Here is a 216,964-nt window from a genome sequence, read left to right as displayed (position 1 = left end):
AAGCAAGATGGGTTCGTGATGCCTGAAAAAGAAGATGCAACAGGCATGGCAACCCCTCTCTCCTGCTGCTTGTCATGCACAAGCACACACACAAGACAAGACCCCTTCTCCCAATCGTATGGCAAGTATCCTTTTCTGCTGGAAACTCTTCCGTCCCCCTCTCATGTGGCCACGGGGCTCCTTTTATAATCTTCGTTCCTAATAATATGTGCTGTGGTTGCTGCTCAGCCAAAGGGCATTGTGGGCATTGTGTGGAATGGTGCAAAGCATCTGTTCTAAGGAGGCTGTTTACTATATACAGCAATGACGCCAGTTGGCAGACTCTGGTTCAAAGGCACATCTCTCCATTCACACTAACACAGCACATGGTACCCCAAAAAGGAAAGGTGTCGTGGAATGCCCAAAGCTTCAACTCATCAACATCTATTGGGGGGATGACATTTTGTAAGAAGTCATGTGCTTGAGCACCCTTGGCAAAATATTTTAAAAGTCCCGTACTAGATTTCTTAAGCCTTGTGGCCTGACAGTTTTTTCTCCTTCTGAATGCTGCTGTGGTGATGGCAAATTGTACATTCTCCTTCACCAAGCCACTGTAGTCTAGTGTCTGCCAGTTCTGCCAGCCCCTCATAAGGCTCAGGGTACGTTACTTCATAAGACAACATGTATGATGGTCATTGATACAAGGGAGATAGAACTACAATTTCATTTCCTTCTAGCCCCATGAGGCAGGCAGTAGCTCATGAGGCCGAGCAATCATACACAGAAAACAGAAGGGAGCTGCCCTTAAGCATCAGGCTTTGGCATTAGCATTGCAACTCCACTTCATGGAAATGTGTAGCTCAGTGATCAAATACAGCCATTGCATACAGAAGATCTCAGGTAGTGGTAGCTGGTGCTCATTAGTACTGGTGGGATAGAAAGAAGAGAGATAAGCTATAAGTGGAGCCAGAGCCAATGATAGGCAAAGGCAGCTGTTTTAAGTTTTGTCCCCATCTTCCTCTCTGCTGAGTTCTAGAAGGGAAACACTGATGCTAAGGAGGAGGAAGCTGACAGCCAGAGCCACCACTTTGGACTGATTGAGAACCGTAAGATGGGCAGGTGAAAGTTGGTTGATGGCAGACTGAGGTTTGTGGCCATTAGTGCCCCATTTGCTCAAATGGACCAGCCTCCACTGATCCCTAAGTCACATCCTGACACTGCCAAGTAGGGCTGGGAAAGACTGGGAACTCTCTGGGTCCTGAAGCCACTGCCTGAGCTAGAACAATCAATGGTCTGACTCTGTACAAGTCAGCCTTCTATGCTCCTGCGGTTGAAGTGGCATCAGGCGTGGCCTTCCAGCATAGTACACAATGCACTGTCATGTGGAATGTATCATATTCCCAAGAAGCCAAAGTTTTCACTATTTATTTAAATAACAACTCCTTAGAACTCCCAGTTGGGTGATATTTAAAATGCAGTCAAACCAACAATTCGTGTTTTGCTAGATAGGCACATGATAGGAGATGAAGCTCGCAGAGTTTTCCTGCAAACTTTCTAGAGAGAACTCTATGAGAGACACTCCAACTGTGCCTGCTAAATACAGGCAGCTAAAATATCTGAGACCGAAGGAGAATGCAGGCTGGGGGCTCCCACCTAATGGACCCCACCTGAGAGCCAAGAAGATTGCTGGCAAAGCCATAACATTATGTCTACGGCCAGGACCCTCAATGAATTATGGTAGCCTCTGAGGAAGACAAAATGCAACCCCACCACTGCTTGCATACATTGTTAGTTCTTTATGAGATTTCTCTCATGTTCATGAATAAGTCTGTGTGTATGAAACAGGTGTGAGATTGCTCAAACCCCTGTTGAGTCAAGTAGAAACAAATTGGATCAATAACATTTCTGGGATTTTTCCTTTGATGGAACAGCAGTGGAGCGTAGATCAATAAAGCATTTGGATTAATTCTTCAGTACACCTACAGTATCTTTTCAGGCTGGTGTACAAGCCACATACTAATATGGAGACAGAATTGATTGCCAATAGAACATGGAATTAGTAGAAATCATAAACTGGATGTTATTGGAAGAAACCACAATATTTGGTTTGGTTTTCACAGTGATTATAGACCAAGGGTCAGCAAACTTTAGCAGGGGGCCGGGTCCACTGTCCCTCAGATCTTGTCGGGGGCCGGACTATATTTTGAAGGGGAGAAATGAACGAATTCCTATGCCCCACAAATAACCCAGAGATGCATTTTAAATAAAAGCACACATTCTACTCATGTAAAAACACGCTGATTCCCAGACCGTTCGCGGGCCAGATTTAGAAGGCGATTGGGCCGGATCCAGCCCCTGGGCCTTAGTTTGCCTACCCATGTTATAGACTGTATATTTGGTGGATTCTTTGCTTATATGACTTTTAAAAATAAATATTTGTATTGTAATATACAAGTAACAGGTTTCCCTGTTCAGACATTTTTATTGTCATACAACTGCATACTCCTTGCAGCTCTGTGGTTCTGGCTTTTTGCTATATTCATAGTTAATTATGGCAATCTGACTCATTGTCATGGCTAACTAGGCCCTAACTGAAGAATCTGTGATACTTTTGTGTAGTGATGCTTAATTACAACTTTTACCCACTAGTTCTATGTCTTTCTTGTCAGGCTTTTATTAACACAGCTTGTTGTTGGTTTTGGTTTTTATTTTAACCAAATTCATAAATTGCCCTTCATTACAGAATAATCCAACATTATTTAAACCACAACATGCTGAACAAAACATAAATGCTTAAAATACTTCTAAACCTCTCTTCATGTGCAGAGACACCATGGTATTACCTGAGTAATATGCGGTAATAATGGGGTTAAGCACAATTAGCCGTATGCTAGATTATGGCTTTCCTGTTTATTTTCAATGTATTCAATCTTGCAATTAGCTGATTCCTAATAAATACATTTTATTAAAATACTGCTAGTTTTGCAAGGAAATTCAATAGGTTTTGCTCAGCTCTGGCCTAATTGTTAATTCCTGCCATGTTAGAGGTAGAACAGAGAGCATAAAAGTATATCTCTGACTCAAATGAGAATATGTCTTTCCTCATGTAGCTGGATTGTCTCTTTTCAGTCTAGGAATTTCTTGAATCAGTGACAGCTACCTTGCAGCCTAGCTCTTACAGCAAGAACAAAATCCAAATTATTGGAAAACTACAAGAATGGAATGATAAATGCATAAATACTCTCACACATTTGTCTTATTTTAATATTTGTTTGTGAGCACCAAGTCTGGATTTCATAGACTCAGAGAATCATAGAGCTTGAAGGTACATGAGGGTCATCTAGTCCAACCCCCTGCAATGCAGGAATCTCAACTAAAGCATCCATGACAGAATCATATAGAATCTATGGATTTTTTCCTCTATATACAGGCGTTGCTTTCATACACAGAGGGTGGGGACAAGTGAGCTGTTGGTGTTGAACTTTAAAGCCCTAAACAGCCTTGGCCCAGTATACCTGAAGGAGCATCTCCACCCCCATCGTTCTTCCTGGACACTGAGGTCCAGTGCTGAGGGGCTTCTGGCAGTTCCCTCACTGCGTGAAGCACAGAGAGCCAGGCAGAGGGCCTTCTCGGTAGTGGCGCCCTCCCTGTGGAACGCCCTCCCATCAGATATCAAAGAGATAAACAACTACCTGACATTTAGAAGGCAGCTGAAGGCAGCCCTGTTTAAGGAAGTTTTTAATGTGTGACATTTTAATGTATTTTTAATCTTTGTTGGAAGCCGCCCAGAGTGGCTGGGGTACAAATAATAAGTTGTTGTTGTTGTTGTTGTTGTTGTTATTGGAAGATTGGTTGGCATGACTCTGTCATAGAGCAAGCGTTACAGACTAAATTAAAATAAATTGTTACATATCTATACTGCTCCAGATTCCTGACCAAGTGCACACGGTTAGTTTCAGTAACAGTGCCAGCATCTGGCATTCTCATTCTCTGCACTCTGCACTCAGAAAGAATCCCAGCTAGCAGGGGAGTTGCTGCCTAGACTTTATCAGGCTAAATGAAGCAATAGCCTGACAGTGTAAGTCAGGTTTGCATCACTGAAGTTGTATAATTGGTGCAGGGTGTGTGAGTTAAATATATAATATTAAGATTATATTATGAGATTGCCTGTTGGGCAAAAAATGAGTCAGCAGTGAGATTCAGCAGCCAGAAGGGCTAATGCAATTCTAGGCTGCATCAACAGGAGCATAGTGTCTAGCTTTGCAAGGTGGTGAGATAGTACCACCCTATTCCGCTTAGACTGGGACTCGTCTGGAGTCCTATGTCCAGGTCTGGGCACCGCAGTCCAAGAAATGAACTGGCATACCTAGGAGAGAGCAATGAAGTTGGTGAGAAGCCTGGAGAACAAGTCCTTTGAGGAAAGCCATTTTCAAATATGTAAATGATGTCACATAGACGATGGCTCAGATTTGTTTTCTGAGGCTCCAAAGGATAGAGCCTGGACCAATGAGATCAAACTGCAAGAAAAAATATATTAGTAGTACAGTAGTAGTAGTATTACCTCTAAAACTAACTATAAGATTATGGAATATAAAAGTATGAAATATCATTTTTTAAAAGTGTAATGTTTAGGCTACAAATTGGGAAGCTTCTCCTGATCATAGAATTGTAGAGTTGGAAGGGACCACAAGGATCATCTAGTCCAACCCCGCCCCCCCCGCAATGTAGGAATCTTTTGCTCAATGTGGGGCTCAAATGCGCAACACTGAGATCAAGAGTCTCATGCTCTGCCAACTGAGCATGCCAACAGTTTGAGCTGTTCACCTGTGGAGCAGACAAGCCCCAGAAAAATGGTAGATTTGGCAGGGGTAAGGCCAAATCTTTAGATTCTGTAAAGTACAGTCTCATACTAATATTCTCCCATCCATCCCTGCTGCCCCCCCCCCCATATGAATCATTGCTAAATTCTTTCTCTGTTTGCTCACCTGGTTCACATTCATCCTGTAGCTCTTAGAAGCTAAGATCAGCTATATTATGAGAATGGGTCTAATATCTCCACTCTCCCAGTAGATTAGTGCTTGGCCTCTTATGCATTAATTAGGACTAGGGAGGTCAGGGAAGTGTCAACCATATCAATTTAAGAGATGTTTGTTTCAGCACAAGTCTGGATTGTCTGTGCTACACTGGGCATGAACAACAAACCATGCTTGATGGTGGGTGTGGATGGGCAGAAAGAGGGAGAATTCCACCAATTCACTATCTGACTTTTAGAAGACATCTGAAGGCAGCCCTGTTTAGGGAAGTTTTTAACGACTGGTGTTTTAATGTATTTCTAATGTTTTGCTGGAAACCACCCAGAGTGGCTGGGGAAACCCAGCCAGATGGGCGGGGAATAATAATAATAATAATAATAATAATAATAATAATAATAATAATAATTTATTTATTTATACCCCACCCACTCTGGTTGGTTTGCCCAGCCACTCTGGGAGGCTTCCAACAAAATATTAAAATACAATTATACGTCAAACATTAAAAACTTCCCTAAACAGGACTGCCTTCAGATGTCTTCTAAAAGTCTGGTATAAATAATAAGTTGTTGTTGTGGCTGTTGTTGTTGTTGTTGTTACCAGCTTCCCAGAGTGACTGACACATATACTGCAGCAAAGCCTGGCAGCTTGGGGAGCGATGCACAGCCAGCCATTGCAAGGCATTGATTGCTGGGCAGTTCAATGTCTCATCATGAGCGCAATGTCCTGGCTATTTGCTGTGGGTCATAAATTCCCAATAGCTCAGCAGGTGATCGATAAGAGGCAATTGAGTCTTTTCATGCCCCATGCAGGCCAAGGCTTGGGAAGAAGGGAAGCCTTCCGCTTGGCATCAAGATGGCACTGTGAGTGGGTGGCTGAATGTACAGTTACAGGAAGCTTGGGCAAAGACCCCTTTTCTTCTCACCCAGTTTACCTGATCTGTGAAAGGGCAGCTATCTCAGGGCGTACAAGTGAGATGGGTGCTGCTGCTAAGGTGTACGAGGCAGAGAGTAGTTCAGTGGTGTGAAACCTGCCACCCTATGGACAGTGGTGGATTAAACCCTGTGGAGGCCCATAGACAGTCGAACAGCCAGTGTGGTGTAGTGGTTAAGAGTGGTGGACTCGTAATCTGGTGAACCGGGTTCGCTTCCCTGCTCCTCCACATGCAGCTGCTGGGTGACCTTAGGCTAGTCACACTTCTCTGAAGTATCTCAGCCTCACTCACCTCACAGAGTGTTTGTTGTGGGGGAGGAAGGGAAAGGAGATTGTTAGCCGCTCTGAGACTCCTGAAGGGGAGTGATAAAGTGGGATATCAAATCCAAACTCTTCTTCTCTCTTGGGAGGGGGCCCTCATAAATTATCTCCTTATAAGTTTTTGAATGCTTCTTTCGTGGATGTTTCTTGTGTGCTCACTCTTGTGAGATAACATTGAACTAAGAAAGCATGGTTGTAATTATCTTTCAAAATCAAAATCGATCTTATTTTGATCCGTTGTTGGAGTGGGGCCCCTAAATGGAGTGGGGCCCATAGGCCGGTTCCTCCTCTGGCTGTTTGGTAATCCGGCACTGCCTACAGACACTGCAGACTCCAACTCCCATAAGTCCCAGCCAGCATGGCAAATATTCAGGGATGGTGAGAGCTATTACAGTCTATCAATATAGGGAGAGCTGCAGATGGGGAGGAGGGAAGGGATGAAGAGAAAGAGGAATGATGAGGAAGAGGAAGAGAGCATTTTGGCTTGCTGGGATGCACCTGGGAGGGCTGACTATGTTTTGCCTCCACCGTTGGAGGCAGTGTGCCTCTGTACGAGTGGCTGGGAATTGCAAGTGGGGAGAGAGGGCTTCGTGTAGGTTGACCACTATGAGCATGTACCTAGGCTGCCTTGCACCCTTGGAAAGGAGCTGTATAATCACCCCCCACCACCACCCTGTCCCTTGCACCCTTGTCAAATTGCTTTTACATATGGAATTGTTTTAAATCATTGACGTTTTTACTGTGAAACCACTTGGAGATGTTTTATGGGGCATGACAGAATCAAACAAATATCCATAAGAAAGGCCCTGGAATTATGTGAGGAGCTGGCGCAAAGATCCAGAATATGGGATCTTGTGGTTAGCACAGCTTGGTTTGCATCGAGATGTGCAGCTCCATCTTCCACAGGTGCTACAACAGCCAAAATGTCTCGCAGCCTGAACGGTACAGCTTGTTACACCAGACAGCTAAAAATAGCATTGGGATCAATGGGACAATGTAGAGATGACTAACGTGGTCCATTGATTTAAATATAACTTAACAAAATAACTAACTGTGTCTGGTGTGGAGCCAATGACTTGATTCATACAGTGCAACCTCCACACGCTCAAACACAGTAGCTGACTTTCATTGTGATTCACGCAATGGTGGTTATTACGGTCAGAGATTCAGGAAGTTGTCATCCAAATGAGCTACAATGCCATCCAGGCACTTAGCATTTGTGTGAATGACTTTAATAAAGGGAATTGCAGACAGAGGAAGTACAATCCAGATCAGGGAACTTTAACCATGTGCTCCCCCTCCCCCGCGCGCTTTGAGCTTGATTAAGATGGGGTCATATGTGTACTTGCTTTGTAAAAAGCTCTCTTTATAGAAAATGGGAGCCCGTCCTCCCCCACAGTGGAAATAGCATGGGGGCCATGATCCTGACTGGGACTGCAACATTTGCAGTGGGCTAAAGCCTCATGTCTGTCCACGCAAGGGTTTACTAGAATCAATCATAGGATCATAGAGCTGGAAGGGACCCTTTTGTGGACCTCAGAATGCTAGCAGTCAGGGTTGGATCTACTATGAGACTAATGAAGCTTCAACTTCAGGGTCCCTAATCCTGGAGGGGCCCCCAGAAGCGACTTTAGTTCCCATTGATTAAAAATGTTGGGTCTAGTAGACCCAGTTTGAGTCACATGACTCAAATTGATTAATTTGTTGTGTATATTTCAACAATTCCAAAGTGTGAGGGTCAGTAGCACACATGTTGCAATGGTGTGGTGAACAACCCCGTTGTTGTTGTTGTTGTTGTTGTTGATGATGATGATGATGCTGCTGCTGCTGCTGCTGTTATTTATATACCACCCTATACCCGGAGGTCTCAGGGCAGTTCACATAAAAAGATCACAGTACATAAAATAAAAAGAAAAGCAACAACCCAATAATACCCCCCGCAAAAGAGCCACATTTTAAAAGAGTATGGGATGTTGATCAGGTCAACCAAAGGCCTGGTTAAAAAAGGAACGTTTTTGCCTGGCACCTAAAGGTATATAATGAAGGCGCCAGGCAAACTTCCCTGGGGAGAGCATTTCACAGATGGGGAACCACTGCAGAGAAGGCCTGTTCTTGTGTTGCCACCCTCTGGACCTCTTGAGGAGGTGGCACATGAAAGAGGACCTCAGAAGATGATCTCAGGGTTCATATGGAAAGAGGCAGTCCTTGAGGTATTGCAGTCCTGAGCTGAAGTTAACAAGGATAACTCAGACTCCAAAACTGTAGGTCTGCCACTGCTAGTTGCTGAGAATAGCAGGTGTGGAGAAGACTGTTGTACTCAGGTCTGGCTTGGGAGCTTCTCCCCGGCATCTGGTAGGTGGACGAATGGGCCTTTGGTCTAATCCAACAGCCAGTACCTTCTTGTGGCAATTCTGCAAAGGAGGTTTCATTTAATCCAGTGGTTCTCAAAGGGTGTAGTACACCACACTCGTGTGGCAGGAGAGGACAGCAAGCATGACAATAAGATTCAGGATCAATATCATATTTTAGGAATGATTCATGTTCTTACGTAGCTGCATTGTTTTATACTTTCTTCATAATTATTATAAAGTAGTCATGTTCTATGTTATAAATCAAGCACTGCTTGGAGTGGTTTCTTTCTGTTTTCCATTGTATTTGCTATCATTAAAAATGTGGTGTGGTGCACACAATTTTTTATTCTTAAAGTGTGACCCAGGGGAAAAGGTTTGGGAACCATTGATTTAATCTGTGCACATCTGGATCCATTGCAGTTTGTTGCTGGCATCTTCTCTCCATACTCTCCAACCGCATGAAATTGTGGTCTGGTTTGGGGCAGATACCCCATCACAGGGCTGGTACTGCCTTGCTAGATCCATCAAATCCAGCTTTCATCGTCCGCCAGCAGTAGGCAAGATGCCTCAGGAAATTATAGGCAAGCCTTGATAATAACTCTGCCGTTTGCTTCCAACAATTTCACACATCTTGCCTCTAATCGAAGTGCTTCGTTTAGCCTCTCTAGCAGTAGCCCTTTCATCCACAAATCTGTCTAATCCTTAAAAGCAGAAGGGGGGGGGGGAGAGGATGTGCTAATGAGTTCCACAGGTTAATTATGCATTGGGTGAACTTTTGATTCCTCTTGATGATGCAATTTTCTGACATGACTGCCCCAGCTAAGGTACTGTCCCGAAGGGAGATCATTCTCCTTCATCCATCTCCTCTCATCCTCGCCCTTCTCCAGATGAAATGAGTGGCTTGAGGCTTTGAAGACGCTTCATCCCACATTTGGCAGTAGCCGCCAACTCCAGCCCTCGTCTGGGCGCTGATGACAGGGGTGACGCGTTCGTGACAAAAATGTCACATGATGAAAGACAATGACAAATGCGTCCGGTCAGAGGAGGTCCAGGAGGGAATGCTGGCAGACGCCAGTAATGAAGTCGATGAAGGACAGAGGCAGCCAGGGTGTGCTCCGGTTCTCTCCCCCCCCCTCCCCCCCGCTCCCAGCTCTGCATGCCCAACCAGCAGGACAACGTGACCCAGGAAAATTGGCTCTTTGGATGATCAAAATATATGCCTCCTAGTGACATTAAAAGCAAAGCACGCAAGGCTGGTTGTGATGTCTGGTGTGTGTTCCATATTAAACATCTCTCCCTTATGCTATAGAAGAAGAAGCACATGAGACTTCACCAAACTGGTGCTCTCCAGATGTTTTGGACTACAACTACTATCTGAAACATCTGGTGAAGACTTCTGTAGATTATGTGTGTGAAGAAGAGATGCAGCAATGCAGAGCAAGCTGGACCAGAGCAAGGCCTATCCAGCTCAGCATTCTGTCTCCAGCAGTGGTCAGTCAGCCAGGTCTATGTGAGCTCCAGGTTTTGGAGGGTTACCAGGCAAGGCAACCTTCACTGGAGGCCCTAACCCTTATTAGTGGCGTAGGGGAGCTGAAAATAATGCCAATATATTTCACACCTGGCAAGCAATGCACCCTTTTGGTTTCAGATAGTACACACATAAACAAATCTAAAAAGCCCAGGGCACAAATTTTCATGGCCCTCTAGCAACTATGGTGACTCATTTACCAGAAGTAATGTATTTAGCATGAACTCTGGAAGTGTATAATAAATTATGACCAAACTAAGCCTCCTAGAGCACTGATTGCCAGATGTGATTCCCCAGCTCTCCTACCCCACTCTATTGACTCAACTGCCTCAACTCCATCATCACCAGTTCCTGCTGCTGCTGCTGCTCTTCATTGCTGCCAGTCACTTGCTTGACAGTTGTCTACTGGCAATGGCTCTCCAAGGTTTCAGACTCAGGGGTCTTTCCCAGACCACCTGGAGATGCAGAGGATTGGACCTGGACAGAGGCGGATTTAGGGGAGCGCAACCAGTTGTGTGGAGCTTTGGGGGCACCACAACTCTTATGTAGGATGGAAGGCAAGCGGCAGTGGGTACCAAATTCTGGTGTTGCACAGGGCACCTCTGAAATTGAGCCACTGACCTGGGACCTTTTGCATGCCACAGTCTTTCTTTCCCTTTCTCTTTTTGACCTTTCCCCTCTCCCCTGCTTAAGAAAGTCAGAAGCCCCTGGTTGTTGCATGAGGCCAGTGGCCCACCTAGTCCAGCATGCTGTTCTCATAGTGGCCAACCAGATGCTATTGTGACCAGTTGTGGCTGCTTCAGTCTGTCTGCAAACTGAGGCCTCTTCTCCCCAGGAAGAGCCAATCATGGGATCAGCAGCGGCTCCATCACGAGGCCGACTCCCTGCCATTAATTCATTAACTGCGTGTGCACACACACACCCCGCTTGCCCTTGGGGGAGCAAGCGGCTTCCAAGCCAAGCTTTTGTTCACTGCACACAAACAGCTGCCCCGTCAAATGTATTTTTCCTCCAGGGGGAGGCCATTACTCAGCCTTGATGAAATGAATTCAAACAAGGAAAACACCTTTGTAAATCCTTTGCAGGGCTTCGCCTTCCTCTGAAGCATCGCCTCGGAGGAGAGAACTTAGCAATACCCACTTAGCGGTGGAGGGCCTTTAATTGGATGGGTCTTTTGAATTGACAGGCACCTTAGAACAATTCCCTCTTATGCAATAAGCCTGGAGGGAATGCAGGTCCTTGCTTTTGAATAGCAGAGCAAATGAACTCGGATGCAATGGAGCTTTTAATGCGCCGCAGCAGATTGCTAGAGAAAGCCGGTTTTCTGATACTTAACCCCTGTAAATCACTGGTGGTTCTTAAAGACATAAGAAGAGGCTGGGCGGGCCATACCAAGGGCCCAGCATGCTGTTTGCAAAGTGGCCAACCAGATACCCATGGGAAGCCCAGAACTGCACTCTTCACACCTGTGATTCCCAGAACCAGGTATTTTGAGGAATGCTACCAGCAACAACATCATCACAACAGATCCATCATGCCTAGTAGTCACTAAGAGATGTATTCTCCATGATTTTGACTAGCTACCCTGTTCTGCCAAGGGACAGAGGTGCTTTTGGGATTCAGAACTGCAACACATAAGATGAAGGGTAAAGGTTTCATTTAATAGCTAAAAGAAAGCCACAGAGCATTCAATTATCTTGCATCCTTTGCTTTGGTTGCAGGGAACCTGTTTTGCCAAACGCAAGAATTCTTTTGAATCCAGTGGCAATAAAAATGCAAGTGGAAGGAAGTTCAGTGCTTTCATTAAATAGACAGCACCAAAACAAAAAAGAAAAAAGACAGCGAAACAGCCTTTAAGCAAATAACACAGCACGAACAAGATAAACCACTTCCTTCATTTTGCCATCGGGAGTTCCAGCGAACAATGATGGAGAGACTTCAGCTGGCCAGTATGTAGCACCGTCTCTGTCTGGGTCCCACATTGCAGCTCATGGTTCAAACCCCCATCTGAGAGATTTACATACCTTAGAGCAGCCTTTCTCAACCTCAGATCCCCAGGTCTGTTGGACTACAACTCCCATCATCCCTGGCCACTGGCCCAGGATGATGGGAGTTGTAGTCCAACAACACCTGGGGGCCCAAGGCTGAGAAAGGCTACTCTGAACTCTTGATGCCTACATGACTTTGGAGTCAATATTATTGTTGACAATGACGGGTTAAAAAAAAAATGCATGCAAAAATGCGCTTTCTGTGAAAAAAGCACACAAAGAAAAATGTTTCATAGCTCACATTTGCAAAATGTGAACTATTTCAATGCAATTTTTGCTTGGTTTCTTTTTTAAATCTGCAGAGAATCCAGAGCAGGACTTCGTGCAGCACAGAGTTAACTATGGGACTCCCTGCCACAGGAGGCAGTGATGGCCACCAACCTTTGGAAGACAATTAGGTAAATTCATGGAAGGGGAGAGGGCTATCAAGGGTTACTAGCCAGGATAGCTATGCTCTCTCTCCACAGCAATGTTTCCAAATGCCAATTGCTGGAAGCCACAGGAAGGGAGAGTTGCTCTTGTGCTGAGTGCTGCTTGCTGGTTCCCCAGAAGCCTCTGGTTGGCCACTGTGAGAACAGGATGCTGGACTAGAAGGGTCTTACGTGAACCCAAAGAGCAAACTCCCTCTACTATTAAATCAGCATGGGCCAAAACACTCGCAGAGTACCAAATTAAGACAGTTTGCAGCGAGCTGGAAGTTCCGAGTACACGGAAGCATCCCTATTCTGCAGCCGTGAAATGTTGGCAGGGAAAGCCTCTGCCAAGCGGGAGAACTGAAGCTCATCCATGGTCTGAGTGACAAGGAGAGCATCCGCTTTGCATGCAAAGCATCCCAGGTTCAGCTCCTGGCATTTTCAGAAAAGGGCTGGGAGAGACTGAAACCTTTGAGAGACGCTGCCTGTTAGCACGGGCAGTACTGACCTAGATGGACAGATGGTCTGACTCAGTATAAGGCCGCTTCCTAGGTGACAGATTCAATAATAATAATAATAATAATAATAATTTATTATTTATACCCCGCCCATCTGCCTGGGTTTCCCCAGCCACTCTGAACGGCTTTCAACAGAATATTAAAATACAATAATCTATTAAACATTAAAAGCTTCCCTAAACAGGGCTGCCTTCAGATGTCTTCTAAAAGTCAGGTAGTTGTTTATCTCTTTGACATCTGGTGGGAGGGTGTTCCACAGGGCAGGTGCCATTACCGAGAAGGCCCTCTGCCTGGTTCCCTGTAACTTGGCTTCTCGCAGTGAGGGAACCGCCAGAAGGCCCTCGGCACTGGTCCAGTGGTGGAATTTAGTGCTGGGTTGACCCTGTGAATAATCTGATGATGGCGTTTATTATGTATCAAATATTTATTATATATTGCTTATTATTATGAATTGGAAGTTATGTAGCATAAGCATTTTGCACAGTGCCTCCAGAACACCTGACTATCAACTAATTGTCAGGAGTTTGGGAAAGGGCCATAGCTATACGCCTTCACAGAGGCAGCGATGCTTCTGAATACAAGTTGCTGGAAACCACAGGAGGGGAGAGTTGCTAGAGATTTTTTGTCTCCATTAAGGATGGAATTTTCAGAGCAATTCCTTTACAAACTTAATACTGGTTTAAACCTAGCCTAAAGGGGATGGGATTCCCCACTTCTCCACCTGTAGCACTCTGGCAATAAAATACAGTTCCCCCCAGGGTACATCAGAGGAAGCCATGTGCTTTAAATAACAATAACACCCCCTTTACCCTAAGTTCCCATGGCAGGTTACAGCATTGAAGCATAATAATAATTTTAATAATAATTTTATCATTTATACCCCACCCATCTGTCTGGGTTTCCCACAGTATTAAGAAGAGTTTAAAACAATTTGCAATAACAAAAGTAATGAGGGTCCTATCAGCTACATTAGTAAAGAAACAGCATTTTGAATGTGTTATAAACATGCAGCACCAGATGGTGCTGGAGAGTTAAAAAAAATCTAAACGGTTTTCCATAGCGTTTTTCTTATTTTGTTATAACTATTTAGCAGTAACCTCTGACTTATTTATAGTGGGTCCCCTCCCCCCCTGTGTGTAGGTTCTCCCCTAGAAATGGGCACCTTGCCAAATGCATGGTGTCCATGCAGCAAAATTCTCAGCGCCCCGGTTCTGCTCATCTCACATTTGGATATCATCATCGTCATCAAACTGACAAATGTTATTGTGCAGGCATGGGCAAACTCTGCCTTCCAGATGTTTGGGACTACAACTCCCATCATCCCTGACCACTGGTCCAGTTAGCTAGGGATGATGGGAGTTGTAGTCCCAAAACATCTGGAGGGCAGAGTTTGCCTGTGCCTGTTCTTGTGCCATTAACAGCAGCCTGACACACAAATTTGCCGAGGGGATAGTTGCTCTTGCGCTCGAATCCTGCTTGCTGGTTTCCCAGAGGCATCTGGTTGGCCACTGTGAGAACAGGATGCTGGACTTGGTGGGCCATTGGCCTGATCCTGCAGAATCCTCCTATGCTCTGATGTTGTCAATCAGCTGGCTGTTGGGCATTTGGGGAGAACAGTGCGCAGCCCCTTCAGCCAGCCCTCGCCCTTACCAGCCCCATACCTGATATAGGATGGTATTAGAACAGTTACATGAATGTTAGCTGGGCAATCCCAGTCAAAGTTGGCCAGCGGGATGGAAGGAGGGAGTTTGATTTGCCAGCATGTTCCCTGCACGTTTGAACCCTCCAATCACCACCTGATGAGTGGAGAGGGCAACCCTGCTGGCTGCAGGGGTCTTTTCTCACCAGCATACCCTCCACAGAAAACCATCCTTACCCTACAAACAGCATCCACTTTCGCGGGAGAGTGGCAGTTAATAAACACATACTTGCATGTATAATGCACTAAATGCATGCTATGGTCTAAACCACTGAGCCTCTTGGGCTTGTTGATCAAAAGGTCAGCGGTTCGAATCCCCACAACGGGGTGAGCTCCCATTGCTCTGTCCCAGCTCCTGCCAACCTAGCAGTTCAAAAGCACTCTAGTGCAAGTAGATAAATAGGTACCACTGCAGCGGGAAGGTAAATGGCGTTTCCGTGTGCTCTGGTTTCTGTCACGCTGTTCCGTTGCACCAGAAGCAGTTTAGTCCTGCTGGCCACATGACCTGGAAAGCTGTCAGCGGACAAATGCCAGCTCCCTCGGCCTGAGCGCCGCAACTGCATAGTCGCCTTTGACTGGACTTAACTGTCCAGGGGTCCTTCACCTTTTACCTACTTGCATGTATAGTGCGCTATGGCCTTGTCTAGTGACGATGTAGGGGGTGCACTCTGCACATGCTCAAGGGTACATTCATGTGTTCAGAGGGCAATTCTGCACCATAAGCTGGTTTTAATAGTAATTTCCCCAGAGGGCTTTGGAAGAAGGAGAAGTCTGAAGCATCTTAAGGCTTGGAGAACTTTAATAGAGACTTATTGTCTCACAACAGGGGTTCTGTGGGAGAATAAGCCCTTAAGAGCTAAATTGGTATTGCAGAGTGGGTGTCCTTTTATGTCATGGATGGAAAACCTCCAGCTCTGCAGTTGCTGATGGATTCAAACTCCCACCAGCTCCAGGCAGCCTGGCCGGGGTTTGTAGAAGAGCCCTGGTAGATCAGAGCAAGTCTGAAAGCGAGAATTTTCCTTTGCCACCCAAGGCCCAGAGTTTGGAGTTTATATCCTGCCTTTCACTCCTTTAAGGAGTCTCAAAGCGGCTAACAATCTCCTTTCCCTTCCTCCCCCACAACAAACACCCTGTGAGGTGAGTGGGGCTGAGAGACTTCAGAGAAGTGTGACTAGCCCAAGGTCACCCAGCAGCTGCATGTGGAGGAGCGGGGAATCGAACCTGGTTCACCAGATTATGAGTCCACCGCTCTTAACCACTACACCACACTGGCTCTCCACAAGCAGGGCATGAACACAGTATCAGGGGCAATGGAAGATGGCAGCCCAACAACACCTGAAAGGCCACCGGTTCCTCATCTCTGCTTGGGACCTAAAAGGTTGAGCCCCAGCACAAATGCAACCCTGAGCCCCTCCTCATATCCTGTTCCTCTAGGACGGGGGTAGTCAACCTTTTTATACCTACCTCCCACTAATGCATCTTTCTTGATGGTAACATTTCCTTACCGCCCACCAGTGCTTGATGGAAGGAGGATTCAGCTTGTGCTGTAGAACCCCCTCCCGCCCACCTAGAATCCTGAAACGCCTACTAGTGGGTGGTGTTGTGATGCGTCCAAGGGAACGGGGGCAATTGGCAGGCCCCCAGCTGGCTCCAGCCCACTGGCCAGTTGCCAGTCGAGCTCCAGTCCTCGGTTCTCCATCAATCTGCGACTCAGAGCTTCAGAAGCCTTTCAGAAACTGAGCACGCAAACCAGCAGAGATAACTAACTCTTCGCAATGGAAGGGCAGACAGAGGCATATGTATAGCATATTTACAAGCAGCTCCCCTTCGTGTCCAAGAGCAAAAAGCATAAAGAAAAAGCTATACACACAACGGAAGTTCCCAGCAAGCTGTGTTGGAATGTAAACAGGCATATGACATACAACAGCTCCACACATCTGTTTAGGTGGAACAGAACATCAATATCCTAACAGGGGGTAGGGACCAGGTTGACACCCCCCTGCTCTGGGGCTTGGCTGGGGAGGAGGCAGAAAGGACTGAGACCTTCTCTTGACCCTGATGGCTGGAGCTGATAGCAGCTGTGATCCAAAAACATCTGGAAGACCACAGATTCCCTGTTGGTGGAGGGACTTAACAGCAGGCGCAGCTGCTTCCAGAGGTCTTCCCAATCACAGTTGACTGCAGGAATTCATTTATCTTTCCAAAGAAGAGAATGTGGAAGGCTCTGGAGGAGAGTAAATGACAACTGTCTGCCTGGACCGATCTGGGCAGCCATCCTGCTTACAATTAGCTTGCTTAAACCTCATTAACTTTGACAGCAGTTGAGAAGCCTAACAGTGAGCAGGCTCACAGCCATCGTTGGGTGCAATGATCTTTTCATCAAGACCATCCTTCAAATGAACAAGAGGCGCTGCCTTAAAATGAGTCAGACCTCTGCCACCCTCACCAGCCTGGTATTGCCCAACCTAGAAGGGGGCAGGAGGTCCTTCGCTCTCCTGCTGTCCATGACGTACCTACAGAAATCCTTTGAACCTGGGATATTTGGGTGTGTGCAGATTTGAAGTTCCATAAGCTACCATGCAGTGGTCTTAAGTTTGTGACAGCTGAACCTGTAAAACACTGCCAAATGCAGAACACGGCTGCATGTCCGATTGGAAAAATGACCAGCTGTCGAAGATTGAAATCGAATATACGGTAGATAGGTGAATGTTTGACAAGGGGGAGAGCAAGGGGCCCCAAAGATTAGTGGCAGAGGGCATTCTTTTTATGCAGGGGATCCTGGGATTGAGGACGGTGGATTTTTGTCCCCCTCCCCAAAGCACCAGACTCTAGACCTGAACAAATCAAGCAACTCTGACAGCGCCACTGCTAAGTTTTCAATTATGCTGCAAGCTTTCTCCACCTCTTCCTGGACAGCTACCTGCTCCAGATTCGAGATTTTGATCCTGATGCTAAAACACAAGGTTATAATGTTCAGTGAGGGCCAGCAGCTTGCATGGCTTTGATAGCTCTAGCCTCCACAAATTTGCCTCCTAGCCAAGAGCTGTTTGACAGGGGAACAGACAGCCTCAGAAGGTGGTGGATTCTCTATCATCAGAGGTTTTTAAAGAGTGTTTGGATGGCTATGTGCCAGGGATTCTTTAGCAGTGATTCCTGGAATGCAGGGGTTGGACTAGATGACCCCATGGGGGTCCCTTCCAACTCTACAATAATAATAATAATAATTTTTTTTTTATACCCCACCCTTTCCGGTTCAAAAACTGGGCTCAGGGTGGCTAACAACAAATTTAAAACACTTAATTATAAAAGCAACATAAAATACTGTATAAAAACATGAATAACAATAAAATTCAATTTAGGGGAAATAAACATTAGATAATCCCCAGGTGGTTGAATTGGTCCAACTTGGGCCAGCAAGGAGGCCAGGGGAGAATTAGCTGTGGGGTCTCAGAGCGAGTGGTCTTCATAAAAGGGGGTGGGGGGGATGGGAAGGGTGAATACAAATTAAAGGCTAGGCAGAATAGTTCTCTCTTACAGGCCTGACGGAAGGGGGTTAAATCCAGAAGGGCCCTAGTCTCATGGGACAGAGCATTCCACCAGGTCAGAGCCAACACTGAAAAGGCCCTGGCCCTGGTGGAGGATAGTCTGACTTCCTTAGGGCCCGGGACCTCTAAACTATGGTTATTCATGGACCTTAAGGTCCTCTGCGGGCCATACCAGGAGAAGCGGTCCTGTAGATACAAGGGCCCTAAACCACAAAGGACTTTAAAGGTGAAGACCAACACCTTGAACCTGACCCTATACTCCACTGGGAGCCAGTGCAACTGGTAAAGCACTGGGTGAATATGTTCCCATGGCAGGGACCCTGTGAGGAGCCTCACTGCAGCATTCTGCACCTGCTGGAGTTTGTGGGACAGTTTCAAGGGCAGCCCCGCATAGAGCGAATTACAGTAGTCAAGCCTGGAGGTGACCGTCGCATGGATCACTGTGGCCACATCAGGGCAGGAAAGGTAAGGCGATTCTATGCTCCTGCCACTGTCAGAGGCTGCATGCTTCTGCTTACCCATTGCTGGGTCTCACAAGTGGCTGTTGCGCTCCTGTCTTCTTTCTTCTGGGCTTCCCATAGCAATCTGGTTGGCCCCAGTGAGAACAGGGTGCTGAAGTGGATGGGTTTTTTTTCCTCTCTCTTGTCTGAGCCAGAAGGCAAGCTATTCTTATGCATTAAAGTTCTTCATGTAGAATGAGGAGAAGGGAGATCAGCTGAGTAGCCCTGACCTGGGGCTTTAGAGAGTTCTGAGAGCCAGACAGAGAAGGATGGAAGACTGGGTTCAGCCCCCGTTATAATGTATTGGGGAAGACAGGGAGGGTTGCAAAGCTGCCACAACTGGGAGTGAGGCGGGGAGAACGGGAGAAGGCACAAAGGGGCAATGGGCTGGCATTTTGGATGTGCTCCTATGCCCAATTTGATTTCCTGGCACTAGGCAGCGACAGGGAAGAAGCATTAGGTTTTTTTATAAAAAATAAAAATAAACACCCTCAGCCATACACAAAGGGACCTTAATAGCATCATCTGCGTTGCCCTGAACAACAGCACCGAGCAGATGCTGGGAGCCACGACACACAAGCAAGAGGTTTGACTTTTCAATAGCAAACATGGGGTGGGTGGGAGAGGAGGGCAAAACTGCACACTGAGCAGATTATGTGTCTTTACGTATGTGTGTTTATGGGGGAGGGAGAGAATCTGCCGTGGTTGAGCCAAATGCTTTCTGGGGGTAGGAAATAAACAGAAGAGAGAAGTGCTTGCAAAATCCACCCTGTTCTGAGAACATCTGAAAGCTCAAAGCTCTTTTCTGAACATTTCCCAGCTCTACAACATCCTTTTTGATGTCTGCCAACCAGAATTGCAGGCGGTACCCGAAGCCTCACCTCACTGTAGATTTGTATAATGATCTTTGCAGTTTTATTTCTGCCCCCAATGCTCCCTAACACGGAATCTGTCTTTTTCACATCTGCCCCACACATCTGGTCAACATCTTTCTTGAGTTATGCACTAGGACCCCAAGGTCTCGTCCTTGCTTGGCCCCTTCCAGTTCGGAGCCCATTTAGGGTATTAGTGAAATTAGGAAATTTTGCCCCAATGTGTCTCACTTTACCTTTGCTTTCATTGAATTGCACTTGCCAGTTTGATGGCCATCCGCCTGGTTTGGAGAGATCCTTTTAAGAGCTCATTACAATCCCTTTTTTGTCCTATCCATCCTCTTGACTCATTTGGTTTCATCAGCAAACTTGGCCATCTCACAGCTCACCCCTAACTCGAAATCATTTATGAACAAGTTTAAAAACACACACCAAAACACTCATCCCAATACTCATGGGGTAAAAGAAACTGCAAAGCCTTAGGTCACCTCTTCTATTGCTTTCTCCCCCAGTATATTTCCTTGTCCCCTCTTCTGCTAAAATTTTGGTTTGCCATCATCTCATAAGGATCAGCTCCAAATCATCGAGCCCTTGGATCCGCAGATTAGGACAAGGGGACATTACCAATTCTGGTAGCTTAGCCAACGATCTATTTACAGAAATTACGCTCATTGGTGAATTTTAGGATGCAGCTGCTAAGCGAACAATGTAGCCAAACTAGGCTGAACAAATACTGCTGATCATTGTAAGCCTTGTTTTTACAAAAACACCCGTCCACCAATAATCGGAGGGAAGTTTCCAAGAAATGGGGGAAAGCAAAGAGTAAGGCTGCTGCTGTAGAAGTTGCATGACCCCACTTCCCAGCTGAGACACTCACACTGACCTGGGTGGAGTGAGAAGGACCTATCAGACCCCTCTAGGGTAACCTTGGTCTGCACAGAACAGGGATAGGGTGCAAGATCTGAAACCTGCAGAGGCAGGGGCCAGCCTGACCATAAGGCAAGAGGTGTCAACTGCCCCAGGCAGTCGTGGGTTTTGTGCACCATTGCAGGCAGCAGAGTAGAAGATAGAGTAGGTGGGTGAGGCATAAGCCGCTTGCAGTTAGGTAAGCACAAGGAAAAGAGGACATGCAGCTGCATAAAATGTAGTTAGGCTCATTGATACGTACTCAGCTCCGTAACTTGCAGTGTCTTCTGTATCATCTGCCCCTGAGAAATGGAATGGATGCTTTAGTTGAGATTGCAGGGGGTTGGACTAGATGACCCTCGGGTTCCCTTCCTACTCTAGAATTCTATGATCCTATTATTCCTTTCCCAATGGCATACGTTGGTCTGGCACGTACACCAGGAAGGGGGAGTGAAACGGACTCAAGGTGCAACATTTACTTATTCATTTTACAATAAGTTCAGTACTGGTGCTCAGTGCAAAGGGACATTCCGCCTTGGTGTCAGATAGGGACTTTGGAAGCTGCCTCATACTGAGCCAGTCCACTAGCCCATCTAGCTCCATATTGTCTACACTGGCTGGCAGTGTCTCTCTGGGATTTCAGGCAGCAGTCTTTCTCAACCCTACCTGGAGAAGCTGGAGATTGAACCTTCTACTTGCAAGACAGTTGCTCTGTCACTGAGCCATGGCCCTTCCCTGGCTTCCTTTCCCCACAACGTCTTGTGCTTAAAGTCCTTGCCTGGGAAACATGTGTGGCACAGCCCTGCATGAGGGATAGCTCAGTCGGTAAAGCATGAGACTCTTGATCTCAGGGTTGTGGGTTTGAGCCCCATGTTGGGCAGAGGATTTCTGCATTACAATGGCTTGGACTTACATGAGCCTTGTGGTCCTTTTTAACTCTACGATTCTATGACCGTAATCTGAGTTATGCACATTGCTTTTTAAAAAAATTTTAAAAATGCATTTATAGAACATTTCCCTAATTTCCCCTAATTTTCATTTCCACCACACACACCCCGCCCAAGTAACTCAAAAACTATAAGGCATAGGAAATTTTTATTCACACCAGCAACTTTGACATGTGGGAAAATCCAGTACAGCAATTTTAATCAAAATCTGAAATGTAGCACCTATTTTAAAAAATAATAATTTTGGTGTTTGCCATGGAACAACCCAACTGAATAAGATAACAGTGGTTAGAAAGGGCCCCCATATCAATTCTACCTTCAGTCCCCCCGCCCCAATGTAGGCACGCCAAGGCTGCTGGAGCTGGGCTGTCTGCCCTAAAATGGCCTTTGTCAAAAACTAGTTGCAAGCTCGAAGCCTATGCACTTTCCCCTGAAATGTGGCACCCTGAACCGAAAGCAAAACAGGCCTTTGTGGTGCTGCAAGGAGAGGCACTCTTTGTTCCCGACCCTTCTGGGTACAAGCCTTCTGTTAATATGAGCGAAAAATAGTGCTGGCCTTTCCTAACACATCGCTTTGTTGACTCATGTTCAGCCTGCTAGCCAGTCTTAACCCCCTAAATGCTTCTCAGGCGAGGGATCTTGCTGCTCCACCTCTGCTGGATGCTGTGGAAAAATACAGGCTGTGGGACCCAGGCAGAAGGCTGCTTCAAACACACTCAGAATGGGAAACACTTTTTGTTTGGCTGGGTGGTTAACCTGAGGCTCCCTAGAGCATGGGTAGGCAAACTAAGGCTCAGGGGCCGGATCTGGCCCAATTGCCTTCTAAATCCGGCCTGCGGACAGTCTGGGAATCAGCGTGTTTTTACATGAGTAGAATGTGCCCTTTTATTTAAAATGCATCTCTGGGTTATTTGTGGGGCCTGCCTGGTGTTTTTACACAAGTAGAATGTGTGCTTTTATTTAAAATGCATCTCTGGGTTATTTGAGGGGCATAGGAATTCATTCATTTATTTATTTATTTTCAAAATACAGTCTGGCCCCCCACAAGGTCTGAGGGGCAGTGGACCGGCCCCCTGCTGAAAAAGTTTGCTGACCCCTGTCCTAGAGGTTACTGAGCTAAAGTTCTCATCCACCCCAGACAGCCTGGCCAGAGAAGCTGGGAGTTGCAGTTCAGCAATACCCAGAGGGCCACATGTTAGCTGCCTGTGATATATGGGGCAGTGGAGGTGATGGAGGAAAAAGGGCAGGGCACCCACCCGATAGTGCACACACACGGCTTCAGCTCTATTCCTTAATTTAGTCCAACACTTCCCCTTTCCTCTAAAGAGCTCAAGGTGGTGATGGTTTTATTTATGCCCCAACCGCTCTGAGCAAATATAATAAAATGTTACACTTTAAGATGTTTCCCTATACAGGGACTCAGCTACGTTAGCAAAGAAAAAGTGTTACAACACTGTGACCCCAGTTCCATCTTTCAGCAACGCGATCTCCCATTATGAGGTTTACAATGTGTTTTCCTGAAACTTTTTTTAAAAAAAATATGTATCTAGATCCAGCTCAGGGTTGCCTTCAAATGACTTCTAAAGGTTATATTGTTACTCGTCTCCTTGACATCTGATGGGAGGGCGTTTCACTGGGAGGGTGCCACTACTGAGAAGGCCCTCTGCCTGGTTTCTTGTAACCTCACTTGCCGCAGTGAGAGAAGCGCGAGAAGGCCCTCGGAGCTGGACCTCAGAGTCTGGGCTGAATGATGGGGGTGGAGATGCTCCTTCAGGTATGGAGAGCCAGCGGCGTAGGAGGGGGGGTGGAGGGGTGGGCTGCCCCCGGTGCCACTCTGGGAGGGGTGACAAGATGGCCATCTGTACGCATGCCATTTGTACGGGCTGCCTCTCGCACGGCGACCGTACGGGCTGCCGCACGTGCACAGTCCATATGGGATGCTGCCGCGCACAATAATAGCATTCTGTATGGAGTGCGCACATGTGGGATGCCGCACATGCGCAGTCTGTACGGGCTGCTCCAGGCTGTGTGCCAGAGAGGGTTCCTCCGCCACTGTGCAGAGCCAAAGCCATTTAGGGCTTTAAAGGTCAGCACTAACACTTTGAATTGTGCTCAGAAACGTACTGGGAGCCAATGTAGGTCTTTCAGGACCAGTGTTATATGGTTAGAGCATCAGACTAGGACCTGGGAGGCCAGGGTTCAAAGCTGTACTCAGACATGTAACTCACTGGGTTACATTGGGTCAGTCAGTGCTCTCAGCCTAACCTACCTCACAGGTTTGTTGTGGGTATTAAATGAGGGGGACGATTGCGCCTTCTTGAGCTCCTTGGAGAAATATATGAAATATTTAAATAAGTGCATGGGCCAGCCACTACAACCCTGTGAGGTAGGCTAGGCTCAGGGTGAGTAGTTGGCACAAGGCAGTAAAGTGGCACATGCAACTCAAAGTAAACAAGTGTATAGCGATGCATATTAGGGCAAAATTTCCTAATTTCACATATATACTCCTGAGGTCTGAACTAATGGCGACTGACCAGGAATGAGACCTTGCTTCTTAGTGGACAGCTCCATGAAGAAGTCAACTGATTGTGCAGCAGCAAATTCCATGCTTGGAAATGTTAGGAAAGGGATTGAAAATAAAATATGGGGTTGTGGCGCTCCTCTCACTTTTCAGGCCGAGGGAGCCGGCGTTTGTCCACAGACAGTTTTCCGGGTCATGTGGCCAGCAGGACTAAACCGCTTCTGGCAGAACAGAACACCGTGACGGAAATCAGAGTGCACGGAAACACTGTTTACCTTCCCACCGTAGTGGTATCTATTTATCTACTTGCTTTTGAACTTTTAGGTTGGTGGGAGCTGGGACAGAGCAATGGGAGCTCACCCTGTCACACAGATTTGAACCGCCAACCTTCTGATCGGCAAGCCCAAGAGGCTCAGTGGTTTAGACCACAGCACCACCCGCGTTTAGGAAACCACCCACTAACAGTGCTTATTTCTTGTCTGGCGTAAGCTGCAGTTTACTAGCTCTCATCCAGTCCATTACCAAGAGAAGACATTGGTTCAGCTCGCGTGCAGATGCAAGGAAGCAGAGCCATTGCTGACAACGTATTCCAGAACTATGAACGACTCCATGCTGCGGTTTCATGTAGGTGCTAAACAGCATGGGGAATAAGATTGGAGTGGAACCCCATGCTGGAGCCAAACAAAGTTCCCAGGCAACCACCTGAAATTGGAAATCTAAGCAGGATGGGAACCCTACAATGGGACGCCCAGCTCAGCTTTGACGCTCTTCAACCTCGCACATAAAATGATGTTTTGGAATCTCTTATTTCACTCAGAAGCCTATTTGAATGCAACCTTTTTATTTGGCTAATTGCTACTATGATGTCAATAGGAATGTTGCAACCAAAGAACAGTTAATTTAGGTTTAGGCTATTAATCATTCAAGTTTGCGTTGATTTCCTTGCGTAATCCCATTTTACCTCCTTTCCTCCCCCCGCCCTGGTTTCCCGTTAGGTTAAAAGTGATTCACAGGAACTTTTGTTTTGTCCCAACACTCAGTTTCTCGTATCTGGAACTGCTGCTGATGCCAATTATCTTCCTTTGAAGTTCACCTTTGTAACCAATTACCTTCCTTTGAATTTACTTGCGTGCTTTGAAACCCCATCAAAGTTCTTGGAATTCTAAATGAGCCTAATTTATGACTCAGAGACCTGTCGCCATAGCTCTGGGGGCTGAGCCAGCTGTGGGGCATTCCTCTGACGCCTTGCGATGGAAGCTAAATGAGTCATGCACCTTGAGCAGGATTTAGCCCACTGGCTGCTAGTGGCAGGCAACTGAACTGGACACAGCTCAGTAAAGTTTCGTGGAACCGTAGGGTTGGAAGGGACCCCCAGAGATCATCAAGTCCAACCCCTTGCAATGCAGGAATCTCAACTACATCATCTAAGGGAGCTGGGCATGTTTGGCCTGGAGAAGAGGAGTTAAGGGGTGATATGATAGCCGTGTTCAAATATATAAAAGGATGTCACATAGAGGAGGGAGAAAGGTTGTTTTCTGCTGCTCCAGAGAAGCAGACACGGAGCAATGGATCCAAACTACAAGAAAGAAGATTCCACCTAAACATTAGGAAGAACTTCCTGACAGTAAGAGCTGTTCGACAGTGGAATTTGCTGCCAAGGAGTGTGGTGGAGTCTCCTTCTTTGGAGGTCTTTAAGCAGAGGCTTGACAACCATATGTCAGGAGTGCTCTGATGGTGTTTCCTGCTTGGCAGGGGGTTGGACTCGATGGCCCTTGTGGTCTCTTCCAGCTCTATGAGTCTATGATCTATGACAGATGACCATCCAACCTCTGCGTAAAAGCCTCCAATGAAAGAGTCCACCACGCCCTGAGGAAGACTGTTCCACTGTTGAATAGCTCTTGCTGCCAGAAAATTCTTCCTGATGTTTTGTCAGAATCTCCTCCTTTGTAACTTGAGGCCATTGGTTCAAGTTCTGCCCTCCAGAGCTGGAGAAAACAAGGTTGTTCCCTCCTCCATGTGACAGCCCTTGAGATATTTGAAGATGGCTATCCTATCTCCTTGCAGTCTCCTCTTTCCCAGGCTAAACATACCCAGTTCCTTCAACCGTTCCTCATAAGGCTTGGTTTCCAGGCCCTTCATCATCTTGGCCACCCTCCTCTGTACACCTTCCAGCTTGTCAACATTCTTCTTAAATTGGGTTGCCCAAAATGGACACAATATTCCAGATGTAGTCTGACCAAGGCAGAACAGAGAAGCACTATAACTTCCCTTGATCAAGACACTAACATTGAATAAGACTCCTTGAGTAGTAAGAAATGAGTCCCAATAATAATAATAATAATTTATTATTTGCACCCCACCCATCTGCCTGGGCTTCCCCAGCCAATCTGGGCAGCTTCCAACAAAGATCAAAAATACATGAAAATGTCAAACATTAAAAACTTCCCTGAACAGAGCTGCCTTCAGATGTCTTCTAAATGTCAGGTAGTTGTTGATTTCTTTGACATCTGATGGGAGGGCGTTCCACAGGTCAGGCGCCACTACCGAGAAGGCCATCTCCCTGTAGCTTTGCTTCTTGCAGTGAGGGCAATGGGGGCAGTCTGGTGGTCTGCCTGGAGACACATGTCAGCAGACATCCCCCCCCCACTCCAAAGGTCCAGGGTGTCAGCAGCAAGGATGCCACAATGAAATTGGGCTTGAAACAGGCACTCTGTTGTAGCCAATAAACTAGGTTGTAGGCAGGGGTGGGAGGCAAAGACAATTCTGCTGCACTTCCTGAAACAATACACAAAGCCAAGTGGCAGCCAGCTTTCAACATTCACAATTCCCCAAATATTGCAATGCAATTCTCCAGTAATATGTCCAAAAATGCCTACGTCGGGCAAAGCATACATTAAAAATGTATACATTACCAACAACATACCAAAATGCATTATTATTAGGGGAAATTGCTGGCCAAATTTGTACATTAAGCAGAATCACTTCCAAAAGCATGTCCATTAGGAGAAATCTGATTTAAGATGCTGATGAATTCTCATGAGGACTATGAAAAAAGAATTTGCATATCGTGAAAATGTGGAGAACTTAAGGCTGCAGAAATGAGAAATCAAGATTAACAGAATCATCCACCTTTTACTTGTGGGATGTGCTTGGTATTAAGGATCTTTGTGTGTGTACCTAGGACTGTTTAGCCAGTTTGTGAATGTTCCCCAGCCACAAGCCAAAGGAACTTCCAAAGTGCGTCTAAGTTGCATTAAGAGCTGGTCCTCTGCTGCTCCCTGGTGGCACCAGGTGCAAACTGCATTCTCACACGAATCTACATGCGCACTTACATCTGTGAGAGATGTTGCTAATTGCATACACCCGTCATCCCAATGTCATAAAGACATACAGAGGGGACTCTTGGCTCTCCTGAGAGAATTCAAACCATGCACCCTTCATACACACACACACACACCATTTATGCACAAGAATATCTATGTGGGGCTATGTGCACATTGCAATACCATAGGACTGCAGGAAAGAGAGAACGGGCTTAAGGACAGAGCAGACACTGGATGCAGCAGAGCTGAGCTTCTTCCCAAGATTCTGTCATACACCACAAAATAAGTTGCTAGTCCTTATTAAGGCTGTGTATACATGCTTAAATGTGGCAATGCCTGGCAAAATCAGGGTAGCTCAGTTGGTGCAGATAACGCAAAGGTTGCAGGTTCAATCCCCACAAGGGAGAGCTGCATATTCCAGCATTGCAGCGGGGTGGACTAGATGATCCTCGGGTCCCTTTCCAGCCCTACAATACCAAAGGCTTCTGATGGGCAAGGACAGGCAGGGTGGGGGCTCCTTGCTCTGCTCCTTGGCCAGCTAAAATTATGCAGATGGGCTTAATTTGCCTAATCACTTGCACTAGTGACTCCAGCCTGTCAAGGAACAATGCTTAGGTTTTGTAAGAATAAATTCTGGACACTTAACACCTTTGCTTCCCACTTTGTGTGTATTTAATGAAGCTCGCCCTTATAAAATGAAGCTCTTTCTTATAAAAGAATGTGTTCTAATAACTGTAACGTGAAGAACTTGTGCTTGAACCTGACTCCCTCCTTTTTCCTCATATGTTATATGACTTTTGAGAATCTGACCCTGAGGGCAGGGCTTGTTTAGTAAGTGAATTTTTGTGAAGCTGCTCTGAGGGTCTTATTTTTGCTGCAAGTAAACAAACTTCCACAAGCTTCAGCCACGGAGCCAGCTCCAAGGTTCTTGCATTAACCTACAAAGCCTGGAACTGACCCAAAGTACCTTAAGGACAGTAGATTCCTTATGCTCCACCTCCATCACCCAAATCCTCTGATAATGCACTTCTGGTGGTCCCGTCCCCCCCCCCCCCCCCGCCTTCCCATCTTGCCTGTGGTTTGCTTGGCCCTCACCAGGGACTAAGTCTTTAGTGCGGCAGGCCTGGCCCTGTGGAACTCCCTGCCACCAGAAGTTTGGAAGGAACCAGCCTTTGTTCAGGTGCCTTTCGAAAACTATATTGTTTATGGACGGAAGCGACAGGCAGTATGAATTATCTTTTTAACCTATCAGCATTTGCCGATGGTTTATCAACGGCATCGCTGGAGCTATGGTTCTTCTTACCCAGGAGGAGCTTGGAGGGCTGCTTAGTACAATACAAGTCTTTATCATGGGCAGAGAAAGAAATAAAGATCTCCAGCTTAATACATAGGCCTATTTTTAGTTTGTGTAAATACCAGGGAATACCATAACTCCACGTATCTCAGTAATTACAAGCCCTGCCTGGAGACTTTGGGGACTGAACCTGAGACTGTCTGCATTTAAAGTGGCCTCATGCATTTAGGAAGCCAGGACCATAGCTGTCAAGTGTCCCTTATTTGAAGGGACAGTCCCTTATTCCAGCGCCATGTCCCACTGCTGTCCCTTATTGATGGATGTCCCTTAAATTTCAAAGGAAGCAGCTCCTCTCCCTCCCTCCCTGCCGGCCAGGGAGGAGGGAGGCTCCAACTATGTTGCTTGGCTGTGTTGCTCACCCAATAAGGAGTCTGAGAATGACTGGGGGGTGGAGCTTGCACGCCTTGTGTGTGGCTAGTTAATGCAAGCTGAGGGGTTTTTGAATGCTGGACGCAATTTTGTTGCACATGCTGCTGCAAACTTTGCAGTGCAAAGCCAGGCCAGGGAGCCATCTTAAGTTGAGGCTGTATAGGCCTTGTGGTGCATGTGATTCAGATTCTATTCAGTTGAACCTCTGGTTACAAAGTCGGTTGGACAGTGTTCTCGAAGCTACCAGCATGAGTTTGACCAGACTGCAGGAGGACAGGAAGACTGGAGTGCCTGGAACAGGCGAGGCTGCAGGTCCCTTATTTTCAAGGCTGCTGGCCCCTTATTTTCAAATCTGTAAGTTGACAGCTATGGCCAGGACAGGAATTCCTAATCTGCTACTGCTGCTCCTTTAAGATCTAAGAAGAGGTCAAAGGCTTGTCTAGTCCAGCACCCCATTCCCCAAAGAGGCCAACCAGATGACACTGGGAAGCCCCCAAGCAGAAGACCACAGCCCCCTCTCCGCCACCGATATTCCCTAATACACGATATCCATCTTTGATTTGTCAAACCTTTTAGTAAGCTGTCCATACATCTTGTGGGAGAGAGTTCCATAGTTTAACTATAGTCATACCTCGGGTTGAAGTAGCTTCGGGATAAGAATTTTCGGATTGCGCGCTGCGGTGACACGGAAGTAACTGAGCGCGTTACTTCCGGGTTTCACCGCTAATGAATGCGCAGAAGCGGCAAATCGCGACCTGTGGATGTGGGTTGCGTTCGCTTCTGGATGCGAATGGGGCTCCGGAACGGATCCCGTTCGCATCCAGAGGTGCCACAGTATGTGCTGTGTGAAGCATGTCCTTTTGCCTGGCCTGAATCTCTTCACTGTCCTCCCAGGAAGTGACGTGGGTGGCACTGTGGTCTAAACCACTGGGCCTCTTGGGCTTGCCCATCAGGTTGACAGTTTGAATCCCCGTGACAGGGTGAGATCCTGGCTCTGTCCCAGCTCCTGCCAACCTAGCAGCTTGAAAGCATGCCAGTGCAAGTAAGTAGGTACCACTGCAGCGGGAAGGTAAATTGTGTTTCCATGTGCTCTGGTTTCCGTCACCGTGTTCCATTGCGCCAGAAGTGGTTTAGTCATGCTGGCCACGACCCGGAAAGCTGTGGACAAACGCTGGCTCCCTCGACCTGAAAGCGAGAGGAACGCCGCAACCCCATAGTCGCCTTTAACTGGACCTAACCATCCAGGGGTCCTTTACCTTTACCCTCCTCCCAACTCACCACAATCATCTTCATAGGACAACTCTGGACAGCCTGTTTGCTCTTTCCTTCTTGTTTTGTCCCCTTCCTTGGGAGCTCGAACGAGCTAGAAGTCTACAGCCCATGGAAATCCCTCCTTGATCCCATCCCTGGTTAAACTGGGCTCAATGTAGTGGTCATGCTGGAAACACTGTGCTAATTTACTGCTTCCAGGTTGTTTTTTAGTAGAATAAGCAAATATATATATATATATAAAATCTGAAAGGGTGATGTTATTTCTTCTAGCATAAGTTTTCACGGACCACATCCCATGTCGTCGGGCATCATCCTTAACTGGAAAGTATCCTGATATATACATTAGTCTTTGTGTGCCACAATATTATTTTGTTATCAATGAATATATTGTATGGTTTTTATGTATACTTAGAGGTTTTAATTAAGTGGTACATATTTCTTGTTAAATAAATGAGCAGCATGTCCCTGCTCTCTTTCTCCATATTCTGCAGTCTTGAGATGCTATGCTGCAGAATTCCACAATGGTCTACCACCTTGTAGTGTCTTGTGAGCGGATCAGCTCACCATCTGGTGATATTAAGGGTGTCAGGTAATTCTACATCCCATCAGATTTTGGAGAAGGGTTAACAAGAATTTTTAATTTAGGTACCAGAAGTCATGCAGGGTGAAAATAATCCTCATTTCCTGAGCAAAGGATTTACTTGGTAAAGTTCCTGACTCTGGCAGTTCTTGCTCATACGCACTTTAAAAATCTTATCTACCAGGACAAAGTGCAGAAACTTGCCTTTTGCCCAGAAGAGGGGGTGGAGACGCCTGGAGCAAGTGGGACACTCCGTTCAGGATACACCCTCTGGCACTGAAGGTGAAAACATCAGGCATCGCTTGGGGGCACACAGCGGTTCCATATTTGCAAAGGAGATCCGCAATGCCCCCAACACCACCGTTTCAAGAGAAGAGATGGAAGTTGCAGGAGGAAGCAGCTGTTCTGCTGTCTCCCCCATTCCAGCCCTGGAGAACTGTAGAGCAGGGAACCCTGCGAGTGACAGCGTTTGGCTTCTTGGGAATCTCAGTTCATGCCAGGTTTCTGCCTCAGTGTAGAAAACCACGAGGGCTCAGTCACAAGAAAAATGTCATGATGCTCTGCCTTTCCCCGTCTCCTTCAGCACCTCAAGGAGTCCACAAATCCTGACCGTTCCACCCGCAGCAAACCCCTTTCCCTGCTCATGCATAACCCCTCCACTGCCCATGCATAAAAATCATCTTGAGGAATTCCAAACGCTGAATTAAGGATTAAAATTCATTCCTGGGGAAGTTAAGGTGAACCCTAGCAAGAATTCTGCCACTGGGCCACACTCTGCTACCAGATGAAGAAGAGGAGTTTGGATTTGATATCCCGCCTTTCACTCCCTTTAAGGAGTCTCAAAGCGGCTAACACTCTGTGGGGTGAGTGGGGCTGAGAGACTTAAAGAAGTGTGACTGGCCCAAGGTCACCCAGCAGCTGCATGTGGAGGAGCAGGGAAGCGAACCCGGTTCACCAGATTACAAGCCCACCACTCTTAACCACTACACCACACTGGCAGATAGATGCATCCAGCTGTTAAAGGCTCCCAACTCCCATCAGCCCAGACAGCTTGACCAATGATTAGGAGTTGTAGTCCAACATTTTCGGGGAGAGGGGGACACAGGTGTATTTTGTGCAGGCTCTCCAGGGCCTCAGACTGCCTTTTGTCCCCTCTCCTCCTCCAAATCAAATTTCCTGCATTTTACAAAGCCCGCAAGGCAACAAACCCTAGAGAGCCTGCTTGCAAACTTCACCCAAAGCTCACTCCATTTGCACTAGCCCATCACCAGTGTGTGAAACACCCTCTCCTCACAATAACCTCTCCCCCCCCCCTTTCCCCAGAGCAAGTGTTTTCTGCTAAGGAAACTTCCCTGCCCCTTTTCCAGAGGGCCAGGTAAGAGCAGGGGCACAGGAACCCCGGGTTCTCTCACTCTCCCGACAAGACCTGCCGAGGCGGGAGGCAGGGACGCGACAGCAGCCAACACGTCACCTTTTTTAAGCAATGTTCTTTTTTTTATTTCCAGTTTACGGTGAAAAGATGCTTTTTTGAATCTTCAATTAAATACTCCATAAAGAAAAAAAGAAAAAGAAAAGAAAAAAGTATTTACAAATTCATGTGACCGATAATTCCGAATCCTCGTTTCATTTTCGCTTTCGCGTTTTTCGTTTTTTTGTTTTGTTTTCTTTCTCGCTCTCTCTCTCAATCGCAAGAGCAGCTCCTTCTAACCATCCATCGCAGGCGAAGCAGGTCGCAAAACCGTGGCCTCAGTGTGGGCGTGGGGGGGGGGAGGGGATGTGGGAGGGCCCTCCCAAAGAAGGAAGCCTCCCCCCACCTCAAAACCGAAGAGCTGCAAACACACCACCCACCCCCATATTATTCCCTCTGCCAGCAACTCTCCAGCAGCTCCCAAGCAAGGCGGATGTTTGAAATGACCCCCCCCTTTTTATTTTAAAAAAGCAACAACATCCGTCAAGAGGCTTTTGTGTTAATTCCAGGCGGTGATCCAAGGGTGCGAAGGGGGGGCAGTGGGATGGGGGGCAGATGGGAACAGGAGGGCAAAGTTTGCGGACAGCAGAGTCCTATCCTCTCAAACCTCAAAAGATTTAATAAGTCTATATTTATATTTTATATATATATTTATATAATCTCTCTATATTTCAGCAATAACTGGGGATGAGGAGGAGGAGGAGGAAGGGGAGATGGGAGGGGGGGAGTAGCAGAGGCATCAGGCTCTCCCAACCCCCAGCCCCTTTCCACAGACATGTGTTTCGGGTGCTTCGCACCTGCCAAAGATTCGAGGGGGGCCCCCCGCTCATTAAAATCATCATCCAGGTGCGCCCCGGGGCAAGTGGCCTCGGGAGCTGAGCGGAGCAGCAACACTTACCGCCTCCTTCAGCATCAATTTATTATTGTCAGACACAAACCAATACAGGCTGTTAAAACAGAAACAAAAGAACAAAAAAAAAATCCCAACCAAAAGAAAAAAATAATAATAAGGGGGGGAAAAGAAGTCCTGTGTGGGAGGAAGGTACGGAGAGCGGCGCCCAGTTCCTGTGTATCCTTAACCCACCACGCTGCCACCCCCACGGGAGTCCAAGGCTCTGAGGAGGGGTCAGAGCAGGCAGGCAGGCTCCGTCCGTCCATCCGTCCCACCTCCCACAACGTGGGTGCTCAGTTGTTGTCAGACTCGTCCTCCGCTTCGCGCAGCCAAGTGTAGAAGGCTGTAACGGACTTGAGCGCGACTCCCTTCCCTTGCTGTTCGGCCGGGTCTTTGCTCGACTCCCACTTGTAGAAGGCTTCCTCTTTAATCACGTCCTCATCGTACAAGGCATCAAAGAACATTCGGAGCAGATCTGGAAGCAGCAGAAGAGAGGGTGGGGGAAGGAGAGTCAAATAACGCAGGGGGGGAAATGCAGGTCGCCAGCCGACTCGACTCGCCCCTCTGGAAGAAGGGTCTTAAGACCAACATCATATCATTGATTCCTCTCTACTCCTACGGGCAGGATCCATCCAGGAGGCACAAGAAAGCACTCTTCACCAGCCCCCCATCTCGCTGCTCCTCAAACTTGGGTCTCCAGTTGTTTTGGATGACAAATTCCACTGCCCCTAGCTAGCGGCAATAATGGCAATTTTAGTCCAAAAACAGCTGGAGACCCAAGTTTGGGAAACATTGATGTAATTGGCTGAGCCCAAGTTCTATTATCTATGATCAAGGGAATCAGAGAACTGTAGAGTTGGAAGGGACCACTAGGGCCATCTCATCAAACCCCCTACAATGTAGGAATCGTTTGCTCAATGTGGGGCTCGAACCCACAACCCTGAGATTGAGAGTCTCGTGCTCTACCGACTGAGCTATCCCAGCTATAAGCTCAGAGCATCTGTGTTACATGCAGGAGATTCTGAGCTCTATCCCTGGCATCTCCATATGAAGCTGCAAGATGCTCCCTGCTTGGAAACCTGGGCGGCTGCTGCCTGTCAGTGGAGACAAGGCTGAGCTAGATGAGCCAGTGGTCTGACTCTGTGTAAGGCAACGCCCTAGATGACAAAAGGAAGAACAATGCCTCTATCCACTGATAACAGCTGATACTCCATGAATCTGCCCAACCCTCTTTTTAAATCAATCCACAGTTTAACTGTGCTCTGTGTAACAAAGTACTTTGTCTATCCCGAATCTTCCCATATTTATCGTTCTCGGATAACTGTGGATATTACATTTCTGTCATGTTGTTATCCCCCACCCCCATTTAATTGCCATTTTCCTGAACTGAAAAGCCCCTTGGGAACACAAGGCTAGAAGGTCGCCTTCCCAAGGCAAAACACTCACTTGCTGGCTGGTCCAGCTTTACCACAAGGGCCTGTAAAGCATAGAGGGCCTGCAGCTCCTTATTCTCATCGCTCAGGTATTTCTGCAGCAGCTTGGCTCGGCTCTTGATCACGGGACTGTCCATCCGGTAAGGATTCTCGACTGCAGCGGCAGGAAGAGGGGAGGGGGTAGGGAAGAAGGATGTTCAGAGTTAAGGATGTTGTGCAAAGACTCGCTGCACCCCTAAAACAGCCAATAAGAGCCTCCTGGTCCCCTGCCTGTTGCCTCATCCGAATCCTAGAGGGTAGTTTACTCCAAGGTGAGTTGGCTTTTGCCACAGGTCCCATACCTCAGCAGGCATCCCAGTGGCGGCCACCAAGCTCCCCCCAAATAAGGAAATGGAAGGAAGGAAGGAAGATTGAATACCTGCCCTTAATCCTAAAGCCTCAGGGTGGGTTACAACAAGATAAGTAAAACATATGAAATCCCAAATAAACTAGACTGGGAGTGGAGGAGTCTATAAAAACAGACAAACCACCAGGCCTGAATGTAATAAACAATGCTCCTATTTATCCACTGTAATCAACTAATGAGAGCTAGAAAGCTGAACAACGCCCACCACGCATGGCCTGCTCCCTGCAGGTTGTTTTCACTTCGTTTTTATGTTTCCACACAGGTGTCACAAAAGAGTTCACAGAGAAGCCTTGCAATGTTGTGGGGCTGTTTTTTGGTTTGGCAGGTCACTTACAATGGTGGGCCAAAGGCATTTTTGGGCTCTGCTCTCATCTGAGACATCAGCCCCCAGAGACACCTTTATTTCCCACTAAACCACCACACAAATACGCAGCCCCCACCCCCACCCCGGTCCCTGCCACTCCAGGCTTGCACCAATGCTTACAGACAACAGCGGAATGGCATGCCGACGTCATCAGGGCTCTGACAAACATATTGGATGAGACTTGCTGCTCACTCAGGTTTGCCTGGTGGGAAAGAAGAGGCCAAGGATCAGAGGTTGGAAGCGCTTGCAGCTGCCAACCTAAGTATCTGGGAATCCACTTAAAAAACATCCATACCAACCACACACAGAGCCAGAACTCCATCTGCGGATTTTCCCTCCTGACTGAAGCTGCTCCTTCTATGTGCCAGCAAGGGAGCCAACCCCACAAAGGCCTGCCAGTTTAGCAATATACCCAGATTTCCCCAACCACCATCTAATCAATAAAGGGGGACGGGGAGGCAGCAATCCCATTCTACAAGCTGGAGAAGGAAAAGGGGCAAAGCTTCCTAAGAATATAAAACGGTGTGCTTCACGGAGCGTCTGATGGATGCTCAGTCCAAAGCAGCTGTTGTCAAGTCCCAAGTGGAATGGACTTAGCTTGGCAGCAAGACTCCCAATTCAGGAAGCTGCAACTTCCAGTGTGGCGGAACAGCTAGTGTGTCGGACTAAGGGGCTGAGAGACCAGGGTTCAAACCTCCACTTGGCCATAAAGCTCACTGGGGGGCCTGAGGCCAATCACTGCCTCTCAGCCTAACCCACCTCACAGGGTTGTTGGGGGGGGGGGGAGCACCTTGAGCTCCTTGTGAGAAAAAAGTGGGATATAAAATGCAATAAAAGTGGGGGTGGGGGATGGGAATCCACTCGGCAGGCCTCTTTTCTCCAGGGATTCTTTATAAGAACCTAAGAAGAGTCTGGCCCATCTAGTCAAACATCCTTTCCTCAACATAGCCAATCAGGTGCCCTTGTGAAGCCCAGAAACAGGACCTGACAGCAACAGCACTCTCCCCAATAACTGACATGCAGAGGCATACTGCCTGCAACAGAAGAGGGAGACCACAGCCACTGTGGTTAGGAGACGCCGATAGCCTTGTGCGCCATGGATTTGTCTGGGCCCTTTTCCAAACCGTCCAGGTTGCTGGAAGAACTTGCCCCTCCAATTGTCTCCTCTTCCTCCTGGTACCTCCCAGGCCCACCTCCCATGCTCTTCTGCACAGCAGCACTCGCCCTTCCCAACTCACCTCAATCCAGTCATATATTCTTTGGTTATTTGCATTTTCTTTCAATAATTTGTCTAGCTGCTTGCACAGCTCTTCCGACGTGAGCTCTTTGCGGCTGGGTGCGTCAGAGTTGTCACCCATTGTGTACTCCACTTTCTGAGCAGCAGGAGAGAAACGGGGAGGCGAGAGTCAGGGCCAGAGGCAATGGCAAAGGCAGGCATCCCGCTGCCTCCGCGGAGGATGCTTTGCGGGGCCAAGCTGAAGCCCCTTCCGGCTCCAGGAGCTGCCCCAACCTCCCCCACAAAGCTCATTGTGCTCACCTGCTCTGTGATGAACTTATTGACATCCTGGTCCTCGGGCAGGAATTCCTTCCAGCTAAGGCCACCTTCTCTCCACAGGGTCCCTGCCTTCTTGTGGCTCTACAGGGGAACAGGGACCACCTTAGGAACATTTCATCCAGGACACCTGCAAGCCCGGCTTCACCACTACATCTACCCTCAATAGGGAGCTATTATTGTTTATTAAATTTGTATACCGCCCTATACCTGCAGGTGCCTGGGTGGTTACAACGTAAAATCACAATATAAAAACACAAAACAAGAAGAACCCCTCCACCTTGTGCTTGCCATACATCTTGTTGTTTTTTTTAGATGCAAAATTATAACAATACAAGTGCACCTCCCGGGGTGAAACTAAGCTGCTCCGTTGGCAACAGCGAAGTGACCTCCCCAGGGCGCAAGACTGGGCAGTGTGCATGGAGGTTCTGGCAAGACCCCCATTCTCAGCCTCAAGCAAAGAAGAAACCACAAATTAACACACTCCTTCCAAAAGGCCGATTCAGCAATTCAAGAGACATGCCAATGAACAGGAAGGCACCAATTAAAGGGGTAGAAGTTACTTAAACAAGCACAGCCAGAGGAGGAGGGCCGGATGCTGCTTTGTGGTGCTTCTATCTAAAGTCATCCTGGATCTTTCTTTTTTTTTAATTTTGAAATGTTTGTTGATGTTGGAACTCTAATTGCAATTAACTACTTGATTCCCACAAATCCTTGAATTTGTTTTTTTTTTTTTTTTGTGTATGTGATAGCAAACCACTCCTTGTGGGTGGCAATTTTTTGCACCTAAAAAATACATGATGTGCAAGTTTTCCTCTGGCCACATTTGGAAGCGAGTGTGAAGAGGAGAAGAAACAGAGGAGGCAAATTCCCTTAGCTCCGGCAGACCAGTCTCCTGCTTTTTGCTTGGCTGAGAGGCAAAGTGTCTCCATTGCTCCGTTCCAGAGCAGAGAGACCCACGGAATTTCTGCATCTTTGCCTTTGAGGCGACAGGAGCCAATTGCTCCAGTCCACAGCTGAGCTCCCGTGATCAGGGTGGGAGGCGGAATTAGCTTGTTTTACCGTAAACAAGCATAGAAAGGCACCAATAACATTTTATGGCTGCTCACCAATCACAACATGCACTCTCCCGGGGACCAACGGACAAGGTTAACCAGGGCATGAAGGAGAGCCACTTACCATCCCTTTGCAAAGCAGGCCCAGGATCTCCAGCAGCAGAGTCGTGGCCTTGCCAATAGGTACCAAAGGCTTGGCAATCTCCCTGAAAAGACCACAGGAAGGTCATTCACTGGGGGGGGGGGGAGGAAAAGAGAGGGAAGCCCATGGGGAGGGAAGGAAAGAGGTTCCAGCTCACCTGAACAGCTCCTCCATGGGGATGCCACCTTCTTTCAGAATGGGAGTTATGATCTCCGCCAGGTACAGCCATATGTGCGGGATATCAATCTCCATGTCTTCACCAATCTCCAGGATCTCATGCAGCCTAGGGGTAGAAAAGGAAGGAAGGGGGCAGTCAGTGAGTGCAAAGGACCGAGACTGGATAGTGCAGCTGTCACAGGCCGCTTTTGCATTGTGCATGCCCCCCCCCCCCAATTCATAGTGGGGCTCCATTACCCTTTGTAGTACTGTTCCTTGGAGAGGATGCCTCCTTTGACCAAGTGGTAGAGCAGCAGCCCCATGTGCTCGCGGGCAATCGTGCTCCGCTCCAGCGTGGACTCAATTCCGTTCCGCACAAAGATGTAGAGCTGGGAGGGGCAGTTCAGTTCCTGGACACACTGCTGAGCCTCCTGCAAGGAACGGGCAGAGAAGGGAGAGAGCTTAGCGCAAACATCTCATAGCAAAGGCTGCACTTTGGACTGTTGAGATCTGACCCAAGCCCACCCTGTTGCAGGGAGGAATCCAAGGACCTGCTGGAGAGTTTCGGCAATATTTCAGGGCAACACCCCAAAATGGGAGCCACTCTCCTTAAGAGAATGTCATGCAGAATACTGCTGCTTTGATTTAAGCACGTGCTTATTGCAGTGATATATTATTACGCCCTTAGCTCTTCCCCTCCATCTGCCCTAACTTTACCGGTGGGCTATGCTGGACTAGTAAAACACCCTCAGCCTATGATAGCTCAGTGAGCTTCATTATAAGCAGCAATTTCAACCCAAGCTTCCCTTGGTCCAAGACTGACAGCCTCCAACGAACCAATCCCTTAACTTGTTAATCTGAACAGGTCCTTCCAGGGGCCCCGCTGTTAACAGGAGGCATCAATGCAGCCTGTTAGGCCCAGCAGACTGTGCTCAGCATTCCCCTCCGCCATGGTTGTGCATCCATGTTACCCTCCAAGCATCAATGAACCACTGGTAAGCTTCCAGGAGTTAATGGGGGGGGGGGCACAGAAGCAGTTTTGGAATTGAAAAGGCAAATGATTTGCCACCTGAAAGTTCTTTAATCTGCTATGCTTCCTATCTAAGAAAATTGCTCAATATACAAGACTTTTAGCAGCTGAGCAGGGATTCCAACCTGCTCTTCAGACTCCCCCCCCCCCCCGCCCATCCTAGTGCCAAACCATGAACCCGTATTTATCTACTGCCCTCTCATAAAATGCCAAGTATAATATCCATGTCCTGCGTCCCATTCCGCAGTTTCCATTAAATGATCTGCTCCTGCCACTTCTCTGCAGCACAAACCTTCATGTCGTTGATGTGCAGGTATTCCTCAATGATGGCCTTGGCTTTCTTCTCCAGCTCCTCCTCAGACAAGGCAGGCTTGGCGGGGGGCTCAGGGGCCACTGGTTCACGCTTTGCTGCAGAGGAGGAGGGAGCGAGAGGTCAGCACTGGTCCTGGGCCAAATCGGAAAGTGGCGGGGGGAGGCCACCGCCCACTAAACCCTCCACACCTTCCTGCCACTCACCAGCTTCCCTGCTTCGGTCCCGCTCCTCGGTCATGCTGGCCACTTTGCGCACTGTCTCAAGGACCCCTTGCCGCTCTCGTTCTCGCTCCCGGCTCCTGTCATCCATCTCCTTGCTGAAGCTACGCTTGGTGACAGGGGTCCTGTTCCGGTCCGACCGCTCCGGCCTCTCTGAGCGCTCGAGGCGATCGCCCCTCTCTGGCCGCTCACGTTCCAAGCGGTCCCCTCGTTCACCGCCCTTTTCTGAGCGGTCGCGGCTACTGCTGCTTCTGCAAGGAGACCACGCAAGAGTTCAGGTGAAACTGCACTGAATGCCAGACAAACACTTGCCAGGCGGCTGGGGTCCCACTCAGGACTAGCACAGAAGAAAAAACAGAAAGACGGGAAGGGAAGAAAAGGGCAAAGTTCTGTAATGCCCTCTCTCAACCCGGTGCCCTCCTGATGTAGTGGATTAAAAGTTCCCGCTAGCACAGCTGGAAATTGCAGATTGTAGCAGCTGGAGGGCAGCAGGTTAGGGAAGGCTGCCCTACGCTGACCATTTGTCTAATCCAGCCTGGTTCTGCCTACTCAATAGGTCTTAGGTAGAGGCTCTTGCCAGGCCTATGATTCTCTGGAAACCAAGCCTGATGAGGAATAGATGAAGGAGCTGGCCATGCTTAGCCTGGAAAAGAGGAGACTGGGAGGAGATACAATATCAGGAATCTCAAGGGCTGTCACATGGAAGAGGGAACAAGCTTATTTTCTCCTGCTGCATAGGGTAGGACTCGCACCAATGGTTTCAAGTTACAAGAAAGGAGATTCCAACTAAACATCAGGAGGAAGTTTCTGACAGTAAGAGCTGTTGAACTCTTACTGGACTCCCTTGGGAGGCTGTGGATCTCCTTCCTTGGAGGTTTTTAAGCAGAGGTTGGATGGCCATTTATCATGACTGCTTTAGTTGAGATTCCTGCATTGCCGGGGGTTGGATTAGATGACTCTTGGGGTCCCTCCCAACTCTATGATTCTTTAACTGGAGATGGGCAGGGTTGAGCCTGTGACCCTCTGTTTGGAGAGCACTCTAGCAGATTTATGGTCCTTCCTATAATGCCATCAATGTGTCCCAAGACTACAAAAACAAAGGAAGAATGGGGAGTCTGTGGCCCTTCAGGCATTGTTGGGCTACAACTCCCATCATCCCTGACCACTGGCACTGCTGGCGGCAGAGGGTGATGAGGCAAGTGGCACAGAGGCTGGAAGGTTGCAGGAAGAAACCCCCACATCGATTTCTGTCTTGCTTCCCTACATTCTCCCTGGATGCTCAAGTGTCCCATGCAGCTCCAAATTACATAAAATGGGGAGGCAGGAGGGAAAGTCAGAATAAAGTGCATGTATCAAACTATGCAAACTTATTAGAATACTTTATTCAAGTTGCAAGATGGGGATTTACAGTGGTACCTCGGGTTAAGTACTTAATTCGTTCCAGAGGTCCGTTCTTAGCCTGAAACTGTTCTTAACCTGGAGCACTACTTTAGCTAATGGGGCCTCCTCCTGCTGCTGCGCTGCCAGAGCACGATTTCTGTTCTCATCCTGAAGCAAAGTTCTTAACCCGAAGTAATATTTCTTGGTTAGCAGAGTCTGTAACCTGAAGCGTCTGTAACCCGAGGTACCACTGTATCTGTTTTTGGTATTCCTACCCAACATCTGAAGCCAGCCATGCCCTATTCGCACATGAGATGGTTTAGGAGCTCATGTGTTGGCAAAAGTGTCTCCTCAAATACTTTCCTCCCCTTGAGCAAATGCAAAATCCAAAAATGCACCTAGGGTGGTGGAGCAGCAGGATGGACCTGGCAGGCCTGAAAAGCAAGAGTGAGGCCTGCGTTTGCGGGGGTGGAATCTAAGTAAGAGTGGGAATATGAGACGGACCTTTGCACCACACGCCGCACGTCCTGGCTCTCTGCAGGACCCGACTGCTGTAAGGCTGAGAAGCGATTCAAGGTACTTGTGGCTGGCCGGTTGGAGTCAGGCGCTGGGCAAAGAAAGGACAGGTAAGACAGCGGGTTAGAGGACCAAGGAGCTGCAGAAGCACCGCCCACTTTGCAAACCCTTCGTTGCGCCACCTGCATTTACCTGGTTCGGCAGGCTTGGCACCTGAACCACCACTGCTGCCCTTCCCCCAGCTCAGACGCCCGCCGGGTGCAAAGAGCTGGTTGTTGGAGTCGATTGAACCTGGCTGGGAGGGGGCAAGGAGAGAGGAGGAGGCAATTCATTCACCATCAGAGGCAGCCAAAGACGCACCCAACCCATCTACTTAACAATGACAGAATGCTTTCTGAGTTGCCCAACCCCTAATACATGCCTGCCCCCATATGTATTCCTCCTTCCCTATCCCTCCATGTCAACAATAGCGCCATCAACCACCCCAGAAGTCATGAAAAAACTCAATTTTGCAGGGATAAACAAGGTCCTTCCATACAAAGTTAGTTAGTACAGGCTTGTAAATCAGCCCACAAATGCCTGATGCGGGGCTGGTAGGAGAGGTACAGGATTCCACCCCACATCTGGTAACCTGGTTGCTTTCTATGCCAGATATAGTGCACAAACAATCTGCTGCTCCTCAGCCAGGCAGTCCACCCACTTGCCTGCATTCAATCCTTTGTTGCCCAGAGCTTAAATACAGTCTTCCCCCAATCTGGTGCCCTACAGATATTTTAGACTACAATTCCCATCAGCCCTAGAAAGGGACACAGATCAAGCACATGAATTGAACTGACTCAGGCAGGTAGCCTTATCCTAAGTGGGTTTTTAAAATTCTCTCGTCTTTCGCAACTGAAAGAAACTGTAGCTTTAAGTTGAAAAAGGCCACGATTCCCTAATGCACAAAAACAAGCACCCTCCCCTACCCCAAAAAACCCACTCCAACCCAGCAGCTTACCTTGGTGATTTTTGTTAACCTGCTGGTGTCAATCGGCCTGTTGCCCTTGCTGATGGGGACGGTGTTCCAGCCGTCATCCGAAACTTGGCTGCCCCGTCCACCTGCAGAGACAGCAGAGTCAAGGTCTATCATTTGTAACAGCCTAACCGTGGCAAACCACCCACATGTCTACTGTTCCTATTGGAACAGAGAGCCTATCAAAGGCCAGAAAGATGTGGCAGCTTGGGGCTGGCTTAAAAAAAATAGAAAGTCTGGCAGGATCAGCCCAAAAGCCTATTCAGTTCAGCATTTTGTTTCACTGTGGTGCCCCTGGGACGCAGAAAGAGCAGGGCTTGAAGGCAATAGTGCTCCCGCACTCTGCCCACACCTGAAAAACATGATAGAGACTGAGGGGAGATAGGACAGCCATCTTCAAATATCTCAAGGGCTGTCACATGGAGGATGGAGCAAGCTTGTTTTCTCCTGCTCCAGAGGGTAGGACTCGAACTAACGGCTTCCAGTTGCAAGAAAGGAGATTCTGACTAAACATTCGGGAAAACCTTCTGACAGCAAGAGCTGTTTGACAGTGGAATGGTTTCCCTTGGGAGGTGGTGGGCAGAGGTTGGATGGCCAACTGTCACGGATGCTGTAGTCGAGATTCCTGCATTGCAGCGGGGTTGGGCTAAAGACCTTTGGGTTCCCTTCAAAACTCCATGATTCTATGATGTTCAGTACCATATTGCTTCTAAACTGGGAAGCTCTGTTTAACCACCACCATGGATCCATAAATTTTGTTATTTCATCTTTTTGTACACCACTCTCACTTTTCTTTTTCCAATCAAGTGGTGTATAAATTTTATGAAAATGAATAAAATCAATAATTTCGCCTAATTTTTAAGGACGAGCTACGCCAGGAGCACATCTTTCGGTGGCGCCCGGCTGCATCACGCACATAGACACACAATTAACTTGGGGCGTCCCAAAGCTGCTCTCTCTTCCAGGGGCATTAAAAGCGGGTGGCCTCCACAAGGCAGCAACGGATCCAGAAACTGAGACGGCGACCAACCCACCCACCTGCGGACGATGGGCCTGGAGGCCCTCTCCTCTTATCTGATCCCTTGGACATCAGCTGCTGAACTTTGATGTGTTCACGGTGCTCCTCCATCTCAGCTTCTTTGTGGATCTGGTCAATGGTCTTGGGGCCCTGGTCCCCTCTCCTTGGCACCCAACTGTTCTGCAAGAGGCAAAGAGGAAAGCAAGGGGAGAGGTTACAGCACCCAGAACGCTTGGCATGTGACGGCAAGGGAGGAGCGAGAGACAGTCAGCACCAGCTTCTCTGTTGGTCTAGCCAGGACCAGCCTCTGGGCTCAGGTTCCCTTCCAGAGCCAACAGCACCAGCGGCCAGTCCACCTGGTCGCTGTTCTTGCAACTGACCTCTAAACATACACCCTTTGTTCTTCCCTCCAACATCTCTTAATCTGGCCAGATGCAGGTGTTGTTAAAGCCTCCATCATCTCCAGCCAGCAGGAGTGATGGTACTTGCAGTCCAGCAACATTATAAGAAGACAAGAAGATGCCTTTTACAAAGTCAGACCATCAAGCTCTGGGGGCCTTCTGGTGGTTCCTTCCCTGCGAGAAGTGAGGTTACAGGGAACCAGGCAGAGGGCCTTTTCAGTAGTGGCACCTACCCTGTGGAACGCTCTCTCACCAGATGTCAAGGGGATAAACTACACAAATTTTAGAAGACATCTGAAAGCAGCCCTGTATCGGGAAGTTTTTAATGTTTGACGCTTTATTTTAATATTTTGTTGGGAGCTGGCTAGGACAACCAAGTCAGATGGGCAGTGGCATAATAATGATTGGTGGTGGTGGTGATGCAGCTCAGTGTTGTCTACACAGACTTGCAGATGCTCTTCATGGTTTCAGGCAGGGAATCTTTCCCAGTTCTACTTGGGGATGCCAACAATTGACCTTGAGACCTTCTGCTTTCAAAGCACATTGCTCTACCAACTAAGCAATAGCACCACCACAAACATCTGGGGAAAGCAGTTTCTCATGTGTTATGTCTCTTAAGCTCTATGCCTGACAAGGGCAGCTCTATTTCACACCTCTGGAAAGAGCACTTGTCCAGTAATTGCAGTAAGAGAGAATGGAACGGAAGCGAGTCCTGAGCTATCCAGGCATCAAAGCATTGCTTGGCAGGAGGCCCAGGCAAGGGGAATGCTCAGCAGCCCAACATGCAACGGGGGCTTTTCGTGTGACCCCTTCCAAGCAGGCAGCCCTTCCCCTTGCAACAGTTGAGAGCCCCTGCAGCACTTCCAATAGCCTGACCCCTCACCCCTACAGCTTCTGTAATTCACATGCTGGAAGCAAAGCAGCCATTTGTGTGTGACACTTGGAACTGCAATCTTAAGGCCTCTGGGTGTGAATCAGGATTAGAGAATCTGTGAACCTCCAGGCATTGTTGGACTCCAACTCCCAACTCCAACGCCCCAGCCAGCATAGTCAATGGCCAGGTATAACAGGAGTCCAACAATGCCTGAACACAGGCGAGCAGCTCCTGGGCAGCACCTTCTCCCAGGGTGCAACTGAGCACATAGCACCCTTTGGAGTAGAAAAGGGCAAGCGCTGGAAACCTCCCTGCACCAAACACAGCTGCTTGCAGTATTGTCAGCCCATTGCCTGAGCTGCACAAGCCAAGGGCTACAGGCTACAACAGTGTCTAAGGGGCTGGGGTGGGTGGGAAGAGAAGTGTGTGCTGGCTCGTGCTGCCATCGTTCCTACTCAGGTTGCCCTGGGATGGAAAGGCGGGTCTTGCACCTTACCCGGAGTCAGGCCGGCCTATCCCAGGAAGGGGGCAGGGCTCTCATCTAGCCCGGAGGGGGCCATAAGGGAGCAACAGTCTGCACCTTACCCGTCTGAGGTCAATCACATCCTGCAGCATGAAGCGGATACGTGAGGACGTTTTCTTCTCCTTGATTATCTTCTCCATCTGGTTGAAGTACTGATCCATCCGAGGCTGGGTGGGGAAGAGGAGAAAAGGAGAGAAGTGACGACGAACAAACAGAGACAGCAACGTGCCTACGTGTTGCGGGAGGGATGGGAGCGACTAAGGCAAGACGTTCTCCTTGAGGGCTTCCAACTCATGGTGGAAGGTGAGGTTCAAAAAAGGAAACAAGCAGCCACTGTACAAGTTCCCTGTAGAAGCCAGGGCTGGGGTAGCCGGTTCCTTGAATGTTTGTGGGCTGGGGAGAAGAGACATATTTTCCTCAGCCCAGCTGTCTGGCCTTTGTCTTTCTGGGAAATATCTAGTCCTGGGCACAGTTCTCCCCACCCTGCAAAGTAGCTTGGCTGGGGGAGGCTGATCCCTCGAAACTCTCCAATAGGCATCACAAGTAGCTACAGAAAAAAGTAAGCTGTACAGTTGGGCAATGGCTGCACATTTCTTCCTGAGCAAGAGGCAAAGTGACGGGGGGACCGACTGTCAAGTGGCATTCAGCCATCTCCCAGCACTGCTGCTAAAACCTCTCTGCCAATTCCTGCCTTTCCCCCTCTCCCATGTCAGATTATGAGCACCAAATTTCACCTTCCCAGAAAATGCAAGGAAAGCCTGCCAGGTTAAGCAGTGGTGCCATGCCAGGGACTGGGAACCTGCAACCCTCCAAATATGATTGGGGCTCCAACTCCCATCAGCCCCAGCTAAGTTGGCCAATGCTGGGGAATGATGGGAGATGTAGTTCAATGACAACAGGAGGATCCTCCAGACTAGAGCTATACTTGGCATTTCCAATCTGGCACCAAAGCATGGAGGGCAGAACCCTGTAGGCTCTGAGCAAGAGCTGTAAAGCCAGCATCTCAACAGGAGAAGGCCAGGGGAGAAGCAGCAGCAGAGAAACCACTCTGCTGATGGCCAACATGAAGCGAGAGGGCAGTGCAATCTGGGATGTGTGCTATGAAAAGCTGCATTTCTGAACACTGGGCAAGGCCATACCTTGGCCTTTTCAAAGTCCAGGTCCTTGCCAATGGTGGTGAGCAGCCGGCATAAGCACTCGAGCGATTCCTCGTCATGGTTCTTGAGCAGCTTCACCACACAGTCATGCATGATGGCTTCGGTCAACATCTTCAGCTTAAAGAGCTCCCCGATGAACTTGATGTTGCCCAGGGAGCGCCGACGGGCCTTGTCCCGGGCATCATCCAGCTCCTCCTTCAGACGAGCTCGCTCCTCGGGCTGCGGACGGAACAGGGGTAGAGGTCAGGAGGATCCAAGAGCTGAACTTGATTACCTCTATCTCTGTATTTGTGCATACGTATTTCACAGTTGTTACTTCCATAAATCACTGGAACCCAGGGGTGGGGAACCTTTTTCTCATACACACACCCTGCCCAAGTTTCAAGCTCAACTCACGCCAGCTGTGTCATCCATCTCCTTTTGCTTCTTCTCAAAAATCTCGTCGTCGTCCTTGTCTTTCTCAAACTCTTTCTGGCACCGGTTCAGGAGTACCTTGCGGAAGTTGACCATCACGGTCGGCTTGTCAGTAGTGGGGACTTTCAGCTAGAGCAGGGACAGACACGAGTCACAATGGGAAGCGGTTTCAGAAAGTTTCCAACTGGCCCTCTACTGCCAGCAGAGTGGGCTGGAAGCCCCAGTTCTGATCTCCCCCACCTCAACCCACAAGCCTTTTCCACGAGTCACAGCTCATCTTTCAACATGCACCGAGGAAACGCACAGGATCGAAAGGAAAATACATGAACAAAATGCATAGTAAGCAAATAGAAATAAATGTATCAATGCATTGCAGCCATGTAATTGTGGATAAAGGAGTGAATTCCAGACTCTTCGCATCTTTACGGCAACGAGCCAAAGGGAGAGAACAGAAACTTGAAACTGAAATCTACACCCAGGCACCTCTTTTGACACAGATTTAACAAAACCACAGATAAAGTACTGCTCAAATGGTAAGCTATGCAACCACTATTTGCAAGTGGCCCCTTGGGCCAATTTCTGACCCTATCTTGTACATATATAAAATCAAGGTGTGCTACTTTGGTTACAATTTCTTCCCATGGGAAATGAAAGAGTTGAAACGTAGTAAGAAACAGAGCTATCCCAGCTTTCTAATGCTACAGCTCTGTTTCATATTCGCATGCAACCTGTAAATTCATGTGTCTGCAAGCAGTTAGGGATGAGCTCACGCGCTCTAAACCAGCAAACTCCTGTGGGGCCCATCCGATTCGTAACCGGAGACCTGACTGCTCCCCCCCCCCCCCCGACCGCAGGCAACCATTCTTGGAGATTGGATGCAAGATCAGCCTGACAGTGTCCTCTAGCCTGGTGCTTTTCGGCCACACTGCCAGCCTCTCTCCAAAGGTCCTTTAAGGGCGGTGAGGATACAGGCTTGATAGCCAAGCCGTGATCCTGAACGAACAGCATTTCCATGCCTCTTCCCATCCCGGAAAACGAGGCCCTCTGCAGCCCAGAGAGAGGTGGAAGCACTCACCCCCATAAGGCAACGGCACATGTTGGCATAGGCAACAGAGAAGTTTGGCTCAGAGATGGCCTTCTCGAAGATGAGGTCGATGACGCCCTTGAGGCGCTCCTCGGTGTCAATGGACAGCTCGGTGACTTGCTTCATCAGCTGCTGGAACATCTGCGGCGTCAGCTTGTTCAGAATGCTGCGCACACGCCGGAACAGCTCCTGCGGGGAGGAAACACCCAGGCGCCGTCAGCAAGGTAAGCTTGGCATCAACACACACAGAGACACCTGTCCTGCTCCACCCGTTCCTTCCTTCTGCAGGTGTGGACGTGGGAGCTCAGAAACCTGCCAGCCCAGCAAGCTGGTAGGGAGGGCAAGCAGCTCCTGGCTGCTCTGCTCTGCCCAGGGCTGAGTTTGCTGGAATGAACTGGGCAAGCGAAGGAGAGCACACACGAGCCCATCCCACGCCAAGAGGAAAGCAAATCCACGGGGGCTGGAAGGTGGCAACCATCTTTCCTTTCCCCACGAGTCTCCCCGCAAGTGCTGAGGGCAGGAAAACGCATGCACCCCTTCTGAATCTTGGCCACCATATCGTTTTACTTTATCTTCTATGTTTTAATCTCGGGAGCAGCCACATGGGTTTTCCAATAATACTGAATTGGGGTTTTCTTTAAGATTTTCCCCCGATGCTCTAGAGCAGGGTTTCCTAAGCTTGGGGTCTCCAGCTGCTTTTGGACTACAATTCCCATCATCCCTAACCACTGGTGGTGCTAGCTAGGGATGATGGGCGTTGTAGTCCAAAAAACAGCCCAAGGCCCAAGTTTCAGAAACCCTGCTCTAGAGCAGTGGGTCCATAAAAATTTTGGGCCACCACCCCCTGGGTGTCATAAACACATCCCCAGTGCCCCCTACCCTATAAAAGGCATTATTCAGAATAGCGATCTACACAACCCACTAAGGAAGATACTGACACATAACATTCCAAACAGTAACAATTACTTGCACATGTATTCAAAATCCAATTGGAACTATTTGCAACAAGACTGATTAACTTGTTCCTGTTGATACCAGCTTTTCGGAGTCCGAGAGTCATTTACGCCTCCAGCATCCCCGATTTCTAATACTGCTACCCCCTGTGTAATCCCACTGCTCCCTAGGGGCGTTCACAACCACTTCTCTATAGAGTGTGCCAATTTAGCATGTTTGTTTTACTTGTATTTAGTAAGCAAAGCTAAACCCTTTCAAACTGCCACACTTGCCTAAAGACTGTATTTGAAATTGCCATCTATTCATTGTTCCTTAATGAACTTAAGAAATGGACTATTTTCCACAGAAAAATAAAATGCATTGGAAATGCCTCCCAATTTCTTTTCAGGGTGTGTGTTTTTTTGGGGGGGGGAGCTTTTGAAATCTCTGCCACCTCAAAGGAAGAGTTCACATCCCAAAGGAAGTAAAGGAGACTGGAACTCCAGCAGGAATGAACCCTGTCCCAGAGGTTCAGGGAAAGGAGCCTGGAAGAAAACCACGGAGGGCACGGCTTTCTTCCCTCCAGGGAGCAAAAGCAGGCACTCGCATTTTCCTCTGAGGCAAGCACAGAGACTGGAGCAGGAATATATAAAAGGATGTCACATAGAGGAGGAAGAAAGGTTGTCTTCTGCTGCTCCAGAGAAGCGGACACGGAGCAATGGATCCAAACTACAAGAAAGAAGATTCCACCTAAACATTAGGAAGAACTTCCTGACAGTAAGAGCTGTTCGACAGTGGAATTTGCTGCCAAGGAGTGTGGTGGAGTCTCCTTCTTTGGAGGTCTTTAAGCAGAGGCTTGACAACCATATGTCAGGAGTGCTCTGATGGTGGTTCCTGCTTGGCAGGGGGTTGGACTCGATGGCCCTTGTGGTCTCTTCCAACTCTATGATTCTATGATTCCAAAATACCAGTATCCAGATGAAGTTGTTGGTGAGCTAAAATGCAAGTTACTGAATGACATCCACCACCACCCAGCTGTTTTTCACCACTTTTGTTGGGGGGGGGGTACCCTTCAGAAATAAAATGCAAAATGTAAAGCACTTGGGGGGAAAAGCAAGAGGTTATTTCCCCACCTCTTTGTACCCTGGTGGTCTATTTCAGATGTAAAATTCACAGTCTCAACCACATAAATTATGGAGACGCGAGCCCTTTATACAGCCTGCTGTTACCCTCATTTAGTGGTACAGTGGAACCTCGGTTTTCGAGTGTCTTGGAAACCGAACATTTCAGGACCCAAACGGCGAAATAGCCCTTTGAGCCTCAGCTGCCAAATGTTTCGGAAGTCCAACGGTCTTCCGGAATGGATTATGTTCGACGATAAAGGTTCCACTGTACATCAGCATTGGGACCAATTATAGTTATAGCTAACTACAATTGTTTAAAGCTGAGGTTTAAAACGTTGGTTAAAAATTGGTGCATGCAAATCAGGGCTTCAAGTAATTGACTTCAGCTCTGATCAGCTGGTGGGTGGCCACACTAAGCTAGGGTTTGAGCAAACCACGGAAGGGAAAAGGGGAACTTTACATATGAGAAGTGAGAGAGCATGTGAATCTATAAGCAGCTAGTAAGAGACTCGCCAATCAGGAAAGTGTGAGGGTACAGATGAGGTCATGCAAGTCCTTACCTGGGTTTTTAAATTTTCAGGATCCTCTGGCTCACTCGCCCGCTTGCTGCTGGGCTTCCAGGCCTTCTCAGCCTTGTTGAGCTTGACATCTTCGTTCAGGGACGCTACAGCGATAATCTTCCGAGGCTCCTTCCTCAGGCTTTGCTGGGATCGGCGCTGCCCTGGCCCTGCAGGCTGTGGAAGCAAAGGGGGAGAAGTGACGCCAGCACTTTTCAGATGCCACCCAACCTGCCCCCCCCCAGCACAAAGAAGCACTGGCGTAGAGGTGGCACTGCCAGCATGATGCTAGCCTGCCTCCCAGTATGCTCGGCTCCAACAGATGGGGGAGCCAGCAGATGTGCCTGCCTGCTCAGATACTCAGTTCCATCACAGAGCATCAGTGGCCCAGACACGATGGCACTAACTTGGAGTTCATCATGCAGACGAAGCTGGCAGGGGATACATGCCAGAAGACAAGACACCGTGTGATGGTACATACCGGTCCACGGTTAGGTGGCGTTGGGCGGCCCAGGTTGGCAAAGGAGGGTGTGAAATCTGGTCCACAATTCATGGTGCTCAGGCGCACGGGGTCCAGAGGCCGCAAGGGCATCTTATTTGCCTGTTAAGTCAAGGGGCAGGGAGAAAAACACACAAAAGGTAAGACAGGTTCTGAAAGTCTTAAGGTTGTGCAGCTTAAAATCTTCAAAATTTTGCCTCCGAACATGCCTAAAACTCTACTTTTCAGAAATCACCACAGGTCTTGGCCTAACATGAGCTGATGCCAATGAGATTCATTCATTCATTCATTTATTGAATTTCTGTACTGCCCTATACCCAGAGATATATAATATAAAAATCACAATATATAAAATAAAAAATAAAAATAATCCAATACGCCCCCCCCCCCCAAGAGCCACCTTTTAAAGGGTGTAAGATTTTGAAGAAGAAGAAGAGTTTGGATTTGATATCCTTCTTTATCACTACCCGAAGGAGTCTCAAAGCGGCTAACATTCTCCTTTCCCTTCCTCCCCCCCCAACAAACACTCTGTGAGGTGAGTGGGTGTAGTGGTTAAGAGCGGTAGTCTCGTAATCTGGGGAACCGGGTTCGCGTCTCCGCTCCTCCACATGCAGCTGCTGGGTGACCTTGGGCCAGTCACACTTCTTTGAAGTCTCTCAGCCCCACTCACCTCACAGAGTGTTTGTTGTGGGGGAGGAAGGGAAAGGAGAATGTTAGCCGCTTTGAGACTCCTTAAAGGGAGTGAAAGGCGGGATATCAAATCCAAACTCCTCTTCTTCTTCTCTGGGCACACCATGCAAAGAAAAGCAAAAGGAAGCATCTGCGGGACATCTGGTGACCCCAGCTGGAAATGGAGGACTGACCTTTTCCAAGACCACATCGCTGATATGGGGCAAACCCTCGGGCTTCTGCATGCTGGCAAAGATGAACTGGAAACCCAACAGGAACTCCCGGTCATATCTCTTCTTCTCTTCTGGGTTCAATGGCTTCCACTGCTCTGTTAAGGAAAGGAAGGTGGAAAGCACCAAATTGAAATCACACTCACAACAGGTGAGTTCCCAGCAACAGTAGGGCAAGAAGCACCTGCATTTTCAAAGGGTGATGGTGCATCTGCAAGAATCGAGTGGGGCTCATAAATCTTGGCCAACCAAAAATGCGTTGTTGCCAAGATCACCCCTTCCACAAGGACTTGGGTCTTGCTCCTACGTCACAATGCACTTTACAGTGAGGCTAGGGACAATTCCTTGCTCCACTTCCCCTGCTGTAAGCTTGGAGCTCGGAAGGAGTAATTCTCAGCCCTCCTCTTCAACTGGGGGGGGGGGGGTGTCATATCCCAGAACTGAGCTGCACTCTGGAGGGCTTCAGAAGCCCAGACACTTGCTATGGCATGCAAAATTGTGCCTCCCACCATGGTGCCTGGCAAATGCTCCTACTCAAATTTTCTTGCATCTTTCACTGTCTCCTTACCCAGAGTTCCCAATCTTCTCACCTCCCCCCCCCCCCCCAGTTATCTAAATGCTGACTGCCAAATCTCTAACTTGGGACTGCCTTGCATCTCCTTTGTTGCAGTGTCACAGTTGCTCTTTTACATTATGAGATGTTACTGTTGTTAATGGAGCAATGACATTTTCCTCCCATTCAGTAATTTTGCAGAACTGCTGTTGTTTTAAGATTAAGCTCTTAAAGATACTGCAACATTTGCATGGAAACGGTGGGGGGGGGGAGAGGGGGTGCTCTCTGTGCCCATGCTTGCTTCTGGTTCCAAGAGCCAGCACATGTCTTCTAAGGTCTTCTGGCTCACATCTCTCCCTACATAATTAGCAAAGATCTAGTTCAAAGGCACTGCACTTCAGTTTCCAAGCAGACCCAGTTCTTCCTTGCCAGAGAAAACAAGCAAGTCAGTGTAAGAGCTGCAGCTATTTCTGTGTGCTGGTGATCTGCATCTCCGTTCGTCCCATTCTAGTACAAAGCGAAAGGAACAAACCACCCAGTTATTTGCATGATCTCTTCAGCAAGGAAAAGCTGGGGGCTGCTCTGCAGGAGAGCGGCTTGCTGTGAGTTAGCAGGGGGCTGCGTAGCCACGAATGCCTGTGCCTGCTGCTGGAACCATTACAGTCAAAGAGAGGCTTCTGTAAACACAGTGACTTAGAACGAAAGGGGAATGAGTGATCCGGCCCTTGCTGAGAGCAACTATTGCTTAATACTGAAGTGACTGGACACCCGGTGGAGGGGAATTCCTGCAAAGCCTTTCCCCAACAGCCCAAGACAAGCCAGCAGTTCACCGGGTCACAAGCCTGCTCAGATGCTCAGCTCCATCACAGTGTGTCAGTGGCCCAGACACGATGGCTCAAAAACGAGATCATCACAGAAGGCTCCAGTAGGTAGCAGCCAGGGGTGGGGGTGGGAGAACAGGAAAAGTCATTTGCCACAAGCCTCACCTGCTGTGTAGCTGTACTTCTGGTCAGCCTGCTTGACCTTCTCAGGGTCTAGCTTATCCTCTTTCTCTTCCCAAGTCTCCTCGGGCTCCTCCTGGGAGCGAACGGGGGCAGGCTCCTCGGGCTCTGGGGCTGGCACGGGGGGCTTGTTCTCTATCTCTGAGCCACCCTCACTGGGCTAAGAGGGCAAGCAGAGAAGATCTCAAGAAAAAAGCAAAAGCTGCAGCTCTGAGCAGAAAACATTTTCAAAGGATACCACCTGGGAGGTTCTTTGGGGAAGGGGAAAACCAGAAAAAAATTGCTTTGGGGAGGGCACAGTTAACCTGTCTAGTCTGTAAAAGGTAGCTGAGGTGTTATACTGCATTTTCATGCTGGACTGGCTAGTCGGCAATCAATTATTGTTCTGTTCTATTTCAATCTGAGCAAACTCTTTTGAGCCCCAGCGAAGGAATCATTTTACTGTCAATGGCTTATTTGTGGTGCCATAATAGTTTATCACAGCTAAGGAGGTAGTTGTTGTGACAAAATTACAATTACGGTGATTAAGCAAGAAAAGGAGAACAAAGAGAGATTTAAGTAACAACCCAAAAGGGATATATAAATAACAATGGGGGAAGTGGAAACGCATTTCCAGTCTTGTATAGATTTCTTCAAATTACTGTATTAGTTTACAGCCAACATGCATGTCGGAGTGATCAACAAAGGTGAGCACAGCCTATTCCATGTGGAATGTTGATGGATTTCCTTTGGGAGAAACCACTTTTTAGTTGTTTTCAAATGGTGTCATTTTGTATTGACTTTTTTGGGATTTGCACAATGGGTTTAATACTGCTGTGCTTTCTTTTCTCTTCTTTTTTGGGGGGAAGGGGTAGGGGGGAATAAATCAGTTCGACTTAAACCTCTTCTCCCTGATCACTCTGCTCTGCACCCACTGCTAGGATTTGGAGATCCCCCTGGGTACTGACCAGCAGGGTCTCAAGCCCTCCTTAGCAGCCTTTTGAACAAGCGGTTTTCAAGGTGCTGAAATCTTATGGCTATGCCAATCTGCGCTATTCATGGTCACGTTGCAGAATCTACCCTTCACTCCTTATTACTTGGTACAGTGGGACAGAGTGCTAAGCAGGTTTGAGCCCACCTGTGGGCAAGATTCCTGCATTGCAGGGGACTGGACTAACAATCCTCAGGGGTCCCTTCCAACACTACAATTCTATGATTCCACAATGCCACCTGCCCCAAGCCATAGTTCACAAAACACTTATTTAAGTATTATCTGTGCAAGATTGATGCTGCTACTTGCAGAGTTAACAGTTCCCCAGGATTCCATGGGATTGCAAGGGGAAGAATCGTCAAACTATTTTAACCTGCGGGATATAGTCAGTGATGGGAAGAAGTGGTACCCAGCTAGGTGACTCTGGGTAATGGCTCAGGCTATATTTCTCAGCTTCTGACTAGACCGTGGGGGCCACCCACCTTGAATGCATCCAGCAGGTCTCCAACAGCTTCCTTCTTGTTTAGGTCCTTCATCTTCCGCTTCTTCTTTGGCACCGATACGGCCACTAGAGAGTTGCAAAGAGGGTTGGGGAGGATGAGCCACACTAGCCAGGGACTCAGAGGAGAGCAGCCCCTGCCACCGAGTGACAGTCACCCCTGCTCCAAGGTGGCGGCGGGAGGAGGTTAACACAGAACAAGTTCCAATTAATCTTACGAATCCAATTAAGTGATTTGCTGCGGGATGTTAACGCTTGTGACAAAATACGTTTGCTGTTACCTGCCAGGTAAATGTCCTGGCTTCTTTGCCACGTGCAGACATACTATGCTGTTGGTAGGAAAGAATCCTAGAATAATACGGCTGGGACAAACCAAGGCATCATCAAAGGCAGAAGGCTCCAAAGAAGCAGAGGAGAAAATGCTTCAGGAGACTCCAGCTCCTTTAAATGTACTGAAACTACAACCCAGAAGCATTTGCTGTTTTCCCACCAATGCAATGAACCTAACCAGAGAATGGCATTCTGGAACTCACTGCTGGTGCCTGTTGAAGGCTCCTGAAAGGAACGTGGGTCTTTTCCCAAAGGACACACAGTTCAACAGGGAACACAGAGCAAGCTCACACCTAGTTATCGGGAGCCTAGGGGTTTCTCTTACCATTTCACTGTCATCTAAATGCAGACAAAAATCCATAACCCACCAACCAGACATTTTTTTTTACTACCTAGGGCCACAGACTGACTGACTCAAAAGGAATTTCTGGAGAGAAAGAGCTACAGAGAGCTGGCTACTAAACATGGCCCCCTCTCTCTGGGAAAAACCAAAGCTGATTCCTAAAGGAAGAAAGCTGCACTGAAGAGCTACAAACAAGCAGTCAAGGCTTGCTGCACACCACTGACCTCCCCATCTCACAGGTGGAGATTTGCTTGCATTTTCCCACTGGGCACCCTCTGAAATGCCGCACTCACCTTGTGTGGCCACCTCTGCGGCCTCCAAGGGCGCAGCTGCTGGCTGGGCGCTCTGCTCTGCGGTCTCGGCCGGCTCCTCACATTCCTCCTCTTCTTCCTCCTCCTCCTCCTCCGGCTCCTCCTCCTCCTCTTCGGCAGGAGGTGTGGCCAGTGGGGCCAGGGGCTCCTCGGCTTTCACCTCCTCGGGCTCGGAGATGGGGCTCATGTCCGACTCGGGCTGATCCTCGGATTCTTCGGCTGCCAGCTTCCCTGGGGTATCCAGACCATGGGACATCGCTGCCAGCTCCTCCGGCTGAGCGATGGGGGACTCCACGGTGGAATCTGGCTGGCATGTGGCAGCCTCGGGCACGGGCTCCGGCGTCTCCTCCTCCAGCACCCCGTTAGACTCCACAGCCCCCTCAGATACCTCCTCTAGGGAAGGTGGTGGGGTCGGGGGAGCCCCTGGCGGAGCCGCAGGAAGCGGTTCCTCTGGCTGAGGGGTCTCCTGCTGGACAGTCACTGTCTCCGCTGGCACCGTCTCTTCGGCCACCGGCATTTCTGCAGGAACCGGCTGGGGGGGAGGCTCCAAAATTGGGCTAGCAGCAGCCTCCTTCTGTGACTCTGTGTCCAAGACGGGGGCTTCCTGGGGGAGCACGGGGCCCCCTGGCACTGTAGTGGTGGCGCTAACGGGTTCAAATATATCGGCGGGGACCTCAGGCGGCTCCTCTGTAGTGTCCACTGCAATGGGGCTCCCTGGGCGCACCAGCGGCACGACTGGCAGCACGGACTCGGCCTCTGCTATGAGCGGCGGAGGGGGAGACGGGGAAGCCGATTTGCTCGCCTCCAAGGAAACAGGTTTAGTTACTACTGGGCCAGCCTTGGGACGATCGTCTGCATGCAGAAACAAAAGGAAGAGAAGGCAGCATTTAGCGCTTTGGTGAATGGGGAAAGGAATGTTTCTTACACCTGGTTGCAGAAGATGGGAGGGCAACAGAAACCACAAGACGGGCCTGTAAATAACCACGTGGCTGGTTACACATAAGGAGAAAAACTTCCCAGGGGGAACTTTTATCTGCTCACAGCAACTTTTCTGGACCTGTAAAGTTGCTCTTTAAACAAAGATGCAAATAACCAATTCTGAAGAAAGGAAGTTTTTTTTTTTTAAGCGTTCCACACACCATAGGACTGTGGTTGAACCAGGGCCCTATATACGAATCTATTCAGGCCGGGGGTCTCCAACTTGGCACCCATGAAGGCCTTCACTGGTCCACCCAGGCAGGGCCCCCAGATGCTAAGCCTTCATTTTTCAAAAAAAGTACTTCTCTAGCCCTCCTAGAAAGTAAGAAAGCCATGAAGTCAACTCTAGGTACCTTTCTAGGTGATCTGTGTGAAATGAGCCAACCTGGCTGTTTCCACCTGTCAATGTTTTTAGCCAATGAGTAAAATCACAGCTGTTATCATTAAGTGAGTTATATGGACACCAGGTGACAAGAATCCCAGATGCCCTAAAGAGTGGTTGTTTTCCCCTTCGCTTTAGTGCACTTATCCTGATTTTCATTTATTTTCTAGTCCTAAAACCCCCTGTAGTTTCCCCCTACTTTCCCCCCTGAGCAACCAGGATCCATCTTTCCTGTGGTGGGTTCATCTGAGATCTTATGCTCTGCAAACACAACTACAAATACTATACAGTGGTACCTCGGGTTACAGACGCTTCAGGCTCCGCTAACCCAGAAATAGTACCTTGGGTTAAGAACTTTGCTTCAGAAGGAGAACAGAAATTGTGCGGTGGCAGCATGGCAGCAACGGGAGGCCCATTAGCTAAAGTGTTACCTCAGGTTAAGAACAGTTTCAGGTTAAGAATGGACCTCCAGAACAAATTAAGTTCTTAACCCGAGGTACCACTGTAGTCCAACAACAGCTGGGGACCCAAGTTTGAGAATCACTGATCTATATACTGCATTTGTTATGCAACCTGCCCTGGGACGTTTTATAGGTAATAAATGTGCATAATTAATAAAGTCTTATGTGAAGCTACAAAAAAAAAACAAAACCCCTAGCTTAGTCACAATTTACAACTGGAAGGAAGCACACTGAAAATGGCAAGATAATTGGATTGCACAACAGCTGCATATTTAGAATTTTGGGGCAGGGGGTGGAGTTCTACTGATGACCTGGTTTGAAATATGGAAATCAAGAAAGAAACAAAAGCAAAATCAACCTCTGGCCTCCTAAAACAGCAAGATGTACCTGGTCTAAGAATCGAAGCTCATACTCAAACCCATCTACTCTTCTGTTGAAAGATCCTGCCTCCTAGTGCCCAGAACAGAGGATACTTAGCATCTGAGGCCATTACCTGGCAAAACTGTGAGCTATTTTTTGAGATCTTGGTGGAAGGTGCTAAGTGAGGGATGGGAAACTCTCCAACCCTATAGATATTTTTGGACTACAACGCTCCTCAGGCCCAGTCAGCATGGCCAGGGATGGCGGTGGCTGGTAGTCTAGCAGCACATGAAAGGCCACATCTTCCCCAGTGCTGATGTACGATAACCCTCTATCCCAGGTTAGTCAATGTGTAACTGCTGGACTGCGAATCCCATCATTCCTGAACACTGACCATGCCTGGCTGGGTGGGATGGGAATTGTAGTCCAACAACATCTGTTGGCCACCACATTGGCTGCTGCTTCACCCCAACACACAAAGAACTGTATCGTGAAATTCCAGCCTCAAAGATCAATCAACCCACAATGATTAATTGCTTGGCCTACTGATTAAGGACAATTAAAGCTTTCAGTGCTGCTAAAAGGTGGACAGTGAGCTTAAGTCCCTGAATATTATTGTTGCTGTTGTTATTAATTTTAATTTGTAGCTCTAATTATGGGTATCTTCATCCGAAGGAACAGCCTGCACAATTCCAAACCAGAAGGGTTTTCTGCTAAGTAAGGCAAAGTTCTGAATGAACTAATTCAGTGACAGGCTCGAAAGTGTAAAGGACTCTTAGGAACAGTGTACAGTTGTACCTCAGAAGTCTAACAGAATCCGTTCCGGAAGTCCATTTGACTTCCGAAACAGTCGACTTCCAAAGCACGGCTTCTGATTGGCTGCAGGAAGCTCCTACAGCCAATCGGAAGCCATGGAAACCCCGTCAGACATTCAGCCTCCAAAAGAACATTCAGGAGCCAGAAAGTTTGACTCCCAAGGTGTCCAGGAGCCGAGGTATGGCTGTGCAGTACTGGCTTCAATACTGAACTTGTTCAGTGACTGATTTATTCATTTTTGCAATGAACTCAGTACCTATGGAGATATCTACGTCTGCTGTGAATCCACTTTCGACTTCTGTAATTGCAGAAACGGGTGTGCAAACAACAGGGAAGAAGTAACCCTTGCGTTGCTGTGGAGACTCAAGCGGTCATCAGTCCTAGCCACCACGGCCCACGTTCAGAGATTATTAGGAACTGCAGCCCAAGAAGACCAGGAGGGCAACAGCAAAACACAGACTCTTGCACACAGAGTTAAAAGATTTAATTTGCTAATGGTGCAAATGGGACCACGCAAGAGCATTTGCTCGGTTTAAGGCAGGCCCCTCTGGCCGGCCAAACGAACGGATGATGCTTAGATTTTTCAAAACCTTAAATAATTCCATCACAGAAGCAGAACAAAATTGGCAGAGCCAGGAAGGTTCTCAAAGAACCAGCTGTCGGGCCAACTGCACAGTTATCGTTTCTGAGGCCGTCTGCCAAGATTGAAAGATGTACATTTTAAGCTCCGCTTTTCTCAGATGCCGGTCTGAAAACTGAATGCCATTTGGCATCAGTCCAGCATGGCATCAAAATTATATACCCAAAGAAAAAGCTGAATTTAGCCACCTGTAGGAAATATGCTAAGGAAGCACTTTTCATGCATCAGGCTGTGCTGCATAATAAACGTAGCTCAATGCGGCTGACAAATCTGCCCCACTTCAAAATTTCATTACAGCCACCTCAGATGAGAATTCCTAATCCTATACAGGTCAGCTCAGACATAAACCCTGCTGGGTTTGATGGGCTTATTCTCAAAACAATTATGCAGGAAGATTATTTTTTTTAAGACCAATACAGCTACTGTTCTGGAAAAGCAAGTGAAAATAATTGCTTTCTGACTTTAGTGTGCTATAGATAAGGCAAGGCATAAATGGCAGCTGACCAATTTTGCTCTCAGACAAACTTTACCTACCCTCCAAGCCATCCATATCAGGAAAAGAGTAAAAAATGAACAAGCAAAACTAATAGATGAAATAGTTCCCCTTCGCCTTATTATAAAGTCACACACAGACAAAGTAAAGCATATTTAAAAGGCGGAAAATCAGAAGGAAACAAAACAGGAAGGCATTCTGATGGAGCAAGGCAGCTTCAGGTGGTGCTGGGAGCCACGTTAAATGAGGCTGGACCTCAGGTTGTCTTATCTGGGCTGAAAGCAAACTAACCCCCCCCCCCATGACCACTCATTCTGTCCACCTCACATTAGTGGGACAGAGAGACACACACACAGAAAGAGAAACCTCAGCATTCCCTTTGTCTGATTTAGACAACCAAACCCTGAATTGGATTTCATACCTGGCCGGACAATAACTGCTACATGTGATGTCTCTCCGTTGGCTTGTGGTTCTGGACCACTTCCAGCCTGTAAGAGAGGGAACAAAAAGTAGAACAATTTTATTATAGGATTACCTGCCCAAGTTTGCTTCAACTGACTATATTTTAGCTTAAGTTTCGGTTCCAGTGTAAAGTGTTAGCTGCAAAGCCTTTCCCGCAAAACTGGGGGGTTGAATTATTAAAGTTTCCCCTTCCCAATTATATCTTTCTCAAATATCAGCTCAGAACTGATACACAGATTTCAACATTTCATCAAAGAGATGAAAGACCGACATATATAAAGAGATGGAAATAAATAAATGGCTTGTGCCATTATCACTGTGTCATGACCTTGGTTTCCTCTAAGGAAAGGCATCTTAAAAAACTGAGTTCAGATATGTCACGTTTCCTTCACGCAATGCAGCCCAGTCAACGCAGAGAGAACCTCTAACGCGAGACCCAACACCTCTACAAATATAGCTTGTGGAATTCATTTCTGCAATTCCAGGAGACAAAATGATTCCCATCCCTCCTCCAGAAAAGATTTCCAAGGCACTGTGGTTGCATTCATGAGAGAGACTGGTTATGTATGAGATTCGAAATTAGCTTTAGACCGTTTGGTAGTATGCTTGGAGTTCTCCTTACAATCAAACGGCATATAAATTTCGTTTGTGTGTGGAAATACTGGCATGAAGCAGCATGTACTGGGAATGGCCGGTAGCTGCTTTCTGTGCCTGCAGCAATTCCCCCCGCCGCCAGCCACCACAATCACAGGAATCGCAAAGGCTGTGTGCGGACGTGTTCACATCCTCTTCCTGCACAAACTTCACTCTGAGGAGGGGGCCAGAACTGCTCACCTGCAGAGGAAATTGGCTGTGTGAACTGGCCCCAGATTTGTTGCTTCTTACATGCCTTCCCAGGGTACAAGGGCAGATGAAGAGGAATAAAGCTAAAGAAGCAGATCAACATTACCTGTGGAGGAGTGGGGGTAGAGGAAGTTCTAGCGCCAGACATTATTTCCTCTGTGATATCCTTGCCGCCTTGATTTGGATCTCGTATTCGGATCTGCCAGACAGGAAGAAAAGAGGCACTTGCTGTTAGCACTGAAAGTATGAAGATTGTTTATGTTCTGCTGCTGGAGAGAGGACATTCCACTGTCACTTTTCTCAGGCACTAATGACTGCCTGGTTCCACACCCTCAAGATAACCCCAGAAAGACATCTACAATTCATTTTGGAGTCGAGTGCATGGTCTGGCCCAGCACACCCAAGCAATGCACACAACTAGGTTAACAACGTAAAATAACTGCCCTGTGCTGCATCCAAAAGAACTCGTCTACCTCATTCAATTTCCTATTTCCAACAGGGCCAACCAGCTCACATGCAGGACATGAAGGCAGCAGCCTCCTGCCTTGCAAGATCAGACAGAGCTCCATCGAATTCTGCTTCCAAGACTGGCCAGTGGAAGCTCCTAAGCAGCTGATGACCATCTCCTGTTGTCAGTGTTTGAAAGTCCCATTAGTCCAGGAGATTTTGCGGCAGAGAATTTCATTAGCGCGAGCAGTTTCTAAACTCTGGGCCTAAGATTTCAGATTAAAACTGCAGAGTGGAAGGAACGGAGGACCTTTTTCTGCCTCCCCGCTTCCAGCTACTCTCTGAAGACTGGTGAGGAGACCCTCTTAAGAATATTAGGGGTGGGTGGGCAGAGGAAGGACTAGACCATGTGAAAAATTAACATAATATTTTCAGCCTTGTATTCTTGTTATAAAAAAGTGCGTCTAGATATTCTGTTGTTGTGCCCATAACTTATGTTTAAGGTGCCATTTAGCTCCTAGCTTTAATTTCTTAGTTTCTTTGACCCCAGCGCCTGGTACTCAAGAGATACGTTGCCGCTGAACATCCATTAAGCATTGTTAAATGACACGCGGATGTAAATCTCCACATATTTGTCTAATCTCAGAGTTTGTAGCCAGCTTCACACCTTATAGATCCCTGGCCCATCCAAAACCTCACAGGTGCAGGGAACCTCAAAGGCAGAGAGCCAGAAAAGGGTCAGTCCAGCTTCCAGAGGTCTACGCGGAGGCCTAAAGTCACCCTGCAAAAACTCGTGCGTGGCAAGGACCTCAGACCACCCATGTCAGGGGGGCAACTTCGCTAAAGCCAGCTGCCATGCCGTTCAAAGATTGGAGCATATCCCTTCCGACCTCCCGACCACAGGGCTGAGGCCAGGAGGAAGCCGGCTCCTCCTCCTGGCCCTGAGCGCCCAGGGTGGGTGGCTGCTGGAGGGAGCAAAGGGAAGACAGGTCCTTAGCAGCAGCTGATGAGGTCATAAGCAAGCTCTGTTTGGCAGCTCTGGACACAGCAGCTGAGCAAGGGCAAGGCTTGGGCACCAGCCCCTCTTCCAGAGTGGCCTGAGCTTGCAGCCAAGGCAGAGGCAACCCAGGGCAGCAAAATGGAGCACTGGGGGAGAACAAGACATGGGCCCCTCCCCCTCTGCCCTCTTCCCAATGGGACAGCGCCCCCCACCCTCCACACCCCTTTCCCAATAGGACAGTCCATGCATTCTGACGTGACCTGAGTCATGTCACAATGCTCTGAGAAAGGTGCACACTCATTGGCTAGCTCTCCCCTTAGATGCAGCAGCTACGTAATACTCTGGGGTTGCATCCATATACTTCCCTCTTGTGGCTACGAGTATATTCGCAGCAGCAGCAGCACAAGCTCATAGGCTCCGTCTGTGTTGAAGCTGCTCAAAATGTGCCATAGTCCACAGCTAGAGAAAATGTTTCAAATCCGGGGGGAGTGAGGGACCTTCAGTCCTCCAGGCGTTGTTTGACTCCAGCTCCCAACATCCCTGACTACTGGCCATGGTGATGGGGCTAATGGGAGTTGAGATTCCAACACCTGGAGGCCCAGAGTTTGACCACCTCTGTTCTATATGCACAAGCCTCTCAAGGTCTGCCCTTTGCACCACAGAAAGCAAGGCTGAGCAGCCACTACCAGATAAAGAAGACAAGAACTCATCCACCTGAGAAGGTAGCCCCTCTAGGAGAAGGAAAACTGGTCTTAAACCTCTGCTGCCTTGCAGGGTATCTTCAGGAGAAGAAAAAGCTACGGAATAAACCTCCAGAGTGGAGTCCCTAAGGCAGTTGAGTAGTGCATTGTATGCCTCCTTCCTGCAACCAAGCTGGTGCCAAACATATTGCTCTGCCTTCCTTTGGACCACATCAGCGAGGCCAAAGCGGGGAGGGTCTTGTTGCCTGGGCAGCCCAGGACCTCCATACACACTGCCCACAGTCTGAAGCCCAGTGAGGTCACTCTAGAGAGGCTAATGCAATGGCTTGACTTCACTCCCGAAGGCATACTTCATCGTCTTTCAAAACAGACAGATGACAATGACGACAATGGAAACCACAAAGTTTGGTTTACTAATGGTTCAGTGCAGTAGGAAGACGGTCACTTAGACTTCTTATGAACCAAAGGTCTGTTAAGGCTCAGGGAAGAGGGGTGGGAAATAAATAGCTCCCATGCAGAAAAATAAAAAGAACTTTTCTGTGAGGGAGCCAGAGTGCACCAACTGTTATTTCTAACTACATGTACAAAAGGATGCAACTTTAGGCCAAAATGGGGACATTGCTGCTCACAGTTGTAGTACCATCTCTCCCCCCCCCCCAAATTTCCAAAACCTTCCCCTCCTGTGTGGTCTCCAACCAAAACGAAGCCTGCCTTGACGTACCTAGAGCAGCTGGCATTTATTCCTGTTAACCTTAACCCAGTGTTAGACATTAGCCAGGCGCATTTTGCAACTGGCACCGGTCCAGTCGCAACCACATGGAGATCTCTGGATGCCAGATTGGTGACTGTGACATCATCCATCTGGCTGGCCCCTCCAGCTTTCTTAAGCAGGCAAGCAGAAGGGCATATTCATTGCCTAATATCCCACATGGTTCTCCAGTTAATCCCTACAACAACCCTGTGAGGTAGGTTAGAAGGCTGTGACTGGCCCTAAGTCAACTAGTGAGCTTCCTGAGTGGGGATTTGATTTCTCACAGGTCCTAGGAAGACATCACACTGGCTTCCTATAGTTTTTCTGCCATGGGGCAGTGATACCCAATTAAGTAGGTGAATAAATATGGGGGAAAGCAAAATGTCCCTTAGAAAAGGATCTGAAATATTATCTCTAAAACTTCTAATTTGTTTTATTCTGGTTTTATTTGATGCTTTAGTGAGCTGAAACCACTTTGAGATTTATTCCCCTTTAAAATATAAAGCATTATATAAATGAAATGAATAATAAAAAATTCCATCGGGGGGAAATAGCTCCTAGACATTCCATAACCCAGGTTTACAGTGCCATTCGGCAATTAGCTTATGCATTCGAGTTTCTAACGCTGCCTTCACCTTTCCTGCTTGTTTCTGCTCCACTCCTGGAAATTAAATTGTGGTCTTCTTAGGGCAGGGACCAGCTTGTTTAATTCACTGTGTAGAGTTCGGCAGCAGCATTGATGATGCCTTGCAAATGATAATGGCACCTTGCCACAAGAGTAATGCACAGTTCCCCACAAAGCAAGCGGTTACGTGCAGTGAATTATCTCCCTCTGGTGGAACGGAACATCCGGAAGTACAGGGGAGGGACTCTGGCCTACTAAGGACAGACTGTCCATTTGCCCTGGACAACACAGGATCCCGTTTCCCCTGTAGTCTGTGCCATGGCGATATTTTCCCAACTTGCAACAACAGAGAGCTCCAGGAAGTTAACACATAAAACAGCAATTAAAAAAAACCACACAATCAAGTTGGGTTCTGAATGAGCGCGCACACTTGGCTGCAGCATCAATGTGCCAAATTCACACCAGGGCATGGCACTCCAGATGACTCAACATGAATGAGGCACTTCAGACACCCTTTCAATGCTCGCAGAGGAGCTGACGAAAGATTAAATGGGCCGGTTTTTCTCCTGCTCCTTCAACAGATGGCTGCAACCCAGACTCGGTCCGTATAGAGACCCTAACAGCAATGCACCCAGCATTTATAAGCTGAGGTGAGGTGGGAGGCGACAGGAGGTATTTCGGGGCAAAATATCTAAATTTCACATATATATATGCAGCGTCTGAACTGGCAGCAACTGACCAACAAAGAGACACTTGGTTTGTGGTGGTTAGTTGACCCAGTGTGTGGCAACTTGTGAAAAATGCAATGACAGGGATCATAAACAAAGGAAAGGAAAATAAATCTGCTGATATTATAATGTCGTTCTACTAACCTACAGCACAGCCACACTTTGAATACTGTGTACAGTTCTCGTCACCTTGCTTCAAAAAGGTGAGCTGGGAAAGGTTTGGGAAAGGGCAACCAAACATACGCCCCTACGAGGAAAGCTTACAACATTTGGGTTTTGGTTTGTGGGTTTTTTGTTGTTGTTGTTTCTGTTTGTTTGTTTTTGGTTTAGGGAAAAGCTGAGTAAGGTAAGGGCATAAAATACTACAACTTGGGGGCATCCAATGAATCTGAACATTGGAAGATTTGTGACAAGATGAAATAAAGTACTTTTCCCTGCAACGCATAGTTAACCTTCGGAATTCACTGCTGCAGGAGGCAGCAATGGCCACAAAGTTGGACGGCTTGAATGCGAGCACTGTTTCTACAACTTCCATAATCCCTAGTTAGCAGGACCAGTGCTTAGGGATTGTGGGAGCTGTAGTCCAACAACAGCTGGGGATCAAAGTTTGAGAAACATTGCAACAGAGTCACAGTGACCTAGGCCAGTCACATGGATGCTACACCAAGCTCACACCAATCAAATCTGCTTACTCAAAAATAAAAAAATGGCTTGTTATTTGTTATTTTGCTTGTTATTTGTTAAGTGGCATTTGTATGCTGCCCCACAACTGTTGGGGTGGGAATGGCAGGATCTATCAGAGCAGAAGATCAGTAGAAAATTACGTTTCCAATTGCCAGCTGGCTATGCCAACCTCTGCCTCCATTTTGTTACTGGCTCTGCTCTTGCACCACCATTATCTGACTGGCAGGTCTCACAGACCCTCCTAGTGTCCCTATTTTACAGGGACATTTCCAGATTTACAGAAGCCATCCCAGTTTCTGATTTGATCCCAGAATGTCCTGCTTTTCCTTAGGATGTCCCGATTTTCATCAGAGAAATGTTGGAGGGTATGGTCTCAGTTACTTTATGACCCTCTCAACTGAGCAATGACCCTCCCAAACATCAGGAATGGTAAAAATTGTGGTCCAGCTGCTTCTTGAAGGTCTCAGGCTCCCACATCCATGTTCTAGAGGAGATTTATACAAAACACTGCTTGTAAATGCTTCTAGGCAGCCAACTAAGAAGGTCTTTGACTCTACACATATGTATATACACACTGGAAGGCAGGGATGACATGGGGAGAGAGGGACCCACCCTTTTGCCACCTTCACTGATGAATGCAAAACGGCTGCCAAAGCCCATAAAAAGGGGCTTCATGCCTACATCATGCAGCCTCAGAAGTGAAGTTCGCATTCACATCCCCATAAACACAACCATCATCAGCCGATGGAAGAAAAGCCGACTCAGTCAACACAAGGCACACAGGCCGCGACAACCAGTCGCCTACACGGGTGTAACTCATTGCACGCAAATGCTACTATTTTAAGTGTCTAGCATAACTCTCTGCTCTAACAACCCCTCCTTAGTGGCTATAAACAGCTCAGGTGCTTGTTGGACACCCTGCCTGACTAGGATTCACAAGGCAGTTACAATGACTAGCAAAATACGGGGGTGGTGGGTGGAACACTTTCAGAAGATCCCCGCATTTTGCACAACACTTCCCCCAAAACTTTTACAGGAGGAAAAGCCCAAATGGGTCTATGATCTGTGCGGCTCCGACAGGACATCTTTCTCTCCCCCCAGGAACATGGAATGCATCTTCTGAAACAGGACGAGCCGCATGTAGTTACATGCACATTGTCTGTGCCTCTAGGTCTACCTGTTATGTTCTGTGCAATGTGTGAGGGAGAAGGAAGGCAAGATGTCCTCCAAGAATAAGCAAGCTCCAATCCCATCCATATGCTGCTATAATAATTTTTATTAATATTTATAACCCGCCCATCTGGCTGGGTTGCCCCAGTCATTCTGGGAGGCTTCCAACACATATAAAAACATAATAAAATATCAAGTATTAATGCTAGTGCTGCCTTCGCCTACCTGGTGCCCTCTAGATGTTGTGAGACTACAATTCCCATCAGCCTCAGCATTACACATCCATGCTGTTTGGAGCTGATGGGAATTGTAGTACAAAACATCTAGAGGGCACCAGGTGGGTGTACTAGTGACACGGATGTGGCCCCTGCATGGCTGACAGCCCCCGTCAGCAATGCATCTTTTTATTTATAGCTGCTGCAATTTTCACCCTGCTATTATGGCTCCAGAGAGGCAGCTTGAAATAAACCAAACTTCAAAAACATGATGAAAGTGCATCATCATATAGTCACCAAACTACCTAAAGCAATAGCATTAGATGGGCAGGACTACGGTAAGCTCAAAAGTTTTCGATTAAAAGGAAAAAGAGAAACGGTCATGCCACGTCCCAACACACCTGCCAGAAGAAAATCCCCTTTGACATCCTCCTAAACAGAGAAAGTAAGGATTTACCTGCGAGGTTGGTCTAGGGACTGAGTTCTGTGCTGAGGGCGTCACTACAGAGAAGGCCCCGCCCCTTGTCGCCAATCACCTTGGCTTGGCATAAAGAAGATATCCAGAAGCACAGGGAGAAGGGGCGAGACGCTTGCAAAAGCTACTATTAAGCCGGGATCTTCCTTTGGAGAAAGGAAATCAATGCATTTGCTCTTCTCACCCGATTCTTCTCCAGAGACATTAACTGGCACAGGGTGGAAATAGACCGCGTAGAAGCATACCACACAAGTAATGGAGGATAACCAGCCCAGGGTGCGTGCAGCCACACCTAGCTGTAGCCTCAGCCTGTGCACAGCTCCAGCCTGCTCTCCCCTGCCATTTCTCAACGTTGTGCCGAGCTGCATTCCGGACTCCTGATCCCTGCTGAACTCTGACCCAGATTGCCACATGCCCCTCGGCCGGAAATTGCACAAGAGCATGCGGAGGTGGGCCCTGCTCCCCTGCCCTGCCAAATCCACACACACAAAATCCATTGAGGAAAAGTGAGCAGCTACACTTTTCCATCGGGCTTCGCAGAGATTCTGAAGGTCTTTTGCACCCAACTGGGAGTGTAGCTGTGTCTTTCCTATGGCGCCGTGAGTTTTGCAAGTAATTCAGCGGCAGGGGACAGGCGAAGCGAGCTCTCCGCACGAAGGCAACTTCAGATAACTGCACAGAAACCCAGCAATGGGTGTGTGTGGACGGTTAAATCTAAAACATAATAGATTTCAAAATGCCAGCCATGACTCCACCTAGGGAGGGAGACAGTTACCAAGAGAAAGTCAACCAGGAATTAAATTTGTTCCCTGGCTGAGACAGGAAACCTCTTGCCAGTGCCAGGGCTAAACCTAGAGAATAGAGGAAACCATAAAATGGCTCCAAGTAGATGTCCTTACCACTTAAACAGCCAAGGCCAACTACTGCACCCTTCTAGAAGAAGGATTTTCTTGGCAGAGGGAATGGCTTCCTGATAGGCTCATATCAAATGCTGCCACAGACCCTGTCAGTTTACTGAGCCATATAAATAGGCATCACCTATCCTGATTGGGACGCAGGTGGCACTGTGGGTGCCTAGGACTTGCCGATCAGAAGGTCGGCGGTTCAAATCCCCACGACGGGGTGAGCTCCTGTTGCTCGGTCCCTGCTCCAGCCAACCTAGCAGTTCGAAAGCACGTCAAAGTGCAAGTAGATAAATAGGTACTGCTCCAGTGGGAAGGTAAACGGCGTTTCTGTGCACTGGTCTGGTTCGCCAGAAGCGGCTTAGTCATGGTGGCCACATGACCCGGAAGCTGTACGCCAGCTCCCTCGGCCAATAAAGCGAGATGAGCGCCACAACCCCAGAGTCGTTCACGACTGGACCTAATGGTCAGGGGTCCCTTTACCTTTACCTTTTTATCCTGATTGGCAGCGGCTCTCCAAATCTCAGGTCAAAACCTGCTAGCTGAAATCTTTTCAGCTGGATTTGCCAGGATGCTGTAACCACATGCTATTCTACTGAGCTACAGTTCTTTTCTGGCACCTGAACTCCAGCATTCTCCTTTTAGAAGATCCAACTGGCCTTCATAATCTCAGTAATCAGGCTGGGCAATACATTGATATATTGTCCCAAACCGGTTTTAAGTCCGTATCATGATATCAGTATCAGAATTCTTCACTTGGCAATATATTGGGAATCACGATATGTGTGTGTGCATGCACCATGCAAAAATCACAATGCGGGGAAAACCACGAAGCCAGCCAATGCCTCTACACAGTTTCATCCTTATTTCAGACATTGTGGTATGTCAGTATATCGTGATGTTTAGCTGGTAATGTATCACAGTGTTGAAAACCAGGTATCACCCAGCCCTACTCAGTAATACTACAGGCTGTGTGTGTTTTCTGTTTAACTGCGGTAACATATCAATTTTGCAGAAGCTGCTCAACTCTCTTATCCTGAAGCTGAAGGCCACAAGGCCCTTAGCCCCAACTTGAGCCCAAGTCTCATTGACCTTAATGGAGCTTACTTCTAAATAAACCTATGCAAGATCCCTGTGCCTGGCACATATACTTGTGCTCACCTTTACTTTGAGCCACTTCCCTTGGAACATAAACACACAGACACGGGCTAAGTCTACAATTTGCACTTTAGATGCCAGCATCAAATTCCTAGGTTCCAGGAGAACCACAATGCCTGGGATTCTCTTTCAACAGCCTCAAACCCAAGACTAGGTAGAATTAGAGGGAGGGCAATATGAGAGGCATCAACCACCCAACAAAATGCAGTCTCTGTAGAACATAAACCCATGCCCAGTGGCCACCCCCAACTCCCATCTTACCGTCTTGCGTTCTCGCTTTGGCGGGATCGGTGGCTGCTGATTCATGATGACCTGAGCAGCAGGGAACTGCTGCACACTCTGGGCAGGGTAATATGCACCAGCTGGAGAGGGGAGAAAAGGAGGAAAGTTAAGGAACTGCTGTCCCAGAATTCCAAGGGGCAAATCATGCATCTGCAGGTGTAGTTCCTGAGCTCATCTCACAAGCTTAAAGGAATGAACCGCAGGGCAGAGCCATCAGGTGATTTTGCCAAGCACCTTTTTCAGTGGGGGAAATAATCCCCCGACTAGCACTGGGGCAAGTCACTGCTCAGCTCCCCCTCCACACACGTACGAACAAGAAGAGAGAGAATGAATATCCCAGGAGGAACTCCCAAAAGAGGCAGGAGGCTCAAGGGTGGCACGTTCGCCTCTAGACCTGGTCAGGAATTTCAAAACCAGACCAACTTGTTCAGCAAGCGACACCTCAGCATTCTTTCTCCATGATCCTGAGCGTCCCTAAGCCACCCCACTTCCCCACCTGGGGCAACCCCTTGCTTTAAGGCTGCCCCATCCTAAATTAAGGCATGCTGAAGAGCTACTGCTGTAACTAGCTAAATCTGTGGCCTTGTTTGCCTGGCTGCATGGAGCAAGGAGGGGAGGAATGAAAGTATAGCTGTGGTCTAGAACTGCGTGTCCCCAGAATTCCCTGGGCCACCTCCTCAGCTCTTCTCCAAACCAACTCTCTCTGTAAGCAGCAAACAAGAGAGATAGGAAGACTGTACAGAAGCAGGGACTGGCTCTAGGCATCTCCTCCCCCAGCCACCTTCCCAAGCTTCGTGGCCTTCTCTTCTGCCCAGCATGCATGGCACCCACCTAGTCTCTCCATTGGGCAGACTATTTTGAATCCAAGACTCTGGGAGACAAAACTTAAGAGAGTCTAGGGGACGGCAAGGAGTTCTAGAAATGAGTGGAGAAGCAATTGTGTTGAGAATTACAGGTTCCACAGAAGGGATGTGGAACCTGCGGCCTCTGCTGGTGCTCTTGAACTACACTTCCCATCATCCCCAGCCTCTGGCCCTGCTGGCTCTGAACATCTGGGAGGCACTGGGTTCGCCATTCCTGCCCTAGAGCAAACTCAAAAGGAGAAAAGTTGCCATAAAAACTCACCAAGACACATTTTAAAACATCGATACGTAGAAAACATGAAAAACCGGAGCAAACAAATAGCAGAACTACTAAAGGGTGCACCATATAGCCAAACTTCAGACAGATTCACCTCCTACAGCTTATGGCAAAAAAATCCGTAAGTTATTAAACACCATACGAAGATGTACTTTTTTTCTGGCCGCCCAAAATCTCCCAGACAGACATCTTCCTGGCAGAATGAGATATTTCAACTGTGGGCCACCCAATCCCAATGGACATTTGCAGCAAAGCCTTGAGAGGAACTATCAAGGGATTTCCGAGGTTGCTCTCCCAAACATCTCACCTGCTGATGCGAAGTGAGGAAAGCAATGGAAAAGCTTCGCCTAGTTGACCTCTGGGGCTGAGCAGACAGAAAGCCCCAAGATAAATGTGATGCTAAGGTGTAATGATGGACAGAGTGCCAGGGGAGACAACCATGAAACTGGACTATGCCTTGACCAGAGCTTGGGCAAAATGATGGGAGGACAGCTTTTAACAATTGTGGTAAAACAGAGCCCATGGAGAAGAGAAGGGTGGAAATAAAACAGGGACAGGGATTCTTGTCATGTTTCCCACACTTCCTTAGGCATTGAGCACCCTTACAGCTGTGTGCAATCCAGGCAATCTGGGTTGGGAGGAACCCAGACTCCAGATGGCATAGCTACCAGACACTGCTAGTGTTTACTTCCTGGCTGTCCTGCACATCCAAGGGGTTACCAACTTGATTAATAATAACAGAACAAAATGTTCCGATTTACAACTGTGCTACAAGGGAAGCTTCAAAAGCAGTTTAATTGCCGTGGTTTCCTCAAACAGAACCAAAGCAATGCAGCACAGCATGGGGGAGGGCTGAGTGATATATCAATATAGTGTCCAAAACCATTTTCAAGCCCATGCCATGATATTGGTTTCATAATTTTTGACCTGGCGATATACTGTGAATCATGATGTATGTGTGTGTGAGTGCGCATGCATGTGTGCTATGCAAAAATCACAATGTGGAAAAAATTGTGAAGCTAGCCAATGCCTCTACATAGCTCCATCCTTATTTCAGACATTGTAATATACAGTCATACCTTGGGTTGAATATGCTTCATGTTGAGCGTGTTCAAGTTGTGCTCCGCGGCAACCCGGAAGTAACAGGGCGCGTTACTTCCGGATTTCGCCGCTCGCGCATGTGCAGGCGCTCAAAATGACGTCACGTGCATGCACAGAAGAGGCGAAAAGCAACGCACGCGTGCGCAGACGTGCCATCACTAGTTGCGTTTGCTTCTGGATGCGAACGGGGCTCCGGAACAGATCCCGTTCGCATCCCGAGGTACCACTGTATCAGTATATCACAATGTTTAGCTGGTGATATATCACAAAGCTGAAAACCAGATATTGCCCTGCCCTAGTGTGGAGGACCTTTGCCCCCCCCCCCCCCCCGATGTTCTTCAACTGCAACTCCCATCATTTCTGACAACTGGCCATGCTTGCTAAGATGAGCAGTAGTTCTGCAACATCTGGTTCCCCACACCTTCCGCAAGGCAACTGTGGCTCAGTCCTTCCAACAACCAGGCCAAGGTGAATCAGGTATCAGAAGGAACAAGATTGGGGGTGGGAGCAAGAAACCCTTGAGGTGTGATGCATATCGTCAGAGCTAAGGTAGCCTGGACCAGTGGAGGCACAAAAGAAGGCATTCAAAGGATTTCTAAAGGGTGGGAGAAATTCAAAGCAAAAATGATCACGAGCTACAGAGGAAGTGTCTTTCCAGACCTCCTGTGGGACTCTCTCTCCATAGTCAAGGTGTTTCCACCCCAAATGCCCCAAGTTCCACAGGTGCGCCTAAGCTCCAACCCCGCAGCCTGCGCATTGCCTGCATGTGCTAGACCATAGAGAGGAGCTGCTGCACTGACTAGTCTAGCCTGTTCTGAGCACATGGAAGCAGCCCTCTGCCTGTGCTGAGTCATCTGGCCTAATAAACTTTATGGGTGGGGAGTGCGGTGCGGCACTTTCACAAGCTGACAGTCACCCCTGAAGCAAGCAGCCGCAGAAGCACGCAGCAAGCCGGCCGTGGCATGAGGCTGCCCAAGCAGGCAGCGATCCTGGAAAGGGAAGCTGCCAGTGCCTGTGGGAGATGGGCAGCAGGGGAGAGGACCATCAAGCTCACCTCCTCCAATCACCGCAGGCTTGCAAGAGGAGAAACTGCGCACTGATCCACTGCTTCCTGCTACTCCAGGTCTCAAGGCACAGGAGTCAGATTGGGGTCCTGAACACACAAGCTTCTCTCCTAGATGCCCCAACTCTGCACGGAAGGGATGGGATAGGAGCAGGCAGCATATCAGGCTCAGCACACCCACTGCAACTCAGCCCTCTGAAGAAGCTGAATGCACCTACCTTTCGGGAAAGGGTGTGGGCAGGCGGGTTGATTTTTTTTTTGCAACCTCTGCAGCACTGAAAGAACTATGACATGCAGGACTGGGATGGGATGGAGGCCTCAGCTCACATTTCTGAGTCTGCAGGAGCAGACTGGGACAGGTCCAGGCTAAATATAGCAATAGTGCTCAGTGATCATGTGAGCCCCATGTGGGGAAGGGAAGGAGGGAGGGAGGGAGGGAAGGAGGGAGGAAGAGGAGGACCAAACACTCAAGGCAACTTGACAGAAGAGCTTTGAGGAAATATTAAATCCTGGGGTGGTGAGGAGAGAGTGTGTACTCCAACAGCAGCAAATCTGTGCAAGGCAGAGCTGAGAATGTGTTGTCTCCCCTGCTGCGCATGCGCAAACCCAGCCACCATTGTGGCTTGGAAACGTAAGACTAAAAGCCACTTCAGGGGTGACTGGGTCAGGGGCTGCTACGAAACCCGCAGCTCCCTTACTGTGCTGCCACAGCAATCCAAAGCCAGGCTGAGGTTAAAGTCTGCGCAGCCACTGGCTGGGCAGTTAAAGATTAAACTGACCCCACCAGAAAGGAGGAGGGGAGAGGGGCCCCTAGAGATGAGACAAGACGGATCCGGCACCCAACCTGCCCAAGCAAACAGGGGGCATGATCCAACACTCTAGTGCTGAGTCGCTCTTGGAACTGTATTTTCGCGGGCGAAATTATTTCAAAACAAATAAAAGTATTGAGACCAAACGGGAGTTGAAGAGAACAAGTGTGCACAGTTCTCAGTCACTTTGAGGGAATGTCATGCAAGACTGCTTCCCACGCCCTCTTGCCAGGGGAACCACGGCCTCAGTTTGCCATCAGAACTATTGTTTCACAGCTCAGGATCACTTCCAACAGGAGTCGGGCTTCAGAAATGTCCCATTTCTGTGACATTTAGGGGTAGCAAGACAAGAGACGAATGTGTGAACCTCCCAGGCTTACGCCATGAATGGGGACACATGTGGCCATCCAGATATTTTCTGGACTCCCAACTCCCATCATCCCTGATCGTCGGCCATGCTGACTGGGGCTGATGGGAGTTGGAGTCCAACTACACCTGGAAGGCCACAAGCTCCCCATCCCTGCCTTATATCCTTTGACAATAAATAACAAACCAAACCATTTGGGTGGGTGGGTGCCTAGGGACTTTAAGTATCCCTAAGGCAATAGTGGGATTGGAAAGAAAATCTGCACCAACAAAGCTGGCAAGCGGGAAATTGACATGGGAGCTTGGCTCTGGATTTTCCAATTCTTCTGCCATTCCACTGCATGTTTTCTTTTATTTATTTGAATGTGCAGCTCAGGGCTGGCTTAACACTTCCTCCGTTAGGCTTCACCCTTCCATCTCGCTCCAAATATATATCCTTACCTGCTCACTCTGACTCTCCCAATAATCTCTGCTTTGCAATTAACCAAACACCTCCCCAAGTTTCTAGATCAGAGATGGAGAAACTGAGAGCATTCACACAGGTGCTGCTGGCCTACAGTTGCCATCCTCCCTGGCCGCTGAGCCATCTTGTGAGCAGATGGGTGATGGAACATTTTAAGGCCACCCCTGTTCTTAACAGTACCACCAGGAGGCCTCTCAGAGAAGTCCCTTGTGGTGGGGTTTCTTATTCTCACATTGCTACCCGTTTCTCTGGCCTAGTTCTTGCTGTGGTAGCTAACCTGGGTGGCAGCTGTACATTTTCAGACTGCAGGTGAGGGTTCCCACGATTTAACAATCGTCCATACAATGAAATCCCCCACCAGCCCCCAAAATGCATGCAACGTCTTGTAAGAACAAACATCTGATCACCTGAGCCCACACATGCAGTCTGAAGTGATGCAGCCCAGACACAGGCCTGCCACCCCAGCAAGAGCTAAGGCTCTACTTCTCACACTCACACACTGTTATCTTACTGTAGTATGAAAAACTTTAATAAAAATCTTATTACTGGGACTGCATGCTCCCTTCCTTGAAGTGTGAGAATCAGCGCATCTGGTAAAAAGCAAGGGGGTGAGAGGAAATTAAACTAGAAATCGATCAGTTTTAGACTAGGCCTCCTTCCAGCACATGCAACCCCCCCCCCCCCCATTATGTTTATCTTTATCAAACACGTCTTTATTTAATAAAATTTATACGCTGCTTGATTGTAAAAAAAAAAAGAAAGAAAAATCAAAAATCCCCCAAGCAATAAAGGTAAAACAAGAAAATCAAGAAAAAAAGGCAACTGCATTTTAGAACACACAGAATACGAAAACAAATTAAAACTGTCTCAACTTTCTAAGCACCTGAGTAGACTCGTCTAAACAAGGAGATTTTTAGCAGTCGCCAAAATGAGTAAAATCAAGTCACCTGCTCGATGTCAATGCGCAGGGAGTTCCAAAGCGTAGCCGCTGCCACACTAAAGGACTGAGCTCTTACAAATGTGGAATGGGTATTCTGCGGCACCTGTAGTAGTGCCAATTCCGTGTGGCCTGCTCCTATAAACACCGCTTCAAAATCACAGTGGAAGATCATACATTTTTCAAACACGATTCCAATACAAAGATCTCCCTGTGTGTAGTGTGAACTAGCACATGAAAAAGTTTTTTTCTGGGGGGACGCATACCCCTAAACATTTTGTGAATCTTTGTACTTTTGTCCATTTACTGTATTTATTTTTCCCAATTTGAACCATAAAAATGGTGATTTTCTTGACTCAAAACATTTTTTTTAGGAAAAAAGCACTGCATAAACACACCTGCCCCACCCTGCACTCTTTCAAGTCCTGGTATCAGAGCCAGCATACAATGAATACCAGTTTCTGGGGGGCAACTGTGGGAGAGAGAACCACTGCCTTCATAACCAGCTGATAGGACTCCCAAGGTGCATCTGGCAAGCAGCTGTAGGTAAGAGGATGCTGGACTAGAAAGCCCTTTGCTCAGACCTTCTTGTGATCTTAAATGGTGCTGTCCAGAACTCCAACAGACCTGATCATCTCACAGTTAACTCTGCTTTTATAGGGAAAGTGCTAAGAGTTTTCTGAACTTTTACATCAATTCACATACGTTATATCTCAGTGATCCTTACAATGGCCCTTTAACGTAGGCCACAATTCTTCCCCCTTGCCCTGTAAAAAGACAGAGAGGCTGACAGCAAAAAACGGCAGCTTGCCTCAGGCTATCGGCTATCTAGCAAGTTTATGGCTGAGACAACATGTGAACGGGGCAACTTGCTGTCTCATAGCTCAATCCCTTAATAACTATGCTGCAGTCTTTGCTTTCATACTAGCAAAGGTCTCTTTGACATACACACACAGGGAGGTTCTCATCTGCCCTCCCCAGAACCCTGTTCTTAAGGCCCTTAATTCTCATCCCCTACTGAAAATGGAACAATGACACACCTATTTGCAACTGCATCTACTATGTAATCTTGAGCCAATATACTCTCCTTCTACAGCGTCTCTCTTTGTCTAACCTTGCAACTAATTGGGATAGTGAGCACAGCCTACAATCGCGCGCAGCCTACAATCTTGTCAAAAATCATAGGCTCAACCTCCTGGAACAAAAATCTCTTGCACCACTCAGTTTGCTTGTTTGTTAGCTAGATTTCCAGAGCACAGCCACAGAAAGGGAATAGACTAGCAGTCCAGAGGTAAGAATCCAACTACATGGGACACCCCCAGTCTCTTCTGAAAACATATTTTGCTCAGTGATTAGATACTCCTGCACTTCCATATTCTAGTCTGAAGGGAGTGAGGGGCAGAGGAGAATCACTTGGAAAGCGCACACACACACACACACACACACACGTGCGAATCAACAATCAGAAAGAACAGAAGCAATTTTGAATCGGGCTGTAACTGACCTAGTTTTATAATAATTTTCCAATCAGAACACTGGGTTGCTATTCAGTGATTTGTAAAACTGGAAAACTATATTTTTGGGCCAAATGTTTAGTGTAAATACTTTTTATTGATGGTCCCTCCTGGATGCGGGACTTGAATTAGTTTCCTTGGTTCTGTGTTTTATTTAAGAGTTGGTCCCTAACCTGGGTAAAGAACAGTGATGTAGAAGTGAATTCTTAACCACACTCAATTGGAGGCTTCCCACAATCGAGACCCTCCTTTCATTTTGCAGTTTAAGACCTAAGTCAAACTAGACTTCTCTCCCTCCCACAACGTCCTCTCTCCCCACTCCACCCCAGATTTTCTTGACTGTGCGTGCCACTGAATGACTGCGGCAAAAGGAATTCTAACTTAATCAAGCAAGGAGAACATCAGTTGACTTCCACACTTTCACAGCAAGTAAAACCACTGCTCAAGGCTAAACTGCAAAGGTGACTCGAGCCCAGAGACATCTTGCACATAGATGGAACTTGCAGAACAGGATCAAGAGCAGAAACACACTGGATGCCATCAGAGCTCAGTCGGGCAAAGAAAAAGCTGCTCCCACCCTGCAATTTTGCAATTTTACACACCATCAAGATCACAGGATCTTAAAACTGGAAGGGACCCCAATGGAACTGGAAGTTCAACCCCCGGCAATGCTACAAACAGAACATGTAGTGATATATTTCCCACACACACCACACAATGACAGTCATACCCGTCCCCTTACCATAGGTGCCAAATTCTGTGGGGCTGGCTCCAGGGTAAAAGCTGGGGGCACCTGGCTGAACAGGATACTGCTGAGTCGGAACAACGTATGTGGAGCGGCCCTGGGTCAGAGAGGAAAAGGAAGAAAAGGGTAGCAAGTAAGTGCCTGAGATTAAGCTTGGAGGAGGAAGACCTGACACAAATGGGATAGGGTTGAAGTAATGCCCCAGTAATGTTCACCAGATCAAGAGGAGCGGGGCCATAAGCAAGGCCGCAATAAACACAGAGAACAAAAGACACCATCAACCCCACTAGGGGGCTCGTAAACCTGGGGAGACCAAGCTGCGGCTTTCCAAAGCTTACATCCAACCTCCCTAGAGGTGGTGAAGGCATTTTCTAACTAAAGGGGGCGTTTCCAAATTCTGGCTCTTTTGCATCCGCTTTAATGAGTCACGAAGCACCTGCTCATTCATCCCTTATCCAGTACTACATAACTCTATGCCCCATCCTAGATAAGGGTTGACACAGAAGCCACCTGATACCATTTGTCTACAACCTTTCTGATCCTCCGCAGCTTCTCCCCACCAGCTTAAAAGCACTCTTATGATGGATGCTGGCATAAAGTGAGGCTGGAAGGTACCCAGTAGCTGGATACCCATCACCTGAAAGAATTACATGTGCAGCCTACTCACACACATATTCAACAACAACACCCCCAGATCAGTAGCCTCTCCACTGCACCATCTGGGCTGAAAATGTGGGAGTGGAAGGATCATAGTGTCCCAGGAGCATGGGCAGCTTCCATGGGCAACAATACGCTTGGAAGGAGGGGAGCAACTGCGGAACCCCAACAATATATTTTTAGGCACCAGACAAAAGCATTCATCTTCTTCCAGGCATTTGACTAATTAAACAATCCATGGCCTTTTAAAACGTAGAGGGAGCAGGAGTTGTTTTCGTTTGTTCCTATGTTTTTTGTGGTTTTATATTGTAAACCACCCTATGATACCTGGACGAAGGGTGGCATAGAAATTAAATAAATAGTAGACACATACCCCAGGAGAGCTTAGGGCTGCAAGTGGATCAGATCTCAAATTGATAAAAACAGTACGAGTGAAATAAATTGTCAACATCCTCTCTGTATACATTTTCACACAAGAATACACACCAGTTCAAAAGAAAACAGCAGCACGGTTTGTTTGTTTGTTTGTTTGTTTGTTTTATGGTGTGCCCAGGAGTTGATGCAGGCATCACCAATGAGAGATCCCCCCTGCCTTCCTGTACAAGTTAATGCTTTCTGAAAAACAAGGCTTGCCCTTTGCAGCTTTTGAAAAGACTTGTATTAAAACCAACCAGTAAGTCAGTAAGACTTGACTACCTGACAAAATCAGGGGTCATATTTTGTTTTTTGAGTTGATCAAAATGGTTTAAACTGATTAAACTCTGCAGCCCATACAGACATCATAGGTGCATCAAACCATTCTGAAACGTGCACACACACAAAAATGTTCTCAGTGGTCATCCCTCAGTTCTGGGTGACTCACCCAAGCCCGGTCTTTCATGGTTTCCTGAAATGGTGCAAGATGCTATTTATTCAAACTCTTTTGGGGTGAACGAGGAGGGAAAGGGCAGCATAATTAGCAGGTTACCCACCCCAAGCCCTAGGATAGTGTGGGTTATGTGTCCTATGAAGTAAATAGTTCACACGCAGGGTTGCAAGAGCAGTTTTGCTACCTCTTAAGCTCCTATCGCTCAATAAGCGGGACATGGATCATATCAGACGTGCCAAATCTCTGCAACTGCCCCCTCTCATCAGGACTGTGGACATTTCCCTGCTGCTCCCAGGGCTTGCCAGAGCCCTGTTTCTGACCAGCATGTTTGCTAGGAATGTGTGCACATGCATAAGCGGGGTTACCATTGATCTTATTTTACGAAACAAGACAGCAGTGCCCATAGATAACCACAGGAAACGTTGGAGGCAGGAGGAGAGTGCTGGGGGTTAACAGGTACGCAGTCAAGGTGAGGGCGCCAGGAGCGAGGGTCTGAAGCCTGACCCACAACTCTATCAAGAGGCCCGAGGAAAAACAAGCCAGCAGCAGGCTCCCGGAGACAAGGCTCGCTTGGGAAAGTGCAAAGAGCTCTCCAGGTCTGCCCTCAGCCCCATTCTAGCCCTCACCTGCTGTCCAGGGATGTAGTAGCCTTGCGAAGCAGGGTAGGAGATCTGTGAGGGGATCATCATCACCTGGGAAGCAGCTGGATAAACATGAGTGGGTGGGCCAGGCCGAGCCGACGTATTACTCTGCACCCGGGAAGCACTTGTCGGAGGCTGGGCCCTGTTCTGGTAGAAATGCTTCAAGAGAGAGAGAGAGAGAGAAGAGAGAGAGGGGCATGCTTGGTTAGCAAGGCCTGGCCTGAGGAAACCCCAGAGACACAGCTGCCAGTCCCATGTCCACCTCCCAAAGAATCTGGCTGTGGCTACGTGGAGAAGGTGGCGCACAAGAATCTGCCTTTACCCATAAAGGCATGGCACAGGGACTGCCACTGCCAAACCTGGATTCTCTGCAAACCAAGCCTTTTGTTTTTATTTCGAAGAAGGAAAGCAAGTTTCGGGACCTGGAAGGCTGCAGAGAAAAACAAATGGCCAATTTCCACATGCCTTGCTCTGGTCTTCCAGACAGAAAGTTACAGGGTCTCTATGATAAGATGGCAGAAGCCACAATCCTCCAGCGGCCCTAGGCAGCAACCTAGTTTACCTGAAGGACCACTGTGAGAAACAGGAGAATGGTGGTGGGTTGGCACTTCCACCTCTTAAGAGTGGCCCACCACTTTGTCCACAAATAAAGCTGAAGGGGCAGAGAAAACGGTTCAATTTAGCCTGGGGTCTCCTGTTGCAGACCTTCAATGCTATACTGTTCTATGTGTGTAGGTCCTCCTTAGTCAAATAAGCATAACCAAAACTCAACAAAACAAACTCAATGCAAGATGTGCAGAGAGGATACATGATGCAAATTACCTTGACTACAAAAGGGTCAAGTTTCTTCAAAACTCAAGATCAAATGATAGTTGACTACATCCAACAGGAACTGGCAACACTAGGCAATTTCAAGCCTGCGTTGCCTCTCCCGAATTTCACAGAACTAACACATGAAGCTCATCTGCAGCCAACCTGGGGTTTCTAGAGGTGCTACAGCATATGCATACAAGCCCCAGGATGCAACACAACATCACATGGGCAAGGCAAGGTAGCGGGTGGGGGGGAATAGAAGACAAGAGCAGTGAATTCTGCAACCCACAGAGCAAATATTTTTTAAGAAATTAAAGAAGAGCAAGAGGATGTTCCAGAGGCAGCCAGATCTGTACAGAACATCTCCACCCCTTGCCAGGATGCAAAGGAAGCCCGTTATGGATCACGCCGATTCACGTGACTCTCTTTCTCAGCCCTCTGCACAATGAAAGTGGTACTCTAGCCAAGGAGTTGTGCTTCTCCCCATCTCCACAAAGACTGACCCTATATATTGACTTCTGTTTTAGTTGTGCACTGAGCTACGGATTGGAGACTAGAGTGGGCTCTAAGTGACTTGCACCAATGCTCGGACCCTCCCGCTCCCAACCAGAGTAGGGTTATAGAAAAGGCATTACCTGAAGAGACCTGAATCCTCCCTGTTAGCAAGCACGCACGCGCACACACGCACACAAGGAGAAAAGGGAGAGAGAAGAGAGACACACAGAGAAAGAGAAAGAGACAGGAGTTACCTACAGCCAGACAAGTTACCAGGCTCAGGGGAACAGCTGAATGCTGAGCAGGAAAGCAACAGCAGTGCCATGAGAAGGAAACTGGAATTGGGGGCCGGGGAAGGAGGAGGAGGAGGCTCAAGGGAGAAAAGGGAAATAGGCTGGGATGCATGACCAGAGGCAAGAAAATGCCATCCTGGGGAACAACTCTGCTTGCAAAGTCCTTACACCACTTCCCACCAAGGGTTCAATGAAACTCTGAACCTGACTGCAGAAAAGTGTGTGTGTGTGTGTGTTTTGGGGAGGGTGTTGTTTGTCAAACAGCTGGGCAGGCCAGAATGTGCAGCTGTGCTGCGTTCAGATCAGCTTGTGAGTCACAAATGGTGCCGGCCTCCTTTTCACTGACTGCCATGCTCTGCATTTAACTTGCAAGCGGTCCAGCCCTCACTTGCAAAGCGTTCTCCATCTCTGCATTTTGGCTCGTCTTCCTTCCCCTTGCCTCCTTCCCACTGGCTGCCAAGCTCATCTATATAATCTGCCTCCTTCTCACACTCACGTCCTAGCATCTCCTGCTCCAGCCTTTGGGCAGAGACTGGCACAGCGCCCAAAACACTGCTGGCCCCGAGTAAGAACTCTGAACTAGGTATTCATCCGCAGTGTCTCCCATAATAGAGGCAACAAATCCTGTAACCTAGAAAAGAAGATATTGCAGTTTTTGCTGTTCTTATTACGGTTTTGTTTTCATTTTGGATTTTTAATGCTGTTAAATTGCCCTGTGGTGTTTGGGTGAAGGGCAGTGTGAATTTACTAATAATAACTATTTTATAATAATGTCTTTATTGGAGACACAGGGAAAGAGGAAGGGTGAAATGGCACATGTCACCTATGGCATCAGTTAATTGACTTGGAACACATCCTTGGGAACTTCAATGTAAGATGGGCGCCTGGCAGCACTCAAGAGTCATGGAAGTGGCTGAAAACATTAATCAAAAGTGTTCTTTACAAGTCCTACAAGAATATGCATCTGGGTGTAGCACTTTTTGTAGAACTGCTCTGAAAGGTTCATTTAATTTTTTGAACTTTCTATTTCTGCTGAACTGTGCAAATACGATTTTCCTCTTTATGTGATCCAACACTGTTTGCTCTCATTGACTGGAATTTGCACAACACTGGAAAGTGATCTTTGCACCAGGAAAAAGTGATTGCTTAAGGAAGTGATGGGATTTGTTTATTTTGGTTAGGCCAGCAGATACAGTATGAAAACGTAAGGAGATGTTTGCAGTTCAACTGCGCATTATATAATGAGAGCACTGCTGGAAATAGATGTATACAGATTTGAACGCAAGGTTCCTTTTCTTTGTATATGATTGGATATTTGCACAAATACTTTCAATTTCGTAATGAATATATGGGAATAAATTATTTGTACGCCTCCTTCCAGCAACTGCTGCAGCCAAGCTGCTGCCAAACATTTTGCTCTGCTTTCCTTTGAACCACATCAGAGTCCAATAGAGGGGTCTTGTCATCTGGGCAGCCCAGGACCTCCATACACTCTGCCCAGGCTTGCACCCCAGGGAGGCCATTTTGGTGCTGCCAACACAGTGGTTTGACTTCACCCCGGAGGTGCACTCCATTGTCTCTTGAGACAGACGGATGCCAACAAATGGGAAGGGGGGAAGAAAGAGGAGAAGCCAATAAAAGCCTTAACTGCTTTTACCTGAAGTATCCCCATGACTAAAATGTAGGAAGAGCCTTGTAGGGTCAGACCACAGAACCATCTAGTCCAGCATCCTGTTCCTACATTGGCCAACCAATGGGAAACCTGCAACCAGGTGGAATCACACTATCCCTAAAATCTTTACCAGCAACTAGGATTCAGAGGCGTATTGCCTCCAACAGTGTAGGCAGAATGCAGCCAATGAGCCCCAATAACCATCGGCAGTCTTATCCTCCATGAATGAGCAGGTCTTGCTTGCTGGAACCCATGCCCCATTTCTGAAGGAAAGAAACACCTTTCAGCTGCCGTGCTCCCTGCATCATCATCATCATCATAATTTATTATTTATACCCCGCCCTTCTGGCTGGGTTTCCCCAGCCACTCTGGGCGGCTTCCAACAGAATATTAAAATACAATAATCTATTAAGCATTAACAGCTTCCCTAAACGGGGGTGCCTTCAGATGTCTTCTAAAAGTCTGGTAGTTGTTTTTCCCTTTGACATCTGGTGGGAGGGCGTTCCACAGGGCGGGTGCCACTACCGAGAAGGCCCTCTGCCTGGTTACCTGTAATTTGGCTTCTCAAAGTGAGGGAACCGCCAGAAGGCCCTCGGCACTCAGTGTCCGAGCAGAACGATGGAGGTGGAGACGCTCCTTCAGGTATACTGGACCGAGGCAGTTTAGGGCTTTAAAGGTCAGCACCAACACTTTGAATTGTCCTCGGAAACAAACTGGGAGGCAGTGCATAACACTATCTCAGTTTTCCAGCTTTCTAAACTCTTGGGTGGGCCCTCAAAAGATGGGAAGATGGACAAGGGAGGGGAAGTTTTGGGATCACAAAGGAGGCCACGTGTGGTTACGAAGGGCAAAGCCACCCTCAACCCCTTTCTAAGCACAGCCCAAATGAGCCATAACTGCAAATGTGTACTTGAATGCGCATGTGCACAGCCTTGAACCCAAAGCAGCTGGAGGCCTCAGTAGTTAGCAAAGTGGCAGTGCTGTGCTAATTGGAAGAGGTAAAGAGGGGAATTCAAACCCCGAGGGACAAGGGGCAATGTAGCAGAAGAGGAGATCACAGGTGGGAGTGGGCTACCAGTGACCCACCAGCACATCTCGCCATGACAAGGAACCTCTTGCCGAGCTACTTCTCATGGGCTTCATTAGCAACAGCCAGATCCATAGTGACGTCCCCAGAGGGCGGGGGGCAGACGTGAAGAATGGTAACAGCCCTGCTGCATCAGACCAAAGGCCAGTCTAACCTGCCCTCTGGTTTCCCAAAGAGGTCAACCATTGGGAAGCCACAAGTAGGACATGAGCACGATAGCTCTTGATCCCTAGAAGCCGGTATTCAGGAGCCAAATGCCTCTGATACTGGAGCTGCTATGCAGATATCCAGACTTGCAGCCACCGAGAGCCTTGTTCTCCACAGATTTTGTCCTATCCGCTCTAAAGCCATCCAAGCATTGAGGACAAGAGTTATTCTAGATAGTCATCAACATAGATGTCAGGTGGAGCTGCCTCCCCCTGCATCATCAACTTGCCACCTTGGGGCAGTCCCCTCTATGCACCCAGAAGGTGCTCTTTACTCTGCAGTTCCTTAAGATGCTGGGCATGCAAACTGGAAAACTGCTAGAATGTGTAATTTAACACAGTGAATCAGTTCTGAACTAAGGGAACCAGTAAAGGTAAAGGTAAAGGTACCCCTGCCCGTACGGGCCAGTCTTGACAGACTCTAGGGTTGTGCGCCCATTCTCACTCAAGAGGCCGGGGGCCAGCGCTGTCCGAAGACATTTCTAGGTCACGTGGCCAGCGTGACATCGCTGCTCTGGCGAGCCAGAGCCGCACACGGAAACGCTGTTTAACTTCCCGCTAGTAAGCGGTCCCTATTTATCTACTTGCACCTGGGAATGCTTTCGAACTGCTAGGTTGGCAGGCGCTGGGACCGAACGGGAGCGCACCCCGCCGCGGGGATTCGAACCGCAGACCTTTCGATCGGCAAGCCCTAGGCGCTGAGGCTTTTACCCACAGCGCCACCCGCGTCCCAAGGGAACCAGTATTGAGTAGCAATAATTCTTAACAGGTCATCTTCAGAAATTGAACTGTGGAACAGAAGTATTCCCAGCTATTATTATTTTTTAAAATCTCACTCACTCTGACAACAGTACTGTAATACAGGCCAATATCATCTTCTCTGGAAGGCTGATATTGACAGGTGGTGGCTTCCTAAAGTCACACACTGAGATCATGGCAGAGGTGAAACCTGAAGTCCAGATTTCCTCATTCCCAGCCCAGTATTTTAGCAAGAGACACAGTAGGCCAGTGTTTCTCAAACTTGGGTCTCCTGCTGTTGTTGGACTACAAATCCCACCATCCTTGACCACTGGTCCTGCTAGCTAGGAATGATGGGAGCTGTAGTCCAGCAGCTGCTGGGGACCCAAGTTTAAGAAACACTGTAGTAGGGGATCTGAAGCGGTCCACAGATTCTCTACTGAAAAACCATGCTCCATGTTTTGTCCACTGTGGGTGTGTATGACACCCACGCAGCCAAAGGCTGACTCAAGGAGTCAGGAGTTCTGACTAGGCACTGGGACACCACCTTCAAATGAGAATACAATCTGAGGTCCAGCAAGGTGAGCACAGGGGCAGCCAAGATACAAATCTCTTCGGTTAGCATTACAGGTGCTATTTGACCACAAGTGGATTGGGCTCTTCAGAGTGAACCAATGAGGAGGAACGAGACCATATTCAAAATCCTAGGTGACACCTTTAAAAATCTCCTAACCAAGCATGTAGGATTACAGGAAACAGTTCCTGAATGTGTAACTTCTGGGAATGAGAGAGTCTATGGCTCTACATATTTTGCTGGACTAAAACGACTATCACCCCCAATGAATGGGCCCTGATACAAGGGAACTACAACTATGTCTGGTGGTCCAGAGGTTCCCCACCCCTGGAATAAGACCTCCAACCTTTTTTTGGGTCAGATCTCCTCAAAGTTAACAGTAACTGAAGCTTTTGAGAGAATGTCTGGGAGGGGGCAACACTATGAAGCCTCGTCATCTCTCCATGGCACCCCAAAGGGCAACTGGGGATGGGGTGAGAAAGGAAAGCAAGCCAACAGTTCCGAAATGGTCCTAAAACCAATCTCTGGGCACAGACAGGCAGCTTGTTCCACAGGAAGAGAAGGGGTGGCACAGAACAAGGAAGAAGCAAGCAGAAGCAGCAGCAGCAGGGAAGCAGCTGTCATGAGTCAGCATGTCATGCAAGTCACATGGGAAGGGGAGAGAGTCCTCTGCCTTGGACACTGCAGTCAAACAGACCCTAGCAGCCCGGTCACCCCTGGGATCAGCAGACACAGCCGAGCACCTGAGATATAGATTTGCCTTCCCATGTTTCATTTTCCTATTTGACTTAATTCATTTCCTCTCTGTGTGCTTTAAAATGCTTCTCTTTAGGAATGCAATTCATCCAGCACTTCAGAACATCCGGAACATCTCACGTCTATTATCGTGTGATCACTGCAACACCCCTGTAAGGTGTGGCTGGTGTCATTATCCTCTTACTGAGGGCAGAGAGAGCTGAGGGCAAGTGAGTGCAGCTTGCCTTGGGCCACCTGACGACCTCAGGCAGCAGCCAAAAACTTTGGACCAGGGGCTTCACAGCTTATGTCTTTTACAGCATGTGCACCACACATCTCGGGCTGTTCTTGCCTTGCCAGCCAGGACAAACGACCAGCAGCCTCTACACTTCTCCAGCCAGTTTCCCTGCAGTGTCCAAGGAAACCCCCTCCCCAACGTAGATGCACCCCAGCCCAGCCCCGGATTGCATACACAGCATGCGGTGAAGGGAGTAGAGAAGGGTTAGTACCTGCTGATGTAAAGCACGAGGCCCTGCTGGAAACTAAGACAGGAAAGAGCGAGGGGAGAGGAGACAAGAGCAGAACATCACTAACAGAAACAAGCATCCCCCCGCCACCGCCACCAACTCACTCCTCGGCGTTATCTAGTCGCCCTACCTGCCTTCGCAGAACCCCCCCAACCCCCCACTGTGCGAGGACCAAGGATAGGGCAGTTTCCACCACACCTCTGCCTTCATGGCTGTCTCAGCTGCGCTCACCCAAACAGACATATCCACCCAGCATGTGCTGCAGATGAACTCCTGAGTCAGCGGCGCCTGCAGACGGAGTCAGCCTCCAGGGCTCCCTTTGCCCGGCAATCCCCGAGCCACATGGAAGAACCTGTTTGGCAGCCCCTCAGAGAAGGCCTGGCTGCCACCCCAGAGATCTCGCGGGCCGAAGAGCAGCAGTGGCAAGAGCGGCCACCCCCTTACCTGTCGAGGCTGGGAAGGCGTATTCATTTGGGTAGCTTGCGCTGGGTTAAAAACCACAGGTGCCGTCTGGCCAGGAGGAAATGCTGACTGCTGGGGGAGGGGGAGAAGGGAGGAAGAGGAAGTTAGCAGCTTCCGTAGCTGCCCCCAACCCACACCCAAACCCCACCCTCTAGAGAGCAAGATTGGGGTGCGTGGAAAATTTGTGCGAACACTCAGCGCACGCAGAGAGGCTAAGGCAAACTTTGCAAAAGGGGCTCAAGAGGGTCGTCCAATCAAATCCTGCCTTGCAAGGTTGTTTGGACCCACAGTGCAGAACTGACCCACAAGCAAAAGGCAAGAGAAATGCAGAAAGGTGTGCATGTGTGTGTGTGTGTGTGTGTGTGGGACAACTTGTGTTGAAGAGGAGCCACCAGAGAAGACAGAGCAGCCAATGGAGGTTGCGAACGGGGAAAAGATGGTAGTTTTTATTACGTATTGTAAAACAGAGGGGGACATGGCAGCTTGGGAGGGAGAATCGTTTTACCTGTGGAAGTCCAGGAGAGGGGGAGGGGTGTGGGGCTGATGGGGTTCCTCCTGAGGGCTGTGGAGTTTTGTTCATTTCACGTGGTGCTGCATAAGGATCCCCTTGCTACCTGTTGAGATAGAGAAAAAGAGGCATGGTAAAAACAAGCATGGAAGGAACGCAACACAACTAGAGGCGGAGGGGAAAATTCCAAGCTAAAACTGGACCCCGCAGCAGAATGGAAGGGCAAACAGAAGCAGCCCAAACAAGGATGGATGGTCAGCCCTCCAGACCGCATTTCCAAGTAGCATGAGTGCCATTGCACAGACAGATCTCATAGCGCCGCATGACGATTGGATCAGAGAAGAAATGGAACAGCAGGAACTTCAGGCAAAATTCAGGGGAGGGGCTATAATGGATGTTGCCAATGAGAGTCCCAGAGGACTCCTAGGCAACTGCATCTTTTGGTACCAAGATAAATAGCCACCCCATGTACCTTTATACTTGTACGCACTTTTTTAGTGGTGCAGCCCCTACCCCACTGTAGGCTCGCTCCCTAACCTTATGCCTGTGCATCCTTAGGCAGCTTGATGTTCATCTAGCGCAGAGTGCCTTGGCTTAAATTTCACCTGAAGATGCTCTGTATTGCTACAGAGACACCCACATGGGCCTCCAGCGGCCACACACCTGGTTCCTCCATCTGTTTTAGTGTACAACTTCCATCAGTTGTGCTGCTTGGGGCTGATTGGAGGGCACCTAGGAAGTGCAGGTATCCATTTGCAACTGAAACATTATAGGTCCCCCTTCCTCATTCATAGTTGTTGCAGGCATGGTGGCTAGAAACTTTATATATGCTGCACCCCCCTGCAATCCCTACACAGATCTGGCTGGCACAGGCCACAAAACCACAGCTCGCCCCTATACACGAAGCCAAGCCAGAGCACAACCAAGTGCAGTACAGCCATCTTCTCAGAAAAACTCTTCACAAAGTTCAAGAGTTCAAGACACGAAGGCTTTAGCAACTAATCCACACCTAATGACCCACCTAAGTGGGATTCAGGAAATCACTCAAGAAATCACTCAAGATATCCCTCAAGTAATTAAGGAACAAAAGAAGAAAAGGCACACTAGCCTGGGAACCTCCTCTCTGCCCAGAACATTGGAGGCTATACACCACACCTCCTCAACAGTATTTATAGGAACTCAAACACTGAGATCCTGCTCTGTTCCAGTAACAAGAAGCCGAAAGCACCAGCCTGAAGATGACGAGTGAGACCTCGTCGAAACGTCGCCTAGACACCCCAACTTTTACACGGGAAGACACCCGAGGACACCAAAACCTGCAAACTTTATATATATATATATATATATATATATATATGCTTTCGTAGATTTTCACGGGTACAGGAATGCAGGTTTTGGTGTCCTCGGGTGTCTTCCCGTGTAAAAGTTGGGGTGTCTAGGCGACGTTTCGACGAGGTCTCACTCGTCATCTTCAGGCTGGTGCTTTCGGCTTCTTGTTACTGGAACAGAGCAGGATCTCAGTGTTTGAGTTCCTATAAATACTGTTGAGGAGGTGTGGTGTATAGCCTCCAATGTTCTGGGCAGAGAGGAGGTTCCCAGGCTAGTGTGCCTTTTCTTCTTTTGTTCCTTAATTACTTGAGGGATATCTTGAGTGATTTCTTGAGTGATTTCCTGAATCCCACTTGGGTGGGTCATTAGGTGTGGATTAGTTGCTAAAGCCTTCGTGTCTTGAACTCTTGAACTTTGTGAAGAGTTTTTCTGAGAAGATGGCTGTACTGCACTTGGTTGTGCTCTGGCTTGGCTTCGTGTATAGGGGCGAGCTGTGGTTTTGTGGCCTGTGCCAGCCAGATCTGTGTAGGGATTGCAGGGGGGTGCAGCATCCGGAGGTGCCACCCTGGTTTGGCTACTGGATGGTGTCTGTAATTTATCTGTGGAGAGGGTCTGGGTTTGGGTCTGGTGTGGTTGATTGGTGATGGCGTTCTGTGTGCCTCTGGATCTGGTGTCAGATTTTGTGGGGAGGGCTAATTTCCAGATGTCTGGCAAGCGGGATGTGTCGTCACGCTTGTTCATGTTGTGAGGGTGTTTCTCTATCTCGATGGCTTCCATGATTATTCTCTTGTGGTGATGTTCCATGTTAAAGAGCAATTTGGAATCTGCAAAATTAATTTCGTGTCCTGTTTCTTTCATGTGTTGGAAAAGGGAGGAAGTTTTTTCTTCTTTTTTGACGGCATTCTTGTGTTCTGCGATCCGTGCATTTATTCGTCTGTTTGTTTGTCCAATGTACGTGGCTGGGCAGACTTTGCAGGGTATTTCATAGACCCCTTGGTTTTCCAACTGAATTTTATCCTTGGGGTTTCTGAGGATATTGGCTATTTTTTGGTTGGTGCAAAAGGCTGTTTTGATATTGTGTTTATGGAGGATTTTGCTAATTTTATCTGTAGTGCCCTTGATATAAGGAAGGAGGGCTATGCCATTGTTTTCTTCTGTGTCTTGGTTTTTGGGGGGTGTTTCTTTTTGGATTAGCTTCGTAACCCTGTTTTGCTGGTATCCATTGGCAATTAACACATTTGAGAGATTCTGTAACTCAGTTGTCAAGTGGTCTTCGTCAGCCAGGCGTTTGGTTCTGGAGATGAGAGTCTTGGCTACGGAGTTTATTTGTGCAGGGTGGTGGTGTGATTGTGCATGTAAGTAGCGGTTGGTGTGTGTTTTTTTCCGGTAGATAGTGTGTCCTAGGGAGCCATCAGGTTTTTTGTAGATTAGGACGTCAAGGAAGGGAAGTTGGTTGTTGGCTTCTATTTCCATAGTGAATTGTATTTTGGGGTGTAGGCTGTTGAGATGTGTGAGGAAGCTATCCAGTTTTTCCTTCCCGTGTGGCCAAATTACAAAGGTGTCGTCAACATATCTGAGCCAAAGTTTGGGTTTGTGTTCTGACTTGTCTAAAGCATTGGTTTCAAAGTGTTCCATGTACAGGTTAGCGATGACCGGTGAGAGGGGTGATCCCATAGGTGCTCCTTCTATCTGTTTGTATCTTTGTCCATTGTGGAAACGTCGCCTAGACACCCCAACTTTTACACGGGAAGACACCCGAGGACACCAAAACCTGCATTCCTGTACCCGTGAAAATCTACGAAAGCATATATATATATATATATATATATATATATATATAAAGTTTCTAGCCACCATGCCTGCAACAACTATGAATGAGGAAGGGGGACCTTCTGAACCCTCATTAGTACCCATAATTCCCAGAGAAACATGGGGCTATCTGATGAATGGCTTCTGTCGTCCTTTCTTCTATGTCTCCTGCTTCTTAAGAAGCTTTTTCAAAAAGTTATCATCTTCCACCTGCCCAAACACAGTATCTGGGGGAAAATAGTGACTTTTTAAAAATTCTGGGCACAAAACCTTGCCAGCTTGCATTCAGCCCTAAGTTAATCATCTCTCTCAAAAAAAACCAACAACTCTCAGATGAAAAGTTGCTGCGGTAGTGTCAAAAGGGTCTCAAATTGGCTGTAAACTGCACTCTTCTACCCCAATTTACCTGAAAGGCACCCAGCAGAGAAGCTGAGATCAATCCCACCCAGTCCTTGAAGGCAAAGCAGCACCACACAATGAAAGATTCACATTAAAGTGCATCAAAGAGGCACCCAATGAAAATATGCACTTAGAGATGTGCAATATGCAGAATGCCTTTGGACCAATGTCGGAGCCAAGTCTCTCTGGGTAAGCTGAAGGATGGAGGTTATCCAAGACCCCCGTATGTCTTGAATGCAACTGCTAAGGTGCCGCAGTTTGCTCCACTGATCTATATGGGATATGGATGCATGGGGCTATCAGGGCACGTCTCTGGCCCCACTTGTGGCCACAGTAAGAAACCATTTTGAGAACGACCCACCTAAGACCCAGACTCTGAATCGACACCAACTCTACTCCCTATCGACTCTTGCTGGCCATTAGACTGTATACAAATAATGCGAGGAAGTCAACCCATTTTCACGGCCTTGGCCTTTGCTCTGGGGCCTTCCACCATACAGGCATCCCTCCAACTCCCGTTTGATTGCATATACACATGGTGCCAGGAAATAAATAGATAGAATACCAGGAAATGGTGAGAGAGAGCTGGAGAGTCCTCGGGGTTCATCAGGAGACCCTCTCTGGATCCCAGCGAGGGTGGGGGAAGCCCCAAGGAGAATGGAGGCACACAGAGACTTTGTTTACACTGTTCATTCTCCCCGCCCAACAGCTGGCACACGGGGTAGTGCAGCAGCACCCACCACTTCCCCGCACAGCCTCCAGCCAACCCCGGAGCTTCAACTCTAGATATTTTGGCTGGCCGGCCAAGGACTTCCACAGCGTTTTCTGTCTCCAAACCAGACACACAAATCCAATGCACCATGATGATCCCCACTACCCCCTCGCAACACGTCCTCCCCATTTTCTCGGTCACTACAAGGGGCAAATGAGAGCCCCTCACACATTTCCTGCAGAGGTAGCATGCCAGATCTTCTTGCTATTGTGCTCCCTAATGCAATAGGCCAAGTCAAAAAGGAACCGTGTTGCAAGCCCACCCAGCATTGTATTATATGACAAAGCAGCCAAATTCACCTGGGTGGGAATGAGGAGCAAACATCTGAGCTGCCAGCTCCTACATACGACAAGAAAATACCCCCACCCCATCCCAGTTTGCTCCACCAGGTGCCTGCATGGGCTAAGGTGGGTTTAGAAGCCTCCTAATGGTCTACAGCATGGGGAGACACACAAAGGCCTGGGGATCGGATCCGGCCCAACCGCCTTCTAAATCCGGTCCACGGACGGTCCAGGAATCAGTGTGTTTTTACATGAGTAGAATGTGTCCTTTTATTTAAAATGCATCTCTGGGTTATTTGTGGGGCATAGGAATTTGTTCTCCCCCCCCCCCAATATAGTCCAGTCCCCCACAAGGTCTGAAGGACAGTGGAGCGGCCCCCTGCTGAAAACGTTTGCCGACCCCTGGTCTACAGGCCTCAGCCTAAGCAAGGGCTAACTGGCTGCAGCTTTCACAAGCACACGCAGATGGGCGAAGGTGCATAGGCCAGGGTGGCAAGGCAGAGGGAACGTCTTCCAGGACGCCAGGCAGTAAACAGTCCTACAGCTGCCCTGTGGAACCTTATGGGAATAGGATCCCTTTGGTCTGGACAGGGGCAGTGCCCTCTCCAGCACAAAGCAAGGTAGAGCCACTCTACCCAAACAGACCCAGAGACCTGGCGTAACCTGACCCTTGGGCTGCTGCTGTCAGCGTTTCAGGCGACTAAAGACTTTGGGAGAGAGGAGGAAACGTACGCAATGCAAAGGAGGCAAAAAACCAAGACAGGATCAGGAGGCTTCTGCAGGGCTCCAGTTCAACACACAAGAACAGCGTGGCCAGATATTTGTGGGGGGCCTCACCGAGGGCACCCTAACAAGCCTTTGGATTCTGAAATTTTCCCAGGGCATTGGCAACAACAACAATAAAAAAACTTAAGTATATGTGGTGGTCCTGGGTGTGGGTGGCACATCAGCACCAATGTCTTCACCTCTGCTTAGAATTAGAGCCACCAGTTCTCATACTTCCCTTCTCCCCAGTACCCTCAGCCCTTACTAAAACGGGATGCGTTTTTTAAGGACCATAATTTAGTACATACTACGTTTCTGTGTATATGTGTGTGCGCACACAGATTTAGGAGAGGGGGAGCAGCTGAAGCTGCACAGCCCACAACTGCACAGTTTGCAACAATTATCCCCCCCCCCCCCACCTTTGAGCATCTAGACACAGTGTGGTGCAGCATCACGCAGACAGGCAAGGAGGGAGCATGCAGCAGCCCTTCCTATAGGAAGCAGCTCCACACAGCCTGATGGGGCCATGTCTACCAGGAGACACCACCCCAAACGGTTCTCGATTTTCCAGACATGGAAACAGAAGCACCCCCACACCTCTTGCAAAACCAAACTGCAGGGACAGCCATGCTCCCAGAAAGAAAAGGAGCCAGCCCCAAAAAACTGAAGCCAGAGGCCCCAGAGGAGGTGGATTGTTGCTTTAGGGGAGGCCCAGCTGAAGTAGCTAGTCTCCCCTGAAAAGCCCACGCGAAGTTTTGCAGACAGTCAGCACCACCCCAAGGTCTGGGGAGAGGCAACTGCGAGCATGAGTCGTTTCCCCGACGCTCCAAATATGCCCAGTTAATTCTTTAGGCAGGCCAGCTCCCGTGCCAAGCACCCTTCCCTCCCCAGGCTGAGGCATTCTCGAAGAGCAGGCCCAACCCAAACCAACGCCGGCAACGAAGAAAAGATATTTGCTATGCAATTCCTTTCCTCCACCCACCCTGCTCCATGCCACCCCCTTCCCAAAACAGGGGCAAGCAGAAAGTCGAGGTCTCAATGTGGAACAGCCTCCCCACCTCACCCCGCCATCCTCAAAACATGCACAGAAAAGATGCAAAATACTCACCCCTAAGTAGGAAAAACCCCAGGCCAGTTTTGCAAGCAGCTGAGACTTTTCATCTGCCAGACTTTGAGAAAACGACAGAGGGTGGTGGGGTGGAGTGGGGGGGGGGGAGAATATCAGCCTGCAAACCTGCTGGTGAGCGGCATGGAGGGTCGGGCTTGCCAAACATGGGCAAGGCAGGGGACAGCCCCCCACCCCCACCCTGGGAAGGCCAGGAACATGAGTGCCGGGAGCTGCCGGTGGTGTCAGATCGCAGAGTCTGCTGCACTGCAGAGACACCGAGACAGGGAGAGGAGAGAGGCAGGCTGAAGAGAACCAGGGAGCACCCAAAACCCCACCCACAGTCACAGCCATTCGGCCCCAGCACTGCCCAAACCAGTCGGAGAAAATCCCACGCCTACACGCCTGAGTCACTCGCGTTGCACAGGCAAAGAGGAGGAAGGAGGCAGGCTCCTGGCCCAGCCCAGCCCAGCCTCTTCCCTCTTGGCAGGACCAAGCAACCAGGCACCCACCTGTGCTGCCAATGCAGGCACGAGACAGACAGCAGAGGAAGTCTGGGTGCTGCGCCATTTCGCAGTGCCTACACCCACAGGAAGCCTCCCTGCGCCCAGGAAGGCGCCCTGCCTCACCCCATCCCGAAGTGCAGAAGACGCAGGCCAAGGAGAGAGAACTGCACACCCGTCAGACTCTGCCCTTCAAAATCAGCAAGAGCAGCAGTGGCTGGAATGGGGAGGGGGCAGCAAGAGGCAGCCACACTTGCCTTAAGAGGGAGAGGAGTAAAGCAGCTAAGGGAATTTGCAAAGCAGCAGCCCTAGTGGGGTTTTTTTTTGGGGGGGGGGGTTGACTGGTGCAGCTGCTGTCTCAGTACTTCACTAGCTGGGCCTGGGACACTTGGGGTTGCATGTCCCATGACAACTATAAACACAGCGTGGTTTCAGGCAAGGATCACCCCCAGACTCAGTTCCCCATCTGAAAACTGGGAACAGCAGCGCCCCATGCGCCGGCTTGCACAACAGAAGACTGCCGTACGCTCTGGGAACTTACAGGAATCACTTAAGCAATTACCAGAAGGTACCATTTTCTCAATGCCTTCTCTCAAACAACCTCCTCCCACCAACAACAGATGGCTTCTCGTAGCCAAGCAGGCTTCATGAATCTACCTGTAAATAACAGTTCAAGACCAGGTGTGTAGCCTAGGAATCATTTTGGACTCACAGCTGTCCACTTCTGTGTCCAGGGCCACTGTCTACCAGCTCCAGAGACCCTACCTGCCTATGCACTGTCTCACCAGAGTGGTGCATGCTCTGGCTATCCCTCGTTTGGACTACTGCAATGCACTCTATGCGGGGCTACCCTTGAAGGCGATTTGGAAACTACAATTAATCCAGAATTCGACAGCTAGACTGGTGACTAGGAACAGAAGCTGGGACCATATAACACCAGTCCTGAAAGATCTACACTGGCTCCCAGTATGTTTCTGAGCAAAATTCAAAGTATTGGTGCTGACCTTTAAATCCCTAAATGGCTTTGGCCTTGTATACCTGAAGCAGCGCCTCCACCCCCATCGTTCAGCCCAGAATCATACTGAGGTCCACCTCAGAGGACCTTCTCGCAGTCCCCTCACTGCGAGAAGTGAGGTTACAGGGAACCAGGCAGAGGGGCTTCTCGGCAGTGGTGCCCTCCCTACGGAAACTCCGCAAAACTGGAAGTGGTGTCCCAGTTTGCAAACTTTACCTCAGTCTAAGAACGGAATATGAACGGTGGAAGAGCACCAGCGGCAGGAGGCCTCATTAGGGAAAGTGTGCCTTGGTTTAAGAATGATTTCAGTTTAAGAAAGGACTTCGGGTTTTGCGCAGTTGTAAACTGAATAGTTCATAAACAGGGCTGTTCTTAAATTGAGGTATCACTGCATAGGGAAGTTTTTACTTTGTTGGATGTTTTGATTTGTTGGAATCTGTTCAGAATGGCTGGAACAACCCAGTCAGAAGGGCAACATAATATTATTCTTATTATTAACAACAACAACAACAACAACAACAACAACAACAACAATTAGATGCACAAGGAAAGACTGAAAGCCGCATTCCCATGCTCAAATTCCTACAGAAAACCTGAGAACCCGATGCCTTACAGAGGCAAACTCTCTTCACATGAGACAAAATACCTCCCCTCTTTCACACACACACACACACACACACACACACACAAAGGGACAAGCCAACAGCAGAATCAACATTGCAAATACATCACATCTGTCTGCTTTAGGCCTGAACCCAACACAGAATGCATGAAACAGACAGCACCACACACTGCACACATGCACAGAACTAAAGCCCAAGCCACAATTGAAGCACTGACAACAATGCTCTTTTTCTCCCCAATGGCCAGTCACCACTTCTTTCTTTGGTCCCATCGAATGGGCCAATGTTTCTCAAACAAGGCCAAGAAGGGGAGTTTGGGGAAGATGGGAAAGGTAGCTCAGTCAATAAAGCACGAGTCTCTTAGTCTCAGGGTGCTGGGTTTGAGCCCCACATTGCGCAAAAAAATTCCTGCATTGCAGAGGGTTGGACCAGATGATCCTTGTGGTGCCTCCTAACTCAGAACACAGTTCTTCATTAGCATATCTGAATACTTAAGACTTAAGGTATTTCACAGTTTGGGTTGCAACCACATTGAGTCCCTGCTTAAGACATCTCAGGTCTAGAGCATTCAAGCTCCACATGGAAGGGTGCAAGGCAAAAAACTCAGGAGCAGCAAGAAACAGTACACTAAATACATTTTGGAAAGTGAGGACATCAGGACTGTGTCTGGGAGAAACCCGAGAAGATGGAGGTTCTGTGGGTGGGTGGTTCCTGTGTCCGGGAATTAGGTAGGTAACCAGTTATGAGAGGAGTTGCACAACCCTGAAGGAACAGGTTTGTAGCCTGGGAGAACTCATGGATTCCAACATGTTACTGGAGTCTCAAGTGGCTTCTGTGGCTAGGACTGCTTATGCCCAACTTAGGTTGGTTCACCAGCTATGGAAGTTCCTGGACCAGCCCAATCTCAGGTGACCTCCCACCTGAACCACTGCATTGCACTCTATATGGGGCTACCCCACGTCCAGAGACTGCAGCCAGGATAGAGCGGGACTGCCAGGTTGGCAAGCGGTCCAGCCTGTTGGGATCCCTTGCCACCAGTCCTCCACTGCCTACCAATAAGCTACCGTGTTAGCACTAAAAGGTTTTGGACTTAAGTTCTTTAAAGAGCGGCTGCCCCAGTATCACCCACTTTGGGGCCCTACAGTTGGCAGGGGAAGCCAACTTGGTGGTGGCTTGCGGTTGGCATTGACCAGTGGCAGGGCCTTCTCGGTGGCACTTCTCCATTTGGGGAGTGCCCTTCCTGGTGAGGTGTGTAGGTATTCCTTATTAGTCACATCTAGGAGGAATTTTAAAGCGCTCCAGTCTACTCAGGCACTTAATGGCTAAAAGATAACATTCCCAGCAACCCTGAAATTATCAGCTGTGAGATTAGGCAACCGTTTTCAACTATGCTTTTATTTTTTTAACTGTTTTATCGCTGCTGTGTTTGCAGCCCTGATATCCTTTGAAGGAAGGGCATGATATAAATGGAAAAAGTTGTCCAAAATATTGCAGGGTTGGGAGGAGAAGAAAAGGCTCCACTACCATCACCAAGGGTAACCATTAAGGTGTTAGCACCAATCCACAAAGATCATTGCCGTCAAAGGGATACGCAGGTCATATTTTTGAAGGGAGCTATTCCAGGACTTTGACCCAACTGCTACCCCAAGCAGTGGGTCCTCCTCTCTCCTGTATTGGAAGGAAAAGACACACTGCTCCCCACAAAAGCCGGCCAGCTGGCGAATTCACAAGCACCCAAGACTTCAGCCACTCAAGGTCTGCTGGCATATCGATTAGCATGGCCAAGCCCATTAAACAAACACCTCAAAGGTTAAAGAGTGCCAAAGCAGGGAGGCGGAGACTTAAGAGAGGCAGCTCCCTTGTGCTCCAGGGTCCATTAGCACATCAAGGAACAAATGGGAGGAACAGATAGCCATTCCCTTGCCAGCTCCTTTTCTCAGCTGTGAATGCTTTTTTCCGCCCATGACTGGAGCTTCACCTCCTTCCTAACAAGCTTTGGAATTAAAACTCTACTTGCCACATCCACCCCCCCTTTATTCCTTGTCAACATCCTGGCTCTTCCTGTCCAGTTAAGACCAGCAATAGCTCAGTCAGTAGGGCACAAGCATGAGACCCTTTACTCTCAGGGTTGTGGGTTCAAGCCTCACATTGGGCATTGCAGGGGGTTGGACTAGATGACCCTCATGGTGCCTTCTACAATTCTCTGATTCTCCCTCTTCTGTCTCCAGATGCTGGCCCTTCCCTGCAAGGGCAGCACAGGGACCAAGCAACAGCGGACCTTATTGCCACCAGATCCAAATCACACCCGTGCCAGGAATTTGTTGCGTTTTCTGCAAGTCCTCCCATCAGCCACGCATTGGTAGTAATTCTGGCCTACCTTGACAGGATTGCCGCAAAATTGCTGAGGTGCTGAATGCAAAACACCTTTTCCAAATTCTAAACTTTTACAAAAATGCTAAGGTTTGCTGTTGATGTAGATCCCCTTCCTTTTAAAAAAAAAACCCAAACCCTAATTGCCAACCAAAGCAAAGCAGCAAGTGAGACAACACCCACATGCGGGAAAAGGAAACTTCCCCAACCTGTTTGTCAGAGTTGGGGTCCAATGATGATGCAAGCACCTCTGGGAAGAGACCACAGTGGCACTGGTTGTTTCACTGGCAAAAATCAATAGCCACTCTGACCTTAGGCTGCCCAAATGCTCCCAAACTTGTGAAATCAAAAGCAGGTCAGTCTGCATGGACTAGGTCACCAGCCATCACAAACTACACCCCATCTGGGGGTGGCATGGGTGACAGGCACATTAGAATCTTCTTTTGCCAAATGAACTGTGAGGTTCCAAAATTCACCTTGATATATCATGATCAGTACTTGCCGATTGAAGGGAAGCGGTGCAAGGCATCTCTGATCTTGCTCTGGGGGGCTTGTCTTTATGCTTCAATGGACAGAACTATGATCCCCAGGAGAAAAGGCTATTTTCAGTAAAATGGTATGGGAATTTCCCACTTATGTTTTCAGAAACTGAGAGCAAGGCTCTATGAAGGTAGTAGAGCACAGTCAACATAAAAGTTTAGGAATAGGGATACAGACTCCTCCCTTTTAAAAATAAAAAAGAGGGGCACATTTCTCTGCTCTTTCCCCACTTTAAATTCCTTTCTCGGGGTTCCTGAGAGTGGCTGGGGAAACCCAGCCAGATGGGTGGGGTATAAATAAATAAATAATTATCATCATATCATCATCATGTTACACAGCTCTCAGGCACCCAATAAACATTTCGTGGAAGAAACACATCTGCTGCACTAGCGTTCTAAATTTTCAGGTGCACAAGCAAGAAGTCTCGGGTGGAAAGTGGGGCTCAGAGAGAACAGTACATGACCTAAAGCACACCAAGGAGGCCTGTAGTGGTGCAAGAGCTTGCAACGCCCACCCGGAAACTTGGGGAGGTTTCTGTGCTAGGACTGAGGGGGCAAGGAAATAAATGAATTCCATCTTTAACAGCAAGGACGGACAGAAGGTCCTGATGCTCCCTCAGAAACGACGTAAGTTTTGGAAGGGGTGGGGACTGTGATGTCCAGGGCAATTGGCTTCACCAGGATCTGTAAGAAACAGCAAGCAACCCATCTACTGAGGATTGGCGCCAATGCACTGCAAATGCTCAGGAGATATGGCATGGCTTCCTTCTCAACCCCTCTACCCTGGTGAAAGTTTTATTTTGGGAATAATTTGTTTACAGGGTGCACTCTGATAAACACCTCCTGCCAGGCCTACCTGGGATGGCATGCTTTTGATTTGTCACCAGGCTGCCACCATTTTAATTTTTCATGATGCTCTTGATTTAGCATCACTCCAGGCCATTCCAAGGATTTTACATGGTGGCCACCAGTATAGAACACAAAGGGGGAGCATTAAGAGGGCCCCTGGGGACGTTAAGGGTGACAGGCCATGCCAGGGCCCTGGGGCTCATGCCAGCTGCCCAAGGATGCTGCATGGGAACACTGAATTAGCTCACTTGCTTGGCTCATCTGGGCTGTGCTAAAACCGAGCAGACAGCAAATTCAATCTTGCTTCACTTACATGCGTTGCAACCCATGCAATGTAGGTTAATGTGGGGGTTGGCATGTTGAGAGTTCTGCCTCAAAGCACTGAAAATGGGCAATAAGGAACAGGTATAATAGGAGTTTAGGAAACGAGGCTGCAGAAATTAATCCAACTGCAGAATTTCCATTTGTGGGTGAACATGCCACAAATGGAAAACGGCCGATGGAGAATGCAAGATGCCCACGACTTCGTAAGTAGCATTTGACAAAGCAGGAATTGTACTCTTTGTTTCGTGGCTGCTTACAGCAGCTTCCTATTCACTGGTTCAATAAAACTTCTTCCACAGGTGCTCAGGCAGGCACTGCAACTGCCCTGACTAGTCTATCTGCCTACAAATCTCCTCTCAAAGAAATACCTTTCTCCACTGAAGCCAACTGCTTAACACAGCCTTCCTTAGCCTGGAGTGCTCCAGATATTTAGGACTACAGATAACTCACAATCTTACATTATTTTACTTGTGTTCACAGCTTTGTGTGGGTGGGGGAAATTAAAAATAAAATGGAGAGCGGAAGAAACCCATTCTTCATTTTATTTATTCCCTGTCCACCATTATGGGCTTACCAGGCAGCCCAGAGCCCTCGCCAGCAAAGGGAGGCTCCAGACTTTGGGGAGGTGGTGCAATGTCTCTGGCATGGTTCTAGATGCCTCCTGCCTCCTCCCCAAAGCTGGGCAAGCACTTACTAGGCTTTGAGAAGGAGGTGGGAGGACTCTAGGATCCTGCCAAAACCCTCGCAACAAAGCAGCCATGGAAGGGCTCTGGGACACTGCCAGAGCCCTTTCCGCCTATTTCCTGAAGTTGGGCAAGAGGTCCTCCACCATGCAGGGAGCCTGGTTCCAGAAATTCCTGGCAGTACACATTTATATACATGGACCCCCAGAACCTAAACCCTGCGTAAGATATGAGATACGTGCACTGCTATCAGGAGCAGATGGGAGCTGCAGTTCAAAACCTCTACAAGGCAACAAGTTGGAGAAAGCTGGGTTAACACCATAACTCCTATCCTAACAAAAATAAAGCCCAAGCACATTTAATCAAATTTGCTCCCCACTGTTCCCTTTCAGACCTTGCTTGTCTCCCTTTCCTTTGACGCCTCCAACTTAAAGCTTTTGATCGACCACATCATGATAGGGAAGGGCTCCTAGCTTACTGTGCTTTATTGAGAATGAGCAGCATGGTGCCCTGCTGCCACTGAGAGAAACAAGGCAGGAAGAAACAATTTACCTTGGGTTCTTGCGATGTCCGGACAGGCACCCTGCTTATTTTGCTCCTTCGTTGTTCGCTTGTAAATCCTGTTAAGGGAGCAACAAATTTTTGCCTAATTCTGAAGGGGCATGACTTAGTCCTTAAGAGTTGTGGTATTGCACTCTCTAATGCTAAGTCTAAGTGCTGCTTACAACCAAAACCAGAAGTCACACACATATTCTGGGTGTCGAAGAGACTGAGAGGCGATATGATAGCCATCTTCAAATATCTAAAAGGCTGTCACATGGAAGATGGAGCAAGCTTGTTTTCTCCTGCTCCAGAAGGTAGGACCCAAACCAATGGCTTCAAGTTACAAGAAAGGAGATTCTGACTAAACTTCAGGAAGAACTCTCTGAGTAAGAGCTGTCTGAGAGTGGAACAGACACTCATGAGAGGTGGTGGACTCATCCTTGGGAGGATTTTAAGGAGAGGTTGGATGGCCATTTGTCACATATGAACAAGTTGAGATGCCTACACTGCAGGGGGGATTGGACTAGATGACCCTTGGAGTCCCTTCCAACTCTACAATTCAACGATTCCAACCCATTATTCTTAAACCTTTCATATCTTCCGTCACTTAACAAAAGTATAACAAGATGGTGCCCTTTTATGCAACTTCTCAGCAGATGCCCAACTGGCCTTCGACAAAAGCACTCCAAAAAGCAGCCTGCTCCAGATCTAAACAGACTTAGGTCCCATCTCCTAACATCTAAGTCCTTTCCCCTAGATCCCCATTTCAAAAGGGAATGATGGTATGGGAATCCCAAAGCAATGCTCTGTCCTTGTGTTCATTTAATGCAATTCAGTTACTCTGCCAACTGTGCTGTTGTTTTCCCAGCAAAAGCAGATATTCTCCCATCCTTTCAAAGAATGTTTATGGGCAAAACAAGGATCTAGGAGTATTGTTGTGTTCTGGTGACTGCAGATATGAAACCTCAAGCTGCTTGTTTTATCTGCACTGATGTAAAAACATCTAGGCACTTCTCATACATTACCTTAAGTGACCCTGGCAACTGTTAGGTTAGTTATCACACCGCAAATTGCAGATATACAATCAAGAGGACGGCACAAATTAAGGGAGGATGGGCCTATCTCTGGCTATTAGTTATCATTGCTATATGAAACCTGCATCTGAACACTCAAGGCTGTCAAACTTGTAGGCACTGGAAGAATCCAATTGGCCAGGGTGAGAACAAAATGCTGGATTTGAAGATCGTTCACTCATTTGGGGTTGAGGGGAGGCTAATACTGGCTTGTGTAAGTTTTGAATCTGGGACTTCCTGGCTCACACTTCTACTCTCAACGCTTCACAACTTCTCAAAGTAGCTAAAGTTAATATTCCAGATTAACAAAAATTACAAGGGAGCGCTCTTGTGCCTCTTGCCTGTGGCAGTATCATCGTTTCCTGAAATGCCTTCTCCAACAAGGGATTTGGGAAGATAAAAGAAACCTGGAAAGGCAGGATTCTCTCCAGATGACGAAGTGGGGAAAGGGAAAGAGGAAGCATTTTGCACCTCCACCCTGTCATTAGTCCCTTCCTTGCACTGCTCCTGAAGGCAGAACTTTGTTCCTTCTTCTCTGTGACAGGAAGTGAACATGGAACAGAGTGCAACAGGCACCATTTCTGAGGGAAGTTAATTGAGGGAGGACCTTTCTGGGTGAAAGGGAAAGTCTTGAGAATATAAACTGCTCTTCTGAACTTCTTAGGGGTGTTTTAGGACTTCTGTATAGGGAATTCTACAGGCATCACTGCATGCAATGAGCACTTGTGTACTTCACCAGTATACAGACTGACCAAATCAGGCTTTTTGCTGCATGCAGATTCAATAAAATACAAAACTTGACCATTTAACACACACACCACTATGTGCCAGGGTACATACAATTCTCTACACAGAAGCTACTGTCCATTACAAATCTTTATCTCGGATGAATTACAGGTAGCGTGGTTAAAATGAACAAACTTGTATCCTTGGATTCAGAAGACCTGGGCTGAAAACCCAGCTTGGCCACAAACTCACCAAATGGCCTTGGGGAAGTCACACTCTCAGCCTCAGCTCCTAAACTGCGTAATGAAAACAATAATATTTAGTATTTATGTAGCACCTTTCCACATTTTATCTCAGTATTTTTCAAAAATAGCAACAATGTAAGGTAGGTTAGCATTATCCACAAATGTCTGAGGCTTGACAAAGGCCTCCCCTGCAAGCGACTATGTATTACATTCATATTCTGCCTTTCATCCATCATGGAATAGGGTAGATGAGGGACTTTCAGGTGGCCCTCCATCCAAGCACTGATACAGACCTGCCTTCAGAAAGGCATCCTGTGCTTTTAAGATTGTGCAGAGTGAGATTTGAACCAGGACCTTCATGGGTCACAGCTTAATCCTGTAACCACTTGCAAATGCCAACAGTGAAAGAAGATAAGCACAGGGGACATGTAACATGCTAGACAACAAGGGGAAACCGCTTTGGATAGAGGGGAAACTGCTTCCCAGAGGACAAGGCCAGCAGCTGCCCCACAGTATAACCCCAGAAGTACAATGGAGGCATCAAACTAGGAAACCCCTCAGTTTGACTTGTGATTCTCACATTTGCCCAGTGATAGGGTGGGGAAACATGGTGGTAGTTCCTCTGCATTTTGACACTTCCTGCTCCTGGGCAGAGCTGGCTCCTATTTTTTTATTCTTATTTTTTATTCTAGAGCTTAGGAATTTGAAATATTTTCCTAGCCCTACTTTTGAGGGACACACCCTTGTGTTCTGCAATTATAAAGAAGAAGAGCCACAGTATTCCTCCATTACAGAAGGTCCCACACTCAACTATGCAGAAAAGTGAAGCAAGTCTTCCGATGTGAACTGAGCACCCTTATTCCCTGACTCCCCTCACCCTTTCACTTAACACAAACACACTCCCAGACAAAATAGCAGAGAATTCCACCCACCACCATTGCCAGAAGCAACCCAATGAAACGCTGTTTAGCACGAAATGCGAACGTGGACTGTTGCGATGCAAGCCTTCCACCCTCCCCTGTAGGGCAAACTACATAAAACCAGGAAATGTGCAATCGAGGTTCAAGATGTCCTCCCTCTCCCACACTTTCAGAGACAGTTGGTGTTACTCCACACAGTAAGATCTCCTTTAATCACCATCCAAACCCACCATGACAGCAAGCCGCCTTCCTAAAAGGAAAATGCGCAAACAAGTGGCAGCCTTTCAGGGACTGAACAAACAGATTAATATGGGTTGCTGTTGTTTTCAAAATAAAAACCCAACAACTCAACACAACAAAATCTGAAAGTTTAGATGTGCACAAGTAAAACTGGGTTGCTTAAGAAATTGCTGAGTAATTTTTAACGTCTGTTCTGGGCGGTAAGAGGACTAACATATGTTTGGGGAAAACAAGGCACAACCAATGTGCGCGGGCGTGGGGAGGGGGGAACACACGCAAAAACTAACAGAGGGCACAAGACAAAGGAGATGCAAAGGTTTATTTACCCTCCGCATTTATTTTATTTTGTACAAAGGGCCGGAAGGCAAGCATGAAGAGCCATCCACTGGGGAAAGGGCAGCAGCCGGCGAATAAGGGCGGGCCAGGCAATATTTCAGAGAAGGGGGTGCCTTAAATACAAAGCACCAAGATCCCCCACCACCCCAAGCCCTTTCCCCCCTCTCTCCTGCTCTGCAAAAGCCCCAAACCCAGCCGCAACCGGAAAGCGAGGGGTAAAGGGAATTTGGGTCGGGGGTTGGAGAGAGAAAGGACCCGGACGCACCTCGGCCGGTGGCACATGGGCGCAAAAAAAGAGAACCCCAAACCTCGAGACCTTCCTCCTCCGGGGGTGGAGGGTGGCCTTTCTTCCCCTCCGAGGTTCCCCCGCGCGTCGCGCCGGCCTGGATGGCAAGCAGGAAGCCAGGCCCCGGCCCGCCTGCTCCAAGGACACGTGTCCTAGCCGGGCGGCCCCGCAGGGGAGGGAGGGAGCCGCGGCCCACGCGGTGGCGACTGCCGGGCGCCCTGCGCGCTGGCCGCAAGAGCGCCCGCGGCGGGCGGCGAGAGAAAAGCAGGCGGGCGGGCGTAGCGTGGCCGGGGCCCTGTCCCCCCACCGCCGCTTCCGACCGTACCCGAGTTGCGCCGCAAGCACGTGGGGCTGGCCCGGTTCTCGGAGGCGGACGCCAAGCACCGGCGCGGTAGCAGCCACAGCCAGCGAGGGAGGAGGTGGAGGGAGCGGAGGAGGTGGAGCCGCAGCAGGGCCAGCCCCGACGGCGGCCTAGGGCAGGGCGAAGCGAGCAAGGAGGAAGGAAGGAAGAGGAGAACACGTGGGCCCAGCGGGATGCAGGCACCGGGCGGGCTTCGGGCCTACAAGCGGGGTGGGAAAGGCCGATCCGGCGCCGCAGGGTCCCTGCGCGCGGCGAGTGCTCCGCAGATGTGGGCGCGCAGCTGCAGAGCAGCTCTCGCCCGGATTCCGCCCCGTTCCCACGTGCGCAGAGGCCACGGAAGGGGAGACCCTACCGGGTGCGGCTGATTGGAATTTTAGAGGAGGGTGCACCCACGCCCCAATACCGCTACAGAACGGGGCGATCCTAAGCTTCCCGGCTTCGCCTAAAAGCGGGCAGCTGCTGCGCCCCGTTAAGGCGTGCACCCACCCACAGCACCCGATATGTTTGGATGCAAGAGCGGAGATATACATTTCCCAGCGTGTTCCATAAATGCAGACCCCGCAGGTCCTATGCAGGAGCATTCTGAACTGCGCGGGGTGCTTACCTATGCCAAATGAACCAAAACACTGCCTACGAAGCACAACAGTAGCCTTAGATACCACAGGTTATGTGGGGTCGAGAGCCCTGCAGGTTTCAAACGCGGGGTGGGGTGAGAGGAGTGCCACATTTTATGAGGCCGTATACTGAGACTGGAAACTCCAGAGGCGGTCGGGGAGGGGGGGTCGCAGTTATCGGCAGATCTGAGCCCCCGTTTCAAAGCTTATGGAGCGGGGTACAGGATCCAGGAATCTAAATACACCACCACATGGTAAACCTCTACAGAGGAACACAGGCAGGCCTTGTAAGTAAATTACTGAGCTCAATGGGTTTTACTTCCAAGGAAATGTATATACAATCAGCAGGCACATCACAGCCTTATATGGGGCATTTCAGAGGAGCGGCTGTTTTGTTGCATAATATCAGCCTTCTCCAACATGGGCAAACATCACTGTAGTCCCAAACATCCAGGAGGTGACTGGTCCTCTCAATAAAGGTATTCTGTCTGGGGACATTCAGTCCTATACATGCACAATAGGAGACTGGGATGTTACAAGCATGTACCAAAACAATTGATTCCTGCCTATATGTACTAAGGAGAACAAAAGCTTACGTGCCAGAAGATCTTCAGATGTCCACTCAAGGTTATGCAGCTTTCACCTCCCTTTTATTCAGGTTTATTAATGAAGTTATTTTAATCCATGTTACTTTACAGAGTTCAGAAAAGGGCTAGATGATGGATTAAACTACCAAAAAGGCATAGTGGTAAATCCAAGGACACCCATCAGCTAGCTACCTTGAACTCTCTAAGGAAAAGTAGAGTAGAAATGTTTTAATAAGTGATACCAACAAAACTATTGTGGAAAGAATGAGAGGAGGGTGTTAACAAAAGAGTTGTCAGGGACAAAGTTACAATTCAGTGGAAAGCAGGATTGGACCCTCCAGATGCAGTCTAAAAGGCTCAGATGTAAAGGAACTCAAAGAGAAATAATCATAAGGAAATGAAATAATCTATAAGTATAAGAACCTTATAAAGGTCCAGTCTTGTATTTTAATAGTCCAAATAGGGTGGGGGCTAGTTGAAGATATTAAATTTCAGGCCTCAGAAGAGCATAACCTCATAAAATACAAGCTGCCAGTACATTTTGGGACAGACCTGGTTTGTCTCACGGCTACTGGCCAAGAAGGGAACCTGGTTTAAGACCTCAAGCTATTTAAACTCAATTCGCATAAAATTAAAGCTCAATATCTATCAAATGCTACAAATATCATAAATATGGCATATAGGGGTAGCTGGAGGCCTTAGAAGCTCCACACTTCCTTCTAAATTGTGGAAATGGTGCCCTAAATACTGTGTGTGCTAGATACTGGGCTCTATAGATAAGCAGGGAGGGGACTTTAACAAGGTCTAACTGTACAGAAATGAGTTGCTTGATAGTTTCAGCAGCAAATAGAATTATATGAGATAGCAGCTGGTCTCAACTTTAGACATTGTAGTACTGCGCTAGCATGCCAAAGTTGTCATGCAACTAAGCTCGAGAAGGCCCCTTTGGTTTCAGGTATCCTTTCAGAAAATGTGATTTCATGTCTTAAACAGTGCACAATTCATGGAAAGAAGGGATTTGTTGACCCCATACTTTGTGGGAGAGAATTGATTATGGAGCTGGAAATTCTGTTTCTTCAGTAATTTTGATTAACACTTTCATGGTGCAAAATTATTTAGAAGTCATGTTTTATTCATGGCACACTGGCTTCAGACTTTGTTCACACTGTACTTATCTAGAGTTAACTGTACGTATAGCAGAAACCCTGAAGAAGCTTGAATAGAAAGGCCTTGGGCTCCATAAATATTATACAGATTGAGCAGCAGAGGGGTCTGTTTATTATAGTGTTTGCCCATTGGAAAGACACTGTTTTGAGTTCCTACTGATAGTTATGCAAGACTGGCTATGCTTCTAGAGCACAGGCCTGTCTTCCAGGCTCATATGCAGTTTGAGAGAGGCCTAGTACCTGTACTAAGGCCCTATAACAGCAGCACATATAAAGGGCTCAAGTTTTAGGGTCAAAATCCTCCTGAGTACCTGGATAGATAAGGAAAGGCTCCTCTAAGTTTCAGGGCGTTCTCCGAAAGGAGGCTGGCTATGAGGGTGGACCTTTGTCCCCCACTACTGGTCTGTGCCAAGGGCATATTTGCTTGGAAAGCTCTCGTTCTTAAAACACAGCTTGAGTAAGATGCAGGGCAAAAAATAAGTTTGCTGCTTATTAAAATACAGGCACCACAGGCATGACCTATAGGAGACTAGGCTACCTTGTGGAGTTTGCATTTGGGGTGGGGAGCGAGAGAAAGGGCTCGAATTCAGAACCGAAAAACCTCACATCTGTTCCAGGTGCGGAGACGTTTTAAAAACAAGATACTGGCGTTATGTGAAAGAAAGGTTTGTTTGGTGGAGCAGACAGAGCCTCAAAATGAGAGGCGTAGCTACGAGGGGGCTAGCCAGGCTTTTTTTGGCCCTGGTGAAGCCCCCCCGAGGGGAGGCACTAAGGGTCTCAGCCTGCGTATGTCTACCCAAATGCGCGTGCGAAGAGATACCAAGCTCGGTCTTTGACCCGGGTGAAATGGAAGCCCAGTTTCGCCCCTGCTCGGAAACACCCTTTCCGTAACCTTGCGCTTCGCACGCACGCGAGGAAGCCGAGAGAGAAGCGCCGTCTGCACGCGCCCAGGAGCACCCTGCGCAGGCCGAAGGAAGCGGGAGCACAAAGGCCGGCTCCACGCTCCCAGAGAAAGCGTAGTCAGCGGGAGGAGGAGGAGGAGTAAGCGGGGAAAGGCCGGGTCTCTCTCCTCTCTCCCGGCAGCCGCCCTTCACCCGGGCGCGGGGACCACGAGGCCTAGCCCGGCCGGCGTCTCCTTCCTTCCTTCCTCCTCCCGCCCCACGTGGTGCTCAGGCGAGGCCTCCGAGGGCCAGGCAGGCGGCCGGGTAGACGAGGGGGCAATGGCGGCCGGAGCCCAGTCAGGGCGCGACGAGAGGGTGGGGGTGAGGGGGGGAATGCCCTCGTCGCGGGAGGGGGGCAGCAGGGGGAGGAGACCGGCGAGGCCCCGCCTCTCTCCTCCCACCCCCCCCCCACCGCGCCAACCGCGGCCTACTCTGGCTTTCTCTCGCGCCCCCCCCCCCCGCCGCACCTTCCCCCCTCCCCCCACCGCGGTTACCTTCAGTCTCCTTCAGTCCGGGGAGCGGGGCCCGACGCAGCCGCAGCGCAGCCCAGCACGACCATTTCCGGAGCCGCTCTCCGAGGGGAGGGGCGGGGCAAGAGGAAGGGAGGAGGGTCGGTCACGGGGCGAGGGAGGACGGCGCCGAGGGGGCGGGGCTGGCCTGAAGCCTCTCAGGGGGAAGGGAGGGAGGTGGGGCGAATTGGGAGGGGTGGGGTGAGCTGCCGCCCCGCCTTCGTCACGTGGCTCGCGCCATGCTCTGGTATTGGGGGACGAAGGGGAGAGAAAGAAAAGAGGCGGTCAGGTGACTCCCGCGCGGCCGGCGCGGCCTCTTGGGCACGTGACCTCCACGCGAGGCAGGGAGGCGGGCAGGCTGGCCGGCCGGCGCGCGCACCTGCGTCACGTGGCGGGGAGAGGAGCTTCCGTTTCCCCTTTCCTGGTCGAAAAGCGTTCTTGCCGCCGCCCGGTGCCACTCTATGGCTCGTGACACGTGTGGGTGGTGGGGGAGGGGATCGGGCCCGGAGTAGCTTCCTCGCTCTTCTTAATGAATAAGCACAGGGAAATCAATATATATGTGTGTTTGCATAAATGTATATTATAAACACACACAATAACTTCGGAGAGCAATAATGTTTTTATTCTATTAATGCTTAGTTGTTTTTAATTATTTTTTTCTCCCTAAGTTTTTAGCTGTTCCTATTTTATCTGCACGCCGCCTCGAGACCCTGTTGGGGGAAACCTGCGATATAAATAAATGCACAATAATTATACTAAATATCCCAGTGTTCCAATAGGACTGGCCCTACCAGCGTACGCAGTAACAGGAGGTGCTGGTGGCTTCAGGCTTCCAGGGGCGGCGTCAGCTCATAATTCTCTTCCACCTGGTTCAGGATACGATGCTCCCAGTCAGTAATTGGCTGACATTCTGTAAGGCCCCTGCGGGTGGTCCCTGCCTTTCCCTTACTGCCTCCACCCCGCCTCGATTTCCTCATGGCACCTATGTATCAAGTTTAACCCACAAGAGCTAAATGGAACTTCCAGGTTCAGAGGCACTCTGCTCCCAGATTGCAGGTCTTGGAGGATAAAAACATATAGAGGGTGCCTCTGAAGTGTGTCTGAAAACTTCAGTTGGCACAGAATGTGGCAGCAAGGGTGCAAGTGGGTGCTTGGGCACGGGAGCTCATTATACCTTATCTTACACTCATTGGTTGGCAGTTTGTAAATGGGCTTAATTCATGCTGGTCATTACTTCTAAAGTTCTAAATGGCTTGAGTGCATGCTGACTGAGCAGCCATCTCCTTCTGTTTCCAACTGTTCACTCTTAACACCTTCCCTCCAAATGTTGCTTCTTTCTAAATCAGTTTGTTCCTCTCCCACCTCTCCCTGGCCCTATTCAAAAACATCATCTCAAGGGGTATTTCCTCACTTTTCCCTCAACCTTGTGAGTTAGGCCCACAAGGACTAACCTCCAACTAATAATAAACTGCATGGTGATTTTAAAGTGTGTAAATTATGTACTGATTGACTGACCCAAGACCACAAGATTGGATGAAGATCCTATGTATGAATATGTTGGTTTAAAAATAATAATTGAGAGTTCCATATGAAAGATCTACCTACCTGTCAAAATGGCGTAATGAAACAGACAGTAATGAAAAACATCAACTGACAGTGCCCTGCAGATATTATGCTGGCCTTTGCTTGCAGATGTTGAAAAGTGCCCTCTCTTGGACGCAAGTTTGTACGCAGAGGAAAGGAAAGGCCATGAACCTGCCTGAACCCAAAGTCATCAAATGTTCTTTTAGACACTTCTGGAATTTGAACAAGCTAGAGTCAGAAAGGACACTTTTTAAATAACATAGTACATCCGTATTGAATTCTGGCTTTGATCAGCAGTTGAATCCAATTGTCAAGGGATGCTTCAAAATCACACTGTTGGTTAGTCAGCAAGCAAGATAATTGCTAAGTGTTGCTTATGGTGACAGATAACGATGCAGACTCTCTGCAGTAGTCATCTCACCCCACCATCCTCTCACAAAATGAGCCTGAGCATGAATGAGCTAAAGTGTTTCTTTCATATGAGATCATGCTTGTTCACCATCACCCGGTGTTCAAGTCAGGAGGGATGGTTAGTCTTTTCTGTAGCACTGACTCACATAAATCCCTTTTCTTCCCTTCAGCCACCCATACTACCTCTGCAAAAAACGGCCCAGAGTCAGATATGAAACCCACTCACTCCTCTGCCGTGCCTTTCTGTTCCCTTTTAATTTGTAAGGTTTGTGTTCTGTCCCCAACCACTAAATCTCCTCCTTTGTCATTCACTACATGAGGGGTGGGGAACCCTTTTTTCTATAGAGGGTTCACAATTCCAGAGGGGCCGGGTAGGCAGCGTCAGAAATAGATGTGACTTTTCTTTCTGTCATCTTTGTATCTTTTTTTTTCTATCATTCCTTTCCTCCCTGTTAGCAGTGCTGCCAGAGATTGCTCTTGCAAGTGATCTGACCTCATCGCCTAAACTGCAGTATACAGACGCTCAAGAAAACTCTTCACCAACATTAGGACCCCTAAGAGCTGAGATAAACAGAAAACACAGGCTATTTCAGAATCTACAGATGGGCTGGTGAACTCTTCAAACAAAAGACAAGGAATAAGTAAGATTTCTAGCAGTTATGGATCAAGAGCCTTCATGAGGCACTGCCTGCTCCTCTTTTCACCTCCCTGGCCAGCGGACTGTAAATTTGAATAAGCTCGCCCCAGGGTCCCCAAAAAATGAGTGTCTACTATTTAATTGTCCTGACATTTGGTTTCTTACACCCTGAACGTCTGGCTCTTGCATTGCTCTATAGCAAGTGATTCTTAAGCCTTGGCATGATGTCCTCCTGAATTTACTTTTTAAAAAACAAAAAAAGAAATGTAGACACACAAGGTATATAATAGCACTGAGATAGTGAGTATCAGGATTTAAGGAAAGGAAGTAGAAAATAAGTCCCCCACCCCCCACAGCCATGAGGGGAATAATAGAGATTCCATTTGCTTACTTTCTAATCAGTACAATGCATATACAGGTAGCTGTGTGGTTAGCAAGGATGACTTATCTTGTGACCTACAGCTATTTAAAAAAAATGCCTCAGTTGATGTATTTCAAATAGTGAAATAAAGGTACAATTTGGCTATTTAGGAGACTGGTGCTATGCATCCTATTGCGATTTCTGAAAAGTACTTACAACCACAATGGGATATATATACATGTTTTACATAGTATTCCCTGATCAAATGAATCTACAACATATTAAACTTGAAAGGTGCAGAGCTGGAAAAGGTGCAGGGAAGAACAACCAAAATACTCACGAGCAGTGCAGCAGCTTCCCCTGCAAGGAGAACTTAAAACATTTGGGGCTATTTTGTTTAGAAACAAGTGGGGGGGGGGGGAGAGACACGATAGAAGCGTATGGCATGGAAAAAGTAGGTTTTTCTCCCTCTTCCAAAGCTAGAATCCAGTACAGCAGAATGGTGGGAGATGCAGGACATACAGAAGGAAGTACTTCTTCACATGGTGGAGTTAAACTATGGTATTCTCAAAGATGTGCTGGTGCCCACCCATTTATATTGTCTAATCCAGGCATAGCCAAACCACTGATCCTGTTAGCTAGGGATGATGGGAGTTGTAATCCCAAAACATCCGGAGGGTCAAGTTTGGCCAATCTGTTTAAAACTAACTCACCAAGTTAGTTTTATAAATGGCTATATGATGCTTGTAGACTCAGAGACAGCATCTGTCTTCACCTCAGAGGGGCTGGAGGACCCAACACACATCTAACCAATGTCCAAGGGGCACAGCAGTATTTAACTTTAAAAATAGCTCTCACCATGTGCCATCTTGCATCATCTTGCCTTTATCAGCCTCCCAAGATGTCAGCTTCCACCCACTGCACTCTGCCCTCGTTTTGACACCTGTGCTGCTAATGCTGGGGCAAGCCGGTGCCAAATCAGCCCCTCAACACTTCTCTGGTGAATTAATGTGGAGATGGGGATGCCATAGGCTACAGAGGCAACCAAGGGCCAGGCAAGACCTTTAGGCTTTGTGCTCAGGAGCCCTTCTGTAGTCCAGCACATTTTGAGTAGAAACGCTTCTTCAGGCAAACCTACTTCATCTGATTCTGTAAAAATGTAAGATAGGACAGCAGCACCTTATGATTATCAAATGAGTTTCTATCCAGCACACAAAAGATTACAGCAGTTTACTAGCTCACCCGTACATGGTCTCCCCTTGTTTCTTCCAGCTCCTCAGCCCCCAATACCTTTCCATGGTTGGAAATGTGATTCTGCCGTTCTGTATCTCTTTGATTATTCATGTTAGAAAACAAAGTGACTGAAAAATTGCATGCTTCCCTTGAACTGCTGCATTTCTTTACTAGAGAAATGCAGCCACTTTATTGGTCTGGAAGGATCTAACAATATTCTGTGAATTAATACTGGGTATTGTGGGAGCCACAGCAGAACAATTGCTGCAAGAGTCTTGCATTTTTAAATACCTGTGCTTACAACCAAGCTAGAAGGCATGCTGGCAACATGGACTGACCCTGTAATCAAAGCAGGGGGACAGGATATGACACAGATAAGACTTGGAATCTTCCAATGGCGAGGGTCCTTCAGCCCCCTGCCCAGTTTTCCTGTAATCTATAGACCTCTGTAGTCTGTGTTCTCAAGGAAATCCTTTCTTTTCAAGCATTACAATGTTCGCCAAGTAGTTTTCCAGCTGTCAAAAAACCACCCAAGTTCTCCTTGCCCTTTTCAAGTGTAATGATGAATATGAGACACTACGTTCAATCATCGATAGATGTCAACTACACAAACCTCTTAATAACAGTGTCCAGGTTGTAGCTGCTCCTGGGAAACTACAGGCAGCCCTGTGCAGAGCCCAATCACAGTTTACAACCCACCTTCCCTATTCCTAAGTAAAGGCCAAGGGATTTCTGGTTACCTCTATTCTACAGATAGGAAGATCAGAACAGAACAAACGGGAAGCCAAATTAACTCGGGTCAATTTATTTTCCTAAGAAGAGCTCCTTCTGTAACAAAAAAGACGGAGGAGGCTAGTCCCTCCTCACAGTGCCGCATCCTACTCCCCACTCCCACCCCACCCCAAAACCTCAGGCAATTCAGACATCATAGTTTGGATTCTTGCGAAGAATAACAAAGCCCTCCAGGATGGGTGTCACTGGCAAGTGCTCCTCTGTAGCCAGCTCTGCCCGCTCACCATGGGCCAGCAGCACTGGCGTTGTGTGGGTCTGGAAGCCAGTGATAGTCTTCGGTTTGCCTGCCTGGCCCACCACATCCACCGCCTGAGAGGAAGGCCAGAGGTTAGTGCTAGTGAACAGGGAAGTTGCTCCCCCAACCCTCGGGTGCAGGGTTTCCTTAGCCCTGATCAAGCCTTCAGGGAAGTCAGAAAACAAAAGCGCCCCAGATCCCCATTCTCCACTAAGGCTACCCATAGTAACCCATGAACAGCCAAAGTCCAGTGCCCCATGGGATCCCCAGGCAAAGCAGGGACCCTCCCAGCTTCTGTTCAGAGCCTACTTACCTGCCCCACTCTCACAGACACTGGCAGGGGGCGCAACTCCTCGTCAAAGGTCACAAGCATGCGTGGCTGCATGGCAGCCACAAGGCCATACAGTACATAGTGGGACTTCCCCAAAATTACTAGGAGAGAAAGGAAAACATAAGTCAAGGCTTGCAGAGACTGGTCCACTAAAGAAGTTTCCCTTATCCAATCCAATGGTGCTGTCATACTTGATTAGATCTGTTCACCAGTAGAAGGCAGACACATAATTCTGGGGATCAATGAACCATATTAAAAAAAATAATCTTGTCTATCTATTGATTCAACCACCATTTTGATGCACAGTAATATAGAAGAGAAATATCATTATCTTCCTTTGATCGTCAACAGCACTTTCTCACTTTTTATTTAACTAGAACACAAAAAGGACATGGTCCTCATCAGCCAAGCAAGCTCTCCTCAGCAAAAGACACAGGAGAGCGCTTACCATATTTCTTTGTCTTTTTCCAAGTGGCAATTTAAATGTGCATATGCTGTTCTCTACTGCCACTGGGTGCATGAACTTATACTCCAGTACAAAACCGAAGCAGGATTATGGCCCAGAAGTCTAGGCTCAGACACATACGAAGGAATCCTTTATGTATGTCAGAACAATGACCCACCAAACTGGATAACTTTCAAGCCTGACTTACGAAAGCTCTCCAGGATCTCAAGCTAAAGAGAAAGGAGAATTCTAGGAGCACTGAATTAAGGATCTTGTGTACTAAGGCTTCTCCCTTGAAGCTTTGTGGATCTCTAGAGGAAAGGAGTTCCAGAATTAGACACCTAGAACTCCTCCACTTACTCTCAACTGTTCACATCTGAATGATGGCTGCAAACAGGGGCCAAAAACATTTAATGATGGCACCTGCCTCCAGTAAAAATGAATTAAGTCTCTTAACCACTGAAAAGTAATTACCGTAGTTTTCGCTCCATGACACGCATTTTTTTCCTCCTAGAAAGTAAGGGGAAATGTCTGTGCGTGTTACGGAGCGAATACTTCCCTCCTCCGTGGTTTCCAGCGGGAGAAGAGCCGCTGAATGGGGAGGAGAGAGGGACAGAGTGCCTGTTTCTTTAAAGGAGCAAAGCGGCTCCTGTCCGGTTGGCTCCTTTAAAGCAAGCAGGTTCTCTGTATCTCTCTCGTCCCCACTCAGCGGCTCTTCTCCTGCTTTGCTGGAAACAGCAGGAAAGATTTTCAGCTCGCTAAGGGGGGGGGGAGGAGGGAGAGAAGCAGAGCCTGCTTGCTTTCAAGGAGCAAAGCGGGAGAGGAGCCGCTTACACTCGGTAGGCTCCTTTAAAGCAAGCAGGCTCTCTGTCCCTCCAGCAAAGTTTTCCAGCTCGCTAAGGGGCGGGGGGGGGGAGGAGGGAGAGAAGCAGAGCTTGCTCCACACGTGCTCCTTGTCCCTTGAGTGCTTTTCCTTCCCTCCCCCACTTAAAACGTGGTTACAAAGCACAGATCCACATGGATCCTCAGGATTTTGCAATGGGTCACTCCAAATTCACCATCAGATCACATAGCATGTCCATGGCTACAGTTTGCACCAAAAAAATCACGCACCCACTGTTGCCTGGGGCCCGCAGTGGTGCAAAAACGTGGTTACAAACATGGATCCACATGGATCCTCAGGATTTTTGCATTGGGCTACCCCAAACTCACCGTCAGATCACATGTCTGTGGCCACAGCATGAACCACAAAAATCATACATCCACTGTTTCGTTTAGAATATTTTTTTTCTTGTTTTCCTCTTCTAAAAACTACATGCGTGTTATGGTTGGGTGCGTGTTATCGAGCGAAAAATATGGTAATTCCAGAGTTCACCATTAGAGGGGCCAGCCAATTATACTCCCCAACTCCAGGGGTCAATACTTACTATTACGGACATCAAGGAAGGACACCAGCACAGTCAACAAGCCTGCCACGGCCACCTGGCTCATGAGCTGCCGATCACTGTGGTAAGGACAAAGAGTGAGGGTCCCTTTCCCAAGGTGTGTCAGGCCCTGCATAGCAAGCAGAAAATATATTAGTGATGGGGAAATCCATGGCTGGAACCAAAGGACCACTCGCAAGCAGTCTTGAGGTTCATTCAACTGAAATATGGGACATAAACCTAACATTTAATAAACACCAAACATTTGGTTATTCAGGACTTGTTGTCACTATGTGAGGAGTGTAAGAAGTCAGCAGTGTGTATGCATTATCATTCCAAACTGCTACCATGGATCTGCTCCAAGTACCCGGCGGTGGTGCTTCACCAACCCTTGAAGACCTACTCCCTTTCCCTCCACCCTCTCTCCTAGCTTTCCTTCCTTCTACAGGAAGACAACCCTCCACACCATGACAGAGATACAGGTCACAGCAGGGACTGTTTGGAAATGCAAGTCCAAGACTCCAAATACCGTATTTTTCGCACCATAGGGCGCACTTTTTCCCTCCTAAAAAGCAAGGGAAAATGTGTGTGCGTCCTATGGAGCGAATGCAGGGGGGAGGCAGGCGGGAAAAGCCCCCAAGAGCCGCACACAAGCTCCGTGCGCTCTTGCAGGCTTTTCCACAGGAGGGAGAAGGGACTGACTGGCCGCATCAGTCCCTTCTCCCACCTCCCAGAAAAGCCAGGAGAAGCCGCAATCTCTTTAAAGGGGTCGTGCGGCTTCTGCGGGCTTTTGCGAGAGGTGAGGGAATTCCCCCACCTCCCAGGAAAGCCAGAAGAAGCCGTGCAGCCCTTTTAAAGTGTGCATGGCTTCTGCCGGTTTTGCGGGAGGTGGGGGAATTCCCCCACTTCCCAGGAAAGCCAGGAGAAGCCGCGATCTCTTTTTTCTTGATTTTCCCCCCTAAAAACTGGGTGCACCCTATGGTCCAGTGCGCCCTATGGTGCGAAAAATATGGTAATTTTTACAGAATGAAAAGCTTCCATGCGGTACTATAGTGTATCATCATTCTTATTTTTTTTACAAAGCACCAAATCCCATTTCTTTCTCAGAAAGATGGTAAGCTGCTTCAGTTCCAATTGCTCTTCAGGGTTGCAAATGCATCATGATCCTTTAAGTGCTTGATGAATGGGCAATGCTTGTGGAAATCTTGAAAGACTGAAGGGTATAGCTGAATATGGTCCCCAGGATTCAGAGCAGGGGCTTTGGTGCTCTGCATAGCCCCTTGCTCCACCCAATGACGAGCATAAACAGATTACACAGTGCAAAAATTCTGTAAATCTGCCCAATCTGCATAATGTTTTACAGTCACAGGCTGCCTCAATGCATTATTATTATTATTTTACTGCCTTTTCTTGCAGTTACTCTTTAAAATGCCATGGGCACTGACAGCATTGGAGAAATATTATTCGGAAAACAGGACAGAGGCAAAACTGAGAGGGGGGATTTTCAAATACATTTTTCTCCTCTGAGGAAAAAAAATGCATCTGTCTTCTGGTAATATTTAGTGGGGATAGAAGCACGCCAAGAGGAATGAAATTCAGCACAGCAAAACACACAACAATCCCATACAGACACCCCCTGAACACACACCTCTGCAGCCCCCCTTCCGCCACTGCTGCAAAACCCTGCAGCCGTACTTCAAAGCAAGCCCATTAGCAACCCTAACATAGTCCTGCTGCTGTGAAATCTCTGCCTAGGAATAATGGCACAGTACAAAAGGAGAACAAAAACCCACCTAAATTTCAGGTCTCATCAAAAGTCACTTTCTGCTGAGAATGTTAATCACAGATACAGCATAATAATAATATTTGGTATATTCATCTAGCTGTTTAACAACTCTAAAGTTAACAATGCTACCCGCTAGCTTGGGGCAGAGTTTAAGCTGAGCCACTCACCTGGGCCAACCGCACCATAAAGAGGTTATTGGGATCCTTGGCATGATATTGTGCCAACTGTCGAAGCATTGCAGCCAGGCGGGCATTATTGGTACCTGTGGGGTCCGGAAAGGAGGGATCAGTAAGCAACTGAAAAAGGCTAAGCTCCCACAATCACTTTCTGGCTAGGACAGGGGACTGCTGTTGCGAACAAGGGGGATTCCTCCTACCACTAGACAAAATGAAAAGGTATGCACGGGGAGGTTGCATAGGGAGTGCAACTTAGGGCATGTAAAGGGGCCTGCAGGGTGGTACAGCCCTTAATCTCCCATCGCAGAAATATCCAAAAGATTTTAGCTTTGTTATTGCACATATTTTAACAAATGCTTAATGGGGGAGAAGAAAAACTGAAGTGAATGTATAGAGGGGCACTGCGGTCCACATATTTTCAGTTTTCATTTTAGTTTTTTTTTGCATGCAAGAGCCCAGCATCTGCAGGTATGGCCAGGAGAGACCTCCACCTGAAACCCTGCAGAGTCACTGCCAGTCAGAGCAGACAAGACCAAGCCAGGTAGGCTAATGGTCTGACCATGTGTACAGCAGCTTCCTATGATGCCGTACCAAAATAAATTCTTAGGTTTTTAAAGTGCCACTACATACTTTCTCTCGCTTTCTCCGAAATAGACTTAACACTGTGTCAGAAGCGAGCCAACAGTAAATCACACCATTCAAAGTTGGAGTTAACTCTTTATCAGCAAGAACACGATCTGCACAGACTGGGCGGGTTGTCGTGCCTAATGAGCACAGTGGTTCCTCCCTGGTAGGTCTTGCCCCATGGATCAGTTGCCAAGACTGAAAGTCCTCACCTCCCTATAGCCACCTAAATTCCCTCCTCTTCAGGGCTTTCCCCCAAGCAGTTGGAGACTGCGCCTGCATGAATCTAACCTCTCCTCTGCACTTGTCAATGCTGTATTCTAAACACCAGAGCATTCTGGATCGTCAGAAGGCATTTCAGACCAACTGCACGGATTCCCCATTGGCCCATGGCTTGCACAGTCACCCAAGATTCTGAACGTGCTTACCGCTGCCTACCATGCCCATGGCAAAGATAGAGTTGTAGGACACTTCTGGGTCAGCATCATGGGAAAACTTGCTGAGGGTGTCAAGTATGTTGAGGCGGGGATTAGAGACAGAGATGAGGGCCAGGGCTAAGGGGACAGCTCGGCGAAGAGTGGGTTCTCCATACCGCAACTGTAGAAGGAAGAGGAGAAGGTGAGGCCAGGATTGCAGAGCACTGCGCACACTCTGACACACGCAACCAAAGACAAAAATGCAGCCTTTCTGAGGGTTGCAGCAGCAGTCCAAGAGGCATCAGAGCATCCACCAGCTGCCAGAGTAACAAAAAGTAACTCCAATCTCTTAGCAGAAAGGCTTCACACAGACAATATGTAGCAACCATCCAGTTTATCCACAGAGAAAGCAAAGCTAAAGTCTCAACAAACCCTAAAACATGTTAGATGCAAAGCTTTGTGGTTTCAAACTGCAACTCCTGCCCCTCCTAAATTCTCAGGAATGCAATGTTCATTTAGGTTCACAGCTCACACCCTGCATACGGCTGGCAGACCAGGGGTGGGAGCAGTGCAGCTCACAGGGGCAGCAGCAGCAGCAGTATTTCCTTGGCTGAGGTCACCCTCCCTTTACAGTGGTGCACCAGAGTGCAGACCACCCAGCAAGTCTGTATAAATTGTGATGTGAACCAGGGCCAAGAAATGTTTTGGAACACATGGAATGTAGATCTTGGAACTTGCAGGCAATGAACGGGATAGGACAGACTTTCACTTTGTTCCCCAGTGTCAGTGCAGTCCCTTAGGAGACACATTTCCAGTTCAGAATTCTTCTATCAGGGTAGACTTAATATATCTAGCTGTATTACACACAAACACCAAAAAAAAGGCATGTTGAAGCAACACATTCCTAGGCAACTAGGGACATTCCAGAGACCTAGTCTGATCTGCATTATTCACACAAGACAGATTATTATTTTTTAGTCAGAAGGCTCTCCTCTACCCCACCCTTCCAACAAACAGTATTTCCCTTGTCATGACTTAAGGGTAGGTGCTGCTCAAATTTAAGAGCAAACCAATCCCTTATTTGTAGAGCTAAATGAAGAATATGGCTTGTAATCCCGGAAGGTCTTCTCTCTTTTCCATTAGTCCTGCAAAACTATTTCAAAATTGTGGCAAACTTGGCTTCACTGAGAAAGGAATTCAGACAAGGGGTTGGAACAGCAGGCAAATTTATTCTGTTTTTCAGTTCAGACTACGGCAGGGCTGGCCACAGGGCTGGCCCACAGAACGATCCCTGGCTGCACACTGGATCCCAAGTGGCAATCTTTGCCCCCAAATGGAGAGAGCATTTCCCCCCCACCATCTTACTCACCAAGTGACCAAAGGTGCGCAGAGCCATCTCCGCCCCAATCTCTTCCCCCATAGCGATGAGTGCAATCCCCAGTACAGCTACGCCCTGCAGAGGGAAATACAAATTCCGAAACCACAGGATACCTTGTGACATGGCTGAAACACATTTTCCCCAAACCAAATGTGGCATCTCAACTTCAAGCAAGGCCACCCTAAGACTGCCTCAGAGCTTTTTATTGTGAGAGTAAGAAAGAAAAATGGTTTCCCAGGCTAGTACTAACTTTGCACTCAAATCTGTCAGTCCAGTTTTGGCTCGTTGCTGTCCATCGGTTTAGTTCAGGACTCTTTATTCCACAGTGCCCCATATGGCCCTACCCATGACTAGCAGAATTAAATCACGTTTCGCCAAACAGGAAGGCAACACCATCCAATTGGGCAATAAAATATTAGCAGCTAGTATTTTGAAGAAAGGGTATGGCTCAGTGGTAAAGCACCTGTTTACATACAAGCTCAATCCATGGTATCACCCAACTAGGGCTGGGAGTGTCCCCAGTTTCAAATCCTGGAGTCACTGCCAGTGTGTGTCAACACCCAGTATAATGCAGCTTGCTATATTCCTACAACCATGACCAAGTGTTTTCAAATACTCCATGGAGTGAAAGAGCGCCCTTGTGCTGATTTCAAGATGAGGAAAGGACATAATTGAGGACATTACAACCAGCTGATGATGCAAATTATCAGCAACTGCTCCTTAGTTAGGAACAAGGACCCACACTTCTGGGCTGGTACAACCAAAACTGCATTTTAAGACCAGCTTTTGGTGGTGATTGTTACCATGCATATACAATTATACAACCCTACAAGCAAATAACCAATGGCATTTGTTCAGGATTTATTTTTTCATCATTTCTGAACATATCACTAAGCTGGTGGTTTCATTTCAAGCAGAAACCCAAGGCAACAATTTAAAATTGTTTAAACAGACTTTTTTTTGGGTCTTGTTGCACAGTCAGTCAATCCCAATACCAAGGAGCAGAATGACCTTTGTCTATGCAGCTGTCAGCCCATCTGTCTAGGTTGGGAGCACAGGAATCAACCGTATACCAAGGCCAAACTGTTTGAACAACCAAGTAGAATCCGTTCCGACAGGCAGTGGCTTTCCAGGGTCTCAGGCAGAGGCTCTTTCCCATCATTGGCTATTTGATGTTTCTAGTAAAAATACCAGGGATTGAGCCTGGGAACCTCTGCACACACAGCACATGCCACATGTTTGCCTTGCCCACAAGCTCCTGTTCTCTCACTCACAGCATCCAAGAGAGAGAGAGACCTCTCACCTTTTCTTAGACCCGGAACCTTTACCCTACCTGATGAGCCCCCATGTCGGCAGAGTTCTCTTTTTTCTCCTTGTCCTTTTTCTCTTTCTTTTCTTTCTCTTCTTCCTTCTCTTTGGAGTCAAAATGCTCACTACAGATGTGGAGAAGCTGTTGCACCTTCAGCACATTGCCAGATCCTGGAGGAAAAACCCAAGACCACAAGTAAAATGGGGCTGGGGCCTCCAACACCCAGCTCACAAGCAGCCAGAACAATGCTGAGCCCACTCACCTGCATAGGCACAGATGTCTACCAGCGTGTTGGCAAAGCTGCGGAAAGGCTCCGACACGACCTGCAGTGCTGCCAGGATTGCTTCAATGGCCTCACCCTTTCCTGTAGGAAACATCACAACAGCAGCTCAAGAGAAGCCCAAAAAATTCTGACCAGAGACCCTTCCTCCTCACTACACAAGTGTGTGCCTGACACCCACAGACCTGGCCATAGTGAATGTGCTTACCAAGGTGGTTCAAGCCCAGGCCAAGAGGTAGCCATCTGGCATAAGTGTCCTTCAGCTCCGTCTCAGATTTCTCCATGATGGTTTGGAGGATGGTGGAGGTAACATCTCCATTGCATGAGCCCACAGCAATCATTCCGCAAGCCAGGGCTGTCACACCGGCCACCTGGGGAGAAAAATAGTGTCACACCAAAATCCTTGCAGCTGGAAAATACAATAAGGGCCTGCAAGATCAGGCCACTGGCTCAGCTAGGCATACAGCATCCTGTTTTCACAGTGGCCAACCAGATGCCTGTGGGAAGCCTCAAAGCAGGACCTGAGCATAACAGCCCTTCCCCCATCTATGATTCTCAACTGGAATTCAGACACATACTGCTTCTGACAGAGACATATTGTAAGCAGCATCCTGAAGGAGACCACAGAGTGAAAGCTATCCACCAGATTCCTGCAAAACGGTGCTACTTCCCAAGAGCCAAATCACTGAAACACCTGCTCATTGATATTTTCCTGCAGCACACAAAGGGAAGAATATGCATGGCAACTTTCCCCTTTTTCCAAGCGATAGCCGCCAGTCTATCAGGGTAAGGTCTGAAGCAACCATTAAAACTAGTCACACTTTACTAGACTGAACAGTTGAAACTAGGAAACACATCATTTCATGGGTTCAGTATTCCCTGGTTTCCTCAAGGTTTATATAGCTTTGCTGTGCCCCTGAACAAACCACTACAGATGGGATTTTCAGGTAGCCAAGAACTCTGACCCATTCCACGTGAGACGAAGAGCGTCAAGATCATCTTTCAAACCTAGACTTGACATATATTGACATTCAGAACCTCAAGGTTACACAACTCCTAGGTTGGCCTTGAGCATTGTTTGCCCACTGCCTACTGCATGGCAAACATGTTTAAGTGGCTTGAGATGACATTCACACTTCAGGGTCTGTGTTTCTGCAAACTTAAGAAATGGATAAACCTTTTCACTAATCCTCCCAAGCCAAGAGTCAAGCAGAAGACTCTCCACATGGATGCTTTTGGAGTCCTGTGCATCTTTAAAGCTGTACTAACTTCCTATCAAAATTTGATTTTGCTGGGCAACATGCTGAGGGCACTGAGATATGAACCTCCTCCTTCCCAAGGTCACTTGGAGAGGTCTTGGTCCACCTGCCTTCTCACTATCAATAGGTTAGACCAACAGGCTTTTACTAGGTTACTTACTTTTTAGATTCAACATTCTGTTTTGGACTCTGGGAAGAACACACCCCAATATTACAACATAAAAGTCTGAGTCAGCTAAATGGCCCTCAGCCATTCACACAAAAACAAACTCCAAGCTAGAGCACAGAAACTCTGCTTCTAATTGCCTTCTACACTCCATGGAAGACACAGCCCCATCCATCCACGCCCGGGCAAGCAGCTGACCGAAGCACCAGATGGCTGTGGCGCTGTTCCCTCACCTCCATGTTGGACTTGGAATCTCCCATTACAGGAAGAAGCAAGGTCAGGACATCTTCTCGATTAGAACCAGCATACGCCAACCCCAGCCTGCAAGAGAATACCATGTCACTTAGAATGATCTATGTGATGCTCTGCGGAGAGGGAAATGGAAGCCAAGGCAGGTCCTCACCCAAAGATGGCGCCGATCCTCATGGTGTTGCTATTGTGGAGGACATAGTCCGAGAGCAATGCAAGGGCAGGGTCACACTCGTTCCTCACGCCAGAGTTCACGATACCACAAGCCAGAAGAGCCCCCGACTATAGGACACAAAATAGGAAGTGGGGAGGCACTGTCAAGTACAACGAATGTCATGACAAGCCTATACAGTATCTAGTAAGCTAAAAGGGCTAAATTAACTGGAGGGTGGCATTATGTTAAATACTTGAGTTATGTACTCCTTGCCCAGATGAATCAGGGCAGATGACCTGTCACTCTGATGCCTCACATGCCAACCTGATAAGAAGAGTCAATGCGGAGATAGATGGACTAGTGGTCTCAGTGTAAAGAAACTTCCTATACTCTTAAAAAGAGTCTGTCTTGTTATTTTGATATGACTGGATTGCTGTGAGCAGTTAACACTCAGGCTGAAAGGAAGGTCACCCACCTTGATGTAGTCTTCTGAGGAGTACAGGTACTTGTCAATCTGTGTAAGCCCCCCATCCACATCCCACAACAGGATCATCCCCAGCGAGGCTGCAGCACTCAGCATCCCTATAAAATAAATGTAAAAGCTTCTTAGGGTGAAGATGGACACTCTTATAAGAGAATGAGAGGATGCATGTCTCGTTGGGGTTATGGAAATTTACACTGGGGAGGAAGAAGAAAGGGGTTCATGACAACTAGGAGGGGCAAGCAGCTATGGCAAAGGCTGCTTATCAGATGATAGCAGTTACCAAAAATATTCCAGGCTTTCAGACAACACCTTGTGTTAAAGTCAAAGAGCCTTAAAGGTCAAGAGACTAGCCCTTATTTCAAAGCTAGGTGTTTCACATCAAGACACTGCTTGGCACAGTAATGAGATGTCTTTCAGATGAGACATGATCTAACTCAAATACTCTCAGCTGTGCAAAGTCAAACCAACCCCACATCAAATGGTGAGGGTTTCACACTCTGAAGAACTAACCCAGAGGAAAACATGGCTCACGCCTGGGTTGGAGTGAGCAATCTTGGCAAGGCAGCAGCAATCTCATTCGTTTATACCTTTCCTGTTCACATATAAAGTAGGGGGAGGGGTCTTAAGTCTTAAAATGAAAAGGTGTGAAGCACCATCATGTACCACGTTCAGAGATCCAGGCTGGGGGAGTAAAGTGCCTGATGTGACAGAGGATGGGGACACAAAGCAGGGGATGCTTCCACACCTATGCACACACTTCTTTGTAAAAATTTGCTTCCCACCCTCTGCTTTATGCCAGATCGTTTTATAATTAAAAGCAATTCCTGGGCCACCTATCATCCATGCAGATGCCACGAATGAAATATGAAAATAAACCCCTCACCCCTAGTTTGGGCTGAAGCAACCAATTTAACTGGGCGAATGTCACACATGCAGCAGTCCCAGTACCAATGAACGAAATGTCCCAAGCCCATAACAGCCAAAAGAATTCAAACCTCAGGAATGAAGTCCTTGGCCAAGAGCACCAAGTTAGAAAGTATAACATACAAAAGTATCACCAGGCCCTTGTCAAGAAGGTCATTCAGTCAAATTTTGCCACAGAAAAATAGTAGGGGAGAGCTCTCTGATCACCATCCCCCCCACCCCCACAATGTTCTCCCAAGCAGACCAGCTGCTGCCTGCTCCTCTTCTGACTCACCATGGTCCTTGTTCTTGTACAGCCACTTGTTGCCGTCGTCTGTCAGCAGCTTATCCTGCCCAAAAGCAGCATTCACAAAACCATTAACAAAGGACGAGGCCAAGTTCATGCGAGCCGAATCCACTTGAGAGCCGCTGCCGCCAAACCCTGAAGGAGCAGAACGCACAAGAGGGAGCCAGTTGAGGATGACAGACTCCAGTGTCAGCCTAGAACTACTCAAACAGGTCCTCCTCTCAGCCAGCGCTCCATTCACACTTCTCCCATTCATCTCACGTGGCAGTCAAGGAAAGACAGCATTTTTGCAGGATGAGCAGTCACCAGCTCTTAAAGACACCTACACTTTCTAGCTGAATGATTGCTTGATTAATATAGAAAACTGCATGCAACAATGAAGACACGACACAGCATTTTGAAGTAAAGCACAAGTGATTTGGTGAGCCTAAGAGCTTGGGCAGAACTACTTATTTATCAACTTGGACTATCATAATACCTTGCACGTGGACAACCCTTGAAAAGTTTGGAATACCCCAGCTCTTACATATAACACCAGTTCATCCCTATGAACTAAGCAGGCAAGACATTGCTCCAGGTGCCACCACTGCCTGCAGTTAATTCTTAAGTTTTTTTATTCCAAACCCACAGTCGTCGCAAAATAAATGTGCAAATATTACAGCAAGCACCTGTTGGCAGCTTAATCATACTATTCCTGACAACCCCAAGATCACTGGATAAAGTTATGTTTTTAACTGAATCTGCTTTTAAATGTTTTAAACTGTTGTAGAGTAGACTGTTTTTCTTTTTAAATTGTGGGTGTGTTTGCCATCCTGGGCTCCTTTGGGAGGAAGGGCAGGTTACAAACTCAATGAACAGAAGCAATAGCTAAATTCAACCAGACCATCTGCTTACAGTTAGCATCTACTTAAGAACAGAGCCATTTCAGCAGTGATATCTGTGTGGTGGAATTCCCTCCCAAGGGAAGTTTGCCAGGCCCACTCTACTAAGAGCTTCAGAAGCATGCCTATTTCATAAGGTCTCTTCTAGCTCTGATAAAAGCTCACTGATTTGATGCCGTGTAATAGGTGCTACATATGTGTGAATTTTAGAAATTGCTATGATGATCAAGATATCAGTCTCAATATGCTATAGATATTGGTATCTAAGCTGCTTTGAGTGCCTAAAGACAATAGCAGTATACAAATGAAAATATACACATTAGCATGTACTTTATTCATATAAAGTACATGCTAATGTGTATATTTTCATTCAAAATCTAATACAGTGGTACCTCAGGTTAAGTACTTAATTCGTTCCGGAGGTCCGTTCTTAACCTGAAACTGTTCTTAACTTGAAGCACCACTTTAACTAATGGGGCCTCCTGCTGCCGCCACGCCGCTGGAGCACGATTTCTGTTCTCATCCTGAAGCAAAGTTCTTAACTCGAGGTACTATTTCTGGGTTAGCAGAGTCTGTAACCTGAAGCGTATGTAACCTGAGGTATCACTGTAGATATGTAACATAGCATGAAACCATTTTTATTTACTTTATAAGTGAAATTCCTTTACTGTAACTTGAATAAACTTTGGTTCTGCCATCAGGACCCTGATGAAGCTCCCTGGATGGCTACCCCACTGCTCTGAGTAGAACACTTACGGTTGTTTTCTAGATGGGTTTTGTAAATATCATCTGGCACTTTTGGCTCCATGATGTCCAGCTGGAAGGAAAAGAAGAGGTTATTCTTCTTAGTCATATGATGCCGCAGCATCATAACATGGCTTTCCTAACTTTACAGGAAAGCATTACAGTGGTACCTTGGTACTCGAATGGCTTGGCTCCCGAACAAATCGGCTCCTGAATGCCGCAAACCCAGAAGTGTTCTGGTTTGCAAATGTTTTTCGGAAGCTGAACACCCAACACGGCTTCTGATTGAGTGCAGGAAGCTCCTGCAGCCAATCAGAAGCTGTGCCTTGGTTTTCAAACTGTTTCAGGAGTTGAACAGACTCCTGGAACAGATTATGTTTGAGAACCAAGGTACCACTGTATATCTCATCTCCACTGGGGACCAATCAGTTGCCATAATACACATTTTGCAAAAAAGGCTGTATGCCATTTTTCAGAAGCCATGCTCCAGGTCAGCCCACCCCACTCCAACACTCCACCGAAGCAAACTTTCACTTGACCTCCTAAGTTGTCAGTCCTTTAACCCCAGTCGCTCTGCAGTGCAAGCAACCTACTTGTAAGCCTTAGCCTTCTCTTCCTCCCCAAGACACCACAGCAAAACCTCCAATCCAGAGACCAAGGTATGTAAAAAGGATTGAGAAGATTTCTGCCTCTAATGAGCTTGGGTCCCTGAAGTTGACTTCTGCATCCCAGCCCAGCCCACACAACACTGCAGCCTATGCTGCATTATTATCATTAACATAATTATCCTCAAATTATTAACTGCGTTCTAAACAGCTATCTCAAGGTGAAGTACATTGAAAATAACTAAAAACATAAAACAAATGTTATTCCACAGAACAAGGTAAGCCACACTAAAAGCCCTGCTCTGAGTTACTGCAGAACAGGCTCCTGAGACCTTAGAAACGTGCAGGAGAAACTCTCCCACAGATCACAGCAATCTATTGGGAGTTTAAGGGATAAGGTGGTCTCTCAAGTAACACACCCCTAGTCACAGGGGATAACTGAATAGCCTATGAGGCACTTGGCCCTTAATTAAGAGGCATTTCATCTCAAGAACAATAAATTTCAATTTTTGGTTGCAAAAGACAAAGGAAACAAAGTTTCAGATGGTTTTCTGTTAAATTAAACCTCACTGCCTCAGTAAGTATTCCCAGACATCTCTAATAAATTTGTTATCTCCAATCAATGTTCACCAATCCGCTCCATTCTAAATGTGTCTTCTGCAAATCACCAGATACAACTGCTTCCCTACATGATCCAGTGGTCACTTTCATTCATGAGTGTGAGCTCATAGCAGTCTGCAGGGCACTCACCTCCCTGGCCAGGGCCAGAAAGTTGCTGTTGAGTTGGACATTAGACATGATTTCTGTGAGATCCTCATACTCTTCTACATCCTCACTTAGCTCCAGAAAGACTCCATGGCGACCCAGCATGAAGGCCATTTGCTTTTGAACAACCCTGCAGTAAAGGGCAGAAAATGCAAGCATATTAGCACAAGGAACCGTGCATGCAACATTCCATTCCTCACATAACAGGGCATGCAGAAACCTCACTAGTATCTTCCTAGCTTTCAGCCAACAAAAGCACTATAGACCGGGGTAGAACAAGTAATTTGTGGAGATGTCAAGAATGGAACAAGTGAATTTCTGAATGCAAATCAGTTGCTCTACCATTAAACTATGACCTTTCAGGTGTGACCAGTTTAAGTGGTCATGGCCAATTTTTAATTTTTTAAAAATCAAATTCTGGAGGAACTTTGAGGGGGAGGTTCACAGAAACCTTTTGGCATCACAAATGTCAGCGGTCAGCAAAAAAAAAAAGGGGGTAATTAAGAAAACTAAATGAAAACTTTGGTAGGGTCACAGAAAACATTTTGGGAACCCAGATGTGGCCTGTGGGGTGAAGTTCATCCACTCTTTGCTTATCAGTTCTAAGGCCATTCCCCGCCCTGACCTGTGATTCAAGAGAGAATAGCCACACAAGTCTTGCTCACTGCATCTGGCCTTCTCACTACTTATCTGCTCTCCTTTTCCTCCAACAACCTGGACCTCTGTGACAACACCCAGCCCTAGACAAGGTCCCCACATACACATCTTTGCAGGAGATGAAGATGTTCTCTGCCAGTTCCATGTCATTCAGCATGAGAGCCAGGCGCAGGGCTTCTGGGTAGCGATTGAATTTCCGGAAGATGCTGAGGGCACAGCGGAGGAGGGCAGAGTTTTCCGGCTCAGGGACATAGCTAACACAGCTGCAAGAGACAGAGAGGGAGATGATGAAGCTTGGGTGGTATCAACATGGTGGGCAAACCCTTTCCTCAATAATGGATGAGAAGGCAAACACTACAACATTCGGGGGGACACCATACCAGTATGCACAGCTAAATATTTGCCATCTCTCTCTCTCTCTCTCTCTCACACACACACACACACACATATACCCATTGTTGAAGCAGCCAGAAATCTCAACAGCTAGTAAATAAGATCCACCTTTATAAGTGTTACCAGACTCAAGGGGCATCCCAGTTCAAATTGTGACAATAAAACACTTTACTGTGAGCCAAGACAAGAGATCAATTCACTCTGCAGACAGTCTTAGGCCAAAACTACACATTATTTGCCAACTTACATTTCATATTGTTTAGCTGTAAATTTTCCACTGCAAGGTGGCGATGGTACAATTTACAAGAGGGTGAAGCAGTGAATGGGAGAAAGGTATTTAACCCTGCCTCCATCCATCACCTTTCCACAAGTCCCCCGTTGGAATTTTATTGCCAACAGAGACTTGGAAGCTCAACTGTAGAGAATAGAATGAACTGCACAGGAAAAGAGGTAAGCAAGGGTTAAACACCCTCCTCCAATTGCCCTTTTAGTCCTGTAAATTGTCCCCTACCAAATGATACATTGCAAAGGTGGAGAGATGGGTGGGCATGTGGAAACACAAGCTAGCCGATGTGGTTCCAGCCTTCGTGTGCAGTGCACTGCTGTGTCAGAATCAAAATTGGAATGCAAAGATCAGTTGACTGTGAAGTAATAGAACAATACCTCCTTTCAAAGCTCTCCATCTTGTACTCTCTTAAACCTTTACATTTCCCACTCTGCACAAGCTCATCTCCTTTTAGCCCTCAGCTGCTATTTTTCAGAATGTTCTTCTCTGGCCTCCTCTATACCTGCAAATATACTATACCCGCCACTCTTCATCAGGCTGCTCCCCTCCATTTTCCAAGTCCTTCTGGGTCTTGGCTAATTATTTGTTGCCATACCAGGTGCCTCTCATGCAGTTACACCTCAAAGCCACAGGCTGGCTTTCTTAGTTCCACAGATTTTTTTTAAAAAAATAGGTATCCTCTACGTTACCAAACCAAAGAACTAGATCTCATTATTGCTGTCCTCCACTTAATAGTTGAACCAGTCTGTGGAGACAAGAAGGTTCTGAATACACCAACTTCCTTAAGCCCAAGTCTCCATGCTAGCCCCGCAGAGCAGTTCACACTCATACTCACAGACACAGACGCACAGACCACAGAACCAAACAACAGTTCCCTCACCTTGTCAGATAGAGGCAGACTTTGGCATAAGCGTTGTCATCAATATATTCCTCCAGCATGTCCATCTGCTCAATCTCCATAAGCAAGTCACAGGCCTCGTGCTCTGCATTGTGTGCCATGTTGTATGGCACAATCTCCTTCACTAGGGTCAGAAGAGTGTCCTTCTGGGTCTTGTCTGCCTCATCTATTTCTTGCCATTCCTTGGCCACTTCACCAGCCAAGTGTCTGTAGAGGAAGAAGCAGGGGGAAGAGTCACAACAGAAAGAGTACAGTGGTGCCTCGCAAGACGAAAAGAATCCGTCCGTGAGTCTCTTCGTCTAGCGGTTTTTTCGTCTTGTGAAGCAACCCCATTAGCGGATTAGCGCTATTAGCGGTTTAGCGGCTATTAGCGGCTATTAAAGGCTTAAGGGGTTAGCGGATTAGCTGCTAAAAGGCTATTAGCAGCTTAGTGCCTTAGAAAAAGGGGGTGGGGAGAGAAAAAAAATCGCAGCAACTCGCAACACATTTTCGTCTTGCGAAGCAAGCCCATAGGAAATTCGTTTTGCGAAGCACCTCCAAAACGGAAAACCCTTTCGTCTAGCGGGTTTTCCGTCTTGCGAGGCATTCGTCTTGCGGGGCACCACTGTATTTCTTCATCTCTTTTCTGGTTGGATTTATAACCTACATTTGACCAGCTGTTCTCAAAGCAGACTGCAAATGAAGCAAAATTGCCAATAAAATTATATCAATAAAAAAAAATCATATTGTTTAGTGTGGCGGCACCTACTCTTTGGAACTCCCTGCCTATTGAGATCAAGGAGGTGCCTTCATTTTACACTTTCTGGCACCTGCTAAAAAGATTCCCAGATGCTTAAAAAGTTCAGGTAATTTTAATCTGCTTTAGCATTTTAGCTTTTGTACGTTTTAAAGTAGCGTAAATTTATCTTGATTTTATTGTCTTATCTTTTCATAAACTGCTTTTGAGTGTGTTTACAATCAAGCAATGTATAAATTTTATAATTAAATAATTAACTCTTTGAGCTGATAAAAGCATATTAGCTTGGCAATGGAAAACAGCACTAAGCTGCTGTAAGAATTTGATGAAGCAATTCTGTGGAAGCTAAGCTGGTCCACCTAGTTCCTGGATGGGAGATCACCTGGGAACCCCATGCATGACTCCTGGAGTTACACAGAAGGTGGTGTTTCAGTTAATAATAATTAAAATACAAAAAAATACACCCCAGAGTTTCAGTAAAGTCAAATATCTCCTTTTGTTGCTTACCTGACATATTCATGCCCCCACGAGGCCAAGGGTTCCTGGGATCCTACCAGCCGGTACTTTAGACACTCTCGCTCTCCACTCATTGTCATGGCCAAAACTGAGATTATGTCAGCTGCAAATCGCTGTGGGCAGAAAGCAAGTGTTAGAGATGCATCCTATGGTCAGCCATGAATATGGTTGGTATAAATTGAAGAACGGCAGAATTGAAAACAATATTATAATTTGCATCTTCCCCAGTTCAAAATATGTCTCCCTGAATCAGACCAAAGCTGCATCTAATCCAACACTCTGTTCCCATAGGGGCCAACCAAATACCTAAGGCACAATGCTTCAAGGTATAGGTTGTTCACTTCTTTCCAAAGAACAACAGCACCAACTCCACTAAATACTAGTCCTCTCACTGCAAAGATAGGAAGTGGGCTTGCAATCCATACCAGAAGGGCTTCCTTCTTTATTTTCAAATAAATTTAATGCACTTGCAATCCACATTTGCTCTTGCAGTGCTGGGAGAGATGAAAGCAAGACTTGAGATGACATCTAACACTTTCTCAGGCCAAACAATGTTACGTACCTTGTTCTCCCCAGCAGCCATAGCCTCATAGATCTCCTTCAGCTTCCCATAATGTGGCCGCAGAAACTTCAGGGGTTTGGGTACAGAAGTCATGGAGGTTGTGGAAGAACGGATCTGCCTGCGTAGCTCTTCCAGTGCAGGTCGATAGAGAGCGGTGTCATGCTCCTACAATAAAATCAGTTGCTATCAGGAGTGGGAGGGGATCAAACAACAACACCCAAACACCACTTCCAAGACCGCCTCTTTATATCTAATAGTGTCAATGTGAGTCAACATACATCTTTGCCACCAGAAATCCACATACCGTTACTGGAAACAGACACAGGTAACTTTTTGCAGACAATAACCTTCTTAAGAACCTGCCCAAGCCCTGAGATCTTCATCAGACTCTCTCCTGGTGTCCCAGGTGGCAACCAGGGAAACCTTTTTTTTTTTTTTTTTTTTTTTTGGTAACGATACCACACTTATGGAATATAGTAGCTAGGAAACAAGCAAACCCCACACACAATTTCAAAGGCCATACATTGTTTGATTAGCCGAAGGCCTGGGAGAAGAGAAGAGTAGAGAAATTGTTTTGACTGGTGGAGGTAGAGTGGGGAGAATGAGGACTGTTACCAACACAGCCTGCAGACTCCACCATGCACTCTACCTTTCCAGAGAGTGACCGCACCACACAGTGATCTATACTGCTGATGTAGAAAAGCATAATGCTTTACCGTTTAACTTTCGCATGCTCCCAGTCAAGAACAGGGAACTTACCCCCAAGCGCTCCACAAGCATCTCCAGCTCATCCTGTAACTGTTTGTCTTCTTCAGACTGTAAGGAATTAAGGAAAGATGTGAAACTTCAGGCCTCTTGGAAAACCTGTACTGTTGGCGACCATTTTGCACATGTCCAATTGACAATGTGCGGATCCTTTTGGACCTGGAAGAGGGCAGAACAGGGGCAAGCTTCTGCATGCTCTACCAACACGTGCAGGGGCCAGGAACAACACCCCCATGCAAAATCTTATCCTGTACTAGAAAATCAACTAGACCTTTCAGTTGCTCTGAAGTGCAACTGATGTTTGCAGCAATATGCAGTGGGAGGTGGTGCTCGCTTTCTCCTAGCCCAAAAGATCCTCAGCTGTTGAGCAAAACTGCTGATAAACATTTTCAGAAAATGGGGGGAAGTGACAGGAAGCACTGAGACTGCCTAAAACACCTAGGAAGGTAGTTAAACAGATTTGTCGCCAGCACTGGTCTAGACTAACTACCAACTTGAGGAGGCTTTCATTTAAGTTATATGAAGGACCAGTCTTAATTCTGTGCAATTCCCTTCCCTATTAAGGAATAATGCCATATCTAACCCATTTTCATTTTGCTCACCTAGGAAGAAACCATCAGATCCTAAACTCTTAACACACCCGCTCAGGTTCATTTGCCCAGATACAACCTTCCTGCCCCTAGGAACAGAAGGAGGGCCTCCCAATCATAATATTCTCAGCAGAGGGCGGGCAAGCCCACTTCTTACCGTGGCAGACATAACCCATCCCAAAGTATTGCCAAATACGTACCACTAATTATTGTCATTAGAATTTTTATTACCTCACCTACTAGCTCCACTGAGCAAGTGGTCTCATTTGGCATACCAGGAAAACCCAGGTTGTGAGTGCCCCCAGAAACAACACTACAGTGGTACCTTGGGTTAAATACTTAATTCGTTCCGGAGGTCCGTTCTTAACCTGAAACTGTTCTTAACCTGAAGCACCACTTTAGCTAATGGGGCCTCCTGTTGCTGCCGCGCCACCGGAGCATGATTTCTGTTCTCATCCTGAAGCAAAGTTCTTAACCCGAGGTACTATTTCTGGGTTAGCAGAGTCTGTAACCTGAAGCGTATGTAACCCGAGGTACCACTGTATTTATTTTTAGTTTGTTTGTTTGTCGCCCATCTGACTGGGTTGCCCCAGTCTATCTAGGCAGCTCAAAACAAAACAAAAAAAAGCCGTAAAAGCACAATATGAACATCGCACACTAAATACTGGAGAGGGGAGGAAATCCACATCCCGCTAAGCCCAGCTGTGGCTGCCAGAGGCACCCCCCCCCCGAAAAAAGCATTCCGCACATGTTCAGAAGCACTCGCCTCTGTGAGGAACTCTGCACATGCTCAGAAGCAATAGGCTTGTCAGAGAGCTCTCTCTGCACATGCTCCTTCGGCTCTTCCCACATTCCGGAGCTGACATTTCCCTGGCTATCAATCACTGCCCACAAAGGAATTAACTGCGCGGGGGAGGGGGGGTTGCGGGGGTTTTATGTGGCCCACCCGCCCCCTCGCGAGATCGGGGCCCGACGTCACGCGCCGCCGAGGCGACGGCCGTCCCCGCTAACTCCCGGCTCGGGGCCTGGCGGTGACTCAGCTCGGCTCCCTCCGGCGCAGCGCTCACCAGCTCCTGCTCCTTGTCCGCCGCCGAGGCGTTGGGGTCCTTCTTGTCCTTGCTCCACAGCGCCGCCGGCTTGTCGTCCCCGCCGCCGGGGCCCGACCCTCCTCCTCCCGACTGAGACCGCCTCTGGCAACTGCTGCTCCCTCCGCCGCCGCCGTCCTCCATCGCCGAACGCTTCCTCTGAGGGGACGGGAGGGGAGCTGCGCAGGCGCGAGGGGGGAGGGAGGGGCCTAGGCGGGCCAATCCGTGGCGCGGAAAGGTAAAAAAAATGAAAAAGAGCGGCGGGGCGGGCGCGCCGAGTGACGCGTTACGTTACGAGGCAGAAAAGCCGGGGCAAGTAAGGCGGGGAAGGGGAGGAGCCTGGCTAGCGGGGATCAGGGGGCGGGGCGACGGCGAAGACCACGTGGAGATCGTTTCATACCTCCAGGGGGCCGCCAGCTTCCAATTGGCTAAAATTAGAGAACAGTATTTTTTTTTAACACGTGGTGCGTTTTGTATAATCAGGGTTGCCATTTTTCAAAAATGAAGTTTTTCAGATAATTTTTAGGAAATTCGCAAAAAAAACATGGGTTGCCATACGCCCGGGTTTTCAAGGACACTGTAACTGTAATCCTCCCGGGCGCTGTTTTCGACGGGCGAATCCCTTATGTGTCCGGGAAATTCTCGACGTACGCCAGCCTATTTGCGTACATATGCATATGTGCAAAGAAAGAATTCTTTCATTTAGAAGGTATAAAAGATGCATACTGTATATGTTTGCCCACAAGAAGTTTGACATAAAGATACTCATTCATTACATTAATGAAATGAGGTTCATAGGGGAGTGTATAGTATAAAAACACATGTTTGTTTATTTAATAAAATTTATACACCATTTGTAAACAAAGAAAACTCTCAAAGTGGTTTACAAAAAGATACAAGAAAATCAAGAAAAAATTCACAACCCTTTTTTAAAATACACAAACGTTAAAATACTAAAACAGATTAAGATTGCATCGACTTTCTAAGCGTCTGGACAGGCTTGTCTAAACAAGAATGTTTTTAACGGGCGCCAGAAAAAGTACAGTGAAGGGCAGCTGCTTGATCTCAATAGTTCCAAGGTGTAGGCACTGCCACACTAAGCAGCAGAGTTCTTACAAATGGGGAATGGGTATTATGTGTCACCTATAGTAGCGCCAATTTCGCCAATCGAAGAAGTTGAGAGGGCACATGTGGGGTAAGGCAATCTCGTGGGGGACCTGGCCCCAAACTGTTAATGAATGAAACAGTAAATCACACACAGCTTTAAAGCCCATACTTTGTTTAATTGTAGCCAAAGGACTACAGTGATGTCAATCCCAGTATCCTGTTACCTCCAGAGGGCAGTCAGGTGCACCTGGAAAGCCCACAGGTGGCTGGTATCCAGAGACTGATTCCTGGAGGTAGCATACAGCCAGGACTGGCCCAAGACATTTTGGCACCTGAGGCAGACCCCAAAATGGCATCCCCCTCCCCACCAGGGAAGAAGGGGTGAGAGAAGATTTACTTCAGGAATAAGGGGGGGGGAGAAAGATTGACAACAGGATTTGCTGCCCCTGTAGATCCTGCTGCTTGAGGCAGTTGCCTCACCTTGTCTCATGGGTGAGCCCACCCTGCATACAGCTATCACAAAGCCATGGATATGTTCCGAGCTGTATGTTATAGCTGTACAGGGCCAGCCCTACCGTTAGCCAGAAAGCAGCACCTGCCACAGGTGGCAGATGCTTTGGGGTCGGGGCAGCATCGACCCCCAGAGTGTTCCTCCTAAAACAGAGCTGTTATTGATATTGAAGTGTCTGGGAACCACTGTACACGAGAAGCTACTGGTGTGCGTTAACTTCCCACTTTGGACAGCCAAGTTTAATCTTCCCACAGAAACTTTTCAGGAAAATCTGGATGCTGCACGAAGACATGGTTGAAATATGCAAGAGGCATCAGAGTTCAATGACACATTTCAGGCAGGCAAAAGCAAAGCAGATTCCCCAAGGCTACTCCCCAAGAATCCCAGGATTCACCTTCTATATATTCAAGTTCAAATCTCCCTGTCTGCTTTAGAATCCCTGTGTCCACCATCCTATGACTCTTTGACCCCAAACTCCTGCTTTCTGGAGTTGGTTTCTCCAAGCTCTTCCCTTGCAAGCCCTTACTTTTGACTTGGCTTCCCGAGACACTGTTACATAGCACTGGCATTCTTTTTCTGCTGCTGGCTCGGCTGTCTGGCTCTGCTGCACTTATTAATTGGCTGTCACCCCAGCCTTGGCAGCTTGTATTGATGGACTCATGAAATAGATCTGGCAAACGCTTACTTTCCTGGCCTTGATCCGACAAAGGCCATTCACATCTTCTCCTTGACCGCTCCATTGTTAATCGTCCTGGTGCCTTTAAATGCTCCAAGGCAGGATCCTGTAGGCCAGGTCTGTTGGCCAGGCAATGTTGGAATACAACTCCCATCAGCCCTGAGTCCCATTGGCCAGACCAGCTGAGGATGATGGAGCAACATCTGGAGGGCCAGAGGTTCCCTAGCCCTGGTCTATAATCAGCATCAGGAGTCAGAATGCTTTCTATGGCCTTGGTTGGGGTGGGGGAGGTAATATATTCCATATGGGCTCTGATAGCCAATTTTTATCAGGAAAGAGGCTTATTTATAAAGCCGGGCTGGTGCACCTATGGCCCTCCAGATTTGCTAGACTTCATCTCCTAGTTCCCCTAATTATTGACCATGCTGGCTGGCGATGGCAGCATCCGAAGCCCACTAACATCTGCAGTGGCATTTTGCATGCCAGAGTGGTACATACAAAAGTGATGATGTCAGTGAGAATGCTAGACTAGGACTTTTCTCTCTGACATGCTCCTTTGTATGTGCACAAGGTTTTATATACTGCAGAGCATTAAAATATGCAACTTCTCCCCCCCCCCATGGCGTAGCTCAGTAAAATCTGAATTATATGTGTATAATTTAATAAACATCCTACCTACTGGTTTGCAAAAAAAAGAAAAGCATTTCTAAAGCCTAATGCCTGTACTTTTCCACATACATCTCCCCAGTCCCCTGCTTCTATAATTTCACTACCATTTTGCCTCAAAGTACCTTCCACGGTCACGTTCTCCTGGTTTGCTGATCCAACACACATTAACTGGAAGATAATGAAAGTAGCATTAACATTTCAGTCCCTATCAATGCTTGTTTGAAATTAGGACTCACTGTTTAAGACTGCAGCCTAAGAATGAAGAATTTAAGAAGGAGTGTCTTTTGACACTATTTCATGTTGAGGCGGTAAAATGCAGGCTTCCTCGGTTCAATAACTCTTCTGAGCCTCCAAAGCTTCCTTGCTTCTGCTACAGCCCCAGGTACTGAACACTTTTAAAAATTAAAGGTTATAACAATAGCTGGATAAGGTTGTTCTGCTTAGTATTTGCCACTGTTGCTTCAAACCCTCCAAGTGTCCCTATTTTCCAGTGACGTCCCTGATTTAGAGAAGCCATCCCGGTTTCTGATTTGATTCCAGAATGTCCCGCTTTTCCTTAGGATGTCCCTATTTTCATTGGATAAATGTTGGAGGTTATGGAGTTATCCCAACCCCCAAGCTGTCTGAAGGAAATCCTGTATAGGAAAGGTGTGTTTTTTAACATTTCATGTTTTATTATGTTTTTATATATATTGGAAGCTGCTCAGAATGGCTGGGGCAACCCAGTAAGATGTGCAGAGTATGGATACTAAAATTATCATTATGGAATGGGACTTCCCTGTCAGATAAATGTTGGAGGATATGCTGCTTTACTCATCTCAAATAACAGTAAAGCAAAAACTGCAGTAAAATTTCAGACATGTCCTGTGGCTTTAAAATTAAAATTGTGACTTTAAAATTAAGGGTTGCATTATGCTTGCCTGATGGAACAATCTCCTATCTTCTTCCCCCTGCATGCTGTTCGGGGCTTATCTTGTCTCTCCAGAGCAGTTTGGGCAAGGGGGGAAGTCTTGTTTCACTAGCAGACATCATTCCACTGACTTCTGCTAGTGTGGTTATTTACTTTTGTCTAGTCCGCTTTGAATTATGGTGCTGGAGGAGACTCTTGAGAGTCCCATGGACTGCAAGAAGATCAAACCTATCCATTCTGAAGGAAATCAGCCCTGAGTGCTCACTGGAAGGACAGATCCTGAAGCTGAGGCTACAAGACTTTGGCCACCTCAGGAGAAGAGAAGACTCCCTGGAAAAGACCCTGATGTTGGGAAAGATGGAGGGCACAAGGAGAAGGGGACGATAGAGGATGAGATGGTTGGACAGTGTTCTCGAAGCTACCAACATGACTCTGATCAAGCTGCGGGTGGCAGTGGAAGACAGGAGTGCCTGGCGTGCTCTGGTCCAGGGGGTCACGAAGAGTCGGACATGACTAAACGACTAAACAACAACAACAACAAAAGTCTGCAAGAGCCTTTTGCCTCCATAAATCTGGAGGGCTTTGAGGTGCCACGGAAGTTATTTGCCATGTATGATTCCACTAGAAGCTTTCCCATGTTCTTGGCTAAGCTATTTGATGTGTCCTCAAAGATGCTTTGCTCTACAACACAATCTGCTTCTGTTTACCCGCAGCTCCACCAGATGGCACTCATCAAGCTTCCCAGCAGGCAAAAAATGCTGCAGCTCAAACCTCCCTCCCAGCTCTTATTTACATCTGGGCTACCGCCTGAGTCACACAACCATTTTAAAGAGGGGGACAGTTGTCAGCTAGAATTATTGATGTTTTGTTGGTGCTTTTATGGCCCTCTCGTTGATTTTATTACTCTTGTATGTTGGTACTCTGCCTTGCTATATATTTATGGAAGTGCAGATTATAAATTTGTAAATAAATGGTGCACTTAAATTTTTCCCTTCCTCCCCTAGGGGTGTGACAAGGCTGCCTGTAACTACTTAATCCTGTGCCCATTTTGATTTTTTTTTAAAAGTGCAGCCACATTCCATTGCAGCACTTGTGCCCAGAAGTCATAACCTTGTGACTTCTCTGGTCATCGTCAGTGTCGTGATCCTAAAGTCCAGCAGCGAACGGGACACTAAGCTGAGAATACAGTGTCATCAGCTAAGGAGTCAAACTATGTTCTTGCTTATCAGAGGACCACTGAACCCAAGGCTGGCCGGCAGAAACCCACTGAACCAGAGACCACAACACCAGAGTCCATAAAACCAAACCAGGATAAACATGTGTGTCTTCCCTCGGAAATGCTTCCCAAAGTACCTTGCTAGCCCAACAGTGTAGGAAGCATCCAACTCAGGAGCCCATGGAGTGCAGGAGAAGTGGAATAGAAGCAGAGTGTCACAGACTGGTTGGGTGCAGAGGAATGTTGGGAAGAAGCGGCTGGGGATCCCCCAAGGGAAGAAGGCTCAGAGCCCAGGGAGTGGTGGTAGGTGATCATGAGTGGTCAGAGGGAGAAGACTGGGAGGAGGAGGTGTCGGAAGCTGAAAAGGAAACAGGGCTTAGTTAGCGGGAGGAGTCTGTGTCAGAGAGAAGTCCAGAATCAGAGGCATAAGGTGACACAGGGAGGAGGGAGGCCAAGAGGCAGAGATGAATCCAGCTGGTGAAGAGGCGCGGGTGTCTCCCCCTCCTACGGTGACAAGCTCCCCTCCCTCCTGGTCTCCCAGAAACAGAAGAGGTATGAAGAGAGTGGAGAAGTTGGCTTCACTCAGGCACAGTCTCAGATTGCTTGGGGGAAACCCTGAAGAGGCAGGGACTTAGGCAGCTGTGGGGAGGTGGGGACCTTTAGTCTTCGCATGTGTTTCATGGGAGCAAGACCTGCCAGAGAACAGCTGTTGTGCTCAGTAGGCCTGGCACTCCTGTGTAGATCCTATATAAGCTAATAAAGAGCTGATGCCAACTTTCTCAGTGTGGTTTCCTGCTGGCTCCCTCCTGTCACATAGGCTGCAGCTCAGTGATACAGCCTATGCTTTGCATGCAGAAGGCCCCAGGTTCAACCTCCAGCATTGTCAGGTAGGGCTGGGAGAAACTGCTGCCTGAAACTCTGGACAGCCTCTGCCAGTCATTGAAGGTAATGGTCTGATTTGCTCTAAGGCAGCTTCCTGTGTTCTTATGCAGAGGCTCAAAAGACTTCAGTTCATTTCCAAGCCTTGTCAAAAGCAAGTTGCTCACTAGGAACTCTCCTTGGTGCTGAGCAACAGGTCTAGATGGGCCTTTGGTCTCTAAGGCAGCAAGAGTTTCAGTCTTGATTTTGCAGGTAAAGATCCCTACTGTTAAGAATCAGTCATGAACATCATGTGGCACACACATTAAACACAAAAGACGATGCATAGCTGCCCTGCACAAAATCACCCCAGGGCTGCAGTAATAGAATTGCAGGGCTGGAAGGAATCTAAAGGGCCATCTAGTTGAACCCCTGCAATGAAGGAATCACAGCTAAACAATCCAACAGAGAGCTCCTGTTTTTAATGTTTGAGTGGGAGCAGGAGCAGATTAGTGGGGTAGGAAAATAATGTCAATATATTTCACATCTGGCAACCAATGAGCCACTATAGCTGCTAGAGAGCCATGAAAATTGTGGTCGGCGGTTCGAATCCCTGCGGCGGGGTGCGCTCCCGTCGTTCGGTCCCAGCGCCTGCCAACCTAGCAGTTCGAAAGCACTCCTGGGTGCAAGTAGATAAATAGGGACCGCTTACTAGCGGGAAGGTAAACGGCGTTTCCGTGTGCGGCTCTGGCTCGCCAGAGCAGCTTCGTCACGCTGGCCACGTGACCCGGAAGTGTCTCCGGACAGCGCTGGCCCCCGGCCTCTTTGAGTGAGATGGGCGCACAACCCTAGAGTCTGTCAAGACTGGCCCCTACGGGCAGGGGTACCTTTACCTTTTTTTTTACCCTTGTACTATCTGAAACCAAAGGGGCGCATAAGTTGCCAGGTGTGGGGGGAAAATCCAGCTCTCCTACTCTACTAGATGAAGAGCAAGTGCAGAAAGTCTTCTCCCTGTTAAAAAGAAACTCTTCCTAGGCTCAGGCTGTACATGAGGTCAATTGCCATACCAGGCTGCCTGCAAGGGGTTGTTCCTTCCAGCTGGGCATCCCTAGAACCGGAGCTCACCATTCCACCCCCGAACGCTCCCAAGTGTTTTGTGCTGGTTTGCTATTTTGGCTTGTTGGTTTGGGGTTGTTGGCAACTTGGGGAAGGGTTTGTTCCGAAAGCTCTGCGGTGGAGTCGGTCTCATTCCCAAAAAGAGCTCTGGAAGCCTGGCGGTCAACTCACCGCCTGGGTGTGCCCGTGCGTAAAGATGGAGAGATGAGGGAGCGCGCCGGAGCAGCTCCGCTCGCCCACCCACTCGGTCCTCGCGGCAGAGCCCGCGCTCGCTGACCTTCTCTGCCGCCGGCGGCACTGCAAGGCCCGGCGTCTGCCTTGCGCTGGGAGGAGCTGAGCGCGCTACTTGCGCTGCGGGCCCGACGGCTGCTGCTGCTGCGATGGTCGGCTCGCCATAGCAACTCTCCGCGTGCGCTCACTGCGCGCCTCCTCTCCTCGTGGCGCGCTGGGCAGGGAGGGACTGAAGGGCCCGGCCCGCCCAACGGTCGCTCGCATCCCCCCTGGTGGAGCAGCTCGGCATGGCCCACGAGGCGGAGGACCCCGCCGTTCCTATTCCAGCTCCTGGCCGGCTCGCCCGTGGCTGGGTCCGGCGCTAGGAGGCGGCGGTGCCCGCCGGGTCCCTCCGCGTCCCCATCGCCAGCATGAACGTAGCGCTTCAGGATCTTGGCAGCAACGTAAGTAGTGGCGACAGCTACCGCCTTGTCTTTGCTGCTTTCGGGGAAAGGAGAGCCGGGTCCTCGCCTCGCCGCTCCCGGGTGGGCGGACTTGTTTTCCTGGAGGGCCGGGCGGGGCAAGCAGGAAGCCCCGCGACGCCGCCGGCCCGCGCGTAATCGCCCCTCGCCACCTGCGCTCCCCAGGCGAAGATGCAAGTAAGCCCCGCGGGAGGGCGGTGGTGATGGTGGGTGGGGGCGAGGAAGGGAGGGCGAAGGGGTGAGAGATGGAGAAATGAACCACCCTCAACTTTCCCCCCTCAGCCCCGCACTCCGCCTCCACCTTTTTAGCAAGGGAAACCTTCATCACCTCCTTCTGTAACGGCGCACACAGAGAGACACTTTTCATTCTGGAGGTGGTTGTTTCCCATGCCCCCACACCAGTCCGATCCTGGCTCTGCCACTTAATATCTACGAATCCTGCCAGGTTTGGTCGAAGGAAAAACCCTACGAAGGGATAAGGCAGGGGGTCCGATTCGTTTTCTCATCTGAAGGCGAACCCGCCTTGTTTGCACATCGCCAATTCAAGAACGGAATCATCGCCGCCCTTAGAAATTCGCTCTTCTCCGAATTTTGCAATGCGGCCCTCCAGCCAAGTAGCATGTGCAAGAATGCAAATATTGTTGAAGATAACGTGCGTTATATTGGGGGGGGGGGGAGGGTTGCTTTGTGCATGTTAGGAGAAATTGGAATTAAGATGCTGGTGGGTTTTCCAGGAGGCTGAAAAAATAACTATCGCAGAGTGATGTGGGAATGTGGGGAACTGAACTTAAGAGTGGGAAAATGAGAAAGGGGGAGAAACCTAAACTGACAAATTCACCCATGCCCTGCTCACAGGTAGAATGTGTGCAGAGGATTGGTGCCTGGGGTGCTGTTTCTGTATGTAGCCTTGGATCCCCCCCCAAGCTGGCAGCTCAGCATCACAGGTTCTGCATCCAGGTAGCATCTTGATCTCTTCGCCCACATCTCAAACAGCACGCTCTCCCCCATGCACACTCCCATGCCCACGCCCAAATGTTAACCGCAGGCACGTCCTGCTCCCAAGCACAAATTGCCCTGGTGTTTGTGGCCAGGAGCTTCACAAACAGTCTCCTTTGTTGTTGTGTGCTTTGCCAGGGATGTGTGGGAATGGGGAAGGTACAGTGGCAGAGAATTAGGTGCGAGGAGGGTAGGTGGTAAGGAACGAGCTTTGTGGCATCAGGAATGTAAAATGTAATGCGTGTTCGAGCTCACTTGGCATCCATTAGAATAATAGAATTGCAGAGATGGAAGGAACCCCGTGGGTCATCTAGCCCAACCCCCTGCAACGCAGGAATCTCAACTGGATCATACATGACAGGTGGCCCCATCCGACCTCTGCTTAAAAGCCTCCAGGGAAGGAGAGTCCACGACCTACCAAGGGAGTATTTGACTACTCTTGTATATTGTAGGAAATCCTGAAGTATCCCGTGTGTGTGTGTGTGTGTGATGGAGAGAGGATAATGAATGGGTGTGAGTGGGGATGGATGGATGAGTGTGTGTGTGTGTGTGTGTGTTCTATGTGAGAATGAATGTGCTGTTGTTACGTGTGTGTGTTCATGTCTCTGTTTATATGAATTGGTGGGTGTTCCTGTGTATGAATGGGGATGTGTGTAGAATCATAGAAATCATGGAAATTATAGAGTTGGAAGGGACCATGAAGGGAATCCAGTCCAACCCCCTGCAATGCAGGGGTCTTTTGCCCAACGTGGGGCTCTAACCCACAGCCCTGAGATTAAGAGTCTCACATTCTACCGACTGAGCTATCCCTCTATTTGTATGAGAGAGTGGATGGCCGCACCCACTTTCCACTGGCCCCAACCACCACTGTCATGTGACTCCCAGAAGGCTAGCCACAAGGAAATGCCCCACCCCACCCCTGTCCTAGAGTGTACAGTTGGCTCATGCAGTGGCCTGGCCTGGCCCTATGAGTCTTGCACGACACCCTATGCCAAGCGCTGCCAGTGTTCTGGAGCCCTTTAGCACATGTGCAAAAAGGTGAGACTGTCATGGGCACACACCCTGCAACCAGCACACGCCACAACAGGATGCTTCCAATCCCTGTTTCAGCTGTGGGGAGGGGATCCCTGTGGGCCTGGGCATTGGCAACCCCTGCCCTATGCTGTCTTGCAGCTCCTCACAGCAATGGAAGGGTGGCAGCCGCAGGAGACCTGCCATGTTTCTAGAGAAGCTTGTCTGCCGTGATTCGCCTTCTGGTGGGTGAGCTTTGAAGGAAGCACAAGCTCCCCTTGAAAGAACCCTGTTTTCTGAGGGGGGGGGGGACAACTGCTGGAAAACAACTGTTCTGTTGGGCAAACACAACACGCAAAAAGGGAAGATTGAGATCAGGTGTGGGAATTTGGAAGGAAAGTGAGAAGCTTAATTTTCATTGCCCTTTTACTGGCAAGGGAAGGAAGGAGTTGAAGAAATGCAAACCACAGGAGAAGGGGCAAGAGGGAGAGATGCAGCCTTGTCGAATGAGGGGGAGAATGGATCCTTCATTTCCACCACCCCTCCAGAAGATGGGCATCCCTCAAGCTGGTTGAGTGGGTGGCAGGGTGGGGATGCCCATTTCCAACTGGCAACATATTGGCGAGGCATATGCCGAGATGCCAACGGTTCGCTGGAACCTTCCTTCGCCGACTCTTGTTTTCCTTTGCCTGCCAACTGTTTGTTCATCAGAAAACTGAGCGTGGCTCCTGATTCAGCAAGGTGTTTGTATATTTGCAAAGCCTTGCACACGGTGCTACGTGAAGGTGACACTTCCTTGGGCCTTGGCTCCTTGCCATCTGGATGCTGAGGACGCAAGGGTTGAAAATGTAATCTCTCTTTTTTCAAAAAGAGAAAAACAAAAACAACAGCACTGGAATGGAAAGGTCATGGCTGTGAGGAGGAAAGCAAGTCATGTTTTCCATCTTCCGGCATCCCTGAGGCTGCAGCAGGCTTGGGAACCCAGAACTCTGCACATGGACGAGAGCTGTGTCCACATTTTGGTTCAGGGTTCCCCAAACTTGATGATTTTACTAAGCTGCCATCGACCCCAACCCAAATTCTTAGGGATGTGAATGAAATAAAGCGAAGAAATACCAAAATACAATCGGCATTTATCACTCGTCACCATCGCTAGGATGTAAAAACATGTAAAAACAAGGAATACTATTGCCTTGTGGGATCATCTCATTAAGCACAGAGATTCTTCGTTGGCAAGGAAGGTGCATCAGTAGCTTCATTCCACTGATACTGATGGGCTTCCAGTTCAATTTGTCTACACTGATTGGCAGCAGTTCTCCATAGTTTTAGGAAGACTTCTCTCTCATCCCTTCTTGGAGATGCTGTAAGTTGAACTTGGGACCTTCTGCCTGCAAAGCAGATGTCTGCCACTGAGCTGTGTCTCTCCCCCTTTATTTCAGAGGCTCATAGTTCCTCCTCCTGCTCTTTGTTCTTGCACTATTCCTCTCCAAGGCCCTTTTTGAACCCCTGGGCTTCATTTACCCTCTGCAAGGTCCCATCAACCCCAGGGAAGAAATCTAACAAGGCCTGCCTTTGTCCACACTATTGGAACTGACAGGTGCTACCCTGCAAGCCTGGCATGGTATTTTGATACATGCCAGCGGCTCTTCCAGGGGCCAGGGCACAGAATTGCACACCATCAGCAACCTGAATAAAGCAACGCCCAACTAGATTTGGGGACCAAACAGAATCAGGAAGAACTTGGTATTAAAAGAAACAGCAGATGGACTCCTGACCTGAGCAGCTTGAACCACCTAGCTGTGTGTGTTGCAGAACTTTGGGTTAACTGTAAGAGGTTTAATGTAGAAGGTTGTCACCTCTGTGATGAACAGTCAGGAACCACGTTAGCATTCAGAGCTTCTTTTGATTCCATTGCTTCTTTTGATTCCATCCTGCTGCATGACTCAGGCATAGACAAACTCGGCCTTCCAGATGTTTTGGGACTACAACTCCCATCATCCCTGACCACTGCTCCTGTTAGCTAGGGGTGATGGGGGTTGTAGTCCCAAAACATCTGGAGGGCTGACTTTGCCTATGCCTGGCATGACTGCTCTCTATAGCTGGTGGCATGCCGCTGTTCAGTTTTTATCCAAATTTGACTTTTAAGAATCTCCTTCCCTCAAAGGAGCCTACCCCACCCAACTGTTGCATTTTTCAACCCTAGTCACTAGTTCTGGGTACTGTGTATTTTTCTGGATGTGGAGAAAGGCCAGTCCAGAGCAATGACTCTGAGGGTCATCAGGTCCAACCCCCTGCAATGTAGGAATCTCAACTAAAGCAACCATGGCAAATGGCCATCCCTCCTCTGTTTAAGAACCTGCAATGAAAGAGAATCCAACACTCTCAATACAGCAGGCTTCCTCAACCTCGGCCCTCCAGCTGTTTTTGGCCCACAACTCCCATGATCCCTAGCTAGCAGGACCAGTGGTCAGGGATGATGGGAATTGTAGTCTCAAAACATCTGGAGGGCCGAGGTTGAGGAAGCCTGGAATACAGAATAGCATCATGCCCCTTGAACCTGCTCTGGGAAACAGTGGGCTCTAATTGCTCTAAAAGAAATAAACTGCAGTGGCTGCAATGTCTTTTCTTAAAGGTACAAGGGGGCAGTGTATCATTGCCCTCCATAGGGCACCTAGAATCATAGAATTATAGAGTTGGAAGGGACTCCGAGGGTCATCTAGTCCAACCCCCTGCAATGCTAGAATCTCAACTAAAAGCATCCCTGACAGATGGCCATCCAACCTCTGTTTAGAAACCCCAGCTGCCTCAACCCTTCCTCATAAGGCTTGGTTTCCAGACCCTTGATCTTTTTCTATTTTATTTTTTTAGCCAAACCCCACTTGAAAAATGTGCCTCTCTCTTCCCTGGGGCAGACAGAATTCCAGCTTACAGCCTTGGGTGTTCTTGCCCTCCTTGCAAGAACCATTACATCCCTCCATGGGTCTCTGTTCTCATTGGCTGCTGCATGCATAAATAGATGGTTCTCTGATGCTGGTCCTTTAGGGCTGCCCGGGAATATTCATTTCCCTTCAAGCCCTCTAGTTTTCTTACTATCCAGTCATGTTAGTCTGTTGCAGCAAGATCAACAAAGGGTCTTAAGATGTTAACGAAATGTGTGATGGCAACAAGCTTCAAGTTTTTGTGATGAGCCTGGATAGCTCAGTTGGTTAGACCATGGTGCTGATAACGCCAAGGTTGCAGGTTCAATCCCTGTATGGACCAGCTGCATATTCCTGCATTGCAGGGGGTTGGACTAGATGATCCTCAGGGTCCCTTCCAACTCTTCAGTGCTATGATTCTGCTATGATTCTGTGACAAGAGCCCACTTCAGTAGATGCAGGAAGCATAATCCTCAAATATAAATATGTATTATACATGCATATTGTGGTGGCAGTGAATTGTAAGCAGTGAGGTCAGAGGGAAGAGAAAAGGAAGAAGTATTGATACTGGCAATTCAATTATAACTGGATTCAGAAGCAGCTAATGTGCTGGTATGGTGCCACACCCCTGTCCAAAACTGCCACTCGCTGGTGCAGCACAGCAGTGAAACCAGGGCTCTGCAACTGCTCTGGTGGTGGAAGCAATGTGGCATTCCTACTGGTGTGTGATGCATCCCATACTCTTACACAGCAATGACACTACTGCAGCAGCCGCTCCTGGCTAGAATGCATGCAAGACAAGCGCAGTGACCCTTTTACAACAGCAGCGGCAGGTGACAGAACTATCCCCTTGGCAGCAGTGCTGAGTTAATGAACATCAGTGCTGGGAAAGGAAACCGTTGTCTTGATTCAGACCCAAACGAATGAAGCTGAACGTCTTGATGAATTGTAATTCAGCAGTTTCACACAGCAGCTTCCCTCTGAAATCCATTTGTTCATATTATGGCCATCTTAAGATCAGCATCTGAATGCCCTGGTTAAAAAGAAATGTCCCCCTACTGGTTTATGAATATTGCTACTTCAGACGTCAGGTTTGTGCCCACTGATTTAAGTAAACTTCTGTAGAGAAATAGGAAACACAGCAACTTAAGAATGCTTAAATTTGCTTGTGCCTGATACTTTTTTGAGAATAACTGTGATACTGGATGAGCTACTATTTTGTCCTCAGTTATAGGCCTGTGCCTGTTTTTCATGAAAACATGTCATTTGATACCTTGAGATCCACTTGTTGTTTTTCTTACTTTTGCCTGTCCTGTTTTCCTAACCCTTATTATCTCTGGAGAGAGAGCTGCAAATCCATGGGGCAGTGTCAGATGGCAGCTTGGGAAACCCCCCCCCCCAGCTCCTAAACCTCTCCTTGCTAGTCAATTTCTCCTATCTGCAAGATCTCAGATCATGTCAGCTCACATTTCACATTCTGAAAGGCTGAGGGCCCTATATAAAGCTTCCTCGGACCCTCCAAGCACCCCTATTTTCCAGGGACAGTCCCTGATTTACAGAAGCCGTCCCGGTTTCTGATTTGATCCCAGAATGTCCCACTTTTCCTTAGGATGTCCCGATTTTCATCGGAGAAATACTGGAGGGTATGGAGTTATCCAACCCCTGAGCAAAGGAGATAAGTAACTATACAACTTTTAGGAGACATCTGAAGGCAGCACCGTATAGGGAAGTTTTTAAATGAGTTACTGTGTTTTTATATATGTTGGAAGCCACCCAGAGTGGCTGGAGCAACCCAATCAGAGGGGCGGGGTATAAATAATAAAATTATTCTTGTTATTATTATGGGATAGGTAAAGGTAAAGGGACCCCTGACTGTTAGGTCCAGTCGCAAACAACTGTGGGGTTGTGGCGCTCATCTCGCTTTATTGGCCGAGGGAGCCGGCGTACAGCTTCCGGGTCATGTGACCAGCATGACTAAGCCGCTTCTGGCGAACCAGAGGAAACGCCGTTTACCTTCCCACCCGAGCGGTACCTATTTGTCTACTTGCACTTTGACGTGCTTTCAAACTGCTAGGTTGGCAGGAGCTGGGACTGAGCAACAGGAGCTCACCCCGTCGTGGTGATTCGAACTGCCGACCTTCTGATCGGCAAGCTCTACACTCTGTGGTTTAACCCACAGCGCCGATAGGACATCCCTATTTTCATCAGAGAAATGTTGGAGGATGTGGTATTTTGATACCCTTTTGCATCAAGCATAGGCAAAGGGTGTCAAGAGGAGAACTTTGTGGTCTGTCTCCAATGAGACTTGACGGCTTAGTTCCTCTAAAAGCAGGTTCAAGCAAGCTGCTTGTATCCCTTTCCTCCCGAGCTTTGTTTTTCAGAGAATAATAGGAACTTTACAACCACCCAAGTCAGCCAGGTTAACAGCACAACCTTTCCTATGAGGCACAGGTGTCAGCTAAAAAGGTCCTGTGGTTTGCAAGCAGAATCTGGGGCAGAGGAACAATCATGGCTACACTCATGACCCCTTCAACTCTGCCTAATGTTAGGGCTGGCCCTGGTCCCGCTTTCCCCTAAATGTATTTGGGAGGGGGGGACAGGGCCTGTGAGCACACTTACGTCTTATTCTTCCCTCCCTCACTTAGGTGGTTGGGAGGATAAAAAGGGACAACTCCACGTCTGCTAGCAAAAGCTTCTTCGGAAGAAGGATGAGATAAAAGTAGTTAATTAGAATGACAGCCATCCCTCCTTCTCAATATTAGTACAAATTAACACTAACATAAATTGTTAATCGTATTCATTAATATTAGTGAACCGGGGAGATTTTAAATCTCTCCTTCCCATGACTCATCACTGCTTGCATGTGGTTAACTGCTTGGGTGTGCATGGACCGGGTGATTTTTCTGCATATTCCTCCTGAGGGGGAAATTGGCTGAGACCCGTGGAAAGCTAGTGCCCAGGAGTGACCTAAAATGTCCTTGACACTGAGGTCAGGTTTCCTGCGCTGCCCCTCAGCTATGCCCTCTGAGGTCCCTTTCCCTTTCAAGCCACTTTTGCCTGTCTCCATCTTGGCTGCTTCCTTATTGTGGCACCTTTCTGCTTATATGGGAAGTTCCAGCATGGTGGGTTGAGGAGAGGTGCTGAGAGAGGAGGAGGAGGAGGAGGCCCCGGCAGCCGCGATGGTGTTGCTAGGGGACAGAGCCTTGGGTTGCCAAGGAATGCAGGATAAGCCTCTCTCTCGGAAGCAAGAGTGACACTTGTCAGGGAGACAAAAGAGCCAGCAAGACAGTCATGACAACCTGAGGAAGATAAAAGGGCTCTCAGCTCGTGAGGCCCTGCTGGGCTTCCCTCTTCACCAAACTGGCACCTAGGCTGAGGCTGGCCTGTGCATTTGGCAGGGACTGGGTGCAAACGACTCCTCTGGGCCAGCCACCATGCACAGCAGGGGGAAATGAAAACTCCCAGCACACCTGAGGCCTTTAATTTACTGGAAAGGACCATCATCTTCAGAGATGAGAAATTATGTGTCTGTTTCAGCTGGGGTGCAAGGAATTCTGGGAGGTTCTGCAAGCGATGGACACCATGGAGGGTTGCCAACTGACCTGGTGGGTGGGTGTGGGTGTGACGTTCTGCTCTTTTGAGAAGCAGCCTGAGATGCAGATACTAACGAAGGAAACTTTTAATGGCATAGAGATAGAAACAATAGAAGTTGGAAGGGACCTCAAAGGTCATCTGGTCCGACCAGAGCTTTTTTCAGTCTGAATTCACTGGAACTCAGTTCCGGCACCTCTCAGGTGGATGCCATTGCCATTACAAGAGAACAAGGGAGGCATTAATAATGAATTATTCTGGCACCTCTTTTTCTAGAAAAATAGCCCTGGGTCTAACCCCGCTGCCGCCACCACCCGCAATGCAGGAATCTCAACAAAAGCACCCATGACAGATATCTGGCCATCCAACCTCAGCTTAGAAACCTCTGACATGATCACCTGCTAATTCCTGCAGTTATTAAATGCACAGTTTCAGGAGCAGATTCAAAAGTTGGCAATCATAGAAGTGGAAGAGCAGCTGTGGAACTGCCTGCACGCGAAACTTACTCAAACAGAAGGACCAAATTTAGCAGCAGCAAATTCTGAGAATGCAGTGTGAGGAAGCACAGATTGATAAGTGTTGTTTTGGGTCACTTCTTTTGAATATAGAATTTGAATTTTCTTCCTACCTAATTTGAATAGTGACCCCCACCCCGAACAGCCCTGCTCTCTGCTACTTGCCTGTCCTGAGCTGCCGTCAATGGTTGGCAAAGATTAGATACCTTTAAAAGCGCATGTGTTTTGTGTAAAGAAAATAACTTTGTCTATAACAGAGAGAGAAAATGAGTTGCCACTTTTAAAAAAATAGAAGTTATATCCCTTTGACTGCTGCATGACGGGCAGAAATTCAGCCACTGCCTCTTTCTCCATCACTGCCTCTCCAAACCAGAAAACGCAGCATCTGTTGAATTTCTGCCTGTTACTTAAGAGTGTGAAACGTCTGTCAGGAGAAAATGTGGCAACCCTGCATTTCTAGAGTAGACAGACCTGTGCTGTTCTTGCTGTTTCCCCACACATCTGCATTTTCAGTTGTGAATTATTCCTTGAAATCGTGGGATTCTAGACCAGGGGTAAGCAACCTAAGGCCCGTGGGCCGGATGCGGCCCAATCGCCTTCTCAATCCGGCCCACGGACAGTCCGGGAATCAGCGTGTTTTTACATGAGTAGAATGTGTCCTTTTATTTCAAATGCATCTCTGGGTTATTTGTGGGGCCTGCCTGGTGTTTTTACATGAGTAGAATGTGTGCTCTTATTTAAAATGCATCTCTGGGTTATTTGTGGGGCATAGGAATTCATTCATCCCCCCCCCCCAATATAGTCCAGTCCACCACATGGTCTGAGGGACGGTGGATCGGGCCACAGCTGAAAAAGGTTGCTGACCCCTGTTCTAGACCCATTAAGATTTGCATTCCTTCAGCTGAACAAAGGGGTTTCAAAACAGAATAGCTGAGTGTGAAAGGAGATATCCCGTGGACAAAGGCACTCAGAGCTCAGCTGCGCTTCAAGATGTGCCATGCATTTCATCACGGGAAATTAAGTTGCAATCCAATATGCAAAAGCTTGTTTTAACGAACACCGGGGGGGGGGGGGTGTGTGTGTGAATCTCAAGCCCAGAATTTAATGCCAAGCAAGTGTCATATAGGCTTGGTTATGTGCACTTCAGAGTTCCCTTGACAGAGAACCCCCTAATTAAACTACAACTCCCAGGGTTCCTTTGGTGAAGACTGGACTATGAATGGCATCGTGTTGGCAGCAGTGCCGACGGAACCTTAATAGAATTGGTGCCTCCTGCAAGCCTGAGAGTCGGGCCTGTTAATTTTTCCAGCAATTAGCGTTTCTCTCTCTCTCTCTCTCTCTCTCTCTCTCATGCTTTCCCTCTTCAGATGGCGGAGTATAAGCGAGCTATGTTTCAGGACGACGAAGCAGCAGACACGGCCGGAGATGGAAGCATCTCTCCTGACAGCGTAGAGGTAGGGTAGACCGGGCCTTTCCCAGGTGGTTGAGCAATCTGTGCAAGGCTCTTGGAGAGCATCCCTGCGTCGTCCCAGAGGACTTGCCCCTGCTGCCGCCTGGCAGCACAATTACTACATTAAATTAATAATAAAGGCATTGTCTCTGCTGCCTACGTAATTACCGTACCAAAGCCAGTTGCCGAGCCCGAACGGGGGGGGGGGGTAGGAGATAGATGAGCAAAAAGGCTATTTCTAAAGGGAAGGGAAGCTCTTTCGAAAGAGCTTGCGTAAAGGACACAGGCAGCAGCTTTGCCAAAACCTTTCATTGCCCTCCAAAGTCACGGATATTACCAGTGATTTATGATTATGCCTTTAATCCTCAAGAGAATCCAGGGAGATTTGTCTTATGGGGCAAATTTAATAGTCTCAGCTACAATGATCTTATTTTGGATGATACGGTTGCTTATGTATGAAATAATTAAAAACCAGATGGGCGTGATAAACTGCATTTAAGGTACAGGTAACTTCAGAGCAGGCATGGGAGGGAGGGAGGAAGACAGATAGACTTTTTTTAAAAGGCAACTGTAAAAACTACTGGGGGGAAATAGCGTGAACATTTTTAAATGCCACTCCTAAACGCATTTGCTAGCTCTGTTGAAATCAGTGGGGCTTACTTTTGAGTAGACATGCACAGGATTGTGTAGTAGATCGTCGTTGGGATCCAGAAAAGGTAGCACCACACATACTGTAATTGTCTCATGGTGCCCAGAAAAGCTATACACTTGTATGAAATTTGGAAGAAATTGGGGTGGAAATATAATTTATTATCTTTAAACTAATATTATTTTTTAAAAAAAATAGATTATGTATGGAGGTAAAGTTTATGTGTTAGGGTTTTTATTAAAGCTTTTCATAATAGTAGGTGCTGCCTGATGAGCCTGGATAGCTCAGTTGGTTAGACCATGGTACTGATAACGCCAAGGTTGCAGGTTCAATCCCTGTATGGACCAGCTGCATATTCCTACATTGCAGGGGGTTGGACTAGATGATCCTCAGGGTCCCTTCCAACTCTACAGTTCTGTGATTCTGTGATAATATGGTAAGGTATAGAAAACAAGAGACAAAGGCAAAAACAGGGGAAAAAAAGGAAAGGAAAAGAAGCAAGAAAAAGAAATGAAAGAGAGAAGAAAAGGAAAAGAAGGGAAAGGGAAAGCGAAAAGAAGCAATAAAGAAAGATAAAAAGGACTGCCGTTTTCCCATCTACCGGTTACATAAATAAAAGTTATTTAAGAGGTTTATGACAGGCTTTTGCCATATTAAACTTCAGTGGTCAGGAGCTGTCTACCTCTGATTATGGGGTGCTGGGGGCAGTTCACAGAGGACTCTTGCCTCCCACATGACTCTGCCTGTGAAGTTCCCACGGTTCTGGCCTAGCTTTCCACAACCTGGTGCTCTCTATAGGTTTTTGGACTCCATCTCCCATCAGCCTCAGGGAGAATGGTCAATGCTCAGGGTTGACCATCATCCAGCAACATCTGAAGAGCACCAAATTGGTGGCAGCTGGTCTGGTCACTATTAGAGCCAGAGATTAATCTTTGGGATGATCCAATAAAGGCAGTTCTTACATTCTTATTCCTCCCCTTTTTATTTACACGTTCCAGGACTAAACCCTGGAATTTGAAACAAGGACTGTGCCTGAGCCCTAAGGCAGCGGTTCCCAAACCTTTTCCCCATGGATCACTTGAAAATCGCGGAATGTCTTGACAAACCATTTAATAGGTTTTTTGGCTTGTTGTAGCAATTGCAGTGCACTATGCCTGATGTTGTTTGCTTTTCAATTGTATGTTTAGCGCTTCTTTATTTCTTTGTATTTTGTCCTATTGCAATTTGAATTCAAACGGTAGTCCCAAGACAATACAGCCTAGGCGCTAAAAGAAGCAGTACAAATGCAATTAAAAATCTATGTGATTATTTAATGCGACAGAAATGTGCCATTTCCTGGTTTCAGCAACAAATTCACAGACGCGCCACAGACCACTTGAAGGAACCTTATGGAGCATTGGTGGTCCACAGACCACAGTCTTTGAGAACCTCTGCCTTAAACCTTGTCTACAGGAGTTTTTCCACCTCTCTTTCAGAGGTTTTATGTGCATTCATTTAATGCACCTGATACTCAAATGGTACATTGCTTCTGTTCATACCGGCATCGTATGTGAGGGTTGCTCACAGAGGAAGGAGATGGTTGGTCTGCTTCAGACATCACCAACATACCCCTCCAACGAAAGGGTATATGTGCACTGCGTTGAACCCCAGCAATGCAGCAGTGGCCTTCTCGGTGGCCGCTCCCAGACTTTGGCTCTCCCTCCCTGGAGACACCAGACAGACTCCCTCCTTGTAGTCCTTTTGCCGGCAGGTGGAGACTTCCTTGTTCCAACAGGCTGTTGGGAACTGACTCTTTTTATTGAAAGGGCTGGTGCTGCACTGTTTTTATTGTACAGTCATACCTCAGGTTACAAATGCTTCAGGTTGCGTTTTTTTGGCTTACGGACCCACCGAAACCCAGAAGTCCCGGAACGGATTACTTCGGGTTTTGGGGGTCATGCATGCGCTTTGTGCATGCGCAAAAGTGCTGAATTGCAACCCACTCATGCGCTGCTGCGCTGCTGCGCTGCTGTGGGTTGCGAACGTGCATCCCGCATGGATCACGTTCGCAACCCGAGCATCCACTGTAATCATTTGTAAGTTTTAAACAGGTTGTGGGGTTTTTTTGGGGTATGCATATAGTTTTGATTCTATCCATGTTCCATTGTTTTTTAATTATTGTTTTTATCTGTAAGCTGCCTTGAGTCCTATGAGGGGAAAAGGCTGGGTATGGAATGATGATGATAGGGCAGGGGGATCTATTATTCAATACATTTATTCAGAGCTCTCTGCCAGTATTTCTTCTTCCTCTTCTTCTTCTCTCTCTCTCCCCCTCTCTCATTTCAAAAGGCAGCATTGATCCTGCAACGCACTGTAGGTCTACAACCCACCAAATGAAGATTAGCTCTTTAGCTGTGGACGCCAAGGACTGAACCTGGGAACTTTTAACACGCCTGCCCTGCCACTGAGCTATGTCCCCTCCAGAAAAAGGGATGGCAGACAACTTGCCCCATTCCTGGAGAGGCCTTAGCCCATGTGTGCTCCCTGGCAGTGATGGGCCACCAACATGCAGGACCTGGGAACTTCCTTATACTGAGTCAGACCATTGATCCATCTAGCTCAGCATTGTCTACACTGACTGGCAGTGACTCTCCAGGGCTTTAGGCAGGAATCATAGAATTGTAGAGTTGGAAGGGTCCTCCAGGGGCCATCTAGTCCAACCCCCTGCAATGCAGGAGTCAGCCAAAGCATTCCTGACAGATGGCCATCCAACCTCTGCTCTGCTTAAAAACCTTCAAGGAAGCAGAGTCCACCACCTCCCAAGGGAGTCCGTTCCACTGTTGAACAGCTCTTACAGTTCTTCCTGATGTTTAGTCAGAATCTCTTTTCTTGTAACTTTTGGTTCGAGTCCTGCCCTCCAGAGCAGAAGGAAGCAAGCTTGTTCCCTCTTCCACGTGACAGCCCTTGAGATATTGGAAGATGGCTATCATACCTCCTCTTTTCCAGGCTCTACATACTAGCTCCTTCAACCTCTCCTCATAAGGCTCATAAACCTCATAAGGTTTCCAAACACTTGATCATCTTGGTTGCCCTCCTCTGCACACCTTCCAGCTTGTCAATATCCTTCTTAAATTGTGGTCCCCAGAACTGGAGACAGTATTCCAGGTGTGGTCTGAGCAAGGCAGAATAGAGTGGGACTATGACTTCCCTTGATCTGGACACCATACTTCTGTCGATGCAGCCTAGAAGAGCATTAGCTTCTTTGCTGCTGCATCACACCGATGACTCTCCCAGTCCTCCCTGGAGACACCAGGGATCGAACCAGAGACCTTCTGCTTGCAAAACAGAGGCTCTACCACTGAGCTGGGGTCCTTTCCCCTAGCAGAGCAGTCCAGGGATGCATGCCAGCAGTTCCAGCCCTTGAGATCAGAGGTCTTCAAGCGGAGGCAGGGCAGAGGGATGTTTTCCTGTGCTGAGCAGAGAGTTGGGCTTCCAAGGCCCCTTACAACCCTGATGCAATGATCTGTCCGAGGCTCTGCTGTCTGTGGAGACAGTTCACTTCTCCAGCTGATTTTAATAACCCGTCCCACCTCTCCTTGCCCTTTTCTTCTTTTCATTTCCTGGTTCCATTTTTGCTCCCTTTACAGGTGGGCTTCAGGAAAAGCGATGGCCCCCTGCTGAGTCGCCTGGGCTCCCGAACCCAACTCAAGCTGGTGCTCTGTGCCGTCTCTCTCTTCGTGGTATTACTGCTGCTGCTGAGTTCGGTCATTGCCATGGGTATCCAGTACAGTAAAGGTAGGTGAGGTGGTCTCAGGAACTGGGCAGAGGATGAAGGGTGGAGACCGTCTCCCCAGCCTGACTCTTCCAGAGAAGAAGACAGTTCAGAATTACAACAGAGGGTTGAGGGAGATCACAGCTCAGAGGAAGACGAGGTGGAAAGTTGGGAGATAATGGGAGTGGAGGAAGAGGCAGCGCTGGAGCAGCTGGCTGACAGGACCCAGCAGGCCTTAAAAGTAGGAGAGCAAAGCGCCCTCAGCGCCACCTGTAAAGAGATGATGAATGAAGAAGTGGGAGAGGATGGGATGGAATATTTACTCACGACAAGAGGCTACATTCCAAAGCCTCTCTCTGTAAATGCAGTCATACCTCGGGTTACAGACGCTTCGGGTTGCACGATTTTGGGTTGTGCACTGCGCCAAACCCAGAAATACCAGAACGGTTACTTCCAGGTTTCGGGGCTTGCGCATGCGCAGAACCGCTAAATTGTGCTTTGCGCATGCGCAGAAACGCCGAATCATGACTCGTGCGTGCTCAGACGCGCGGGTCGCAGGTTGCAAACACTGCAGGTTGCGAACGTGCCTCCCACATGGATCACGTTCGCAACCCGAGCATCCAATGTATTGAATAAAAGCAGATGATGAGGACTTTCCCTTGTCTTATCCGTTCCTGGCAACCTGCCGTGGGGGCTGGTTCCTCTGCCGACGGTCAGTTGGTGTGGCCACAGTGGACTTGAGCATCCTCCACGAGCCGCATATCACCCTCCACCCCATTTGGACCTGCAACAATTAAACATCCCGGGTCTGCTGGGAAGCACAATGGCAAGGGGCAGGTACAGAAACTGAGTGCATGGGAGGGAGAGCTGCAAGATTATTCCTTTAAGCCAGGGGATTTTGAACCACCTACGTTCAGGGATTCTTTTGGACATTAACCTTTCCGCTGAGGAATCTGCGCAGCTGCTTCCTGCTGCAGGAAAAACACCGCCCTCTTTGTTCAGGGTTACGGGTCAGACCTGTCCGTACTATTAATATTTATTTATTTGCAGGTCTTTAAGCCTCTTTGAAATTAAGAGTTACTGGCTCTGTGTATAATAACAAAAATAAGATAGGAAAGATCACAACTCAGTAAACTAAAGGCAATAAAAGCATTTCTACTATTGAAAGTGTCTTTAGTTGCCATCTGCGTGCTTGTCTCATTTCAGCTGGTAACTGAGTCCAGAGGGCTTGGAGCTGCAACGCTAAAAAGCCAATTTCTAGTGCATAATAGTTATTGATACAGCATGATTAGTGTGCACGGCACTTCCAAGAGGACGGGTTCCTGCCCTGAGGAGCTTACAATCTAAAATTCAGCGCAGGGAAACAACAGCTAAAGGGGAGGGAATGGAGTCTGGAGCAATTTATGTCTGCTTCATTTGTACATGCTTAGGCTGAGTTGCTGTTGCAACCAAGCGACCACCGTGAAGTGGCTGTTAATTGTAGGGGGCAATTGGCAAAGGTGGTCTTTGGAGCAGGGCTGGCTATAACCTTTTCACCACTGGGCCACACCTTTTGGCATCTGTGGCATCGTTTGTGGTGGCACATTTTTGCCTGGGCCAAAGTAGAGCTGAGCCACCCGTGGTAAATCATCGCTGCCCCCTTGCCGTTGTGCCCTGGGAATCCTCACAATGCAATGCATGGCCGTGCCAGGACTTCCTCCCCTCCCCCCATGGCACAGACACATGGCGAGTGCTCTTCCAAGTTATGGCAAGGGCTGAAGAAGGAGGTCTTCTTTCTCGGTGAGGCATGCTGCCCGATGCTTGTTTGTGTGCTCCTTCCAGATCCCTCGCACACCACTTGCCTGACTGAAGCTTGCATCATTGTGGCTGGCAAAATCTTGGAGGCCCTGGACCGAGAGATCAACCCCTGCGACGATTTCTACCAGTACGCATGTGGGGGCTGGATCAAGCGGAATCCACTGCCCGACGGGCGTTCCAAGTGGAGCACCTTCAACAGTATCTGGGACCAAAACCAGGCCATCATGAAACACCTGCTAGGTGAGGTGCTCCTTCACACACACACACACACACACACACACACACACACACACACAATCTCTCTTCTCTGAGCCACCTTTTAATTTCAGCATTGGAGAAGGAAGGTCCCTTTTATGGCAGCTGGTTTACTGAGCATCTGTCCTGACTTGTTTTTGCAAAGAATGCAGGGTTCTGCCTTATTTACTGAGCACTAACTTTGATCTGTTTGGGAGGTTAGCGGATATTGGGCCAAGCAAATGTTATCCCATACTTTGCAGTGCATTTCCCCAGAGTCTGATGCGGGGTGGGGGGGTGGTTAGAGGGGGGGGGGGGAGTGAGTTTGTTGCACAAGAGAGCCAAACCTTTAATTGAGCAACCTGAATTGCACACACCTCGGACCATTTTACGCACATTCCAATTGATGCGCCATCAAGTGGGTCCTTTTGGACTTGGAAAAGGGCAGGATGGGGGGCGTAATGGGGTTGGGGGCACTTAAGCACATTCCGCTGATGTGCACGGGGGCCAGGAACATCCACACCAGATGGTTGTTGCATGCATTATATTTGTATCCCAGCCTTTTCCCCCTAGGAGCTCAAGGTGTGATAAGCAATTCTCCCCCTCTCCATTTTAGCTCCACAACAACCCTGTGAGGTAGGTTTGGCTGAGAAACAGTGACTGGCCCAGGGTCACCCAGTGGGCATCATGGCTGAGTGAGGGATTAAACCCTTCTCTCCCAGGTCCTAGTCCAGCCCAGCACCAACCATTACACCACACTGGTTTCTGGTAGGTTAGACCATGTTGCGCCAAGCAGTTATTCTTCTGTACCTCCTAGTGCATTTTCCTGCCACTTCCCTTCTTGCAAGAAAAGTTTGATTTTTGCAGAGAAGGAACTGGTTCGTTGCGCAAGTGCTCCAAATCAACTTTGATTGCAGGATCTGGATTTGCTGGTATGTGACTGAATCCTGCCCCAAAATAGTGGCAACTTGGAAGTGCCGGTCCCCCACCCCAAGCATTGGAATATCTTGAGAAACTGTAGGAAACAGGTGCCTCGTTCTTGGCGCCTTCAGGTTGACCAGCGCTTGCAACTCCCTCATCAACCGTGTGCTTTCCTTGGCAGAGAATGCAACTTTCAACTCCAGCAGCGAGGCAGAGAGGAAGACCCAGCGCTATTACTTGTCTTGCCTTAAAGAGCAGAAGATTGAGGAACTGGGCTCCCAGCCGTTGATGGAGCTCATTGAGAAGGTGAGCCTGGCCAGGGAAATGGGTGCAAGCAGAATGTACAGAGAAGGAGGGAAGGTCTCAGTCCAGCACGTGAGAACTGGCCCTTTTTTTTACTCCTGCCACTGGGCTGGGCTGGGTATGAAGTCAATGAATGGCAGTTGCCATGTTAGCACCAAAAGAAGGATAGAAGAAATGGGAACTCTCCCTGCGTTAGTTGCTTTTGCAGCAAAAACTACAAAGTTTAATCATTATGGCCTAAGCTTTATAGACTAGACTTCATCAGATGCCTGAAGTGTACTCTTGAGTTGCAGTTGTGTGTGTGTGTGTGTGTGTGTGTGTGTGAACACACACACAAACACGCACAAACAGAGTGGGATGAAAGTGAGGAAATGAAATGTGAAAAGTGCAGACAGTGACAAGTCAGTTAGAGCTCAAATGGATCCAAACAGCAGCAGATGCAAAATTCACCCTCCTGGGAATCGCTGCTTTCATTTCTAGTTGTCAGAGGTCCAGGAGAAAAACATTGGGAAGGAGAGGCAGAATTTAGTGAAATCACAGAAGCCAGAAAAACGAGGCAGGGGAGGATTTGCAGGAGCTTGGGTTGTTAGCAACTTGCATAGCGCTTTCCTTCTTGTTACTAGAGATTATGAAATGACTATTTAAGAAATTTGTATACCATCATTTGCCCTACAAAGTCCAGGGTGGTGAACAAGAAGTGTAAACAATTAATCACACAAAGCTAAAATATCTAAAATAAAATCCATAATATTAACAATAAAACGAAGCAGCAAGTAACAACATGCAGCAAGTTAAGGAAAGACACTCTTTAAAATGCCAGGCGATATTATTATTTTTAATCTTAGCATGGGGCAGAAAAAATGGAAATGCCGGTGTCATTTGGGCTGGGCATTCCGTATGCAGGATGCCATTGCCTTGCATTGCACACTTCTGATGAAGGAGGCACTTATAAAAGAACTTCAGCAGGTGATCTCAAAATGCAGGCAAGATGCTGGTGGCAATTTCTCTCTTGTTCACCTTACTCTCTGCATCCTCCTTCCCTTCCCCCACCCCCAAAATCCAGATTGGAGGCTGGAACATCACCGGCCCATGGAATCAGAGCAACTTCATGGAAGTCCTGAAACTGGTATCGGGAACGTACCGGGCTTCTCCATTCTTCACCGTTTTTGTGGGTGCTGATTCCAAGAGCTCCAACAGTAACATCATCCAGGTAAGCCCCGCTACCTGAGAGAGCATTTCTGTGCAAAAGGAGCTTGGAGGAGGGGAATCTCTGTCGGCATCCTGATCTCATCAGGAACCACCGTAACTCCATAGCAGAGCCTCTGCTTTGCATGCAGAAGGTCCCAGGTACAGCCCCCCAGGTGGGGCTGAAAATGTCCTCTACCTGAAACCTGGGAGAGCTGCTGCCAGTCTGTGTAGACAGCACTAAGCTGGATGGGCATATGATCTTACCTGCGCAAGGCACCTTCCTTATCTCCCTCTCCTGTGCTATAGGGAGCTAGAAGGAGCTGTAGGGGAAGCGAAGGGCTGGGTGTTCTGCCGCATAGACTCACTGGTTCCCTTTTGTACACGGCAGCTGGACCAGTCAGGGCTTTTCTTACCATCGCGGGATTACTACCTGAACAAGACAGCCAACGAAAAGGTAAGGTGGTCGCAGTCCACACTAGGTACCAACCCCTGCCTCTCACTTTGGGTCATGCACACTTCCACTGCTTTCGCCTGGAGAAACCTTCTCTTTACTGGTGAATGAACACCAACCAGTTTTTCTGTGGTTCAACACTCATTCCAATTCAATGGTAAACAGTGAGTTTCCCCGGGGAAAGTGGTAGGGAGCACAAAAAACCGCTTGGGCCCATGCCTAGGAAGCACATGACAAGCGCAAAACCTCTTGGATCCATGTTTTCTAGGCAGAGGGAAAACTGAAGGGTGGATGAGCCCTCACTCTCTTGAAAGCTGAGTTCCAGCCACGTCTGGAGGGCAGCCAGTTCTCCGCCAATGCTTTAGTAAATAAATACCACCCTCCCACCGACTCTGAAATGGTCTGCTTTTTGTCATTGCTAGTCACATTTACCAATAAATCCTTGTTCTCCAGCCCAGTGAGCTGCTTGTGCAGTAGGACTCTGCTGGCTCTGTTCAGACCCTGAAAATTATTTTTTTTTTTTGGGGTGGTGCCTCCTTCTTCTACGGCAAGTGTCAAAATGCTTTCTGAGGTGAGGATGGGCGGGACAGACCCCTTTGATTGACATTCTGAATAGCTGCTCATTGGTAGGCATTCCTTTATTGAGTTGGCAAATAAAGCACAGATACTTGAGGATAAGCAGAGATGCCTATTCCTTTCTGTATACCAGGGCTTCTGTGCATGAATATTAGTTTTATTAATATTGATTAGGGCAGAATTTAGTGACGCACCATGACGAATGTTTCGTCTGAGCAAGCATTGCAGCTTGCTAGACAGAGTGACCTCTTCTTTCGTCCCCGCAAGCTGTTCTCCCAACTACCCCCTAGCCAATTTCAGGGAGGGGGGAGGAAAAGCCCCATTGTGCAAGTGGAAGTCCTTAAGGTAAAGGTACCCCTGCCCGTACGGGCCAGTCTTGACAGACTCTAGGGTTGTGCGCCCATCTCACTCAAGAGGCCGGGGGCCAGCGCTGTCCGGAGACACTTCCGGGTCACGTGGCCAGCGTGACATCGCTGCTCTGGCGAGCCAGAACCGCACATGGAAACGCCGTTTACCTTCCCGCTAGTAAGCGGTCCCTATTTATCTACTTGCACCCGAGAGTGCTTTCGAACTGCTAGGTTGGCAGGCGCTGGGACTGAACAATGGGAGCGCACCCCGCCGCGGGGATTCGAACCGCTGACCTTTCGATCGGCAAGCCCTAGGCGCTGAGGCTTTTACCCACAGCGCCACCCGCGTCCCTTAGACAGGTGTTAACTGATGGGGTTGGTTCAGTGAATGCTGCCCTTTAAATATTTATATAGCACCACATGTAAGTACACTGTGCATTTATTATTATATCCCTCCTTTCCTCCAAGGAAGCTTAAAGGAGCACATAGTGTTCTCTCTCCCCCCCCCCCCGCTTCACCCTCACAACAGCCCTGTGAGGTAGGTTAGGCTGAGAGACACTGACCTTCCACAAGTCTCCCAGTGAGCTTCATGGCTGAGTGGGGATTCAAACCCCCAGGACACCACCTGACACTCTTAAGCACTAAGCCACATCGGCTCTGCAAAGGTCAATGCTTTACAAAGAACAGGTGTGTGACAAGTCCCTGCCCCAGGGAGATTACTATCCAAAAATAGACACAAGAAGCCAGCAGAAGGAGGAAAGAGAAACGGAAGCAGCAGCAAATAGGGAAAGAAAAATGGGACCATAAACAGAATCATAAAATCATAAACAGAATAATAAAATTGTACAATTGCAGAGTTTGAAGAGTCATCCGTCCCATCCCCTGTCTCAGCTAAAGCATCCATGACAGATGTGTGGGACTCATCTGACCATTGGCCATGTGGCTGATGGGAGTTGGGGCCCAACAAAATCTAGAGGGCCGCAGCTTCCCCCTCCTATCTTTCACAATTTGACAGGTGAGATATTGTCAGTGGCCTGCCTTGTTGAGCATCAAGCAAAGCTGTGAGTGTTGCAAACTTCAGCTGGTACAGCTAGATGATTAACTGGGACTGTGTTCATGGTATCCCTTTAGAGTATATTCGAAGAACATTTCTTTCTCCACCACCCCTCAAAGAATTCTGGGCCCTGTTGTTCTCTAACGGCTTCTGGGAACTGTAGCTCCCTGAGGGGTAAAATTACAGTGCCTAGAATTATTTGGCGCTTTGAATGTGCTTTAAAAGTACGGTGTGTGCACAGATCTCTGCGCATGGAATGTAGTTAAAACTACGTTGGCGGTGTTAAAACAGCCCTGCTGGCTTCCAGTATGTTTTCACACACAATTTCAGAAATGCTGGTTTTAACCTTTATAGCCATTTCAAGCTTAGGAACTGGGAATCTGAAGGAAGCCCACAATCCTGCCCGGGTGCTGGAGGTTGGGAGACTGCTATTAATGATTATTTTATTATTGCGCTGCCTGTTCTTATGCTTGTTCTTATGTTTGTATTATTGATTCTCCGTAAAATGCATTCTTAATGTTGCACGCTGCTCTGGAATCTTTCGATAAAGGGTGGTGCCATATATAAATTGAATAAATCATCATCATCATCTGTGGAAGCTATTCTATCAGTGCCCTTAATGTCAGGGCAGAGGTGGGTGGCAGCAACAGATTGGTGGGGCTTTTCAGTTTATGAAACACCCTCCCTGAGAAATTTGCCTGCTGTCAGTTCCATTCCATTCTAGGCACCAGGTCAAAATAAGTATTTTTACCTGGGATTTTAATTGAGCACCGATGGCGACGGTTATGCTGCTGCTGAGCTTGTTTCCTGCAGCGTTTTATGGGCATTTCACCTGGTTTTATGCTGCCTTGTGCTGATTCTTTAAAAAACCATTATGCTTTATGGTTTTGATGTTTTGGGAGCTTGGTGTGAGTTTTTTTGTCACCTTGAAGCAGCCTTGTGAATTTTTGGCTATATTGAAAGATGGTAGAACAGGTACTTTAAATAGAGAAATAAATGCTGTCTAGCATGTCTCAGCAGCTATCAGAAGGTAGAAGCTTGCTTTAAGCAAACAAACAAACTGCTTAGATTCTCTGGCTGGGGCAGAGATTCTGTGCCCAAACAGAACTGTAGCAGCAGCATTATTATTGTTATTATTGTTATTGTTATTATTAATTATTATTATTAATAATAATAATAATAATAATTTCTGTACATTTCAAGGTAAATTAAATGGAAAAGATAGGTGTGAAGAGAAAGGGAATTGATGCAGAGGCCAGGACAACTGGTGGGGAACTCAGCACAGCACTTTGGTCCATCCCAGGGGTCTCCCTCACCCCTCATGGGCCAAGTGTGACAGGTGGGTAACTCCGCCCACCTGCCAATCACACCTGATGTCACAATGACATCAGGTGACTTTTCTTTTTGCCTGCAAGGGCCTTCAGAAGCCCCTTTCAAAGCACCGGCTTCAAACATGACAATCATCCAACTGGCGGAGCCTGCAAGGACCTCTGGTAAGGGTTGGGCAATAAAGCGTTTTGCAAACACTGACAGCTTGGAGGCCCACCCCCCAGATGTTTTCATAGCAGAGAGAAGATGCTTCGAGAAGCACCTCTGATTGCTCACTGCTGGAGGCAGCCATGTGCAGAAACGAAAATAATTTTATAGCATTATTATTATTGTTATTATTTTATTAACATTTCACATGTGTTTAAAGTGCTTGACTTGTGTTATTCAGAGGTAATCTTTACAACAGCCCTGCAAGACAAGACAGTGTTGGTGGAGGTGGAGGCTGTTGATTCAGAGCAGTTTGCCTGAGCTCACCTAGCAAGCGCATGGCAGGGGCAAGATTCAAACTGGTGACTTCCTCATTCATAGCTCCATCTCTTTAGCCTCCTGCACTGCACCAGCATAGATCCTCATTCCACCCCCCACAGCTCCTGACACTTCAGTCCCAAACAACAAAAGATTTAAGTTTTAAAAGATTTCAGTTTTGGAGGTGTGCCATCATTCCTCATCCTGGTGAAAGGAGGAGAACAAGTTTTTGAAGTGGAGATTTTTATCCCAGACATTAGAATCATAGAATCATAGAGTTGGAAGAGACCACAAGGGCCATCGAGTCCAACCCCCTGCCAAGCAGGAAACACCATCAGAGCACTCCTGACATATGGTTGTCAAGCCTCTGCTTAAAGACCTCCAAAGAAGGAGACTCCACCACACTCCTTGGCAGCAAATTCCACTGTCGAACAGCTCTTGCTGTCAGGAAGTTCTTCCTAATGTTTAGGTGGAATCTTCTTTCTTGTAGTTTGGATCCATTGCTCCGTGTCCGCTTCTCTGGAGCAGCAGAAAACAACCTTTCTCCCTCCTCTATGTGACATCCTTTTATATATTTGAACATGGCTATCATATCAACCCTTAACCTCCTCTTCTCCAGGCTAAACATGCCCAGCTCCCTTAGCCGTTCCTCATAAGGCATCGTTTCCACCTGCATTGCATTGGGAGTGTGTGTGTGTTTTTAATATGTGCAGTTGTTTTCATTGCTTTGTGGGATTGCTTAGGGATCTTTCATGTGAAGAGATTCATTAATAATAGCAATAAGGTTGGGGGAGACAGTGGCAGCCTAAAGCTCCTTAGCTTCCATAGTTTGAAAAAGGTGCTGGATAAGATAAGAGCTGAGCGGGGAGGAAAGGTGGCCTGTTGTTGCTGCTGTCGCCTTTTGTTCTCCTTGGCTGGCGAAATTTCCTGGAATCACCCAGGTGCTTTGCACCCTCTCTGGCAGGTGCTGGCTGCTTACCTGGACTACATGGTGGAGCTGGGGATGTTGCTGGGCGGGGCCAGAGCTTCTACGGAAGAGCAGATGCAACAGGTGCTGGACCTGGAGACCGAGCTGGCCAACCTCACCGTCCCCCAAGACGAGCGGCGGGACGATGAGAAAATTTACCACAAGCTGAACATCGCCGGGCTGCAGGTGGGACCTGCCTGGATAAGGCCCTGGGGAGGAGCGGATCTGGCGGGGAGGGGTCTTGTTCAGTCTCTTGGTTTGGTCCTGACTCTAAATGGGATTCTTTGGCAGCTGGGGACATCTTGCGTAATTTGAGCAGAGAGACGTGGGGTCATTCCTTGGGCCAGTGATGGCTAGCCTGCGGCCTTCCAGGCACTGTTGCTGGAGGTGTGGCCAGCAACCAGGGCTGCTGGGAGTTGTAGTCAACAGCCTCCTGCCCTGCCAGTCCCAAAGGGCTGTTGGAAAAACGCCCTGGGAAGACTGCCAACGTCCCAGTTCTTTGGAGCGTCTCTCCGGTGGTCCTCTCTGGTTGTAAATCTCCCTCAGTCCAGAGAGACCGGTAATAAGCGACCCTTCTCTCCTGAAAAGAGCACGCCAGTCTTCTGGTATATCACAGCAGAAGAAAGACTCAGTCGTAGTTCTAAACTACTTCATTTACAGTCTTATATACATCAGACTCCATCAGTACATCTGTGCTCTCTGAACACCAGAACTGCGACACTTATAGAAGTGAAACCAACTTCCAACAGTACTCAGAAGGAAGAGATAAGACAGACTCTCAGACTCTCTCAGACACTCACATGATATACACAAAACATAGTACCCTCCACTGGAGCAGCTTGGATACATAAAAATCCTAACAAGGGCATCATCCATCCTGTTAGTAAGCATTCCGCCAGCTGAGGCTTGTGGGCAGAGGCTGGATGGCTGCCTCTCAGGGATGCTGCAGCAGTGGGTCTCCTGCCTCAGCAAGGAGAGTTGGATTTGAGAGCCTCTAAGGTCCCTTCTCTGTGATTTTTGGAGACTGCAGTTGTGTTGTGCAGGTGCTTTGGGAGGTTCCCCAGACCTATAGGGGCAGATAGAGGGGCATATAGCAGTGCCTTCAAAGGCCCCAGCCAACCAGCTTTTCCTCTCTCCTTCCCTTGCAGTAGCACCCTCTTCTCCCACCTTCCTCCTTCTCCCTCATCCTGGTTTCCTGCAGCCTCCTTAACAGAGAACCAGCTTTTGTTGCATAAGCAAAGACCTCACTGCACAGGCGGCAGCCAACACCGTCATCAGACCCTTCATTAGGATTCCATCTCCGTGCCGCTATTCAGCCGCTGTGAACGTCACGCCCAGGAGCCTGGCTAGCTGATCGGCATCCCAATGAGCCCAGAGTTGCAGCTATGATGCTGAGGCTGGCCCCCAGGTCCTCCTCGGATGCAGTTCTGCTCCTGGAGGCAAGAGGGTTGTGTTCGACGTAAGCGCACCAGCGCACAGTGTTCCTCCTTGCAGCCATGGGACAATCTCCCCCTTTCCTCCCCTCGTACGCCCTCTGATTCTGAACCGGAGGCTCCCTCAGTCCTCTGGGGCAAATTTGGGGATGGCACATCATCGTCGTTTCATTTGCACGCCGTCTTTGCATGGTTAAAACCAGGCTCAAGGCGGCTTTCAACAAACATGAAACAATATACATAATTGCAAAAGCAGTCGTCAGCAGTAAATGAAACACATCGTCAAGCAAGCGCATGCACACACACACACACACAAAATCAAACAATTTCCACATAATAAGCTCTTAAAACAAAGATACAAACAATTAATATCAATAACAGCAACAACGAAAACCCTAAACAATACTCCAGCCCAAGAGTCTGTTCAGCAGGCTCAGCTTTTGTAGTTGGAGTCAGTCCGGGCACACGCAGAGGGAGGAGCAGGGAGCAAAGTCCCATTGCACCTGTGCTGATCCTTGTGCTATTGCAAATATTTCACTGAGTACTGTACACAGTTCATCCTCCCCACCTACCCCCTTAGGGATCACTGCTTCCCAAAAGGGCCATTGCAGCAAAAATGCAACAGAAATGTTGCATTTATTTATCTGTTTATATCCCACCTTTTTACCCAAGGAGCTCCACCTGGCGTACATGGTTCTCCCCATCCTCATTTAATCTCCCCAACAACCCTGTGAGATAGGTTAAGCTGAGGAGGAGTGACTGGCCCAAGATCACCCAGTGAGCTTCATGTTGAATGAGGATTTGAGTCCTGGTCTCTCCCAGGTCCACGACAACATTCATATCTCACCTTTCCTCCAAGGAACTCAAGCAGTCCTCCCCATTTCCAGTTCATCCTCGCAACAACTCTGTGAGGCAGGTTAGACTGAGAGGCAGCAACTGGCTCTCACTTCCTGCTTGTGGGGTTTTCAGAGGCACCTAAAATAATAGAAAGATCTGCTTTTGTTGTTGTTTAGTCGTTCAGTCGTGTCCGACTCTTCTTGACCCCATGGACCAGAGCACGCCAGGCACTCCTGTCTTCATATAGAAATATATTTATATTTCTATGTGAATATATATATTTCTATATATAATTATAGAAATAGAAAGATCTGCTAGGTCTGACCTGATCCAGCATCCAGGATCTTCTTAGATTTTTATGTACTAGCTAGGGAACTGAAGCATGAATCAGGAAGATCCCAGCCTGAATTTTGTCTCTGCCACTAGTTCACTAAGGCAAGGTCCTCTCAACCAAATAGTGGCGTTGTGGTTAGAGTGTCGGGCTAGGATTTGGGAGACCGGGGTTTGAACACCCCGCTTGGCTACATAAAGCTCCCTGGGTGCTGCTGGGCCAGTTGATGCCTCTCCACCTAATCTACCTCACAGGGTTGTTGCGGGGATTCAACGAGGAGTGGAGAGGACCACGTAAGCCACCTTGAGCTCCATGGAGAATGTGCGATAAAGAAATAATGAATAAACAAATAATAGTGACTCGCCTCGGAAGGTTGCTGTAAGCATTGCAAGCTCTTTTAAGACAAGGGTTGGGCCAGTCACAAGGCTGGCTTAGCTTGTGAAACTCCATATCCCCCCCCCCCAAAAAAACCCCTTGTTTTTGCACCTCTGTCCACTGGCTTCTGGCATTCCCACCCCATTGGGCACAACTGTATTCCTGATGTTTAACTCCCCTATCCTGGCCTCTCACTCTCCCCCCCCCCCCTCAGCTCTGTATTCTGTTCCTCTGCTCCTCTTTGTTCTTCTTGTCCCCCTCCCATCCCTTGGACCTCCCAGTGAAACAGGGAAGCCAACCTTCTTCATCACTCATTGGTTGCCAAGCAACTATTTGCCATGGCAACACGGAGAGAGAGAGAGACAAATAAAATCTGATTGTAGAAGTGTCACTTCTGGGAAGTCCAGAGCTGGATTTGGTCCCTGGGGGAAAGGAACCAGGAGCCAACAAACTGGTCCCTTGCTATGGGGGGCGGGGGGCGGGTCTGCATCAGGACAGGGCTGTAAACTGAGGCAAGGAAGAGAAATCACTTACTGCTCACTCACGCGCCCAGCATCTCGCTCAGGACTTGGCCCCAGAACTTGTCTTTGGTGCTGGAGCCGATTGCCAGGACATATACAGGACTAATGTGAAGGAAATCAGGCATCATGCAGAGTTCATTTCTGCCACCACCCAAATAATCACGTTTGCAATCGGGCATATGGCAGCAAACCAAAGTGTTGCAGGTAGGGAGCAAGCTTTTGAGTCCTGCAGAACATTAGCCTGGGTTTTGGGCAAAACTGGAAGGGGATGTGTGCCAAGGAGGTGGCTCGGTGAAGTTGCAAAGTTTGTTGCATCTGCACTGCGCATTTAAAGCACGTTTGTACCACTTTTAACATTCAAGGCCTTCCCCTAAAGAATCCTGGGAACTGTAGCTTACGCCCTCACAGGGCTACAGTTTCCAGCACCCGCAGCAAACTACAGTTCCCAGGATTCTTTAGGGAGAGCGATGTGTTTTGAATGTATGCTGCAGATGCATAGGTACCGAGATCCCAAAGGACCAGAAAAAACTGTTCATGTACGCGACAACAGCTGCATGAACGTTACTAGCCCAGAGATGGAAAGAAGGGACAAACCCCGACCAGAGAAGAATGGCAAACTAAGTTGATAGACAACTTGGCAAAATTAACTGGGAATCAAGAAGACAAGATCTTTAAAACAGAATGGGGAAAGTTTATAATGTATATACAAGATTATTGTAAGCAGGTTAAAACCCTGGCAGGATTTTAAATGCGCTTGTAATGTAACAGTATGTATGAATAACTTAGGAAGATAAAAAACTGGAGAAGTAGTGATATGCAGTTAAAAATAGGATTAATAGGGCCCATGGAAGTGAAGGGGGAAAGTCAGGAGATTCAGAATCATCTCGACATTTGGATTCAGAATTGGTTTTGTTGTATGTTTATATTTTTGAAAATCAAATAAAAATTTATTTCATGAAAAAAGAAGAATGTATGCTGCAGATGTGACATAACTTAAGACGGACAGATCACGTTGCAGACGTCATTGGATTAGGCTCTGCTATGCACTAAGGTCAGCTGGGTTACAGATGACGGAGCCCCCGCCAGATGTTTTTAAAATACAGAATTCAGCAGTTACACAGATGCATCTCCAGCCTCCTCTGCTTTTTGGAATATAACTCACAAGGCATGAGTTTCTAGCATCTGCAGAATGGGAGTGAAAAACTGGTCAGAAGGTGTGGCCAACCAGGCAGCCTCACCAGTTCCTTTTCGCTTAAAGCTAAATTTATTTCTAAGTTTTAGGTTTCTTCTTGTTTTCTGCAGGTTCTTGCCCCTGCCATTGACTGGCTAGACTTCATCTCCTACTTCCTCTCACCACTAGAGCTAACCGAGGCTGAGCCTGTGGTGGTTTATGGCAGGGAATATTTGCAGCAGGTGTCCCAGCTTATCAATAACACCGACAAAAGGTACCAGGAGGTGGGGATGCAGCAGGAACACAATGCCTGTGTGTGTTCATTTGTTCGTTTGTGTGTTTCTTCATGCCCAGAAGGCCTGGATGCAATCTGCTCCTGCACCTTGGCTCAGTGGCCTCAGATATATTCTCTGCCTGTAATGCTGGGTACAGAATATTGTGCTGCTGTGAGATTGATTTAGAATATGTTTGAGCAGCCCCGTTCCCAGGGCAGGTGTACAATTTAAAAGAATAAAACACCACAATGGAATTCTATCAGAAAATCCGAAAACAGCAACCTCCATTTGACAAGTCAGGTTGAACCATAGAACAGCAATTAAGGGCTCGCCTGCACTTTTACTTTGACCCTTGTTTTGATCTGATTGTATACCACAGAATGGCCAGTGGTCATAGATGATGGGAGTTGTAGTCTGACAACAAGTGGAGGCCACAGATTTCAGCATCCTTGGTATGCTTTGGTTTTGGCTGAATCAACCTCTGGCGCCTCTGGCGCAGCGGCCTCTTTTAGAATGTGGCAAAGCTCACAGCTCTGTGAGTGTTTACTAGCGAAGGCTCAGGAACCAGATTAGATCGTAGGCAAGGTTTGCAGCTAATGGGGCATTCGTCATGGCTGTTTACAATGCCTGCCCACATATGCACGATGCAAGTGTGTTTTGGCGCTCTACACAGTGGTGTGCCCTTATCCCACGGCAACCCAGCTTTTACTAAACATCAACATACGCTCTGTTTCATTCTACCCAGAGTGCTATTATGTGTCACCTCTTTGTGAAGGAAAAAGCAGCTCAAAAAGGAATTTGCAATGAGTGTGGAGGGGAGCCATGCAAGTAGATTTAGCTCCTTGTACTTAACCATCTCCCCTACACAGGTCCCTTCTCAAACTTTATGCTATTTGCAAACAACAACAACAACCGTAGAAAGCATAATTATTACCTCAACGACCACTTCTCCCCATATCAACCAACCTGGACCCTGTGACCATCACCTGAGGCCCTTCTGTGTGTGCCTCCTCCCAAAGAAGTATAGAGCGTAGCAACATGAGAACAGGGCTTTTTCTTCAGTGGCTCCCCGCTTGTGGAATTCTTTCCCCAGGGAGCCTTTAGGCACCAGGCAATATCATTCCTCTTCTCCCAGTCCTTTGGCTAATTAAACAACCTATGGCTTTCTAAACTTGGGGTGGGGGTGGATATTGTTTTTGTTTGTTACTAAGTTTTGCATTTTTGCGTTTTTATATTGTAAACTGCCCTGTGATCTTTGGATGGAGGGCAGTATAAAAAATACTGTTTTGCATTCCTGTCCTATTCCTCCCCTTCCCCTTCAGTACCCCACATGCATGCAGGCAATGTGAGAAAGCACAATAAATGCTCCCAGATGACTTCTTTACTGAGCACTCCTCCTGATTTGTTTGCAGGGAGATTAGGCAATACCGGCTATTTAATGAGCATTCATTTTTTGATCATTTGCTTGAACGAAAGTTACATGATGATGCATCAAAGCAAGTGTTACCCCATATTTCCCAGTGCATTCTCCCATCGCTTAAAAAATCCGATCTTTTGCGGAAGCAGGTTTTTTGCTCAAGTCTTTCCGATCATCAGTCTCTGTCAGCCCAGTGTAGCCTCTCAGATTATATGAAAATCTGGAGCTTTTGAACCATAGGATTGTAGAGCTGGAAGGGACTGCGAGGGTCATCCAAGTACAACCCCAGGTATCTTTCTTCCAACTTTCCTCAGCATGGTGCAGGTGGCACTTGGGTTTGAGGCATGCAGGTGCCCAGCCCAAGTAGGATCTAAGCCTACAGCTGCACTTTCCCATAGATAAGCAGCTGGGAGGAGAGTGTCTGAGCTTTGCAGAGGGTAGGGAGCACTCCAGCCCATTGGCCACCAATCCTGCATCTCAACTGGGTCCTCTTTTCTTTCTTTTCCGTCTTTGAGCGTCCTGAACAATTACATGATCTGGAACCTGGTCCAGAAGACAGCTTCCAGCCTGGATCAGCGGTTTGAGGCAGCCCAGGAGAAGCTTTTGGAGACCCTGTATGGTACCAAGAAGGTAAGCGAATCTTCCTTTGGGGCTGCATCTAAGGATTGATTTGATTTGTAGGCCTCTGGAGCTGTCGGCACCCCAGGCGTCCTGGTTAGGTAGTATGAGAACCAGCTGCAGCCCACCTAACCAGCTGTTTGTTTGGGGAAAGGCCTGTTGTTTGTTGGGGCAGGATCCTCAGCCAACCAGTGTTTTACAGAGCAACACACACGCCCAGCTCTGCTCCCCCTTACTTACTTATTTTTTATTATTGCATTAATATCCTGCCTCTAAGGATATTTTAGAGTATTAGGTAGATTAGGTGAAGAGGTAAAGGTTAAGATAAAGGTAAAAGGACCCCTGACCATTAGGTCCAGTCATGACCAACTCTGGGGTTGCGGCGCTCATCTCGCTTTATTGGCCAAGGGAGCCAGCGTACAGCTTCCAGGTCGTGTGGCCAGCATGACTACACCGCTTCTGGCGAACCAGAGCAGCGCACGGAAATGCCGTTTACCTTCCCGCCAGAGCGGTACCTATTTATCTACTTGTACTTTGCCGCCAGAGTGGTACCTATTTATCTACTTGCACTTTGACGTGCTTTCAAACTGCTAGGTTGGCAGGAGCAGGGACTGAGCAACAGGAGCTCACCCCGTCTGACCTTCTGAACCGCTGACCTTCTGATCGGCAAGTCCTAGACTCTGTGGTTTAACCACAGCGCCACCCGCACCCCTTAGGTGAAGAGGTACAAGACTCTTAACCACAGCACCACATGGGCTGTCCTACTTATGTCTCGTTCTCTCTCGTTTCTCTGGAGTCCTGCACCCCCCGCTGGCAAACTTGCATCTCCAACACTGATGACACTTTGGGCTTTGCCCTGGGGGCTCTGTTCGTAAAAGCCACCTTCGACCGGCACAGCAAGGAGATTGTGAGTATCCCCAGGCATGTCGACAAAGCTGCCCTCTGTATGTCCCTGCCTTTAACAATACCCCGTGATGACAAGTTCTCCTGTGCATGCGCTGTATGTGGCCCCCTACATATTTTTCTTCCCTGGGAGAAAAGCAGCTGGGGACAGGATGCAGTAGCCACAGCCGGGAAGGGGAGGGTTAAGCAGCTCCTTCCCTCCCCACAACCTGCCACGCTGTCACTCAACCTGAAACCACCTATAGCTGCTCTGCTCATCCTTCTCAGGAAGGATGGAACTTACATGCAGAAACAATCGCGGAACGACATTTAACCTGCAAGGAATCAGTCATTTGTAGAGTTGGAAGGGACCTTGAGGGTCATCTACCCAACATGAGGCTTGAACCCACAACCTTGAGATTAAGAGTCTCGTGCTCCACCCAGCACCAACTCTCTGGAACTCCCTGCCTATTGATATTATGCAGACACCTTCATTGCATTGTTTTCAGCAGCTGCTAACCACTTTCATGTTTGGGCAAGGCTACCCATGGTGCAGAACAACTTCCCAATAGGCTGGTATTCACAGGATGTCCTCACCTGAAGAGCACAGCGATTAATTGGGCGTATAGTGAATGAGACGGTATTCTGGTGATGACAAGCTGGAGATGAGATGAGTGAAGGGGAACACACTGATGCCCTTTCCATAGACTTCTTATGTCTTTTCCTTCAGGCAGAGGACATGATTGCTGAGATACGCACTGCTTTCGAGGAATCGCTGGACCATCTGGACTGGATGGATGAGAAGACGAAACAAGCCGCTAAAGAGAAGGTGCCCCAGATATTTATTTGCTGCCGACTTCGGATTCCTGACAATCATGGCTTTAATTTTTAAAGGAAGTTTCTCGTCCTAATGACTGTGTATTTTACATTATGAGAACTTAGATATGGGAAGGTCCGTGTGGGAGAATGCAGTCCTTCTGATAGGTTGAGCCTAAGCCTCAAGTAGAGCATGAAAGCAATGGCTATCCCTGGTTGTGTCTCCTCTTGCTGTTTGGAGACAGACTACCTCTGAGCATGGAGGTTCCATGTTTGCCAGCCATTGGGAGGTGGCAACTGCAGATTTTACCAGCTGCATGTGGCGCCACCTGCACAGCCTGTTCCCTCCTCCTCACCCCAACCCTTTATTGCAGTTGTGCAGCCTGCAAGCCTCGGCTGCCCATGCTTTCCTTTCTCTGCAGGCTGACTCCATTTACGACATGATCGGCTTCCCGGAGTTCATCCTTGATGACAAGGAGCTGGACGATGTCTATGATGGGGTAAGAGTAATATTCTACAGGCTTTAAGATGTGTTTGTGAGAAGTGGGGGTATTGCTTTGTTTTAACTAGTTGCTTGTGTTTTTGCCTTGTACTGTATTTTATTCTGCAAACTTCCCTGAGATGATGATGATTTGTTCAATTTGTATACCACCCTATACCTGCAGGCCTCGTGAAGGTTCACCACCTGTGAAGAAGGGTGGTATAGTAATTAATTACCTGCATCCAAGTTAGTGGCCATCCTGTGGCAGTGAGTTCCATAGTTTAACTATGTGCTGCATGAAGAAGTCCTTCCTTTTTTCTGTCCTGAATCTTCCAACATTCATTGGATGTCACCAAGTTCTAATGTTAGGAGATCTCTCTCTCTCTCTCTCTCTCTCTCTCTCTCACACACACACACACACAGGTGACCTATAATTCTAAAGAGGACTATTCCATGGTTTCCATTATTTATCATCTGTTTTTTGAAACAGAAATAATCTCCCCTACAAGAGAGATGCAGCAGTCCTGGAGATACTGCCACACATGGTCAATGCATGAAGTCCCTGTTCCATCTCCCATTTCCAAAAACCCATTTAATGTGTAATCCTCAAATAGAGGACTTATCAGATATCAAACATTACACTTGATCTTAGCCAATAGGCTGAGAGGCAATACTGGATTGTCCACAGAGTACCCAGGACTCCTTTTTTTAGTGAATTTTGAACTGTTTAAGAGCAAAAGGTTGCTGCAGGTTGCTCACTGACACATCAGACTAATGACCATTTCCAATTCCAGAAAATATACAGCGACAACATTTCTAATAATAATAATAATAATAATTTATTATTTATACCCCACCCATCTGGCTGGGTTTCCCCAGCCACTCTGGGCGGCTTCCAACAAAATATTAAAATCCAGTGGTCTGTTAAACATTGAAACCTTCCCTAAACAGGGCTGCCTTAAGATGTCTTCTAAAAGTCTGGTAGTTGTTCTTCTCTTTGACATCTGGTGGGAGGCATTCCACAGGGCGGGTGCCACTAGTGAGAAGGCCCTCTGCAGCTAAGCAGCCTCCTGGTGGGCAGTTTGATCTCAAAAGAAGTGTGGGTTTTCTCAGCCTTGTCTATTTCTTGAACACCTGCCTGGCTGCTCTGATAGCCATTGGCCAGATGTCTGCATTATCCCACCCACTTAATGCATCATGCTCTGGGTAGCTGTTAACTTGCTGCATGCCAGCAGAGGTCCCCAAAGTTTCACTTCAATGGCCTTCTGTTCTTTGGAAAGAATAATGGGAAAATACAGTGTGGGAATGCTGAGGGTGGCAGGAGAGGATATATTGTTTATTAATATCCTTCCTAACTTGCGCTAGCAAGTTTCTTCACTTAGCTGAGTGCATTCCCCTTCTTACACAGCAGAAAGCTGGTTGCAAACTCATGTGAGTTTCTTAAGACAACAAACAATTCAATCTGGCTTGCCCAGATTGAGATATGTTCTAATATTCCTGGTAAGACCCCTTTGAATCCCTCCTAAAGGAATAAAGACACAACGGTCTTATTCATAAGTAACAAAAAGTAGTTTTACTCACGATCAGGCAAAGCACAGTGTGATCCCTGAAGGCAGACTTTAGGCTTAAAGTTACAAATGTGTACAAACAGGTTTACCCCATGTGGGAGATGGGGGACTGCTGGTTGGCAGCCAGCAGTACAGTCCAGGTGATGCAGAAAGCAGGCAGGACAAACAGGAAGGTCGAAAAGAGAGAAGGTAGCTGTGTGACTTGGCCTTTTACCTGGTCTGGAAAGGTAACGCCCACCTACTAGTCACATGCAAGGAAGGATTCTCCAGGCCAGGAGGAACAGGAAGTTTCGACTGGCTGGACCAAACATTCCCTTGCATGTCCACTCTAGCAAAACATGGAATGTTGTACTTGACTGCTCCCAGTGGATTACATCCCACATACAGTTGTGGAGGGGAGCCACGCAAGCAGATTTAGCTTCTTGTGCTCAACCATCTCCCCTACACAAGTCTCTTCTCAAACCTTACACCAGTTGCAAATTAAAAATAAAAAAATCTTAGGAAACAATTGTTACCTCAAGGACTGATTCTCTCCATATGAACCTACCTGAGTGCAAGCATAACATTATCATTCATGATTATTAGGAGGCAGGTATTCATGAGCATTCCATTGTCTGCAGTTCATCAAGTGCAGCTGGCATTTGGCATCTGTACCCCTTGCGTTGTCCATTGTTTTTGAGCTGTCCCCAGCCATTGGGTCTTTGGGTTCTAGTAATAAAAATTAAGTTGATCGTGTTATCCCAGGGGTGGGGGACCTTGGGCCTGGGGGCCAAATGTTTTCCTCCAGGCCTGTGTTCCCAGCCCTTAGGACTCCCTCTTACCCAGATCACACTACATGCTGATCCCACTCAGCACCCTCCTCAAAGGCCCAGGGAGCAAAGCAACTCTTCTCAGTAGGTCTTGCCCCTATGGGGCAGTTGTGGAGGCTGAAGATCCTCACCTTCCCATGGCTGCCTCAATCTCCTCCTCTCCCAGGTCTTTCCCAAGCAATCTGAGACTACGCCAATGTGCCTGTCTCAGCTCCGCCCTCTTCATGCCTCTCCTGGTTCTAGGAGACCAGGGGCACGGGAGCTTGTCGCAGCAGAAAGGTGAGACACCCTGGCTTCTTCACCAGTCAGACTCATCTCTGCCTCTTGGCCTTCCTCCACTCCTGCTTCTGCTTCTCTCTGGCACAGACTCACCCTGCTCACTAAGCCCTGTTATCTCTTCAGCTTCTGACACATCCTCTTCCCAGTCTGCTCCCTATGACTGCTCATCATCGACCCACCACCGCTCCCTGGGCTTTGAGCCTTCTTCCCTTGGGGGGTTAGCCAGCTGGTGCCTCCCTCCATTCCTCTTTGTCCAGCAAGTCCATGACATCTCCTTTCTGCTCTTCTCTCTAGTACGAAGTCTCAGAAGACTCCTTCTTTCAGAACATGTTGAACTTCTACAACTTCTCGGCCAGGTTCATGGCAGACCAGCTGAGGAAGCCCCCCAACCGGGACCAGTAAGGTTTCTCTCCATACATTTCTTGCCCTCCTCATTCATTGAGAGATGGCAGAAGGAGGGCGGGGGGGGGGGGTCAGAGCTTGGTGGAGCATAGGGAAGATTTGAGGAGGCCCCTGGCAAAGTGTGCTTCATTGGTCAGCCCCCTGGCAGAAGGCTTGCCTGGCAGTGGCACTGTGCACCCACTTGCTGCCATTTTAAATTTCTCCAGCTCTCCCAAGATGGCGTCACTGGTGTCAAGCCTGACAAAGAGTGTCATAGAGAGGGGAAGGTCCACACTCAGATCACCTTGGGGCTGATCCTGTTCCAGAATGATTGCTTCTGAAAATATCTTAGAACACCTTAGACTTACATAACTAGGGTGGTAACCCTAATCCCATTTACCTGGGAGTAACAGCAGCCACGAAATTAAGAGACGCCTGCTTCTTGGGAGGAAAGCAATGACAAACCTAGACAGCATTTTAAAAAGCAGAGACATCACCTTGCCAACAAAGGTCCGTATAGTAAAAGCTATGGTTTCCCCAGTAGTGATGTATGGAAGTGAGAGCTGGACCATAAAGAAGGCTGATCGCCGAAGAATTGACGCTTTTGAATTATGGTGCTGGAGGAGACTCTTGAGAGTCCCATGGACTGCAAGAAGATCAAACGCGTCCATTCTTAAGGAAATCAGCCCTGAGTGCTCACTGGAAGGACAGATCCTGAAGCTGAGGCTCCAATACTTTGGCCACCTCATGAGAAGAGAAGACTCCCTGGAAAAGACCCTGATGCTGGGAAAGATGGAGGGCACAAGGAGAAGGGGACGACAGAGGACGAGGTGGTTGGACAGTGTTCCCGAAGCTACCAGCATGAGTTTGACCAAACTGCGGGAGGCAGTGGAAGACAGGAGTGCCTGGCGTGCTCTGGTCCATGGGGTCACGAAGAGTCGGACACGACTGAACGACTAAACAACAACAAATTCTCAATAATTTCAAGGTGGCTTACTTCTGAGTAGGCACGGTCAGGATTGCAGCCTAGGAACTGGACCTCAATGCAGGCAAACGGGGTGAGGGTTGGAGATGGGAATGACCTGGTTTTACATTGATTGAGTTTAGGGTCATGTTTTAATTCGAACAGGAGAACGGCGTGGAGGGGTCGGTCAGGATGAAGCCGAGACTTCCAGAAAATTCAAATCCACACACAACCAAATAACCATTTTTTATTGCATCACATCCAACTGAAGGTGGCTGATTTCACGAAGAATTCTTTCCCACACGAAAGCAAGCAAACTCACCCACACTGCATGTGGAAAGCGAGCATCTCAGGGAGAGGCTAGGCTAAACATCATCTTGTCATGCTAGCTTTTCGTATGAAGGGAGTTTTTCCCTCTCCACAGGACAGGGCATTCAAGCAAGGAGTTTCAACCAGCATAGGCCAGAAAGAGCTCTGCTGTCGTGTCATTTCTGCAATTTCTTAGGCCCCATCTGAACTATAACGCTGTATCATACCACTTTCAACAGCCCTGGGTCCCCCCTGAAGAATGCCGGGAATTGTAGTGTGTTATGGGTGCAGAGAGTCACAGAGCTACTGTTTCTGGAGTGGTGAAACTGTCAAAACCTCTTCCCAGATTCCCAGACTTTGCAAGGGGGGACACTGGTCTCCTAACAGCTCTCAATTCCTGGGAACTACATCATAGTGCTTTAAAGGCAAGGTGCAGTTGAGGCCTAAATCTCATTCTTTAGGGCAACGTGGCCACGCTGGTTGTGGCTGGTGGGAACTGTAGTGTAAAACTGCGGGACAAGGACAACTGTGACTTTAAGGAAGAATGGGAGCTTTTCACAAATTATTTAAAATGGCAACAAAATGAACTGGACTCCTTGGCAGGTTTTGAAGAAACATACACAAATTTATTGGTTGATAACATGACAGATAGATAAGGTAAGGATATGTACAATTTTATAACATGCAGAGAAATCAGACAGAGGAGCTGAGGAAAGTCCTAGGGGGGAGGGGAAAAAACTATGTTTGTGATTATACGGTTTGACAATTTGTTATGTTGAAATTGGAACTGTAGTGTAAAACAAGTGGAGGGCACCAAGTCGGGAAGCACTTCTCTAGGGTCTTCCAGCCTCCAGTCTTATTTGCTAGCCGTGGTCCTGAACAAACAATGCCTCCTCCCAACCAATTATTGTTGTTGTTCCGTCTCCAGGTGGAGCATGACCCCTCAGACAGTCAATGCTTACTACCTGCCCACCAAGAACGGCATTGTCTTTCCTGCAGGAATTCTGCAGGCTCCTTTCTACGCTCACAACCACCCCAAGTATGTCTGGGTCTTTTGATTGTTTGGTAGGAAAAGAAAGCTTGCGCGGGGGGGGGGGGCTGGGGAGGATGTGGTGGTGTGCTGGGCATGCTCAGACTTGACCTCTCTGCTCTGCAACTGCCTAGCTTGCAGGGAGGGGAAGCAGATCCGTACCAAGAAGGGCACATGATGGTGGCCTTCCTGTATGTGGCTATTTCTGGCACACACACACACACACACACTTGCAGCGGAGTTGCAGTGCCAGGCCATCTGACGCCTCCCACTGGAAATCTCTTGCTTGTGGTTCCTGCCCCAGTAATTGCTTCCTGATCAGAGGGGACCCAGCATTACTTAATTGCACCATAATTGGCCTATAGTTAGCCAGTGCTCGTTCCCGGAAGGGGAAAGGAAGGGCTTTAATTTCAGGCTTCCTTCCACTATTTTGCATCTATTTATAGTGTGAAATAATGCCGTTGCGCAACTTGAAAACAAAAGAGAGGCTCTATATTTGGTGATCCATATTTAATAAAGGGGGGGGGGGAGCCGAAGAAATGTTTGTTACATAAAGGATGGGGAAGCTGTGGCACTCCAGATATTATATTTAGTCACCAGCACCCATCAGGTCCACCCAGAACAGCCAGTTGCCCATTTTTGATGGGAATTGGCAGTCCCAGCAGCATCCGTCAAGTCCTATGTTCCTGTGCTACACAATGTGTGATGCAAGACGCCTAAGCCCTTTGATGCTGTGTCCAAAGGGGCCTTAATGTTATTTCAGACATGAGCTCACGTTACTTCTCATCAACTGTGTACCAAAGGTGGCCTGCTAGGGTCATAACCTCTTGCTTTCTCTCTGTTTCTTCCCTCGAGGGCCCTTAACTTTGGAGGCATTGGCGTTGTGATGGGCCACGAGCTCACCCACGCTTTCGACGACCAAGGTAGGAGCAAGGCACTTGGATCGATGAACCAGTGCTCATGGCTTCTTGTGTCGTGCATGTGTGCGCTGTCTGTCCTCCTACAAGGGAGGCCCTTAGTTGGTGTTGCCTTGCGTGGGCCTTTAGATCTGTAACACATTGTGAGGAAGCTGGTGGAATGAACCTCTATGTTCCTTGGGCATCTCTTCCCCAGTTATTCTGGCTCCATCCCATTAGACTTCCTAGTATCTCGTGCCTTAGCTAGGTTTTCCAACAGCAAGGGCCGTTGAGGGCTTTTGCCACCCTAGGCAGACCAGGTCACCTTGATGTCGCAGAGGATTCTGGGAGGTGGTTGGGACCATGACCAGAGCAGAGCAAAGCTTGAACTGTCTCCGCTGTGAGCCTCCCTAGACATCTTCCAAGATTGCATTAGGGAACCTGCAGATCTGCAGATCTTGTTGGATGCCCAAATCTCATCATCCCCAACCATTGGCCATGCCTGGGATGTGAACAGATGCTACAAGGGGATTTATTTGTTAGATATAATTCTTCCTTCTTCATGTTTGTGAGTTCATTAGAGCACATCCTTTGGCAGATTAAAAGGGAAGCTTAGATAGGCTAGTTTTAGCCTTGTAAGTAATCCAGGATGCTTTAAGTTAGGCTGAATTCTCTTTTCTCCCTCTTAAAACAACAATCACTCAATTTTGTCAAAGGTAAAAATAACATTTACTCATTCTGGGTACCTGTTGAAGAGCAACAAATATGGCAGCTTTGTTCAGGCAGGCTTAAAATGGTAATTAAATTACAAAGACATACTTAGGTCTAGCTTAAGATGTAGAGGCTCTCACATTGCTGGCAGAGTGGAAAGAGACAGAGGAAGAGGGTGTTCCCAGGCAAGTAGGAGAATATATATAGGTATGCCCTCCCTCTGTCAGGGCACAGTGGAAGCATCTCTCACAGGCCTCGGTCCAGTATACCTGAGGGAGCGTCTCCACCCCATCGTACTGCCTGGACACTGAGGTCCAGTGCCGAGGGCCTTCTAGTGGTTCCCTCGCTGCAAGAAGCCAAGTTACAGGGGATGACGCAGAGGGCCTTCTCAGTAGTGGCACCCACCCTGTGGAATGCCCTCCCACCAGATGTCAAAGAGAAAAACAACTACCAGACTTTTAGAAGACACCTGAAGGCAGCCCTGTTTAGGGAAACTTTTAATGTTTAAAAGATTATTGTATTTTAATATTTTGTTGGAAGCCATCCAGAGTGGCTGGGGAAACCCAGCCAGATGTGCGGGGTAATAATAATAATAATAATAATAATAATAATAATAATTAATAAACTCTTGCAAGTTCACAAGAAAACTCAGCTCCTATCATATGCCTATCTAGCAAAACATGAATTGGTGGTTTGGCTTCACTTTAAACATCCCACACAGCTGCTGGCCAGGGCTGATGGGAGTGGGAGTCCGACAACGTCTTGAAGGCCACAGGTTCCCACTTCCTGGTTTATAGGGTTGAGCCTGACCCGTCTGAAAGACTCCTGTTGGTGGCCTCTCCATTCATTTCCCCTGCTCCCCACTTGCACCTATCTCCATGGTAGCTTCCATTCCGCCATTGCCATCAAGCCGCCCCTTCCTTTCTGCGGTCCACTTGCTTCCCTACCTGTTTGCAATCCTTTCTCCCCAGGTGACACCTCCAGTCATCTTCCCCGGCTTCTTTGTGCTGCTTTTGCTCCTGCTCCATCCGCTTGGTGAGCATTCATTATCTCTGCACGAGTGGCCCACAGCTGGCAGCTTAGGGAGTTCACTGCCACCACAACCCCACCGTTCCATTCCTCTCCTTTTAACTCACAGCTGCTTAAGGCTACTTCAGGAGCAACCCCCAGGTCCCCTTTCCTTTAAAGCTGGGGAATCATTTGCCTGGGGCAACACAACTCTTCCAGCATTGCAGTGCTCAAGAGCTGTAGATGGTGCAGGACCCAAAGGGCAACTGTGCCTTGCTGGGAGGGAAGGAGGGTGTGAATTACAGGGAACCTCGGAATATAGGAAGCTGTCTTATACCGAGCCAAGCCACTGTGTTCCTTCTAGCTCAGTATTGTATACAGTGACTGGCTCTCCAAAGTTCACTCCTAGCCCTACCTGGAGATCCCAGGGATTGAACCTGAGACCTTCTGCATTCAAAGGAGATGCTCTGCCATTGAGCCACAACCCTTCCTGGATCCGAGATAATCCCTCCTGTATGGTGGAATGGAATTGAGGATCTCTAATGCCCCCTAAGAAGCAGTTGCTCAGAGGTCTAGAGGAGGCCAGCTGCCAAGGAGCCATAGAGCGAGACGGTGTGCGTTCCACATCGATGTTTGAGCGCAGATAAAGCATGGAGTGCAGCATTGGGCACAGAATTCTGCTCCTGGTCTTCTGAGCTTTTGTTTTTGAATCACAGCAAGTTTCTACCTCTTACGCCTGAGAGAGTGTGGGCGACTCCTGGCAGAAAACTCAGAAAGCAGGTAGCGACTGAGTTGGATTTGCATTGGTGAGAGGGGCAGGATTTGTGTTCCTCTGCACTCTCCGTGCCTTGTAGGAGCTGAACAAATTGTGCAAAAAGAAAATGCGTACAGATTGGTTGCGTGTGGATTGTGTGTAAAGTGTGGGTTTCCTCAATTCAGCAGGAATTCTGATTTTTAAAAAAATGCAAAGTATGCACAGCATTAACTGAACCGAAAGACCCAAACAGCAGCTTGCTGGCCGTAACTTTGTTGTGGCTGAACCAAAGCCAGTAGCCGAGGTTTAAACCCTAGCATTGCCAATTAAAGAACCTCCAGCACCTGATCTGCACAATGAAGGATCAGTCCCTTGTACTGCAATAATAATAATAATAATTTTATTATTTGTACCCAGCCCATCTGACTGGGTTGCCCCAGGCACTTTGGCAGTAAGAATCCACGTTATTGCAAGAGGTGGACCCAGAATAAGGCAGCTTCCTAGCGTTCCTTGCTCTTTTGTAAGTCCATCCCTGGAGCCAGTAAACACCTGATTAGGAACAAAGGAAAGGGGTGTTCTTTTCTCCATCAAGCCCCTCTTGTGAGCTTCTTTGGGGGCGCCTGCTGGCTGTTGCGGGAGCTCAGGCGTTGTGCCAGACGAACCTTCAGCCGAGTCCAGCAAGGCGATTTTATTCCAGGCCGCGAGTACGACAAAGAAGGGAACCTGCGTCCCTGGTGGCAGAACTCATCTCTGGAGGCTTTCAAGAACCGGACGGCATGCATGACGGAGCAGTACAGCAAGTACCTTGTCAACGGGGAGCATGTCAACGGCAAGCAGACCTTGGGCGAGAACATTGCTGACAACGGGGGGCTCAAGGCAGCCTACAATGTAAGTAGCCTGTCCAGGGAAAGGTTGTGCGCCCCCCACCGGAAAGGCAGGCCCGGGGGAAGAGGCTTGGCAGGTCTCGAGCTGGTTGTGTCTGCAAGGTGTCTTTTCTCTCAGCGGCCATGAGGCGAGGGAGGCGCTTGGGCCCTCCTGAGCTTGGAATCACAGGCTCTGCTCTCGCTTTCCTTGCAGGCTTACAAAGTCTGGCTGAAAAAGAACGGGGAGGAGAAGCGCCTGCCGTCCGTGGACCTCACTAGCCACCAGCTCTTCTTCTTAGGGTTTGCACAGGTAACTTGGAGGCGGGGGAATGAGAAACAGAAACTTCCCGTTCCCAATATCCTCCTCCCCACATCCATGCGCATTCTGTCTGCCACTGCCAGTACCCCTGTGTTAACAGTCCTCCTGGCAGGTCTGAAGATAATGGGCATAAAAGACATTTCAGGAGTACAGGAGGCCCCCCACCCCAATAGTTCAGTGCTGGAAAGCTAAGGTTCGATCCCTGGCATCTCCAGGTAAAGAAAGCCAGTGTGGTGCAGTGGTTAGAGTGTCAAACTAAGGCCTGGGAGATCAGGTCCGAAATCACCACTCAGCCATGAAACTCAGAGGGTGACCTTGGGCCAGTCATGATCAGCTTGGATGGCCCAGTTGGTTAGAGCATGGTGCTGATAACGCCAAGGTTGCAGGTTCGATCCCTGTATGGGACAGCTGCATAATCCCGCCTTGCAGGGGGTTGGGCTAGATCAGTGTTTCCCAACCTTGGGCCTCCAGCTGTTTTCGAACTACAATTCCCATCATCCCTGACTACTGGTCTTGCTAGCTGAGGATTATGGGAGTTGTAGTCCAAAAACAGCTGGAGGCCCAAGGTTGGGAAATGCTGGGCTAGATGATCCTCAGGGTCCCTTGCAACTCTGCAGTTCTGTGAGTCTTCTTATCCTTTGGCCCTAACCTACCTCACAGGGTTGTTATGAGGACAAAATGTGTGGGTGGGGGGGGGAGAATGATGCCCACCACCCTGAGTTCCTTGGAGGAAAGGTGGAATTTAAATGTATAATAATAATAATAATAATAATAATAATAATAATAATAATAATAGTGGTTTTCAAGCAGCAAGGCAAGAAAGAGCCCTGTCATTGTTCCATGGTGCTCACGGGGTCCTTAGAGCGATGTTCTGCTCCAGTTCCATCTCTTGGGTGGGAACTGCTGGAGCCCAGTTCAGAACCAGCCGTGGATTCAACAGAATGATCAGCTGTTGGCCTGTACAGGGCTACATGAAGATGCTACTTGAAACTCATAGAATTGTGGAGTTGGAAGGGACCCCGAGGGTCATCTAGTCCAACCCCCTGCAATGCAGGAATCTCAGCTGAAGCATCCATGATCATGATCATCCAACCTCTGCTAAAAGACCTCCAAGGAAGGAGAGTCCACTACCTCCCAAGGGAGACCATTCCACTGCCGAACAGCTCCCCCACCTGGCCATGAAGCTCCCAAGGTGAGCATGAGCCAGTCACTTCCCCTCAGCCTGACCTACCTCGCAGGGTTGTTGTGGGGATTAAATAAGGAGGAAGAGAACCACGTATGCCAGGTGGAGCTCCTGGGGGGTGGAGTTGGGACATAAATCTAAGAAACAAATTAATAAAATAAACAAGCATCTCCTTCCTGGCGCAGGTCTGGTGTTCGGTGCGCACCCCGGAGAGCTCGCACGAGGGCCTGGTGACCGACCCGCACAGCCCGGACAAGTTCCGCGTCATCGGCACTCTCAGCAACTCGCGGGACTTTGTAGAGCATTTTGGGTGCCCCGTCGGCTCCCTCATGAACCCTGGGAAGCACTGCGAAGTGTGGTAGAGAGAGAGAGGGGCTGCCCTTGGCAGGAGTCTGTACATACACACAACTTGCCTGTGCTCAAAACCCAGCCCATGGGGGGGGGGGGCAGTCACATTCTTGGAGTGCTACTACTGGCGGTTTATGGCCCTAGGAGAAAGGTGAGCTTAACGTGAACTCCCCCGCCCAAAGCCCGCTTCATGGGGTGGTGTGCAAAAGCACAGCTTCACTTCTCTTAGCTCGCCCCACCACCTGCTCCATCTTCCGCGGATTCTGCGAAGGATCTCCAGCTCTCCTCCTTCAGCTATAACTCTCCTGCCTCCGGCGTCTCCAGGAAACGTCTCCCCATCCTCCTCCACACCGCACCAGGCTGGCCCCAATGCCTTTGGCTTCTCGCTCCCTTTTGTTTTGCTCAACCACTTGCAGCAGCTGCAGAGAGGATGGACCCCCTGGTCTTTGTAAACTGCTACTTTTAACGGGGGGGGGGGTCTTGGGGTGGCCAGGCAAAGGAGGGTACCACCGTCTACTAATGCGCTTCGACTAGCAGTGGGGAAGTTGTGGGTCTCTTTGTGCTGCTGGGCTCCGACCCCCACCTGCCCAAGCCTGCATGGGCCAAACAGTCTGGGGTGGTGGAGGGTGTTGTCGTTCAGCAACCTCTGAATGGCTGCAGGTTCTTGACCTCCAAGCTAGATACTGTGGGGTTTTCTTTGGAAAATGCTGATTCAGTCGAGGAATTCCCAACCATATAGCGGGTCTAGTTATGAAAGCTTCAGGGATAGCAAAAGAGCCTTTGAAGCTTGAGCAGGGAGTGGTGCATCGGAAGATTTTGGCTGCATCAGAACATAGAATCAGAGAATTGTAGAGTGGGAAGGGGCCCCCAGATGTCATCTAGTCCAACCCCCTGCAATGCATGAATCTCAGCTAAAGCATCCATGATTGATGGCCATCCAACCTCTGCAGGATTCATCCAGGATAGCGTTCTGTTTCTAGCAGGCTAGGGAGCTTACAGGCAGATCATGAAGGCAGCAACCCATTCCTGGCATTGAGGTATACTGGCTCAACACGGAAATTATTATACAGTGGTGCCCCGCAAGACGAATGCCTCGCAAGACAGAAAACCCGCAAGACGAAAGGGTTTTCCGTCTGCAGAGGCGCTTCGCAAGACGAATTTCCCTATGGGCTTGCTTCGCAAGACGAAAATTGACGAAACTTTTCGGGGGGGGGGGTGTCGCTCCAAAACCCCTTTTTCTGAATCGCTAAGCTGCTAAAAGCATTTTAGCAGCAAAACCGCTAATCCCTTAAGCCTTAAAAAGCCGTTTTTAGCCCTTAAATCGCCAATAGCGCTAATAGCGCTACTCCGCTAATGGGCTTGCTTTGCAAGACGAAAATACCACAAGACGAAAAGACTCGCGGAACGGATTCTTTTCGTCTTGCGAGGCACCACTGTATCTGCCAAAGACCCCAGGGTGGCTCACAACAAAAAAATACAAAATAAGAACACAAAATACATATTAAAACAAAAAGGAACCCAGTAGCCCAACAAATACATTTAAAAGGCTGAAGATCATTTAATCAGCTGCAAACCTGGTTATAGAGAAACACTTTCACCCAGCACCTAAAGATATACAGTGGTACCTCAGTTCTCAAACAATCCGTTCCGGAAGGCCATTCGGCTTCTGAAACATTCGAAAACCGAGTTGCGGCTTCCCATTGGTTCTTGCACTCAGTGGAAGCTGTGTCGCATGTTTGAGTTCTGAAAAATGTTCGAAAACGGAAGCATTTACTTCCGGGTTTTTGGCATTCAATAACCGAAACATTCAACAACGGAGGCATTTGGGAACTGAGGTACCACTGTATAATGAAGGTGCTAGGTGATCCCTGGGGAGAGCATTCCACAAATGGGGAGCCACCACAGAAAAGGCCTGTTCTCATGTTGCCGCTCTCCAGAACCTTTTGCAGAGGAGGCACACGAAGAAGGGCCTCAGTTGATGATCCGAGGGTCTGGGTCAGTTCATATGGGGAGAGGTCCCACTTAACTAAAAGCAGATCTATCCCTCATTGTTGTTATCTCTCTCTTTTTAAACACACAAATAAATAGCCATTTCAGCCAGTGGCTTTCCCATGCAGCGCAAGGGTGTGCAATGTAGCTAGGATTTGTATGCCTATACCGTAGTATGGGGGACGCGGGTGGCGCTGTGGTGTAAACCACAGAGCCTAGGGCTTGCTGATCGGAAGGTCGGTGGTTCGAATCCCCATGACGGGGTGGGCTCCCGTTGTTCTGTCCCAGCTCCTGCCCACCTAGCAGTTCGAAAGCACGTCATAGTGCAAGTAGATAAATAGGTACCACTCCGGCAGGAAGGTAAACTGTGTTTCCGTGTGCTGCTCTGGTTCACCAGAAGCGGCTTAGTCATGCTGGCCACATGACCTGGAAGCTGTCTGCGGACAAACGCCGGTTCCCTCGGCCAGTAAAGCGAGATGAGCATGCAACCCCAGAGTCGTCCGCGACTGGACCTAATGGTCAGGGATACCTTTACCTTTCCCATAGGATGGGCACCTGGCCGCAACAGCAAGTTCAGGGACGTGGCTCTCCCATTTTCCTACAAAGTCAAATATCCAAAGCAGCAGCAAACCTCTGGCCACCTTCCTCTCTTGCTAGCCTGGGCTATGGCGCCATCTCGCTAGTATTGTGCAGCAAAGGGAGGTGCCACACCACCCATGCGTGCGCACAATCCCACCCAAATCACTGTGGAATGATGAGCCTCTTTCTGGCTAGTGTTGCACCTACCAAGCACCCCACTCCTTCGCAAAGAGAAATCCCCACCTCTTGCTGCCAGATCCCTTGGGCTGATCCAGACCTTGTTGAAAGCACACGAATCCACGCAGCAGCTGGGCGTTAAGGAGACTGATCCCAGGAGAGATGGGAGAGGGAGGGACCCGCCAGATCACTTCAGAGATGTTTCCTTTCACCCCTTTTCCAGGATCATTACCGATCCGAAACTAGCTTGGCTTAGAGGTTTTCCAAACTTTTGCTTCCCATCTATCGAGCTTGGTGGGGAATAGTGCCTTGGATTAGAATGTGTGTGTGTGTATGTGTGTGTGTGTGTTGGGGAGGGGGGGTGCTGTTGGTGTATTTAATTATTAAAAGCACTTTCCGCTTGGTTATTTCAAAGTGGTCCTGAATAATGTCTGGTGAAAAATGAAATCTGGAGAAAGGTTCATGAAACGGCAAACACAGCCTCCAGCTTTTAGGCTAGAAATCGGGACAAGGAGCATACCCTAGACAATCGGCCTCAATATTGCCCACACTGATTGGCAGTGACTCTCCAGAGCCTTTCCCAGCCCTGGAAACCTGGGACCTTCTGTATCACAAAGCAGATGCTTTTATCGCTGAGCTATAGGCATATTCAGTAGGCATTGCTCTACGGTAGGTAGAGCCTTAGGTCATTTCCAGCCGGTCCCTGTTTGTGAGTCAATCATATACCGGCAAATTTAAGTTGCACCATTTAAGTGATACACTTGAATAACAAGCATGCTCCCCCCGAAAAAGTGAGGAGGAAGGAATTTTTGTGGGAAGAAAAAATGGCAGGAAAGGGTGGGATAATGGTGATAGTCAACGACATCATATACCCAATGCACGTTTGGTCAGAAAAAGCCCACTCTCTTCAATGGTATTTTTGCACTGGTGAGTGTGTTGGGGGGGGGGGGGATTGCAGCATCCCACAGTTATCTATCTGGATCCTTCCTCACATAACATTACAAGTTTTGTGTGTAGGGTTTAATGGCACCAGTAGGCTGCATGCAGCATCAGACCCATATTGTGTTATTTTACTTATAATAATTATTAGGTATGTTTCTTTTCCAGAGTACATAGAATCATAGAATTGTAGAGTTTTAAGCGGTCCTGCAAGGCAGGAATCACAACTAAAGAATCTCTGACAGATGGCCATCTAACCTCTGCTTAAAAGCCTCCAATGAAGGACAGTCCACCACAGCTCTTACAGTCAGAAAGGTCTTTCTAATGTTTAGTCAGAATTTCCTTTCTTGTCATTCAAATCCAATGGTTTGGGTCCTACCCTTTGGAGCAGCATTAAGCAAGCTTGTTGCATTTTCCATATGGCAGCCCTTCAGATATTTGAAGAAGGCTATCAAGTCACCTCTCAGTCTCCTCTTTTCCGGGCTAAACATGCCCAGCTCCTTCAACTGTTCCTCATCAGGCTTGGTTTCCAGACCCATAATCATCTTGGTCATCCTCCTCTGCACACCTTCCAGCTTGTCAACATCCTTCTTAGAATCATAGAATCATAGAGTTGGAAGAGACCACAAGGGTCATCGAGTCCAACCCCCTGCCAAGCAGGAAACACCATCAGAGCACTCCTGACATATGGTTGTCAAGCCTCTGCTTAAAGACCTCCAAAGAAGAAGACTCCACCACACTCCTTGGCAGCAAATTCCACTGTCGAACAGCTCTTACTGTCAGGAAGTTCTTCCTAATGTTTAGGTGGAATCTTCTTTCTTGTAGTTTGTATCCATTGCTCCGTGTCCGCTTCTCTGGAGCAGCAGAAAACAACCTTTCTCCCTCCTCTATGTGACATCCTTTTATATATTTGAACATGGCTATCATATCACCCCTTAACCTCCTCTTCTCCAGGCTAAACATGCCCAGCTCCCTTAGCCGATCCTCATAAGGCATTGTTTCCAGGCCTTTGACCATTTTGGTTGCCCTCCTCTGTACACGTTCTAGTTTGTCAGTGTCCTTCTTGAACTGTGGTGCCCAGAACTGGACACAGTACTCCAGGTGAGGTCTGACCAGAGCAGAATACAGTGGCACTATAACTTCCCTTGATCTAGATGCTATACTCCTATTGATGCAGCCCAGAATTGCATTGGCTTTTTTAGCTGCCGCGTCACACTGTTGGCTCATGTTAAGTTTGTGGTCAACCAAGACTCCTAGATCCTTTTCACATGTACTGCTCTCAAGCCAGGTGTCACCCATCTTGTATTTGTGCCTCTCATTTTTTTTGCCCAAGTGCAATACTTTACATTTCTCCCTGTTAAAATTCATCTTGTTTGTTTTGGCCCAGTTCTCTAATCTGTCAAGGTCGTTTTGAAGTGTGATCCTGTCTTCTGGGGTGTTAGCCACCCCTCCCAGTTTGGTGTCATCTGCAAATTTGATCAGGATGCCCTTGAGTCCATCATCCAAGTCGTTGATAAAGATGTTGAATAAGACCGGGCCCAAGACAGAACCCTGTGGCACCCCACTAGTCACTCTTCTCCAGGATGAAGAGGAACCATTGATGAGCACCCTTTGGGTCCGGTCAGTCGGCCAGTTACAAATCCACTGAGTGGTAGCATAGTCAAGACCGCATTTTACCAGCTTCTTTACAAGAATATCATGGGGCACCTTGTCAAATGCCTTGCTGAAATCAAGGTAGACTACATCCACTGCGTTCCCTTCATCTACCAGGCTTGTAATTCTGTCAAAAAATGAGATCAGGTTAGTCTGACATGACTTATTTTTCAGAAATCCATGCTGACTATTGGTGATCACAGCATTCCTTTCTAGGTGCTCACAGATTGTTTGCTTAATGATCTGCTCCAGAATCTTCCCTGGTATTGATGTTAGACTGACTGGGCGGTAATTATTTGGGTCCTCTCTTTTCCCCTTTTTGAAAATAGGGACAACATTTGCCCTCCTCCAGTCTGCCGGGACTTCGCCTGTTCTCCAGGAATTCTCAAAGATGAATGCCAGTGGTTCTGAGATCACATTTGCCAGTTCTTTTAATACTCTTGGATGCAGTTCATCTGGCCCTGGAGACTTGAATACATCTAAACTAGCCAAGTATTCTTGTACTATCTCCTTAGTTATTCTGGGCTGTGTTTCCTCTGCTGAATCATTTCCTCCAAATTCTTCAGGTCGGGCATTGTTTTCTTTATCGGAGAAGACTGAGGCAAAGAAGGCATTGAGGAGTTCAGCCCTTTCTGTGTCCCCTGTTTGCATTTCACCATCTTCTCCTCTGAGTGACCCCACTGTTTCTTTGTTCTTCCTTTTGCTACGAACATACCCATAGAAGCCTTTTTTGTTGCTTTTAACCTCTCTAGCAAGCCTGAGTTCATTCTGTGCTTTAGCTTTTCTGACTTTGTGTCTACACGTGCTGGCTATTTGTTTGAATTCCTCTTTGGTGGTTTCCCCCCTTTTCCATTTTTTGTACACATCCTTTTTTAATCTTAACTCAGTTAAAAGTTCTATAGATAGCCACCCTGGCTTCTTTAGGCACCTTCCATGTTTCTGTCTCATTGGTATTGCCCGAAGTTGTGCTTTTACTATCTCCCTCTTAACAAACTCCCAGCCATCATGAACTCCCTTTCCTTTTAGTATTACTGTCCATGGGATCTCACCCAGCACTTCCCTAAGTTTTATGAAGTCGGCTTTCTTAAAGTCAAGAAATTGAGTCCTAGTATGCTTGGCTGCTCCTTTCCGTTGTATAGTAAACTTCAGAAGAGCATGATCACTCGCGCCTAATGATCCTTCCACTTCTACCCCATTAACCAGGTCATCGACATTGGTTAGGACCAAATCTAAAATGGCTGTTCCTCTTGTTGCTTCTCCCACTTTCTGGACAATGAAGTTGTCTGCAAGGCCAGTGAGGAATCTGTTTGACCTTATGCTCTTGGCTGAGTTTGACATCCAACAAATATCTGGGTAATTGAAGTCCCCCATTACTACTATCTCCCTTCCTTTTGCATGCTTGGCCATCTGTTCCAGGAAGGCATCATCTATGTCCTCCGTTTGGCTTGGGGATCTATAGTAAACTCCCACAATGAGGTCACTATTATTCTTCTCTTCCTTAATTTTGACCCAGATGCTCTCACTTTGGCTTTGAGGTTCTAAATCTTGGATCTCTTCACAGGTATACACATCCCTGACATATAACGCCACTCCTCCTCCTTTCTTGTCTGGTCTGTTTCTCTGAAATAGATTGTATCCCTCCATTTTTACATTCCAATCGTGGGACTTATCCCACCAGGTTTCAGTGATGCCTATTATGTCATATTTAGTTTGCTGTACCAAGAGCTCAAGCTCATCTTGTTTATTTCCCATGCTTTGTGCATTAGTGTACAGACATTGAAGTCCATTAGTCATTCCCCCGTGTCTCTTATTTAAGGATTTTTTCCTCCCACCACTAGGTCTGCTTGCTGTTTGCTCCATTTGGTCTATGACATTTGGATGATCATCTTCATCAATTAATAGACTCCTACCTTCAGGAGCACTGTCTCCCTCCCCCAACTGAACTGGGGTGCCCGGAACTGGCCACAGAACTCCAGGCTGGGTGTGGCCAAGGCAGAATAGAGGAACACTAGAATCACAGAATTGTGGAGTTGGAAGTGACCGCAATAGTGGTTTAGTCCAATCACCTGCGAAGCATTAATTTCAACTAGATAGAATCATAGTTGGAAGGGACCACTTAACCTGGACACAACACTTCTGTTGATGCAGCCTAGAATAAGAGAGGGCATGACATTAAACCGGAATATGAATGGCTTTAACAGTACTTTAATTTATTATTTGTTTTTATTTATTTTATAAAATTTATACACAGCTTGACAGTGCATTTTTAAAAAAGCACCTCAGAGCGGCTTACAAAAAAAAAAAAAAAAAAAAAAAAAGACAAGAAAATACAAGGAGGGGATTGCAGGCGTACTTTAAAAACATACAAAACATCGAAATGCTAAAGCAGATCAAAACCACCTCAATTTTCTAAGCAGGAATGTTTCTAGCAGGTGCGAAAGGGGCACAGTGAAGGCTAATTAAATGCAACAAACTCCTCTGCCAGACCACAGTGCAAGTTCGGATAAACGGGGGTAAACTCCGGGAAAGGTAAAAAATAACCTTCCCGTCGCCCTCGTCCATTTCCACGCCTCCAAATCGCTGTCAAAGTTATTTAAATACTTGCTGGACAGACCAGCTGAGCTCGCCGCTACGCCTGATGGGATTTGTAGTTTCAGGGAACTTCGGAGCGAATCAGAACGTACTCAGCGTACGCCGATGCCTTCCATTGGGCGATGCAGAGCATGCCGGGAGTCGTAGTCTCCGTCGCAGGAGGCGCTCGCCGCGTCGCCACCAGGGCGCGCGGCCCGCTGGACTTCGCTTCCCGTGTGCCACCGCGGCCGGGGGCGGAGCAGAGTGGGTGTAACGCACTGGGCAGCTCGGCCGGGGATCTGATGCGCGTTGCTTGGTTCCGCTGGAAAAGGGGTCCGCGGAGATGGAGGTGACTGCTCTCGCGCCAGGAGGTAGGTGGGCCCGAGACCCGCCGGGTACCTGCACCTGCATGTCGACGTCGCCTTTGTACCCCACCTGTCTCGTTTCCCTTTCACCCCCCCCCCCCACAACCCTGCGAGGTGGGTTCCTTAGGCGGACAGGCTGTCAGGTCGCCGGGCGAGCTTCGTGGCTTGAGTTGGGGCGGGATTTGAACCCAGATCCTGGACGCGGAGTTGGGTGGAGAGGACGGGCGTGGGTGCCTCGGAGCACGTGTTTTTCGGGTGGGGGTCAGAGCTGGGCATGGAGGGACTTCCCTTTCCCTGGGTGGGCAAGCATTGTGGCGCCCTACTCTGCCGCCACGGCCTACCAGCCCTCTGTTCCCTCCTCTGGAGCAAGTAGTTTCCTGTTGCAGCAGTTAGATTTCTGCATTCCACACGTCAAGGCCAGCCCTGCTGGGTAGACCCTTTGAAGTCAGCAGCCAGCTTATTTATTTTACAATTATATCCCACCTTTTCCCCCCCCCCCCACCCAGGGGGGTCAAGGTGGCGTCCTTGGTTGTCCTCCTTCTGGTTCGTCCTCACAACAGCCCTGTGAGGTAGGCTAGGTTGAGAGACAATGAGTAGCCCAGGGGAGCTTGGTGGCTGAGTGGGGAATTTGAACTCTGTTCTCTCCCAGGGTAACTCCACATTCTAACCATTGTGTAGGTTCATTCATTTCTGCTCCGAGTTGAACTTTGAAGAATGCAATCCAAGGTGTCTTATATGGCTCATGAACAAAATGCAGGTCGCCAGTCTAAGGTGGTTTTGCGGCGTAAAGACGGAGGTGTTGAACCAGTAGTGCTGAACGTCTCATTCCTGTCCACCTCCCAGAAATCCTGCTTTCATTCTGGAGAGGCTGCCCTTTGGGTGTCCTTGATAGCAGCAGGGCAACTGAAGGGAACTCTGAGTGGAGCATAGGACACCAAGCAAAGTTCTGCAGAAAAATCTGTCTGGCACTGCCTTCTTCCTTGTTCAGACTTGATAAAGTCTCGGCCTGGGTGATCCTCCCTTGTCATGTGACCAGCTTTCTGCATAAAGCGGAGGGCGGCATGTCAGCAAGTTTTGCAGCGCTTTTATTTATTTATTTATTTATGCTTGTAAACCACTTAAAAAATCTCCAAGCAGTGTGTACAACATAAAACTTATAGGCAATATCATGAGAACAACAACAAAAAATAGAAACCACTAAAAACAGTAAAGGAACCATCTAAAAACGAAAGTGGATGTTCGAGAGAATAAAAACAGCACCTGATCTTGTGGGTCCAATTTTCATGTATTACAGAGGGAAGGGCATTTCATGGTATAGTGGTGCCGTGAGTGGAATTTCCCCAGATAATCTATGTGATTTTGCAGATCTATAAAGGGCTAGGCAGACTTAGCATAGAGGGGGAAAGTCCCATGTTTGATCTTGGGTCTCTCCAAGTCAGTATAGACAGCACTGAGCTACATGGGCCAGTCGTCTGGTAACTGTAGAAGGCAGCTTCCTCTGGTGTTATTCAGACAGTGCTTGTTCTCTGTGTTTCTGGACACTTCCATGTCCAAGAATCACTCTAGGTGAGAGAGGCGTTGCCTTGTTCCTGTGTAACTCGGTATCTAATTTCACTTCTCTTCCAGCTATCAGGAAGAAGCTCTGATGGATACTTTGCCTTTGACACCAGGAGAGCTGGTGTGTTTAGGATCCAGCCTGGCTTTCTCTGGTCTCTTTTATTACCTACACAGGAAGAAAGCCAAGGTGGTGACCAAGATCCAGGTACGCTGTTGCACATCCTGCTTCTCCCTTGCTCTTGGGAGAACAGATCAGAGTGATATTTAGCATCTATACAGCTTGTCTCAAGTATTCAAAGCATTTCCTATGTTGCTTCAATAATCTTTACGATAGTACTATATGATAGTCTGGTATTTATCCACATATTGTAGCTGGAGTTCAAGGGAGTGGAGTGCTAGAACCCAGGGTAGTTGGAAGGGTTTCCCAATGGTTGTCACTTCAGGGCAGACACAAGATAGCATCCCTTTGCACAGCATAGAAGTGTAGAGTTGGAACGGACCATGAGGATCATCTAGTCTTCATATATGGGAATCTTTTGCCCAACGTGGGGCTCAAACCCACAACTATGAGGTTAAGAGTCTCATGCTCCACCTACTGAGCGAAATTCACTACCCTGGGATTTTGGGATGGGCAAGAGCTTTGATGGCTTTGGAAAGGGTTCGGGGGTAGAATTCTGCCAAGCAACTTACAGGGTGTTGCTGGAAACTGAATGCTTGGCTAGATGGGCTTTTGGCCTAAACCAGCAGGGTAGCTTTGAAGTGTAAATTTAGCAGAGAAGTTTTGAAGTGTGAATTGGGCAGCTTTTAAGGTGGCACTTGCAGAAAAATCTGCATAGATCAGGGTTAGAGAGCCTGTGGCACTCCAGATCTTGTTGGACTCCAGCTCCCATAACCTCCAGCCCACGTGACCAGTTGTCAGGAACGATGAGAGTTGTAGTCCAGCAACTCCTGGAGGACCGTAGGCTCCTCATCCCTGCCATTGATGACCTTGGGGCATAGGGAGGAATGTACGGAGAGAGATCGTCCAATTAGTTCCCAAGCCACACAGCACCAAATCAATGTGCTGCTTTTAACTATTAAAGCCCTACATGGTTTGGGACCCCTGTCCCTAATGGGACATCTGTTTGCTTATGTAGCTACCTCTGCTCTGAGACCATCTGTGGAGACCCTCTTCTGATTGCCACCTAATTCTGAAGCACACAGGGTGGCAATGAGAGAGATGGCCTTGTCGGTGCTGGCCCCCTATTTATGGAACTCTGTCTCTAAAGAGGCTCTCCTGATACCTACTTTAATGTCACTTTGGTCCTGGACGGAGACCTTTCAAGGCTGCAATCCTGACCCCTTGATGGAGTAATAATAATAATAATAATAATAATAATAATGAAATTTTATTTGTACCCCACCCTACCCGGCCAGAGCCAGGCTCAGAGCAGCTATCATCATATAAATAATACAATATGCATAAAAACAAGCAATCAATTGATTAAAATGCACCCCAAAATTAATTAAAATAAATTAAAATAGCACAGGCAGCACCACACCTGCAGTCCTGTGGCTCACCCTGGCCAGAGCAGAAGAGTGGGGGTGGATAAATGCCCCTTTTTATATCACCATCATCATCATTTTATTATTTATATGCCACCCATCTGACTGAGTTGCCCCAGCCACTCTGGGCGGCTTCCAGCAAAATATAAAAGTGTAATAAGACATCAAACATTAAAAACTTCCCTATATGGGGCTACATTGAGATGTTTTCTAAAAGTCAAATAGTTGTTTATTTCCTTGACATCTGATGGGTGGGCATCACTGCCGAGAATGCCCTCTGCCTGGTTCCCTGTAACTTGGCTTCTCGCAGTGAGGGAACCGCCAGAAGGCCCTCAGAGCTGGACCTCAGTGTCTGGGCTGTACAATGGAGGTGTTGTGCCAACTCCCAGGCTGGTGTAACAAAGAGGACATTGCCACTATTGTGACAGCATCTGAGTTCACACAGGACACTAGGGACCCTGTACTGGCGTCGTCACATCCTATTCCAGGGGTTTCCACTGGTTACAGGCAGCTTTTTGCACTTTCTGCTGGTCTGCCATTTAGGCGGGTTCACTGGGGCGGCAGGGCCCTTGGTGACAAGGCTTCCTGCCATGGCAGAGCTCTTCCGCTGGCAGAGGTGGGGGGGGGCACCCCCATGTCAACCCATCTCACTCTAACATGGAGGATGGTGGGGGCTTGGATTCTTTCTGGGCCTTTTAACATTTATAACATTGCCAGTTTCAGCCTCCGTATAATTTGATGGTGATTAGCTTTAGCTTGCATTTGGGTTTTTAGCTTTGATATTATTGCACTGGTGCAGATACTTTTTCCTCCCTTGCCAATTAGCTGTGTTATTTTGAAATGTTTGCAATCCGCTGGTGTCTTGCTATATTTTAACGTTTGCTCTATATTGGATCATCTCTCACCTAGAGGCTCGTTGCACAAGAAAACCGATGAACATAAGAAATACAGTTCTTATGACATAGAGAATTGACTAGAACGGTTGAATCGGAAGCTCAGGAAAGAACTTAGATTTGAACTCGGGACTTAACGTTTTTTCTTATACTGCTTCTTCCATTTAAACCCTTACTTGTTTTTCTTCTTCCATGCAGGAAGCGCCAAAGCTTCAAGTCAATGACAGTCTTCCCAGCATCCTCTCTGCCACAGGAAGCAGCTGCCTAGGCTATGTTGCCATTGAAGGTAAGGGGCCCCTGAGGTTATTTTCCCTGGCTTTGGAAGCCATCAGGGCCACATCAGAGCACCTCAACCCTTTTCTATTGCATTCAGAGTTCTTTGCACAAATTCTGCCAGGAGAAACAGCAAATATCTGCTGTTGGGATTTATTGCAGGTTTGTAAATGGTCAGCTGTGGTGAGCAGAAATTGCCTCCAGGAGACCAGGCAAATAATTTTTTGTAAATGGGAGAGAGGGAGAACTGAATTTTGTTTGGAGACTCTGTTTGGAGTCCCAGGCTTACTATATGCATTGCCTGGAATCTTGATCCAGTTGGTAGAACATGAGATGCTTAATTTCAGGGTCATGGGTTCGAGCCCCGCTTTGGGCAAAAGAGTCCTGCATTTCAAGGACCTTTGCTGTCCTTTCCAGTGCTACAATTCTCTGATTCTTTCATCTTCTCTCAGTCCCTGTTTCATTTCCTGGGTTCCATCTAAGTGGGTCGGAACGGGGTGGTTCTTAAACACCTGTAAATCACATGGAGAGTGAGGCTGTACTTTAACGATGGAGGGATGCAATCTCCTTCTCTTGGGGTTAGTGAGCTGGATTACACATTCTCCCCCGCCCAATATGTTGTTGCTATGAGTCACGTCCCAAAACGATGTTGCAATAAAAGTAGAGCGCCTGCTTTTCATGCAGAAGGTCTCCGGTTCAATCCCCGGCATCTCCAGTTTGGAATGGGAATTGTCTCCTCTCCGAAACCCTGGAGAGGCGCTGCTGGGCAGTGCTGGTGATACCAAACTGATAGCCAGACTCTGCAACGAACACCCTCCCCTTCCTTTCCCGAACCCCTGTCTCCTTCTCTCCTTCTTTAGGAGTAGTCCAGCCCGTCGAGACGGCACTGACCAGCCCATACCATGAAGAACTGCAGGGGGTGATCGAGAGGCTTGTGCTAAAGGAGCACCGACTAATCTGGAATAGCTTGGCCCGCAGCTGGTAAGCAAGAGAAGAGCCTTGGAAGCAGCTTCTTTTGAGGCAGCCCCATTGGCTGGCATGTGCTATAGATCAGGCTGCCCAAGGAGAGCATTGGGGGTACATAGGAAGCTGCCTTACCCCGAGTCAGACCATTGATTCATCGGCTGCCTGCTCTAGCTGGCAGAGGCTCTCAGGGGTTTCAGGCAGAGAGGGCTTTTCCCAGCCCTGCCTAGATATGCTGCGCGTTGAACCCTTTGACCTGATGCTCTGCTGCAGAGCTGTGGTCCTTCCTCAGGTGGGAAGTGCGCTGGCCTATCAAGGCAGGAGTAGATTCCTCAGTGCCTAGGAATGCAACACAAGGGATGTTGGCAGGAGGACGGGATAACCAACCTGTCAATCATGTGACATCATGATAATATGTGATTGACAGGTGGGCTGATCCATCCACCTGCCAAAGTTGGCCTTTAAAGCCCAAAAAGATCCCCCAGCCCTTCTTTTAAACATTTTTCTAGAAATTCTGCAAGACCCTATTTGGCTTTTGGCAGGGCTAGAGGTATATCTTTATCAGTGGACGGGAGCATAAAACCCTTCCGAGTAGGATGCCAGGTACCACAGCTCAGTGTCCTAAGAATCTCTGCTTTTAAAAAGAAAAGGAAAATATAGCCCTTTTGGCTGTGTAAATATCCTTACAGTCAATTGAGCATCATTTGGTGGCCATATTTCTGGTGAGCAAGGCTTTAGTGTCCTGAATAAAGTGTCCTTTATTTATGCCACCTCCCCATAACTTGCAAAGAAAAAATGACTAAGGACGCAGGTGCAAACATACTTTGTTTACACCACCAAGGCACCTTACAGATTTAAATTATTCTTGGTGCAGAATTCGTTCCCTTTCGGCAATGTAGAAATCACAAGGTTTTGGTGGCTGCAGCTCATGGGGAGTCTGGTTTTCGTACGGATGCCCATTGCCTGTAGGTTGCAGCCCTGCCTAATCCTCGGGGTGGAGCAGGCTAGAATGTGCCAGACGAGAAACGGTTAGATCAGTGCAGCCTTGCATTCCAGCAGAGGTGTTGCAGCATGAATGCCCCTGGTGGTCAGTGCTGTTTGGGGGAGATTTCAGACAGCTCCAAAGGCTGCTTCCTCGGCCACCCTGCCCCAGCCCCTCTCCTCAGAGCTCTCTACCTCGTTGCAGGACGGACAGTGAGCGGGTGGTACTGGAGCAAGTCCACACGGTGCCGTTCGTCCTGGCGTCCCCCAGCGGCAAGGCCTCGGGGCAGGTGTGCGTGGAGTCGCCCCTCCACGCCGTCGAGCTGCCCGTGGAGACGGTGTACGAGCGCTTCCAGCAGACCTCGCACGGCTTCAAGGACTTGCTCAGCCACTACCTGAGTGGGGAAAAGCCCAAGGGCTTCCTGGAGACAGAAGAGATGCTCCTGGTGGGGAGCAGCCTCACTGGCATCGGTGAGCTCACCCTGCACCGGGATGGCTCCCTCCACCTCCAGCCCCCAGCGGACGGCACCGGCTACTTCCTGCGCCTGGGGGACTGGGAAACCATCCTGGCTGACCTGCGCTCAGTCAGCAGCTTCTGGAAGTGGGCTTCGCTGCTGTGCGGCTTGGCGGCTGCGGCTGTCATCCTCCGTGCCCTTTGCCGAGCTTACCACCGTCACAAGGTGCACCAGGAGCAGGAGGCACAGCGGCAGGAGTTTGAGAACCTCCGGCGCCACCAGAGTGCCGGTCTGGATCTGTCAGAAGAGCTGCCTGAGAATGCCTGCGTCATCTGCCTCACCAGCCTCCGCGAGTGCGTCCTGCTCCCCTGTGGGCACGTCTGCTGCTGCTTCCGCTGCTTCCAGGCCTTCCCCAACCGCACCTGCCCCATTTGCAGGAGCCCCATAGACCGGGTGGTCCCCCTCTATCAAGCCTGAGGGCACAGCTTTGGGTGATGTTGAAAGTGTCCCACTAGGTGCCCCCAGGAGAGCCTGCGGAGGTTAAGAGAACAGGCGTGCGATTGCATGGAAAGCGAGGGTGTCCTTTAGTGATGTAGGGGTGCAAACTCCACCTCTTGAGCTGGATGCACATTCTCCTCCACCGCCCCAAAATTATTGTTCCTAAGAGGTGTGTCCAAAGATGATATTGCAATAGTTAGGTCATCATCTCGGCACTCCTAGGCTGGGAAGGAGCTGCAAGCTGTGTTGATTCTTTGCACTTTCTGCCCAGAGGCATGGAAGGAGCCCCTGAGCTACTTGGGCCTCTCCTGCCCATGTGCCAAGTTGCCGCAGGAGACAGGAGGAGGACCTTGCAGATTCAGCAGCGGGTGAGGATCTTCATCCCCAACTTCAGCTTCTTGGAATCTGGGCCACGCTCCACTCTGAGGCAACCTCTCTGAGCCCAGCTGACTACCATCTCTCCCTGCTTTGACCTCCCCGACCCCCAAGGAAAAAGGGTCGCAGTGGGTTAAAGGCAACACATTTTAGAAAAACTTGCTGGAAGAACCACTTGTTCTCGTGCTGTACTGTAAGCTGGATTTAGATTTCGTAGTAGAGTTTTGTTTTTATGGAGCACCTCCCTCTGTTAGCAAGCAGGACACAGGAGCATTTACCTGCTTGGTGTAACGTCGCGGCCTCTGCAACAGGACTACTGCTGCAGCTGCAGGATCTGTGGGGATGACTGACCTGGCCTCACGTTTGGGCAGGAAGGTTTTCAGCATTGCACCAGCCTCATTTTAGCTGCCTTAACCTAGAGAATCATCCCACAGGTAGCCAAGATGGGAACGGGGCAAGCAGGGGTCTGCTAAAAGCAGGCTGGCAGCTGTAGGTGAAATGTGCCAACTGTACTCTAGCTCTAATCCCTTACGGTTGCAGTCCTGCACCTGGGATCTCAAGGCAATTCTTTTCTCCATTGAGTCAACCCAATCCCTGAGCAGCAGGCTGTTGCTCAGTCATGATCTGCCAGTGGTCCCCTTGCTCATCCTGGAATGACTAGGAGCTGTTTCCTGTTTCATGCAGAAGCACTCGAGGCAGAGAGGCAGATAAGTTCTGGGTGAGCATCCCAATGTGTTGTTCAACTGGCTGAAGTCTTGCTGGTGGGGACTTGCCTTCCTGGGCTGGAGTCTCCCACCCCCCGGATTATTGGCATCGAGCTCCTGGTGGATTAGCAACGGTCCTTCGGCTTGTCTTAGTCTTTCTTTACTGGCTGTTTGGATTGATGCGTTTGCTCTCCTCTGGGCATGAGCCGAGCGCTGGCAGAGCTTCGCTGAGCAAATGTGGAATCAAGGCTTATTGATAAATTGATGAATCTTTCAGAGCTTGCCTTGTCTCTTTAATCTAAACACTGCTGGAATCGAACTAAGGGGAGAGGAAGGGTGGACAGGAGTGTCTGAAGGGAGGGTCCTCATCTTTGGAAAGCAAGAATGAAGCAGCAGAACTTTGGGAGGCGGAGGGGCATAGAGGAGGAAACAAGCTTGCTCCATCTTCCTTGAGATACTTGAACATATCAGGTCTTCTGTCAGTCTCCTCTTTCCCACGCTAAACATATGCAGCTCATAAGGCTTAGTTTGGGGATGTCAATTCAGCACTTTCTCAGGTTCACTCGAGCCCCATTTAATTCTCACAACAAGCCTGTGAGGTAGGCTAGGCAGAGAGGCAGCAACTGGCACCCAAGGCTGCCCTGTGGGTTTCAAGGCTGAGTGGGGATTTGAACCCTGGTCTCCCAGTCGAGCAAACTAACCACTACACCACTCCTGCTCTCCTTGGTAGTCCAGCAATTGCTGGAATGACCAAAATGCAGACCCTCCTGGGCAGCTGCTGGCTGGTGGGTGGCTCCTTGTCTCCAGGCTTCTTAAGGAGCAAAAGGCCTGGTCTTTCTCCTTAGCTTTTGTGGGCCAAAGCACTGGGGGTCCCAGAGGACAGGTGGGGAGGCTGACTAGGGCAGGAGCCTCAGCAATGTCTAGGCAACGTGATGACCATGTACATGCTCAATAAACAAACTTCAAACCATAACAAGTTCAGAATGAAGTCTTTAGTCTCAAAGTCTCTGAAAATCTTTAAATGAAGCGAGGTATCAGACTTTGTACGATGAAAGACAAGCTGTGAAGCTTTGTGTATTCAGCAAATATGATGTCCAACACTGAAACAGTGATTCCGGATATAGACTACTGTTTCGTAGAATTCTTCGTCAGCGTGGTGGGAGGATATAGAATGAATGTATGAAAATATCAAATGCTGTGGAACAGTGCTCATGTAATAATGTAGTCACTGCAGTGACTACATTATTGCATGAGCACTGTTCCACAGCATTTGATATTTTCATTTACATACATTCATTCGAAATAAGGTGGCTTTATGAAGCAATTCTATATCCTCCCACCACGCTGCCTATCCATTGCTGATGTTCTCTTTGCAACATAGGGCAGGAGCTTGGCAGGCCCTGCTGTATGAACTGTCCCTGTGCAATTGCTGAGTCCAGGACTTCGTTCTGGTTGATTTGTAGCTCACTTTTGGCAAGGGAGGGGGCCAAGAAAAGAGAGAGGGATTTGAGGGTGAATTGAGGGGAAGCAAAGATCCATTTCAGGCAATCGTATGATTCAGCTTTTCTGTGGGTGTGAGCTCACTATGCCCCCAGCTGGCTGCTGGAGGGGGGGGGGATCCATCCAGCGCAGAGTTGACTCAGCGTCCCCGAGCTGCTCCTCCACCCCGCGATTGCAAAGCAAACAAACACCCTCTGAAGAACAATTGGAGAAGAAGAAGCAGCGGTGCAAGTTCAGGAAGGCGTCAATTTGCCTAATTATTCCCTTGTAGGAGCTGGGGGTTTTGTTTCTTAAAACACCAATTTCCAAGCCACATGATCAAATTGGTCTGTAGAGCAAAGCCAGCAGTCTCTTAAGTGGAAAGACGGTGGAGAAATTTGAGCGCAAAGAAAAGAGAACACACAAACACAACGGCGTAAACTGACAGGCTTAATGCGATGTCTAGGGATGGAGTTGGCAAAGAAGGCTCATGAGCTGCAGAGGTGGCTTGAGGTTTGCACTTTTGAGTCCGAGGCATCCCAAACCAGCCTCCTATTCTCCTGCTGCAAGCAGGGGGAGTCTGTTGCTCTTGTTTATAGACGTAGGTCCAGGCAGAGCCCAGTGGTAGAAGCTGTACTGGCACCAATCCACCTAAAAATTGATGGAGGCTCAGCCTCCCTGTGGACGTTCAGGGTTTAGTACTAAAGCACCAGGACCCATCTTTTGGAACAAGGACGTGGAGCCTGTTAAGACTACAACTCCTATCATCCTTGACCATTTGCTCCGCTGGCTGGGACTGATGGGAGCTAAAACATAAAATGCTTAGGAGAACCAGGAGTTCCCTGTCCCTGCCTTAGGGGACCTTGGCTTGCCATTGTTTTAAAACAGAAATATTTGCGTTGTAGAAAATGCAGGCAAAAATGGACCACAAGAGCCTGCTGGATGAGGCCAATGGACCATTTAGTCCAGCATCCTGTTCTCACAGTGGCCAGGATTCGAGCGCAAGAGCCATTCTCTCCCCTCCTGTGAACTTGCTTCAGCCATGTAGTTTACAGGGTGACCTTAGGCCAGCCTACCTCACAGGGCCGTTGTGGGGATTAAATGAGGGGGAGAGAACCATGTAGACCATCTTGAGCTCCTTGGTGAAATAGGCGGGATATAAATAAATGATTAAAAAAAATAAATACTAGCTTAAAGGGTACCTAGTGCAGAAATTAACACCAGCAAGTTCCAGGGCACAGAGTTCTTGGGACAGCGTGTTGGTGACATTCCAGGGGATGATAGGATGCTTGAGGGAGGTGGAGCCTCATTTCCCCTCCCCCTTAGCCTCGTCCTTGTAGGGTTGAATGCCCCCACCCCCGGCATACGAACCCTAGTTGATCCCATTGGCCTTGTGGGTGCAACACACTCCCCACTGCATCTAGGGAGCTGAGAGTGAGCTGTTGCTTTCTGATGGTGACTTTCCAGAGCATGGTTTAAATATGTGGGGTATATTTTGCTAGTCCTTTTTTAACGCCAGTCCTGGAATCAGAGAATTGTAAAGGGACTCCTAAGGTCATCTGGTTCAACCCACAAGCCTCGGTAGGCTGGAAGCACACGACTGGGTGCAAGAGTCCCTGCACCCTCACCTCTGGAATAGATGGTTTGGGGCTGGGATTAGGGGAGCCGGTCAGTATGCGCTCAAAGGGGGAGCTTGAACCCCCAAAGTCTGAGAATGCCAGCTTAAGCAAGAACTGAGCAAGAGATGGTTGGCTTCTTATTTCAGCTATGATTGGAAAACAGGCATCTGTTTTATACAGGTGATTGTCTGCAGTCTTTGGGAAACCCCAAAAGTAACCCACTTCCCACTCCAGAATAAAAGCACAGGCAAAATCAGACCAGTAAGGGCTGCACATTATTAGTGGTCCCACAACACTGAATGGCTGGCTTGGGGGGGTGCAGTGGGGAGAGGAATGGAGAATGGTTGTGGGTCCCATTTGTATAAATTGACTTCCAGAAAGGTAGTCATGTGTTTATGGGTGGCAGCAAGAAGAAAAACAACACTAAACCCTCCTTAAAGGCGAACAGATTTATTTTGTTAAAAATACCTTTCAGGCTTGCTTTTAATGATTGGTTGAAAGGAAGACCTTTTTTTTTTCTTTCTCTCATTCAGAAGCTTCCCACATTAGCAAACTTGGAGGGCCAGGTGGAATGGGGCTGGTTAAATATTTGTGTGGCATTCAGGGAGATGGAAAAAGCTGGTCCCGTAAGTTGGCTTGTGAAGCAATACTATCTGCTTCCAGCAGGGGGAGGAAGACAGCCTTTGTGTTATAATGGGTGGCTGTTGTTAACAGATCTGGATTTCTACAGACTCATCTTCATCAATAATTGGTAAAAGGAGGGACTCAAATGTGTAGCCCAAATGGTTAAGGTACTTCCGGACAATTCACAAAGCTGACATTTGGTAAATATTTAGACAAATCTGAAAGGCAAAGCTCTGCCGAATCTCTCCTCAGAAACAAAGGGCAAGCAGTGTATTCCTAGATGTTTGAGGTAATTCTAGGCCACCTAGAAAACTGATATCTGGCACTTTACAGATCTCCAGGAAACTTTAAACATGGGATTTTTTATCTATATCTCATCAGGAAACAAGAGCATGGATTTTATCTCATAGGACAGCCTAGCATTCCATCACAGAACAAGCCAGGCCACACATGGGCTGGAAGGCTAGGCTAGTTTTTGTTCTTAAAAGGCTCCTGCCAGAGCATTTATTTGTTTATTTATCCAGGTGATTTATAAATATACCTTTGTACTTCAGAGAAGTCTCTAAGCAGATTGCATCGTTTTTAAAATGTCACAAATACACCACAATTAAAACCCCACATTTTGAAGTAACATTGAACGATTAGTAAAGATCGTCTTAGACATCAATATAAACGAAGGCAGCTAACATTTGGGGATCATAATAACTACTTTTGAGGAGGGGTGTCAGGGGCAGCGAGGGACGTTTGAAGAAGGCAAATCTCCCCGAGTAATATAAGGATACTGGCAACTGACTGATGGAGGATATTATATACTGTAGTTGTTAAGGTATTATCATGTGACCTAGAAAGCTGAGATTCAGCACACACGTAGTCAAAGGCAGCCTGATAACTGGGACAATCTGCCAGAGCAACGTTTTGTACCTCTCTTCCTCAAAAATGGGGAACATGATGAATGTTTCCCCACGTTACTAAAAATCTATAATCTGGTACACAGCCCCAAACACATTCATTAGAAGAGCAGCTGGGTATTGGGAGGTTTTCTCACCCAGTACAGTGGTACCTCGGGTTACAGACGCTTCAGGTTACAGGCGCTTCAGGTTACAGACTCTGCTAACCCAGAAATAGTACCTCGGGTTGCTTCAGGATGAGAACAGAAATCGTGCTCCGGTGGTGCTGCAGCAGCAGGAGGCCCCATTAGCTAAAGTGGTACCTCAGGCTAAGAACAGTTTCAGGTTAAGAACAGACCTCCAGGACGAATTAAGTTCTTAACCCGAGGTACCACTGTACTAAGAATCTGAGTCACAAAGTCATCCAAAACTGATAACAGCGTACAAGAGGCAAAGTCATGCTTGGGGTGCTGTGACAGACAGGTTTCTGAAGTTCTAGGGCAACTTCGCACTCTTGAATCAGGCATGGGTTCGAGGTGAGAATGGAGAAGAAAGGAGTTTTAGCAGCTGCTGTGAATGCATTCCTAGTTCTGCAGAATCCAAGCTTCGTAGGCAGGCAGGCAGACAGGCAGGCAGGTAGATTGACCTGTGTCTATGCGCATTATCCTATTCCAAATCTAAACCCCACATCTGATGTCAGCAGTCCATGGAAGTTCGTGCTGTACTTGGTACCGGCCTGATTTTGCAAGCAACTCAAGCCCTACAGATGCACACACTACTTTTGTGTACAGACTGGAGTGGGGGCACGAGGTTGGCAGTGGTGGGACAGAGGGCAGGGACTCCAACAGTAGGTGGAGCTGGCACCAATAACAGGCAGAACCCACTAGTTATATTTTTGTCCCCATCTTCCTCCTCCCTGTCGGGTGTCATGGACTGGTTGGACGCAGAGAAATGGTGGGAGGAACCAGTTGGGGAACTACCAAGGGAAGAAGGCTCAGATGAGGGTCCTCCAGATGTTGCTGGACTACAGCTCCCATCATCCCAGGCCGTTGGCTATGCTGGCTGAGGCTGATGGGAGTTGGAGTCCATCAGCATCTGGAGGTCCACAGGTTCCCCATTCCTTTGCTTGAGGACTCCAATATGAGGTGGTGGTGCCAGTGAAGAAACAGGCTGCACGCAAGCCAAGGATTTCACTTTGGCATCCTCTGCAACATTGCAATGGGTCTTGAGGTGAACCTCTTGGGTTCTTCGGAAATTTGGTTCGGGAACTGTTTTCACCAGGGATAGGGGACATGTTGTTGTTGGACTACAAAGCCCATCATGGCCGATGGTCAAGAATGCTGGGACATGGAGTCCAAGGACATCTTGGGAGCCACAGGTTCACAGCCCCTGCTGATTCACAGGTTCACAGTCGCTGATTCCAGTGTCGGGCACTGTATTTGTACACAGCTGGTGGGGAGACCCCAAAACTCTTTATTCGCAAATCAGGGAAGGAGGCTGGCATCTCTTGAAGCTCCCGTGACTCCTCTTCGGCTTCCTTACCCAAGAAACCAGAGAGGTTAGTTTGCAGAGACAAAGCAAAACCTCTTGCATTAAACAGCGCTGCTGCTACTTCTCTGTCTTTCTCTCGTCTTGCCTGCAGGAGTCCGTGTGCTCCCCCCCCCCTCCCAGCTGCCAAAGAGTTAAAATGATCTGCCTCTGGAGCAACAATGCGGGCAAGCGCCATGCTCCTTCTCCCGGTTTCCAAGGCAACGCCACACTCCTCATCATCTCCAGCGCTCTGCCGCTTGATCGAAGCGCTTTGGCGCCTCCGTTGCCCAGGCAACCCATCCCTGGGTGTTCTGTGTTTCCAAAGCCCTCGTACCTTGTTTTGTTTTGGTTTCTGTGGTGGGGATGCTCGTGGGAAGACCTGGAGAGGGAGGAGGATGGTGGATGGGTTGGGGAGATGGGAGAGGACACAAAAGCATCAGGGTGACCCAACATGCCTTTTCAGAGACCCGCCTTAACCTCCTCGGAAAGAGGAGTCTCTGAGATGCTCCTGCCATGCAGTTGATACAGAGAGAGGACAAGCAAGAACAGAGGGAGGTGGATCATTGGTCTGACTCAAAGAGCCATAGACTCATAGAATCTTAGAGCGGTAAGGGGTCCTGAGGATCATCTAGTCCAACCCCCAGCAATGCAGGAATCTCAGCTAAAGCATCCATGACAGATGGCACCCCACTTGGCACTTTTCCCCAGGATGATGAGGAACCATTAATGAGCACTCTTTGGGTTTGGTCAATCAACCAGCTACGAATCCACCTGACAGTAAGCCCTTTCAACCCACTGTTTACCAGCTTCTCTTCAAAAATATCATGGGGGACTTTGTCAAAAGCTTTACTGAAGTCAAGATACACTAAGTCCACAGCATTCCTCTGATCCACCGAGTGTGGAACTCAGCTTCCTAACTTCCCTACATCTTTTTGGACTTCTAACTCCCATCAGCCGCTGGCAGCATGGCCAATGGTCAGGGATGATGAGTGCTGTAATCCTGAAACATTTGGGGTGTCACAGGGTCCCCGTCTTGGGTTGGAGACTCAAAACGACCTTGGGCTAGTCACACTATATCACCTTAGCTTTCCTCACAGGTTTGGGGTGGGGGGTGGAGTCATGTATGCCAGCCTTGGGACGAAGAGTTGTATAACAGTGAAATAATCTACACCTGAGAATAAACACCATGTAATACAGTGGTCTTACTCCTGAGTAAGCATACAAAGGATTGGGCTGTCACGTGCATTAAGTCTGTCTGGCCACAATGTACAAATCCCTTTATTCTCCTTTTTAAAAAAAAGAGAGAGAGAGGGAGGATATAATCGTTGTTATGTATTCAGTGGTCTGTGTTTGCCTGAGTTTGGACTAAGGATACCTAAAAGACACGACTTGCCTGCCATTTAATTTTGGAGTTTGCTTCCCTCCATTGTTAAAAGTATCCATCAGAAAAAAGTGCCAATCAAATCATCAGCTGCAAGAAAAGAAAGTGTTCTTAACGTGTCAAAAAAGAAGTGTTGTTTTCCTATTTGTCCTGTTTGTCATGCAACCAAATCCCCAGCCCTTTTTGAATTGTTCTGCCCTTCTGATATCCCTTTAGCCCTCTGCCAGACCTGAAACGGAGCCCCTCAAGAAGTCCAGCCAGAATAGAGGGACTTCTGGGGGAGCAGGACTTCTCGGGGAGAGGGTGGTGTGCAGAGGAAGGAGACGCATCCCCTCCCTCCCTCCCGCTTCCCTTAGCACTTAAGACTTTTTAACATTCCAGCGCGAGATATTTCAGGAATGAAACAAACCCCAGATGCGGGAGGCAGCGCTTGATTGTCAGGAACAGGCGGAGAATGTCTGATGTGTGAAAAAGTGAGTCGGCTCCGAGAGTGCATACGTGAGAGAGGGGCGGGCAGCGATCGCCTCTGGTGATCACTCTTGTGCATGCATAGCCGCTGATTCCTCTGCCGATTTGCACCCAATATAAGAGACTGAAAGCTCGAGGAGGAGCAAAGGAGCCAATTCTCAGCGTGCAAGACCCAAGGTGCCTCCTTGCCTCGACATCCAACTTGGATGGCTTTGGAAGAGGATTAGGCTAAATTCGTGGAGGAGAGGGTTAGATAGATAGATAATTTATTATGGTCGGAGACTAACTTATAAAACACACTTCGGGGTACAATCCCAGAAGGAAAACAAACATTTAAAACAATGTACAACAATAAATTTAAAATTTATAATTGCGATAAGCATATAGATATTTAAAACTTTAAGATGAGCTGCCACAGAGAGATGACCCAGAGTCGCCCATGGAACCAAGTTTGGGGATTTTCTTAACGAACTAGTTTGGGTTGTGGGATGGTCTACACCAGGGGTCTGCAACCAGCGGCTCCGGAGCCGCATGTGGCTCTTTTACACTTTTGCTGCCGCTCCGGGGCGGATACTAGCGAGAGGAGGAGGCGCATTGTGTGCCCCGACACTCCCCACTGTGGCGGGCGCTGTACTGGCTGTGACGTCGCATGGGGGCGGTGCATGTGTTAGTCACGCACCGTCCCGACGTCACCTTCCCGCCCGCTGTCAGATCGCAGCTCCGGATATATATTTGTTTTAAATGTCGCAATGGTTTTGCGGCTCCCAGTTTGTTTCCCTTCGGAAACGGGTCCAAGTGGCTCTTTTTGTCTTAAAGGTTGCAGACCCCTGGTCTACACCTACAGATCTGTACACAGAATCTGGCGACCATCCGGGTCATCTTATGATCTTTGCCTAACAGGAAAAAGTCAAATTTTTGCTTTTCCGGAAGGTCAGCGAACCTCACCAGCAGGGGATCAATGGTCTCACTCCGTGCCTCTTCATAAAAGGGACATCTAAAGAGCAAGTGCTCTGGGCTTCCTATCTCCCCCAATGAACAGGCGCAAAGTCTCTGAGCATATGGGACTTTTTTAAAGGATCCTTCCAGGACCAGCGAGGGCAGGGCCGAGCTTCTGGCGGATGGAGAGGGTTATCGATAGCTATGTTCTGCCTCCACAGCTGGAGTCAGCAATGCTTCTGAATACCTGTTGCTGGAAACCACAGGAGGCGAGAGCTCCTTGCACCTATGGGATCAGGATGCTGGACTAGATGGGCCTGATCCAGTAGGTTCTTAGGTTCTTGTGCTTGAGTGCCCACTCCCCAGCATAGGCTGCCAGCCAGCCAGTCCTTTACTGGCCCGAACAAAAAAACTCATGTTCTGTCATATTTGGGTCTGAGAGCCCAGGAAACTGCAAATTTTCCCAGGCTTCTCTCCTACCGGGCTAAAGGTTGCTGACTTTTCAACCGGCCTCTGTAGCTGTGCATTTGACACAGTGGTGAGGATCCTTTTCTTCAGCTTGTGAGTCACATTACCTTCTATGCAACTTTCCAAGGGCCAAATGCCAGCTGTGTGGGATGTAACCCACTGGGAGCAGTCAAGTACAACATTCCTTGTAATGCTAGAGAAGACATGTGAGGGAATGTTTGGTCCAGCCAGTCGAAACTTCCTTGTACTTCCTGGCTGGAGCATCCTTCCTTTTGCATGTGATAGAAGGTGGGTGTGACCTAACTTGTGTGAGCTTGCAGTCACTGGGATTATTCCCCCATATGGGGTAGATCCACATGCACATATTTGTAACTTTAAGCCTAAAGCCTGCCTTGAGGGATCACACTGTGCTCTGCCTGATCATGAGTAAACTTTCTTTTTATTG

At 48.1% G+C, this 216,964-nt stretch overlaps 4 protein-coding genes across 40 annotated transcripts; 2 read left to right on the top strand and 2 right to left on the bottom strand.

Moving 5' to 3' along the window:
* Positions 1-33,378: 33,378 nt before the first annotated feature.
* EIF4G1 (eukaryotic translation initiation factor 4 gamma 1) lies at positions 33,379-111,674 on the bottom strand. Of its 36 annotated transcripts, none has more exons than XM_083441816.1 (35): positions 111,322-111,409; positions 105,384-105,427; positions 89,421-89,529; positions 88,898-88,987; positions 88,436-88,468; positions 82,762-82,782; positions 81,299-81,472; positions 79,145-79,244; positions 70,989-71,089; positions 61,978-62,070; positions 60,988-61,054; positions 56,419-57,288; positions 55,436-55,521; positions 53,969-54,143; positions 52,394-52,527; positions 51,513-51,632; positions 51,035-51,208; positions 48,409-48,606; positions 47,316-47,462; positions 46,902-47,138; positions 45,825-45,929; positions 43,985-44,144; positions 42,932-43,032; positions 42,127-42,229; positions 41,923-42,025; positions 40,024-40,289; positions 39,800-39,915; positions 38,736-38,908; positions 38,479-38,604; positions 38,304-38,385; positions 37,110-37,208; positions 36,811-36,945; positions 35,693-35,774; positions 34,816-34,956; positions 33,379-33,844 (listed from the first exon to the last, which is right to left on the bottom strand). In XM_083441816.1, exons 3-35 carry the CDS (start codon positions 89,493-89,495, stop codon positions 33,663-33,665), a joined length of 4,869 nt encoding a protein of 1,622 aa, XP_083297942.1. In that variant the 5' UTR covers positions 89,496-89,529; positions 105,384-105,427; positions 111,322-111,409; the 3' UTR covers positions 33,379-33,662. The 36 variants fall into 36 exon arrangements, with proteins under 36 accessions (XP_083297942.1, XP_083297955.1, XP_083297935.1 ...); XM_083441829.1 differs by having other exon boundaries at positions 88,898-88,984; XM_083441809.1 differs by lacking the exons at positions 82,762-82,782; positions 88,436-88,468 and adding exons at positions 102,096-102,163; positions 103,342-103,409 and having other exon boundaries at positions 111,322-111,403.
* Positions 111,675-116,351: 4,677 nt separating this feature from the next.
* Positions 116,352-138,081, bottom strand: PSMD2 (proteasome 26S subunit ubiquitin receptor, non-ATPase 2). Its single transcript, XM_083439507.1, has 21 exons — positions 137,746-138,081; positions 136,083-136,139; positions 135,324-135,488; positions 134,753-134,874; positions 133,492-133,716; positions 132,037-132,195; positions 131,261-131,405; positions 129,918-129,978; positions 128,269-128,415; positions 127,062-127,168; positions 126,587-126,714; positions 126,417-126,504; positions 124,967-125,129; positions 124,741-124,842; positions 124,503-124,648; positions 123,161-123,244; positions 121,804-121,972; positions 120,743-120,837; positions 118,793-118,919; positions 116,903-117,021; positions 116,352-116,663 (listed from the first exon to the last, which is right to left on the bottom strand). The coding sequence occupies exons 1-21, from the start codon at positions 137,905-137,907 to the stop codon at positions 116,481-116,483; spliced, it is 2,754 nt and encodes a 917-aa protein (XP_083295633.1). The 5' UTR covers positions 137,908-138,081; the 3' UTR covers positions 116,352-116,480.
* Positions 138,082-144,966: 6,885 nt separating this feature from the next.
* ECE2 (endothelin converting enzyme 2) lies at positions 144,967-193,762 on the top strand. 2 transcript variants are annotated; one of them, XM_083442094.1, is made up of 21 exons: positions 144,967-145,500; positions 155,917-156,003; positions 160,275-160,422; positions 162,221-162,436; positions 163,533-163,657; positions 164,718-164,864; positions 165,231-165,296; positions 170,029-170,217; positions 174,831-174,973; positions 176,907-177,021; positions 177,806-177,916; positions 178,622-178,720; positions 179,130-179,207; positions 182,139-182,242; positions 184,427-184,537; positions 185,384-185,451; positions 188,595-188,785; positions 188,975-189,070; positions 190,448-191,705; positions 192,136-192,211; positions 192,446-193,762. In XM_083442094.1, the coding sequence occupies exons 1-19, from the start codon at positions 145,468-145,470 to the stop codon at positions 190,622-190,624; spliced, it is 2,304 nt and encodes a 767-aa protein (XP_083298220.1). In that variant the 5' UTR covers positions 144,967-145,467; the 3' UTR covers positions 190,625-191,705; positions 192,136-192,211; positions 192,446-193,762. The 2 variants fall into 2 exon arrangements, with proteins under 2 accessions (XP_083298220.1, XP_083298221.1); XM_083442095.1 differs by having other exon boundaries at positions 144,967-145,695.
* A 5,020-nt stretch (positions 193,763-198,782) lies between these two features.
* On the top strand, positions 198,783-207,403 carry LOC310677609 (mitochondrial ubiquitin ligase activator of nfkb 1-A-like). The gene is made up of 5 exons (XM_083440684.1): positions 198,783-198,889; positions 200,510-200,645; positions 203,077-203,164; positions 204,012-204,132; positions 205,301-207,403. Exons 2-5 carry the CDS (start codon positions 200,529-200,531, stop codon positions 206,025-206,027), a joined length of 1,053 nt encoding a protein of 350 aa, XP_083296810.1. The 5' UTR covers positions 198,783-198,889; positions 200,510-200,528; the 3' UTR covers positions 206,028-207,403.
* Positions 207,404-216,964: the final 9,561 nt, after the last annotated feature.

Source organism: Podarcis tiliguerta, assembly GCF_965153285.1.
Source record: "Podarcis tiliguerta genome assembly, chromosome: 5".
NCBI classification, from domain to species: Eukaryota; Metazoa; Chordata; class Lepidosauria; order Squamata; family Lacertidae; genus Podarcis; species Podarcis tiliguerta.
This window is presented reverse-complemented; position numbering and strand designations above follow the sequence as displayed.

Coding starts and splice junctions, on each gene's coding strand:
- EIF4G1 (XM_083441794.1), bottom strand. CDS start 89,495: ATGAACAAAACTCCACAGCCCTCAGGAGGAACCCCATCAGCCCCACAC. Junction 39,916..40,023: donor GGACCGAAGCAGGGAAGCTG/GTGAGTGGCAGG, acceptor CCTCCTCTGCAG/CAAAGCGTGAACCAGTGGCC. Junction 37,209..38,303: donor GCCTGCTTTGCAAAGGGATG/GTAAGTGGCTCT, acceptor GTTCCCCTGTAG/AGCCACAAGAAGGCAGGGAC.
- PSMD2 (XM_083439507.1), bottom strand. CDS start 137,907: ATGGAGGACGGCGGCGGCGGAGGGAGCAGCAGTTGCCAGAGGCGGTCT. Junction 131,406..132,036: donor TTCATCTCCTGCAAAGATGT/GTATGTGGGGAC, acceptor CCTTTACTGCAG/GGTTGTTCAAAAGCAAATGG. Junction 121,973..123,160: donor TGCGCACCTTTGGTCACTTG/GTGAGTAAGATG, acceptor TTCCTTCTACAG/TTGCGGTATGGAGAACCCAC.
- ECE2 (XM_083442094.1), top strand. CDS start 145,468: ATGAACGTAGCGCTTCAGGATCTTGGCAGCAAC. Junction 160,423..162,220: donor GGGTATCCAGTACAGTAAAG/GTAGGTGAGGTG, acceptor TGCTCCTTCCAG/ATCCCTCGCACACCACTTGC. Junction 182,243..184,426: donor AAGCCCCCCAACCGGGACCA/GTAAGGTTTCTC, acceptor TTCCGTCTCCAG/GTGGAGCATGACCCCTCAGA.
- LOC310677609 (XM_083440684.1), top strand. CDS start 200,529: ATGGATACTTTGCCTTTGACACCAGGAGAGCTGGTGTGTTTAGGATCC. Junction 203,165..204,011: donor AGGCTATGTTGCCATTGAAG/GTAAGGGGCCCC, acceptor CTCCTTCTTTAG/GAGTAGTCCAGCCCGTCGAG. Junction 204,133..205,300: donor AATAGCTTGGCCCGCAGCTG/GTAAGCAAGAGA, acceptor ACCTCGTTGCAG/GACGGACAGTGAGCGGGTGG.